Raw genomic sequence first — 288,358 nt, 5'->3', positions numbered from 1 at the left:
CATTAGCACATTCTACAGATGACTCACAACACAGTCCCATAAACAGCCTTTCCAAAAATTGCAAAATCCTCCCTGATAGGGTGCTTGAAGACTGGTTCTCATTTCTGTGTATACAATGGTCAGTTTGGTGCTTGGGTGCTTGGGTGCATTGAGATGCTGGTGCACAGCACTAGACATTATGTCTGTCTTTAAGTACAGTGGGGATTGTCAGAGAGAGATTAGAAAAATTCTATGTAGGTTCAAAGGGCAACACTAGTAATAACTGATGAGGCACAGTGAGACTTTGGCATCAAGTATTTTGTTTATTTTGTTTATTTTTTGTTATGTTCAGTTAGCCACTGTGTAGTACATCATTAGTTTTTGATGTAGTGTTCAAAGACTCATTAGTTGCGTATAACACCCAGTGCTCATCACAACACGTGCCCTCCTCAATACCTATCACTCGGGTACCCTCCCCTCTGAAACCCTCAGTTTGTTTCCCCGAGTCCATAGTCTCTCATGGTTCGTCTCCCTCTCTGATTTCTGCCCCTTCAGTTTTCCCTTCCTTCCCCTGTGGTCCTCTGTGCTATTCCTTATGGTCCACATATGAGTGAAACCATATGATAATTGTCTTTCTCTGCTGGCATCGAATATTTTGAAGGTGTTGCTATAAACTAAGTTCTGTCCTGTGCCAGAATAGGCTGACATGAAGAGTGAGTTACCTGCTATGAAGGTTCTACAAGAGAAGGTGAGTAACCGACAAAGCAGCTAGTACTTTTTTCTACAAGTGCAAGCTAGGTGGGCAAGTGTATTATCCCTGCATACCCTTGTAATGAAGGACTGTTATGACCCAAGGATGTTTTCTCTGGGGGAAAAAAGGGGTGAGAGGTCAAATAATTTGCTCAGGGAAACACTTAAAACTAGTGAGTAGTGGTTGGGATTTGAACCCAGGTAATTTGATTCCACAGCCTGCCCTCTTAATCACTACACTCTACTGTCTGAGTGACAGTGGTCGGTAAATCGTGGTAAAGGATTTGTAAATCAGAAGAGAATGGGCTCTCAGTCCTCATTCCATCTAAAGCTGTAAGATTAGCTCTTTTCTGTTAATGACAAGTCCTGCACACTAGAACAGCTTCCATCTTGTTAGTGCCTGGAAAGCACATGATGATCGAAAATATTCTATAAATTATAGAATTGCTGATAGACATTCTTGATCGATTGCAGACTTTAGATTTATATGTTCTGGTATATCTAAGTGAATACATTAATGATCAGTAAACCATTTAAAGTGCCATAAAAGGGAAGCATTTTTATATGATGACATTGAGGTATACTGTGAGCTAGAAGAGGAGATAAATTATATCTCATTAGTTTCTTCTATAAGACTATTTACAGAAGTATCAATTTCTTTTTTTTTTTTTTTAAGATTTTATTTATTTATTTGACAGAGAGAGAGATAGTGAGAGCAGGAACACAAGCAGGGGGAGCGGGAGAGGGAGAAGCAGGCTTCCTGCCGAGCAGGGAGCCCGACGTGGGACTCGATCCCAGGACCCTGGGATCATGACCTGAGCTGAAGGCAGACGCTTAACGACTGAGCCACCCAGGCGCCCCAGAAGTATCAATTTCTTACTGACCAACATTTCAGGAGTCCAAGACCTACCAGAAACTGTACAGACTGTTATTGTACGGTGCTTCAAAATACATGTCATGTTTTCAGTGAGGATACATTCTAGTTAGTGTTTCATATGTGTAAGTTCTGCTGAAGCGAAGACCGGGATCAAAGATTTCCTCTTCTTAACTAGGTTGAAATTTGCTCTAGATGTCTGAGCTGGGAAGGAAGTGTCTTCTTTTTGTTATACCACCATTCATAACATTCAAGGAAGGGGACTCATTGCCAACCTTATTATAAACTTGGATCCTGGAATTCTTTCTCATTAGGGTTTAAAGTCTTTCATTCTGCCTGAGGAAGGAGAAAATAAGCAAATGTTTTGCCTTTACTTCTTGAATGGTATGTAATCAATTTGGAACTTAGCATATTGTCCAAAGAAAATATTGTCAGTCTTATCAGAAGCATCAGACACAGTCACACCTTCCTTCTTGAAACATTTCCTTCAACCATCTTTTGGACTTTTCTCCCATTTTGCTTGATGTTTCTGATTTTCCTTTGCTGAATCCTCCTAATTATTTGATCAGTAAGTATTAGAGTATCCCTGGGTTCATCTTCCCGTATCTTCCTTTATTTGTCTATAATCTCTCCCTATAGATATTATCAAATCCATAGCTTTATATGCCTTCTATATGCTGATGACTTCTATATTTATATTCCTGGCCCTGATGATGTTTTTAACCTCCCTTTCCCTCCCTCCCACCTTCCCTCCCCCTGCACCCCGTGTGTGTGTGCGTGTGTGTGTGTACATACAAACATACATAGATACACACATACACTCAAGATTTCCAATTGTAGGTCAAATAGGCACATCCCACTTTGTTCAAAACAAAACTCCGAGTTCCCCCCCCATCACCTACCTACTCACCCCCCCCCCCCCAGTGTTTCCCATCTTAGTAAATGGCACCACTGTTAACCCACTTGCTCAGGTCTCCACCTTTGAAGTCATTATTGACTCTTGTTTTTATCACACTCCACATCTAGTATGTCAAGAAATTCAGTTGGCTGTATCTTCAAATATATCCAGAATCTGACTACTACTTGCCATCTCCACTATCCTTTCTGCTTCTAGTGTAACAGATTCCCCTTTAAAAATGTAAACGAGGGGCGCCTGGGTGGCTCAGATGGTTAAGCGTCTGCCTTCCGCTCAGGTCATGATCCCAGGGTCCTGGGATTGAGCCCCGCATCGGGCTCCCTGCTTGGCGGGGAGCCTGCTTCTCCCTCTCCTTCTACTGTTCCTCCTGCTTGTGCTCTCTCACTCTCTCTGTCAAATAAATAAATAAAATCTTTTTTAAAAAGCGTAAACCAGAAAGAAGACAAATGAATGGCCAACAGACTCATGAAAAGATGCTCAGCATCAGTAGTCATCAGGGAGATGCAAATCAAAACCACAATGAGATGTCATCTTATACCAGTCACAATGGCTAGAATCAAAAAGATAGAAATAACATGTGTTGCTGAGGATGTGGAGAAAAAGCCCTCCTGAACTGTTGCTGGGAATGCACTATTGCTGAGCACTGTGGAAAACGGTATGGAGGTTCCTCAAAAAATTAAAAATAGAATTACCATATGATCCTGTAGTTCCACTACTGGGTATTTACCCAAAGAAAAACACTAATTTGAAAAGGCATATGCAACCCTATGTTTATTGTAGCATTATTTACAATAGCCAAATTATGGAAGCAACCAAAGTGTCCATCAGTAGATGAATGGATAAAGATGTATATAAACAATGGAGTATTATACAGCCACAAAAAGAATGAAATCTTGTTATTTGCAACAACATGGATATACCTAGAAGGTATAATGCTAAGTGAAATAAATCAGAGAAAGACAAATACTATATAATTTCACCATGGAATTTAATAAACAAAACGAACAAGCAAAAAAAGGGGCCAAAACCAAAAAACCTCAGTATCTTAAATACAGAGAACAAACTGGCAATTGCCAGAGGGGAGATGGGTAGCGGATGGGTAAAACAGGTGAAGGGAATCCAGAGTACGCTTACTGTGATGAGCACTGAGTAATGCATAGAGTTGTTGAAACATTATATTGTACCCCTGGAGCTACTATAACACTGTATGTTAATTATAGTTCAATTAAAAAAAATGTAAACCAGAGATTGTAATTTGAACTCTGCCCTCTCCTCCCCCCACAATGGCTATCCATTACATTTTTAATAAAATCTGAATTTTTAAACCACGGGCCATAGAGTCATGCATGATCTGTTTCCCACTTGCTATCTCATCTGCTCTCACTCTTTCTCTTACGATTCTCTCATCATACTGGCTTCCTGTTCTTCCTTGGATGTGCAAAGATTTGTATTTTAGGGACTTGGTGTTGCCATTCTTTCTGCATGAATATGTTTCACTTATTCAGGTCTCAGTTCAAATGATACCCCTCTTCCCTCCACCCTGTCTCCCTCCTTGTAAAATAACATTTCTTGTCACTCCATACTCTTAGATATCATAGCATTTGACACTTTTATAGGTTATAGGTTTTGGTTTGGCTATTACTTTCACCAGAATAGATAAGTGTCTTATGTGCAAGCGCTTACTTTGTTTTCAAGCCTTAAATAGTGCCAGGTATTTAGTAGACACTCAATAAATATTTGTTGGATAAATGAATGGATGAATGAACAAATGTCTTTTAATTCTTTATACCTGATACCTTGTTAACCCTGTGATTTGACTGCCTCTCTGGCTGTGTTTCCCTGAACAAGACAAGCTGGTTTGGTTATATCAGGTTTTTTGCTTGTTTGCTTTTCTTCAACTTCAGTTCTGTATTGAGCAAGTTCAAAGCAAGCTTTTGGGAAAAAAAGTTTAAAGCATGAGAAATTGACTTTGTTCAACCAGTTGTAAAGATGCCTGGAGGTAAGCAAGTATCATAAGATAATAAACATCTCAGAACATTTGAAGATGAGCTGCCTTAGCTGAATATCCTGCACAGGGGACAGTATTTCATCATGCAACTTTGGGGTATTAGTCATGAAAAAGATCTTGCCACTCACTGATTAGTGTCCTCCAGCTTGAGTAGGGACCCTGGTACGAATTGGAGACAAAGAAGCAGAATACAACTTTACCCTGTTTGGAAATAAATGAAAATAATTAAAAAAAAAATTGAGAACAGGAACATTTCTTTCTCTGCTGCACTCAAACATCAGAGGCCTACCTCATGCTTGCAAAGTGCTATATATATATATATATTTTTTTTTTTTTTTGGAAATTATTCTGAAATGGCACATAAAACTGAAGAGTAGAAGCTTTCCAAAGAGCTCCCCTCTTTGGAGCCCTTTTTTGGCGGGGGGAAGGGAAGCTGAAACTCATTATCTGTTTTGATGCAAACTTACTTTGTCTAAATGTACGTTTAAAAAATTACTCCTCCAAGATGATGTCACATGAATTGATACTATTCTTTTTCTAAATCTAATTTTTTTAACAGATGAAAAAAGAGTGGTTCAGAGAAGTTACGTTTCTTTCCCAAGACCACACAGCCGATACTGATGGAACCAGAATTGGAAGTTAGATTTTTCTAACGGAAAAACTTAAGCTCAGTCTCTTCATTCACCTTTTCTGTTTCTCTGCTGTTACGGGTGTGCCTGTGGTTTTGGCACATACACACCCTTTTGTGCTGTTAGCTCTTGCGTGTGTCTGCCTCTGTCTCTCTGTTTGACTCTTGCTCTCTCTCTCTTTAATTTTAAGATTGGAGTTAAGTTAAAAAGCATAGGAAAGTTTTCAGATTTAATATAAAATGTGTAGATTCACGGTAAGATGTGCACAATTTCCTGCTATTGGAATGCAGTGGGTTTAAAGGCAGGGTATAGAGAGGAGGGGAAGGCAAGGGCACTTGCTGTGGTGGTTCTTCCTGGGACTTGTCCTGACAAGGAGGAGACAGTCACAAGACAGTGCGGGAATAAATGTGACCACGTTAGACAGCAAATCTGCAGGGACTTTGGGGATTGGAAAAGCATGTGGAAGCTAATAGACAAGGTCCTTCTTGAGCTTGACCAAGAAGATGGTGATGGACATTAATGCGGAGGGCAGTTGAGTTAGGTGATGGTGCACAACATGGGTCCACTGGATTGTCTTAGGATAAGGCAATGAAGCTAGGAGTCGACTCATTGTGGAATGTGCTTATTTGAAGGTAGTGAGAGTTACAAGACTAAATTGTGGATACAGAGTTAGAATTTTTCCTTGAAATGACATATCAAGGGATGTTGGAACTCCAGGGACAGAATGGGTCAGTGGAGGGGAAAGACCACATCACGTTGAGGATCATGGACTGAGCCTTGGGATAGGCCTTCTATTAAGAAGACAGGAAGAGGAAAGGGAGATCAGGTTCAGAAAGCTAGGCAGAAAACCAGGGATGTGTTAGAAGTCTTAAGGAAGCATTGGTTTCATGAAAGATAGAAAGGAAGGAGTATCAACAGTGTTCAGGATTAGAAGTGGTCATGGGAAAAGAAAGTGGGAACAAGGCCATTGAATCTGTCAGGACAGTAATTTCTCACTTGTTGAAAGTATAGCTGGAAAGTGTTAGTGTGGGAGCCAAATTAAGCTTCAGAAAATCCTGAAAGTCTTAGCATAGTCTTAGCTTAGGGGCAAGAGGGCCATGAGAGAAGAGGTAGGAAGAGCTACCAAGAAACCAGTATTCTGTCAAAAAAGTTATTTATTTGTGTTAACAAAACTATCTCCTAACTCCAGTTTATGTTATTGGATATATTAGAGGTACAAACCCTTCATATTTAGGGGCAGTGCTCTAGGACAACGGGTCTGCTATGTCAAGTACTCTTAGTGTATTAAACATCATCTAAGAGTTTAATCTCTGAATTTAATTTCCTCTAATCTTCTGAATTTAATTTCCTCTCTCCTAAACTGGGAAAATGCCTCTCCCGCCCCCAGGGTTTTTAGCTGACAATAATTTGGTGAAGATATTTTGTTTTTAACGTTCAGAAAGAAGTATCTTAATAGTTTTGATTTAGTGAAGTCATGTTAATATGAAAACAGACAGTAATCAGAAAGGAAATAAAACACTTCTAACTCTTAAATAGAGATACAAAATAGTTACCATGAAAATGTACAGTTTCAGATGGCCGTGTCTTTATTTCTTTTCCGTGTTCTAGCACGCTATAGGGGCAAGAGCAGTGCGGTTTGGGCTAATACTGGATAGGCATAGCCAGCACAGGACGGTTGCTGGAGAAAATGTGTCACCGTGGACAAAACCTGAAGCTTCTCTAAGCCTAAATTCCCACAGCTATAAAATGAGGATTGTAAGGTGGTGATAGGTTTAGAAAAAAAGAAGGTGGAATATATGTAGGTTTATTTTAACCTTGATTTGTGAACATGGGTATTTATTGAGTCCTTTTTATATTGTTCTTAAGCTGTGATGAAAATCCCTTATGAGACCTTGAGGTTGGAATGAACAAATACCTTAAGAGTAACGACTTCTGTTTCTTTATGGTACTTCTGTCACTCTCTTCTCTCTAGGGATCCCCATGTGCATTTTAGCACTTCTCTGCTATTGATTCTGTCAGTGGATTTATATAAATCTCAGGCTAGTCAACTTGCCTGAGACTTTTCAAGTTGAAGAATCCCATATGTATTGCATTGTTGAAAACAGAGCCATATGTTCCTGTAGTCCCTGCTCCTTGCCACTTAGCTTCTCTCTATTTGAAGTGCCAGATTATAGAACAGGGTGTGTAGATTCCATGCGTTAAGTTTCTTCTTTTCATATGAATTTTTTCAAGTTCCTTTACATTTCTGTTATCTCATGTATTCTTTACCCTTTTACTTTTCATGTTTTATGTGTGTGTCTTTGAGTCATCTTATGTAGCTTTTCTGCTGTATTCAATTTGGAAGAGGCAATTGTAAGATCTTTCTAAGATTAGAAGACATTTTGTGATGTCTTACTAAAATTGAGCCTAATGGGCTATTTTAGAAAGAGAAGCTTTTATAGTTTCCATGAAGAAAGGAAATACATTTTTAGGTGTTTTATTCAAAGGATAAGCGTTTAAATGCCTGTTTTTAAGCCAATTTGCAAACATTTTTAGACTTGGAAAATGTAAGTCCTAAAAGGTATAACTTGCCAAATAGCTGATACTTTTGAAATTTGGCCTAAGTTCTGGTAAAAAGAATGTGGTTGACGGCCACACTGCAATTTACAGTAATCCTTTTTGTGTAAGGAAGTGAATCTACTTGGCTTAATAAATTCCAGATGAGTTTCTGGCTCCTTGATTATTACCAAGTCATTTAAAATTCAGGTTTCATTATTCAGTTAACAGCAACCCTCTCTGTGCTTGTAATGGCCAATGTGATGTTAAAATCCTTTGCAAAACTGAAATACTTTGGGAGGAAATTGCTTTTTGGCATGAGTCATTTTGGGGCACAAGCTTATGATGTGACCAGTGACTCAGTATTTGGCATGATCTGGGCCTAAAAAGTGTCAAGCATCTCTGCTTCTAGCTAGGTAATCCAGGTCATAAGGAGATCAAGGTGAAGACACATAGGAAGTTCTCCTAGTGGCATAAAGGAGAACTCTCTTGGAAGCCCAGCTAAATATTTCTGCTGATTTTTCATTGGTCCACTATTATCTGCAAGGGAGTCTGGAAAATGTTTTTAGCTGGATACATCACTGCCTTTAACAATACAGGATTTCTGTTACTAAAGAAGAACGGGTTGCCGATGTTGGGTTGACAGTGAAGTCTCTGCTACATGTATTTGCTTCCCTACAGCATTTTGCTTTGTTATGATGGCAATCAAATGTCTTGCTTTCGGAAGAGACCGTATTGGGTTTTTTTTTTCTCCTCTTACTCCCTGCATTGTCTCTGTCTCTTCAAAGTTCCTTTTCTATTTTTCCCTTTTGGCTTTGGTCTCTTTTAAACTGGAATTTTCTTTTAAACCTCTGATAATCATTGTCTACCAATTTCTGTGTATCAAGCTGTGTTCCTCACCCCCCCTTCCTATCTGAAGAGCTGGTTGCCTCCAGATTCTAAGTCTTTCCTGAGGGAACTTGACTGCTTTGCTTTCTGTAGCATCTCTTCACATGTCCTGAGGTTGAAATGTCCCCCATTCTGCTCAGTTAGCTACCAGTCCTCCATCTACTTTCTATCTTCCAAAAGTTTGTTCAAAGTTTTCTTCTACTTTTTAGATGCCTTTCGTTCTTGTGAGTTAATACCTCAAATTTCTGTGCTGTGGGAGGCAATAAAGAAAAATGTGTAACCAGTTCATTGTGTTTAACCAGCCGGAAGTCCTGTATGTGTGTGTGTTTGTGTGTGTGTATTTGAAGTGCATCATGGAATAAGAGAGTAGAAAGACGTGAATGCAATAAAGATTACAAATTTCATACAAGTAAAATAGATGCCACCTTATTTAAATTTAAAAAATCCCACCATACTGTAAATTTGAATTGAGAGGGCTCATATAAATCTTAAGTCCACACACCACCATAGATGAGTTAAAATTCCTGCCCTATGTTGTAATATCTGTGCTATGGTGGGCTCTGTGTCTAGCAGTCAGTTCAGAGAGAGTCCTGGTCTCACCCTGCCTTGCACAGCCTGGCCGCTAGGCCCTCTCATTGACCTGGAGGACAGAGTATGGGGGGGGAAATAAATAGTGACTAGCATATAATAGCTATTCAGTAAATGAGAGTTCTTTCTTAAACCTCCAAAAAATTTGTCTTTCAAAGAAAAAAAGGAAGCTAACATATATTGAGTACCTATGTTCCAGTCCCTTCAAACAACTACATTCTACACAAAAGAAAACTGAAGATCAGATAACATTAATAACCTGCCCCAGAGAGAATAAGCTGTACACCGAGACCCCGGCTTTGGTCCTCGTGTCATTTCTTCCCCATCAGAATTGCTACCAGTGATGCTCCTTTTGAGTGTTTCCCTCAATGAGAAAGCGCTTCACTTGTTAGAATTAGTTGTCTTTGCTACAGGCTTCTTTTTCACTTTTTTCTTAGTTAATAAAACTTTAATGTTTTATTTTTTTCCAGTTTTGAGATATAATTGACATGTAACTTTATTAGCTGAAAGTGTGTAATATAATATGCACACATACCGTGAAATGGTGATCACGGCGTTAACATCCGTCACCACACATAGTTACACACCTTTTCTTTTTCTTGGGATGAGAACTTTTAAGATATTCTCTTCGCTGTCAAATAAACAATACATTTTGTCAACTAGAGTTACAATTAGCTCTAGGCATCACACTACACATCATGTTACAGGCTTCTTCAGAAGAGCTACCAACCACCCAGGACCGTGCCTGAAGCTTTGATGATGGCTCAGGAGAAATTTCTTGAAAGAAAAAATGTTGAGTGAATTCAGTGTTTTGCATGTACTGTAAGTTCTTGTGGAATGAGACCTGAGCCTTAGTGACTTAGATGTGTAGCTTCTGGAGGGAAGAAATGCTGAGCGAGACGAGGAAGCCATCAGGACAACTGGGAGCAGTCTATAATGGATCTGGTATTTTGTGGCTGCAGGGATCATAGTCCACATCTCTGATGACAGATCCCAATAAATAGTTTTCTGTTATTCTCGTGAATTTAGACCGGTAATTCTGGCGTCATTAGTCAACAGATAATTCACAACCTGACACTAGGAATGTGAGGTGTTTATATATTACTCGAATACAACCTTAGGTGAGATTGCACTAATCACTTAATGAATAGTGATCTTAATTCTGTTTAGTGATCATCTCACATCTTTTTTTGTAACTCCTTTTGTTTGCATTTAGGTTTCCCATGGCTCTTCCCAAAATCTTTTCATGTTTTCTGTCCCTTTGTAGTTTTGTTCTGTGATTGATATTTTTTTTGAGGCCTCTAAACTTGGTAGTGCTGATGCCTTAGTTTATGTGCTAATTTTTTAAGTTCATGGAATATATATTTTATATATATATATATCCCGTATATATAATGTATATATTCCATATATATAATATATATTTCATATAGAATATGTATTCTATGTATTCTATTTATATTTCCATATATAATATATATATACACACACACACACATATAGTTACAAGAAGGATTTTTTAATATTGACTCAATTTCCTGAAGTGCTCGTTTTTGCTCAGGTTGTCACCTGTGACCTCCAGTAGGTCTAATTCATGAAAAGTTGAGAAGATTTTGTTTGTTGTTTCTTTGGCTGCCGGGCACCTGCATGGTTATTTTTCCTTGTCTCCTTGTTGCCGCTCAGGTCCAGCTTCTGCGCTACCTTGTGTGGGGGTGGCTCAGTGGTTTCTGTCCATGTGGCAGGCAGTGGATCTGCAGGCAGGTTCTTGTTCCATCTTGAGACACCAACAGGACACTTCTCTGCTCCTAGGTTTCCTTATGCACTTAGATCCTTGTGTAGAGGATGCACATCCCTACTTGCTCTAATCCTGGCGACATGGAAGCTGATAGTCTTGTTCCCGTGGGGATCCAGGTCTGTTTGTGCATCACTTCTTCCTAGAAGCCGCTGTGGTCACAGGCTTACCTGGGCTCTTCCACTGTTGGTCCTCCAGTTCTCTTGTGCTGAAGGAAGACAGTCCTACAACAGCTCTCTTGTTTGCTCTCTGGGGGCCCAATACCTTGCTTGGAACTGAATCCAGGGGAGATATATGGCTTGGATTTGAAGTTGGGAGAGAAAGGAAGGTGGTATTTAATATACTTACTTCCTGGTATATATAAAAATGTTTTAGGCTTTCTCTAGACACACTGTTAATATTTATAATGTTTTTAATTATCCAGCAATTCAGAATGGTTATTCACCTTTGAAATATATTTAATTTTTTTTAATTTTGGCATTTTTTAATGCATGAAGATGTTTTTGTATTTCAAAACCTAGACTGTAACATTTTGTCTTAAATTATGACCTTGGAATAAATGTAGGCATATTTTGTATGTGAAGGGATTGTCCTAGTTATGGTTTCTGAAATGCCATGTTTAGCCTGTGGTTGGTAGACTATAGAACATTTATAGTTACAGCCAGTGGGGAGAAACCCTAGCCAACAAGTTTTATTTGAATGTGAAATATAGGTTCTTGGAAAGGTTATAGCAGTTGGGTTGGCTGTGAAAAAGCTTAGTTTAGGATGGGCTGTCTGGCAGTATGAGGACCTACCTGTCTGTGAAGAATAGATTTCAGGATCCTCCTTTCTGTCCCCTTCTTGAATCATCAGCCTACCTATGAGCCCGACATCGCTCTTTAATATTATATTATGTGAATTTATAATATATAATATTATAATTATACATAAGTAATAATCATTAATTTTATTGATAATCATTATTAATAATTAACAGTTCTTATAATTAATATAAATATACATTACATGTATTATTATATTATATGAATTTTGGACCAAAATGATAGTCTTAATCTTCTGGAGTATTGATTCTCAACTGGGGGTGATTTTGTCCCCCAGTGATGTTTAGGAATGTCTAGAGACATTTTTGGTTGTCACAGCTGTGGTAGGGGGTGCTACTGGCTTCTAGTGGGCAGAGAGCAGGGATTCTGTGAACCATCCTACAGTGCGCGGGTTGGCCCGTGTATCAAGTATTTATCTGGCCTCAAATGCCCGTAGTGCGTAAGTTGAACAATCCTGTTCTTGAGTCTAGACTTTTCCCCCACATATTTTTTGGCACAGTAGTAATTTTTAAAAATAGAATTATACTCAGTACTTGAAAAGTTATACTCGACTGTTGTTTTGCTTCTTTCTTTTCCTGTGGAGAGCTGTCTGTCTGGACATTATAGCTGCAATAGCATTATCAAAAAACTGAGCGGCACGTACAGGTGATTGTGAGCAGCATGATGTTCCGGATGCTGTTGTGGGAACGTAATGATGAGAGGATAGTCCACTTTCAAGGACTGATTAATGAAATGAGGCAATACAATGAATCTGAACGTTAAATACAGTTTAAAATAGTATACTATCTATAAATAGTCTCCAAGAGTCAAAGAATGTGTATCATGTTTGGAATCCTCCTTGATTCCTTAGCTACGCCCTCTTGAATAAACCCAAGTTATTATTCATCACCCAGCAGTTCTCCTGGGCAGGTTAATACACATTGTTAGGATAGGGAAACCCATGAATTGACGATATACATATTATACCAAAGAGAAAGATTTGATGTGACTGTTTTAAATCACTTCTCTATTCCCTTTACTTGAGAAAAACAAACCTGTTAAGACTTGTGTCCTGATCATTTCAACAGTCTTGGTAAGCAAGTATAATTTTATATAAGAGAAAAGTAAAAATGATACCCAATTCACAGAAGCTCCTCACTGGGGATGGAAATTATTACTAAGTTTTTTGTCATTCACAAGTAATCTTGACTACTAAGTATCATTTAAAAATAAGCTTTAGTGAGCTTCAGCTTTGTCTTAATTTTTTCATGATTATTTTTATTTTGCTCTTTTAGTACATTTTCCTGTCCTTCTATTTCAGACTTCAGGTCTAGAGAGTTGAATTAATGACACTTTGTAGTTTAGTTCAGGGTCTGTGATCATGGTACACTAGAATCCTTTTTACTCCCAATCCTTTTGCCACATAGGCAAACAATATGTTTGATCTGTAGACTTTGGTGTTCTTATAAAATAGGTACTGTTTTCTGTGTACCTGTGCATTACTGTCTTATAAATTTACATATTTTAGATCCCATTTTATGTATGTATTATTTATTTACCAAGCTTTGTTTTATGAAGATTGAACCACGTAGACAAATGGCGTTGTGATAAACATCCTCAAACTTGTCGATGTGTGCCATGGTATATACTTGGGAGTGAGATTGCTGTATCATAAGATATAAACACCTTCGTTTTCACTATTAACTACTTGCCGGATTGCCTTCCAGGAGGTTCCCACAGCTACACACTTGCTAGCACTGAACAAGCATTTCTCCTTGTAATTCCCTCCTGTCCTTACTGTTGAGGGTGAGTTGTGTCCCTCCAAAAAAGATATGTTGAAGTTTTAACCCTTAATACTCCAGAATGTGACCTTGTTTAGAAATTTGGCTTTTTTTTTTTAAGATTTTATTTATTTATTTATTTGTCAGAGAGCACGCACAAGCAGGAGGAGTGGCAGGCCTAGGGAGAAGTGGGCTCCCTGCTGAACAGGGAGCTGGATGCGGGAGGATTCAATCTCAGGACCCTGGGATCATGACCTGAGCCAAAGGCGGATGCTTAACCAACAAAGCCATCCAGGCATCCCTAGAAATTGAGTCTTTACAGTGGTAATCAAGTTAAAATGTGGTCATTTTAATCCAATATGATTGCTGTCCTTAGAAAGATGATAAGTTTGAACACGTAAGAGACACGCACAGAGGGAAGATAACCATGTGAAGATGGAAGATTGGAATGATGTGCCTACAAGCTAAGGACGCCAAAGATTTATAGCAAACCACCAGAAACTAGGAAGAGGCAAGAAAGAATGCTTCCCTTACAGGTTTCAGAAGGAGCATGGCCCTGCCAACACCTTGATTTCTGACTTTAACACTTTGGAAGTGTGAAACAATAAATTTCTATTTTCTAAGCTGCTCAGTTTGTGGGAGTTTGTTATAGCAGCCCTAGCAGACTAATAACACTCCTCATCACTGATATTATCCAATTTTGTAATTTTTGCCAATCTCACTGGTGTAATGTATTTTAGACGTGTGTGTGTGTGTGTGTGTGTGTGTTGGTGAAACCAGCAGTCAAGTTAGTGATCCAGTAAAGAAACACCTGAGGCATAAATCTGAAAGTCCTTGACTGTAGTCTTTAAAGAAAATGAGATCTCTCAGATATCGTGATCTAGATCCCTATTGAGTAGAAGAGAGGGAGAATACTAACCCACACAGAGAATCGTATTCTCTTCAAGGAGTGACATAGTAACCCTCAAAAACTGTCTCAGGTTGTTTTAATATGCATTTCTAGAATTAAAAATAAGATTGAGCATCTCTTCATATACCTGTTTGGGTTTCAATATCTTCTCTACGGCCTTCACCTACTACAAAGTAAAGAATTTTCTTTTCTTTTCTTGAAAAGAAAGTCTTTACTTTGATGTCACATTCATCTATTCTTATTTTATATTTAAGTATTTTGTGGTTCCTTTTTTTTAAAAGATTTTATTTATTTATTTGAGAGAGAGAGAATGAGAGAGAGCATGAGAGGGAGGAGGGTCAGAGGGAGAAGCAGACTCCCTGCCAAGCAGGGAGCCCGATGCGGGACTCGATCCTGGGACTCCAGGATCATGACCTGAGCCGAAGGCAGTCGCTTAACCAACTGAGCCACCCAGGCGCCCGCAGTATTTTGTGGTTCCTTAAACCATAAAGATATTCTTCTATATATTCTTTTGATACCTTTATAACTTTACGTTCACATTTGGGTAATCAATCCATTTGGATTTTATGTTTGATGTCGTAGTATGGTATGAGGTAGTAGTCAGCCTTTACCAGCACTGCTGTTTTTCTTCCAGTTTTCCCAGTACCACATATGGAATCATCTAGTCCTGTTTTTGCTGCTTCCTTGAACATGTGTCAAGGTCCATATATACACAAGTTGTCTATTGTGTCAGTCTGTTGCTGTATCAATATCACTGTGGGTTTTTTTTTTAGTTGACTTTGAGCTATGTCAGATATTAGGTGGTGTGAATCTCTTTCTGCAGTATTTCAAAGTTGATTTAGCTTATTTGTCAACTTGCATTTTTTTCACACAAACTTTGGAATTAGTTTAGAGAGTCCTTCAAGTAATCCAGGTAGGATTTGCTTGAAGTTGCCTGAGTTTCTAGATCAGTGTGGGGGAGAATTGGCATCTTAACAGTTTTATCCCATCTGTGAACAGGGTTATTTCTTTATTTTTCAAGTTTTTAACATATTCCTTTAATATGTTTTAAAAACTATGGATGCAGTTCTTACATATCAGGTTAAATCTAGGAACTTTATAGTTTTTTGCTGCTCTGCGTGGTATTTGATTCAATGATGTCTTCTAATTTAATGTTGACCTTAAATTAGTGTTGACAGATGTGACAGAAGTTTGTCTTCAACTTGGGAACTCAATTCTTTCATTACTTTTTAGGGTTGATTGATTTTTTCCCTGCAGATAATCAGATCATCTCCAAATAATGATAACTTTATCTCTTTCCCTCCAGTGTTACAGATATATATATATATATATATATATAAAACATATATACAGTTATATATATAAATATATATATATATTTACATTTGTCAGGATCCACAGCATGATGTGGTATCTTTGACTTGTTCCTATCTTAATAGGAATTCAGAAAAGATTCCTCTTTTTTTTTTTTTTTAAAGATTTTTTATTTATTTATTTGACAGAGAGAGAGACAGCGAGAGAGGGAACACAAGCAGGGGGAGTGGGAGAGGGAGAAGCAGGCCTCCCGCCGAGCAGGGAGCCCGATGCGGGGCTCGATCCCAGGACCCTGGGATCATGACCTGAGCCGAAGGCAGACGCTTAACGACTGAGCCACCCAGGCGCCCCTCTCTTTTTTTTTTTTTTAAAGATTTTATTTATTTATTTGACAGAGAGACAGTGAGAGAGGGAACACAAGCAGTGGGAGTGAGAGAGGAAGAAGCAGGCTTCCCGCCGAGCAGGGAGCCCAATGTGGGGCTCGATCCCAGGACCCTGGGATCATGACCTGAGCTGAAAGCAGCTGCTTAACGACTGAGCCACCCAGGCGCCCCAAGATTCCTCTTTTCTACTATCGTATATGCTCTAGTTTGGGGTATATAGCATCAGAAATCAATTGAGCACTTTCTTCTACTTCTGACTTTGAGAGTATTTATCATAATCAGATGTGGAATTTCATCGCATACATTTTTGGCATCTTTTGAAGTTACGTGGTTTTTTTCCCTCTAATTCATTTATGTGGTGAAATATACCGATAAACATTCTAATATTAAGCTACCCTTGCTTTTTGGAATAAATACTTTGTGATGATGATTTAAAAAAAATATTCTGTTAGCTTTTTTACTTTATATTTTTCTAAGATTTTTCTCATTTATGTTCCTAAGGAATCAGCCCTGAATTTTTCTTTTTTGGGATTAAGATTTGGAATCAAGATTTTATTAGCCTCATAAAAATGAATTGTGTGGCTGCTTCTCTTATTCTGTCATGTGTGAAAATCATTTAGTATGGGCTTATTTCAGGGAAGGACTGATTAAAAATCCATTTCTTCTTGCATTTACTTTGGTATTTCATATGATTTCAGAAATCTACCCATTCCTTTTAGATTCTCAAATTGTAGTTGATAGTTTATAATATTCTTGTAAAAAAAAAAAACTTTGTGTATTCACTGAAAAAAATGTTTATTGAGTGTTATTGAGCACTTGCTGTATTCTAGACAGTATAGTTGGTGGGAGAACAGCAACAAACAAGTAGATAAAAGTCCCTAGCTTCAGGGACTTACACTTACAAATGAGATGACATTATTAGATCTTTGTTTATTGTCCCATTTTAGACTGTCTTTTACTCATTGTAGTCCTTTCTTAAAAATCTCACCACATTATCCAGGGGCATGTGGATGTTATTGATCATTTCAAGACAGAGTTGTAGTTTTGTCTACTTCTTTTTTTGGTATGCATACAGGCACTTCATTGTTTTTGCCCTTCTCTTTAATATCAGTCTTACCTTTTGTTTCTTGGTTTTTACTCTACTCTTATTTTCTAACTACTTAAATAGTTAGCTGATGGGTACAGCACTTAAGTTACTGCCCTGGGAGACTTACTGCATCTTGCCCCTTCTCTCCTCTCAGTGTCTTATCTTTTACTATGTTTAGTGTTTTCAGATCCTTGCTCACCAGGGGGGTCGGAGCACCCTGGCCTCAGGAACTGTAGAGGAGGTCACATGCTGTGCCATGAGGAGAAGGAGCCTTCCTTCCTAAATATCGCTCCATTAGTTTGTCATGGTTTCTGCCTTTAGAAACCCATTTGGTGGAGGTTTTGTGATTTTATTTCTGAGTCCTCCTCCTGAGTAGTAGAAGAGATGCTTTATCCCTGTCAGGAGTTTCAGGTGGGGTGTAGGGTTGGCTGAGAACAGGTACTTTGCTAGTGGAATTTAGAATGTCAGAAGTGTGGAGTCCCCAGGAGGAGAGTTAGTTAATGCAAGACCACGGCCATTTTTATAGGCTTTTATTTTCACATTTTGTCTTCTCCCTGTGTGCTCTAAATCCCTTATTCTAAGAAGTTTTGATTATTCTTTCCAGTAGCAATGCTTCTATGTATTATTCTGCTTTATTTTTACCTCTAGTGTATATATCCATCTCTTTTAAAGTAGTAATTTTTGCTTAGCTGTTTCCCATCCTCATGTGGAAACACTTAAAGGGCTGAGACTCTGGCTTTTTCATCTTTGTGTTTCTCATAGTACTGTGTATACATAGTAGGTGCCAAAAAAACCCCAAAAAGGTTGAGGTTTATTAAACTAAATATTGTCAAATGCTAATTTTAGAAAAGGTGGCTTCTTGACATTGGACAGCCAAGAATAAAATTTGTATATATATGAAAGTGCTTTGTAAACTACCAAATGTGACCATGAGCAAGGTACTGAACCTCTCTGTATTTTAGTTTTCTTATTGTAAAGTGCTTGTAAAACCTTTTTTATTGTGTTCAGAGGATGAGACACATAAAAAGCTGTTACGATTGGAGCAATAGAGGAATGCAAAAGATGTGGACACCAGAAGCAAGGAAAAGGGTGAGGTTCCAGAAAAGGTAACGCAGACACCATGGGAGTGCCCGAAGAGTGCCTAGCAACCAGACCCACCTTCCAACCACTGCCACCTTCTCCTCTGTTGGCCAATCCAGGAGGCACGGACACTTCCCTCTGCTGGGACTGTCACGTTCCGAATGCATCTGCACTTGAAGGCCATGATTCCTGTCTCTTTTCTTTTCCTTTTCTTTTCCTTTTCCTTTACCTTTTTCTTTTCTTTTCTTTTTGTTTCCTTTTCCTTTTTCCTTTCTTTTTTTCAAGATTTTATTTATTTATTTGAGAGAGAGAGAGAGAGACAAGGCGCATGGCAAGCCTGCGAGCACATGGGCTAGGGGAGGAGCAGAGAGGGAGGAGGGGGCAAGAATCTCAAGCGGACTCCCTGCTGAGCTCAGAGCCAGATGAGGGGCTGGATCTCAGGACCCTGAGGTCATGACCTGAGATGAAACCAAGAGTGGGACATTTAACTTGCTGAGCCCCCAGGTGCCCCAATTCCCGTCTCTTTCCGTGCTTTGTTTTTATTTTATATTTTAACAACTTTGTTGAGGTATAATTTACATCCTGTAAAATACTGTGCTTTATTGAAGATTCTTAAGTATCCCCCCTGACAACACTGTTGTAATAACATAGGGTTACTTTAATAGGTGAACAGTCTTATTTTTTTTTAAGTGGGTTGCTTTTCTGCCACTGGAAATTGTGAATTATAAATATATATATATATATATTTTTAAAGATTTTATTTATTTATTTGACAGAGAGAGACACAGCGAGAGAGGGAACACAGCAGGGGGAGTGGGAGAGGGTGAAGCAGGCTTCCCGCGGAGCAGGGAGCCCGATGCGGGGCTCGATCCCAGGATCTGGGATCATGACCTGAGCCGAAGGCAGACGCTTAATGACTGAGCCACTCAGGTGCCCCATAAATATTTTTATATGGAATTTATAACTTCAAATTCTTATTCTCCTGCCATTTTAAATTTTCTTCTTTTGGTTTTAAAGTTCTTTTCTACTTGCCATTTTAATGTTAAGTAAAAAGTGACAGTTTTTTTTTTGTTTTTTTGTTTTTGTTTTTGTTTTTTTAGTTTTTAAAATTACATTTGTTTCGGGTGTCCAACGTAGTGATTTGACAAGTCTGTATGTGATGCTGGGCCCACCATCTGTCACCATATGATGCTGTTACAATACCATTGGCTATATTCCTTATGCTGTACCTTTCATTCCCATGACTGATTCATTTCATAACTGGAAGCCAAGATCTCCCACTTCCCTTCACCCATTTCTCCCATCCCCACCCATGCCGTCCCCTCTGCTAACCACCAGTTTGTAAAAGTGACACAGTTTGAGTGGCTACTCATGTCTGACCTTGACTCACACTTAACCATGTGTTAAACTAAATTTCTTAATGTTCCAAAAGTTCTTTTGTGTGGTACTCATGGAATTTTTAGAAACTGATCATTTAACAAGCACTATATAATTTTCAGCTGTTTCCTTGCTTTCTTATTTACCTTTACATTCTTGAAGTAGTAGACCATTTTCACAATTACCTTGTGAAGGCCAGCGAGGAGATGATTAATGCTTGGAAGAGGACTGAGCAGAGACATTGATTTAAGCATCCCAAGTTCACATCTCTTACATTGCTGTTCATACTTTTAGGCTTATACTGTCCTGTGTGTTCTCATCTGGTCCTTCCAAAACCCCTCTCCCCTATGAGTGGCAGATAAAGTTCCCATTTTACAGATGAGGAAACTGAAGCCCACTTAAGGGACTTCTGTATAGCTTCCAAATGGTGGAGCTGAGGGCTCCAGTTTTTTTTTATTATTATTATGTTATGTTAATCACCATACATTACATAATTGGTTTTTGATGTAGTGTTCCATGATTCATTGTTTGCGTATAACACCCAGTGTTCCATGCAGTAGGTGCCCTCCTTAATACCCATCACCAGGCTAGCCCATCCCCCACCCCCCTTCCCTCTAGAACCCTCAGCTCCGATTTTAATCTAATGTCATTTATAGATTGAGTATATTTTCCTCTGTTGTTCTTCTAGTTCTTAATTAAGAGAAGAAGTAAAGTTTTTTAATTGTCAAATTTAACTCAGTACGTATTTACTGATTTTCTGGTATGTGCCTAGGAGAAAGAAATTATCTTTGTGAGGAAACCAGCTGGTTTTTGGGAATAAAAGCAAGTCTTGATCCTGTTGGTAAAGGAGGGGAACCTCTTATTAATTCCCTTTAATTACCCCCAACCATTTTTTTTTTTTCCTTCTGAAAGTTTTCTGATTTTGATTAATGCTGAGAGTTTAAAGGAGTGTTGGTAGCATCCTCTAGCTAAACAGTGCCTTTAAAGTGACAAGTGTGCCAAGTTTACCATTTGCTGTCGATGCTGATAGTAACTGAGATAAATGACCTACATTATGGAGGGGACAAGAATACTGATTATTACTAAGGAGCTTTTGAGATATCCTTCATGACTGTGTGTATGGTTTACCTGATTCTAGGAAATGTAATAATTTTGTTCTCATTGCTAAATATAAGACTTAGCTATTGTAGATTTTCTCTGAGATATCTGTATTTTTTAAAATTTATTTTTATTATTTTTTTGGAGCTATCTATATTTTAAATTCAGATTTGTAAAATGTTTAGTCAGAGTTCAGGTATGATTTTGATTGCTTTTTATATTACATGCTTTTTAAAAAAATTTTATTTATTTATTTGACACAGAGAGAGAGGCAGCTAGAGAAGGAACACAAGCAGGGGGAGTGGGAGAGGGAGAAGCAAGCTTCCCGCGGAGCAGGGAGCCCAATGCGGGGCTTGATCCCAGGACCCTGGGATCCTGACCTGAGTGGAAGGCAGAAGCATAACAACTGAGCCACCCAGGTGCCCCTATATTACATGCTTCTTTAATATAACTTAAAGTACAGTTTGGGATTTAAATTTTGGAGGTTTAATATGTTTTAAATATCAGCCAAATGTTAATTGTAAGATTAAATGGATTTAGATTTACCTTTAATTGTCTTTAAGCTAATCATTTACAAAATGTTACACTGAGGGAAACGAGATAAAGACACTGCATACTGTTAAAAGGTAAAAACAGCAACGGGATTAACTGCAGCAATAACAAAAATTCTTCCTGAGGTGTAATGAAAAAAAAGTGATAAAATTTATTGTATTACAAATTTAATTACTGCTTTTTTTCTTTAAGAAACAAAACCGGGCGCCTGGGTGGCTCAGTCGTTAAGCGTCTGCCTTCGGCTCAGGTCATGATCCCGGGGTCCTGGGATCGAGCCCCACATCGGGCTCCCTGCTCGGCGGGAAGCCTGCTTCTCCCTCTCCCACCCGCTCTGTTTGTGTTCCCTCTCTCGCTGTGTCTCTCTCTCTGTCAAATAAATAAATAAATAACATCTTAAAAAAAAAGAAACAAAACAGGACTAGGCAGCTGAGTGGCTCATTCAGTTAAGTGTCTGCCCTCAGCTCAGGTGTCCCAGGATCCAGTCTTGCATTGGGCTCCCCACTCATTGGAGAGTGTGCTTCTCCCTCTGACCCTCCCCTCTCTCATGCTTTCTCTCTCTCTCTCTCACTTTCTCTCTCTAAAATAAATAAATAAAATCTTAAAAAACAAAACAAAACAGGACTTTTAAATATTTATGTAAAAACCTCTTATGTTTCAAAAATCTTGTGAAGCATCAGTACTAATGATAAATGGTGGTATATTTTAGTTTGGGGGCCATTTCTGCTCTTTATGTCAAATTTTTAAGATCTAAAACATGTCTGTATCACTTGTTATAAAATTAGAAAAATTTGCATGACTTTTTTAATATAAACTAAATCAAGTTACACAATGACTGAAGTTTTTTTATGTAAACTAAGTCAAGGAACATAATGACTAAGGAGAAATGAGTATCTTTGTCCCTGTGTATTCACATCTAGAAGTTAATATATGCCAAGTGAATTTTTTTTTACTAACTTGGCATGATACATTTAGAATCCAATAACAAAGTTGATTTTAATTTAGATAACTTCTGGTCCTTGAAAGGGTCTTTCTAAATATCTTCATAAGGCAACAATAGATATATGTGTTTCTGCTCCTAAGTTCTTGGGAAACATTTGTTTCGTAGTTGAAGTTGATAGCTGAAAAAATTTTCCAACTAGAAAAAAAGCTTACATGTCTCATTTATGTTTAGTGACTATGAAAATTTAAAAGTGTTTGACTTTTAATTCTTATTGAATTCAGCAAGCTGTATAAAATAAGTACTCCAGGTTAGACACAGTGCTAGAGTAAAATAAGTTTATTGACTGAAAATATATGTTTTTTAGGATTGACTATTTCCTAGACTTTTTTCAGCTAGTTTCTTTCCAGAAATTCCCTTGATACTCTTCCCTGTACCAAGATTCTTTTTCTAGTGCTGTTTTCTGTGATATTTGCTCTCTCCAGTGGTGCCTCACGTTATTTTGTTGATTTTTATATTTGGTACATGGAATTTGGGGATGGGGAAAGATGAATGTAAGAAGTCTGTCAATGAATTCTTAAATGTTGTTTTTTTTTTTAAAGATTTTATTTATTTATTTGACAGAGAGAGGGACATCAAGAGAGGGAACACCAGCAGGGGGAGGGGCAGAGGGAGCCCGATGTGGGGCTTGATCCCAGAACCCTGGGACCACGACCTGAGCCGAAGGCAGACGCTTAACGACTGAGCCACCCAGGCGCCCCTTAAATGTTGTTTAATCTAAAAGGTTGCTTGATTTTAATTTTACTATTCAGATTGGCTAAGAGAACATAAGAATGTGACCTCTTATCAAGTTGGGCTTCTTGCTTGCTATAGAATTACAAAGAAATGTTTTCTAGTCCTTAAGATCCACCTTAATATAGTTAAACATTTAGAGTGGATTATATACTTATGGATCTCATAATCCCCATCTTTTATACGTTATGTGTTCATAGAACAAAATTAGTATAAGATAATTTTTTTTTAAAAGATTTTATTTATTTATTTGACAGAGACACAGCGAGAGAGGGAACAGAAGCAGGGGGGTGGGAGAGGGAGAAGCAGGCTTCCCGCCGAGCGGGGAGCCCAATGCGGGGCTCGATCCCAGGACCCCGGGATCATGACCTGAGCCGAAGGCAGACACTCAACGACCGAGCCACCCAGGCGCCCCTGTATAAGATAATTTTCTGCAGCCAACTTGGCAAGCCCTATTTTTTTTAAAGATATATTTATTTATTTTAGAGAGAGCACAAGAGAAACACGTGTGCATGTGAGTGGGGAGAGGGGCACAGGGAGAGGGAGAGAGAGAATCCTCAAGCAGATTCCCCACTGAGCATGGAGCCCATTGCCGGGGCTTGATTCCAAGACCCTGAGATCATGACCTGAGCTGAAATCAAGAGCTGGCCGCTTAACAGACTGAGCCACCCAGGTGCCCCAAGCCTTATTTATATGATCATACCTGAGGTGTCTTAAAGCTGGTATTACCCCCATTTAAATTAGCATAATAATATGAAGGTCAGATATGTGTGTAGAATGAAAATTTTTAAATAATTGTTTGTTTTTGAGGAAATAGAAAGGCTATTATAAATTATAATAAATGCTTCATAGTTTTAAATTTGTTTTCGTGCTTTTATTCTTGGGTAGAATATATTAGATTTTTTAGTAATTTCTTTAGAAATTTAAAGCTTTTTGAAAATTCTCAATTTTTTTTAAAGATTTTATTTATTTTGAGAGAAAGAGTGGGAGGGAGGGACAGAAGCAGAGGGAGAGAGAGAATATCAAGCAGACTCCATGCTTAGCAGGGAGCCCCACATGGGGCTTGATCTCACAACCCTGAGATCATAACTTGAGCCGAAATCAAGAGTTGGATGCTTAACTGACTAAGCCACCCAGGTGTCCCTCAAATGTTTTAGTGTAAATTTTAGAACTAGTTAAAGTTCAGAAACAAATCTGTTCTGATAGTTTCTTTTCCTGTTTTTTTTTTTTTTTTTTGTAAAGATTTTATTTATTTATTTGAGAGAGAGAGAATGAGAGAGAGCACATGAGAGGGGGGAGGGTCAGAGGGAGAAGCAGACTCCCTGCCGAGCAGGGAGCCTGATACGGGACTCGATCCCGGGACTCCAGGATCATGACCTGAGCCGAAGGCAGTCGCTTAACCGACTGAGCCACCCAGGCGCCCTCTTTTCCTGTTTTAAAGGCTATGATTTCTTTTCCATAGTTTAGTAATTTTTCCTTATATATTTTAGATATTCGTGGGGCGCCTGCATGGCTCAGTTGGTTAAGCATCTGCCTTCGGCTCAGGTCATGACCCCAGGGTCCTGGGATTGACCCCTGCATTGGGCTTCTTGCTCAGTGGGGAGTCTGCTTCTCCCTCTCCCTCTGTCTCCCTCTGCCCCCCTACCCCCCGCCCTGCTTGTGCTCTCTCTCTTTCAAATAAATACATAAAATCTTTAAAAAAGTTTATATTTTGGATATTTGCAAGTAGTCATTTAGCTATTTGTAAACTTTATATGATGAGATTTACTTTTGGATTGTTATTTTATAAATTAATTTTATTTATTTTTATTACTTTATTAAATAAAGTCTTATTCTGAATGTATTAAATAACTTAATAGAGTTCTGATTCAGAAGCATTTTTTATCTACCTGGCCTATATTTTATATGTTCTATAACTATTCAATGTTGGTGCCTAGAAACCAGAAATCCATATGGTAGGGATTTCTACAAGTGTTGATCGTTACTCAACTAAATGTATAATTTTGATTTAAGATTCAATTTTCCAGGTAATGAAAAGTGTTAGAGGATATTTAGATTAAAAAATCATAAAGTACTAGGACTTTTTTCCCAATGTTTGTTGTAAGAATATTCTAATGTGTTTCTGTCTTAATTTGGAGTCAAAATTTAAAACATTTTTTTAAGTTGGTAATTTTTTTGTTATTGTTATAGAGCATGCTTTAAATTTACAATGAAATACATTTTTTTAAAGAAAAATTTTTAATTTATTCATTTGAAAGAGAGAGAGAGAGAGAGAAAGCAGGAGCAGTGGGGAGGGGCAGAGGAAGAGGGAGAAGCAGACTCCCTGCTGAGCAGGGACCCCGATTTGGGGCTCGATCCCATACATTTTTTTTTGCCACCCAGGTGCCCCATCGATCCCATACATTTTAAAACTTGATAACAGGGGCACCTGGGTGGCTCAGTCGTTAAGTGTCTGCCTTCGGCTCAGGTCATGATCCCAGCGTCCTGGGATCAAGCCCCGCATCGGGCTCCCTGCTCCGTGGGAAGCCTGCTTCTCCCTCTCCCACTCCCCCTGCTTGTGTTCCCTCTCTCACTGTGTCTCTCTCTGTCAAATAAATAAATCTTTAAAAAAATAAAAAAATAAAACTTGATAACAGACTGGTTTATATTTGGAAGTTGGATATTACTATGGATAATTTTTAATTTTTATTTTTCAAAATGAGATTTCCCCAATATCTTAATTTTTTTTTTTTTTTTTGGTTAGAATTTAGAAACTTCAAAAAGTAGAAACCTTCCTAAAGTGTTCTCATTTCTGCTCTTAATTCTAGAATGAGGTGGTGTGCTCAGGGAATTGCCCAAATTTGGAATAGCTAAACCTTACAGGGGCAACTGGGCACCAGAGGGAATCATGTAAAGCAGATGGGGGCTCTGAGACCCCTTTTTTGGGAGGGATCTACAAGTTCAAAACTATTTTTAAAACAATACTAAGATTTTATTTGCCTTTTCTTGCTCAATCTTTCAAGTGTATGCAGAGAATTTTCCAGAGGCTACATGATCTGTGATGACATCATTGCTCTCATGTTTAATGGGATATGCACTTATGGGTTCTTGTATTTGAAAAATTTCTCACTTTAAATTGAATTTTTTAAAGTTTTTTTTTAAGATTTTATTTTTTAAGCAATCTCTATACCCAACGTGCAGCTCAAACTCACAACCCCAAGCTCTAGAGTCGCACGCTTCACTGAGCCAGCCAGGCATCCCTCACTTTAAATTTCTAAAACAACAAATACTGATAGGTCAGCCTACATAAACAAGAGCTTTCGGGGCCTTCAATAATTAAGAGTATAAAGGGGTCCTGAGGCCCAAAACTCTGAGAATGCTGTTCTAAAGAGTTTGGATTTTATCTCGAGTGCGGTAGGGAGTCATTGAATGACTTTTGCAAGAGGATGACATAATCAGTATTCCTAGCATGGCTTGTGATGTGACACATGAAGTTTCGGGGGCCAGAGAGACTAGTTAAACAGCTATTTCTGTAATTCAGGAGAGATGTGAGGGCTCAAGCTAATTTTTGTTGAGATAGATGTGGTCGTGCCAATAGACCAAAAGGAGGTAGAATTCGTCATCCTGGGAGGGATTGAATGGGAGGAAGATGTCCAGCTCAGTCCCAGGTTTCTGATGTGGGATGCTGTGTGCTATTATGAGCTGAGTGGACATGTTATTTTCTTTCAGCATTTTAAAGGTAATGTGTGTGTGTCTGCCCACCCCTCCCACCCTGCAAAGATGAATGAATGAATGAATAAATGTTTCACTGTTTTGTGGCTTTTATTGCCCCGATGAGAAGTAACTTGTAATTCAAATCAGTGCACTACTCCATGCAATGTGGCATTTTTCTCTGCTTTCAAGATTTTCTGGTTCCAGTTAGTTTTTAGCAGTTTGACTCCGATGTGCCCATGCGTCACGTTCTTTGTACATACCCTGCTTAGTAGGATTTGCTTATCTTCTTGACTCTCTCCTGGTTTGCAACTTTCCTGGAAGCTTCCCTGGTATAATCTGAATTTGGCCCCTGTACTCAGAGTGCAGAGAGAGACCAAAGAATGAGGCAGGCCACTCCCCAGCTGAGCAGGTGGCAGTTTTAATAAGCAAAGAGAGCTTACATATGAGTCTTGTATCGGGCAGCGATGAGATGTGTAGATCCTTGTATCCACCTGCCAAATCTTGAAAGTGTATAAAGAGGCCTTACCTGCGTTCAGTTACATATACTGTTCAGTCATAGCACAGTCTCAGGACTGTGTCCTCGGAGTACTCTCTGGAGCAGGAAAGGCAAGCAAAGGCCACATTCCAAGGACGCGGAGGGGGTGAGGAGCCTCCCAGTGCCCAAGCCCAGCTTATGGGCCCTTAGAGGTCACGTCTTTTTGATGGCATTCCTCAACAGTCACCAAACACCTTTCCCAAATTTTGAGAAATTTTGGCCAGTATCTGGCCAAATGTTTTTTCTGTTCCATTCTCACTCTCCTTTTTTCTGGGACATCTGTTGCAATTGTTATCCAATTATGTTAGACATTTTAATGTTGTTCCACAGATGCCTAGAATTCACTTTGCAATCTTCCATCTTTCTGTTCTTTAGATCGAATAATTTAGATCCATCTTTAATGTGTCCTCAATATCTTCAGCGAGTTCACTGACTTTTCTTTGTCGTCTCCATTCTGCTGTTAATCCCACCCAGTAAAATTTTTATTTCCGGTACTTTATTTTTCAGTCCCTGAATTTTCATTTGGCTCATTTATTGTCATTGTTATTCAGTTTCATAGCTTATATTTCTCTGCTGAGATTTTCTTTCAGTGCTATGAGCATTTTTGCTTTCTATACCCGAGTGTTGGAATGAGAGCTCCTTCAAAATGCTTGCTAATTAGAGCATCTGGAACATCTTGGAGTCTCCCTTGATTGTCTTTTCCCTTGTGAATAAGCCCCTGTTTCATGGTTCTTTTATGTCAAGTAATTTGGATCGTATCCTGGACATTATAAGTAAGTTGTGGCAACTCTTAGTTCTGTTACATTTTGCCAAAAATGTTTGTTTGTTTGGGTTTTGTTGTTGTTGTTGTTAAACCAGGCACTTAATTTGGCTGCAAATCCTGTTTTCTCTGCAGTGACGGCAGCTTAGCTCTCACTTCAGTTGGTCTTGCCTTAGCTGCGGCCCTGGGAGCCTGCCTGCACATCTGTGGTTCAGAGCCATGTAGAGATCTGGGAGGAGTTTGATTATTTCCTCTCCAGTCCTCTCTTGCCTGGCATTCTGCTTTCATTTTCCAGTTACTGTGGTTGCCCTGGACACTGTTCTCTAGTTCTGAAGCCCAATGAGTCTGTGGGTTTTGTACCAGAATTTTCGGCATGTGCCTGGTATAGACCGGGGCCTTTTGTCAGGCTATCAACCCTAACAACTGAAAACTCATCTGGTGCAGTTCCTTCTTCCACATATCGACTCCCCTCCAGTGATTGCCTGCTTTCAACTGCTCTCTAGTGCCTTCAAATACTGTTTTTTTTTAAAAAATATATGTTAATCCTGAGTTTATAGTTCTTGGGTTTTTTTTTTTTTTTTTTTTTTAAGATTTTACTTATTTATTTGAGAGAGCAAGAGATAGAGCACAGGGGGAGAATGAGAGGGAGAAGCAGACTCCCCGCTGAGCAGGGAGCCCAACATGGGGCTCGATCCCAGGACCCTGAAATCATGACCTGAGCCGAAGGCAGACGCTTAATGGACTGAGCCACTCAGGTGCCCCCTGAACTCATAGTTCTTATTTGTGGGAGAGTTGGTCCGATAGGAGCTACTTGGCCATCCCTGAAGTGGAATCATATTGTGTTGACATTATTAACTGATAGAGAGAGAGATTATAGAAAGACAACGTAATTCACTGAATTTAATTTTGGCCATGTTGAGCATGATGTTAGCCAATGTGGAGTTCTCCCCCAAGTGGTGGTTATGGAATTGGGACTCCTAGAGGTGAAGTTTGGGCTGCAGATACAGATTTAGAACATGTAAGCCTGCCAATGCCGACTGAGGTCATGAGAATGGATGAGCAAGGAAGGAGTGTTTTGAATGAGAGGATTGACCTGAAGTCATAATCCTGAATTCATAATCCTGAATTCATAGCCATGTTTAAGAGGAAGGCATAGGAAGAGAGCCCAGGAAGGAGATAAAAATGTAAGTGGAGTAATTTGTAAAGAAAAATTGTTACAGAAACTAAGCAAGTGGTCAGCAGTTCTTAACCTGGGATCTGCTGACCCAGCTGGCTTAGGATTCAGTTTCAGGAGGTTTCTGGACTCTCTCTACAGTGTACGTGTGTATGAATTTTCTGGAGAGCAGGTTTATAGCATTCGTCAGCTTTCCAAACAGGTCTGTGACCACAAAGAGTTAAATGTTGAAATGAACAGTATCAAAGTTCAGAAAAATGAATGAGAGCCACGAATGGCTTCATTTGAGCAATTTCAGAGTGAAGGTGAAAAACCAATTGGAGTTCACTGCAAAGTAAATTGGAGACGTAGAAGTAGTGATAGGGAGTGTAGAATTCGCTTTCAGGAAGTCTGGATGATAAGGTGAGGAGAGATTGCTCGATAGAGGGGAATAAGATTAAGAAAAGCATAGCATTGCCCTGCCTGGCCTCATCTATCACAGGCCATCCTAGCCCTTTCGTGCTTATGCACTGAGTCTTCTAGTTTGTGAAAACTGCTCTGTTGTGAAAGGCCAGGGGCTGCTCGCGTGGGCCGGCATGCATGCATTCAAAGCTTCGGATCCCAAAGAGGTTATGAGATCCGTGACAGTGAGGACTTCCTGTATTTTGGGTGTTCTTTCCCTATAGCACTTTTTATTATACGCTGCTGATAGTAAAGGCTTACTGTGGCTCACTGGCAGAGGTCTCGGGGTATGGGATAGGGCCACGCGCTGGGGGAAACAGGCGTCTGTGCCAAGGGTGGAGAAGACGTCTCTGGTGCACGGTTACTCTTACAGCTGCGCCCGGGTATCCTCGGGTCCCTGGAGGGACTGCAGGCTGCTCTACACTGTGTCGGCTTGACTTCCTAAGGTTGACCCTTTAGAGGCCCTTAGAACAGGGAAAGGCCTTAGACCTTTGACCAGGAGAAGTAGGGAAGAATGGAATATACACACCCCCCACCCCTTTTTGGGCTTCATTTCTTAATAGGAGAGAAGTGTGATTAGATGGGGAGACACTTGGCTGAACTAATGTGGGAATCAGAAAGGTAGCCTGAGGTAGGGAAATTGAGATTTTGTAGCTTTCTGAGCTCATCCTGATGTCTTTAAGTTAAAAGACAGTTTGTAGGGGCGCCTGGGTGGCTCAGTTGTTAAGCGTCTGCCTTTGGCTTGGGTCATGATCCTGGGGTCCTGGGACCGAGCCCTGCATGGGGCTCCTTGCTCAGCGGGAAGCCTGCTTCTCCCTCTCCCACTCCCCCTGCTTGTGTTCCCTCTCTTGCTGTCTCTCTCTCTCTGTCAAATAGATAAATAAAATCTTTTAAAAAAGTTTGTAAAAGGGCTACTGTTGTTCATTTCTTTTGCTTCTTTCATTTTCTGCCACCATGCTGCTTCCCACTGTCACATCCTCACCCAATTCATGACGAATTCTTGTTCCTTCTAGCCCTAATGAAGCCCTCAGGTGTCATTGTGCTTCTATCAAATAAGGATGAACATACTTCATCAAAGAGTAAATGGAAGTGAATCCCCCACCAACCTTCAATTATAGTAGAAAATTGTTAAAAAAAATAAATCTGCTGGGGCGCTTGGGTGTCTCAGTCAGCTCAGTGTCTGCCTTCGGCTCAGGTCATGATCTCAGGGTCCTGGGATCGAGCCCCACATTGGGCTCCTTGCTCAGCGGGGAGTCTGCTTCTCCCTCTCACTCTCCTTCTCTCCTCCCTCTCTCTCTCTCAGATAAATAAATAAGATCTTTAAAAAAAAATAAATCTGCAGTTGGCTCCATTTGTGGTAAAGACATTTTGGACCTCATGCTTTTAGGGTGCTTTGCTAAGGAGTAAAATATATCAAATCAGCTTTGGAGTTGCAGTTCCACAGCCAGCCTTCTTCTGTCCTCACCTCTGTGAAGGCCCTGTGTCACCTTCAGTTGCCACTGTTTGGTGGGGAAAATGCAGTTCAACTATGGGTAGTGAGTGAAAAATAATTCAGATGGCTTCTGAGAAAGAGTGCTTTAGGGAGCCTCCATTTTTCATATATTAATTTTTAAGAGTATGAATGGAAACGTAATATATACACTATACTATTCCTTGGTTTTGGTACTTAATAGTATAGCTTGACTACATTTATGTATTGACACGTGAAAGGTTAAAAAATTCTTTACAGTTGCAAAATCTAATATGTGTAATCACTGTATTTCATTCAGTGGATAAACTAGAACTTATTTAGCCTGTCCTCTTTTGATAGATACTTAACATTTTTTTTGGATATTTGTAATAATAAGCAATGCTTCAGTGAATAAGATTGGGCATAGGTCATTTTACATTATTGTAGGATTGTTCCCAGCTGTTGAATTTTGGGGTTTCCTTTCTGAGGGTCTGCCAGTTTATGATACCACCAACCACAAAAGAGAGGGTCTGTACCCCTATTGTTATTCTTTGTTAGAAAGATGAAGATGGTATCTTATAGTTTTGATTTTGTATTTATCTGTGTTTAAGAGCAATTTGTATCTTTTCTATTAACTCCTGATAGCCCCTTCCTCCTTTTTGTTGGAGCTCTTTCCTTATGAAGAAATTTGGCTCTTTGTCTAGTGTGTGAGCTGCAAATATTTGTGTGTGGGCGGGGGGGAGGTGGTGGTTGTGTTTTGATTGTGTTTGGTTTTCTATGAACAAAACTTATTTACATGTAACTGAATTTATTAGTCAGTTCTTTTATGGTTTCTGGTTTTGTATGGTTTTATGGTTTTGTATCTTAGAGACCTTTCTCATTCCTGGAGTATAAAAATTCTCCCTTGTGGGTTCATCTTGTATGCTTTAAAGTCACTGATTTACCTGGAATTAACTTCCATGAAAGGCAGGAGCTATCCGTCTAACTTTATTTTTCCCTCTAATGGCTACCCAGGTGATTTCATTTTTTTTTTTGAAACCTCTACCTAAGGCTGACATTACCAGTTATGAACCTGATATCCATTCTTCCCTCTTCACTGTCTGAACCCTGGTGTTTGTGAAAATGTCAGTAAAGCCTGATGAAAAGATTTGCTCGTGTTGGATATCTTTGTGCTGAGGGTGGCCACGCACCATGGAGGACGAAGTGGCTGAGCTTCTAGGAGAGCTATTGCCTTGCAGGCAAAGAGGGACAGATTGATGCTCACCCTTTGGTCTTACCCTTTCCCTCTTTGCCTGTTTGAATGAAAGTAAAAAGTGCGGATGCCCAGCATTTGTGGGCCATGAAGGAAATCACTACGAATTACACTTTGAGAAACAACCCTATGGATGCTGTGAACATCACAGACAAATTTAACGGAAGTAAAAACATTTGTGGAGAAAGTTCCCATCCCTGGCAGTAGAGGTCAGAGTGCTTCTGTGCATACGTATGTTGGTGAGCTCAAAGCAGAGGGCGGAGAACCGTGGAAGAAAGGAACTACACGGAAGGAAGGACTGAATTCTTAGTTTTCATTCCTTATATGTTGGCTTCTCCAAATTCAACCTGAGAATTGGGGCATACAAAAAACTACTCTGAAATATGATGGCATCTCAGACCAAGTATGTTGGTTTTCTCACTAGGTTTTAGCCTAGGTTTTGAAAGGCAGAGGAAACCCATTCAAAGGAAATAATATGCTTGGTTTCAGCATAAGGGTAATATCTTTATTTATTTAGTTTTGGTTTTGGGGTTTGTTTTTTTTTGGCCAATATCTTGACTTGAGTAGTGGACTAAGTAGTATGCAGTCTTTAAAGAATAGAGATTTTATTGTGAAGAAAATATAAGTAATAATTCATTGACCTATACTGGATTAAATCTGCCGGCTTCAGTAAAGTTCATAGTGAGTAGATGGTTTCTGAGTTGATTTCAACTCCTTTTCCTTGTTATTTATAATTTTATCTTCATGTTAAATTGTAATGGAAGTATGTTCAAACATATTTGCACCCTGTATTTCCTCTCAGTATAAAATATTTTGTAAGCCAAATTGGAGTTAGGTGAATGATTGTAAAATAAATACTTTCATGAAACAACTTGTTTAGGAAGTTGGGCTTTATTTTTTTTTTCAGATTGAATCTTTTCTAACTGCCCCCGTCTCTCCCCCCCCGCCCCCCGGCCCCACCATCCTACTGTTAGCATTTTCTTTTCATTCCAGAGATAAGTTAAACACTCTCTTTTGGAGGATATTCTCTCTTCTATGCTTTTGGAGCCTGAACCAGCTAGATGAATCCGAAGACATCTTTGTGGTTAGAGGCACGCTCTGAGGTGTGGGTGAGCTCTCTGAGAGAGAGCTCTGTATCTAAATGTTACCCTGCCATTCATTGCTGGAATGCTATTCTTTAAACAGACAAAGAATGAGTTATTAACTTAGTTGAAGAAGGTGGTTCAGTAAGACAGGATGCTTGTAACACACAAAATTGAACAGCATTTTATAAACTGGCTTCCCTATTCGTAAATGTCTCCCTGTAAAAACACGAACACATGCACACACATAGACACGCACACAGATGGGTATCATTTACAGTTTCTTAGAAGAAGCAAAGTCATAATTAAAATACATGGGGAAATTTACAAACTTTTCCCTAAAGCTGCACACGTTTCTGAAAGACTGCATATACAAAATCAGGCTACTAATAGATATGCACTGATAGATGTAGTCACATTCCTGTTAAAAGTGTCCTTGGCATCCCGCCTGGGGCATGGTAAATGATCAGTAAATGGTGGAATGGATGAATCAAATTATGCTGTCAAGTATAGCATTTTTAAGTATGTGACTTTCTCTAGACTATTTGATTTCATGAAACAGTGACTGTTGCTACTCATTAATCTTTATGATTGTAAATGTGATTATAGGTACAAAAAAGGATTTTTCAGATCTTGCCCTTTTGTATCTAAATTATACACAAAGAAACCAAGCATTCAAGCTGGCTTCTTTGCATTCATATGAATACCTTCTAAGTGTTTTTGACTACAGAGGGAAATGAAGCTGGAGGAAATGTAGCAGGTAATGTAACACCCAGGTGGGGGAGCAAGAATTTGTTAGGTGTTGATTCTCTCTTGAGTTCTGTGAATGTTCCTCTCTTTGTATCAATCCACACCTGAAGATTAGGTTTGTCCTGCTCTGGATAAAACATTCCTTATTTAATGCATTCCACAGAGCTACCAACTGAATGTGAAACTCAAACCTTGTTTCACTAGCTAACAAAAATGAGAAGGCAATGCATTATTAAAGCTTTTAGCCACTTAAAGGGGTGCTAGGTAAATAAGCTGAGGATACCCGGCCTGTCCATTGTTTTTCAAAGAAAACAACTATTCAGGGGTAGTACTTTCCTGTAATAAGGTGGCAGTTCTTTGATGGTTACATAGGAGTCTTTCTTAAAAGGCTTTTTATTTACTACATGTTTAAAATTCTAACTTGGACTTATAACTTTAAGTCTGTAATTGAAGCTTTTAATATAAAACTGGTGAAGTTTTGTTTCTGGATCAAATTCTGGTAGTATAGCTTTTATTTTTGTGCCGGAGATAAGAATAACTTACCTTTCTTTCTTAGAAAAAACCTTTTAAGACCTTTTTTATGGTATAGAATGAGCCCAAGTATATTTTTTTTCCTGGATTTGTTTTTCAAGATTTTGTTTAATTCAGAAGAGACATAGCTAAGAATATATACACCAAACAGTAATGACGACTCACAGTCGGAGTGATAGCATGGCCCCGGGTGGGAGATACAGACCATGGAAAGTCCTCTCTACAAAAATCTACTCTAATACCTTTGACTAATTAGAGATTCATTCACTTAATGATTTTTAAAAATTGCAATTAGTCATTGTCATTCAATTCTTACCAGTGTGAGATCATATTTTGAATGTACGGGGGATATGTTTTATATTGATGTTTATAAGCTATGTTATGTTTAGATATTCATTCAAAATTATTTGAGTACCTACTGTGAGTCAATGACTTTTCTAGATGTCTGAGATATATGAGTGAAGAAACTAGACAAACATATAGAACAATGTGTTAAGTTTATTCCACTGTTCAGCCAAGTTTACTCAGTTTGCTGAAAATCTTTTGGTGGAAATTAGCTAGATGTCCCAATGAAAGGCTGTGCCTTTATTCCTGCAATCTTATTTTTTGAGGATGTTGGCTAATGTGGTTCCACAGAGCAGAGCTCTGCATGAAGACTTTGCGACATGACGTGTGCAGATGGAATTTACAGAGTATATGGTTTTTCAGTGATCCTCAGAATCTTCTACCACACAATCCCCCCGCACTCCTCTCCCCACTTTATTAGACCAGCTCTACTCCTATCCATTTATGCTGTGGAATTCAGCATAGTATTTCTCTAAAAATAAATGTTCCACTTCAGGTTATGAATGGAGTAAATGAAATGTTAGAAAATGGAGAATTATTTTCTCCATTTGCAGTTTGCCTTAAACAGACAAGTTGATGGTTTAGGTGTTCTTGATTAACCTTTGTGGTCATATTCCATGTTTGCCTGTGAATTTCATTTCTTTCTTGTCTTTCCAGCTTGGTAAAACTGTTCAAGGACACTAAACATGTGATTATCTGAAATCCATAGCTCTCTGAGAATTGGAAGTTTGGAAAAGACCTTATACAGCATCTGGTATTTGCTCATGTTTATTGTGCCCACTCCCTGCAGCAAGAAAGTTCTTCTTTCCTCTATTTATAGCTGTTTTGCCTTTGTAACATACGAGTCATATGCAGAACAGCTGGAGTTGCTGAGCTTTGGAGAGGAACAAAAGCTTGTTCAGATCAAGAAATGATGGGAGGGTTATTTGTATCAACTGTTGCGGTGATAATGCTAGGTAACTTAACCTCACACTGTAGTCTTTGGACAACCTGCATCAAAGTAATCTAGAATGTTTGTTAATGCTGCAGATTTCTGGCTTCCACCCACCAACTCAAGAATGGAGGCATAGGTGGGAATCCAGAGTATTAGCCAACAGCGACGTGGTGATTCCTAATTCTCAGAACAAGTTAAGAATCCATTGTATACCGTCTAGGATAATGGCAACATTTCTGATAGCTGTTTCACATTTTTGTCTCTCTCTCTCTCTCTCTCTCTTTTTACTGAGGCATAATTGACAATGAAATTCATCCTTTTTAGGTACTGAGGTACTAAATTCTGATAAATGCATATAGTTGTGACTGCCCCCTCAGTCAAGATTCAGCATCTCATCACCTCCCCCAAAATTTCCTTGTGTCCCTTCCCTCCTCATCCCCTGTCCCTGGCAACTGCTGATCTGTTTTCTGTCTTTGTTGGTCATTGTGGTTTTGTTATTTCGACAATGTCCTATAAATGGAATTATCCTATTTGTAGTCTTTTTTTTTTAAGATTTTATTTATTTATTTGAGAGAGAGAATGAGAGAGAGAGCATGAGAGGGGGGAGGGTCAGAGGGAGAAGCAGACTCCCTGCCGAGCAGGGAGCCCGATGCGGGACTTGATCCTGGGACTCCAGGATCATGACCTGAGCCGAAGGCAGTCGCTTAACCAACTGAGCCACCCAGGTACCTGCCCTATTTGTAGTCTTTTGAGTCCAGCTTTTTTCTACTTAGCATGACACATTCAAGACTCATCAATATTGTTTGTATCAGTACTTGATTCCTTTTTATAGCTGAAAATGAATATAGTAGTCCTGGAATACTACAGTTTATTGATTTCCATTTGAAGGACATTTGGGTTTCTGTTTTTGTCAATTATTAAGTCACTATGAACATTCATGACAGGCTTTTTATTTCACTTGAGTAAATGCTGAGAAGTGGGATTGATGGGTCTTATCATAAGTATATATTTAATTTCTCAGACATTAACGAACCGTTTTCCACCTTGGCTGCACCATTTTGCATTCCCACCAGCAGTGTGGGAGAGTTCCAGTTCTTTCATGTCCTTGTCAACCCTTGTTATTGAGAGTTTTTAAAATTTTAGCCATTCTACGCAATATAGTAGTAGTATGTTTGTAGGTATGCATCATACCTTACACTAGTTTTAATCTGCATTTTCCTAATGACTGATGGTTTTACTTGAGCACCTAGCATCCTCTGCTGGACACTGGGCAGTAGCTCCCTGCTCCCCCAGGAATTTATGGATGTCAGGACAAATGACACACAGCTACCAATGGATGTAAAATCACATTTATCACTCATATAGTAAATAGCAAGAGGATTTACTAAGGAGAAGAGCTTAAGTTTTGTTGGGCGTGAAACATGCTAAAGAAAGGATTGGTGGTTAGGGATTTTTACCATGTTTAAGGGGTGGAGCCTGGATGAGCGTTTTTTTCAGCCAGGCTTGTATTTTCTCAGCGAGGTTCAAAATTTCCATTGGTGCTAATGGACAGCTGGTGCATGTGGGTGTTCTTATCACATTTTCCAGATGTGGGCTGAAGAGAAAGAGGAGGGCTGGGGGCTTGAAAACTGCAGAAATCAAACATCAGAACTTGAGTCTTTCTCTTTACTACCTGATGATGTTGAGCACCTTTTTGTGTGCTTGTAACCCATACATCTTCTCTGATGAAGTGTTGAGATTATTTGCGTATCTTTTAAATTAGACTGTTTTCTAGAGTTGTATATTCTAGAAGTAAGCCCTTTATCTGTTATGTTTTGCGAAAAATTTTAGTGGTTTGATTTTTTAAAAAACTCTCTTAATGGTGTCTTTCAAAAAGTAGAAGTTGCGTCCCAGTACTAACTGTCGTTTACTGCAGTCATATAATTTTATTTTTCTTAACAGATTCCTTCTCAGCTATTCTTTTCCAGCACTTTTAAACCCATGGGCAATATCTTTTTTTTTTTTTAAGGTTTTATTTATTTATTTGAGAGAGAGAATGAGATAGAGAGAGCGCATGAGAGGGGGGGAGGGTCAGAGGGAGAAGCAGGCTCCTCACTGAGCCGGGAGCCCGATGCGGGACTCGATCCAGGGACTCCGGGATCATGACCTGAGCCGAAGGCAGTGGCTTAACCAACTGAGCCACCCAGACGCTCCCATGGGCAATATCTTAAATATATCCAGTGGCAGTATGGAGTAGTGGAAAAGAATATTTTTCATGTATCCAAACTTTATCCCTTTGAAATTTGTAGTCATTTTTTTCTCCTTTCAAATTTTTCCCATGGAGGTTATGCCTGGGGGGCTCAGTCGGTTAAGTGTCTGCCTTTGGCTCAGGTGGGCTCCCTGCTCAGTGGGGAGTCTGCTTCTCCCTCTGCTTCTCCCGAGGCTTGTGCTCATTCACTCTCTCCCTTTATCTCTCTCAAATACATAAAATCTTCAAAAAATAAAATTTTTACCATCGAAGGCAGAAAGTCTTGTAGGAAGGGCATGAGATTAGCTAATCTTTTTATGAAAATGTGGTTCAATGAGAGAGAAAAATAGAGGATTAGAAATTCTCTAACATAGCCTGAAGTGGACAGCAGGTGAGTCAAACCTGAAGCTTGTGCTTGTTACCATATACTGTCTTTTCTTCACTAACCTATCTCTTTCAGTGAAGAGTCTTCAATTTCTCATCTTACATAGAGTGATTTACAGTTTACAAAGAGCTTTGGATGTCAGCTCTTAGGTAGTCTTAGAGGCCCCTTCAAGGTTTGATCTTCTGTGACACTGGGATTTATTAGATTAACTCTAGTAAATTCCACCTATCTTCAGCTATTTGTAAATTATTGTGTAACAGCAGTAATGGACATTTTAAGCATGTTTTCCATAACTTTTTAGTCCTTTATCCTACAGGTAATTTCCCCAGAATTTGTTAGATAAGGAGAAAATGTTTTGCCTCTGAGTATCCTTTGGTGTAGATTTTCCATGGAATTTGCCTTTATTTTCATTTTGTGTAGACTTAGTAAACACCCTGTAAAAGGCAGATATGATCTTGGAGTAACCTGGGTTTGCAGTGCCTGTGAACCCTGCTGGCCCCTGGGAATGAGGCCACCACACCACATATTTGAGTGTCTTTACCCCTTCTGGCTAGAGCTGACTCATGTTTGTGCAAAGTGGGAGGAAACTGAAGCCTCATCCCACACTATTGTCTTCCGAAAGAATGCCGAAGAGAAACCAATTAAAAGATGAAAGCCTGGCAATGCATTTTAATCTTCTCATCTGCCTGTCCTGGGTAGCCTCCAGGGCCCTGTCAAGGAGAGGAAGCAGAAGAGCCTGTGGAATATTTACTTGGATTTGACTTATGGAAACTAACTCAGTCCTCAGCTGTTCATGGTTTGTACCAAAATGACTCATGAAGAACATGTTGAAATGAAAGCTGTGTTTTCAGGCTTACCTTTGAATGTGTAGCTCTGTGAGGCCTGGGGTGGCGGCCGACAGACCCAGACATTGAAGAATGAGAAAAGGTGGAAGAAGCTCTTTAACAGCCTGGAGAAGAGGTATATGTAGGCCATGTCAAATGGTAAAAAATAATACAGTTTACTAATGAGTTTGTCTTTTATTCAAGGGAAAACAGTTCATGGATTGGGGAGATACAGTGCCTAACAAGCAGTGGGGAGCACTGTTCCTGAGGGATTTGGGGCAAAAGTGAGTTTTATAACATTAGAAGCAGCAACATGGAAGGGAGGGCATGATTGACTTGGAGGGCAAGGATTTCCTGGTCAGGCCGGCAGGTCTTTGTTTTCTAGGGTAAAGTGAACTAGCTAAAGCTGAGTCAGAGGATTGTGACTGGTGTATGTTAGGTTTCCTTGACCAGTGTTTCCTGAAAGTGCAGGCTTTCTTAGGCTTAGATTTGTGACAGGGCAGGGCCACTGGGGTGGCCTCCATTTTTGTGGGTCCTCAAATAGCAGTTAACTTCATCAGCCCCCCCTCTTTTTTTAAAATTTTTATTGTTTTTAGAGCAAGCAAGTGAGGGGCCTGGGGTGGGGGAGGGGCAGGAGGCGAGGCAGAGGGGGAGAGAGACTCTCAAGCAGGCTCCACGCTCAGCACAGACCCTGAGATCATGACCTGAGCCCAAATCAACAGTCAGACGTTTAACCAACTGAGCCACCCAGGTGCCCCTATCAGCCATAATTATGTATATGATATAAGGGGTGAAAAATAGAGTGAAAAATGGCTACTCAGTTCTGTCAATTCACTGGGAAATGAGGTTTCATCAAAACAGGATTTCTGGGGCGCCTGGGTGGCTCAGTTGGTTAAGCGGTTGCCTTCGGCTCAGGTCATGATCCTGGAGTCCCGGGATCGAGTCCCACATCGGGCTCCCTGCTCAGCAGGGAGTCTGCTTCTCCCTCTGACCCTCCTCCCTCTCATGCTCTCTGTCTCTCATTCTCTCTCTCTCAAATAAATAAATAAAATCTTTAAAAACAAAAAAACAAAAAAACAGGATTTCTGTCTCATGTCCCAACTGCTCCTGACTCCCACACCAAGGGATAAAATAAGTTGAAATCAGCTTTGTGTGAGGGGGTTTCAGATATGACAGACTAATAGTGTGTGTACAGAAGGGTCTAGGCAAAGTCTGTGGAAACAGTATCGAAACACAAATCCTTAGAACAGGAAGAACATTTAGGAGAAGGTGTGCACGTGCAATCTGTTATCCTATGGGGGAATGAGGGACACACTACAGGTTCTGCGAGCATGAAAGGTATTATCCCCATTCTGGATTTATTATTAGTGATTCTTTATAGGATGTGTTTCTATAAAGTGACTGTGGGTTTTATGGGAGGGCTAAAACTTGACTGTGTTAGGATCTGTTTTGTCAGAAACATTTGGTCACATTGTTATTATCAGTCTTAAGTGACTGGAACAAAGGAAGGGTAAATTCTGAAGGAAAAGGACTTGGGAGGGGCGCCTGGGTGGCTCAGATGGTTGGGCGTCTGCCTTCGACTCAGGTCGTGATCCTCGGGGTCCTGGGATCCTGCCCCGCATCGGGCTCTCTGCTCGGTGGGAGACCTGCTTCTCCCTCTCCCTCTGCTGTTCCCCTGCTTGTGCTCTCTCGCTCTCTCTGTCAAATAAATAAAATCTTAAAAAAAAAAAAAAAAAAAAGGACTTGGGAAAATTCTAGAACAGTTTGAGTAATTTGGGAGAAAGCCCTAGTGGGGGGACAGTGCTTCTCGGCCACCAGAGGGCAGTATTCATTTAACAAATATTTGTTGAACTCCGTGTTTCAGAGAACCACTGAAAATTGTGGGAAAGAGCATTGCCTCCTGAGTGAAGACAGCTTTGTACTGGTTTTATACTCATTCTCCCTTTTCTTTACCTGCCTAACTCCAACAAAATGTCATTTTTTTCTCTCAGACTTTTTCTTTTCTCCCCAAGCAGAGTTATTCCCCAGCTTTCAGTACATACCTCTCTGTGGCACTTACTATATTTTCTTTTCTCCTTTTTTATTGTAATATATTCGAAGGAATGTAAAACTTAATTGCTTTTACCATGTGACTGTGAAATATTAACTCCACTGCCTCCCAATAAAGATTTAATAGTGACTTTTGTAACAATAGAATAATTATGGCATTTGTAAAAACAGTATCAGTTGAGACCCTCTTGGCAGTTCATCACAAAACAAATAGCAATCTTAAAAACAAAATTCCAGGTTAGTACCGTTAGGCTGAATTAAAGTATTGGAAACTAATGGGCTGTGCTATACCAAATGGATGAAAACTGAAATGGATTTTTATACTGTAGGTCTATGTAAGTGTTAAAAATCCTAGTGTATGCTTAGATTTCTTGTGCAAATAGCAGAAAGCTCCATTTCATTCATTTCACTAGGATAAACTCCTTAGAGAAGGATGGAAAAGTTTCCATAATTAGCTCCCAAATTTTATGCTTATTTTTTTTTTCTACATCTGTCAATTTCCTGACACACTTAACCCAAGCAGGAAAATCTTTTCAGTAAATCAAGCACCTGGAGTTCACAGATGGATTGAAGAATACCACTACCCCATATTGTTTTGGTTTCCTATCTATTCTTTGCTTCAAATCCCCATAGACATTTATTCTCTTCTCAAACAGCCTGTGAATTTTCAGCATCCCTTTTAGCTTGTCAGAGCTAGTGACAGCTCTGAGTTTCTACACCAAGCTCTCTGGTAACTAGCTGGTTGCTGAGTTCCTCAGTCTTTTCCATGTTCTACTTGTCCACAGCCTGGTCATGCTCTTGAGGGCCTGGCTTATCAATTTTTTTTTTCTTTGTCTTCAAACCTATCACTGACTCCAAAATATTGAATATGTTTCTTCCACTGGCTTCAAGGTTGTTCCCTATGAGATTCCCCTTCAGTCTTCAACTTGGCTTTTCTGTGCCCCACCCCCCACGCCCGATCTTGAGGTTGGGGTTTTACATTTGGAATGTTTTTTTAGGCAGTTCTTGAAATCGATTCTACATATTTAAGGAAATTCCAGAAGGGCATGCTTTGTATGCATTTACATTTCCCTCTGTTTCAGTTTTTGGTCTGTCTGTAAAGAAATCTGAGATTTGTTCTTCTAATTAATCAATCTTTCTCTTCCTGTGAGTTCAGGCTTCATCTTCAGAGTTCAGCGCAACATCACTTCACTTAGGCCAAGAGGAAGCAGCCCATTCCACATCTTCTCTTAAAGTTAAGTCTTCAAGAGGATAGCTTTAGAAAGGTACACTTTCCCTGCCTGGCTGTATACCCAGAAGTCTGTGACTCCAGGGCTGAGCTCCCCTTCGGTCCCACTGTGGGAAGAATTTCCTCCAGGAACAGGACAAAATGCTCAGGTCCCAGATAGGATTTCTAGCCTGTTGACATTTCCTTGAGCTGTAGGTGTTTCTCAGAATACAACGATTGTAAACATGTCCATTTTCCCAGTGGGGGGCATCCTTACCCTTACCACTTTGGTTGGGTTGGGACAGAGAAACCCTTTCCGACCAAAGACCTGGGAAGTTGCTGAGTTGCCCTTTCTGAGGAAAGTGTGGGCCTGCCTGGGGTCTTCCCTGGCTCACTCTGCCTGCACAGGGCCTCTTGGCAGGCCCTCTGGAACTGTCACCCATAGCCCAAGCCCATGTTTTATTGTTTATTTTGGCCTGTATTTGAAAGATCCTGGGGGGCATGCTGTGTTTTATGTACATTTGTATATTTCCCAGCATTTGGCACTAATGTGTTTGAATGAATAAATGAAAAACCTTGATAATTTGTCAATAACAATAGTCAGCAAACTTTTTCTGCAAGGGGCCAGATAGTAAATATTTTAGGCTTGATGGGCCAAATGTCTCTGGTAGGACTACTCCATTCTCTCTGCCCATTATAATGACAAATCTCATTGCAATCAATTGGAATCTGTGTTTCAGTAAAACTTTATAAAAACAGAATGGCAGGTCTGGGTTTGGCTCCGAGGCTCTAGTTTGTCTATCCCTTGTTTAATGTGTATTTTTCCATAAAATTAGGTTTATAAGTTATTTTGTCTCCTATATTGCTTTAACACAGCACTAAGAAAATGCACGTAAATTACATTGATTTTGTTGAATGGATGGCTAAACAATTGTTTCTAATGACTGAATAATAATTACTTTTTCTGGTAATACTTCATAGGAGTTTTCATAGAATATATAAGTGATCATTTATATGTTGTATTTGTAAGTATTTATATTACAGTTAAAAATGGAGGTTTAATTTTAGTAAATGAAAAATTTTGGTAAGTCCATTTGAAGTATACTCTTTAAGCAAAACTGGAAGGTTTTTCTTTTTCTTTTAAAGATTTTATTTATTAGAGAGAGCACGACCTGAGCCAGGTGGAGGGGCAGAGGGAGAGGGAGAAGCAGACTCCTCACTGAGCAGGGAACCTGATGCTGGAATCGATCCCAGGACCCTGGGTTCATGACCTGAGCTGAAGGCAGACGTTTAACCGATTGAGCCACCCAGGTGCCCCAAAACTGGAAGATTTTTCTAAGCCAAACTGTGACTAAGAAGAATGTTTTCAGAAAGCTTTAAAAAATTAGTTTTGCTTCAGGTAATGTGAATATAGCCAAAATATCTCACTGTTTCTAGATTAATGACCTAATGTTTGAAGTATTATTCATCCCATCAATCTCCTGGGTGTGTGTTGGGTAGAGGATATTTGTTCAGTTTAGTTTCAAAATGTAGAATGGTTTATCATAAGAAAAAATGCATGATTCGTTCGGTCTTGGCCTGACTTCCTGTTAAATGTAATGGAAATGTTTAATATCATGTAGAGGTCATCTTTGCCCCCAGCTGACCTCTGTGTCCTTCCTTTCAGCCTTTGTAACTACCCAAGATGGAGGAGTTTTGGTCATAATGCTCAAAACGTGGCCTCCTGGCCTGGTGCCCGTATTTCCTCTCAGATCTTTCCACTCTGCCCTCTGGAACTCTTCTGTGGTTTCAGCTTCTACCCCTTCCTAAGCCTTCCCTTTGCGTCTTTGCCATATGAGAAACCTAGTCCTCTTTTTCTCCTGTAGCCTTTCCCAGTGGAGTTTGCTCATTCCCACCCCCTGCATACCTCTGGGCGGGAGGCAGTGGCCACTTCCAGACAAACTGGAAAGTTTACATAGAAATATCTACACCTTATACCATGGGGCTTACCTATCCAGCACCCTCCTCCTCAGTCCTATGCTGACCTCTCTGTTGTTCCTCTTTATTCAATGCGGGCTTGCGCACCTGCCTCACTGTTTTCCTTCCACCCTAACCCTGCCATCATCTGGGGGATTACAGTGTAGAGTCGGAGGGCCCGTCAAGTCCTCTCACCTTCGAAACCATGACTTCCACTGCTACTCCAGCCTCTTTCTTTGACATCCTAATCCTGGATGTCGTTATTTCGTGGGAGGGCTTCACTTTTGCACTGTTAAATCCCAGCATCTCACACTGCAGCCTGCTCAGCATCTTACCTTGCAGCTTCAGCCAAACCTGCTTAGTCAGAACCTCTTCACTTTCTTCCTTCTTACCAGCCTCCTGTCTTTCCTTCCCTTGCCTGCTTAGCATAGTTGCGTAATCTAATAGACACTGCCTTCAAACTGGCTCTCTGATCCTCTCACATCTACCTGGGAAGACCCAGCTGTCGACAGTCTGTTCGGGTATGCTTTGTCCGCACTAGCTGTGGACCTCCTGGACCCTTGTTCTGTGGTCATTAGCCAACAGACACCAGCCAGTTTCGGGGCTATTAGTCCACTCAGTGTCTCTTATTTAAGAGGTTATTTACCCATGACCTGCAGGAGTTCTATGATCCCCTAATTCTTTCCTAGTTGCTTTAGGATCCTGCATGCTTGCAGATAACTACTCATGTTCCCTCTGGTTACCCAACTTCAGCTCTTTCAACCCGGAGCTTCACTTCATACCAGGTATCAGATGCCTTTTCAAGTGATGTCTTCCTGGAGAATAACCTCTCTCCAGGAGATCTAACTCCTTTTTGTCAGGCTTTTATAGAAGGCAGATAGCACTGGTGACCTTCAGTCTTAGTTTGACTTTAGACTTTGATTAGATGACGAAACGGCATCGAAGTAGGCAATGCGAAGTAGTTCCCGAGCATTTCTCCTAGTCAAGCTAGCTTTAATAAGGCACTGTGCACACTCTTGTGAAATCTGGTCTGCTCCTTCTAAGGGTTATAGAAGCTGTAACTTTGCTTGATGTCTCACGTTGAGACACTGGGGAGTGGTGTGTATGGTTCTCCCTCATTCATGACCAGAGCTTTCATTTTGGGTCAAGTGTGTGGGTAGCTGAATTACCTAGCCCTTTGTGGTCATACAGTTAATCCAGTGGCCTGGAGTATCAGCTTAGGTTCAAAAAAGTAATGTTAGGGGCACCTGGGTGGCTCAGTTGGTTAAGCCACTGCCTTCGGCTCAGGTCATGATCCTGGAGTCCCGGGATCGAGTCCCGCGTCGGGCTCCCTGCTCGGCGGGGAGTCTGCTTCTCCCTCTGACCTTCCTCCCTCTCATGCTCTCTGTCTCTCATTGTCTCTCTCGCAAATAAATAAATAAAATCTTAAAAAAAAAAAATTAAAAAAAAAGTAATGTTTTCATGACGTACACAGTGATTCTTCGTATCAACAAAAGCACTTATTAAACAACCACATTTTGAAAAATGTACCAATACAGCTGAGTAAATAATGAAGGCAATTTTAAGTCTTTTTGTGTAGTACTGACGTTTATTCTATTATTAGCCTGTTTGTGGAATATAGAATTTTATTGTGTGGTCATTAAGGAATTCATCAAAATTTCATATTCCCTGTGTGGGTCCCCATTGTCCGTGGCTGCCATCTGGCTCTGCTTCCGACGGGGGTGATAATTCTTTCATGTGGCACTGCCAGTCGCCCTCCCTACCTTTCCTGAATCTGTTTTCCTTTTCTTCTAGCTTGTCCATCTTCTGACTCCGTTCTCTGTTCCAGGAGGAAGAGTCACTGCCCTCCTCTGTTAGGGGAGGAAAATGTTCACTGACGCTGGGTTTTGGCTTCTCTCTTTCCCCTCAAGACACTGGTTAGGTTTCTCAGGTACTGCCAGAAGCACTGAGAGTGTTTTTCCACATCACAGGTACCTTTTGTCTGATCTGGGACTCTTGTTTCTGAATTGTGGCCTGAGAGGCAGCGAGGATGGTTTGCTTGCCCAGCTTCTCCTACTTTCCATGGCTGCCTTCTGTGGATGGTAGGCGGTAACCTGGTCTTGCCCTGTCTCATCACACGTATGTTTGTTTGTTTTCAGAAAGTCAAAGTGTTTTTCCTGAGCTGTGTTCTTCCTTTTCTGTAATGCCTCAAGCAGCAGTTTCTCTTTTCTTTCAGCCTTTTGCCTTTAGAAGTTAATGATTTCTTATTACTTGCAAGTACTTGTGCATGTTACTGAGCAGGGAGGGAGGGAGAAGATGTGTAGAACCTTGATGGAGGTTCCTGACTTCAATAAAGTTTCTGTCTAGTGCAGAAGAGAAGATGACTAAATTATGGTGACATAAGGCAGAATGGCCCAGCTCCTGAATTAGTGGCTCAAAATCAGTGTCACAAAGATGTGAGGGAGAAGGAATCTTTGTGGAGCAGTAGTATTTGGGGAAGACATTTGAGTTGTTAAGATGGATGAAGGTACTGGAGGACATTGACTTCTTGTGTTTAGGCAGAATCTGGGGTTTATGTGTGAGGATCCAAGGAAGAAGGGCTTGAGGGCAGGTAGGAAGACCTTCCTCAACAGACCAAACGGACCTTTGGAAGATTTTGAGCAGTGGTTTTTTGTGACAAAAGCTTTTTTGATCTTTAAGGAGCAATGGGCAGGCATCGAAGTAGAGTAGATATGGAGGAGATTAAGGCAGAGTAGGAGGTACTGAAGCTTTACCTCTGTCAGAAGAGAAGGCTAGACCTTGGTGCACAGAAGTATGTGGACTTGGAGTGACAAGGAAGGTGCATTCTGATGTTTTGCGTCCGGTCATCTGGGAGGATGTTGGTATTGTGATTTCAGTAGCAAAGTGAGGTATGGCAGTTCAGTCTTTGGTGAGAGGGTGAGGTCGATTTTACACCTGGCTTTGTGGTGATATAAGGGTGCTCAAGAGGAAATGCTCAACTGGGAGCCATGAAGGGACATCCCAGGGAAGGACCAGAGTTGTCAATGTAGGATAACCTGCTTGGAGTTTATACTGGAATGAGCAAGGTTTAGAAGGTGGAGGAAGAACTCTGAGCAGGTGAGCTGAAGAAGAATTTGAAGGAGGGAGTGGTTGGCAGGTCAAGCTTCACAGTTTCGAGGAGGGTGAAGTAATCATGAGAAAGCTTCCAGATTAACCCATGCTTGCCTTCCTCCCACACATCCTGTCACACCCAACTGCTCTCTGCTGTGGATCCTTCTGGGTTTTGCCTGAACATCTAGGCAGCGAGCTTCAGTTTGTTATGACTGGCTGTCAGCCCATATTGTCTCCCTCTGGAGTGTAGTTCTAGGCTTGGAGAGCAGACTCTATCTATAAACTAAATCCAGAAGCCTCACAGGACCCAGATTCATGAGCTCCCTGGTGGTCTATCAGATGAGAGAGAAGCCATCCCGATCATTGAGAGGAATCTTAGAAATCTCACCCAGTCAAGATGAATTACATATGTTTGGCCTAGAACATTTTCTCTATCAGGGGTTTGCTTTTTCCTAAAGCACAGATCATTCCATTCTGGAACTTTTATTATGGTAGAAAGTTATTCCAGTTAGTAGGTCCCAAATCTACACAGATTGTATACTTCAGTGTGCAGATTTTTCCACTAAAAGTCTCAAAATCTATTTTTGTGTTCCAAAATCAGTTTTATAGAAACACATCCAGAAGCTCTTGTATAATTAACAAAGGAGACAGACTAGTGGTATTAACATAAACAATTAGCTTGATTGAGGTATAATTGACACAAAAAATTGTAAGATATTTCTTTTTCTTTTTCATCAAATGTAGCTTGGTTTTGTGTTTTTAAACTATTTTGTTGTATTTTCTATGTACTTGAATCCAGCCCTTAAAAATAGAGGACAGTATTTCCAGGGCCAGTTTATACATTTGCAGTACCAGAACACGTCAGCAGGGGGTAGCAGAGAATAGTAACGAATTTCCTGCTTACTTTCCTTAGACTTCCAATAAAGAGCCAAAGCATTTGGAACTGGGAGGAGTTGTGGTGAGTTAGTCCAAGTTCTTTTTCTTATAAGGAAAGTTCTTTTTCTTATAAGGTTCATAAGAACCCTAGATACCTAACACTAAAACCGTGTTTATCAGAGATCATTCTTAGCAAGACTCAGTAAGGGTGCTTCTGAAAAAGGTGGACTTTCAGTTGTCAGTCCAGGCTGATTGAATCAGGACCTCTTAGAGAAAGGCCTGGATTGTTCTACAAGCACCACAGTTATATAAGTCCATTTGCTGTGGTCCTCCTTCTTATGCCATAAGTGTATTTTCTGCTTTGAAACCATATAAGTAAAGTAAATTATCAAAAAAGACCATAAATGCATGTAAGAAAACTTAGGGTTGTGGAATTGTTTAGATATAATGCAAAGATGACACATTAAAAAATGGAAAGATAGATACAAAAATATGAAAGGAAATATCATAATTTGATATTCAAACGTTTCTGTGTGTAGGATAGAGAGGCTGGAAATTCCACTTTGGAAATTTAGTCCTATTCCTGTGAAATTATATATAACTTTTTAAGGGAAGAGGGCATGTAGAATACAGAAATTACTTTATTGGCTTAGCGCCTATTGAACGTCTTTTGTGTTTGGGGTACGGATACCATCTAAGGCTTTTTGGAAGTATCTTTTTTTAAAAAAAATCTTTATTAAATTTCAATAAAACACAAATTTCTAGGTGTACAATTTGAGGTTTTTAAAGAACGTATTTATTGAGATAGAATTCACACTTTTAAAGTATACAATTCATTGGCTTTTGGTGCATTCACAGAGTTCTGCAATCATCACCGCTGTTTCATTTCAGAACATTTTCAGCATTCCAAAAGAAACCTTATACCCATTAGCAGTCACTCCCCATTCTTCTCTTCCCCTAACCCTTGGCAACCACTAATCTACTTTCTGTCTGTATGGATTTGCCTATTCTGGATGTTTCACATAAATGGAATCACACAATATGTGATTTTTATGCGTGTCTGGCTCTCTTCCCTTAGCTATATATTTTCAAGGTTCATCCATGTTGTATCACGTATTAGTACTTCATTCCGTTTTATGGCTGAATGAGACTCCATTGTATGGTTATACCATATTCTATTTATTCATTAATCAGTTGATGGACATTTGGGTTGTTTTCATGCTTTGGCTAATATGAGTCATGCTGCTGTGAACATTCACATACAAGTTTTTGTGTGGGCATGTTTTTATTTCTCTTGGGTATGTGATTAGGAATATACTGTAGCTATCTCTTTGCTTCCTAGAAATTCATTGTTGAATGGAAGGAAGGTTGATGAATGGGTACCAGAAGGACTGCATTGTTAGCTTGCAATAGGAATCCATTAAGAATTATTTAGGGAACTCTTCTGTTAGTGGTCACCTCAGCTGCATTCCTTAATACCAAACATACACTGGAGACAAAGCATATCATTGGTGCCGGGGGTGTAACTATCAAACTGAAGTTCATATAAAATAAGTAGGGACTCTCACCTGTAATATAAACACACTGTTTCCCCAAATGAATGTTTCCCACAGTGATGACTCTCTTGGTAATTCATAGGGAGATAAGCAGATAATTGTTGAGACTTGCTAATGTGTGTGAGACATTTCTGCAAAAAAGAAGGATGTCTCTTGACTCTTGAGAACCCATGATTATATTAAGCATTTGAACTAAAAATATCCTGATAATGGATGTTCACATCTATGTGTGCCTCGTGTGCTAGTTATTTAAAAACTCCTTGATCTAGAAAAAACTAATAATTTATGCACTAGACTAGTCTTTTGGTAGATTTTTCCCCCCTTGGAATATTTTTTCCTATTGTTGGCAACAGCCTAAATTGGAGTATGAACCTGTATTTATAGACAAAATGTACTTTATACTTTACCCTTTAGAAGTAGTTTCTATGATTGTTAACAGAACACAAAGTCGATCTGTAAAATCTGAACACATTTGTGTGTGTGATGTTTTCAGTGAACTTAACTAGCTGCTAATAGGTTGTCTTGGATTTCGTATCTGGATGAAACCTGCCACATAAATTGTCAGCCCTGGAGCGAATCTTCCTCCTTCCTTGGTTTTATTTAATTCTTTCCAGTTGTTGTTCATGTTTGGCTTATAAATGATTATGTTTTAGCCAAAATAATTTGGGACTGTACACTAAATGTTGGTAATTGTATAGGGAAGTGATGACTTTTGGAGCAGAAATTATGCTTAAACTCATTCTTTTTTTTTTTTGCACCCCTAAATCTGAGTGTAGCTGACATTTGGCCTAATGATGATTGAGTGAGAATTTTGAGTGTTTATAAAGACAGTTGGCTTTTCATTATCTGGGGATTCAGCTGGGAGCTTCACATTTTGCTCCTTTCCCTTCCCGGCTTTATGAGGACCTGGGAGTCTTTCCCAACAGAAGGCGAAGTGGGATGTGTAACTTACATCAGCCACCGAGACTGGGGATTTAAGGGGCAGTGGGGCAGGAAAAAATGTTTAGATTTTTGACCATTATGAGACTTTTGGATTCCATTTAGAATTCAGTGATCTGTGCAATTCTAATTGCCACTATTTTGGAAGACGGAGAGCTGGCTTTGGATTTGCTATCAAGTGATATTAGCATTGGCAAAAACAGTCCTAGTATTCTCCAGGATATTATGTAGTACGATGCCAAATCTTCAGAGAGGCCAGTGACTTGAGAATTATGTTGCTTAGAGCAATGCTATTTGCTGAATATACAATATAAGTTAACCAAGAACATGCTGTAATTCAGAGGGTTAACCACATTTTAAAGAGATGGCCAGCCTTAAAATACCATTTTGACTACACATTTCAAAACAGGGTTAGACTTTTAAAGAGGAATTTCCAAGAATTGCCTCATCTAATTTTTAAATTCCTAGTGCTAAGCACCATGTCAGGTACGTCCATAACAATTGTCATTACATGAGTTTTGAATGAATTAATAACTGTGTACCTTCTTAGTATCTTCGATAAAATTAAGAAAGTTAATTTAAATGAGGAAGTTAAATTCCAAGATATTGTTTAGCCTGGAAAAAATTTCAGGTAGCAAATCCATAGTGGTAGCAAGCTCTCAACTTTGAACATTTCGTCCAAGAATATTCCCTTTGGAGAGGGTATATCACTAGAGTGATATGCTTCCATGGACTCTTGTGTTTGTTCTTAAACTATTGACAAAACTACAATGGGTTCATTCTTGCGCAGTAAAATCACTACTTTAATAAAGTGATTTCAGGAACCGAGGCAGGTTCTTCCTCTAAAACACCTCCCCCCGTCACCTCCTGCCCTATACACCTGAAATGAAACCATCAGTTTGTTTTGTTTTGTTTTGGTCTTGTTCTCCTTTGCTTAAAATATTCATAGTGTAAATATCCATTGGAAGAATAATACATAAATTTAACATAAGGGACTAGTATGTGTAAGCTGTATTTCAACCACTGAGAAGTTGGGCGAGACAGTTCTGTCCTTGAGAGTATGGAGTGTAGCCTGGCATGGCCAGGACTTCGTTCCTAATCACACTGTAGAGTTCACTCTGCGCCATGATAGACCCTCTTACTTGATACTCACTCCCTGTAAGTAGGGAGCTACTTACTGATCCAGATCTCAACTCAAGCAACCATACTGTAACTCAGTTTCCTTATGTAAGAATGTGGTAAGAGATCCTACCACATATGGTCGCTGTGGGATAAAGGGAGATTGTGCACAAAGGAAGCAGAGTAAGTGTTGGCTGTCATAATCTGGGTACCTGATTCATAGCAGAGAAGACTGAGGCCTGGGGAAAATCACATACTTACTCTTAGTTACACAAGGAAGGAGTGGGAACCTCCCATCCCAGCTTTTCTGTCTCCGTATTCCTTTTTATTTGGGATGCAGTACCAGGGTGGTTTAAAAAAACAAACAAACAAAAAACAGCCCATCCTTTTGGGAAGAACCGGCTTCTCTAACATTGTGACTAACCTTTTCAATAATTTTACTCAAGGAAAGGAGCTAGCAGGTAGACATTTGTTCTGTTTAAATTACGTTTAGTTTTTACCTAATGTTTTTGACTGTGTGCCTTAATCCTTGTCTTTATAAGTTTTGGGCATGTGTGATCAATAAGATCTCTCGAAATTGCTGTATCATAAATAATAATAGAGATAACTCATGGAATATAAAATTTGGACCTGTATTGTGGAGTTCCGGGGATCATATAGTGGTTACTTCAAAAATGAAAAAAAAATTTGGGGGGAGGGGGGAGAAAGAGTGGAGGAGGGGCAGAGGGAGAGGGAGAGAGAATCCCAAGTAGGCTCCACACCCAGCATGGAATCTGATGTGGGCCTCTATCCAACCACACTGAAATCACGGCCGGAGCCCAAATCAAGAGTAGGATGCTTACCTGACTAACCCATTCAGGTGCCCCAAAATGAATTTTAATGGAAGAAAGGAGAGAGAGGTGTTTTTAATTCTTTGACTGCTTTAGAGATTGACTGAAAAGCATGACAGCTCCTTGATGTGTGTGGCCTGGGGCTTCCAGCTATGGAAAAAACGCCCTGTATGGGCCCTCTCATTCAAAGGTGAACACTCAGTTGTCTCCTGGAATGGAAAAATTAAGGCAGAACCATCTTTGGTGAATTGTTTCATGATATGGTCCTGTGTTCCACAGTGGCTTCTGGTGGTAAATGTTCCTTGGGTTTTGTCCTGTTGGGTTTTCTTGCATTACTTAGGTTGGAATGATTGACATGATGATGATCATATGTATGTATCCTAAGCAGGACCTAGCAGTTGATCAGTTAGAATGTAACTGAATTTGGAATCCATCGTGAGACCAGTTGAAGCTCATAGCTTAGTTTTTGTTGCAAGCATCGCTAGATTCTCTCTTTTAAAACAAGCTCAAATGGGCACTGTGTTTTTATACTGTGATTCCCACAAAAATATGATCGAGAGTGCATTTTGGATTCTAAACATCTTTTACATGGCTGCTTAAAAGGAATTGAAAAATTTAAACAAGATGAGTGTCTGCTGACTTGCGCTAGTGGGGTGTTTTGCTGATAACAAGTCTGGTATGAAGTGGTCTTTGAGAAGGTCCCAGAATGTTTGAGATTTAAGTCATGTGGATTATGTGGTCAGAATTGGAAGGGAGAGATGCAGCCATAGAGAAACATGTTGCTTATAGTGGTGGGAAATCTCATCCAGCCAGAGGATTAAAATAAAACCATGAACAATGCAGTAAAGGGTATGAAGGTAACTCCCATTGGTTTATTAAAATAATACATTTCATAGCAAAAGAGATGGCTTTTTTGGAATTTGTGAACTTGCATTTATTGCCAGAATACTTAGCTGATAATTTTCTTCCTCACAATCTGCCCTTTGAAAACTTCCTATCCTGAGCTCCTCTGGAGGCTACAGGTGGAAAGACGGGTTTTGGCAGCAGGGTTTATGGGGAGTATGCTTTTGGCCTGCTGCTCTACCCTTAAAATGCTTGGAGAGAGTAATGGACTCCAGGAGAAGCTTCTCACCCAAGAGCCTCACGGTGGGTCCTGTCTCTGACCGCTGACAGCTTCTTTCCAATAACAGAGCCTGTCAGCACCCAGGACACAGGGCTGGCCTGCCTCTAGTGTGTAGTTGATTTTTGTTTGTTTTTTAGAGGAGTCAAGTATTTTTTACATATCATCTGTGACCTGTGGAGTAGATAGGGCAAATATCTGGTGTCTTGTTCTAGTTAGGGGACTGAGCAGTGGCTTGTCACAAGTGTGTCGAGAGATGGGTCTAGGATTCAACCCCAGGTCTTTTTGTCTGATGTCCCTCTCAGGTTAGTTCAGGTAATGGTTTTCTTTACCTGCATTAGGAAAAATATGGAAAGGGGCATGAAAGAGGGAAAAACCAAGGTTTTATAGAAGGCAAGTTGTGGCTGTTTGACTGCATTGTGATTATGACTCTTGTTTGTGTTGACTTCTGATAACTTAAGAGGGAAACACAGAGTCTTTCTGTATTTGGTTCCTATGAATCACACCTCATTACGTAAAATGTATCACACCTCAAATAACTTGCTAATGAGTAAGGTTCAAAATTACTGAACGCAATAGTAATTGTTAGATTAGAACTCCTAGGCAGTTTGTTCTTTCAAGGTTCTGGAATTTCTTTCAGCATACTGAATTCTTACAATAAGGATGAGTTTATATTTTAAAGTATGATTTAATTTTTTTTGAACAAACTGCCTTCACTATATTTGAGGTCCTTTACAGATCTCTATAATTTGTACACTTTCCAGGATACAGAAAGTAGTCTCGTGGATTTTTATAATGTAGTAAATCAGTTTCTTCCTTTAATTAAGGGATATGTCTGGCAAAACAGATTTTTGTTTGATAAGATGAAACTTTTTATCTTCATTCTACAAATGGATAGTAACAGCTAATTATCCTAGCTAACATTTGTCAGTGCTCCTGAGTCAGGCAAGTGTTGAGTGCCTCATTACTTTATCTCATTTAATTCTCAGTAACCCTGTGAGGTGGGTACTTTGTATCGCCATGCACAGATCAGAACACTAGGAAGTTAAGAGGCTTCTCCAGAGTTACAGGTAGGAAATAGCAGGGGCTCTGGAGCCTGACCTGGCCCCACCTGGCAATGGTAGATGCCTGTTGTAGGTTTCTTAATGAACATGGCCCAGGTAGCACTATATACCGAAAATCCCTGCTATTAATTTATGCTTTCTAGGGGGCACCTGGGTGGCTCAGTCGGTTGAGCGTCCCTTGGTTTTGGTTCAGGTCATGATCTCAGGTTGTGAGATGGAGCCCTGAGATGGGCCCTGTGCTCAGTGTGGAGTCTGCCTGAGATTCTCTCTCTCTCCCTCTTGCTCTCCTTCTCTCTCAAACAAGTAAAATATTTAAAAATAAATTTATGCTTTCTTTTTTTGATTTAAAACTCTAGGAAAAACTTTTTTGTTTTAGTTCCTTAGGATGGGTCTTAGATGAGTTTATATAAATTTACACGGATATATAATTTGCTGATTAAAAATTTTTACTTCACAATAATCAGATGTTTTTATTACTGAGGTTGAGTTAGCTAGCATACACAGTATGAGCATTTTGTACATGAAAATGTCCAAGGAAACTCTTAACCCACTTAATTTTTCATTTTATTAATGTATAGAGTGCCATATTCGCTCTTTCTCTCACGTGCTCACACACACACACACACACACACACACACTCATTATGTATTAAGACACAGATTTCTTTTATCCGGGAACATTATAAAAAAGATAATTGGAACATTTTTAATTTACCAAATTACTTTTTATATCCAGAACAGTGGAGGATTATTTTAGAAGACATATTGCATGGTCTAATATACTAATTTAGATTTTAAAAAATCTACATACAGATTGAAGACAACTTTTTTAGTTTAGAAACATTTAGTGTGTGATGAAGTTGGGATACTCTGAGTACTTGTAAAACGCTGTAGGTTTTTGGTGTCGGTTGCATGTGGATGGTTCTGTAACTTTCTAGAAAGTTAAACTTTCTGAGCCTTAATTTTCTCACTAGCAAAAGGGGAAATTAAGGATTATTAAATTTAAGGATTATGTAGATTGCATAGATAATGAGAAAAATTACATAGCATAAAAATTTCCTTTATTCTTTAAATGTGGGAGATACAGGAAATTAACTCAAATCTGATGGTTTCTGGCCTTTTTGATTTTTTTAAAATGTTAATTAGCTTGTATATCTATTGCACAAGAAATACCTGTGGTCGTTACAGAATAAAAATAAGCAAAAATAGGGCGCCTGGGTGGCTCAGTTGGTTAAGCGACTGCCTTCGGCTCAGGTCATGATCCTAGAGTCCCTGGATCGAGTCCCACATCGGGCTCCCTGCTCAGCAGGGAGTCTGCTTCTCCCTCTGACCCTAACCCCTCTCATGTGCTCTCTTTCTCATTCTCTCTCTCTCAAATAAATAAATAAAATCTTAAAAAATAAATAAATAAAAATAAAAATAAAAATAAGCAAAAATATATTTAAATAAGGTATAATTCCACCACTTAGAAACAATTACTGTTAATATATTCCATCTTTATTTATATAACACCTACTATAGAGTTGTAGTAATTGGTATATTTCATGTAGTCCATAAATTACTTTATAATTAATACGTTAAGTGGTTTTTTTAAAAGATTTTATTTATTTATTAGAGAGGAGGGAACACAAGCAGGGATAGGGACAGAGGGGGAGTGGCAGAGGGAGAGGGAGAAGCAGGATCCCCATTGAGCAGGGAGCCTGACTTGGGGCTCGATCCCAGGATCCCGGGATCATGACCTGAGCCGAAGGGAGACATTTAACCGACTGAGCCACCCAGGCGCCCCTACATTAAGTATTCTTTAGAAGTAAACTACTTTCATAATGTGAGTTTAAATTTCATGTAGTTTTCTGTTTTATGGTTTTATCATAATTTAACCAATTTCTTTTTTTTTTAGAGTCATAAAATTTATTTTTTTATGTAAAAATAGAAATAATTTTATTTCAATTTAAAATAGCAATTTTATCTTGCTAAATGTGATGATCAGACAAATCCCTTAACTCTTCAAAGAAAGGTTTCTTGGAGGTTAGCATGCTTAGTTAAGTACATACTTTTTTTTTAAATTTTTATTATGTTATGTTAGTCACCATAAATACATCATTAGTTTTTGATGTGTTCCATAATCCATTGTTTTCGTATAACACCCAGTGCTCCATGCAGTACGTGCCCTTCTTAATACCCATCACTGGGCTAACCAATCTCCTCTCCCTCCTCCCCTCTAAAACCCTGTTTGTTTCTTAGAGTCCATAGTGTCTCATGGTTCATCTCTCCCTCCAATTCCCCCCCCCTCATTTTTCCCTTCCTTCTCCTAGTGTCCTCCATGCTATTCCTTATGTTCCACAAATAAGTGAAACCATATGATAATTGACTTTCTCTGCTTGACTTATTTCACTTAGCATAATCTCCTCCAGTCCCATCCATGTTGATGTAAAAGTTGGGTATTCATCCTTTCTGATGGCTGAGTAATATTCCATTGTATATATGGACCACATCTTCTTTATCCATTCGTCTGTTGAAGGGCATCTCAGCTCTTTCCACAGTTTGGCTATGGCGGACATTGCTGCTATGAACATTGGGGTGCATATGGCCCTTCTTTTCACTATATCTGTGTCTTTGGGGTAAATACCCAGGAGTGCAATTGCTGGGTCATGGGGTAGCTCCATTTTTAAATTTTTGAGGCACCTCCACACTGTTTTCCAAAGTGGCTGTACCAACTTGCATTCCCACCAACAGTGTAAGAGGGTTCTCCTTTCTCCACAACCTCTCCAACATTTGTTGTTTCTTTCCCTGTCCATTTTTGCCATTCTAACTGGTGTAAGGTGGTATCTCAATGTGGTTTTGATTTGAATTTCCCTGATGGCTAATGATGATGAACACTTTTTCATGTGTCTGTTAGCCATTTGTATGTCTTCTTCAGGGAAGTGTCTTTTCATATCTTCTGCCCACTTTTTGACTTGATTATTTGTTTTTTAGGTGTTGAGTTTGAGAAGCTCTTTATAGATCTTGGATACCAGCCCTTTATCTGTAGTGTCATTTGCAAATATCTTCTCCCATTCTTTGGGTGGCCTCTTTGTTTTGTTGACTGTTTCCTTTGCTGTGCAGAAGCTTTTTATCTTGATGCAGTCCCAAAAGTTCATTTTTGCTTTTGTTTCACTAGCTTTTGGAGATGTATCTTGAAAGAAGTTGCTGTGGGTGATGTCAAAGAGGGTATTGCCTATGTTCTCCTCTAGGATTTTGATAGATTCCTGTCTCACATTGAGGTCTTTCATCCCCTTTGAGTTTATCTTTGTGAATGGTTAATTTAACCAATTTCTTAATGGACATTCATGATGTTTATAATTGTTCCTATTCCACATAATGCTGTGAGACAATTCTTGTGTCATGTCTCTGCGTTCTTGTCCTGTTGTCTTAGTATAAATTCCTGGGTCTGCACTTGTGTGCTTCAGAGTATGCAAACTTAAGACTTCAAATACATATCACAAATTGCATTCTAGAAAGGTTGTATTATTTTATAACACCTTCAGTAATGTACAGAGTTTGCCAGATTCCCAGGCCCCTAAATATGGACTGTTATTTAAAAATCTTTGTTTAGCTTTTATATTCAGTCTTCTTTAGAAATACAGTTTAAATGGAGTCTCATTTTATATCATTATTTAGATTTATTTAGATTTTGTATCATTTTAATTTTATCATTTAGATTAATATATATGTATTATATACAAGAGTGTATATATACATATACACATACACAGGAGTAGGTTAATATTTTGACATATGGATAGGGGTGGTCCAAAATCCAGGTACTATGATTTTTGCCTTTCTGTAGTCTTTTTCGGGGAATAAACCATTCTGGATACTTGGGCTTTCTGAATATCTGTATATTTCATTATTTCTACTTCATATTCGGAATGTAACCCGGCTTTATCTATGGTGCAGAGGTGTTCCTCGGAGGGTTAATTTTCAGAGCATGTTGTCAGAGTGCTAACTCGAAGGTCAGTCCCTGTGATGAGGTTAAGCTTTAAACTGTTAGCTACCCTTAAGTATTTGATTGCATAGCATCTTGGCCATTGCAAGCTAGTAAGTAGGTGATACTTCCCTTGTTTCAGATGTGTAGACAGGTTCAGAGAGGTTATTTAACTTGCTTAAGGTCAGACAGCTCTTAGGTAATGAAAGTGGAGTATGAATATACTTTTGTCTGACATGAGCCCTTTCTCTTTCCATTTTGCCATTGGCTGTCCTGCCCTCTTGATCGGCCCCATTCAGGGCCATTGACTGTCACTCTTCACTGCCCTCCATGTGTCAATAGGTACAACTCTTCTTTCTTCTAACTCACCTCTTCTACTCTAGGTTAATGTGGGAACTTAATCACCAGATTGTGTCAGGAGTGGATAATTCAGTATTGGGGGCTCTGAGGGGGCTGTCCTGACTAGAGAGAATGGACTTTGACATCTGTTTTGGGTGTTCCTGGGACTTTTTCATGCCTTTTTGGCTTTGGATAGGAGTTCCCAGATAAATGAGATCTTATTGTGTTTTCACTAGTTGGGATCAATGCTCATCTTTTTTTTTAAAGATTTTATTTATTTATTCATGAGAGACACAGAGAGAGAGGCAGAGGGAGAAGCAGGCTCCCAAGGAGCAGAGAGCCCGATGTGGGACTCGATCCCAGGACCCTGGGATCATGACCTGAGCCGAAGGCAGACGCTCAACCATCTGAGCCACCCAGGCGCCCATCTTTTTTTTTTTTTTTTTATCATTTATTTATTTTTGAGAGAGAGAGAGAGTGAGTGGGGGCATGTGGGCAGAGGGAGAGAGAGAATCCTCAAGCAGACTCCCCACTTAGCTCGGAGCTTGATGTAGGGCTCGATCCCAGGACTCTAAGATCATGACCTGAGCCAAAATCAAGATGCTTAACTGACTGAGCCACCCAAGCGCCCCTCAGTGCTCATCTTGAGTTTATTTTGGATCTCTTTGGGGCAGAATTCAAGAGAGTTTGTGCTGCACAAACTATGAGCACCTGGCTAGCTGGAGTAATCCATGAGGCACTCAAGGTTTTCCCCAAAGGAATGTACCACTCTGTTTGGATATGTTTTATTGCATTTTTATTTTATTTTATTTTATTTTATTTTATTATTTTATTTTATTTATTTATTTGACAGAGAGACAGTGAGAGAGGAATGCAAACAGGGGGGAGTAGGAGCGGGAGAAGCAGACTTCCCGCTGAGCAGGGAGCCCAATGTTGGGCTCGATTCCAGGATCCCAGGACCATGACGTGAGCCAAAGGCAGATACTTAACAACTAAGCCACCCAGGAGCCCCTGTTTTATTGCATTTTTAAACTTTGTGTTTTACTTATGTGGCTGTGAGGTCCTTGAGGGAAGAGCTTCTGCATTTTTTTTCTTTAGATCTCCACCATCCAGATAAGTGCCTGTAACAGAGATACTCAGCCAATGTTCCATTCATGGGGCAATGTAGCCTTTTTGTAGATTAATGCTGTGTATGGGAAGGGATCCCCTACTTCTTGTGTTTGAGTGTGTTACCTCCTGGCCCAGGCTCCCATCCATAATTACAGAACCAGCTTATGAGAAACTAACTTCTATTCTACAAAATAACTGCTTGTCAGTTAACAGACAATATGCCTAGCCGTGGTGATGTTGGGCACCATGGAAAAGATGCGGAATGCATACAGGGATTGTAGGTGGGCTGAAGACCTAGCCGTGGTGAGTAAGGACAGCAGGAGATTCGTAGCTACTTAGGGTTTAAGATCAGGGACTTCCCAAATCAGATTTCCAATATGGTATTTCTCCCTGAAGTGGCAGGTGGAGCAAGGACTCCTGCCTGCAGGTGGTGGATACATCTGTAGGTCCACTGGGGTCACTGCTATTGCCATGCACACTGCCCACACCTTAACTGGGGACCCAGTGTCAGGACTTGTTCTTGGAACAGCTTATTCCTACTCCGGCCTCTCTAAGACCCCCTTTCCTCTCAGCTACTCCACCCTCAAGAGACAGGATCTGTACATATTTTTCCAGGGGCTTCACTAAGGAACATTGGTTGTGGTAACTGTAGGTGGTCTGTTCTTATGTCATAGCCTTAAGTGGGGAATTGTCTGTTTAAAGTACGTACCGTCTTCCGTGCCTGTCTTTTGTCTCTCTGTGTCAGGATTTCATAGCCCTCTCTCTAGGATGTTTCAGTAAATATGGCTCATTACACAAATCAGGGCCAGTCCATGAATCCATTTAAGGAGAGCATGCCCTCTGCAATTCAGCTTTGTCATGAAACTTGAGAAATTGAAGGATGGAATTGAAATTAATGATGTGCATAGAGTTGATATTTCAAGTTTATATCTTAATCTGTTTTTATTTACTCTTAGTAGGCTAGATTGCCCATAGAATTTTTATAGAAAAGATGTTGGAAATGTAGCTTCTAACTTTTGTTGATTACCCATAAAATGGTTCCATTACAGAAAACTCTCATCGTGGGTTGTTTTTTTTTTTTTTTCCTGTTTATATTTGTTAATACTAAAATGGCTCATCTCTCTCTTTGTAACATAGAACCACATGTAATTTCCTATTGGGGACAACTTTTGATGATATATGCACATCCTTCAAGATAACATTAGATGCATATTAATTAATCTAATGCTAAATTTGACTGTATTAACCCTGATTAAGAGAAAATTAATACCCAAATCTTGTTTTTTTCAGGCAGTAACAGAGAAGAATTTTGAAACAAAGGATTTTCGAGCTTCTCTGGAGAATGGTGTTCTGTTGTGTGAGTAAGTATTTAAAGCAGTTAAAAAATAATTCAAAAGCGAAGATGTGTATGTGTGTTGTGAGTTGTCTTCACTCTTCCCTCCATGGCCACCATAATCACAGATCTGTTTTCTTGGTAACAAGTGAGATTTGATCTCTGCAAATTGACACCCCCCACAGTACCAGACAGTAGGAAGGGGTTATCAGTCTCTGCATCTAAAGATAGCATTGGTGAAATATATATTATTTTAAATTAGTAAACAAGAAAGATTCTGTTATTGCTTGATGGGCCAGTAGGGGTGGGTGGTTGAGGAGGAAGCCTTATTACATTGCACCAGCTCTCCCTCTGAATATTCTTTTTTTTTTTTTAAAGTTATTTATTTATTTATTTATTTTATTTGACAGAAAGAGACACAGCGTGAGAGGGAACACAAGCGGGGGGGTGGGAGAGGGAGAAGCAGGCTTCCCACTGAGCAGGGAGCCCAATGTGGGGCTCGATCCCAGGACCCTGGGATCATGACCTGAGCAGAAGGCAGACACTTAACGACTGAGCCACCCAAGTGCCCTTCCCTCTGAATGTTCTAACATATGGAATTGCCTGGTTTAGAAGTTAATATAAAACTTTTTTCTTCATCTGTAAATAGTGATGCTTGTAGAACAAATTTAAGCACTAGCAAATTTTTCTTTTAAGCTTTAAGTGGAGTCCTCACATTGCCACCATCAATTTGAGTCAATGACCCATGGGCCATTCATTCAATTAATATATTATTGAAAATCACATCCCAGGATTTTGTTATCATAAGTAAACTAGGCTGGTGGCATGACTGATGGTATGGAGCCTACATTGTGTGTTTAGTCCCACTGTTTTGTCCCCCAGTGGATGCATAGTGCAGTTAGCCAGGTATGTGACCTTTGGGGGTGAAGGGGAGGCATGCCTGTGGGATGTAAAGATGAAGTCCCTGGTGAGGGTGCAGTTGCAGAAGTGAGCAAATAAATTATAAGAATGCCCTTGAGTATGCACCCACATTTTTGAAAGGGCTTAAGTACTCCAATCTAGACACTTATCACATAGGTATTTATGGAATCTGTCCACAAAGTAAACATTGGGAGTATATGTGCTTCTATTTAGATGATTTTGATTATCCTTTTATTTTTATTTTATTTTTTTATTTTATTCTTATGTTAATCCCCATACAGTACATCATTAGTTTTAGATGAGGTGTTCCATGATTCATTGTTTGTGCACAACACCCAGTGCTCTATGCAGAATGTGCCCTCCTCAATACCCACCACCAGGCTAACCCATCCTCCCACCCCCCTCCCCTCTAGAACCCTCAGTTTGTTTTTCAGAGTCTATCGTCTCTCATGGTTCGTCTACCCCTCCGATTTCCCCTGCTTCATTCTTCCCCTCCCGCTACCTTCTTCTTCTTTTAAAGGAAGGTTGCTTCAGCAAAGATCAGGAGTCAAAGGGCTTAGGTTTGATTCCTTGCCCTATTACTTTTGGACATTTGAGCAATTAGCATCTGAGCCTTATTTTCTCATCCGTGAAGTGGAGATCAGCATATCTGATCTGCCTATCTCACAGAGTTGCAAAATTCCATAATATGTATATTAAGGTTTATATAAACTATCTTTGCATAAATAAAAGTTGTTGCTAGGAAGATGGCCATGTAGATAATAACATCTATCTCATTAGCTCTGTTGGTAGATGTTCAAATTTTTTGTCTTAGAGCAATATTATTAAATTGAACCATATGCAGTTGTTGATATTCAACCCTCTGTGACCTTCAGAAATGTCAATTTCATGTGGTTCTGCCTAATACATAGCAGAGCAGGCATCTGAAGAAGGGCCACAAGTAAAGTTTAAGGGGTGTTTCTTGTCCTCTTCTGATGTATATTTGGAAGTGCCATTGCCAAATATGTTTAAACTAATTCTAGTAGACCACATGGTCAATCTAATTGGTCAGTGTTAGGAAATTACTTTATATTAATTTGAAAACTATAGAATTTAAATGTGTCCTAATGTGTTCAGAAGATGGGGGGAATGATGGTTAGAAAGATGCATGTGATCTGAAAGCTACCTTAGCTATGAGTGTGGACTATTTAGAGGTTTGCAATGAAATAACTTTCTCCACAAGTCAGGATAAGCCTTAGCTACGAAGTGTGCCTATGAAGTATTGAGTTGTTTGTAGACATGTGAGAGCATATAGCCCAAACAGGTGATCTTTTCAAAGAAGTCACTTTGTGGGTATATACTGCCAGTGATGAACTATCACTTAAATTATTTTTAGGGTTCCCCTTTTTGGGGCATTGCCTCCATAACAAGATCATTAAACATACTTGTGTGACAGTTTTTTGTTTGTTTGTTTGTTTTTGTTTTTATTAAAATGCAATTTATGCACCAGCCTGGTCTCTGAATGATTTGAGGTGATTTGTAAAAACCATACCCAACCTGAGAGGAGGAGCATATTGTTACCAGTGAGGATATTCAGAGTTGATGAAAAACTGTTTTGACCACAAGCTGTACTGTTAAATACATAAGTTCACAGCAAACATTTGGATGCATGTTTTATATTGGTTTAAAAAAAGTCACTTTAATTCACAACTTCCAAAAGCTCATTCTTAGATTGTTTCCTAGCTGGAATAATACCAATCGGGGGTTTTGTGCGTTAACCAGATTAAGTCTAGTCAATATGTTTGGTACCCAGTATTCTTTAAATGAATGTTTTCCAAAAGTAGCGTAAGTAAGTATTAAGCTATGGTAATCAGCAGTTGTAGTCTACTGAGGGGCATCAAAGCCCTGTGTGATGTTTGTATTAAAAAAAAAAAAAATCATTCTCTTAATTGAAAATCGCATTATGTACGGCCACTGGTTAATGAAGCATACTAATCTAAAAGGTGTAATGTTGGGGTGGGGGAAAGCCTAGGTAACACTGTTCTGTATAAATCTGTAGTGAAGAGAGCCTAGCTGGTTGGCCTGTGAAATGATTAAGAGGCTTCACTGCTGGGTAAACCTGGACCTGAGTTCTAATGCCTACCCGGAAAGCACAATCTGCCATTCAGAGTCTGGTATTAAAAGTCCTGACTCTTAAATTCATGGTAAATATAGTAAGCCGTCTGTCTTTGAGAATATTTTACCCAAAAGAGATCTCAAGTTTTAGCTGAAATATGATTAGGATATTTTAAAACTCTGAATTCATTTTCTTACAAGAAAAGGCTGACTTCTGCTTGGTTCACGGCCAGGAAAATGGATTCTTGTGAAATACGGGGTCTGCTTGTTGCCTATTAACAGTCTCTAGGCATTCTGGTTCATTAACATCATTAAAGAGCTTTCTTATTATTTTATCTAATTTCAGCAGTCTTTTATCCGTTAGTCATAGTTTATCCTTTTTGAGCTGGCATTCTGAAATATCAAAGTCAAGAGTTAGAGGAAGTGAGCTTATTATAGCTTCCACCCAACTGGCAGTTTTCTGACATTTCAGATAGTCTAAATTGGGTATAAAACTCTGCACTGAGGTTTTAGACAAGATACATACCTGCATAATGAGGATAATGTGCCTTTATTGTCTTTTAATCTGATTGACTATTGAAGTTAGTATCTTCTGTTAATCATTTTAGTATCATTTAGTTTGATTGACTGAGATCTCATTGAGTTGAGGGCTAAAGAATACTCTGCTGGTTGAAGTCTGTTACAGTTAAATCTTTTACTGTATATCTTAGACAGGTAATCTTTCTTGGCTTTCCTAAACAGTGAGATGGGAACAAAATCTAATTTGGGTTTTTTTTTTCAATTAGTAAAAGGATTGACAAAGTAAGATGACTTCAGTTCCTTGTTAATTATTGACAGTATTTGTTAATCAGTCCCCTATCTGCAATGTTTATTAGTGTTCACCAGGACCTTACTATATATTTTTAAAAATATGAGATTTGCCACTACCTAAATATCCAAACCTCTCTCACTCTGTGGTTCTAGCAGAATTATTTCTCTTCTCTAAACGTATTTAGTTGAGGCATATCTAGCTAGTGATAGGAGTTAGTAATTTCACACTCATCTTATGATAGCAATCTTAGAAATGCTAAAATGAAAACATTCTTTATTTACCTTATGAAGTAAGAAGATATATTTGAAGATAAATTTATTGGGTGTGTCTCTGGTTAGTCAGTCTATACTTACCATCCCTGGAGTATTGCCAATCCTTGCTTATCCCATGTCAGCCAGCCATGCCGCAGAAGTTTACATGTGAGCCGTATCTCAGAAGTGTGTCTTTTTGAACTTGGCTCAAATTATTGAGAAAACTCTTCTCACACTGTTGCGAGGCCTTCTTTTCATTGGCTCACAGCTTGGAAAAAGTGAATCAAGATGTTCACCTATTTGGTTTGAAAAATCCTATTTTAATTTATTATGCCATGTGACCACTACACTGTCTACATAAACAAAACATGATGTTTAGTTAAAGATGCATTCAGTAGAAGGAGAAAAATTATTTTTAAAAATTCCTGTTAATTTTCTATGGGATTCTTGGGTGATTGTTTTAAAGCATGACAAAGAACTTTGTCACTTCTCATTCATGCAAGAGAGCTCTGTCTTTTGTAATAGTTGGAGAGTTTCACACATTGAATGGCAGTGATACCAGTGGGCCCTTGGGCTTCTTTGCCATGTTCCATGTGAAGCCCAGAGGGCCTTCTTTAATGAAGACATTTTTTTTTTTAGAGTTCTTTCTGGTTTAGAATTTCCTGAGGAGACAAACTGAGGGCTGCTGGAGTGGTGGGGGGTGGGAGGGATGGGGTGGCTGGGTGATAGACATTGGGGAGGGTATGTGCTATGGTGAGTGCTGTAAATTGTGTAAGACTGTTGAATCACAGACCTGTAGCTCTGAAACAAATAATACATTATATGTTAAAAAAAGAAGAAGATAGTAGGAAGGGAAAAATGAAGGGGGGGAATCGGAGGGGGAGACGAACCATGAGAGACTATGGACTCTGAGAAACAAACTGAGGGTTCTAGAGGGGAGAGGGGTAGGGGGATGGGTTAGCCTGGTGATGGGTATTAAAGAGGGCATGTATTGAATGGAGCACTGGGTGTTATACGCAACCAATGAATCATGGAACACTTCATCAAAAACTAATGATGTAATGTATGGTGATTAACATAACATAAAAAAAAAAGAATTTCCTGAGGAGGACACTTGTTTCCATACATCTCTCCAGCATGCCAACACTATCCATTGATCCTCATCCGTATTATGGCCATTTGCAATATAAGTAATAAAAATGATTTTTCTGGGGCGCCTGGGTGGCTCAGTTGGTTGAACGTCTGACTCTAGGTCTTGGCTCAGGTCATGATCTCAGGGTCCTGAAATAGAGCCCTGCAACAGACTCCGCGCTCAGCAGACTCTGCCTGGGATTCTCCCCCTTCCCGCTGCCCTTCCCCTTGCTTGTATGCACATGCTCGCATTCTCTTTCCCTCTCTCAAATAAATAAATAAATAAATAAAATCTTAAAAAAAAGATTTTTCTTCACTTAAAGTATTATAAGCTTTGAAGTTTCCATATTATTTGATAACCCTCTAGTAGTCAAAGGAAGATGCAAGTGTTCAGGTTCATAAAGACAATTTTACAATTTTAAACTGCTTTCTCTTTATGTTAGCATTTTGTGGTTGCCAGTCTATATGTTCTGTTTTTAAGATGCGTAGTCAATTTTTTTCTGTAATTTGATATCTACATATAACAAAACATCATTTAAAAAATAGTTTATTTGAAACCTAGCTTAGCAAACATCAATTTAGAAGTTCACTTCTGTGACAGTAGTTACATTGTACAGACTCATTGCAAATTTTGCAGGTATTTTGTATTGTGGCTTCAGTCCTGTTTCATAAACCTGTGTGTACCATCTATAAGGCTTTCCTGCCCTAAATATAAATTACTAAGAGGAGAACAGACAGCATTTCAGTGATAGGACCTCTGAGACAGAAATGAGAATGATGGTCTACCAAAAATACAAGGAAGTAATGTGTATGCTAGATGTATGAGATACGAGAATTTTATTAATGTTGATCAGCAAGAAGTTATTATTGAAGTCAGTTTTCATGTAATAAAGGGGTTCAGGTAGGCACATGGAAAACAATGTGTTGGCTGTGAAATAATGCAAGTATGGTAATTCTGGTCAGTGTATTGAGAAGTAAGCTAAATAAATGAATATTGTAAAAAGAACAAATATATAATGGTATCACATCAGTTAAAAGTAGAGCAATTGCCTTATATGAGAGACTTAATCTCTAGAATTTTTTATGTATTAACAATCACCAGTCAGAAAATTAGATCAGATCCAAGGGGTTAAAAGTAATAGTGACAAGGTTTAAAACACTGTTTTCTTTAGAGAAATGTGTGAGACTGTTATCTTGGATGTCGAAAATGTTATGGTAAGCTGTAAGATTTAAGAGATGAAATGATAAGCTATATTTCTACATAGGGTAATAGATGTCAATTAATTTATAATTTTAATCCAATACTCATGTTAAATCTAGTCAGGCTTGTCTTTATAAGTATTATTTTAACATTCACATGGAAGAATAAGCAGGTTAGAATAGGAAAAATTATAAAAATAAAAATTTCTGTGAAATGAGCTTGTCTGTCCCAACATTAGAACATGTGACAAACATGACAAAGCACAGTAATTAAAAATTGTGGATTGCTTTATAAATGTGCATATTAATATAGGAACAAGGTCCAAAATACATTCTTACATGTAGGAATTTGTGATAAAGGAGATATGAAAGCATGCAGAAGAGATAAATCAGTTCATTGTACTGGGATAAATAATTGGCTAGGAATGAATTTTTAAGCCCACCAATAAATAGCCTAGGTTAAGATAATAGAAAGCTAAAAAATAAAATTGAAGAGTTAAAATCTTTGGAGGCAGTTTAAAATTCTAAGCTTTGAAGGAGAAGGAAAAAAAATAGATTTAAATCTATATATAAATAGATATTCTGACAACATTCTGAGAAAAATACATTAAGCAAAATGACTTAAACATTATCTAGATTTCAAATAAACTGGTGAGATAGATACACACTTGAAAACCTCAGTAGACAAATGAGCAAAGGATGTGACCAAATACTTCACAAATAAAGAACTACTACTGGAAATAAGCAGTAAAATCTTCACCTTCATTAGTAAGAAAGAATTATGTGAAAACCAGATACTCTTTTAATTGAAGGTGGTAAATAATTTGAAATGTTACCAAATGATGGCATATTATGGCAAAATGGTATATACTCAAAATGACCAATTGAATATAAGCTGGTACAGCTCTGAAAAACAATGTGACAATACCTATCATGTACTTGTATGCTAGTTTTTAATTAATATAAATATATATTAACTTACCATAAAAAATTACAGGACTTTTCCCAATAATCTTCCCTTTCGGGAATAAAAAAAATAAGATTACAAAATGGGGGAAATATGTATAAAGCTTCTTCCTAGTGGAAAATATCAAAAACAACTTAAATATCTATAGTGTGATAGATAAAATCGGTGAGATCTTGTACATCCCTGAAGAGTGGTGTAGAAAGGCAAGGCCTCTCTGTGGAAGATCATGCAGTGAGTGCGGTGTGCAGGTGAAGAGGGACCGCACTGCGGGTCTAGCCTGCGCGGTTGAGGTGGGCACCTGAATGCTACCTGCTGGCCCAAAAGTAAATTGATTTCGCATTGCCAAGTTCCTTTCCAGACAAGTATCAAGAGCTTGACACTGTTGATTTTATTTCTAGAAATAGAATATAGGAAACTGTAAGGGATGAAGGTATGCGTACAGACCTGCATCGGAAGCATTTTCACAGTGGCAAAAATTGGAGTGAACCCAAGTCCACATGAGAGAATAACGTATCACTCTCATCTGCATCAAGGGGTGGAGAGGAATTTAGAGATGTCACTTAGTAGTAAACAGCAGAACCAGGGCTGGAACTCATAGTCCCCCTGCTAGATGCATTTCGCTATTGATGTGGTATTCAGAAATGTCTTGAGGAGTCCGTTTTCAGACCTCTCAAGCTTTGCTCAACTCACTTCAGGATGCTTCAGGCCTAACAGGGAGGCTAAATAAGAGAGTCCTATCATAATAAAACTATAATCGTCAGGTGTATTGATACTGACTTGTTGCTCTTGCACACTTTCCCATCTTAGCACTTATTGTAAACTATTTGTGTTCCAACTCAGCACTGTTCAAAATTACCGCAGGAATTTTAGAAATTAAACATATTAATTTTACTACCAGTCTTTGAAAGTATTAAGGTGACCATAAATTTTTATATTGAATGCTTTTAAACTTTAATTTTTTTTTTTGTTTTTTTTTTTAGAGAAGGGGGGAAGGGCTGAGGGAGAGAGAGAATCTTAAGCAGGCTCCACACCCAGTATGGAGCCAGATGCGGCTCAATCTTACAATCCTGAGATCACGACCTGAGCCAAAATCAAGAGTTGGATGCTTAACTGAGCCACCCACATGCCCCAAACTTTAAAATTTTAGATTATATATGCTTCTTATTTTACCCAAGGAAATGTGATCACTAACTACTCAGAGTGGTTTTTATTTTAGAGAGATTATAGCTTATGCATTTAAATGGAGGTAATTAATGAAAAGTCTTAGGAAAGAATTTGCTTAAGGTAACTTGTCTAAATTAATATATCTGATAGAGAGTTTATTCTCTTGGTCAACATTTGACAAGAGAAACAACATCAAGGTTTGACTTGTCTGGCAACAGAAAACCTAACAGAGGGGAGGTGTCCTTTTTGGGGAAAGCTAAAAACCATTTCTCACATTTGAGTGAAATGAAAAGGTAACATTTTTCTAATTTTATTTCTATAAAGAAGATAGAGGTTTTGAATCACAGAAAAATTTCTGTATTAAAAGTTAGATAGCGGGTTTTTGCAAATATTTTTAAAGCACCTACGCAATACCAGGTACACCGCTAAGTGTTAAGGAGATATTTGGAAGGAGAGAATTTCCTTGTACTTAGCAGTTTCACTGTCTAATTAGTGCAGTGCTCTGTCTTTAGTAAGCATTCAAATATTTGTGGGCAGAGTTGCATCTAGAAGAAAACTAGGCAAATGAAGATGTGCTAAATAACAGATAAAAAAATCATTGTTCTTTAATTTGTAAGGAAATATATAATGTCTTCATTACATCTTTTAAAATGTAGTTACCAAGGGGCGCCTGGGTGGCTCAGTCATTAAGCATCTGCCTTTGGCTCAGGTCATGATCCCAGGGTCCTGGGATCGAGCCCCGCATCGGGCTCCCTGCTTGGTGGGCAGCCTGCTTCTCCTTCTCCCACTCCCCCTGCTTGTGTTCCCTCTCTCGCAGTCTCTCTGTCAAATAAATAAATAAAATCTTTAAAAAAAATTTTTAAATGTAGTTACTAATAAGAAAATTTGGGGCGCCTCGGTGGCTCAGTTGGTTAAGCGACTGCCTTCGGCTCAGGTCATGATCCTGGAGTCCCGGGATCGAGTCCCGCATCGGGCTCCCTGCTCGGCAGGGAGTCTGCTTCTCCCTCTCCCACTCCCCGTTTGTGTTCCCTCTCTTGCTCTGTCTTTCTCTGTCAAATAAATAAATAAAATCTTTAAAAAAAAAAAAAGAAAAGAAAATTTGACTAATGGGATATATATTTAGAAAATGTAGTCAGCAGAAAGATAATAGAAATATGCATGTGTGACTGACTGACCAAATAATTCATAGGTTAGAAAGTTCACTCTCAATGTACTGATATGCTCTTTGAGGTCAATGTCTCTAGGACATTTGGAAAAAATCTTCGGAAATAGGAAATTGAAAGGTGTCCCTGCTGAAGAGCTTTCTGATAAAGGGGAGATGAGGCTTGGCATTTGGAGCTAGTTTCTGGAGACTAAGAGAGCACCAAATTCTAGTTCTCATTGAAACCATTTATAACTGATCTAGATGTTACACTGAACTTTATGTACAGTTTTCTTGGAGTGTCACCTCTGAGTTATATTTAAAGTCAGGACACATACACTGGTGACAAGGTTTCAGAACAGAGGCAGCCTTCGAGCATCTGTTATGTAACTCAGCTCCCGTTGGAGGAAGTGGGCAGGGTGTTTTGGAGAGAAGAAGAAAAGGAAGCAGGCAACAATGTAGGGATGAGCTGAAGGAGAGGGGTTGCAGGCTTTTGCCAGTGTGGTCTACCACCGGAGATAGCAAATGACTAGGTGTTTTCTCTTCTGGTTTTAATCTTACCAAAAGAGCAAACCTCTGATGTGCTAGCAAAGCACATACTAGGTTTGTGCCATGGCCTGAGGGAAGGCTTGGGGGAGTTGAGGTATAATTATATTTAGGATTAGAGGAATGGTGGGCTTGCAGGCAGATAAAATGGTCCCTTGACTGCCTCTACTTCCTTGTGTACAGAGGCAACTGGAAGGTTATCATGTTATATGATTCTTAAATAGAGCCAGTGACCTCAAGTGAGTGTTGCCTTTACGAATTCCACATGTGTAATTGAAGAACCCTTATTATGCAAAGAAGTTTTATTTATAAAAGATAGTAGTATCTCCCTTGTGTGGCACTTGTATTTTATTTGGTATAAGACTATGCCCCTACTTTTTTAAGATATCCTTAAATTTCACAGAAGTTTCAATTTTATGGAATCTAATTTGAAATTATGAAATGTAGGGTATTTTCCTCCCTAGAAGAAATACCCTAAAAGTTTTTCCTTTAATTGTATGTGAAAATCATTATTTGTGATTCCTAATTTGATTGGATGTTCACTAGTTGCCAAAACCATATGTGCATTTTCTCCATGCTCTAGTGCTTAGAACTGGTACCATTTTAACATTTGACAAAGTAAAACAGCGTTTTCCTCTAGTGCACAACTTTTACAGGGTAGTTTGTGTGTTAGGCACAGTGGTTATTTCTGTGTTTGTACACATACTAGGAGGCTCCGGAGGAGAAAAGGAAGCCAGTCCACAGTGTGTATGTTGCTTCTATGTAACTAACAGCTGTGGAAACTTCTGATGAGGGAGGAAGCAACTCATTTTTGGGAGACATCATTTATCTGTGCTGGTTCCTTTACTTCCTTCAATCCCTTCCTTTTGCTGCCTCGATTGAGTGTAGGCTGTATTATTATCCATTCCAGAAAGTGTTTTTAAAAAATGCTCTTGGTATTGCTAACACTGTAATATAAAAAGGGTAAGTGAAGTTAAACAGGTAAATTGAATGATCTGGCCAAAGTCATCAGTGACTCAAATGGGCGGGGGAGGAATTTATAACACTCTTCCTCCAATAAAGACAACCGATGCCAGACTTTCCTGACATTTGATAATTTGGCCCAACTCTTTTTAGTCTCTAATTTTTATGTCACTGAAAGATTACATTTTTTTTTTAAAGATTTTATTTATTTATTTGAGTCATTTGAGCAGGGCGCCTGGCTGGGATCCTGACTTGAGCCAAAGGCAAACACTTAACCTGCTTAACCGACTGAGCCACCCAGGCATCCCGAAAGATTACATTTTAAGATCCAAGTTACCGTAGGAAAGTCACTGCCAAGCTAGTGGTCAACAACTCTATGAATTTCTTGATTTATACTGTGCCAGAATAATGTTGCTATTAAGTAGTTCCAGTTATTAGTGCTTCTATACATTGCATACCTGGTAAATAGGGAACAACTAGAAGAATTAATTTGGAACTGTCATTTCTTAGAAGCCTGCTCAAATTTTTTTCTAGCTTCTCGGCGAGCCATTAAAGAAAAATAATTCAGCTATGAAGGGAGAAAGCCTTCCTTCCTACCTGGCTTTCAGTGCACAAACAAGAAATTAGGAATCAGAGGGTAACAGTCCTAGGAAATGCTTAATTGAGGGGGCAATTTTATTTATATTAAGATGTCTGAAGATCTTTGTGTGAAGAAACTATGAAAACAGAAAAAACATCTTTTGTTCACCAGACTAAATCTTCGTAAGCCATCATTGTGTACTTTTGAATCCTGCTGAACAACATTCTGAAGGTTATTAAATTGAGACTTTTGTCTTCTTTATTTTTAGCACATTCAAGTGTATATATAAATCTCTGGAATGTTGAAGGAGTGACATTCCACAAGTGTCAGATTTTTTTTTTTTTTCTGTTGCCCATTGTGAAGAGGAGACCAGTAAATTAAGAATGTTTGATTCTTTCTCCTATATTTGCTTTCTTTTTGGAGCTCTGTTTACAGAATAAAGAATTGCTTTTTGTAGCTAGATTATTGAATAGGAAAATCATGTTTTAAATTACTGTTTTCTGACAGTGACTAATGATTAATTAACCAAGCTAGCATTAGTAGAAAAGCATTACTATAGTATTAAATGTCTCCAAGGCTTAGACTGTATCATTGAACAGCAACAAAAAACATAGAGTTCACAATAACTAGATTTAGAACCAAGAATTTTACTCTAAGTTACAGCCTTCAAAGGTGGCTTCTTTCCTCGTGTTCTGGGATGTAGAGACTTATGGATATCTTTGCAGATTCTGTCATAGCAACTTTAATGTGTTCAGTATTAGATTCTGAAGTAACTGTTAGTCCATTTTGGGGAGTTCTGGTACATTTAATTTTTATCCAGGCATTCTGTTATGGTAACAAAGCAATCACTCACATATTTTAATGAGTTACCAGTAAGAACTAGCTGGCCATTAGGATGCGTTCCACTGTACCCTTTAAATCTGGCAAAATACAGTTGTATTTTGTACCCATGGATAGATCTAGGGAATATTATGCTAAGTGAAATAAGTCAGACAGAGAAAGACAAATACTGTATGATTTCATTTACATGTAGAATCTAAAACACAAAACAAACAGAAATAGACTCATAAATACAGAGAACAAACTGAGAGTTGCCAGAGGGGCGGGGGTAGGGAGAATGGGTGAAGTGGGATTAAGAGGTATACACTCTGATAATAAAATAAATAAGTCATGGAGACATAAAGGGAATATAGGGAATATAGACATATATATTATATAGTTATAGGGAATATAGTCAATAATATAATTACTTTGTATGATGACAGATGGTAACTAGACTTATAATAGTGATCATTTCATAATGTATATAAATGTCTAACCACTATGTTGTACACCTAAAACTAATATATTATGTGTCAACTATACTTCAGTAAACAAATCTGGAAAAATAATGTGGTTTGAAATTACCTTTTAAAATAAAAAACAGTTTGAGGAAAAAAATTAATAAAAATGATTAATAGAAAAAATTATTCTTAGGTCCAAGAGAACTAGATTATTGTAACGAGAGAGATTCTTAAACTGGCTCTTGGAACAGAATCAAATACTACCTTTAACAAATGTGGAACTATTTTTAGGGACATGGCTTTGAGTATAGCAGTGTGTCTATATGGTCTGAGAGGACCCTAACCATTGTTTGCAGTGAGGTTCTTCTTTGTTTCTTGATTTGTTTTCTTGGTTGTTTGCCTTTTATCGGGCTCTTGGCTCTGAATCACATATGGGGGATGGACTAATGATATACAAGATTTTTGAAAATGTTAAAAAGAATACGAAACTGATACTGGCATTCTTGTAATTGCATATGTTATTTCTTTATTTACTTTCAGTTTGGTTAATAAACTTAAACCTGGCGTCATTAAGAAGATCAATAGATTATCCACACCAATAGCAGGTTTGGTAAGTAAAAAATTATCTTCAAAACTGGATTTGTTTTCAAAATGTAAAACGATGAGCATAGACTGGTACTCTTATCTGGAATTATCATAGAAATTAGGTTTGGGGTTTCTTGCTCAAGGAAAGTGTTTTTAGTGATGTCCTCCTATATCTTCAGTTTTTTTCTGTTTCCCTTCTGCTGGGAGACTTTTATTTTTTGTTGTTGTTTGTTTTGCTTTTTGTGCCCTCAAACTTCATATATCCCCTTTCTTAGCTTATTTCTTCCACAAATTGCATTTGTTTATGAGCACCTTCTTTCTGAAGCTCAGCCCTGCACACTTTGTTTGCCAGTTGACCACAGTTTAGGGAAACTCTAGATGTTCCCCAGTTGTTACGTTTCTGTTGCTTCATGCTATGCATAACCCTCACTTAGCCTGCAGATCTTGGGGTGTATTTGCCACAAGTTTGCTTTATATCATAGATTTCCTACCAGAGTTCTGTGTGATATTGGGTAGGTCCCTATCTGCTGTTGCCTTAGTAATATTGCCTATCAGATGACTATGGGATAAGTCTCTAGATTCTTTCTAGCTTTAAATTTGGATTCTGTGTATGAAAAATACCCCACCCTGTCATTATATAGATACTCTAGTGGATCAATAATTGAAAGACCAATAAAAAGGTGGGGCTGTATCTTTGAAAAAAAAGTAATTTAAGTACAAATGATGGGTTATTTTCAAAATGTTAGCAACCCCTAAGAATCAAGGCTGATGACAGGAGTCAGTTTAAAAGAATTAATTTTGTAAAACACTGAAGTTTAACACAGCGACTACCTGGAATTATATATATATTAACATTAATTATATATAATATTAATTCCTTCTTTCTTACCAAGTTATTTCTATTCCATTTCTATCATGACATGATTTCTGTCATGACATGATATTTTTATTGGTCTCAAATTTGGTTAGGCATAAAAAACTATCATGTATGCATATATTGTTATATGAAGATATATATATGACTGTATAGCAATATACATATATGTATGAATTACTTCTAGTAATATAGCAAGTCAGAAGATATTACTTCAAAAATAAAATTGAAGAAATTTGGTTTTTGATTCTTCCTAGGAAGAAACATTCAGTTTAATAAAAATAAAGCCTTACATGAAAATCATTTTTATGAAATAACTTCTGTGAAAATTAAAAGTTTGAATCATATTGAAAGGTTTTTCAAGTGGCTTGAGTTATTCTTACTTTAATGTTTAGATTTTGAATTGTCATTTCTTGGATCAATTACACACATTGTAAATGAAATTAGCCTTTGATTTCAAACACCCTTCATATTTGGAATACTTGAATTGTGGTGGCTTGTTGTTATTGGCCACTGGAGGTTTTATTCAATCTTCTGATTCTATGATTAGATGAAAGCCAAATGTATTTTATATTTAAATCCAAACATCTCTCCAACTATTTCTATTTCAAGCATGGAAATTCTATCTGGTTTGGATTTTATCTCTAGACACTAAAATGAAATGTATTTCCGGAACATTAACTGGGATGATTTCCCAAATACAGGACGCTGAGCATTTTCAATGGGATGTAGGAGCATAAGAATAACTGCAGTTGCAGAATTGGGCTATAATTGGTTTGAAGTTGTCATCGTGCCTCATTTGACTCCTTCTTCTCACACTTGTGTGTCAGGATGGTTATGTCAAAATTTCTTGAAGCTTCAATTTGAAGTGTGCATTAGAGCTCCAGCATCTACCTGGTAAGGTTGTCATATGTGGATAGAAAGGGATTATATAGGTAGTCTGACATACAGATGCTAAATGAATGTTGTTTTGTTGCATATTAATTTTTTAAACAAATAATTGAGTGCCTACTAGGTTGAGAACTTTTCTAGTTTATGGGGATATATTGGAGGAATAAAAACAGGTAAGGACATTATCCTCAAAAAGCTTACATTTTAGTGGTAGAGCAGGATCTAGCAAATAAATTAGCAAATGAGCAAGAAATCACCAGATATAAATGTGCTGCAGAGAATTATAATAGACTGACATTTGTTGAACACGTATGAGCACTCATAGTTGGACTATGAAGATTGACCTCAAAAATTCCTCAAGGAATATGTCAGAAGCCTTTGTTTTTGATGTGTATAGAAGAAAGATAAAAAACCCAAGCTGGACTCTTTATACTAGTAATTTCTGTGTTCACAGCAACTAACATAATGACTGATACATTTGGAGGTAAAAGATTTATTTTTTAAAGATTTTATTTATTTACTTGAGAGAGAGCCTAGAGGGAGAGGGAGAAACAGACTCCCCACCGAGCAGAAAGCCTGACGCTGGGCTCCATCCCAGGACCCTGAGATCATGACCCTAGCCTAAGGCAGACACTACCAACTGAGCCATCCAGATGCCTCCAAAGATTTTTTTTAATGAATAAGTGGAAAAGCTTTCAATTGTGAAAAATAGTAAGCTCTCGAATTAGATCTTTGAAGGGATAGTATTATAGGTTGAATTGTGCCTTCCCCCAAACATAGTATTTTGAAGTCCTAAACCCCAGTACCTCAGAATGTGACCTTATTTGTGAATAGGATTATTGCAGATGATGTACTTAGTAAAGCTGAGGTCATAATGGAGTAGGGTGGGCCCCTAATCTAGTATGACGTCCTTATAAGAAGATGACTATGTGAAGGGGCGCCTGGGTGGCTCAGTTGGTTAAGCGACTGCCTTCGGCTCAGGTCATGATCCTGGAGTCCTGGGATCGAGTCCCACATCGGGCTCTCTGCTCAGCAGGGAGTCTGCTTCTCCCCCTGACCCTCCCCACTCTCATGCTCTCTCTATCTCATTCTCTCTCTCAAATAAATAAATAAAATCTTTAAAAAAAAAAAAAAAAAAAGAAGATGACTATGTGAAGACAGGTACACCCAGGAAGAATGCCATGTGACAGCGGAGGACTGGGGTGAGGCATGATAGGCAAGGAGAACCAAAGATTGCCAACAAGCCACCAGAAGCTAGAAGGGGCAAGGAATAGTTTCCTTACAGGTTTCATGGAATCATGGCTTTGTGGACACCTTGATTTTGGACTTTGAGCCTCCAGAACTGAGGGACAATAAATCTTTGTTTTAAGCTACCCAGTTTGTGGGACTTTGTCATCGCAGTGCTAGGAAACTAATACAAATAGGCAAGTGGTTTTTGTTTTTTTTTTTAATTTAATACTTGTTTAAAAAAAAACTTTATTTTAAAATAAATAGAGATTCACAGGAAGTTGGGGGAAAAAAACAGTACAGAGAGGTCCTCTGTGTCCTTCACCCAGTTTCCCCCATGGTAACATTTTGCATAACTGTGATATGATATTAAAACCAGGAAAGTGACATTGGTACATCCAAAGATCTTAATCTGATTCACCAGTTTTATATGTGGTTAATGCTTTTTTAGTAACAAAGAGCAGAGATGCTTTCAAGCTAAGTGAGATGAAGTGTTTTCTTTTAAGGAATTTTCAGAGGACTCTGTCATTAATTTGGTGTTCAGCCATAAATATGACAATCACATTCCACATGATTACTTTTTCTGCCTCATTGCAAACAGGAAATGGTGTCTCTCAGTTGAGGTTCCCAAGAGAAGAATCTGAATAGATCAAATTACCTTGTCTTTCCAGGCTACAGATATCATAGGTCACTAGCCAGCTGGTGGATGCGTTCCTTGAGAAGAGTGTCGTCTTGGCAAAATGGGCTATGGTTAGGAGTGTTGGTAGCCTTTGGCTCACTGAGTTCAAGTGTGTGGGTTAAAGAGTGTTCTGTGAATGAGGTTTCTCTGGGGTAGATAACATTAAGTTAAATATAGTAAGAATTATACAATTTCTATGCTCCAAGCCCTGTTTTCCATCACTCCCTTCTTTTTCTCTTTCCTTCTGCTATAACTTTCATCCATTTCATGCCATGTTGTTGTATTTAGCTTTGAAGCCAAGGCACTGGATTTACTGTTTATAGATGGCCCTATGTGAAACACCTGGAATATCCTCTGAGCAATGACAATATGAAGAAAGGTGTTTAGCTGATTTAGAAATATACTGAATGCTTTGCTTGAAACAATCACATTATTTTATGAGTGTTTTGTCTTTGGGAAGGCATTAACCATGTTCTCATAGATCTAGAGATACAGTTTTTCTCACTTGACTAAGTTTTAATTTTTAAAGAAATACATTTTTCTCTATCTTTTCTATTTTTTATATTCTTCACAAAGCCATGCTAAAAAAAATCTCACCCAAGAGTTGGAGTTTTCCAAAAAATTCACCAGTGTTAAGTGTGGGTATGTTCAATTCATTGAAACTCAAAACTAAAGGTGTATTTGGGAATTAAAAAATTCAACCTCAAAACAAAACCCTGAGAAACAAGCAAGATATTCTGATGGTGAAAAGAGCCCTTGAACCAGAATAAGGTTTACCATCTGATGTCTTAATGTGCATGAAATACAATATGTGTAGAGAACATCAAGGAAGTTATTAACCCTAAGACTTACAGTTGTCTTGGACCCCTAATGATTTAATTGTATTTACTAAAGCAAGGTTGCTCAACCTTGGCACCACTGACTATTGACATTTTGGGCTCAATAATTCCTTGTTGGGGGGGTCTTTCTTGTGCATTGTAAAATGTTTAGTAGCTTCCCTGGACTCTACTCACTAGATGCCAGTAACACCATGTTCCCCACCCCAAAGTTATGACAGCTAAAAATGTCTTCTGACATTGCCAATGACCCTGATGGGGTAAAATCATCCCCGACGAAGAGCCACGGAGCTAAAGAGTTAAGAAAGTAAACAATACCCCTTTACATGGGCTAGTTTGCTTACTGAGTATAGATTTGAGTGATCTACTTATGCCTGCCATTTCAATTGCAGTTTCTCTTAGAAAAGCAATGGTATTCTAGAAAATTTGGTTTGAATCATTTGTTTGTTTGAAAGTTTGTGTCTTTTAGTGGGCTTAATAGAAAAATCTTCTTGGGGTGCCTGGGTGGCTCAGTCAGTTAAGCATCTGACTCTTGATTTCTGCTCAGGTCGTAATCTCAGGGTCGTGAGATGGAGCCCAGCATCAGCTCTGTGCTGGGTGTGGAGCCTGCTTAAGATTCTCTCTCCCTCTCCCTCTGCCCCCCACCCTGCCCCTCTCTCTCAGTCTCTTCAGTATATCCACACTTGCTTCAAAAATATGAGCTGAATTTGAGCATCTTTCCTCTAAAGGGTTACTCTTTCAGATTATTTTTGAGATTGGAATGCGTAAGGTGTGATTGTAGAGACTGAGAAGGTTGTCTCCTCATGAATGCTATAGAATGCAGGAAGTGGGCAAAGATGCCAGTTAGCTTAAGCTGTTGGACGTGTCCATTTCTCTTGTGTTCATAATTGTTACTTCAAGAAATAACACCAGTCTGTGGGTCCATTCTTACTGCCATTTTTCAAAAGGTTGTTAGTGGTTAATGTTCTTGTGCCTGTGTAAAATTATTCCTGATTAATCTTTACTCACTGTACACTTGGGCATCAGCAAAGTAGTGTGACCTAGTCTGTGCCAAGGTCACTATTGAAACATCTAGTTGTTCCCTTCTAGCAGTAATAGAAAGTGCACCTGAGGAATCTGCTATAAAATTTAAATATTCTCATCCAGGTTTTATCATAGTTTTAAAAACCCACTCTCAGGCAGTGACTATATGTAGCCTACTCTTTTTCCCCAGAGCGAAGGGAACAAGGGGGTTGGGAGAGGGGAGGTTTGTGGGACACTGAGCTTGTGAGCTCTTTTACAAATAAAACCAAAATGTGAGACCTCAAGACAAGAGTGTTTTCAGGGAAAAAGCCCACTTCTTTTTCCTCTCCTTTCTTATCCAAGTTGAAATAATATAGGAAGAATGAATATAATTATTATTTTCATTCAAGGGGGCACTTCTCTGGTTAGAAGGCAGGAATAAATTTTGTATGGTTGAAAAGAAAATACTCAGGGAACATTAGAATGTGACTTGGATGAACAACCAACACATGCTTTGCTTAAAAGAGTAGTGACTAAGGATAGCTCTTTACTGGGTCAAACTCAGTATGTGTTTCAGAGGGGATCTCTCTCTAGTTGGTAATAAGATACATTTGTGAATGTATTTCGATGTTGATGTATATAAAACCTGGTAAAAAGTGACACCATGGAAAGATATGGGAAGATGGTATCATGGAGTGCATGTAAAATAACCATTTAATGCTAAGATCAATAATGTCTATTTTCTGTTCTTGAATTTTATTGCTGATTTTGTAGATTTGTTTGAGCTCTCCACCTAGCACATTTGGGAGAGGCTTCCACCAAGTAAAATCTTTTTGATTCACTCATTGTTGCTTTTTGATTGCGTAGCCATGTAAGAGCAGCATTCATGCTGAGCTGATTCTGGCTGCCATGATCCCCATCTCCAAATGGATGGCGGACAACATTGACGAGGTCCCCTCCCATAACGCTATTTCTGCCTTAACTCTTAGTCTTCATGTTCTCATTTTCCTCACAGTTGATAACAAATGAAGGCTAGATATTTTATAAATGACCATGTTTTTAATTGTTGTTCATTTCTCCCCTATCACTGTACTGGAACAACTTCATAGATGTGGAATCAGACCTTAGTGTTTTATTGAGTTAAATGATTTTTTTCTTTTTCTTACATTTCTTGATAGAGACAGGGGAGGTTAAATGATATCAATAAACTTGATTAAAATTGCTCAATTATGGTTTCAGGATAAAAACTGCACTAAAGAAATCCTTTTATCTCAAAGGGAGGGTAGACCACTATTACAGGTTGTATAATTATGCCTCAAACAATAAAATTTAAACTATTTTTATTTTCCTAGTTTGTCAATCTGATTATTTTCTTTAAAAACAGAACACCAATAACAAAAATGTGGAATGCCTTTTCTTAATGAAGTTACAGGAAGAGTACTCTAGTGTTGCCATTATTTAATGTATTCTTATATTTATGGAAGAGATTATAGCATAAAAACTAGCCATTTATTAAAAATAAGGCCACTTTATGCATTGAAAATGATATTTTCTGTGGTTGTACTTTAATTTTTTTCCAAAGTACATTGGAATTTCTGTGGATCACCATCAGTATTTTGAAGTATTTTGGGGTTATCCAATAATTAAGTCGAGAAAACAGACTAAATGGGGATTATGCATTGGCTGTTTTCAAGGTAACAAATAGTAGATATTAAATATCCAAATGCCTTAATACCTCCATATAAATGGCAGATAAATAAGTCCATGATAACTGAGTTAGTTATAAAGAAATTTTAGGTGATTTCCTCAAGAGTCTCCTTGTCTCCTTACTTCTCTCTGACTCCCAGTAAAGGTAGGTATCACTAAGAATGGAAACCTAAAAACTTAGTGTCAATATTTAAAGTTGTTTCCAGTACCCTCATACTGATGCAGCACTGTAAATCAGGAAACTCCTGTTTTATTTTGAGACACCATTTCTTAGTCATGGCATTGGCACATGTTTAGGAGCACTTCCCTAGAGTTCCAAAACTTGTTTTTAAATACAAGATGAACATATGCCAACTTTCAGCCTTGAGGGCAACCTTTTAAAAAAACATTAATGAATTAGAATTCCTAACGCAACAACATGATTAACTTGTAGAGTCAAAGAAAAATTGATTCAGAGTAGGATTATATCTTACATGATAGTTTTATTAAGATACTAAAATGCTTAGAACATCTCTCTTTAGGAAACTTTTGTTATGTAGAAATTGGAAACAGATCAAATGAGGTTAAATAAGAAGTAGAACCCAGATGTCAGACTGGTATGAGCACATTGGTCATTTGATGGGTCTTAGGCCCTCCCTAAAAGTATTTATTGGACACCTGTGTGTCAGGTACTATTCTAGGAACTTGGAACACAGCCACAAATAAGGCAGAGAAAGTTCCTCCCTAATGGAGCATAATCAATAGGTCAATAATAACCTGTAAGGTACTAACAGTTGTCATGAAGAATGTATAATACCTTGTCAGTTGCCAATAATTACACTGAAAAAATAAAGTGAATGGGTAGAGAGTGATTGAGTGAGTGTATGAGAAGTATTTCAGAAAAGGTGCTCAAGATACCGTATGACCCAGCAATTGCACTACTGCGCCCAGTGATGGGTATTAAGGAGGGCACGTATTGCATGGAGCACTGAGTGTTATATGCAAACAATGAGTCATGGAACACTACATCAAAAACTAATGATGTATTGTATGGTGACTAACATAACATAAAAAAAAAAAAAGTGCTCAGAGATATCTTATTTCTGGAGTTGACATTTGACCAGGGACCTGAATGAAGTGAGGGAGGGGGAAAATATGGGGATCATGGGACTTTTTGAGATAGAAGGAAGACAGGGAGGATCAAGGCAGGATCAAGCTGGTTCAGGAAGACTGTGGGTCTGTCACTAAGTGAGGCAGATAGGGATGGGCCAGCAAGGTTGTATAAGGCTTCATAGGCTTTGGTGAGTAGATCATATTTTACTCCTAGCATGATGAGAAGCCACTGGGGGCTTTTGAGAGTGGTTTAATTTGTTATTAGAGATCATTGGATGCCTGTGGTAAAGGATGAACATATCTTTTACTATACTAAAAATCATTGAATTGCACCCTTTAATTAAAATTTATGATTTGTATGTGAATTCTACCCCAATAAAATGTGAAAATAAAAAATCACAAGTTGGTGTGTGAACAATAGACTGAAGGAAATCAAGAAGAGAAGCAAGAAGGCCAGTTAAAGAACAGTTTTGGTAGTTGAATGACTAATTTTGTGTCAGCTTGACTGGCCATGGAGTGTCCAGATAATCAGTTAGACATTATTACATTATTCTGCATCTGTCTGTGAGGGTGCCTTTGGATGAGATGAACACTGGAATTTGGAGATTGTGGAAAGCAGATTGTTCTCCCTAATGTGGGTGGGCCTCATATAATAGGTCAAAGGGCTGACCACAACAAAAATGTCAGTCCTCCTGTGAGTCAGAGGAAGCTACTCCTGCCCAACTGCCAGAACTAAAACATTGGCTTTTCTTGGGTCTGGAGCTTGCCAGCTTTGAAACTGGAACTTACTTTCAAATGGAACATTTCATTGACTCTGCTGGTTCTCAGGATTCTGGACACGCACTGGAAGTAGACCATCAGCTCTCCTGGGTGTCCAGCTTGTAGATGGGCAGATCACGGGACTTCTCAGCCTCCATAATCACATGAGCCAGTTCCTTAAAATAAGTCTCTTTCTATAGATATATGTATCTTGTTCTGTTGTCTAGAGACCTCTGACTAATACAGTGGTTCAGGCAAGAGGTGATGGTGACAATATTGGGAATGGAGGAAGTGGTCAGAGTTTGTTTTGATGGAAGACCGTGTAGCGCCTGTAGGTATAGGTTGTAATACCTGTATGTAATGCCCGTCAATCTGTAATAGATTGACAGAGAAGCCAGGGTCTTTGCATCAGTAGTTTATTGAGATAGTAAATAAGAAACCAGAGGGTTGGTGGAGGGAAGGGAAGAATCAAGGGAGAAGCTAGAAATTGAGGCAGTTTACATACGATTGCAGATTTGTAAATGTCAAAGTGATCAGTATCAATCTTAGATATTGTTCCCTGACAACATCCTGAAAAACATGATTAAAGTGATGGTTTGTGATTGTTTATAAGAAAGAACATAACACTAGAAGCCAGTCTTGTCCACCACAGACAAATGCTCTAAAGCAACATATTACTGGGCTGGTCCCATGGAAAGTCCAAGAGACCAGTTAGAGGTCATAAAATTGCTCATGATGGATTTTGTTTGACTTCACTGTTTTTGCTTATTTCTAAAATTTGAGCCAAAATTTGCATACCCTTAGATTTCGTGTAAAATCCTAATCTCTGGCTTCTCCATGAATGTGGCAATAGCAGGTCTGCATTCGCCCAAAGCAACCATTGTATGGGGCGTCCTATGGACAGGATAGGAGTCTCTGCATTGCTTGTTCTTTGGTCATTTCCCTAACATGATGCCCATTTTATTCATTTATGGTTTATTCAGTCATTTTACCAGCCTTTCTCTTTTAGACATGTCTTCATTCCTGCAAAGTGTCTGTTGTGGCCTTGTTAGAGTCAATATGGGAAAAAGTAGACCAGGTAATATCTATAGGTGAAATCTTAAATAGTTGGATAAAAATGCTCCATTTTAAGGAGCTAAATGGAAATTCATGTAACCATGGAGAGAAATTTCTGCAGTTTGCCTTAGGGCTTTGTACTTGCACTATTTTCATTTATTTAAAAAAAATTTTTAAAGATTTTATTTATTTATTTGACAGAGAAGAGAAAGAGAGCACAGGCAGAGGGAGCGGCAGGCAGAGGGAGAAGCAGGCTCCCCGCTGAGCAGGGAGCCCGACGTGGGGCTTGATCCCAGGACCCTGGGATCATGACCGGGGCTGAAGGCCGACGCTTAACCAGCTGAGCCACCCAGGCGCCCTTGTGCTATTTTCATTAAAAAAAAAAAAAAGCTGGAATGAGAACATAGGAAATGTATTTAGTCCTCTTTGTGGATGTTAGAACAATAAGGCATAGTTAATGTACTGAATATAAAAATCTGCAGTTTAAAGTGATCTAGAGTGATAAGAGTCCAGCCATTTTATATTATCTGCAAACTTAATTATGCATTTTATGCCTTTATCCATGAAACCTCCCTTGATAGAATCGCATGATTTTTATTTCAGATTCTTCATATCCACCTTAGTTTTAGTCCAAATTTCACTAGCCCCCTGGTTCATTAAAACTCACAGGACGGGCGCCTGGGTGGCTCAGTTGGTTAAGCGACTGCCTTCGGCTCAGGTCATGATTCTGGAGTCCCGGGATCGAGTCCCATATCGGGCTCCTTGCTCGGCGGGGGGTCTGCTTCTCCCTCTGACCCTCCCCCCTCTCATGTGCTCTCTCTCTCTGTCTCATTCTCTCTCTCAAATAAATAAATAAAATCTTTAAAAAAAAAAAACAAAAAAACCCTCACAGGTCATCTTCCCCGTGAACTGTGATGTCACTGTGAACTGGCTCTTGCTCTTGTACATCTCAGCCAGCCAACGGTATGTTAGAGATGCCACAGCGCCGAGTGCCTGTGGCCCTGTACAAAGAGAAGTAGGTCCACTTACTGACCACTTGCTATATCCTAGAAACTGCCAATCACATATCTGTTTCCTCAGTAAATCTTCAAAATCACTGTTACTCTCATTTGGCAAGAGGACCATTGTTAGTGACCCATCACGTGATGACCTGGACAGTTAACCACACCTGGAGTCCTGTTTTGAGTTACAGATGCTTGATTTTTTTTTTTAAGATTTATTTATTTATTTATTTGAGAGAGAGAATGAGCGAGAGAAAGCACGAGAGGGGGGAGGGTCAGAGGGAGAAGCAGACTCCCTGCCGAGCAGGGAGCCCGATGCGGGACTCGATCCCGGGACTCCAGGATCATGACCTGAGCCGAAGGCAGTCGCTTAACCAACTGAGCCACCCAGGCGCCCCAGATGCTTGATTTTAAGAAGGCAGGACCTAACAAACAGGGACCTGTCTGTAGGGAGGTGTGATTGTTGTCATAGGCGGAATGGCTCCCAGTAACGTTCATGCTCTAATCCACGAACCAGCCGATGCGTTGTGAGGGGAGGGAACACTGGGTTCCAGGGAGAACACTGGGTTCCAGGGAGAACTGAGGTGTAAATCAGTTGACTTTGAGATGAGGAGTGGATCTGGGATTATCCAGGGGGGCCCAGTATAATCCTGAGAGTCCTCATAATTGGAAGAGAGAGTGCGAATTAGTTGGATGGCAGTGTGATAGTCAGACTGATGCTGCTGGTTTTGAGGGTGGAGGAAGGGGCCTCTAGCAGATGGAAAAGAAGAAAGAAATGGATTTTCTCCTAGAGCCTCCAGAAGAAACGCAGCCCTGCCAACACCTTGATTTTAAGCCAGGGAGACTGATTTTGGACTTCTGACCTCCAGAACTGTAAGATAATAAACTTGTCTTGTTTTCAGCCACTGACTAGTGGTGATTTGTTTCACTTGTGGTGAAAACGAATCTAGGAGTTAAGAGCACAGACTCAGGGATTGAACTGCTTGGTTTGAATCCTAGCTCCACCAATTACTGGACGACCTCGGGTTAGTCACATACCTCTTAGGCCTCAGTTCCTTCGTGTGTAAAATGGGAACCAAAAGACTTCATAAGCTTTTTTAGTGTGAATTGGAGATAATTTGTGTAAAGGGCCTCAGCATGCTGCCTGGCATTCGGTAAGGACTCAGTGAATGTGAACTTGAGAAAATCAGCTATTCAGTGGAGGGCCAGCTGGGACGACAGGAGAACTGAAAAATGTCACAGAGGGACAAGGGGTGTTGAGAAAACCAGGGATATTTGAAGAGAAGATGTGAGGTTGGGGCAACGTGTGGACTGTATGAGGCAGGAGAGCTAAGTAGCTAAGGGGCTCTTGTGGGAAAAAGACGAGATTTAGTTCGTATTAAGTAGGCAGATTTAGGATCAGTGTTTTACAATTACAGCGAGGGAGTCTTTGGACTTTTTTGACATAGAAATGACTAAAAGTGAGTCAGCCTCATAAAGCAAGGAGTCCCCGGGGCTGGAAACGCTAAAACAAAGGCTGATGACCCAGACACGTCACCTGTAAAAGTGACTCTCGGCAAGGGGGTAGGGGCAGTTGCACTGAACGAGTGTGGATTCCCAGCGAGCCCTAAAGTTTTACTGTGCCGTTTTCCTTCATTAAATGTGCTTTACTGCTTCACATGATGTGTTTTGGCATCATTATGACATGCTTCTTTAAGCAGTTACGTATTTGTTTTACTTTGGAACAGAGGACACAGATAATTTGACGACAGAACGGTTTTTTTTCTTTTTTTCCCATTTTGTCCACCCACTTTTGGCAACCCCCAGTCTGGTCTTAAGCCTCTATTTCAGCATTCTGTGTCCCTTTCCCCTCCTTCCCTCTCTTCCTTCCTTCTTCCTTCTTCCTCCCTCCCTTCTTTCCTTCCTTCCTTCCAACAGAGTAGGTACGTGTTAGAACTCCTTCATTTCTGATGTATAAAGTTTAATTCGAACACCATGGAAGACTACCTTAATCCATGCTGCAGTTTGACAAAGCCTGTTACTGCTTCTGTGTGGTTAATTGTGACCCAAGTTGATTAAGCATTTCAGTAACCAGCCCTTCAGCAGAGCACGGCCCTCATGCCTTTGACCTTCGGCTGCCCCCGCTTGCCAGGACTCTGTTCTGCCTCTCCGTATGGTTTTTGCTTCTCCTCTGCCAAGCAGTGTTGGAGAGAAGTATGCCAGCCGTTTGGTGATTTATCATGTATAATCCCCTGGGCCCTCAGTGTCACTTGGCAATTCCTCTTAAGCATTACTAGTTGGTTCTTACTCCTCTCATCACATGTGACAAAACTTGACTGTCCTCAAATCCTTTGCTATCAGCCCATGACTGAGGCTCTTTGCAGAGAAGCACAGGAAAATGTTCTGTGTACTTTTCTCACAAATAACTACTGAAGTTGGATCTGTGTGTTTACCTACATATTGTAATTATCCCTTGCAGGTCTTAGTAACACAGCTTACATTTATTCACTAAGCCGTAAATAAGAAGATGAAGTCTCTAATAATAAAGCCAGTGCCACTGATCAAAATTGCAACCACACCGCTTTCTTAATGGAAACTGTATAACTAAAATGCACATTTGGATATATCGTGGTCACTCCAGCGCTTGGGAGTTGCTTTAAAATAATTTTGAATGATCACAATTAGTATATCACAAGAATGGAATTTGAGTACTTTTGGGGATGGCCTAATGGTGAGCTCCGTAATCCCCAGGTGATTGCTGCTCATCCTAAGGAGAAACCCTGCTGTAAATCCTAGTTGGAAATATTTTCCTTATTTTGTTATTGGCCAGAAAACTATGTCTGCAAAGATCCAAATCACCTGGAGGATTTTCTTAGCATGTGGATTCTGGCTGAGTGGGTCTAGGGTGGAGCTAGAGTCTGCATTTCTAACAGGCTCCCAAGTGATGCTGATGGCATGTGGACCCCATGTCGAGTACCAGGAGGCTGGGACAGCTTTTGCCCAGTTGTGTACATGAGCCTCACCTATGAGGTGATTGTATGCTCCCTCGAGAGATTCTGATGTGGCTGACTGGGGCCTGTTATTCTCACACAGAGACTTAGTTCAGTTTCTCTGCCTCAAACAGTGGTTACAACCTCTTGATTGTTGGCATATACTTCTAACTTTTTGTCACTGTTAACTCTAGGGACAGGAGACAGGGGCTTTGGTGTTATATTATAAATAGAAAAGGAATTGAGGTCACCAAGTCTCTTGGCCTTCAGATAAATTGATCTGCACCACCATGTGCCCAGGTTCAGAGGAATTGGATGATGTGCTCTCTTTTTTTAATCAAAAAAATCTTGCCTGAAATAGGCATAGAAAGGCCAGAGTGAGCACACAAGGAACATTTGGTTCACGATGGGGCCCACGTCCAGGTGATGTCATTCTGGCAGCTTTGGTTTAAGGTGGTGACTGTATGGCCCTTTTGCCTATACTCTTTTTCAGAATTGGTTACAATTTTGATCTTATTCAGGGCTTCTGTAATAAATCTCTTTGTCTTTATTTAAAGAACCCATTTTTATTGATGACAGCTCTTGACCCTCTACACTCAGGAAATTTTTGCAAAAGTAGGTCTAACTCGTCTGATACTGTGAATAGACATTCCCCATTTGCTGTGACATTTAAGGTTTCTTGATACAAAGTATCCCCTCTGTAAGTTAGAAGTCTTGCAATTTTATCATTTAAGATATATTTAAGAGAAATATATAAAAGAAACATTTTTTAACTTCCTCCAAGTAAAAATGAAAATGACTTTGTTCAGCAAAAGATCCTAGGGAGGTATAGCATAGACTTTAATGAGGATTTAGACTTTTGTGTAACAAAAATGGTTGAATGTGAAAGAGAAAAATGTGTACCATAATGCCATTTATGTAAATGAGATACATAAGTGAATCTGCACTTTAAAGGACATTTAGATTTTTAAGCACATTATAGAAGGCACCTTTAAAAAATAATTTATGGAGGTGAAATTCACATAACAAAAGTAGCCATTTTAAGGTGAACAATTCAGTGTTTGGCAGCCACCAAACATTTCCATCCCTCCCAAGTAAAATATCTTCCTATTCCATCCTCCCCCTCCGCAAACTCCTATCAGCCACAAGTCTGCATCCCGTCTCTAAGGATTGATCTATTCTGGATATTCCACATAAATGGAGTAGGTAACATTTATGTGTTTCGCTTTTCCTTAGCATCATGTTTTGGGGGTTCATCCATGCTGTAGAATGTATCAGTACTTTATTTTTATGGGTGAATAATATGCCATTGTATGAATATATCCCAATATGTTTATCTGTTTCTGTTCATGTACATGTTTTAGTTGTTTCTACCTTTTGACTATTGTGAATAGTGCTGCTATCAATGTGCACGTACATGTACTTGTCTGGGGAACTCTTGAATTCTTTAGGGTACATTCTTAACACCTTTTAGTGAACAGCAATGGGAGTGAATGGGGGCATGCGATGAGGAGAAAAATATAACAAAATGAGAGAGCCCTTATATTGACCGATATTTAGGAGCTTGCTAAAATATATTAAATCGGGCGCCTGGGTGGCTCAGTCATTAAGCATCTGCCTTCGGCTCAGGTCATGGTCCCAGGGTCCTGGGATCGAGCCCCACATCGGGCTCCCTGCTCAGCGGGGAGCCTGCTTCTCCCTCTCCCACTCCCCCTGCTTGTGTTCCTGCTCTCACTCTCTCGCTGTCAAATAAATAAAAATAAATAAAAATAAATAAAAAATAAATCTAAAATATATTAAATCAACTCTGGGCCCTCGACACTTTCCTCAGCTACTTCCATCCCTGATAGGAGAGCAAAGCGATCTGCTAAAATGACACGAGACTATGGTACTGGGTAAGTGCTTGGGGAAAGAAAGTGGGATTAAAGGCTCTGGAAGGGTTCATGTCGTGAAAGACCCATGTTACCTCTGGGTCTAGTGTTAGAATAGTCATGTTGGCCTCGCATTCTCCTTCTCATGACTCTCTTCAGGATGTGTAAAGGAGACAGAGGGGCGTTAAGACTGCATAGAAATGAATAATTGTGTTCATGTTACAACTGGGAAGTGTTGGAAGGAAGTAGAAAGATGATCCTACCTTTGGAGCCAGAGAATGAGCGTGCGAACTGCTCTCCCTACCACATGTCCTTTCAGAGTCAGAGCATCCTAACCCTGGAGGGGCCAGAGATGGCAGCTTTGGAAGGAGTGATGGGAGTCTCCAGTAGGATGGAAGACAGGATGACAGGAGAAGGGAGCTCTTGCACTTGGTGTAGGCTTTGCACTGGTGTTAAGTGGCTGATCTTCAGTGTCACTTATTTAGTCCCTAGCGCCCTGGAATTTATACTCGCTAAAGGTTCTCCATTGGATTGTCAAATTCTTTGAACACTTTTCATCCTTGTTGAAGATTTTTGTAGCATCTGACTCTCCTGTCTTGAAACTCCTTTCCCTTGTTTTCCGTAACACTCAGCAGTTCTGCTTTTCCTCTGAGTTCTGGTTGCTAGATATATTTTTCTTTTCTTTGTTTTAAAACTGTCCTTTAAATATTGGTGTCTTATTGTGACTCCTTCTTTTGCTATGCTTTTTTTTCTAAGAGGGTTCATCCACATCCTTCATTTCAGCTACTACCAATGTGTGCTTGATTTCCCCAAACCATATTTTAAGATCAAATATTTCTCATGGGCTCCAAACCCAATTTACCATTAGATGAACATCTTGATGTGGATGTCTGAAACTCAACATCTCTAGAACAGTTTACCTTCTTCAAATTGATGACTATTCTTTGTTCTTTGTATAAGTATGGTAGCCAACTTTTACAGTGGTCCCAATGATTCTCACCTGACACTCCCTTGTACCTGTACATCACACCTAATTAGGTGTTCTGGCTGAGACTTCCAGATGGCGTGTGGAAGTGCTGCCTAACTTCCTCTTGCTGGTGAGAATAAAATGTGGGACAGCAAAGGATAACATGATAAGCTAGAGGGGCACAGGAATTGCTGGTTTTCAAAATTGCCAGCCTCTTTAGTCAGCAAATGACACTAAAATTGAGAAATAGCTTTCAGACAAAAATCAGCCTTGGTGCACTGGCAGGAAAACAAGGTCTGAAGGTGAAGCTGAGGCTGAGGCTGTAAAATCCTTTAAGATCTTGGAAAGATCCAAAGTAGTACCTTGGAAGTCTATCCTGTCAGGCAGTAGGTCTTCTAAGAGCATAAAGGTGATATCCCTCTGTCCTCCCAGCAGACCAAGACGGAGAAGGGCTTCTCTTAAAGCCACAGGTGGGTGTGGCTTTTGTCTAATGAGTTTAAGTCCAGTAGGACTCATAAAAGTATTGAGGGGTTTGTATTTGCAGAAGCACTGTAAAAGAAGACTGAAAAGGACAGAGGATTACGAAATTAAAAGACCTTTAGTTCCCTGAACTTTGACAGTGAGGAAGCCGACTGAAAGAGCTACATACCTGTGAACACAAGCTACTTTTCAAGGAAGTAAAAGGTGATAGTAAGGTGGAATCAGGAGTCCAGAGGGTAAAGCAAAAATCCATGAGGTGTTTGCTGGCCTTGAATCCTAATGAAGGACCTACCAATCTATGCCTTGCAGGGTTTCTGTGGATCAGTGACTCCTGTGTACCTTAATTTCTCCACACTTTGAACTAGAATATGTCTAGAGGTTACCCTACACCACTCTATGTTGGATGTGGGGGGGAGGGGGAAGGTAACTTGTCACTTTAGTTCACTGACATTCACATTGAGAGGAACTGTATTCGAGGGCTATCCTTAAGGATCTACAGGTGAGGAGCCTCATGTAAACCTGGATCTGGTTTAGATGAGATTCCAGACTTTGAGCTCACCTTGTAAAGGGGGTAGCATTTCCAGGGCTTTGGGAAAGGGTTAGTGTATTTTGCATGTGGGAGGGACATGAATCCTTGGGGCTAGAGAGTAGTGAACTGTGGTACCTGGTCCTCAGTGATCCCACCTCCTGCTCCTTATGTCCTTGTGTAGTCCTCCCTACATTGAATAGGGCTGGATGCTGAGGAAATAGTGATACAGGACTTGAAGAGATAGGCCAGGAGATACTGCAGGTGCCATCTTACTTGTTTTGGGATCATTCATTCTGTCCGGCAGCCTAATGGAGATGTCTGTTTGGTAAAGAACTGAGGCTTCCTGCCAATAACCAGCCCCAACTTGCCAGCTCTGAGTGTATCATCTTGGAGGTGGCTTCTTCAGGCCCCAGGAAGGTCTTAGATGATTACACTCTGGTCTAACATCTACAACCTAGTCAGAGACCTCCACGCCAGACCCATCCAACTTGGGTTACTCCTGAATTCCTGACCTTCAAAAACTGTGGTATCATAAATGTCTATTGTTTTAAGCTGCTAAGTTTTGGGATAACTAGCTCTGTAGTGGTAGATAATCAATAGAGGTACCCCAGTGGACTAATATAAACCTGGGAATATTGGTAAATTTTTGTGGATTCCTTATCTTTCCTCAGTTGTGAGCAAATAGTGTTCCTGACTCACTAATCTCTCTCTAATTTACCCTCGCCCCCTCCACCTGTTATGATTAACTTTGTAATTGATTCAAGGCTAAGGGGTGGAGAGGGTTTGGGGGAGAATATGAAAATCTTAAGCCATCCTGCCTTGTCTGTTTAAATAGTCTGCTTTTATTCATGTCCTAGATAAATGACTCTGAAAGGAGCTATTGCTGATCTCCTTTTGTTTTGTTTTTGTGAAGCCACTTTTGGTCCTCAGTGTGTAGAAGAGCAGAAGCTTGGTGCAGGCTTTTGACATGAAGTATTGAGGGTTGGGTTAGAGAGGGCGGGCTTCCCTCCTCTTGCAGAGAGCTGTGTGCCCTAGGGAATGGGGTACAGATCCAGAAACTACTCATTTCACAGATGAGGAAAATGGGGCCGGAAAGGCTGATGAATGTTTCCAAAGCCACACAGTTGGTTAGTGGCCGAGCTAACTTGGAGTCCTGGCTAACAGTCCAATGAGAAGATGTTTCATGTTCTTTGTTTTTACTTTATCTTTGCTGGTTTAAAGTGCAAATGATTCCATTAATGAAAACTTTTAAATGCTTCCCTTTTAATATGTTGAGCGGGGTGTGGCTTCTTTATGTTCCAACAGATACTAAAAGTTTATTTTATAATTTTGTATCTCCCCTTAGGCAACTCTCTGCCTAGGTCTTTTGAAATCACAAAAAATAAATTACCGGGCGCCTGGGTGGCTCAGTTGGTTAAGCGACTGCCTTCGGCTCATGTCATGATCCTGGAGTCCCGGGATCGAGTCCCGCATCGGGCTCCCTGCTCAGCGGGGAGTCTGCTTCTCCCTCTGACCCTCCTTCCTCTCATGCTCTCTGTCTCTCATTGTCTCTCTCTCAAATAAATAAATAAAATCTTTAAAAATAAATAAATAAATAAATAAATAAATTACCAATGGGCTCAAGTCCAGTAAGCAGGATTTACGTTGCAATTCTGATCTTAATACAACTTGTTCCTGCTGCATATGCTGCTGTGGGGCCTTGTTTGTAAAGTTTGTCTTGAGCATCACTGAACTCTTTAAAAGAAACTGCTTTTTAATGTAATGGCTTTATTTAAAACTAGAATTTAATCATAACCTATTTTTATTGTGTCTAATGAACTATAATCACTCTAGATTTGAAGTGGTTTCTTTCTAAATTAGGTGAATGGGTTTTGAGGCATATGGGGCTTTATTTACTTTTATCAGTAGGTACATATTTGTCAACCGGATGAATGCTATTATGTTTTTAAAAAACACATGAAGAATTATTTTCGCTGTCCATTCAATAGGTTTACTTTCAGTTTAACTTTGTCATAACGTTTTATAACATTTTAAACATTCAGAACCAAATTAAATTTGTGGGAAGACTTTTTTTTCTTTTCTCCTCCTTCCCTCCCCACCCCCTTTCTTTTTGTGGGACTATTTCTAATGGTTTGTTTTTCCTCTTTAGAGATGTGCTTTTCTTCCTGTGAGATTTGGGGTACTAGGACACCAAGCCATTTGTTCTTGTCTGCTTCTCTGAAGGCCAGTTTTAGAACTGTTAATTTGAATAATTGAGTAATGAGATAGTATAGGAAATTATGTGAGCTTAACAAAATGATCACTTTTGCTCTTTCTGGAATTTTGCCAACATGTTATTCCCCCCTTTTTCCACTAAGTCAGATTGAACACTTCCATTGAGTTGTTCAACTTTTGACTTATAAATTCTTTTAATCTTCAGACTCTTATTTAAAATGATCATGGATTGCACAATAGCCAAATTATGGGAAGAGCCCCAGTGCCCATCAACTGATGAATGGATAAAGAAGATACGGCATATATACACAATGGAATATTACTCAGCCATCAAAAAGAATGAAATCTTGCCATTTGCAATGACAGGGATGGAACTAGAGTGTATTATGCTAAGCCAAATAAGTCCGAGAAAGACAAATACCGTATTATTTCACTCGTATGTGGAATTTAAGAAACAAAACAGATGAACGTATGGAAGAGAAAGAAAAATAAGATAAAAACAGAGAGGGAGGCAAACCATAAGAGACTCTCAACTACAGAGAACAAACGGAGGGTTGCTGGAGGAGAGGTGTGTGTGGGGGGGCTGGGCTAAATGGGTGATGGGCATTGAGGAGGGCACTTGTTGGGATGAGCACTGGTGTTGTATGTAAGTGATAAATCACTAAATTCTACTCCTGAAACCAATACTACACTATATGTTAATGAACTTGAATTTAAATAAAATCTTGGGAGAAAAAAAAACCAATCATGGATTTCAGCTTTCAGTTGTGTAGTTCACACTGCCTTCTACTTACAGTACACTAAAATAATCTCTCATCTCTACAAATACTTAGTTTTGAATGTCCCTTAGGCCCTAGTAGTCAGTATTGCTTTTCTTTTGCCATACATTTGCTTACCCTTTCCCTAAACCCCCTCACTCTCCAAGAATCCATGCTGTTGAATTTAGCTTCTTCATCCTGGCTTCTCTATCATTCCTTCCCACTTTGCTGGGCCACCCTGTCTTTTCTCATGGGGATGAGCTTCTCCATATGGGACAGGAGTAATTGTCTTTCTCCAAGGGGCACGCTATCTTCTGGTTCCTCACAAGCTGTTAGGGAGGTGAGTTTTCAGGAGGCCCTCTCTCGCTACAGATGAGGTGGGGCCAGTGTTTACAAGTGCTTGAACGTGTGTTGGCGTGCTAGCAGCCCATTCTCTTCCCCGAGAGTCCTAATAAGGAGACGGTAGAGTCCCCGTGAGATCTTCACAAGCTCAACCTCCTAAAAGAGAAGAGGGAAGCTCAAGCTGATTCTGCTCACCAAATGTGCGTCTGTAGTAGCCAGTGTTTGGGCAGCAGTTGACAGGAATGAAAAGCATTGGTTTGTGAAAGGAGGATTTTGGTTTTTGAAATTAGCTAGGAGGACAACCTAGATTTTCATTTTGTTGGAGGCAGTTCCTGAAGCAGGTGCAGGGCGTGAATAATGTACCACACCTAAACTATGTGATTTGGCCAATGAACATTAGGCTTCTCCTGGGTCCTATAGTATGGTTTCCCTGTCTGTCAAGAGCCGGCTCAGCAACCGAACCCAGATTCCAGGTGTGGTATTCCACAGTCGTTCTGCAATTTGTAATCATAGAAACAGAATGTGCCTCCTCTTATTTCTTCCCTGCCAACAGTTTCTGGGTGGGTGAATGTCAGTAGCTGGAGTTATTTTTAAAGAGGAGAGGTGAGGCTTGTCATGCAAAGCTGAGAAGAGGGCGTTTGTTTGCAGAGCAGAGCTGACATCAAAGTGTAGATTACTGCTCAGTGGCTAGGCACTTGTCCTGTAACAGGTAATGTTTAACGTGCCGGTCACAAAGATCACAGAACAGCGTATGCCCGGGCATAAGCTAGCGCTACCGTTTATGCTCTGCAAGACAGAAAGGCTATACATGCCCGTGTAATTAAAAAAAAAAAAAATGTATGCATCGGTCTTGCTGCCTCCTTTTTTGCTGGCTGTAATTGGACTTTGAAGCCTAGAAGTTCTATCATAAAAATTTGTACCCTTTGTTTGAGAGAGAGCTCGGCTAAGCAGTCACTTTCCACTTCTTTTCACAGGATAATATAAACGTTTTTTTGAAAGCTTGTGAACAGATTGGATTGAAAGAAGCCCAGCTTTTCCATCCTGGCGATCTACAGGATTTATCAAACCGAGTCACCGTCAGGTAAGTTTCACTGGTTTGTTATCTATTTTTTTCAGCTCAGGGCTTGTGGCTGAAGTGCAAAGAATTTCTGAGATGTTATGATTACTGAAAAATCGTTCCTCTGTCTTCCTCTGTTCTCATTCCAAAACTGATTATTTAAAAAATAGCTTAGGGACTATGAATGTGAAGCTGTCTGTGATTGAGACCATCACATGTTGTTATTTTAACTCTCTATACAAACTAAAATGGTAGTTTATAGTTTAATGCTTGTCCAACATGGTAGTGTTTGGTTGCTAATAGTGAGGGTGCATGTTATAGAGTGACTTTAGAGGTTATATTATAGTTTACAGAGTAAAAAGGATGATTTTAATGTGATCTTTATATTTGGAATTAAGACTAACAAAAATGAGACTGGGACAGTGGCTAAAGAGACTTTCTTTTGTAATTTGGAAGGCAGCGATGCCTGGCACCAACATGGAATGCTAATGACCTTGTCAATTGTGGATGATTTCTAGAAATGAACTGTTTTTCACTATTTTAATAGTATGGATGAGAAAGTGAAAGTGGGGGTGAAAATGTGTGCAGGTGTCTCTGTTGTGTTTTAGATGGAAAATGGTGTCATGTAGGAGTGTATGGTTTCAGGAAATCTGGTTTTAAGCTCCTATGGGATTGTTTTCCCCCCTATAAATCTAATTTGCTTTCAGTGAATCAGAATAAACTCGTGTTACCAGATAATCGTGATAGGAAAATGATTTAATTTTGTAGAAATGATGACCTCTTTATCATGGCCCTTAAAGCTAGTTAATATTTTTTAAAAGGAGAGAATATAAATGCCTTATTCTAGCTGTAGCAATAATAGAAATGGAAAGATTAGTTTCTACCATTTTAGACAAAGATTTAGTTTATATGGTTGATATCCTATTGTAGTAGCTTTGAAGCTTTTTAAGAATTGATGGTAAAATCTTAAAAATGGCCAATAATTTTTCTTAAAGAAAAATAACCGTGTGTATAAGTATCACAGTACGCATGGTCTTTTAGTAGTAAAAGCTAAAAGTCCAGATAGAATTAATTCATCTTTTCAAAGCCTAACAGTACATATTTTTAAACGAACAAGCCATTTTGGACTTATATGCTTCCAGTTCTGTTGAATTAGCATTTCTAAACTACACAGCCTTGGTAAGTGTATAGCAGGGATGGGTCTTTCTGCATTTCTGATTAATTGGAAGATAGCTTGTTCCTAAGTTTCATCACCAAAATGGCATGTTTACTTCTGCGGTGTTGTGAGGTCATGCTTGATATCCATGAAAAATAACTGCATGGATGACTTTGTTTTATTTTTCCTGATCAGCCTTCTCTTGAGACTTATCTGATGGGCAGAAAAAGTTTTCACTTAGAAAGTACTTTATTCTTAATGAACAGGGACAACTTAAGGAAAACACCTCCCCCCCCCCCCCCCCACAATCATACTGTTTTGAAACTCTGTAGCAGATGTTTGAGCAGGCTACCGATTAGGCAAAACATGTTTGTTGGCTTCTATTCCAAGAATGCTCCTAGCAAAACTTGCCTGGAATCTGCTTCATGAGATGTTGGGTCGAAAGCGTTTAGGAAAAAGATCAGTACCTGGGCTCAGTCTCGAGGGAAATTAAATCACTGACAAACTGAAACTGGGAGGTCACGTAGTTAGAGCTGGAGTAGGAAGTAAGCAGAACAACTTGTTTCAGTGGAAACCGCAAGTTCATAAAGGTGTGCCTAGGTAGTGGCCGGCAAGCCTGAGAGCCTGGACTCTGCTTAGGAACATTTCCCCTGATAATTCCATCTTGTCGGACCAAAGAGCCCAGGGCTTGACCTTGGGTCTGCCGCAACGGAAGCCCGGGAGCCTCCCGGTTATGAGACTTGAGCGAGTTGACAAATGGCTTATTTAAAAATGTTGGCTATGGCTCTTCTGCCCTGAGATTGCAATTTTATAAAAGGAAGCAAGTTTATGGGAAAGCAAATTATTGGTTACTAAATATCCGTGTATTTCTTAGTTTTTAGTTTTCTTATATAATGCGGAGACTTCGGTAGGTCAGATCTCCTCCTATCATTATTGTAGATTAAAGGAGTTGGTGTTGGTTAGACTAGTGGTTTTCAAATGGGAGCAGTTTTGTTCCCCCAGTGGACGTTTGGCAAGGTTGAGAGATAGTTTTGTCAATATAGTTGAGCTGGGAGTGCTACTGGCATCTTGTGGGTCAGGAATGCTGCTAAATACCCTTTAATGGACAACATAGTCCCCATAACAAAGAATTTTCCAGCCCCAAATGTCGGTAGTGTTGAGGTTGAGAAACCCTGACTTAGCCTTAAAATTCCTTATTTCCACTCTGCCAGCAAGCTAATCATGTGGAAATGAAGGCTACTGGCTGACTTTACATTCTGCTAAAATGTAACTTTTTACTTATATTACTATAATCATTTATGTATTTCCGTGTTAGCATGTTTGCCCATTTAAAAAGGAAAGCTCATTATCACTTGAATGTGCAGTACTGTGTCAAGTAACCTTGACATTATTTTGCTCATCTGTATACATTAAAACTAGCAAAAATGGGGCGAAGTACTCGATTATTTTAAATGCTCTATTGGAGCTCACGTGCTAAGACTGCATGAGCAGTTCGTAGACGAGTGTGATCTAACATGCGTATTTGTATGACACACTGAAAGCAAATAGGAGAGGACAGTCGATAAACCTCCATGCTGGCAAACATGAGGTATTTCTTGTTAGAGGGCAGCAGTGATTTAAAAAAAAACAACAAAAAAACAAAACCCAACCCCTCTCCCCGCCCCCAAAAAAACATGGATGGCCCACGGAGCCGGGAGAGTTGTGTGGGGTAGCAATGAGGGGCGGAGCAGAGGCAACCAATTTAGAGAGATATTGCTAGTCAATAATTTCAAAAATCCAGACCCTAACTACAAAAACTTATTTTCCAGCAACTACAGATTTGCAATAAAAACTTTTCCACTGGTCAAACAGAACCAGGGTACTCTTTATATTTCTATAATTATACATATTAATACGTGATCTAAAATTTTTTTTTTTTAAGATTTTATTTATTTATTTGACCGCAACACAGGCAGACGCTTAATGACTGAGCCACCCAGGCGCCCCGTGATCTAAATTTTCTAACAATTACTTCTTGTAGGAAGTAGTTGGAACTTTTCCAAGTGTGTTTGAATTATTCATTTATTTTGGGACTGCATATACTCAATTATCAGTTAATACTTTTAATTTTGACATTCCTGACTTGAATGAGTAGGATCCATCTTGACACTTTCTTTTCCCCAACAGGGAAAAGCAAGTTTGTGAGTTTGCCTTCATGAATTACGGTAGATTGAGGTTGAAGTTACCCTAGGTGAGATGTTTACTGAGGCCATGAAATTTAGCTTCTGTACCAATGAATAACGGCATCATTATTATTAACCATTTCCTAAATGTCCATACTGAACTCAGAAACACTATCCACAGAGAAGAGGTGGTGTGACTCGTATGGAGCTGTCTTTGCACACTTTCTATAGAAGGCCTGGAGCAGAGTAAGCACCGTGACCCCAGCATCATGCCACAGCGCACTGGAGAGCTCCGATAGCAAATGTCATGCTCTTTGGGGTGGCATCTGGTCACTCAGTGGCACCGAGCAATTGCTTGTTGTAGAAAGCAGCTCAACAGAGTAGTCTGGAGGTTGTCCTGTATTAGAGGAACCAAAGTTGGCAGAAAGGCAGAGTTGAATATTAAAGGTTTTAACTTTATATTTTTAGCAACTTGGCTCTGAAACAAAGTTCCGTATTTAAACCATTGCCCTAACGAATTACATATTGAAATTTTTAAGCTGAGAATTTGAACAGATTGTAAACATGTTTCTTCTTTCTACCCCCTTATCATTCCAATCCAGTTTATAGCACTTCCTTAGATGCATTCTGTTCATAATACAATTACAGGATGGCCATGCTTTTGAGCACGCTATTGCAATTATGCAAAGAAAAATTATTTTCTAGTACAGACTCACTCTTCCATTTAGGCTATTAATATTTTAGGTATAAATGGTAATTTTAAATGTTTCAGTTTTTAAAAGATGTCTATCAAAGGGAGGGTACAGAAATTGATTTTTTTTTTTTACACATACTATTTGACAAAGGAACAGTAGTTGGAAACAATTAGTGTTACCATATTTCCCTCATGAAAATAAAGGAGGCTCAAAACGATATTTTAAGGATTTAACTGTTCTCTAGAGCTTCAAAAGGATGCTTGATTTAGTGGCAATACCGTAAAGTCATTTCTCAGAAATATGGTTCCCAGATGGCACTCGAACAGCCTGCCAAATTGAGCTTAGGATATGAATGTGTATGTGAGTATTTATTTAAGATTTTAATTCATGTAAGTAAAAATATACCTACTCTGAAGTAATTTTCATAATTTTCTGACTTAAACCTGCTTTTACTTTTTTTTTCATGCCCTTCAAATGAGTTTAACATCTTAATCTGGTTTTTTTTTTTTTAATAATGACATCCAAACTTGGATCAGTAACTTGAGCATGGTGACTTCCACCTGTCAATTCATGTTACCCTTTTAAAAATGTTCTCTTCCTACCCAGCAATTAGAAGGGAATGAAACAGGAAGTTTGCACTGCATGCATCTCTATCCCATTCAGCGATTCTCTGGTGTCAGGTAGTGACTGAAAGGGGGCATTAATTCTTTTGGGTTGCCAAGACTCTGCTTAAGGCCAGAAGCAAAAATGTTTGGACATGTTTTCAAATGGTCTTTAATTGCAGGGTTAGATTATCGAAGAGTCTGCTTAGTTGCAGAGAAAGGTTGTGGAGTAAGAGGGTGTGTCCCATACTGGGACAAAGCTATAAAATAACTGAAGATTTATGTAGTATCAGTTTCTGTTTTGAGTTCTTAACTAACTTCTCGGATAGTTAAATAAGTTTCTGAATGCCAACTCTCCATCCTCAGGTCTTCACTCCTTTAAATCCCCAGAGCCGTGGGGCCTGATTGTGTCTTGGCTTGCTGGGTGAGGCTTGATGATGTGGGTTTTTCTGGCCCAGGGTCTTTATATTCGAAAGTAAACTGATGTATGTTTGTTGCTGCAGAGTCTCACTGGGCAGCTCATCTGCTTAGCAGTTGACATGAGTTTGTTCATGAGAGAATAATAGAATTTGCTTCCCTTGACCAGCTAGCATTTGTTTTATAACAAGGTCCTTCAAGGGTTAAATCAAAGAGGCAGATTGTTGTTGAAGGGATTTTCCTGTCTTCCAGATTATGACCTGTAGGGCTGCATATGTTGAATTAATCAGACTTTTAACGTTGCATACGCTGTAATATCGGTAGCCCTGTCAGTCACTTTTGAAACTGAGAGCTTCACCAGTAACTAGAGGTGTTAAGCATTGCTTTGCTCTGAGTTCCTTGATGTATTCTGGTATGATTTACCTGATCATTTGTGTGAGGGTATATGTGTGAGGTGTGTGTGCTTCCATGTATTTTGGGAGCTATAGAGGACAAAATAGCACTTAGTTCAGTAAGGGGAAATTTTGGTGTCAGAAGTAATTTGCTTGTTTGTCACATAACGAGCACTGATTGGGCATTTTCTCTGTAGCACCTAAATATGAGGTTCCCAGGAACCACTCTTACCAGTCAAAATACCGTGGAGCCTACCCTTAGTGGGGCTCCCATTATATTTAAGGAAATGTCCCCGTAAGTTCACAGAGTACATTGTTTTGAGATAAATGCACAGACTTCTCTGAGTATACAGAGATGAACAATCCTTTCAACTTTTTAATCAGGAAAACACTTTAATGGGAGGTGACATTGATTTCCCATCTTGGCTTTGAAAGCACTTTTGTTTTCATCTACATCTAAATGTTCCCTGGACTTGAAACTATTTGAGGACAGGGACAATTACATTATCCCCTTATTTCCTTACTTCCTGACACCTTAAGTGTTAAGTGTTTATTTGAAGATTGTATTTTATTTGTTTGTTTATTTAAGTTTTTAATTTTTTTTATGATGTTCAGTTAACCAGCATATGGTACATCATAAATTTTTGTTGTAGGGTTCAGTGATTCATTAGTTGCGTATAACACCCAGCGCTCATCCCAACACATGCCCTCCTTAATACCCCTAATTATTTTGATTGCCTGGACATTTTAAAGCCAGGTTTTTTTGTTTTTGTTTTTGTTTTAAGATTTTATTTATTTATTTGACAGAGAGACAGAGAGAGGGTACATAAGCAGGGGGAGTGGAAGAGGGAGAAGCAGGCTTCCCGCTGAGCAATGAGCCCGATGCGGGGCTTGATCCCAGGACCCTGGGATCATGACCTGAGCCGAAGGCAGATGCTTAACGACTGAGCCGCCCAGGTGCCCCTAAAGCCAGGTTTTGAAGATGGAAACTTCTTTTTTTCCTTTGTCAAATTTTCCCCTCTTTCAAAATTGCATGGCAGATCTGGCAAAGCAGCCATTGATCTCTTGGTTTTAATTGCCTTTTACCTATCATTCCAGAATAATATGTAGCATATTACAACATAATCTAAAATTGAGACAATGTAAGAGAGGAATGTGCATTTACCTCAGTGTGTAGTACACTAAAATGGGAACTTTGGACCTTGTGCTTTCAAAATAGTTGGTGGAAGTCTTAATTTCTCTGCTAATGTACAAATGATAATCACTAATATTTAATGGACATTTGAAGGATGTTCTGAGCTTGCTTATAGGAAGGGTTTTAGAAAAATTTTAATATTTTCATATCATGATCACAAGTCACTTCATTTTGTGAAATAAATTTCAATATATGCTTAGGACTTTCGGGTGGAAAAATATGTTGGTTATATAGGTAGTTGGAATAGTTCATAGAAGTTCAAGGGCAAGAAATAAAATTTTTTAAAAGGAGGGACCAATATTGGAGGTAACTTCTTAGAAGGAGTCCTAAAAGTACTTCAAGAAATGTTGCCAACAAGTTTATAGTAAGCCTCATTCCTTCCAAAGTCAAGCTACCTGCCTTGGTACCTCTTACCTTTGCCTAGAACACCAAAGCCAGTAAGAAAAAAGTCACAAATTACCTTTGACTTTGATATGATAACTTTGAGTATGGCATGATAACCATTTGAAGAATATGAGCGAGCACACAGAAACTTGAAAATTTCTTAACATTTCATTTGAACTATTTCTACTACACTTTAGCCTGCGTTTCTATCACTTTCCCCCAGGATGGAACAAAAAGTTCAGTCAATGTGCATCAGTTGTCATGAACAGATAAGCATCTAGGATGAGAGCAGGGCTTTAGGTGTCCCTTGACATGGGTTTAATCCCATCCCATTCAGTCACTGGGTAGCTGAATGACCTTAGGTTACTTTTCCTCCCTGTGATAACTGCTTCTCCATGAACAAGACAGATATCACTGCTGCTCTCTTGGAGCTTAGCAAGTAGCCCCATTTGGGGGATACCCCTACCTCACAAAGATGTTGTAATGATTACAAAGTCAGATATGTAAAGTGTTACGTGTTTGGCATACAGTAGTGCTCAATAAATGGTGTTGAATTATAATTGTGATCATTTTCGTAATTTGGCTCTCCCTTCTTGACCCTATGAAGATACATGTCCCCTGCAGAAGAACATGGAGGAAAAAAATCTGGCTCCTGGCTCCTTAAATTGTGACAATTAGCTATAGGCTTTATTTTTTAATAAGAATTTAAGCCTTTTTAGACTTAATCCCTTCTTTTGATTGGGAGCAGATATTAAAACAGGTATGTTTTTCTGACATTTATGTGTAGTCAACTTTTTACAATTTATTTTGTTAGACTAGCAAAGCTGGAAACCAGAGAACAGATGGCTAAGTTATTTGCTCTTGCTCCTGTATATGTGGGACCAAAAACAATCTTTTTTTTTTTTCTTAGAGAGAGAGAGCATGAGTGAGTTGGCATGGGACATGATGGGGGAGGGAGAGAGAGAATCTTAAACAGGCTCCATGCCCCTCGTGGGGTGCAGTCTCTGATGACCCCGAGATTATGACCTGAGCTGAAATCAAGAGTCAGACACTTAACCGACTCAGTCACCCAGGCACCTTGGGACCCAAAACAATTCTATTACCTTTTATGAGAACTCAACTTTTTGTATATTTTCTGAATTGTAAATGTTAGTTTGATTTGCATCTTTTTAAAAAGTTTTGTTTCCATATTTTATATAAAATCAGAATCAGTCTATACACAAATCTAAATCTAAAACTTTATCATTTTCCTCTTATCATCCCATTTTTTCCCCTTCATTTCCATGAAAAGTCTGTCCTTTAGGCCATGAGGAGAGGAAGTTATCCTTTGGATAGGCAAGATCACACACTGTTCTCTGAAAGGCTTTTGTAGGGCTTATGAATTTTTTTTGAAAGGTGTTCATAAACTTTAGGGAACTCCAATGCACACTCCAGCCATGTTTTCCACCAGACAGAAAACTTAACTGCTTCTTTTGGGCATTGCCCATTTGTTTTGTCCGTCAAAAGGCTACTATACTAACAGCATAAAATCTTGATTATATTATCGAAAATATTTGTGGTTTTTACCCTAGACACTAAAAATAATCATAAATAGCAATAGGCACTATTTGGGAGGTCAAAAATCTTGCTGCTTACTTCCAGATGTATGCAATGGGAGAAAAGTCAAGAAACTAGGAAGCACACTTTTATGTTAATACTCTTTGACATAACATAACTTGATTTGTTTTTAATTTTTACAAAGAGCCTTCCTATCAAAAATGTTAAATCAATTGGGTGTTAAGTAACCTATTGCCCATGTATTGGTTATTTTTAAGAGTTTAGGTTAATGGAGTAGAAATATTTTAGGGATAATTGCTCAGGTATAATTTGTCATGTTGAGCAGCCTTGCCCGGTGAGAGTGGCTGCTGGTGAACTTAGACATACCTTTTTTGAGTATCCCTACTGGAGTGACCATCCCAACTGAACTGTGACACAGGGTGATGTGTTCTAACTTTTTCTTAAGAGCTTTGTACCATTGCTTCAGATACCACTGAACAATATGTGCAGTAAACCTAAGAAAACACGTTTCAAAAAGGGTTACTGAAAAGCTTGATTATCAATTGATCAAGGATTTTCTCTGTGTTTTGAGCAATTTGGGGGAGAAATCTTTAAATAAATATCAAGTATCACTTATTACATTTTGCTCTTTCATTACATTACAATAATATTGGCTGGTAGATTTTTTTGAAAATGCTTTTGTTCTGTACTTTTTTAGTTGACCAAGACACGGAAATAATCTTCAAAAGAATCAATGTATCTGGGTAAACAATTTGGCTGACATGTTACTAGATTACTTTTGGCTTAATATCGAGAAGGAAAAATGTCTACTAGATAATTATCTCATGCTCTATTTTGTACATAATAGTGTGTAATTCACCTATAGAATGTGCAGGAGTGCATACACACTAAATAAGAATATATGTGAAAATTTGTGTAAGGCTTAAAAGAGTGAAGCATCATATCCTGAGGGTCTCCAGATCTTTATTTTGGTGATGAATTCGTTATACAAAGGGGGTTGGTCCCTGTCTTAGAGGAGAAAAATCAGTAGTATGACAACTACATATGGGTGTCCAGAGGATGCTGATTCCAGACTATTAAGAAATTGAGCTGTGTATCTTTTTTCATACTTCCCATTCTCCATTTAATTCTACTTGCTGGAAAAAGGCAGGAAAAAAAGTCCTTTATTAAAAGACTGTGACTTCCACGGAGGTAAGCCTTGGGCTGTTGGAACTGACCTGATGGGCTGATGAGGGTGGGTGGGTGAGTCCTATCCTGGGGGTATTGAGTCCTTTCACCTGTAGACCTTCTATCTTGTGGCTTGTCAACCACATCCATCAGATACTTAATATTCACCATGTACAGATCCTGAATGCTGGGTGGGTACAGGTAAAAGAAGTCCTCCTCCTTTTCTACCTCAATCTTAACACCCAAAGTGAAGAAGATGAAATGCATTGTGAAGTCTTAGTGTTTGCTTTTGTGTCTCAAGGAGCACTGGCATGATTTATAGTTGGCGACTTTAAGGGAACGCTGGGTTTGGAGGGATGAAGTAGGTAAGGAAATCACAGTGCTAGAGTGTCCAGAGTATCTCAAATAATTAGGCTTAGACAAACCGGATAAGAGTGCTCAGGCACTGCTATTACATTAATTATCTTGAACCCAGTAACAGCCCAGCCACGTATTACCATTTTGCTTCTGTTTTGCTTCCCGTGGGTGAAGTGAAATGAGTCAGAAGAGTAACTTGTTTCGCTGTATGACCTTGGACAAATAACAGAGCTAGAATTTAAATTCAGGGGGTGTCTTAGCCTACTTAGCTTGGACTCCTTCCTCTATATTGTCAAAATAGACTTAAACAACCTTAAAAAAAAACTTGCTGCTATTATTTCTAGTGCTATATGACTGAAATTGTCTTGAGTTGTTTTTTAACCAGACCAGTTAGATCCGAAGTGGATTTGTGTATGTGATTGGTATTCCCTCATTTGATACATGGCAAGTATCTTTGTATTATGATTTAAAATTTTTTTCCTAGTTTGTGAGCCATGTAACTTCAAATGGATCTAATACTACAATATACCATCAAATTTCAGATCACTAATAAGCTCTCCTAATAAACCACCCGTGTGCCTTAGAATAGGAGAAATATGCTACGTGTATGGTCTTCACACTGGTTAGTTGAAAAACAATAGAGACTTTGGATTTTACTGATATGTGCACATAAGTTTTTAAGTTTTATGATTTTCACACAGACATTTATGAACGTTCAGTTGTATTTGCCATGATAATGGAACGTTCCTGTTAAAGCCGTGGATTGTAAAACCTTACTAATCTCAGTTGCTCAGGTTCACGCTACACACTTTGACCTTTGTAGCACTGGCATGGAAAGTATCTTTTAAAATAGAACTGGTAAATAATTTATTTAGCATAATTTCTTACCAATTTTTGATGCTCTGTTTTACTTGTTAAAACCAAACTAAATTCTGACTCCCTCCTCCAAACATTCTTAGCTGCTTACTAAAAATATATAAGATGGAAAAGATTATATATAAGATGGGATCTTTTTATTATGGTTTAGGTCATTGTATATTAAATCTCATAACAAAATCCATAATTATAAATAATTTGAAGTCTTGTTTGAAAGTCCAAATTATAAGAAAAAAAGATGAATTATAGTCCTGTTACCTAGAATAATGGATTAAAGAAAGCTTACTTCAGTACATTGCCCAAAGTCCTGCCATCAGTGTAGCCATTGGAGGGTTAGAAACAGGTGGTGAGCACAGAGCATCAAGTGTAACAATAAATAGCACAGTCTAATTCCAGTAAGATGAAACCCCTCTCTCATTGCAGAGAAGAGTAGGGGATCAGATAGTGACTCAGAAAAGCAAAGTCCAAGAAATGACTCAAGCACAGAAGCACTTTAAAAATTCCTTTACCAAGACTTAAGATAAATGGAGCAATCACTTCTTTTCCTACCAAGTCATTAGAAATTATTTCTTGCTAGTTCTTAAACATAAAGCATCAGGAGTAATTGCCTTTCATTAGTAGGAAGAAATGTTTATTAAGCTCCTCTTTTGTGAATGGGATGTTTTAGACTACCAGACACGGATGAAAGTCATAGGAGCCCAAGATACGGACATAGGAGAAGAATATAAGGAAAATTTTCCTTTTAAATAACTGGTGGAATGGGTCTGATGCAATAATAGAAAACACTTGATTTTTAAGACTAGTAATATGTGAAGAGGAAAAGTCCTGTTTATGAGAGAGAAGGTGGAGGAGAGTAGAAAGAAAATAACATCTGAATGTTTTAGTTAATGCCTTGTGTAATCTAATAACCACTTTGTAAGATAGGGCGGTTGCCTGATTTTACAGATATGGAAACTGAGAAGTTCAGTTGCTTGCTCAAGGTCACATGCTTAGTTCAGGTGGGAACCCTCATTAGGACTCCTAACCCAGTGTTCTTTCCATTATAACGTTCTGCCTCTAAAGTATGCCCTAATGAAAGATATAAAGATTGAATAAAGGACTTTTTTTTTTTAATGTGTTCATATGTATTTGTCAGATATGACCTCCATGAAGTTGGTTGGGTATAGATCCTGTGGGTAAGAAATTACCCAGACTTTTTTGGAGGTAGAGTGGTGTAAATAAGTGCTTCTCAAACTTTGGTGTGTATAAAACACCTTAGGATCTGGTTCAAATGCAGTTTCTGACTCATTAGGTCCAGGCAAGGCTGGGATTCTATATCACTAGCAAGCTCTCAGGTCATGACAGTGAGGACCACACTTTGAGTGACAAGGATTTCGGCATCAAATGCTGGTGGTCACACACTGGAGTGAAGGTTTCACAGAGTGCTGGGGGAGATGTAAGGCTTGAGTGTGGATTGAAAAGATGAGCGGGATTTGAGTGAGAGGGGGGAGGGACGCAGGGAGATTGGGACATTGGTACAGAGTTCTAATCAAACATTTTCCGGAGCCTTTGGGATGTAAAACAATGAGTAAAGTTAAACAAGATCTCTACTTCTGAGTCCCTCATTTTTTGGGAAGCGGAGAGTGGGAAGCACAAGGAATGCATTTCCAGGCCAGCAGCTTGGAGGCAGGATGAAGGATGAGTTGGGCCCAGTTTGAGTGGTATCTTGAGTATCCTGGCTAGAGAGTTTAAGTGTTATCTCCTAGGTAATGGGATTATTTCCAAAAGCTTTTGAGCGTAAGGTCCCAATTTTTTTTTTTTTTTTAAGATTTTATTTATTTATTTGACAGAGAGAAAGCACAAGCAGGGGGAGCCTAGGCAGAGGGTGAGGGAGAAGCAGGCTCCCAGCTGAGCAGGGAGCCCGATGCAGGGCTTGATCCCAGGACCCTGGGATCATGACCTGAGCCGAAGGCAGACGCTTACCTGACTGAGCCACCCACGCGACCCAGAAGGTTCCAATGTTAAAAGCAGAGATTGAGAAGGATGGGGTAATGAAATAGTGCATGAAGTAGATTGAGCACTAGGCTGGAGGCTTGGAGAGGGGTTAGGAAATTGTTGGATGGTTTGATAAGGATGGGTGTTTGGATAAGGATGACAACTGCTGAAAGCCGTGAAAATGTAAATTTGAAATGCCAAAGATGTTTCAAGTAAGACAAGATGGGGGTTGATTAGTATGAAGGAGCTAGAAGAATCCGCTCTTGAGCTTGTGCAACCACTAGGAGAAACAGGAACGGAAGATGCAAGTGAAGTTTCAACACATTGCATTGGACAGGACAGTAGAGCATCCACACGGAAATGGAGTTGTCAGGGTAATGTTCAGAAATTATGGCTGGCTATGTCGATTTGAGAGTCCTCTGTGAAGAGCAAACAGGCATTTGTAGGGGAATAGCCCAGCTCTGAGGAAGTGAGGGTGGAGAGGAAGTGTAGCTGGCTAAGGACTCCTCTTCCTTTTCTTCTCTGCCCACCCCCCCAATCATTTATGCAAGTGCCTCTGTTTCTGACTCCCCTATTCCATTGACCTATTATATTACCTCACTTTCTATCTGTGCTGCGTATGCTCTGGGTAACTGTAGCTTTAACCATTCTTTCCTTCGTTTAAACTCAAATAAAAATTCCCTTGTTTTGTTAAAGTTCAACTTTGTTTTCTGTAGCACCTTCTGGAAATGTGAGGCCTGATTCCTTATCCTGGGAATTACTTTGCTTCGGAAAAACTGGCAGTGGGTGTGTCATGCCTTCCAGAGAAGCATCATGGGCTTGTCCTCTTGACCCAGTTGGATATTCAGATCGGCTTAGAGAATCTAACATCACTGTCTGTCCTGGCCTTGGGGTCCTTACTTTGTGAATATCACTGTTTGTGGGGCCAGTGTCAGCCGTACCCAACCCTACTCATTTACTCTGTGGATTCTCCTACACAATGAGAGAAAATTGTTGTTTGCTTGCTTTTCTTTCCTGTCCTTCTCTTTTAAATCCAAACTCTGTATTTCCCACACACGACCATTCAAAAAAGAATATGTACAACTCCTGGCAGAACCCTTTCAGGCACATTGCATTTAAATTCATACGACCAAATGTATTTATCTTCCCGTTCCCCCTCCTTAGAAACCCTCCTCCCAAACAACAGCACTAAAAACAAGCCTACGAAGTTGACAAAATGGTATCTGATTTAGCCTGAAATTTTATAATCAAAAACTACTTTCAGGGGTGCCTGGGTGGCTCAGTTGTTAAGCGTCTGCCTTCGGCTCAGGTCATGATCCCTGGTCCCGGGATCGAGTCCCACATCGGGCTCCCTGCTCAGCGGGAAGCCTGCTTCTCCCTCTCCCACTCCCCCTGCTTGTGTTCCCTCTCTCACTGTCTCTCTGTCAAATAAATAAATAAAATCTTTAAAAAAAAACAAAAAACAAAACAAAAAAAAACCTACTTCCACTTCTATCTATCAAGTTTGAAAAACAAAAAAATACAAAAATATTTTAAGGCATGTGTGCCACCAGGGTATTTGATTCAGTGTATAATAAATGTATGTATGGATGAATGGATGAGTTCAACAAACATTTATTGAGCCCCCACTATGTGCCTAGCACTGTTCGAGGTATTGGGGATTCAGTTTCATGGTGAAAAGGACAAGGCCTTGCCATCCTTAGGCATATATTCTCATAGAGGGGGCAGATAATGAATAAGATAATGTGAGATGGTGATAAGACTATGAGAAAAACAAAGGAGAGGGCATGTCTGGAAGGTTCTTTTGGATACACTATTTTAAGCATATGTTGAGATAATATTTTACATGCAATAGATTTAAAAGCACTAATAAAACTGGAATTAATGTTTTATTTGAACAGTATCATAAATAATTTTTGGTATAATTATCTCTTAAGAAAAGTTCACTGAATTGAAGCTTTAGTGTGCTTTAAGAATCAGAAAGCAGTACGCTTGAAACTACTGTAATACCTTGTGTCAACTGACCTCGAATAAAAAAATTTTTTTTAAAGATTTTATTTATTTATTTATTTGATAGAGAGAGACACAGCGAGAGAGGGAACACAAGCAGGGGGAGTGGGAGAGGGAGAAGCAGGCTTCCCGCCGAGCAGGGAGCCCGATGCGAGGCTCGATCCCAGGACCCCTGGGATCATAACCTGAGTTAATGACTGAGCCACCCAGGCGCCCCTAAAAATTTTTTTTTAAAAGCAGAAAGGCACACTAATTTCTAAAAGTTGGGGTCCATTTGTGTGTATACATGAGTCCTTTCCTTGTCAGCGCCTGCACTCCCAACTTGGTGAGCTGCTGGCTATCTCTGATCAGATGATTAGATGCTTATGGTATGGATTATGCTTATGGATTTGGTATTATCCATTGCTCTCCTCACATCTTGTGTGTAAACTTGAACTGTGCATTCACTTACGGACCCACCGTGGCTGCTAGTCTACCATGTCACTACCAGGCACACCCACAGACTTTCAAGGCATTCTGCCTTCTGATCACTTTTTGGTTATCCACCTTCATTTTTTTCCCTTTCACACAAGCTTTGTCAGTTAGGCCAGCTTCCTCTCTTTTGCTTCCCCTAGACAGTCACTCTTGGAGTCCAGGCTCTATCTTGCTTCATCCATGAAGCCCTCCCTCACTAGGAGAAGAAGCCAGATATTTACCAGTCCCAGTTCAGCCAATATGGCCTATGTGGGCATTGGCCAGTTCCCCTACCTCTTTGTCCTTTGATTTCTTTACCTGTTAAACGGGGGAAAACACTAATACTTGCTGCATAGGGACCATTGTGAGGATTAAATGAGTTATTACGGGTAAAGAATTTAGATGCCTGACATATAGTAAATACTTTATGTTAGGTATCTAATTATTAATTACTGTTGGTACTTTTTTATGGTAAAATCTTGGACTGCTCTTTGTTCTCTGGACTCTCATGGTTTGTACAATCTACATGACAACATTTTTCTTTCATTTTTTTACTTGTATGGTAAATACTACTGTAGTATATCTAGATCTAGGTGGAATTAAAAAACACTTGGTGAATGATAGAGTAGGTAGGAGTGTGAACACTGGGGGCACAAAGAATATTTAGAGATGGATCTTACCCACTTGCATGAAATGTGAGAGGAGGGGATAGACCCAAGGTGCTAAGAGAAAGTACCACTGAATTGCTGCTCTGTTTTGACTCTTAGATAAGTCTTAATTTATGGATTTTCTCATGGCAGTATTCTTTATTGTGGTATGAATACTTAGCATGAGATCTACCCTCTTGCCTAATTTTTCAGTGCACAATACAGTGTTAACTATAGGCACAATGTTGTTACACCAGATCTCCAGAACTTATTTATCTTACATAACCGAAATTGTATAGCAATACACTGTACAGCAATACACGATTTCCCCCTCCCCCATTCTGTGGCAACTACCATTACACTATCTGTTTCGATGAGTTTGACTTTTTTAGATACCTCATATAGATGGACTCATGCAGTGTTTGTCCTTTTGTGACGGGCTTATTTCACTTAGTATAGTGTCCTCCAGTTTCATCCATGTTGTTGAACATGGCAGGATTTCCACTTCTGGGTATATATCCCAAAGAACTGAAATCAGGATCTTAAAGAGCTAACTATACTCCCAAGTTCATTGCAGCATTATTCACAAGAGCCAAAATATGGAAACAACCCCCAATGTCTATTGATGGATGAGTGGATAAAGAAAATGTGGTGTAATACCTACAATGGAATATTATTCAGTCTCATAGTATTATTAATTTTGTATGCTCACCTCAGTTTAAATCCTCAGTCTTTGATTCCCTATAGTTTCTTAATAAAGATGCAGGTCAGAAATGCTTTGTGGTTAATAGTGTGGCTGAGTCTTAAGAAAGGATTGAAAGGATACATTTCTTAAATGAACTAAGCAATTTGATTTTATCCTTGGAAGAATAAGTGAGAAAGGAAAGTTAAGGCATCTGTCTGTACGAGGAGAAAGGGGAGGGAGAAACCCTTCTAGGAGACAGACCTTGGCATGTGTGGCCACATGGAGAGGTATAGTAGAGGACTAGAGTGGTTTGGCTTGGAGAGAATGGTATGACCCAGGAGATATTCCTACAGACTCTATGCAACATACTATAATGCGAGAGGAAGGAACTCTAAATACTCTTGCCCTTATATACAAAAAGTTTTTTTAAATTGATATTTAGAGTAAACTAAGAACTCTAAGCCAACTAAATCTAAATCTTAAGGGATGGAAGGCTATAGATGTAGGAATAACTCACGATCACTCGATATCCCTTGGATATTCGGATTGCCATGACAACAGTTGTAAACACGGGTTTCATTTTAACTGATAATATTCAACAGTGTTCTTAGAAAGAAGAAGATGAAAGCAAAAATGTTCGTTTCTGCATCCTAAATGTAAAGTACCTAAAACCGTCGAATAGCCCATTAATAATTTACTCTTGTTTTAATCTAGTGTATTATTAGGAATAAGTATTTTTTACTATTTCTTTAAAGACTTACTTGTAAGTAGATACTTTGTCCTCCTAATTCTAGTGACAGTTGTATTAAAATATAGAAATAGGAAGAGCATTATTTTACCAAGTAGTTAGTAGTAAATCATCTTGTCTAAGGGTCTAAAGTCTTGTTTGTAAATAAATTCATTCATGAAATGAGAATTATGGAATCAGGAGGGACCTATCTTAGGTATACTTTTGAACCTTTAAATATTCAGCCCCCACTCCCAAATATATTGGTCATGATTCTCTTTCTCCTCCTCCACTCCTAAGTAAATAATTTGACAGTCTGGTGTGTGATCTTTTTCTTATGATCTATTGAAACTTTAAGAAATTTGGGGGTACATCATTTGAAAGCTTATTTTTATGTCAAAAGATTGCTTTTCTGGAATGACTTTGATAACTTACTAATTATCAGTTACTTTGTGATTTCAAAGGCATTTTTAATTTCATAAGATATAAAAATTGCCGTAGATTTTCAAGGAGATAAATATTCAAAGGTGTCAGCCTTCAGATCTGGAGCATGTTATCCCACAATTACAATCAAAGTAATATATGAGGCCATCTACTTATATTGGTTTGGAATGCTTAGTCATGTCATACAGTTGACAAGTGTTCATTGTCTGATTTGGACTTACCAGAAGGGCCCTCTAGCCAGACCAGTAAGTCTCTATGTTGTCTTTCATATCAATTTTAAATTTGTAGTGAGAATTGTTAATTTCAGAAGTGCTTTTAATGAGTATTCCTTTGTAAGAGGCAAAACTCGGACTTTCCGAGCTGGAAGGTACTAAAGAGAATCTCATTTGATGTCCCTCTTCCACAGAGGATAAAGTAGCTCAGAAGAAGTCAGGTGGCTTTTGCAAGGGGCCACCCAGTGAGGTAAGACAGGTGTTCTGACTTCAGTCCCACCTCCTGGTTTGGGTGTAGTTATCTCCACTGGACCTCAATCCCTGCTTAACCAGAGCAAGGACTTGAACAAGGGTAGTATTTCATTTTACATGGTGTTAACCTTATTTGTTTCAATGACTGGCTGTTCATATTGGCACTTAATCTACATTTTAATTTATTACTCTATTTTAGATTTAGTGAACTGAATAAAATAAGACCTAGAACGAAGTTTCTTTTCTTTTTTTTTTAAGATTTTATTTATTTATTTGACAGAGAGAGACACAGTGAGAGAGGGAACACAAGCAGAGGGAGTGGGAGGGGGAGAAGCAGGCTTCCCGTGGAGCAGGGAGCTCCATGCAGGGCTCGATCCCAGGACCCTGGGATCATGACCCGAGCCAAAGGCAGACGCTTGACTGAGCCACCCAGGTGCGCCTAGAACGAAGTTTCAAAAGAAACTACCTGCTTGAATCAGCGACCAGAATATGTTCACATTGTTTCACATTTTACCGTGTAAAGAAGGGAGTTTACCAACGGCAATTTAATTTTTGGATGCAGCTACCATATATTTTCCTTTATCCGTATTTTGCACCCCTTTTCAACGAATTCTGTTTTCGTGTTTTAAATCTGATGCCTTTATAACACTATTTACTCATGACTATTTTTATAGAAACTACTTTGATATTGTAACTTTTTGTGTAGGATTTTCTAATAAGGTGGCCTCAGATTCATGCTCATTTAATCTTTTACCACATTCAGATGAATTATTCCAGCATTATTTAATTCAGACTTCCTTACCTGGGGTAAACAAATTCGAGATTAGGCAACAGGAAAATATGTCTAGACTGCATGTATGTTTTTTTTTTTAACCAATTACTCTTTGCAGGTGTAAAATAGGTATGCATGCTATGAGGAAACTATAAGATGAATGCAACAAAAGTAACTCGCTAGAATCTCCTGAGCAGTATTCCTTTAAAGCCAGAAGGTGTTGACTTTCCAGAAAATCACTTCTATGCTTCTTGCTTCCTGAAACATTCTGTTCTGTGGACCCGAAGCGTGTTTTTATGCTTAAGTGTTCTCTTCTGGATCCCTGGGAGTGTTGGTGCTTAAGGAGTGTTAAGTAATAAACTCAATGACTTTCCCTGTCCTTTAGATCCCTGGACCAAGACCTCCTGAGAGCCAGCTCAGTGTGCTGTGACAGCAACAAGTCAAGTGCATTTTTACGGTGCCCTCTTAAGCATGCCTAAGCACAGTGAAGCATGTGAGGTTTATTCAGTGCACACTTGAAACTCATTGGCAGGAGTCCCAGGCTTTTCGCTTAATTTTGAGTTTCTCTGTGCTTTTTGTTCTAAATTCTAGTTGGGTGAGTCTAGAGGAATTATGTTGCATTTTAACTTCCTTTTTCAGAGAAGTCACTAAACTAGTTGAAGCTGTGGTTTCAGTTAAAGATGTTGTTTTCAGTTTTGTATATTTATAGGGCAGTGGCTCTCAATCATTAGCACGCATCAGGATCACTTGGAGGGCTCAGTAAGCCACCTTACTGGACCCAACCCCAGTGGCTGATTCCATAGGTATGGAGTAGGACTTGAGATTTTTTTTTATTTCCAACAAGTTCTAAGGTACTGTGGATGCTGCTGGTCTGGAGACCATGGTTTGAGAACTTCTATCGTAGGGAATAAACCAATGAGAACTACTCCAAAGAGAAGGTATGTGAAATTGTTATCTTAAGAATATTTTTATTTGGGGCGCCTGGGTGGCTCAGTTGGTTAAGCGACTGCCTTCGGCTCAGGTCATGATCCTGGAGTCCCTGGATCGAGTCCCGCATCGGGCTCCCTGCTCGGCGGGGAGCCTGCTTCTCCCTCTCCCACTCCCCCCTGCTTGTGTTCCCTCTCTCGCTGTGTCTCTCTCTGTCAAATAAATAAATAAAATCTTAAAAAAAAAAAAAGAGATAAATGTCTCATTAAAAAAAAAAAAGAATATTTTTATTTGTTTATATACTTAACAAAACCCCTATTATATGAATAATGTTTATAACAAGAAAAAGATTAGTCCTCAGAGTTCCTTTGGAGGTGGTGATACAAGTTCTTAAGTATATTAACATCAGTAATGTACGCAAGTGGATGAATAATGGTATGGCTTCATATTCATGGAGCTATTTTCCGTATACCCAGTAGTTCATACCTATAGGAGCTATTGGGTCTCCAGAGTGGTGGTGTTTTCGGGTAATGGCATTGTCCTGTGGGACTTTACTGGAAATCGACATTTAAGAATTAACTATGTGACAGATTCTGGCCATTTTAGGCTGAAGGAATGGCATATTTGGCTCTTCAGCAAGAATTAACAGGTCCTGACTTTCTTGACGGAAGTCAGAGTATAGGATGGGATACAACAGGAAATGGCTGAAAGATGGAAATGGGGCATGTAACTAAAATTAAGTTCAAGATTAAAGCCAGGGAGCCCTTTATTTTAATGGGGATGAGAGGGAGTAAATGACATAGTCAAATGTCCCCTTAAAAATGATTCTGGGATGGGGCACCTGGGTGGCTCAGTTGGTTAAGCGACTGCCTTTGGCTCAGGTCATGATCCTGGAGTCCCGGGATCGAGGCCCGCATCGGGCTCCCTGCTCGGCAGGGAGTGTGCTTCTCCCTCTGACCCTCCTCCCTCTCATGCTCTCTGTCTCTCATTCTCTCTCTCACAAATAAATAAAATCTTAAAAAAAAAAAAATTAAAAAAAAATGATTCTGGGTACTTGGATAGGTTTTTAGAGAGAAGCTGAAGTGTCTGTTTTAAATACTGAACCAGAGCTAAATTGCATTCTATCTCTGAATTCACGGCATTCACAGTCTAGTGGAAGAGACCGCAGGGGAGACGTCCATGGTACATAATAGTATAATGGGTTGTTCTAAAAGCAGTCTGCATTGGGTATACATGGGATCACATGGGAGAGGCCTCTAGGAGAATATAGGAAGTCTTCAGAGGCAATTGAAATGTGAGCTTAATCTGAGAGAATAAGTAGCTCAAAAGAAAGGGAGAATAGTCAGGAGACTTCTAGAAAGAGAAAACCTATTGTCTCCCATGTAGAGATGGGAGAGAATTCTAAGGATGTTTCATGGAAAGAATGTTGGGTTTGTGCTGGAGCAGGTCAAGAAATGAGGTGACTAAAAGTGGCCAGAGCATGAGTGCAAGTGCCACATTTGGATTTTACTCAAGGGAAAAAAAAACATAAAAAATAAGGATGTTAAGGGAGGACATATAGAGAGCATTCCATTTTAGGAAGGTTCTTCAGTCACCTCCATAAAGGAGGAGGGGGAGGTGTGGGGAAAGACTGAGGACAGGAAATAGGTCTGAGAAGCAAGAGATGAATACAAGAGATGTTTAGGAGCTAGAATTGATAGGATTTGCTTGGTAGGGAAGTGAGTTTAAAGGAGAGGAAGTTGTTTGAGTTAATTAGGGCTTAGCTTTCTGGCTCTGAAACTTAGCCCTTGGCCGGGTCGGAAAACATGGAAGAATGAACAGGATTGCAGATTAGATGATACATGCATTGGAGAAGAACTTATTAAATTTTACATTCTGAGCTGGGATAAAGTTAGTGGGAATGTAAAGGGCACATCTGAGAAAAGTTGTCTGAGAAAACTAGTCTGGGAAGTACTAGTTGAATTTGGTTTGGACTAAATATGGTGAAGGTGGGGAGGGGGAGAAAGAAAGAGCTCATTAGGTTCTTTAGTCTCAGAAATTTCAAAAAGGTATTTGCAGATAAAATGGGAAAATTGAAGTTGATTGCAATAAATGCCAAGTAGTCTGAAGGATATTGGATTGAATGTATATTGATCTTGAAAGTTAATTGAAAGGCAGAGTTATATTAATCTGAATTTGAAAGCCAGTTATGTGATTCCTTTGAAGCATGTCCATTCTTTCTCAGTGGTTTATATAGGATGATTGGTGATACTTTGATAATATTCTGAAATTTCAAGTGTTATGTGGAAGGCTAAATAGGAAATGGAAAATCTGTCACAGGTGGTATATGTAAATGGAAAAGTTTTAAATAATGCACGATGTTGGCTTTCTAATAAAAGACAGATAGCTTTATACAAATTGCAAGAAAGATAAACCATAAAATATTAAATTAAAAATCATTTTTTAGGAGGCGGCTGGGTGGCACAGTGGGTTAAGTGTCCGACTCTTGGTTTAAGCTCAGGTCAGGATCTCAGGGTCCTGGGATCGAGCCCTACATTGGGCTCCATGCTCAGTGTGGAGTCTGCCTCTCTCTCTCTCCCCCTCCTGCTCATGCTGTTTCTCTCTGTAAAATAAATAAATAAAACCTTCTAAAAAAAACCCAATTTTTTTGGACAGTCAGTTCTTCAGACTTCATTTATTTCTACTCAGGAGGTAGATTGGTTTTGGTTTTATTTGTTTTGGGAGGTTTGAAAGATATATTAATGAAGAAGAGAAATTCCCCATTATCTTATTCCTTTTTCTAATGTCACCTCTAATACTTATATATTTGTAATTTTGCTGTGGGACAGATGTCTTTGTGGATTTTCATATGAAGGTAGTGACAGTTCAGCTGTGAATGGAGTTTCGTTGACACAAGTTATGTGCAGACAACACTGTCGGCCGTGGTTGCTGTGGATGAAGGTTAAAATGGACAATAGGAGTGGGTGCCTTTTTTTTTTTTTAGCCAAATGATACTCCTATTGCTTTGAGTTGGCTTCTAGGTGAGATAGCTTTGGGCTTGAATTATAGCTATATAGGAAAACTTCTAGAAAGTCACTTAATCTCAGTAAGCTTTGGTCCCTTATCTGGAAAATGGGGATAGCACTGACTATAGAGCTATGTTGAAGGGAAATCTAAGCTGCCTATGAAATGCATAGAGCAATGCTGATGTAGGACATGTGTTAGTGTCCTGTGACCGCTGTTTAGTGACTTAAAGCAACACAAATACATTCTTTCATGGTTCTGGAGGTCACATGTCTAAAATGAGTCTTCAGAGACTAAAATCAAGGTGTCAGCAGTTCAAGTTCCTTCTTGAGGCTGTAGAGGGAGAATCCATTCTTTGCCTCTTTGACTTTTAGAGGCAGAAGGCATTCCTTGGCTGCTGGCTGCATCATTCCAATCTCTGCCTCTGTGGTCCCGTCCCCTTCTCCTCTAGTAGTCAAGCCTTCCTCTTCCTTTCTCATCAGGACACTTGTGATTACCTTTAGGGCCCAACTCGATAATCCAGGATATCTCCTCGTCTCAAAGTCCTTAACTTAGTCACCTGCAAAATCCTTTTTGCCATGTAAGGTAATATTTGCAGATTTCAGGGATTAGGATGTGAACATTTGGGAGAAGGGGATGTTTGTTATTCAGTCTATGATAGTACTCAAATTATCAATATTGTGAACAGAAAATAAAGAATTAGAGATGGAATATTTGTGTTTAAATTAGGAAAATCTATAATAGTACATTATGAAATATCAGTATACAATATATTTTATATACAGATGTATTTTATTATTTTTTTTTTAAGTTTTTATTTATTTGACAGAGAGAGAGAGAGACAGCTAGAGAGGGATCACAAGCAGGGGGAGTGGGAGAGGGAGAAGCAGGCTCCTGGCAGGCAGGGAGCCCGATGTGAGGCTCGATCCCAGGACCCTGGGATCATGACCTGAGCCGAAAGCAGACGCTTAACGACTGAGCCACCCAGGTGCCCCTACAGATGTATTTTAAAGAATGTACCTAGCCATTCTGGATTGCATGAAAAATGGGACCTCATATATTATTAGATATTGGCTTAAATAAGGTTTAATTGGAGGACCATCTAAGTTGGTCAGACTTTATAGGACACATTTTAATGTGACCTTGATAGCGAAAATGAAGATCTGATGCATTCTTTTTTTTTTTTTTTTTTTTAAGATTTTATTTATTTATTTGACAGAGAGACATAGCAAGAGAGGGAACACAAGCGGGGGGAGTGGAGAGGGAGAAGCAGGCTTCCTGCCAAGCAGGGAGTCCCAAGGTGGGGCTCAATTCCAGGACCCTGGGATCATGACCTGAGCCAAAGGCAGACCCTTAACAACTGAGCCACCCAGGTGCCCCCTGATGCATTATTTCTTACCACTTTAAATGTGAAGGATAAGCAAGCTTGAATGCATTTTTCCAGGGTAATGAGAACTCCGACTCCTAGCTTATACTAAGTTGTAATTCTTTGAGTATTTGGTATATATTTGCTGAGTGTCTGTTACTATGCAGGCACTGAGTAAGGTCTTGCCCTTGGATCTAATAGTAAGTTTTTCATGAACTTCCCAGATGTTTAGTCATTGCTTGGCTGTTTCCTTTGCTCACACATTTGATATCTTTTTCTAGATTGCAGCCATTAAATGATGTTTTCCACTAATTTTCAGCCCATGGGAACCTTGAGTGTGCTTTATTTGAGAGGAGTTAGTTAAATTCTTAGATCCTCTAAAACAGTGGTTCTCACTCAACCATGGGCGATTTTGCCCCCCAGGGGCATTTGGCAATATCTGGAGACATTTTTGATTGTCATGGCAAGTGTGAGTGGAGTGCTGCTGGTATCCAGTGGATAAGGCCAGGAATACTGTTTGATACCCTACAATGCACAGTATAATTCCCCCACAATGAGGAACTATCCAGTTCAAAATGTTAATGCTGCCAAGGTTGAGAAACCCTCCCTACTCTAAATTTATATTGCCTCCATGAACCTTTGGATTAAATAAAATTGTGGAAAAATTAAGGTGTTTTTTTTTTCTATCTTGGAATTGCTCCAGTAAACATTAGATAAAGAGAGGCTTATCTAAAACAGGCAAAATTTAGGACTAAAATGATAAAATTGGTCCAGGGATTTTTTTGAATGGGGAAACAGTACTAATTTTTCCCATAGTGGAAATTAAAATTTTGAAACAAGTATTAGTTAGAGGCAAGGGAGAATAATTTACTTCTAAGCAATATGGGGACTTTTGAATGTGTAGGATGAATAAATAGTTTAGTATGTATTATATTGACAACATGGAATTGTACTATATGCACACATAGCACATTTAGTGTAAATTACAGCTGAGAAATTAGCAGTATGATAGCTTACTAATAATGTATATGCTCTTATGCTTTACTACCAGGAATGTTCATGTGTATCAGAAAGGAAATAAATTTTTACATGCTAGGCACTTTAAATATATCTCAATTGGGGCGCCTCAGGTCATGATCTCAGGGTGGTGAGATTGAGTCCACTGAGTCGGGATCCATGCTCATTGGGGAGTCTGCTTCCTTCTCTCTCTCTGTCCCTCTCTCCCTCTGTCCCTCCCCCCACTTGCTCTCTTTCTCTCTAAAATAAGTATATATATATATATATATGTGTGTGTGTGTGTGTGTGTATAAATTTTCACAAATTTAAAGGTATTATATATATATATCACAAATATATAAAGATATAGCCTTTTTCTTTAATATAAGACAATGTGCCTTCAGGAAACCAAAAGATTTTCCCATTTCATCTTATTTGTGCTTAATTTATAATCTTATTTATTTATAGTTGATGAGTACTTGTTTTACAGAAACTATACTCATAAAGGCTTAGCAGAGGTGAAGTACAGGAAATCTATCCTTTGCGGTTCTCTCACTCTGAGAATTATTGTGATATATTTCATTTACTTAGAAGTCTTCTATCAAGTGCTCTGGCAGTTTTCCATGTGTGGAATCCCATAATGGGTTATGTGTTCAAGATAGTTCAACACATAGCTAAACTTTTGCCGAAAAGATGGTAACGGGCAGCTTCTGACATTGTCTCTGGGAGACAGATTTACACAGGATATAGTTTTTGCCATAGATAGGTTTTGAGCCAACACTTTGAGAGAATATTGAGAGACCTATTTCAGGATAATATAGAGAATTATTTTTTCATAAGAAAGAAGTAAATTATTTTAAAAATATGATGGTGGAAAGTGTGAATGCACTAATACTAAAACATGGTCTTAGTCTATGGATTTTAGTTTATGGAAAGTATGGATCACATCAAGTCTAAATAGTTTTATGACTGGGAAATTTTAAGCTTTTGGAGTCCCAATTTCCTACTTAGTAATCATTAGATGCTTCTGGGGATTAAAGGAGATAATGTATAATAATCAATACAATGATTAATATAAAGTGCTTAATAAAGGCAATTATTTTAATATACATTATATAATTAAGCATAAAGTGAGCTTAAAGCAGAACACAATTGCAAAATACTTCATAATACCAGTGTCTCTTAAGATTTAATAACAGTTGTGCCAAAAAATACGAAAAAATTTTTCAAACTTTAAGTAAAATGGATTGTTGCAGACATCTCAGAACTTTAATTTGCTTTTGTGTATACTTGAGAAGAAAATACACAACACTTCACAAAAAATTTTCCACCTTAAATCCTGTTAAAATCTGGCCATCTTCTCGTGTATAATGGTACACAGTTTGAGAGACACTGACTTTGAAAGTACCTTACCTAGCACATTCCAGTATCATGATACTAGAAGATTTATGCTTATAGTTGATTTTCGTATTGACGTTGAGCATGGGTTTGAGCATCTGGAAGGACACCTGAGATACGTAGTTCAGTATTCTCCTAAATTGTATCTTTAGGACGTCAGTGGTTTTGACAAGATTTTTGTTGAAAATTCATTCTTTTCCCGGCAATTCCTCAGCTCTTCTCTCAACAGCATTTTTTGACCCTTTTGTCCCCTCTCCCTTCTTCCCTTACCCCTGGCATGTACTCTCCCCATCACACAGGATGGGCCTCTGTCTGTTTTGCTGGTTTCTCCTCTACTTCTTAACCCTTATGTGTTGGGTTTTCCAGAACTCAGCCCCTAGACCTCTTCTCATCTACCCTTATTTTCTAGGTGATATTATTTTAGCATTATGACCTTACGTTTCATCTCTGTGCTGACAGTTCCCCAAATTATATCTCCAACCTAGATTCCTAGCTTGAACACCTTACTTCTGTGCCTAATTACCAATTACTTCCCATTTCTACTTTGTCTGGTCACGATGGGTACTCAGTCCCACATTGAGAATTGCCTGTTTTTAGGTTGCAGTCTAACAGGGAATATACATGGGTGAGGCTCCAGTGTGAAATCAGTTGTATGTGATAGCAAACATTCCATAAGGTAGAAGAGAATTACAAAGAATCTGCGGTTGTGAGAGTTAGAGAGAAAGCCCACCTTTCAGCTTCAGTGTCCTTTTTGAACCCATGTCAGTGTCTTCGGATGCATGCGGTTTTCTTCCTTTCTTAGTAGCATGTGGGAGGGTGTGAAATTTAATAAATTATTTTTAACAAGAAGTACTTACTTGATTGTCATGTTTGGAAAAAGCATTTTACATTGCTAGGGCAGAGACTGTTGAATTTCCAAGAGTTTTTTCTCACATAGGTAAGTTCAGAAATCACAAGTTTATCTCTTTGTGCTCACTAATTACCTCCAGGTTTCATGCTGTTTTCCCAAGAGTCATTTTTACAGTGTCTACATTCAGGTAGAACTGCATTTTGCAACTATGGGAGATGAAAACTATGAGTCACATGTGTCTACCATTGCTGGAAGATTGTCCACTGGAATGCAGTTTCATTTTTAGGGATGAAGGTGGGAGGAAAGGAAGAATTTCATTTTTTTTTAAATGCAGCTTACTTGGAGAGAAGAACAGAATAAGTGCAGTATTCTAAGAATTCATCTTGAACTTGTTACTCACAGGTGCTTTCCGCCTGCTTGACGCAGTCATTAGAGAAGAGTGGTGGTATTTGCTCTATATTAAATAATGCAGTGCATGAGCTTCCATTAGTAGAAAAATTGCTTCTTTGACTCCTGCATTTGGAATAAAAACAAGCCATTTCCTCAAACAGTAGTGTTAGAATTTGTTATGTTTCTGAAAATTTCACTTAGTACTCCTTAGGGTTGCTCAGAGTTCCCTCTTTCCTCCCGTGTAGAGGCGACCATCTTGTTGCGTATATAAAAATGATGCCGCCGCTGTCCTGAGAAGGACATCTGCTGTGAATTGTGTCCACTGTCTCCCACTGCCACAAATGTGCTTCCCCCCCAACATCTCTGACAGATTGAAAGCAGATGCTGTCCGCACACTTCTACTTGTGACCCCTTATGAAACCATGACTCAGGGCCTCATTTCTTGAAATATTTTTAAAGTTGTGAACAGGTGGCCAGACTTCATAAGCAACAACTGGAGGGCAGAGATTACTGAGTGGCTTGGAGAGCAACGAATTATCTTGTGAGTCCAGTTTCTATAACATCAGCCCAGTTTCCGAAGAGGCAACATCCAGATCAGCTGGTGCCAGGCAGGACAGGGCCAGACTAACTCTAGAAGGGTTGGGTCCCTAGCAGGAATCCCCGTCTTACTCATTCTGGGAAGTTGCCTCAGGAAGTGGATGCCTGGGGACAAAATCACCCAGTGAGTTGCAGTTGTTCTGAGGAACAAAGGTGGAAGCTTATTCTGGGCCAAGAAAGGAGGACTATAGGGCTGTAGGATTAGGGGCCAAAAGAAGGATGAGTATGTGTGGCAGGGAAGAGATGGGTGGGGTAGGAAGCTATACTTGAGCCCCATATAGAATTCCAGATTTCTTATTAGCCAGCGAAACTTGAGGGAGTGGCAGGTGAGACCACACTTCTCATCTTTCCTATTAGGATGCGGGGAAGTCTCTCCCCACCCCCACCCCCCCCGCCCCGTACCTGAGGCAAAAATAATGCCACTCTATAAGACATTCCAGCATGAATTTTTAATCATGTTTCCTTGATGATTCAATGAGACAACTGTATTTTATCTTTACCAATTGGTGAAGGCTTGGAGAGGATGGGGGCCGGGATTTGGGGAGGAAAGATGATTTTGGAGCATGGAATGTTCAGTTCTTTGGGGACTATGATATTGTGGCAGAGCATGAGGAGATTGGACCTTTCACTGTTGCAAATGAGGGAGTTGGTACCTTGAAAAAAAGGTGTATCGAGATATGGGAGAGGAACATAGAGAATAGGTGTTTAATAGGATAGGTGTTTAAAACTATGAAATTTTACCTGATTTGGTGAAAAATCCTCTCCGTCTCTTGGTCCTATGTCTGCTGGACTGGCTCTGTGAGGGGCTTTAAGTAACTTCTACATAAACGCATTGAGTTCAGGCCTGTGGCTGACTCCAGAGATATGGCATGCTCCAGTGCTCTGCAGTCTACCAGAAGAGATGATGGGAAAGCCTGTGGTGGGCGGGCCCATGCATGTGGGCCGGGGTTAACTTTTCGGATAAACAGAAGGTATTTGGAAATACTTTTGATGAAGTCCTAGAACACAGCTGGCTGCCCCAAGCTATAATAAAATTACAATCTCATCCTTTGTTCCCAAACTATGCTATCAGATATTGGGGAGATAGATTTTGGCCATGTAGGCACTTTTTTTCCCCCCCTGTGATTTTGAGCATTTGGACAATTTGAGGGTTGGCCAAGGCAGTTTCTGTTAGAAAGAGGACGGATGAGGAGGGCTGGCTTGATGCCAATATAGCTGTTTGGCCAGTGATAATAATACCACAGCAGTTTGCCTTGCTCTTTGACCTTATTCTAGAAATATTTTCTTGTTCAAAGCTTTCCATGGCAAGAGGGCAAAGAAAACAACATGAGAGTGTCTTGGATTGTGCTTCACAGAAATGTCTCTTCCAGGGAAAGACGTTATGTGTGGTGAAACTGGACCGTCCTCTGGCCATTTCTCTTCCCCCACACTGTTTGGTTGAGATGGATAATTGGAGGATAGTTTTGAAGTATCTCCTTGACAGATCTGCTTCAGTTAAGCGCTTCTTAAATTTCTCATGTAAGCCCAGCAAGACTGGTACGTTGTTCCTAGGTGAGACTACAAGACTTCAATACATGACCGGGTTCTCAGGGCTGGTCAAAGTGGAGCCAGAACTTGCCCCCAGAGGTGGGACCCCAGAGCCTGCCCCCTTAGCGAAGCTGGCTCTTCATGGAAGAACCGGGCATGGGGATCTCTGGAAGAGAGCTAGAACATCCATGTGGATTTTACTTCCCTTTGCTTAAAGGTGGTCCTCTTGATTGATGATACACACTAGTATTTTAAAATAGCTTCAGATAAAGAAAGGAGGAATCAGACCTAGAGCTTCCTGGTTAGAAATATACCAGAAGCTATTAGGATAAGGTAGTTACAGATGGATGTGTTCGCTGATGGGCTCACTTGAGAGTTTGTGCCTCTTTTCTTCCTGACCTCTGGCAGAAGGTTCCGAGGTCTGTGATGGGAATATGTTTTCTGGCCCTTTGTCAGGTTGTGAAGAAATTACCAAAACTATTTCATTAACAGTGGAAGATTATATCTATGTTATACTTATGATTTTTTTGAATATTAAATGCAATGTTCAAAAATTAATGTATGAGAAGCCTGGCAACATATACAATGGAGTAATTTTTTGAAACTATTAATGTTTCATCTCTATTCCTTTTTATGGTGAATTTGGGTTTCAAGGAAGGTTTAGATTCTTTGGCTTTTGTCTTTCCAAGCTCTGCTGGGAAGCTTTTCATTGCAGAGACTAACACTTCATCTTTGTACTTAGCACTCTGAAGTTGGTCTTTTTGTTTTTGAACCTCTGCCTTTTTTTGACTTATTGATGTACAATTGTAAAGAATTCCCTTTTGTTGCAATTTTAAAGATAGTATTTTAAGAAAGAAGCCCCATTATGGGTATCAATACAATTTGAGTCAATTGGATATGTTTTAAGCAAGCTAGTGCAATTTAACTGTTGTTTGAGATTGTGAATATTTATTAGGAATCTCCTGAGCTTTTATCATTTTAGGCTTTCTCTTGCTAACTTACATTTCTGTAAGCTAAATAAATATATTCAGTCAATATTTAAGTGCATCTGTATACCACGCACTGTGCTAGGCATTGTTAATAAAATATTATGTGGTTGCCAGGTGGTAGACCTGTTTTAAGACACCGGGCATATGGCAATAAACAAAACCACAAAAATCCTTTTGGATTCTGGTGGAGGAGACTCATGATGAATACATGAAGTAGACGGTTAGAAGTACAAAAATAAAGCAGAGATGAGAGATAGGGAGTGTCAGACAGGCTGCTTGCAATTTTAAATATTTGGGTCCAGCATGGCTTCACAAGGAAGCATTTGTGTGCAGCGTGGTGAATAAGTGGGCCCTACCCTCACATCGCTTCTAGTCTAGCGATGACTGCTTCTTGATGAGTACTTACCATGAGGCTAGGGATTCTGCTAAGTGCCTGTGGACATTTTCTCCTAATCTACTAACCTGGGGAGCATTGTCCCCAGTTTCATCAGAAGGAAACGGAAGTTTTTGAGAGTCAAACTGCTCGGATGAACATAGTTAGCAGGATCCAGATCTGACCTGAAGCACATGCTCTTAAACATGGCCTTCTAGCTTGTTCACTCTTGAAATGTTTATGGAGGAGTTAGCCAACGTTGTAGATTGGGCTGCCTGATTTTTGGTTCTGTTGTGTTGGGCAGTAACTTGGTTGGCTCATGGAAAGTCGGTGTTAGCATGAGCTTCCCCTCAAGCCTGTTCTATTTAAAAGGCTTTGGGTTGGGCCCAGTGGCCACAGAAGGCAAAGAAGCCACACGGTTACTGACTTCATCCAGTGAGATGTATTTGTTATGTGTCAGAGAGTGGCCTCTATTGACTCTAGCAAATCATTTACTACTTGAATTCCTGGCACTGCATTTCAGTGATAGGATACTAATTTGGCTGGCCTGTGTATCACTGGGTTCAAGAACACATCATAAATGCTCATACTTAGAAGGGAACGTAAAGTGCGTGAAAGGTTACAGTGCCAGAGTTACTGCTTATTGTGTTTATTACAGAATAGACCGTACCTTGTATTTATAGCGATTGCTTTATCGTAATAAAAAGTAAATGGCAAAGGAGTGTGTTGGAATGTGGATGTGGAAAGGAGGTCAGGGGTTCAAGAGCACTCTTGTTCTTTTGCCCTCAGTGTGCTTACGATAACATTCCACTCAAATCATCGCACTTTCAGTGGAATGGCAATTTTCAGCAGTCTGTCCTTTGCATTGAGTATTAATGGTTCTTTTGTGCTTTGGCTAATTTAATTTCTGTGGTGTGTGTGTTGATCATTCTTCTAAAAAGAAGCTATTTTACAACCCTGTGTGTTATTTTTTATGGTCAGTTTTTAGTAATCACCCTCCATTAACTACTTCCAGAATTAAATGTTGATTTTTATAAGGTGATTTTCTTTTACTTAGGAGATAAGCTATGATTTGAGCACTTAGGCTGTACAGTTTATTCTTTTAATTTACTTTTTTGAAGTATAATATACGTATATAAAAGGAGATACATTATGTGTACAATTCAAAGACTTCAGAGACAGAACACACTTGGATAGCCAGCTTCCAGATCAAAATAAAGAGAAATATCAGTGTCCCCTCCTTTTTCTAATCCTTCCACCATCCTTCCCCACAAGGGTAACCATTCTTTTAGCATCATATCTTTGTTTTTGTACTTCCTATGAATGAAAATGACAATCTGTACTGCTTGTGTTTGACTGCTTTTTGTTCTTGTTGCTAGACTGAGTCATATGGTTACATGCAGTTGTGGATTGCTCATTCTTGTGGCCATATAATATTTCATTGTCGGTATTCCGTAATTTATCCATTCTGTTGTTAAAGACATATGTGCAGCCGCCAGATTATTCTATTATGAAAGGTGCTTCCATAATCCTTCTCATATATGACTTTTGGTGAATATACATAAGCATTTCTATTGGGTATATACCTGGGTTTGGAATTCCTGGGTTCTAGAATACACATATACTCAGCTTTTATAGTTATTACCAAATGGATTAAAAGTTAAAGTCGTTGCACCAATTTACATTTCCACAGTAGTGTGAGAACTTGTGGATTTATTTTTGTCCTCTTTTGGGGTAGGTAGGAGGTACATGTTGTTCTAAGGTCCATTTCCCTTCATGCTTGTTTTATAGAAAGGAATGGCCGTAGCTGTCCCACTGATTCTTTGAAAGTTAAGTTAAATGTTTGTGTGCTCATTCTCTCCCCTTTTTCCTTTCTGTATACAGGTCTTATATGTTAGATATGTATTTTATGTCTCTCCTATGTACACATGACATATATATACATTTTATCTGGAAAATATACGACTTACAGAATTTTAAGCTAGAAAGCCACCTTAGAGGTCACCTGGTTCTGGTTTCTCCAGTCTCTGAATTAGCAACGATCTTGCTTCAGTGTGTCTGATGACAGGAAGCACATGAGTTTAGGGTGACCCCTTGTTAAATAACTGATGGTGCTTCTTCAACACGGTGGTGACATCTGCCTCCTTTTAACTTCTCCCACAAATATCATGCCCTTTCACAGGTAAGGGGGGAAAACTCATGATTCTTGTGACAGAGTGAAATCTCTTCAGGCAGAGATTCATGGCCATTTTTAAAACTGTAGTTCTCAATATCTGCAGGACCTTGATCTCTGAGCGTTTTGCTCAGAGGAACTTGGGTGAAAAACCCGTGGATGATGGAAAAGAAAACTCCATGCAAAACTTCCCCCTGCTCTTTAAGGTTTTTGTTTTTTCTTGATTTTTGTGTCATGAAGCACACTGACCTGCCCCACTTTTGAGTGGGTTTAAACACTTTAAAATGAAAATACAAAAAATGCAAATAGTGAATTTAAAAAAATCAGACTAATAAAAAAATGAGAAAAAGAGACTTGCTTTTTATAGAAAATGGACCATTCTATTTCATGAAATCATTGAATATGGAAAAATTCTGATGGATAATATGCAGTCTGAGGTTTTTGAATGTCCAGGTGGTATTAATATTCATAGAACGTTAGAATAGAAATGAGATTTTTCTACTTAATAATTTAAGGCTCATAGATATTACTTAATAGGCATTTTTTTTTTCTTTACAGGCAAGAAGAGACTGATAGGAGAGTGAAAAATGTAAGCTATATTTAAGGGAACATTATTAATGGGTTTTTACTTACATGTTCTGTAATAAGGCAGTGGGATCTAAAAATACCTGATATACTGTGAATCCTTTTTCTAATGGAATTATTGTCAGTAGCCAACCATTCAGGGGCTCAAAGTATGTTTAAATAAGGTTAAACTATATTTTCTCTGATGTCAGGGTATAAGAGGGGAGGTGAAATCTGCGGGGGGGGGGGGGGGCTTCTTATACGTAAGGTGGGAAAGGCAAGTGAACATGCTTCAAGTCCTTTAGAAGAGTACATCAAACCACCAGATCAGACTTTAAAGAAAAACACTGTTTAAGAACGCTGGGTAATTGCTCAATGCAGACTTACATGCCTAACATTCTGCACGTTAGAAGAATTTCTAAAAGTGGGACAGCTTTATTTGAAAGAAAAATACAAGAGAACCCTATTAAGGAAGCTGAGAATTACTGATTTTAAGGGTTCAGTCTGTACGTTTGTTGGAAAAATTGATTGCTTTAAAAGTTTAATTTGCTTTCTTCATAAATGTTTTCCTTTACATGTACCAGCAGAGTATCCAAATCCCTGTTGGGATCTGAGCTTTTGGTGTGAGAATGTGCTCAGAGACAGAAATCTAAGAATAATTAACATTTTTAATGACCCATCTCCTTCACATAATGTAAAAGAAACTCCACTTTTCAACTTAGATAGATATGTTCTCTTCTGTCTAGAGTGCTCACCTGCATTCGGACTTGCAGTTAGTTACTAAATAGACTGATGTTGTTTTTGTGGATTTTTTTCAAGGTTTTGATAACACTGTACTGGTTGGGAAGAAAAGCACAAAGTAACCCATACTATAATGGACCCTATCTTAATTTGAAAGCCTTTGAGAATCTTTTAGGACAAGCTCTGACTAAGGTAAGGAAACCACATCTGGATGAGATGATTACTGTTCCTAACACTACCACTTTCTCCTCCTTTTCCCCACCTCCCTGTATTCCTTTCCTTCCACTTCTCCTCTTCCTTCTTCCCCTCTTCCAACAAATATGGCAGTTCCTATTACCTTTGCTTCACTCTAGATTGTGCTGGGTAGAAAGGGTTGTTATTTATTTGCTGGCTTTATATGCCCCCAACCAAGGAGTGAGTGAGTCTAGGTATTTATTTCTTAATTTTAAGTAATTCAATGACCTACTCATTTGCTTCCTTTCTAAGGCACTTGATATAACTTAACTCTTTCTATAGTAGAAACTCAACCTGTAGTAGAGAGTGCTTTGGACTATTACTGTTTGTGGAAGTTACTCAGTTTCTCTGTCTTAATATCCTGTCATGGGTCGTTATCTCTTTAATGCCCATACTCCAATTTCCCCATGATTCTGCCATATTGCTTCTTCTTCCTAGAGTGCAGTAAATGCTGTTACATGAAACGTGCTAAGGGGTTTAAATTAGAATCTTTTGTTTCAGACACATTTCTAGTCCTTTATATCTTGGAGTCTATGTTGCAGCTTTTGAATGCTTAATGATTGTTTGAGGAGAGTCCAGTGCCAGGGCTGACCATAGTTGTATCAGATTTTCATTTATAAGATCCAAATGGGAAAATTAACTTTTTTTAGGGGGATATTTACCCAGGGGAATTTGCAGTGCTCAGAAGAAAATAGGTAGCTAAAATAATATGCTATCATCTAATTAATTGTAGTTGCTCCATGGATTTTTATGATGATTAAATGACACTGAGAAGGTATTTAACATTAGTCTCTGGCATATTGTAAGGATGTAATAAATGTTAGTTACCATGATTGGAAGATAGAAATTTTAGGTTAGGATGAAAATGAGCACCTTGCCTCACATCTGCTCTGATCTTCAAATACTTTTGCCTGAGCCCAGCCACATACATCATAGAAAGATGAGATTATAGAGCTTAGAAGGTTAAGGTATTCCTTCTTGATTTTTATTGTTTTTGAATTGTAGAGAGTTGATGGTACTTCACTCAAATTTCTTGAAAGACTTAATTCAGGTTATAGAGTTATCCCGCACAAGCGTTGTTCTAGATGTTGGGAGAACACTCACAAAAGGCCCATCCTCCTAGAGCACCACTGTCTGATGGAGACCGATGAACAGATTGGTCACTGCAGTGGGAGAGGATAAGGCTGTGACAGATGAATGGGCAGGTGGCTTGGGACATGAGCAGAACCTCGCCTTACAGTTATGTCAGCTAAGAAAACTTCTAGTTAAAAATAAGATGGGACTTTGGCTCCTGTATTAGTGCTCTCTTACAGCTTTTGGTTCTTTTTATGGCAGTCTGACTCAAGTTGAATAATCCTAGTACAGTGTTTGTGCTGGGGAATGCTTTATTCAAAGCTGTTTCCTGTCCTCAGCGTCAAAAGCAGAGTAGGTAAAACATTTTGATAGATAAAACTACAGCTGTTTCCATTCCATTATTATGGAACGGGGATGGCTGTAAGAAGGGTGTAAATGTGTATGATCACTGTTTTGCATCTGTTCTATTAACAGTCACTGTGTTCAAGTGTTTCACACTGATATAGATAATACTTAATGGCCAATCCAAAGTGTCGACTAAAAAACACACTTGGTAAGCTGTTGTACCTGAGTCATCATATGAACTGGAGGTGACTCATTTTAGGTGACCAGTCAGAGGGCTCCTCATAAAAACCAGGTACCAGGGCCAGACTCGGGTTCTTTTATCACTGGAGTGGCCCAACATCAATAACTTGAACATTTTATGAGGTCAAAAATCATCTCACTCTGTGTCAAGGACTCTGAGCTTCAACAAGTACGTATCTAAGAAAACTGATGGATCTAAAGGTTTACTTAAAATTTCTAAAATCTTTCTCTATTTTGAGAAGTATTTTGGCAGTATCAGCACTAGGCCCAGCTTCCCCATCTCCTTGGAAACGAGGTACAAGGTGTAGATGCTTACGTTTTCACAGCAGGATGTCAACTCTAACATCGGGGTGTCTGGCATCTGATGTATATGAAATCTCACATAAATTCACTAGATCTTATGGGTGCTTCATATATTGGTCAGAGGGTTGAACCAAGAATCGACAGATCCAGTCTCAGCCAAAAGCATGCCCAGGACAGTTGTTAATTTGCTTTTTGCACATTCTTTTTTCAACTTTATCCATATGTTGAAAATGTTCATAATTGAAAATTGAAAGAATCATACAACAAATACCCAGATATGTGCCACCTGACTCAATTATTAAAATCTTCCCATACTGGCTTTACATGTCTATCCATTCATCTGTTTTTACTTAATCATTTCAAGGTAAATTACAGATCTCTCACCTCTAAAAGCTCAGCATGCATCTCTTAGGAGTAAAAATATTCTTCGATATAGCTACAATGTCTATTATACTGAAGGAAATTAATAAATGTTCCCTACCCCCAAATAACAAGTCTGTGTTCAAAATTTCCCACCTGTCTCCCAGCTTTCTTTAATGGCTTATTTCATCTGAATTCTGATTTAATCGAGATTCACATATTACATCTGGGTGTTAGGAGTTCCTACATTCTTCAAACTGTCTCTGTAGTTTGCTCATCTGCAGCTAGAATTTCTGATTTGTACACTAATGACAAAATCACCTTCACTGTAGGAAAAAGTCACTAGGTATTCTTTGATTACTATATATTGGGACTATGCTAAGGACTTTATAATTTTATTGATACTCATTGTAAAAAGTCCAGTTTTATTTTGCTATTAACATTTTCATAGAGAAATGTTATTCAAAATAATGCTTATATATATATACATATATATGTATATCTATCTATCTATCTATCTATCTATATTTTTTAAGATTTTACTTTTAAATAATCTCTGCACCCAACATGGGGCTCGAACTCACAACCCTAAAATCAAGAGTCACATACTCTGCTGACTGAGGCAGCCAGGCACCCCCAAAATTATGCTATTAAATTAAGTTCTATATAATTTACAAACCTATGGCTAATCACGTTTGTCATCTGTTTATGTATCTCTTACATGAGCCAAACAAATACTTATTTAGATTCAGGGAAATTAAATTTTGAATGCCCACGAGCAAGTCTGCTTTTCTTGGCAGATCTAGGTTTTTCATAATCAATGAAAATGAGTGAATTCTGTGGTGTATACCTGCTGCCCTTGCCCTTCTTTCTGTTTTTAAAAGTTTTTTGTTAAGAATCCATAACACTTACAGTGACTTTATTATAAACCCTCCAAATATTTCCTGGAGGTAGGCTGACTATAATCTTATTAACTTATCTCCTTTTGGATATCGAAATTAAGGTTGGCTTTTTGCTTTGACTCCTTTCATGTTTATTGCCAGATAACTGTAAGTAATCATTGATTTTAGCACTTGAATGTATTATTAGCTTTTCTTCTATTAAAATGTTCCCCCATTATTTTTAAATAAACTGTATACTCTTTTATTAAATAATATTGAATACCTCGTTTTTTAAAAAATACCTCCTTATTGTTACATAGGTGCAAAGTATTGTGGGAAAACATTTACAGATTTATACTCTGATTTTTGCCAGATTCTCTTTTTACGTTACACAGAGAAATCTCATTGCCTCGCCTATCACATATAGCACAACTTGAGCTCTGTGTTAAACAAGTAATGACTGATTATATTTTTGGAAGTTTATGGTAACTTCTTAAAAACTTTTCCTTTAGGCTCTTGAAGACTCCAGCTGTCTGAAAAGGAGTGGCAGGGACAGTGGTTACGGTGATCTCTGGTGTACTGAACGTGGAGAATTTCCTACTTCTTCGGGCAACCACAAGCGAGAAGATTCCTTCGAAAGCTTGGACTCTTTGGGGTCTAGGTCATTGACAAGCTGCTGCTGCGATAATATTTTGAGAGGCGGACGTGAGGGTGAGTTGCATTTTTGACTGTCAGTTTATTTTTTATTTATTTGTATGTTAAGAGAAAGTTGGGAATGGTGGGAGAAAAATGGAGCAAAAACTATTGGGGCAAAAATTTTACAAAGATGTGGATTTTTCATAGAGACTAGAATATTGGGGGTTTCTTTTCCCTTTCTCTTTTTCTTTTCCTTTTTCTTTCTCATTCCTTCCTCACTGTATCACCACTAGAATGGTAATAGTTTCACTTTTTTTTTTATCCTTCCATGTTTAGAGGAGAGCAGGGAGACCATTAACTGTGACCTGTTCAATCAGTGATAATCTATCCTAATTCTCTTCTCTCCAGATTCAAATTTAATAATCTGTGCTCTGAGGCCTATTCACTGATATATCTACACATAAAAAAGAAAGATTCTATAAAAGTCTGTTCTAGTTCCTGAATAATCTTCTTCCCAAAAGATAAAAAATTTCTCTTAAGGAAAAGCAAGAAAAATATTTCTATAATTCTCTCCCCAAAAATGATTGATACCTATCATGATAGAATATTAGGCTAAACTTTGATAATTCAAATAGCCATACCAGCATGGTGTTAGAAAACCTCTTTTGCTTCTATTAGTCCAGAGCAAATCCAGGACAGAGTGAGGAAAGAACAGGTAAATGAAAGTTACCCTGTTATGAGAGGACCCTTCTTTCAAAATCCTAATATTATGGTCAAATCGGTTATTTAAATGCATGTCTTCTTCCAATGGCTATTGGGTGATGTCAGAAATTTCTGACTATATACTTCTAACAATTCCAATTTGGATAGACTGAAACCACCAGTAAATTTCTGTGCTTCTACCATCAACATGAAAACATTGAGAGTTCTGGTCATGAATTTGTGCTAGATTGTTAGGGATTTTACTTTGCTGGTTATATGGATAATTACTTTTAAATTTTTACTAGTTTTTCTTAAGGTTCTTATTATAAAACGTTTAAAACCTCAGCAAAATTGAAAGAAATTTACAGTGAAGACCCATGTTTCCACCACCTAGTTCTACCATGACGTTGTACTGTGCTTGCTTTTTGACATATTTACCCCTTTCTCTATACATTAATTTTACATCTTGTTTTTCCGAGCTATCTCAGAGTACGTTACACTTGTCCTAAATACTCAGCATACGGTGATCAACAGTCTGGATTGTTGTCCTGATGCAAATTTACATAAAAGCAATGTACAATGGATTTGGTTTTGAGAAAGAAAGTTAATCAACAAATTAAGTATAACCAACCCCCAAATTCTTAGGTTTTTGAGTAGTAGTGACATTTGAAATAAAAAAGAAAAGTGAATAGCTATCTAAGAGTTAACCTTTTATATTTACTGCTGCATTTGTTGGTTGTCTGCTCTCGAGTGTGACATTTTCATAGCCCAGATGACCAGTACAGATTCAAGGAAATAAATCTGAGTTTATAATTCATCTGAGTGATTAAAGCTGTAAAAGCAGAGGCTGAAATTCCCAATGCACTATATTGGTTTGTCCTGACTGGATAACCTAAAACATGCAATGTTTAAATTTATATCCAGCCAACAGAGAATAACAGGGACAAAGACTGAAGGCTTGTGGAAATAGGCAGACTTCCGGCGCTTCCCGTATGGTGGCCCGTGGTGTGAAATGAAAGTCCTCTCCTTAGATACTTGCTGGAGTGGATGCCTGGTACATGTGACAGAAAGCAGAAGGCCACTGTCACATATCTGCTTCCCGATAGTGGGGAAGGAGCTGCAGAGCTTGTTTGAAGAGGGCGGAAGTGAAGACTTAGTCCTTACGACTGAGGAAGAGAAGAAAAGCCCACGGGCTGTCCAGATGATCAAACTTTTGTAATCAGTGTGATGAAATTCTGCTACCTACTGGGTTGTAATTCCAAACTGATCACCACCGTTAGGATAATATTTTTAGGTTAACAGCATTGCAAAGTCAAGTTCCTTGGTTTTATATAAAACCCCTGACCCTATCAAGAGTATCTGCCTACTCTGTAGAGAACTCCACTGGACTCAAAAATAAAAATAATTTAAGTTTAAAAAATTCCAAAGTAGAACAATCTCCCTGTGTGTTTAAAATTTCACAGGTACACATTTTGGCAAGAATCTTTAAGACCTTTCTTATTTGCAAAAAAAAAAAGTCATATTTAAGAGGTGGTAAAAATGAAGCACCAGATTATTGACTATTAACCCTCCTGGTCATAGCGGCCACTTCCTCCCTTTCTGCCTTTTCTCCCTTATCCTGTTCCAGTCTCCTGGTCTCACAGGGGTGTGTTCAAATGCTTCCTGTAGGCTGTTCTCAGTGTTACTGACTGTGGACTTCTGGCGAGCAGGAGGGAGGAGACCAGACCGCCTCCAGTGCAGGTTAACCCTGCAGGTGTTCTGGGTGCCGAAGGCTGCTGCTCAGGTCCTCAGGTACAGAGCACGGCCATGCTCCCAGAGAGTGCAGGTGGGAAGCTAGCAACACTTGCAAACTTTCTTTACAGATACACAGAGGTAGGAAGAAAAGAAGGTCAGAGAAGGGAGACAGCTCAGCTTGGATCTGTAGTAGTATTTTGTAGTCTCTTTTCTTCCTGTGTCTTTAAAAAGAGCAGACTTATTATTTTATGAAAACAGATCAGTATTTGTTTTTTTTTTTTAAATGTTTTATTTATTTATTCATGAGAGTCAGAGAGAGAGAGAGAGGCAGAGGCAGAGGGAGAAGCAGGCTCCCCACCTAGCAGGGAGCCCGATGCGGGACTCGATCCAGGATCCTGGGATCATGACCTGAGCTGAAGGCAGACACTTAACCATCTGAGCCACCCAGGTGCCCCAACAGATCAGTATTTGTATCTATCTGACCTTGAGGTGTATCAAAGTGCATTCTTTTGAATTTGTATTTGAATGATTTGGGATCAAACACAAGGTTCCCAGTATTTCCACGGCCACCCTCAGAAAAAGCCTTGAGTTGTGTGTGTTCATTTAGGAATGAGAATTGATATTCTTTTGGACCAAATGATTTCTGAAGTCCCAACCTCCTCTCTGATGTGTGACTCTTGCTTGTAGGGCTCTCCCAAGGATCTGGCCAACCCGTTTGTGATATTGTACTTTCTGCTACTCTTTCCATGTTCTCCCTTATCTCTTGCCTCACAGAAATTTGAGACAACGGCGTGCTTTATTTTAAATTACAGACTTTCCCTTGAGTGACTCTTTGATTGCTCACTCTTTTTGGTGTCTTTGACTCGATCGCTGCATTTTACTCATATGTGTTCCATCAGTGCATTTTATGTAAAGTCACAGGGGCAAGAAAGATTGGGAAGAAAAGGAATTCAGTGGTTAATGTGGACTTTATTTGCTTAGAATGTACAACAGTAAAAGAATGTAGCGCATGCGCCTCCAGTATGCAAAGCAAGTTCCTCCTAATGGATCTTATCACAACTTCATGACAAATTTCTAAAAATATTCCCCAGAGTTAGCAGAAGAGCCCTGGGTTTCCAAGGGAAAGACAAAGCAGGCATGCTGTGTGGGTTCAGTTAGACAAATGATCTGGAGAGTAAAGCAAATTCTCTTGCTTTTTTTATAGGTTGTGAAAGTGACACAGATTCTGAATTTACATCCAAAATGCAGGATTATAATAAAGATGATATGTCCTATCGAAGGATTTCGGCCATTGAACCAAAATCTGCTTTACCGTTCAATCGTTTTTTGCCCAATAAAAGTAGACAGCCATCCTATGTGCCGGCGCCATTGCGGAAGAAAAAGCCTGACAAAAATGAGGATAACAGAAGAAGTTGGGCCAGCCCGGTCTATCCAGAAGCAGATGGAACATTTCCAAGGTACTGGGATGCGAGCTGATGATGAGTTTTAAAATTCAGTATGCTTTGTGAATTTGCTGGGATTTTAAATATGGGAAAAGGAATGGTTCTTAAAATGTATTTCATAGATAATAAATTTCACTAATGAAAATATGTATTTTTTTTTTACCTATATCTTTAGTCATGCATATCCTGACGATATTTCTTCCATTTTAGAGGTCAGCCTAGGATATGCCGGTTCTTTTTTTAGATGCATGCCTTTTGCCTATTGACATCTTTCAGCTTATTGGATGACTTCTGTTGTTCATTGTGGAGCTGTTATTTTCTTCCATTTTTTTTTCCCCCTGTCTTGAGTGATCTCAGTGGACACACAGAGAATCCTATAATTTCACATCAAATTAGCAGAGCAGAGTGGGATTTGTCAAATTCAGCTTGCTGTCAGAAGGAGGTGTATGGTTCTGAAAGTGGTTCGGACTCCGAGGATGAACGAAGGTTGCCTGATATAGTTTTGGATGACTTAGCCAACCGTAGATTCCAAGTGAAAAAGAGGCCCGAGTGTTTCATCTCGAAAACCACCTCTCGTAGCTCTTGCTCACAAAGGTTTCCTCCTGCTGACCCATTAGCCACTGGGCTGTATGAATTGACGAGGTCAGAAAAATTCTCCTAGATCAGAATGTCTGTGATGTTGATTTTAATACTTAACACCCCAGATTGTTTGCAGTTTGTCTCTTTTTAACACATCCTATAATTACCTTTGGCCCTTGTGTATCAAGCTATTCTCTAATTAAAATGAGATGCTGTTATAATGCCTTAACTTTGTTCTAGGAACTATAATGATGAGAGTGGCAACTAATTTGTCTCATCCAGTGGTATAAACTCTGTGAGCCAGAGAGCATGCCTTTTTGTTCTGTGTCACAAATTGTCATTCAGTATCTTAACCGGTTGGATGTTTTGAACAGTAACGAGAGGAGGACTTGGGGCACAAATGTGGAGAACTGGCCAAGAGTACAAGAAACTTCAAACTCCTCTTGTTACTTGGAAGAGGAAGAAGAAAAGACAAGTATGCCCAACACTGTAAAGGATGATCTATACGTGCGAAAGCTAAGTCCAATCATGCCAAACCCAGGGAATGCTTTTGATCAGTTTCTTCCCAAATGTTGGATCCCAGAAGACGTGAACTGGAAAAGAATAAAAAGGGAAACTTACAAACCATGGTATAAAGAATTTCAGGGATTCAGGTTTGTCTCTGTGCATGTTTCTGTTGTCCCAGTGTTCATTCGGCACTCTGGCTAGGTGCATTCCATGTGTGCTTCTTATGAGAGAGAAAGAGAAATTTTCTCTTCAATACCTATAGAACCTCTATAACTGCAAAAAATAATGCTGCTTAAATTTAAACCTTAGGATCTGGATCTTAGGAAGCATTCTGCATGACAGAATTTTCACTGGTTGTAGTTTTCTCCAACTTTCTCCTTCCCTCCCTCCTTTCTCTGCATTGCTCTACAGTAGGAGGACTTCAGATTCAGAGGATGAGGATTTGAGCTCTGACAGAAGCTCCTCCATTTTTAGTAGAATCCAAAAAGCAAAGCATAGGCTAGACAGCAACTGCCAAAGACGTTCACTCCTGCTGGAATTGGCTCCCAAAGGGGCCAGGAACTCCCGGGACACGCAAGCAGCCAGGAGAAGCCGCGGTGCCGCGGATGAGCCCAGGTGTACCTGTGTGCATGAGCCTGCCTGCTTTGAGTCTGGCCGGGGACACTCGGGCCAGCGGCTGCTGCTCTGTTAATCTCTGACCATGATGCGCTGGATCTTGAAACCTCGTTCATAATATTTAGCGCAAAAGCTTCTACTGTATAATGTATTGCTTTCTGTGGGAGCAGATAAGCTTGGAAGTTTATAAAATTAAAAATTTTCAGTGCAGTGATGTACAAGATAGTACACAGTTACATGGGGGCAGAGTCAGGTCTTTGGGAAAACTATTTCTAAAAAGCTTTTGCAAAAGTTGACCTTAATTTAGGGTTGTGTTCTGTGTGGAGATGTGGAGAAAGGAAATAACTTTTATTTATTTATTTTTTAAGATTTTATTTGTTTATTTGACAGAAAGAGACACAGTGAGAGAGGGAACACAAGCAGGGGGAGTGGGAGAGGGAGAAGCAGGCTCCCCGCCGAGCAGGGAGCCCGATGCGGGGCTCGATCCCAGGACCCTGGGAGACCTGAGCCGAAGGCAGGCGCTTAACGACTGAGCCACTCAGATGCCCAGGAAATAACTTTTAGATAAACACCAGGGCATGCAAGTCCGGTGGGAAAAGGCAAAGAAAAGATTCATCAGGGTCTTTTTGAAAGCTTCACAGCATTTTATTTTATTTTTTTAAATTCTGCTGACTACCTGATTGCATAAAGTGCTTGATGACCAACTCTCCAATCTCTGCAAGATCATTGCTGCTTCTCTGGGATGGGGACTACATCACCATGGCTAACAGAATAAGGAAAGGGTGAAAGCAAGTGTGTGTACGACAGGGAGGGAGGTGTGCTCTGTCTACGTTCTAGCCTCATCAGTTGGCCTGGATGGTGCCCACCTTTCTTGAGAAGTACATTCTGCCTTTGCTTCTTTAAATGGTATCCAAGAAGGTCACGGGTGATGACATTAAAGGCTAGGCTTTCTTCCAAGCAAGAATCTCTCCCATGGTTCCCTAAAATAATTCACCCATGGTAACGGGCTAGTTGATCTGCTGCCCAATTACCTTTTCTACCTAAACTTAATAAGATTCTCCCTTCCTTTTTCTTTTCTGTGCTTCAGTCAGTTTTTATTACTTCAGGCACTCCAAACATACTCTGATGACATCTTGTCTTCTGAAACAAATATCAGAATTGATCCCACTGCCGGCCCAAGGCTCATAACACGCAGAAAGAATGTCTCTTCTGCACCAGGGTGTAAAAGAGATGACCTTGAGATGTCAACCCTAGATCCTGACTTAGAAAATGATGATTTCTTTGTCAGAAAGACTGGGGCTTTCCATGCAAATCCATATGTTCTCCGGGCTTTCGAAGACTTTAGAAGGTTTTCTGAGCAAGATGATCCTGTAGAGCGAGATATAATTCTGCAGTGTAGAGAAGGTGAACTTGTACTTCCAGATCTAGAAAAAGATGATATGATTGTTCGCCGAATTCCAGCGCCGAAGAAAGAGGTGCCTCTCTCAGGGGCCCCGGATAGATACCAACCAGTCCCTTTCCCTGAACCCTGGACTCTTCCTCCAGAAATTCAAGCAAAATTTCTCTGTGTACTTGAAAGGACACGCCCACCCAAAGAAAAAAGAAAAAGCTGTAGAGTATTAGTGCCTTCCTACAGGCAGAAGAAAGATGACATGTTGACTCGCAAGATCCAGTCTTGGCAGCTGGGGACGACTGTGCCTCCTGTCAGTTTCACCCCTGGTCCCTGCAGTGAGGCGGACCTCCGGAAGTGGGAGGCCATCCGGGAGGCCAGCAGACTTAGGCACAAGAAACGGCTGATGGTCGAGAGGTCAGAGTGTGTTTCTGCAAGGATTTTGCTTGTCATGGATGGTCTTATATAACTTTTCTTGTGTGAGAAAGTGGCATTGTATCGCCCAGCTCTGCATGTCATGAGCCATTTTGAAGCATCCTGTAAAAATGTATATTGTTGTGAGAAGCCTGTTGTGATTTCTTGGAAAAAAGTGCAATTCCATATTTGCACGTCTCTAAACTATTTGAGGCCTGTTTAAAAAGGTGTAGACACAAACCTTGCCTTTGGCCTCAAGGAAGACTATGGTACTATCTGCAACATGACGTTTCATGAAAATGTTTTCCAGTTACGTTTATAGACTATATATTCTCATGTCCAGGCTTTTCTGAACCAGTCTGGTTGTAGTTTGGTTTTCTGCGTTTCCCATATTTTGGAGTATAGGATTTATGTGTAAACATTTCCCTTAAAATATGGCATTGCAAATTTCATTTAACTTAATTATGATTTTTGTTTTTGACCTAGGTTTCCTAGACTATCAATATGTGACTTTTTAAATTTGTAGTTTAAAATTCAGTGCAAACTTTATTAAAATGCATGAATGTTATTTGCTGTCAGCTAAATTTTACTTGTATGAAATTATGGCCATTTTGATAATAATGTGTCTGCATTTATGTGTTATGCAACTTGCCATTTTGATGTTCAGCTTGTTAAACTTTGGGATGGACAAATACAAGGCTGATTGAAATCAGTAGATCCAAATCTAACTTTTATTCCCGGCAACAGGAAGCTTTTCGTTATGGATTTGTTGGTTCAAGGTAAATTAGGAAACTCTTTATCTCACTTAATTTGATTCCTTGAGATATGAGATCAATTAGAAATTGAGACATTATCAAGAATGTGATAAAACCTTTTGAGATTTGTCCATCTCTAGTTAGAATCTTAAAGATATTGAACATTTAGAAAGTAACACAACTGAAAAGTGACTTTTAATTTTTGGTTTTCTGATTTCTTAGACTCTTTCAAAAGATTTATGGTGAGAATGGGTAAGTTTTTTAGTTCACAGTGGAGAAAAATCTCTGCATATTGTTTGTCCTTCGTGTAATATGTCACTGCACTTCTATCCTGGCATGTCACTAAATGGGGATGCTGTGTGCTGTGCATGTAATTTTTAAAAATGGGAAATTTTTTCTTAATTTTGCAACCTAATGGTAATATTTCTGTTTCCGAGTGTGCAGTGCATGAAGTGCTATATGACTGCAGTAGATTTTGTTTTTACTAGAAGTTTAAAATTCAGGTCTTTTTTTCCCCCCTTTTCTTTTTTCTTTTTTTTAACTTAAGGAGTTGATTAAAAGTAACACAATTACTTGCCTAAGATTAGGTATATTTAATTTAGCATTTGATTGCTACATAGACTAACATTTTCACTTCTGGATGTTGAAGCCCAAATAAAGTTATTTTAGAAAATTTTAGAAAATCTATGATGGAAAAGGAATACTAACATTCACTTCGAAGTTGGAATTCATACAGTTGGTATTATCTATTTACTCCTAGTTTATGGGGAGCTTGCTTTATTTATTTATTTATTTATTTATTTATTTATTTATTTATTTATTTTAAAGATTTTATTTATTTATTTGACAGAGAGAGAGAAAGAGACAGCGAGAGCAGGAACACAAGCAGGGGGAGTGGGAGAAGGAGAAGCAGGCTTCCCGCTGAGCAGGGAGCCCGATGCGGGGCTCAATCCCAGGACCCTGAGATCATGACCTGAACCAAAGGCAGACGCTCCACCGACTGAGCCACCCAGGCGTCCCTATGGGGAGCTTTTATTAGTTGGGATGAGGGATGACATTAGTCTTCCCTTAGTAGAATTTGGAAACATTTTCATGATTCCTGATTAGGGTAAAAAGTTATAGTATGGCTATGTCACAAAGCCAAAATCAGCTTCCCCAAACTGCAAAAATTAAAATCTTTTAAAATTTTCTGGAAATGTTTCCCATTTCTAGAGTAATGGAGAGTTAAAAGCAAATGCTACCATACTTTTACTTTTTACTGCACACTGTAGAATCATTCATTCTTAGTGCAGAATAACCAGGTGGCTACATCTTAGTATTTACCATCAGACTTTCTATGACTTTGTGAATCTAACTTCTAATAGTTTTTGAACAAGAAGAAAATTTAAGTATGTCAAATATTTTAATCTGCCTAAGCCTTAGTAACTACGGATCTTCCCCCACTGGGATTTATGTCATCTCTAAGAATTTTTAGTTGTGATAGCATTGGATAATTTTTAAAGTGTAGAAACCTTGGAACTTACTAAAATTATTATTTGAAGCAATATAACCATTCTAGGTGTCAAAATGGTAACTGAGTCAAGGGCAACTAATTGCAAGTACTTCTCAGCCACTGATTTAAAAAATCAGACTACCAGCATGCTTTCAGTGTGCTGTGCAAAGACACATTATTCCCTATCCAGCTCCTCGAGGGCTTAAAGCTTTCCTCATTTGTGAGGGTGATTGAGGCACTTGTCAGCATGACGCTTAAGCATCTGCTCATCTCAGTTCATCACGGGAAAGCTAATTTAATGGATGAAAAATCTCTGCTGCTTTGAGCATTTTGAATGAAAACTTTCAGAATTTTCATCGCTAATAAGGCTTGATAATAGAAGCAGTCTGTTTTTCTTAAAGAGGATACAGGTACATGGAGTACAGGTACTGGATGAGAATGTGAACACATACAGCTATTTCAGTGACTCCCTGTGTTTCTCTGTAGGGATGCCCTGTATGACTGGGCTAAGAAGAGAGAAGAGAAACCCAAATGCCAAGTTCAGAAAGCGAGGGATTTTTCTGGCTCTAGCTAGCAGCAGCAAGTACCTTCTGTAGACTATTTCCAGACTGTTGCTTGCGTGGTATGCTGTTTGTTTTAAAGTTTGTCCCCCTTGCAGTGTAGTGCCTAGGTAACACAAATAAAGCAAGGTTATCTGTAAAATGAGACTGATGAATAATGCATGACTTGTCAGATAAAGGAAAGTAAAGCAAATATGTCTTCAGAAAACTAAAGTGTGTTTCATACCACTTGTCATCAAAACCTTTTATATGGGATTTTTTTTCTGTGTTCTGTCAGTTACCAATGGTTTTCTTAAACTGCTTTGCTGCAATGAAAACAAAAAATTGGATTGAGTATAGGCATTTCATCTAGAACTTATTTCCTGTTTCTAGACATGTTCATATGACAGGAAACAAGTGATGTTTCTTAATGATATTTCTTGGACATAATGTCCATTTTTAAACTTAGAATACTTACCTGGAAAATCTTTATTGCTAACATCCTGTGATTGAAAAATGACTGCCTATAACATGAATGCTTTCCTTTTGGTTAAGGACCAGGTGAAAGAGAAATGCACATTACCTCTTTTAAAGACTTAGCTTGTTCATTTTGGGCTTGCTTTTTGTTGGCATTTAACATCTGTCACTCTGTTTATTTTTAATATGCTTTCTATGTGGCATTTTGTCACGCGTGCTTTTGTGTTGCATGGATTTGTCTGTATGGTTCTATGACATTTGAAAATATGGTTATGATGCTTCTCGGCAGAAGCTGTGAATGGCAAAGTTGTTGTAAGGGTATGTAGATATAATTTGTAATAGGACTAAGCCATTTAGTCTACTGCCAGGATAAACAGGAAATGAAAACTGATTGAAGGTGAAATTTTAATCAAAGACAACTAAGAGATGTACATTTCGTGTATGGGTTATGGCCAAAAGATTCTGTAGAACTGTAAGGACACCTAAGACAACAAAGAGGAAGGGCAAATAAAGTGGATGTGAGTGTCTGGGGATTTTGTCCCTAGGGAACATTCAGCAATGTCCGTAGGCATTTCTGATTATTACACTGGATGGGTTGGGGATGGGGGTTTTCTACTAGCCATCTGGTGCTTTTATATCCTGGGATGCTGCTAAATTGTCCTGCGAGACACAAGACAGCCTCCTACAATAAATAAATAATTTTATAGCCCCAAAATATCAATAGTGCTGCTATAGGGAAAACCCAATTTAGACTGTAAACCTATAAATGAAAAGTTTCTTATTTTACATTATCATCCTAGTTTGTAGTCACTCTAAAGCCTATTATCCAGGTTTTAGTACTGATTGTGCTTCAGAGAATTCCTACAGCACCTAACAGAAATATACTCAAAAGTGCATAAATGAGTATATCCCTATCTTCCTTTGAAAGTTCGGGACTCCGGGAACCCCAGAATTAGTATCATGGAATTTCTACCTGCTGTTTAAGGCAATCAGTGATTCTGTATTTAGGGCATTTTCTACATGTTGGTCCTTTCTGATCCCTTACTTCTTAGATATTACTTCTTAGACTCTCTCTAGTCTGTGAGGTAGACAGGTAGGTATTTAGATGCATTATAGATACATGAAGAAAGAGACACAGATAGTGCAGCATTCCCAAGGACATACAGCTAGTGAGTGGTAGAACCGGACGAGCGCATCTTTTAATGAGCTAATCCAGGTAGACCAGTTGGCAGTGTGGCTGGCACATAGTAAGCCCTCAGGAGTTTAATGTTATGCCGGTAATTCTGATAAGGAAGGAAAGAATTCTTCATAATCTGGCTGAAAGACTTCTGTACTCAGAAAGTTCTAGATTTTATCAGTGTGGCCTAGGGTGACCTCGCTAATCTGAAGCTGTTTTGGGAGTTCCTTTTCAAGAAATTCCATGCAGTCATGTTTTCCTTCATAAGAATAGTTGGTGTAAAGCACCAATAGTTATTAAAATACAATCGGTATAACCTTCCGCCTTTTCTTATGACAACACTTTCCTTGCTTAGAAGATGAGGACCTGAGGCACAGAGAAGCTAAGTGATGTTAGGTTGGGGTGCAAATCAGTGGCATGGCCACCCCAGTGCTCAGTTCAGCTTGCATGGAATGTGCTCAGGCTTTCTCTAGGTAACTGTGCACCCTCAGGAACATAGGGAACTCCCATTCCTGCCTGAAACAGGGATTAGTCTGTTCTGGACAGTGTTGGGCTCCCTTGGTTCACAGGTAGGAGGTTCACTCCTGCTGGGTGCCAGGCTCTGTGCTCTTTTTTAGGGAGTCTGTTAAAGTCTGAGCACAAAAAAAGTCTTATTCTTTGAAGTTATAGCTTAATTTATATCTTCAAATTCACATAAATCAGGTTCATATATAGTCATACCTAGTTAGGTATATATGTTTAACGATCCAGTGTATAATTTGATATATATTCCATGTGTAATTCCTTAATACTCTTTAATAAATCTTACAGAGCTTGCCTTATAAAACTTTGGGGAGGGATCCTGATTTATTATACACCCAGAAAAAGAGACATTTCAAATTTATTTTGCTTGATTAAGTATGATAAAACATACCTCATTCTTGCCACAGGTGTTAAATGCATGTATCCTGTATGCTTTGTTATGTGTTAATGTGTTTTTCTCCAAACAACATGTGGACTTGTGAGGGAGATAAACTAAGCATGCACACACACACACACACACACACAGGAGAAAGGTATAACTAAAGCAGTAGAGGGGTGGAGAGAAAGGCCAGACCACTTTTGGTGTGGAAGAGGTAGGAATTATTATCAAAGTGGTAGAATATTCTCTAGATCAACACATTTATTAGCACCTACCATGGGCTGGGCACTCTTCTAGGCATAGGTGATATAGGAGCAGACAGAAAAAAATCCCTGCTTTGTAATCTTGCAGGATGAGGCAGGTGAGGTGTACATAAACATTTCAAATGGCAATAGATGCTATGGGGAGAAATGCTATGGGGAGAAAGGTGAGGGATAATGTGGCCAAGGGAGAGGTGCATTTACTCTTTTGTGTAGGGTGGTCGGGGTGGGAAACACTGAGGTAATGTTCAAGCAGATGACTGGAAGTGAGAGATAAGCCATATGGTTGGTTGAAGAGGCAGTAGAAGAGCAGGAGGTTGGGCACAAGCAAGGGAACCAGTTGGCTGGAGCAGTGTGAGTGAAGGGGGCACCATGATGGGAGATGAATGGAGAGAGGTGAGCAGGATCCAGGGAATGTCCTAGGTCTTGGAAGAACCTGCTTTTAATTCATGTGAAATGGAAAGAAACTGATGGGTGCAGTGTACAGGGATGTTACTATCTGAGTGTAGTTTTGAGAAGATCCTTCTGGCTGTGGTATTGAGCATGCACTGTTGGGTAAGAAGGGGTAGAAGCAGGAAGACTGATTATTGTAATAATCCAGGTGGGAGATATGATGGCTTGGATCAGGGTGGTAATGGTGGAGGTGGTGAGAAGTGGTTGTGTCCTAGTTATAATTAGACAGTAGACTGGCAGGATTTACTGATGGGACCAGTTATGATGTATAAGAAAAAAAGAGGCATCTGGGATGACTCCCAAGATTTTTGGCCTGTAATCTGAAGGATGGAGTTGAATTTCACTGATGAGTACATTGTGGGTGAGTAATCATGTTTTGGTCTATGACAAGTCAAGTTTGAGTAGTCTGTTAGACTTTGAAGTGGAGAATGAATAGAAAGTTACACACACCCATCCAGTGTTTAGTGTATCAGGGATCCTGAGGAATGAGTGGCATTTAAAAAGGCATATATACTGACGAAGGGCTTTCTTACTGGAACAGTTGAAGACAGACTAACTGGATCTGGAGGCTGGGTGATAATTTAAGCTACTTTAAAAGTCTAGGTAAGAGTTGGCTGTGTTCTGATCTAGGGTGTTGGCAAAAGAAGTGGAAAGAAAAAGACACTGAATAAGAGGACTTGATAACTAATTGAAAGTAGGGAGAAGGGAGAGGCAAAGGTGAAAAATGGTTCTTAGGTTTCAAATGTGGATGATTGGAAGCAGGTTACACCATTAACAGCCACAAGCAGAAAAGCAGGTTTGGGGACAGATTGAGTTTGGCTACATCAACAATAACTATGTGTTTAGTGAGTTATAGTTTACAGAATCCTTCCTAGATATTATTTCAATTGGTCCTTTTACAATTGAGGTGCTTAGGGGATATCCATGCAGATATTTATTCAACAAGTAATTGGAATTGAGTCAAGGGAGGGCCTGACCCCGGGGCTGTGTGGATTGGGAGTCATTTGCATAGAGACTAATTGAATTCCTGAACTAGCTAAGGGCAAGCATGTTATAAAAGAAATGTGGTGATAGCAAACTCTCGGGGAGGTCGAAGATTAAAGGCCCAAAAAGGAGATGTAGAGTTACTTAAATAACTTACTTAAATAAAATTAGAGTCCATTAAAATGAAATAAAATCCAAAGTGCATTATGAAACTTCTATAGGAAAGCACATTTTGGGTACCCCACCTTCAAAAGCTCTTTTTCATTCCTACGCTCTCCAGTATTCATACTGGACTACCCCATTCTCACTACCCTGTTCTCCAGTGCAATTGACCATCCCTTCTATGTGCCTCATGTCTAACACCTCACTCTGCTCATTGGTTCTACTTTAGATTGAGCTCTCTGAGAGCTAATCCTCAGTACATAGTCATAACAGGGTCACACATTGGGAGACATGCAATCTGCCTTAATATAAAACAGAGGACTGTAAAGGTCATTCCATTATAACTGGCTGCTAGAAACTACCTATGGTGCTTTGAGAATAAGTCTAGTGCAGTGGTGGGGTGGATTTTAGAGAATCTTTGAGAAGAAGTAACAAGTTTATTTATGGTAATGAACTTGAGGAGAAAATATCAGGTAATCATTAAATTATTTAATAAGTGCCCAAAAAAGCCAGCCAAACCTTAAAAGATTATCTTTGGGGGAGATAGAAAAATATAGACGATTCTAGTAAATATTTCTTTCTAAAGTAATCCTTTTATGCATGGACCACTCCAAATATGAACATTGGATTATTTTTTCAGACTCATGCAGGGTTCCCTTAACCATTTTGTGAAAGAATTCACACTTGAGTTGAGTGCTAGGCTCTTGTTTCTGCGTTTTGGAAAAACACCATTTATCTCTGTAGTGTTATTTCTGTGATAATATCACTGAAACGTCTAGGTAGTACAGCAGAAATTTAGATGGAATTTCCAAACAAACAACCTTCCAGTTTAACCCTAAATCCGGTCATGTGACCCTTTGTTACCATGGGTATTTTGGTTGTAGGAGTAAGTCCATGAGTGATGTCAGCACGGAGGATATTCAGAACTTGCGTCAGCTGCGTTACGAGGAGATGCAGAAAATAAAATCACAACTAAAAGAACAAGACCAGAAATGGCAAGATGTGAGTACTTTTTATATTGGGAGAAGGGAAGACTGGGAGAGTATTCTTATTTGACTCTTCCTTGTTTCTCTTAAAAGATCAGGATACTTGAGATGATTTTCCTTGCTACAGAATTCAGTCCTCAGAAAATGCGATCAGCTTCCTTTGAAAAGACTCGTACACCTTTTTGGCCTATCACTGTTGCCTATTTTAAAGGCCTCTGTGAAAAATATAATAGGGTATTTATTTTCTAATATTCTCTGAGTTCTCAAAAATGTGAATCTGCTTCCTTACAGCATGGTTAATTTGTTCCCTTGCTTTGGTCAGTTGAATTTGGGGTATGACTGTTATTGAAGCTTGTGAAGGGAAAAGACTTAGCTCAAAGTTTAGAGGAGCAGGGGGTCCTGAACAGTCTTGGCATTAGCAGGAAGAGATGAAGGGGGTTCTCAGAGTTAATAGAGATTTGGGGAGAAATAAGAAATATAACTAGGCGTAATATTTTGGCTGGAAAAGTCATTGTCTGATACGAATCAAAATGAGATGTTTTCATAGAGCTGACTTATATTCAGATGTTTATATGGACACAGACTTACTATTTAGCTTTGTCCCTGCAGGAAAAAAAGCTTGACCTTTTTTGAAAGGGGTAATTGTTACAAACCAAAAGAGTGTCTAGGAATACAATAGATAAATTATACAGAGCGAAACCAAAGGATTTTGAGGATAACTTTATGGGAAGAGTAGAGTGTTAGAATGAACAAAAGGGCCAGGGATAGTAAATCTTCATTTTCAAAGAGATTAAAGCTTATGAGATAAAGAAGAACCTTCTGCCTTGGCTGCATTTCTCAATTCCAGGGTCTCTTTTGGTTGGGAACTCGATTTAATGATCAAGAAACAGTAATTCAATGTCACTTTGCCCAGATACATGGGGACAGTTTGGGTGTGAAAAGAAGTATTGAGGGGTTATCTGTTAATGCAGATGAGAATTCACGCTGATTACCCTGTAGGACTAAATGCGCACTGCTTTTATTCTTTTTGGAAGTGGTTCGTACTGGCTTCAGGCTGTTTTTAAACAGGAATGGCCCTGTCAACTCTTAAGGGTATAAACCAAACTAGTTTAGTCTGAGATCTTGGATGTGCTTCTCTTTGGACTGGAATGCCACTGGCAGTTCTTAGCGTGGCATTTCTCTATTTTGGAGACCTAGAAAAGTCTGTGCCATCCAGAATGTCTTAAACCCTTGAGTGTCGCAACCAGCTTAGGCTGCTAGGGCTAATTTAGGTCACCAGCTTCTGTTCCTGGGGATGTGGGAAACAGGTCCACTTTTCCTACGGCATCTTCCTTATTGCCCTGTTGTTGGGTAGAGTTTACCTGCTTTAAAATCATATCCTCAAGCCTGACCTCCCCAGGAAAGCCTTTTCAAACTCTGCCCTCCCCTGCCTGAGGTGGAATTGATCACTCTCTCTGTTTCGGACCCCCGCCATCCTGTGCTGTCCAGTCACACTCATTGTTGAACTTTTATTTACAAGTCCCTTTCCTTTCCAGCCCAAGGGTTCCTTGAGGGAACCCACATCTTGCCCATCTGCACGTTTGTGGTCCTCTGCCTCAAAGCAGGGATCCAGCTCGGCGTATGTTAAATTAAAGACAGAGTGGGCACTTACGCCTCACCATTCCAATCCTGTCTCTGTTCCAGTTGTACTAGTGAAATACGATATTTCACACAACAGCCAGATTATTGGAGTAAGATGAAAATGAATTTGAAACAGTTCCTGATCTTTCTGACCTGGCACCCAATTACAGGCATTTAGCAGGCTTTGTGAAATGGGCAGGGAGGCAGGAAAACAGTAATGGGGTCTATCTTATTAGGTCAGGTTTTTTAGACAGACACATGAGATAAAGGTTGGTACAGAAACACCAGCTATAAAAAGCAAAATTAGGCCACCCTGGCATCAAGTTGGAGTGAATAGTTTCAGCGATGTAATGGGATACCCTGGCACGCTCTCATTGCTAGAGAGGGTGTGTAGAAATTCAGGTATGCCTGTGCTGATGTGATTTTCTTCTGTCAGGATCTTGCAAAATGGAAAGATCGTCGAAAAAGCTACACTTCAGATCTGCAGAAGAAAAAGGAAGAGAGGGAAGAAATTGAAAAGCAGGCACTTGAGAAATCTGAGAGAAGCTCTAAGACATTTAAGGAAATGCTACAGGACAGGTAATAAAGCTGAGTGCATCTCACGGTTGGAGTTTCCAGTGTTAGAAATCCATATTTTATGTAAGGGTTGGATACTAATATTAAACCGTAAGCAAATAGATGTGAAACAGTCAGGATTTTACTCTGCAATGAGAAAGTAAAGTATTGCTGTAATAAAGAGTGACTTGGATTAACAAGAGAAATGGGTGCTTAATATAGGTGGGCATTCTTTCTTGATTTTTACATTGTATATTCAAGTGCAGTATTGGGTGGTGTTGGCCATCTTTGGTGCAGAAAACAAACTACCTTTTCTACTTTTAAAATGAATTTAGGAATAGAATGGCCAAATAAAACCAGCTCCCACTCATCTAAATTGTGTAAAATATCAAGTTCCTTTTCATGTTTTAGTGGTGCGATTAAAATTCTATTTTAAAGGAAGACAATATAAGCATAAATGTAAGGGGTTTATTTTTGGCATTGCAACAGAACAGGATAAAGGTCCAATTTAAAAGTTCCTGTAGAGCAGTTACTGTGAGAAACCTTGGAATATTTATAGGTCAGGGGGAAGGCAAATATGCTTTAAGGATAATGTCAAAAAGGAAATGTGCTGTCAGGTGAAGTTAAACAAAGCTCCTTTGTGCCATAGAAGCAAATGGTAAACACAGTTTCATTCACTTAAGAGGGATTCCCTACTAAATGGTAGTGATGAGGATGTGTGATGAACTTTTCTATAAATATGAATGGTGTCTTTAATCTGTAGTAATTGTCCATGCAAGTTCTATCAAGCTATATGAAATCATATACTAACTTGACCTTAACTGAAGTCTGAGTCTTTTGTGGTATTTTGTTTTTACTAAATTATTTTAAATTGCATACAGGAAAAAATACTCACAACCCTGTAAAGGAATCCACATCTTTGAAAGATTCAAATTGGTTGTCAGACAATCAGTTATATTTTAAGTGTGCTAATTTTGGAAGATTGATAAACTTGTAGGTAAAACTTCGTGAATATTCCCTTAGTAAAATATCCTCATTTTCTTTCTTCTTTTTTTTTTAATGTTTTATTTATTTGATAGAGACACAGCGAGAGAGGGAACACAGGCAGGGGAGTGGGAGAGGGAGAAACAGGCTTACCGCCAAGCAGGACCCTGGGATCATGACCTGAGCTGAAGGCAGACACTTAACGGCTGAGCCACCCAGGCGCCCCATCCTCATTTTCTTATTAACATCTCTTTACAATTAAAAAAATCCCTCTGAAATATTTGAGAGCCTCTTTAAAAAAAAGAATCAAGTTCCGACAATCTTTTAGTGTGGCACTAAAAAAAAATTACATGTATTTCTCCTCCTATTCTGTTAATATCGTGTTGGTTATTGTGTGAAGTCAGTAGCCTTTTTATTCTTAGTCCATTTTATGTTACTGCCCAAGTAACCTCTGTCTGTCCACCTCAGTGTGTCACCTGCGTAACTTGGTGGTTATGGTGTGCTTCTTCCTGCTAAGGGAATCCCGAAATCAAATGTCCACAGTTGCCTCGAGGAGGAGGTTGCATTCCTTTGATGATGTATTGAATGAAGAGATGCTTTCCCCTACACCGACCATGTTGGAAGCAAGTTACCAGAGCGAGAGAGTGGAAGAGAAGGAAACAGCATATTCTACAGAAATTCCTAAACAAGATTCTACAACTTTTGCAAAAAGAGAGGCCGCTGTGGCCGCTAACATTCAGCTTCCTTCTAAAAGCCCCATGGAAGAACAACTCCCAGACTCTTTGTCTTCTCGGCGTTCACTGACTACACAAACAGAGTTGACTCGAATTTCAGCCTCTCTCCCCAGAAGTTACCAGAAAACTGATACAGCCAGGTTAACATCTGTGGTCACACCGAGACCTTTTGGCTCTCAGGCAAGGGGAATCTCATCACTCCCAAGATCCTACACGGTAAAAAATGTGTTCCCAGTTCATTTAGTCTGTTCTCAAGAGCAAAATGTTGGGGAACTTGGGTAGAAGTTTGAGTTACCTCTACTTGATGTAGAAAATATGCATAACTTATGTATAGGGCCATTTTGTTTCAGCTGATTTAGTTTCAATACACATTTAATGCTTAAAATGTAACAACTCTGTGGAACTGATTAAACTTTAAATTCAATCAAAGTAGGCCTGATACCTTTTAAAGAATGAATAAGCTGCTTTCTAAGGCAGAACATTTTTTAGTGTTGTATTTTCTCAAATGTAGCTTTTGTAAAGTATTAGGCTGAACCATATGAAGATGCTAGTAGTTCTTTTTGACCTACAAAATAGCAATTTTGGGTGGTTTAACCCAAATATTTTCAGATGCCTTATGTACAGCTTTCTATTTTTCTCTGATTACCTGCTCTATTAGAACTTGATATGCTTGAATGTGGTTATTAAAATGTATCTCATGGTTCTATTTATACTGGGGTTTTTAAGAATATAGAAAATGGAATCATTTGCCCTGAGAATAAAGCAGTATTGCCTAGCTGAAAGTGGGTGTTTTAATTTTAACTACGTAAGAGGACGCAGTATAGTGTTAAGATCAATGTTCAGATTTCTTTTACCTCTGCCAGTATAGTATCCTAAAATCTAAGAAAAAACTTGAAAAGATTTTCAAGGTAAGGAAAACCTGCCTAAACTAGTCAGGAAAGTCCTAATCATTATAGTAATAAAATAGAGATATATTTGGCAGCATAAAAAAATCAAATGTATATGACTCATTAGTAACAGTCAAAAGACCACTTACAGACTCAGAAAAATATTAGTAAAATGAGTTTTAGATATAGAGTTAATATAACTAGGATTTAACATGTTCCTACAAATTGGTAAGAAGACAGGCAAGCAGTAGAATAACGGATATAGAAATGAGTAGCCAGTTTCAGGAAGAGAGAGTTCAAATGTTTGATAACATAAAACACATCAAAGCATGTTCAACCTCATGAGAGCAAGAATGAGGTGTACAGCTTTTTACACATCAGATTGACAAAGATTTAAAACATTGAAAATGTCTAGGGTTGGCAAGGATGCAGAGAAATAGCCATTCTTCTATATTCTATTAGGAGTACACTGCTACAATTTTTTTGAGAAGATAAATAGATATAAAGTTTGTATATTACATTTATTTTTTATAATTTCATATTATAAAATATCCTTTGGTCCAGTGAGTCTTCTTTGGGGAATCTATAAAAATAGATTATATTTATATAAAAATATAAAAATAAATATTCCAATTATAAAAATAAGTGGGTACTTGTTGCAATGTTTTTGGAAGTTACAGAAAACTTGAAACAACACTGAATGCATATGAAATGCATAAATGGTAGCTACCCGTACAATGGAGCGTTCAGCAATTAAAAAGACTAGTCTAGAGATCTGTCCATTGACCTATCAGGGTGATGTAAATGAGCAAAGCAAGTTTCAACAGTGTGTCTATAATATCAACACTTTGTAAAAAACAAATCCCCCTCCCACTACAAATGTGCCTGTCTGTTAGCATGAAAGAATGTACTCCGAGCTTTTAGGCATAGTTGCTGTGGGAGGTATGTTACTTCTATAGTTTTAAAGTATTTAATGTATATGTTTTTTAAACAGAAATCTAATGACACCAACCTTAAAATGGCGTTTCCTTTTTAGATGGATGATGCTTGGAAGTTTAACGGAGATGTAGAAGATGCTAAGAGAACACGGAATAGTTTGGTGAGCACCTCTGTGCAGAAACCTGACACAAGCCTGCTTGTTTCCAGCAAGTCCAGTGAGAGAGAGCGAGCAGTGGTGGGAGAAGGTGTGAGGGGGCTGCAGTCTCCTACACCCTCCTTCTCATCACTTTCCCAGGACCAGGCTGCCACTTCTCAAGCCACACTGTCTTCAACATCTGGCGCCGATTTAACATCTGCGTTTGGAGAAGGGGGAAGCTCACCGCAGATGGAGGTCTCGGGATTGCAGGTGAATTTGGGAAGGCTGCCTGTCACGCACTGCTCAGAAACATGAGTATTGAAATCTGGAAACCATGCTTCTAACCTCTAGGCATTATTATCTGGGCTGATAATGTGGAAAACGATATTGCAGTTTATTTTTAGCACATCTGGAAGAAGTAGGCCTCTTCCACCTTTGCGTTTATAGATCCAGATAACCCTTGTGATGTGTGTGTATTGAGGCTTTTTGGACCTATCTTTTTAGGGTTTGGCTGTTATTTTCTCTCTACTCTTCAGTTCAACAACAGTTGCCTTATACTTCTAGTGGTTAGCAGTCCTTGGTTCAGATGTAGGGGTCACTTGGGAGGTTACAGATTTAGGTCTAACAGGTAATTGAGTAATAAAAGCCCCTTCTCAGGGAAATTAACTGACCACGAGGGGAAACTGGTACACATGCTATGTGCTGGCCTCTAGGGACATGGCATTTCTTTCCCTATAATATTAACCTTCTTGTGACTTTTTTTTTTTTAAGATCTATTTATTTATTTGAGAGAGAGAGATTGAGCATGTGAGCATGCAAGTGGGGGAGGGCCAGAGGGAGAGGGGAGAGAATCTTTCAAGCAGACTTCCCACTGAGCAGGGAGCCCTATGCAGGGATGGATCCCACCACCCATGAGATCATGACCTGAGCCGAAACCAAAAGTTAAACACTTAACCGACTGAGCCACCCAGATAAGCACCCAGTGCTTTGAACTTCACTGAACAGACCACAGAGTGCCAGGAGAGGCTCTGGAGCAGAGAAATTACCAAGTGTAGCCTGGCATCATGCAAGTCGATCTAACACCAGCCTTGCAGAGAATGCAGAGATACAGGTGACGATTTACAAAGCGTTGGCACTGATGGGGAAAGGGCCTGAGCATTAGGCTAGCGGAAGCAGAGACAGAAAAGAAGACCGCCATGGGAGATTCTGGAGGAAGAAATGAAAGGATATTACTGGCGTAGGTGTGAGGTAAGAAGGAGAAGGAAGACCCGAAGAACACTTACAAAGCTACCAAAACATCTAGATGTTCACCAACACACTATTTTTTATTTTTCTCTTCTCTGAATACCTAGAATTATAGAGTTTGGACAAACGCTTGGAAGAGCATTACAAACACCCTTGACTTATTCGTCCCGGGCTATCTTGTAATGTTCACAGCACTGTTCCCGAGGCAGAAAGCTCCTTCTCGGTGACAAGAGCAGGTGATGCTACCTGAGCAGTAGCCCTGTCCACAGTGTAGGAGTGGACACACCGAGCAACTCCGAGATGGGCAAGTCACCGTGTGATCTATACATATGCGGGGGAGTTCCAACCACTCGACTTGGCAAAGCCTTATTTTGCTTGGTAGGATACCATTTCAAAGGGGCATGAATCCATTAACGATGACACCTGAAACCATGCCATGTTAATTCAGGTTCTCCTGAACTGCAATAACCTGAAACACACCCAACACCACACTTAGCCTCCTTTTCTTAATCCCTGGATGCGACTAGTCAGCTGCCACCCTGAGGGCGTTCTACCACCAAGTGCACAATACTTTAATAAGGCTGTTTTGTCGGGTTTGCTATTTGAAAACGTGAAAGCAAACACGTGCGTACGTCCATAAAACAAAAGCCACCTTGCTTCTGTTTTTATTATTCACCCACTGGTACCTTATGTTCTCCAAGTATACCATAGGCTACTGTTCTCATCCACTGAAACTTAGGATGTTAATTATAGATTTCCAATTCTTTAAAAATGAAGTTAAAAAAATGATAGCTAAGGATTTTAGCAAGCTGAAGAGATTATTTTTAGATATATGTTTGTCAAGATGCATGGGAACAACAAAGAAATATGCCTCCATGTTAACAAAGATAATCTCTAAAAGACAGGTCAACATATCACCATTTAAAGATATCTGTGGTCTGGCGCCTGGGTGGCTCAGTTGGTTAAGCGACTGCCTTCGGCTCAGGTCATGATCCTGGAGTCCCTGGATCGAGTCCCGCATCAGGCTCCCTGCTCTGCAGGGAGTCTGCTTCTCCCTCTGACCCTCCCCCCTCTCATGTGCTCTCTCTCTCTCATTCTCTCTGTCTCAAATAAATAAATAAAAAAAATCTTAAAAAAAAAATTAAAAAAAATAAAAATATCTGTGGTCTGTTCAGTGAAGTTCAAAGCACTCAGGGGAGCACTCCGTCCCCTCAACACTGGTCCCGAGCCCCCTTTGTAGTGCTGTAACAGCTGCTTACTGAGCGCTTGCCATGTGCCGACGGGCTTCTTGGGCGATTTCTGAGTCCTCAGGGACTGTGTATCCCTGTTTTGCTGTTGTGGAAATTGAAGCACGAGCAGTCACGTGACTTGTCCATGGCCGTTACAGGGTCCTGAGTGGTGGAGTCAGGATTCGTAACCAGGCACTCTGAACTAAAGGTCGCCTGCACCACAAAAGAATTGAAATTTGGTGACCGAGCCACACAACACTGCTTGCTTTTTCTTAAACACAGCATACACTTTCTTCAACATGTCATACATACTTGTTCTTATTGTTCCCAGATTCGAAAATGCTAATTTCACCCATGTTTGTCTTGTGAAGTCGTCCTGTTCTCTCAAAGCCTAGGAGGGTCACTTCCTTCATGAATCAAGACCTCTTCTTGCCCTAGTTGGAACTGAACTTTTCACCTTTGGTGAAAGTCTCATTTGCTGGATTCTTCCTCGTTCCAAATGTTCATCGTTTCTCCTTCACTGGTATTCTTTGTACCCTCTACAGCCTTTACACATAGTTGTCACTTGTGTCTTTACTGACTTGAATTGCATTCAAGGCCTTGATCACCAAACTGAAGTATGGACTTGATCCAGCAGGTAATTTAGGTCCTCATAGGCTCTTTTAATGTAGGAGTGTTAAGATTAAGGCGTATTTGATGACTCTAAGCACTTTGCTGTTACATAGAATTATTTTAAGGAAACAAAGTCTGGGGGTGCAGAAACTGGTTAGGAGCCTCTTACAGAATTGTGGTCATGAGGTGGTCCATGCCATTAAGAAGAAAAAGAACTTAATATAACCTCATTTAAAATCTGCCCACAGAAATTTCTTTCCCATCTCCATTGCCCAGGTGGGGTTTCATTCCTTCCCATTCCCTTTTCTGCCCTACTTCTCTTATGACACTGTTTCTTTTCCTCCCCCTTTTTCTGATCCAGCCTGCCAGGGCAATTGTGAGGGTGACCCCAAGGCAAGGGGAGAGTGTGAGCCCAGAGCTCTTCATCCTCCTCCATCTGCCTCACAGATGTGGCTTTGATTATTTTCCCCCGATTGGTCTCATTGACAGGGTTTTGTTTCCTTTTCTGTCTTGTCAGAGCCCTCTTCTCTCAAACTCCATCCAAATCCCCATTTCAGAACCTCTGCCCCAGATTTTTTAAAGTGCTACCCAGAAGCCAGATGATACAGATGGAAGGAAGGAAGATTTTTACATGTTTACTTCTCAGTCACCAAGCCTGCAATGGGGCCCCTTTTGAATAGCACCCAGGGATAATGCTATCCCAGCTTCCTCCCACACTCTTCTGTAGACCCTACTCCCCGGGAGGGCAGGAAGCAAGCATGCCCCCATCACTGTTAGCACAGTACCTGGATCTGAAAGTACTCGTTGAATGCTGCGTTCTCTTGGCTTTAGAGCTAGGTATGTGAGCGTTAAATAGGACTTTCTTTAGCTGACCTGGAAATTGCTTAACCAGCATATATATCCTATATAACATTGTTTCCATGCATAAGAGAAAGTAATTATGGGGCATGTACCTTGGCACCTTTGAAGTGTTTCACTTAATCCTCCCAATAACCTTTCAAAGTAGGTGGTATTATCCCCACATTTAGCAATGAAATACTTGGCAATTTGGAAGTTACATAAATTGCCCTGGGCTGGTTAAGTGTTTAGGCCACGACTGTAATTTCTCTGACCCTAATTTTTTGGAAATATGACAAACTCCCAATTTGAGAACTGCCTTATGTGTAGTTAAGTCTCCAAATGTTGACTTAACTTTGCTGTATCTCTAGAATTTTAGAGCCAACAGGGACTGAAATATCTTCTGTTGCATAAAGATAAAATCATTCTTAAGATTGTTTTTGAGGAAAGCTATATAGTTTTTTAAACTTACCAGAACTGGATCAGAAATGTGGGTTTTCTGAAATGTAGTTTGAAATTTACCCAATAGGCAGTAAGGAGCTACCAGCAATTTTAAAACAGGGTGCAGTAATGATAATTGGCATGTTCTGTGACTAACAGTCTGGGAGCTGTGTAGAAGATGGAGGGAAAGAAGGACGGAGGCAGGATCGCCAATTGGGAGGTGGCCGCAATAGTTTGGACTATGGTCTCCCCTCTAAATTAACATGGTAACCTGAAGAGTAACAAAGGGTGGGATAATTCAGGATAGACTTATGGATGGAGGACTTGAGAGCACTTTATTAAATGCATGGATGCAGCGGGGGCGGGGTGGGAAAGGCAGGAGGAAGAGGCCCCGGTGTTGCTAACTTGGGCATCTGGTCAGATAGTGATGTAACTGACCAATACTTGAGAAGCAAGAGGTGGAAAAGAGTAGGTTTGGGAGGAAGATCCTGAATTTAATTTTGGATATATTGGGCTGGGTCAATAACTGAAGACACAGCAGGGAAGGTTATTCAGGAAAGCTCATAGTCAAAAAGACGGGAGACTGGCTCAGGGATGACAAAAAAGTGAGAATAGGAGAGCAAGCAGGGGACCACATTCATGAAACTGTGAGGTGGTGGGACAGACGGAGGAAAAGACGGGAGAAAGTGGGATAATGGGTGACACAGAAGACAGTTTCTGAAAGCAAGAAGAGTTGGTGTAGTGCCTGGTGGGAGGAGGACTGATGATGGATTTGGTAGGAAAGAGATAAACTTGAAATGGGTTAAGGGATGGCACTGGAAATACCACCTGCCTCTTGGAATGGAGAAGTGGATGAAGTAGGTAGAGATGTGCCTTTCCTGAAGGAGAGTGGCTCCAGGGCCAGAGCAGCACCATGATTGGGGGGTCACTCACTTAAGTTCTCCCCCCACTCGCACCCTGAAAAAACGATGCAAAAGAATCATGTGTGCAAAAATCAAAGTTGATCTATTTCCTCTGTTACTTATGACTGTAGAGCCCAAATCTGTGTTTTGTGTTTTGTTTAATTTTATCAACTTCAGTAGGCTTCCCTTAACACATTTATCTAATTGAAAAAGTTTGGGGAAAATAGCTTTTTGACCTGTTAGTACGTAAGACTGGCCCTGTTTTTCATCAGTTCTCATCTTTGGTGATAGGAAAGTCTAAATTCATAGATGTCCTAAAATTAAATCTTGCCATTGCCTCTCTAGATAAATCATCATGTTTTTGTCTAAAAAGCTCACCTTTCAGTTGTACTTCTGTATAAATCAGATCTAATTTGAGGGAAATTATTTTTAAATGGTGATATGTTGATAACCATACTTTATCTTTTCTGGCATAGACAACTGGAACCACTTTATCAGTCATCAGGGATCTAGATTTCCCTTAAGAATTTATATTTCTGGTTCTATCCAGTTCAAGCAGCACTTCCCCCATCATCGTCTTCTGAGGCATGGATCCTTTGTGGACTACTCACATGGCATGTATCTTGCAGAGATAAATAAGGAAGTAGAAATCCTAACTGAAATCACTGTTGAACAGTTTGTGCTTGACTATAATTATAGATATGTTCCCCTGCAAGGAGTCTATGGGCTGATCTAATTCAAGGACCTAGGATTCCAGAGAGATGCCTGAGGGACTGCCATCATGGGCAGGTCACGCCATTGAAATTATAGCTTGTAATTGAAATTATAGCTATTCATTCTAATCCCTTCTATGTATTGGTTTGGGAGGGAGCTGGTCTACATAAGATTTTCATTTGAAAATAGGGTTTTGCAAAACAAAAAGCTTGCAAATCCATGTCATTATGAGAGAGGAGACCCTGCCAGACTCTGAAACATGCCTGAGGTCACCTGGTTATTGATAGAAATGGACCTGTAATCACTCCTGTGGTTCTTTTCTCCTTTGCCTGTCTACAGTCCTAAGGACCCCCACACCTACAGTCTGCCAGGCTTAGCCACAGTGAGGCTGTCCGCTGTTAACTGTTTCAGAGAGGTGGTTATCTGCTCTTTTATTTAATATGGTCAAGTGGAGGTTTATTTCCAAGGCAAGAATATCCTTTTGTGAGACAATTCTTCTGGTCTAATAAAGCTGTGAGACTCTTTCATCTATAGCTTAAGCTCATTCTCTTTTATCCTATATTTGGTAGAAAAGGATAATGTTTACTTGCTGTCTCCCACAAAGTATTCTTTATGTAGTTTGAGACTATTTATTAAAACTCCATCCTGTCTTTTATTCTTCAAGATAAAAAACATCAATTAGCATCTTGCATATCTAACCTATCATTTGTCCTCTCCCATTATATAGCAGTAGATTCTGTGCTTTACTTGGCCTTAAGTAAAATTTTTTTTTTTTTTGGAGGGTAAGTGTAGTGAAGATGACCACTTATTTTCATTGAGTCATATCTAATTTAAGTGTATGGTAGTTTCGGTTAAAGAGAAGAACTAACCACTAATTTTTTCTATTCATAGCAGAGTTTTATTCTGGAGATTGGTGTTCATCAGGCTGATTATTAACATGTTTTCACTAACTGCATGAGGGTTCCTGTATTTAAACTGCTTTACAAGCTTTCTGATGAAAACTTTTCTGTATTATTAGCTACAGATTTTTCTTAAAATAATTCCATACTCAACTCTGGGAAGAGTCAGTAATTATTTTTCGAGAGCAAGGACCATGCCTAATCCATCTTTATTTCCCAAGTACTAAGCCCCGTGTCTTATACAGGATAGATGTACAATAAGTGTATGTTGACCAGATGAATAAGTGAATATTCTTATAGTATTTCTGTGTCCACAGAATGTAGTAAGTTCTTGGTTCGGTGCCTTCCTTGCCTTCTTTCTAATTCTTACATAATATCAGTTTTTTTGTAGAATAGAGTCACTTGGGTTTTAAACTTGTTCGAGAGGTCAAAAAACTTCGGCATAAAGCTTTATGAATTGCCCAGTTAGCCCTAGGCTCGGTTTTAACTGCCACATTGAACTGGAGAATTTGTAGGTCTTTTTTTCCTGGAAAATAAAGTGACTTTAGGGAGAACTTCTCCTTTTTAAACAGTAAGTCTAAGTTATTAATTATTTTAAATCAAAGACTGAAACTAGGCTGGGAATTTCAAGTTGAAATTCATGTCTGCTCTTTACCCAAAACAAAACATATAAATTATGAAAGGCAATTGAAATTTTCACAGACGTCGTGTATTTTACAACTTAAAACATTTGTTTTGGAAAATGGCTGCAAGTCTGTGAAACTGAGCATTTGTTGCTGTGTAGGATAGTGACAGAGTTGGAAATAGAGGTCTGTTGTCTGGGAGGCTGTTGTTCTGGGGTTTGTTGTGGCTGATGTGACTTCGAAGAAGTTGTGACTTGTTGCTTCGGTGTCTCAGTAGGGGTCCTCTTGGCATCTGACCCTGGTTCCTCAGAGATGACGTAGCTCTGCATTTTGCAGCTTGTCTGGCAGCTCTGCCCTCACCCCTCGATCTTCATGTAGCAATGGGACAAACAGTCGCCTTGCCAAAACTTCAGGTGCCCATTAGGGGGTGGTCCCCGTCCTAGTTGAGCTCTACACGTACCTGAGTCATGTGTCGATGAACCCCTCGAAATTATGCAGCTAAATATGTTAAATGTCGGAGATACCTTTTTAATAAGTATGGTGGCATTTTAAAAAGCATTTAAATATTTTTTTTGCATTTCCAAAAATGCTATTGTATTGAAATATATGATATGTAACATTGTATAAATTTAAGGTGTACAATATGTTAATTTGACACATTTATATATTGTAATATGATTGCCAATGTAGTGATAATTAGCACCTCAATCACCTTATATAATTATCCTTTCTTTTTAGTGGTTTGAATAATTAAGTTATAGTCTCTTAGCAAGTTGGATTATAATACTGTGTTGTGCATGTTCACTGTACTGTGCATTAGATCTCTAGGGCTTATTTACTAATAGCAAGTTTGTACCACTAAACAACATACACAACATGCCTTCTCACTCCTTTCCTGGGTAATAGCAAATGGTCTATAAATTAAACCCAATTGTGTAGTGGGCAAATGCCCAAGCCTTATTAATGCCCAGCTGATTATTAACGAATGTGAAGAAAAACATCTGTTGACGTGAAGGTTTCTCTTGTTTTAGCAGAAAAATAATAAACTCATTGATATGTATATAAACGAAGGTTTTACCAAACCCAAGTTAAAAAGATTGATGCTTCTGGTTTATCATGAAATAATTCAAGTGTACCTTGCATGTGGCCTCCCTTCTTTCATGGATAGACTTTCCTCCATGTGGGTGCCAGGGACACCTGATCCCACCGTTTCGTGTTTGTTTTCAGGATCAGTTCAGTGATATGAGAATCAGCATAAACCAGACGCCTGGGAGCGGTCTTGACTTTGGGTTTACAGTAAAATGGGCTTTTTCTGGGATCTTCGTTGCATCAGTCGAAGCAGGTAAATCATAGATTTGGCTCTACTCAACTTTCTTCCCTTTGTTATCCTATGCTGTTCAAAAAACCCTCCAGAAATTAGTTTATGTGATATAGGAGGAGAAAACACATGTGAAAAATATAGGAGTAAAGTGAGGAGATGCATCCTTTTCCCTGAGACTAATACCGTTTCTTCTCCTTGCCTAATTAATTTTAGTTTTGTAGAATCTTAATCTTGTGACCTTTACAGAATTCATGTGTCAAAATTTTTGGTTTAATATTTGGAAATGATTCCGTGCAACACTTAACTGAAAATTTTGAAAGAACTGTCCATGATTGGCCGTGGTTGTGGTGGATATATATATGCTCTATAATAAATTGGTGTTTTCTGAGCATCCTAATATATCTGTAGCCCATGGAGTCCTCAGGATGCTTCAGGACTTATACAAAAGGAGTGCCCCTCCCCCACCCAGGGTTCTACCAAGTCAGTCCCAAGAACCCTGAGCAAAATATTACCACAGAGGCTATAATTAACCTATTGTAGTTAAGAGGAGTTCCTCATTTACATATTTTAGCTATATAAAATTGCATGCTAACTCTAGTTATTTTTTTTGAAAATTCAAAAAGACTGTTTAATTAGATAACGGTAAGTGCTAATTGTAAACAGTTTTAAGTAGCCTTGCTTTTTTTTTTTTTATCCATTCCAGAGTACATTTGGATTTGGAAGCTCAATTAAAGTACAATGTATTTCACATCTTTAATTTAAAAATAATTTAAAATTTTCTTTGTTCTTAGGAAGGTAATAAAGAAATTTTATTGAACAGATGAGCTTATTCCTCCTTTACATGTTAATGAAGATACATACTATAGAATGAAAAATGCTTTTGGTGCTTTGTATGTTGTAGGTACTCAAATATTTGATAACTTAAAAAAAATTCCTGATTCTGCTCTACCTGAAAAATCCAAGAATGGTTAGTTGGGATTAAAAAGTCATTTTTTTTTTTCTCTAAGCAATGACTAGCAGGATGTGAATTTTTTTTGTTAGGAATTTTATGTTATTGGTTGTATTATTTATTTTGCTTTATATAGGTAGCCCAGCAGAATTTTCTCAGCTACAGGTAGATGATGAAATTATTGCTATTAACAACACCAAGTTTTCATATAAGGACACAAAAGAGTGGGAAGCAACCATGGCTAATGCTAAAGAAACTGGAAACCTAGTAATGGATATCAGGCGCTATGGAAAGTCTGGTGAGTTGGTTTTACCACTGTCTGCCTTTCTCAGTGGGGAACTGGTCTTTGGCAAATGGTTATAACAGCTTGCTTCAGTAACTTTTTTCTCATTTTTAAAAAATTTTTTGGCTTCGAGGTATTTTGTGGTTATGCTGAGACAAATCTTGAACATTCCCTCCTTGACTATTCTGTCTGAAAACTTTTCACTAGCAAATTTACTGAGTTCTACATTATTGATTGATTGATTGATATGCTATACTGACTGAATGCAGGTATTAACTGAAAGCTATTGTAATTGCATCTGCATTTGGGAGTCTCATAATAATTTTGAGTGTTAAGAATTACACTATGATTTTACTTTCTCGATAGCACCATAACTAACTGCTGGTGTAAGAGAGAACATGGTGGGTCATATTCCTGTTGTTCATGCTCAAGGAACTTGCAGTATGATTCTACTATTGTGTTTCTTAGTTGTTGAGGTTGGATGGGGAATGGCATTAAGCTTCCCCCTCCCTGCCAAATTATGATCTCAAAATACGATATTCAGTTCTGGTTTACAGAAAGTGTCAGCAAATTTGCTAGTCTTTTCCTTATTAATATGATCTAACCCTTGTGTTTTCAGAAGGTGATTTGTTGGTCAAAACACCTGCACTCTTTACTTCCTTCCCACACTACCTGATTTGTTTGTATGTTTTCTGTATGTACATTTTGTGTGTGTGCATTCAGTAACTTTGTTCTTTTCACTTCACCATTTACGTGTACTCATTTCTTGATCATCATGTGCCAATCAGACTGGGGCAAAGACCAAACTTCCCTACCATTTACACGGCATAAAACCCTCAATCTCACAAGTATGGCTACCAAAATTATAGGTTCACCCGAAACAAAGTGGATTGATACAACTTCTGGAATTTACAACTCAGAAATGTCTTCAAATCTGTCAATAACAACTGATTTCTCAGAAAGCCTCCAGCATTCTGTAAGTATTTTGAAAAGTGGGAGTATTTGTGTGGAGCAAAGTGTGTGTAGGAAGTGTGTGTGTGGGGGAAGAATTTGAACAATTTTGAGGCTACTTGAAAAACATTTAATTTATAGTAATGGGAGTAAAATGTATTTTTGACAATCCGAAGGCAGTACTCATTGATAGAGTAATAGTTATATAATGGGAAAAGCAAAAGATCCCTTAGTGGTGTTCTATAGGTATTTCCTACTGATCTTCATCATTATACCCATTTCTTAGATCTTTGGGGATGTGAAGTAGTAATGATGTAAAATTATGCACTGTAAGTTTTCTATGCTTTCTTTGGTCTTTAGGGGTAAATTGCACACAATTACTCTACTTATTTTAAAACCTCATGAAGCATTTTTAGTTCTTGTGTAGATGAATTTGATGGGTAGACTTAGATGTGTGGTTAAGAGATACTCAATTACATTGATTAAACATAATTACAATGTAGAAATTTTTCTAAGTATCAAAGCAGTAGTTAAATTTAAAATTTTAAATAAATGTTTACATTGACTCCCTAAATATAGTTGTTGTTATCCTAAGATATTCTTTTATCTAATAAGGAGATCCTGCTACATTGTGTAAGAAAAGCTTAAATGCTGAAGAATCCTCTATGCTTGTGTTGCTTACTCATAAGTATAAGCTAAGTGAACTTAATTATTTGGCACATCATGTTTCTTGGAAAATTAATGACTGATTGAACTTAAAGTCATCCATGCTTATAGAGAGGTGGTCATTAATCCTTTCACAAATATTAACAAAAATTTAAAAACTTTCCTAGCTATGTAAAAAACTATAAGAAATACATTAATATCCTGTAAAACTCATCTTGTTAAGTTATTCTCACTACTGGGAAATGCATTATTTAAACCCAGAGTCCAATTGGAAAGAATGTTGTTAACTGGCATTTTGTCCTTTCCAGAATATTGAATCCAAGGAAATGAATGGAATTCATGATGAAAGTACTACTTTTGAATCAAAAGGTAAACATCACCATTATAACTAGGTTTATAATATAGATGTCACAGCATTCAAGTTCTGCTATTATGAAAATTAATATCAGTGAGTCAAAGAAAAACTGATCCCACTGCAAGTTGAAACTAAGAGGTTAGCATGCAGATCCAGTTGCAGACAGGTGGAAGGGCGTTCAGTTCCAGGGTTTGAATAGTTCAGGAACTACAAACAAAGGTTGGCAGCGTGTCCAGGAGCTTTGAGTGACTGTGTGTCTAAGTCAAATAAGAAAGACTGGTTTTCCTGAGGCCATTAGCCTTCTTGCTCTGGTATGTTGGCAGAGGGAATCTTAGTTAAATCTGAAACGATGAATGAGGTTTCCTTTCTCCCTTTATTGTGAAAGGGACAAGTTTGTAGGCAGCTAATATTAATAGAGAAATGGCAATAATAGTCGTTAGCCAGAGGACCCATTTGTAATGAAAAAGCAGGTGTCGTATCTAGGGAGGTCTTGTATGGTGGAGTTATCACTCTCTTCCTTCTGTCTGTCCATAAATCATTGTTGCCACATGCTATATGCTACTCCTTAGGCATATAAAATAAATAAGAAAGATCTGGTCCACATAGGCTGGGAAAAAGACCCAAAGAAGACAGAACTCCTGCTACCATGAAACTAGACTCCCACCAGCTGGGTTTTCACAGCAGTTTGACGGCTTTGCATCTGCATTTGCCAGTTCATAATACATTAGGTCAAAGCCAAACCAAGTTTATAAATTCCCCTTGATTGATGATTTATTTTGGTACTTAATTTCTGATAGTTAGAAGTGACTGCAATGATGTAATGTATGGTGATTAACATAACATAATAAAAAAAAAAGTGACTGCATCTTAACTGATACTGCATTCTTTATCAAAGGAGTTTTTAAAACAAACCTGACTTATTTTTGATTCACGATGTTCAATCCAAGACATCTAGGTCCCATTCTGCCAGTGACTCAGGCAAAGCAAACTGCTAAGACACCAAACTCATCATTAGTGACTACAACTATATGCACGCCTGTTATTTGAGTGTTTTCTTTAGACAAGTAAGCACCAACTAGTATGAAGTAATAATTGCATTTACATATTATGAATAAACTTAAATATAAGAATCATTTGCCATAACCTTGCAACACATCTGTAGAAGTCAGAATGTTTCTTTTCTATTTTTTTTTTTTAAATCTGACTGAACTCCATTTGCTTAAAGTTAGTGGCTATAAGATGTTAAACCAAGTCCAAATACTTTAGATAGAAGAATATTTTAATTTGGACATTTGTTTTTATTTTATCTTTCTCTGGGTATTAATTTATCTTCTTCCTTCCCACTATTTCTCAGTTCACTTTTTACTTAGCACTGCAAAACTCTTAGTTACAAATACTTTTCCTTGGACTTCCAGCTTTTGGATTGATTAACTTAAGCAAAACATTTTAGTTTCCATTTCCCTAAAGCTGTGTGATCTAGCATGGAAGTATTTTGGCTTCTATGAAACTATGATGCTATCTGCTAGAATTTATTAATAAAATAATTAGTTCCATTACTAATTTGGATGTAGTATAGACTACTAAAATATGTGTCATTGTACATTGAAATAATCCATATCTTCTATGGCAATCAGTTTTGTCATTTTACAACTAATGCTGCGGAGTAGAAAGGTGTATCAAAGACCATTTAGTTTCCAGTGGTGAGAGATTAAAATGAATGACATGGTATTGACATTTTTTTTTTTATTTTTCAACTAGCATCTGAACCTATTTCTTTGAAAAACTTAAAAAGGCGATCACAATTTTTTGAACAAGGTAAACTACCAAGATAACAATTCATGCACTTTCATGGAATTGTTCCCATTCTCCACTCTGTCCTCGTAGTCTTTGGTGCTGGGCATTAAGACTTTTCAATTTGGCTGTCATTGTGACCAAGCAACATAACCCATTTCCATTCTTTTCCTAGGGTCATCAGGCTTTTCTTACAGTTCATGGGTCTACCTCTGTGGTAATGGGTCTTTGCGTGTCTTTTGTATACCTCTGAATTTTTTTTTCTAATTAAAAAAAAAAGATTGAGATGCTGTTAAACACACACTTCTTTCCACTGGGTGGTGACAGTAAGAAATGAGGAACTTCACTTACGCCTTACTGCTTCCTACCAATTGCATAATATTAGATTACACCAACGCCCAATTGTTGAACTTTTGAAAACTCTAACTTTTGGTTATGGAAAATGCTTACTAAAGAGCAGAGTTGTTTATTGCTACTGGAATGATGGCTTTGGTGTGTTAATAGGACCGCCCTATTAACTCTGAAATAAATTAAATGTAAATTTCGGTTGCACTTCTGAACACGTGCATTTTGAACCTCCCTGTGTTGGTGTAGTTGGGTCCCTCTGCCTTCTGTGCTCTGCATGTGGCATTTCTTCTCCCTCCCACGTCTAATGCCCTGTCTCATGAATGCAGTCGGAGCTGTGCTTGTCCTATCAAGAACTTAAAAGTAATATCCAACATTTGAGATGCGATGGCACAGAGAGGAGTGTGCTGTTGGTGTCTAAATGTTATTGTTTCTTACTTTTAAGGTGATTAAAAACCTTTACACACTTGCCTTATATTTACTGGACTCATAGATTTTTTTATTTTTAAATCTACTAGTCTTTCTTTGGTGAATTAAGGTTTCTTTTTGACCGTAAATCAGAGTAGCTCACCAGCTATGCATGTACGAGGTCTGTTTGTGTCCGTATCCTTAGTGTTTTTTACATTTTTGTTAAATTCCTGTTTTTCTATGGTAATTTAATTGAAACAGTATGATACTCCTAGCTCAAACAGGCTACGTAAGACAATTCCCTTCTTTCTCTGGTCTAATTTTCACTCAGTTTTCTTCAACAGGCTCTTTTAGGGAAGGATATTTTCCTAAGTCTCAAAGCAGTTTTCTATTAAAAAAAAAATGTTTAAGTGAATAATTTATTTGACAGCTGAGGTTTCAGGAAAATTAAAAAAATATTGTACAATAGTGCCTTTCATGAAATTTACTTACTTGTTTATTATTCTTGTACAACATACAGACACATATTCATGTAGCACCCCCTGAGAATAAAAAGAAGAATATTAGGCTCATAAGTTTACACATGAAGTTTGAATATTTGTGCTTTCCTTTCAGAGGAATGGGAAAGATTTCTTGAACATGTCTTTGTGGTGTCTTATTTAAGTAAAGTAGCTCATTAGCAAGGAGATCTGGAAAATCTGATACAGAAGCTGTCACATTGTCATTAAATAGTGGCAAGTAAAATTTGGATTTGGTAGATGTTATAACATTTGAAATTCTTTTTTCCCCTCTTGGGCTCAGCTGTGACATACTACCTGGTGTATTCATAAAAGAACCCTAAAACCTCTTCAGAAAACACCAGCCGTCCAGCTCTAGTACCGAGGACTAGGGGGCTACTCTCGGCATCCCTAGTTTCTCTCTCTCTTTGTTTTAAATGACTTTGACTTTGGAAGATGAGTAACAGATGGAATTGAAGAGAAAAACTGAGATACTGCTGTGGTTTAAAAAGAAACCAAAAAAACATTGAGCTCACTTAGTATACTGGCATAGAAACAGCTAATATGACTCTCTGAAAAAATTATTTCATAGAAATGAAAAGACTTATATGTTTTTTTTTCTTCCTTTCCCACATGGTGCAACACAGGAAGCTCAGATTCTGTGGTTCCTGATGTAAGTAGCATTCATTTGTTTTTGGAATAAACAAGGTGACCTTGGTGGGACTGAATTAGCACATACTAGCGTTGCTGATTTTCGGTTGCATAAGAATTTGTCACGGGGTGGGTAGTCTTTCCAAGTTGAAAAGACCCATTTTGAACCAGAAAGCCAAACCTCCTCTAGTACCGCTTAGGCCAAGGATGGTATGAATAATTCATGTAAGCGAAAGTGCTTCAGTAGATGACTGAACAAAGTAATATGTTCTTCCTTTGTTTGCACATCTTCTCTTATTACTGGTTTAGCTTCCAGTTCCGACTCTCAGTGCCCCAAGCCGCTGGGCGTGGGATCAAGAGGAGGAGCGGAAGCGGCAGGAAAGGTGGCAGAAGGAGCAGGACCGCCTGCTGCAGGTAGAGCAGAGTGATGTGGGCCCACGGGAGCGAGGCAGGCTGGCTTTCCCTGGTCAGGGTCAGCCAGCATCGGGAAGCAAATTAAAAAAAAAAAAAAAAATCAAAAGCTAATAACCTCATAATTAAATCTTTTGCTAGGCAGCACATTCTGCACTCATTACATTCTATTTTGAAGCTTTCTGAGTCCTCCTTTTTTTTTTTTTTAAAGATTTTATTTATTTATTCATGAGAGAGAGAAACAGAGGGAGAAGCAGGCTCCCAAGGAGCAGGAAGCCCGATGCGGGACTCGATCCCAGGACCCTGGGATCATGACCTGAGCCGAAGGCAGACGCTTAACCATCTGAGCCACCCAGGCGCCCTGAGTCCTCCTTTTAAAATCATTATTTACCCTGTGTATTTTTTAGAAGGCAGCACTATAGTTTTGTGGTTTGATGTATTCATACACAGGTGTATGAATTTTGTAAGGACTTCCACCCCCTAAGCTGTGTTGCAGAGAAAAGAGCTCCATTGCAGAGAAATTTGGTCCCCCTTGCAGTTAGCTAGGGGCTTTAATCAATTACAGCTGTGGTAAAGGGTGGCTATGGATTCAATTTTGAGTATCTACCCTTTCCTGAGACTGCAGTTTAATTCGATATAAGCTAGTTCATACTTTGGGGATGAAAGTCCGATTGGTGAAAACAGTATCACCATCTTTAAAGACTGAGGTGAAGGGTAGAGCTAGCAAAAATGCTGGTGAAAAAGATCCTGTGTAACATCATTAATCTGTTAATTAACTAATTAACTAATATGCTATCTTTCCTTATAGGAAAAATATCAACGTGAGCAGGAGAGACTCAGGGAAGAGTGGCAAAGGGCTAAGCAAGAAGCCGAGAGAGAGAATTACAAGTACTTGAATGAGGTAGTAGTGTTGGAAGGTGCTGTGTTCTTCTCTGTCTCAGTGAAATTAGCCGAGACGGAAGATCCTCTATTTTACGTGGCTTTTGCCACATATCCACTTATATAAGCTCTTTGAAAAACACAATGAGCTCTGATTTGTCAGAATTTTGCTCTGATGTTTCAACCTTTCTCTTAGTTTCTCTACTGTATCATTACTGCTTCTATTAATGGACCCTAACTGCATCTTTCTCTTTGTACTTATATTTCACCCACGTGTGGCTTTGTTAGCGATAAAACTTTTAACATCATTTCGAGTGGAAATCGGGCCAACTACAGTCAGTCTCTCAAACTGAATATAAATAAATGAAATTATAGTGATACACAGATTCGGATGGGTTTCTCTTTCCCCCCTGGTCACATAGGAACTGATGGTCCTGAGCTCAAACAGCATTTCTCTGCCCACCCGGGAGCCTGCCGTGGCCACCTCGGAAGCCTCCTGGGGTGAGGAGTCCAAGTCGTCAGACTGGGAAGGGACCCGAGCAGGAGAGGAGGAGAGGAGACAGCCAAAGGAAGGTGCAGAGGAGGACCAAAGAAAGAAGCTGCAGGAGCAACTCACGCTTGAGAAAGAGAGGAAACTGAAGGAGCAACAACATGAGGAAGAGCCAGAGTGGAAGCAGCGTCAGGAGGAGGCCCAGGAGCAGAAGCACCAGGCAGAGAGAGAGAGGGAAACTTCAGTCAAAATATACCAGTATAAAAGGTTTGTCCTACAGCCGAAGGGCACTGTGATGTTTTTATATTGGCTTGGCTTAGCTTGGTCCATTCCGCACTTCAGAGGCTCCTAGTTGGTCCCTACCATCCATTTTCTACACAAGCAGCCCAAGGGAGACACCCTTTACATTGCACACCCTGTTCCTGTTGCCTTACAACTGTTCAGATGGCTTTCCTGTCACATTAGAATACTACCCAGGTGCTCGCTGTGACCTAGAAGGCTCACATGACCTGGATTTTGACCCTCTGGTCTACTTGGCTTCCTACCACTCTTCCCCTCGCTCTGTCTGTTCCAGCCACACTGGCCTCCTTTTTCTTCCTTGAAAATGTCCAATGCATTCTGCCCCTGAACATCTGCATTTTTTAGTCCCTGTGCTTGCAGAGAGCTTCCCTCACCTCTTTCCTTGTCTTCCTCATTTTCTTTAATAAGTCTCTGCTCAGATGTCACCTTCTCAGACTTTCCAGAATACCTTACATGTGCCTTTTCCCCACACCTTCTCCTCATATGCCTTACCCTGTTTTATGTTCTGTATTGGTTGTCCACTGAAATGTAAGAATTACATTTAATACTCTTTTTGTTTTGTTTGCTTCAGTAACCCAGCCCTAGAGCAGTGGCAGGCACTCCGTATACGGTTGTGGGATGAATGAATTGCTAATCCCTGTTGGTATTAATAGGTCTTCTTTTTGCAGTGATTGATCGAAATGCTTCTGTATGTTTAGTTTTCAACCCAGAGACCATCTCGTAAAGAGGCTAGAATAACCTTGTTTTGATATCAATTTCTCAAACTCAGGAAGAGTGTTAAAGTCTACTATGTTGACCATAAACTCTTCTTTATATCTTTTAGGCCTGTTGATTCCTATGACATACCAAAGAGAGAGCAAAAATCTTCAGGGCTGCTTCCTAGTGACAGGTATATGGGACATTTTGTTGTAATTTAGTTGGAATAATTGACTTGAGATGAATATTTGAGGGCTTGCCTAGATGTATTTTAGAACTACTTTAGCTCTTGATCTTTTGTGGGATATAAAGAGATCTTGCTGGTTGATCTTTGTATGGACTAGCTTTTGCTGTGTAACCAGCTACCCCTAAACTTAGTGATTTAACATGATTTTGTAGGTAAGTATTTTGGGCTGATCCTAACTGGCAGTTCTTTTAGTTGATTGGGCTCCTCCTACATGTCCTACTAGTTTACTAGGCAGCTCTGCTTTGGGGAGTTGGCTGTCAGCTGGGACAGTGAGAACAACTAGAGCATGTTCTTTCAAGATCCAGGAAGCCAGTGCAGTCTTATGTACATGGTGGCTGAGCAGAGAAGACAGAATTAAAGAGAGGAAGCATGCAAAGTACCTTGCTGTCTATGTTCTGAACTGGCCCACCAATGCTTCTGTCACATTCTATTACCTAAAGTAAAATCACAGGCCAGCCCAAGTTCACAGAACAGAGAAAAACTTTACCTCTTTATGGGAGGAGCCGCAGTGCAAGGGGAATGGACACAGGGTAGAATTGTGTTCATTTTGTGCAACTGCCTTCATTTTTATTTTAAGGAGGTTATAAGCAACAGCATCAGCTTGCCCCAGGTGAAGTTACATGTGGACATCTGATACGAGAATTGTGGCCTTCTCTGAGTTTGATGAGAACTACTGGTCAATTCCAGGCAATGTTATCTACATCTTAAAATTTCCTGAGACATAAATTTAATGTTTAAAAGTAATTTTTAAAATACTTGGCAGTTTTGAAATTACCAAGGACTTCTGAATAGACTCTGTCTATAAATATCCAGTGTATGACCATTAATTTGTGTTTTCAGAGCTGACATTTCTTCCTTAGGAATTTACCTTAGAGATATGGAAAGATTCATCTCCACAGGCAACCAGGCTGACTGAGTAGGACTCCGAGTAGATAGGGAAAATTAATATATAGGTAGTAATGCGCTGACACTAAGCTAGAAAAAGTTTTAGTGATGGATGCTCTTATTTTTTTTTTTAAAGATTTTATTTATTTATTTGAGACAGAATGAGAGAGAGAGAGCTCATGAGAGGGGGGAGGGTCAGAGGGAGAAGCAGGCTCCCCGCCGAGCAGGGAGCCCGATGTGGGACTCGATCCCGGGACTCCAGGATCATGACCTGAGCCGAAGGCAGTCACTTAACCGACTGAGCCACCCAGGCGCCCCGTGGATGCTCTTATTTATAATGATTTCTGGGGAACTGTGGATCATTAAATGTGTATCTCTCTTTTTTTAAAGATATGCATTTATTTATATATTTATAATCTTTACGTAGCTTATAACCTGGAGGCAATAATTATATTGCAGGAGAAAACGTAACAAATCCTGGAAAATACAGAACACTGCCAGGCCTTTGAGGTACAGCATGCCTTAGAGGCGTTAAAGGGTGTGGCAGAACATGTTGCAATAAAATTATTTTCTACGTTAATACAAATGAAACCACTCATGAAAGTTGTCAGCAGTTGCGATACATTATGTATTGTACTTTATTGTATGTTGTATACGTGTGCATATACATTGTATGCATGTACATATGTAATGTATACATATGATAATGTATATTATTCATTATTACCACTATTATTTGAAGTTACGGTGCTTAGTAAAGTGAGAACGAGACCAGCGTGGGTCGATACAAAAACTTAAACGTTGCCATTACAAAATGAGTTATCTTCAGAGGTTGCCTCTGCCAGGATGCTTGAATACCTCTTTGCACAGCTAAGGTAGCATTTGGTGAGCAGCTGTTTTGGAGGAAGTACCCCCAAAATTGATTTCTTGACCCTTGGGCAGCATGAAGGAAAGGACAGTATGATGTCAGGTGATCTGATGACAGATGCTGGTACCCCCTGTACGGTTGAGATCTGGAAGGGAATCAAAGTATACAAATTGGTAAAAAATCATAGGCTTAGTCATCCTACAAACTGGAGAGAATCTTTGCATATTCTTCACATGCTCTTCTCTCATTTAGAGACGTCACTGTTTTCTGCTACCTTGTACAACATGAAAAATTCCTTATTAAGAAGATAAATGTAGCTTTCCACAGATACAGGAATTAAATCAACTGCTTTAAAAAGCAAGCTTTTTGGCGTTTTTACATCATAAATGTAAAAAAGGTGTTCTTAATGAGATGTCTATAATATGTTGTATTTTGTGTTATAGGAATAAATCCAGATCCACAACTGAACTGAATGATTACCCTACAAATAAAAATGGTAAATGTGAATTTTTTTCCCAAATTCTTCAGCACAGTTGCTTCTTTATGCTATCACATGCTATGATAGTATTTTTAAAGTCAACGTATTTCAGATTCATTAAGATAACATAATTAAAATACCAAGTATTTTTAGATTTGTGTATAAAAACACAACTAACTTATGTTTATTTTGGCTTTACTTTATAATGGAGGGAGTACTGGGAGATTAAAATGGTTTTAAATAGCTAATGAAACATGTGGAAATTTTTCAGTATTATTGATAGTTTTGTATAGATTTTATCTTGCAGCCAAGGAAATGGGACAGAAAAGTTTTCTGCAGAATACCAGGGGACTTAAAAGTTGTTTATAAACTTGAAATTGTACATTTAAGTGTCAAGATGTCCAAAAGTCCAAAATGATAATGATTTTGCTAACCTGGCAAAAATGATTTGGAACCCGATATTGTTAGTATAAAGTGTATTTTTAGGAAGCATGTAACTGAAATTATACAACTAAGGAAAAAAAAACCACTAAGCAAAAAGCATGATTTTAAGCAGCGTTTGCTTACCAGGTTTTGGGCAAAGCAGGGTGCTTGCTGGTCAGTTATATGAGGATTGGGGTGAATTTGGTGGACAAGCCCACTGAGTGGGTAGCCACGTGGAGGAATGCAAGCCTGCCCTTGCCATGTGGGAGAATGCAAGGCCAGTGTTTCTGTGGTTAAAGAGAAGTTAAAAACAATGTGGATTTTCATGTTATCTTTTAAGCGCTGACAAGGATAAATAAAATTTAAAGCCCTCTGTGAGCCAAACCACACATCTACAGGCCTTAAATGGTCAGGTGGAAGCTAGTGTGTAACCTCTGGTTACAGCTTGTAAAATTTAGTTTCTATTAGGTCCTATGATCACTCCTTCTCCTTAACACTTAGGAGCTTCCATTATCTGGTCCTACTTTAAATTTCCAGCTCTTTTGCTCTTTTTGCTATTAGGGACCCTTATCTAAAACCAGAATTTTCTCTTTCGCAGTTGCCAATTGATCAGATGCTCTCTGGTCTTACTTGTTTGGATTTCTGGGTTTCTTTTGCCCTTGAATTTGTCCCTAGCCACCATTAAAATCAATCAGTACTTTAAGTACTTCGATCTTCAGTATGTGTTTTCTTCCCTCTACTAACCCTAAGCTCTTGACGAGCAGGCAGTGAACTTATGAAATATTTTATTGAAAAACTTGGTTATGCCAATAAGGCACTTTTAAAATAGGAAATATTTAATTTAAAATCTGACCAAATTGATAGGCTGTGGGCACCCACAAAGGGAAATATAGGTGGGCATGAGAAAACTTTGGCCTTGTTCACTGCTTGCTGGAAGATGAACTAAGGCAGAGATGCACTGTGAATTTAGAAAAATTAATAATAGTGGTAAATCTGGAGAGTGAAAGGGAATCCTGAGATGGAATTTCCTAATCTAAATTAAAGGGGGAAGAAACTTCAAAGTTACAGACGTTTTACCCAAATCAGAAATTAATCAGCAAATCCAAAATGAGACAAAGCCTTCAGGATAAAACCTAACTGAATTGTCATGCATATATTCAACATCCAAATTATAGTTTTGTCAGTTTCTCAGAGGACAAACAAGTCTGTTAACAGTCCTTGGTTAACATTTGGGTTACTTGGATATTTTTCAGTCTCACAAAAGCTATTTTAGTGGTTGAAGGTGCTCTCATTCCTACAATTTGTCATGGCTTATTGTAGAACTTATACCAGGAAGACTTGAGTGGAGTCAGCTGGAGAAACAGCATATAAGTCTTGCTCTCCCCAGGGGGAGTGTAAGTTTTTGAAGGCATTGTCACAGCAAGTTTTCAGTGAGCGCATGTGTTTGATTGATTTAATTTCAGAAGGAAGGGACAAGTGGAAGAGAAATTATTTGTAGGCGAGCACTTTGTAACTTAATAGTGCTGAAATCAATGCTGGTTGTTTCCTTTTTTGGGCAGCCTCCTTAAGTCTTCCTAAGTGCGCTCTGTGGCATGCCTCTGGGTGTGGAACTGGAATTTCCAGGAATCGCAGATTTGACTTTTAGGTTCCCATGCAGCGGTCTCATTGAGAATTGATGTTACATATGTGTACAATGTCACATCTTTTGCTACATTGTATTTGGAGGTTTATCCACAATCACCCCCCCCACCTTTAATAACGTGCTAATCCTACAGCTTCTGATGTGTTTTTAATTTAGGAGGCAATAAATATTTAGACCAAATTGGGAGCACCAGCTCGTCACGGAGGAGCTCCAAGAAGGAACAAGTCCCATCGGAAGCAGAGTTAGAGAGACAACAAATTCTTCAAGAAATGAGGAAGAGAACAGCTCTTCTCAATGACAACAGCTGGATCCGGCAGCACAGTTCCAGTGTACATAAGGAGCCAATCTGTCTGCCTGGGATTATGAGAAGGTGCGGCACTTTTCAGGAGTGATTTCCTCTTCTGTACTCTGAAGCAGATGTTTAATTTCTAGACATTAAGTTTTGAGGTGGTGTACGATACAGCAATGTCTCTTTCTTTTATAGTAGTATCGTATTCTGCCTTATCACAATTCATATCAAAATTGACTGGGCAGCTCTTTGGATGATGTTGGTTGGGGCACTTGGACAGTTACAGTTCTTTTGAGTAGAGGTTGGCAATTTTTTTTTTGTATGAAGGACCAGATAGTAAATAATTGTGGCTTTGTAGGCCACGTCAGTCTCTGTCACATATTCTTTGTTTTTTTTTATGACCATTTGAAAATTAAAATTACCCTTCGCTCACGATCTGTACATATCCTGACAGTGAGCTATAATTTGCTGTACCCCTGATGTTGATGCTGTCCTGGGAGGTCCTCAGGAGCTATTGGTGGGGAGCTGCTGGTCAGGAGCTTCTGCTCCCTCGCAGCCCCTCCACATAGCTGCTTGGGCTGCCTCATGACATGGCACCTGGATTCAAAGAGAAAAGCTTGCGGAAGATAAGCCCTAATGTGCAAGTGTTTACAGACCTCCATTTGTATATGTTTGCTTATGTCCCATTGGCCTAACATGTCATATGGCCAAGCAGAGAATCAGTGGGAGGGGACCACACAATGGCATGGATACCAGGAGGATAATTCACTGGAGCCCTCTAAAGTGCTGTCTTTGTGTGAACTGACTTGAAGATAGCTCTGAGATAATATGTTACCTGGAATAAAGTGAGTTATGAAGAGTATGCATTGTAGAGTAATCCCATTTAAGAGTGTTAAACTCATGAACCCATTGCATATGTATATATAGACATGGCTCTACTCGTAAATTTGTCTCTGTATGAAAATCTGTATGTAACAGAAAAAGTCTAGAAGCTAACAGTGGTTACCTCTGGGAATTAGGACAGGTAAATTTTGGTAAGTGAGGGTGGAGGGAAAATTTATTCTTCCCTCAAATACCCTTCTATATTGCTTGGGTCTTTCTCATCACAATGATGTAGTAGTTCTATAACTTTAAAAGAAAAAAATAGGGGCGCCTGGGTGGCTCAGTCGTTAAGCGTCTGCCTTCGGCCCAGGTCATCATCCCAGGGTCCTGGGATCGAGCCCCACATCGGGCTCCCTACTCTGCAGGAGGCCTGCTTCTCCCTCTCCCACTCCCCCTGCTTGTGTTCCCTCTCTCGCTGTGTCTCTCTCTGTCAAATAAATAAATAAAATCTTTAAAAAAATACATATTTCAAACTTGGGATAAGAGTTCAAGTTTTAAATGTAATAACAAATTTGACCTGTTAGAAAGAAACCACTTAGGGATGCCTGGGTGGCTCAGTTGGTTAAGCGTCTGCCTTCGGTTCAGGTCATGATCGAGCCCCACATCTGGCTCCCTGCTCAGCGGGGAGTCTACTTCTCCCTCTCCCTCTGCCTGCCGTTCTGCCTACTTGTGCTCTCTCTCTCTCTTTCTGTCAAATAAATAAATAAAATCTTCTAAAAAAAAATAAACCATTTATAATTTGGAGTCAATCTTTGTAGATCAGAATTAATATAATCACTTGAATTCATTCAGGAGAGATTTTCTGAAAGTTGTATTTAAATCAGTTTGTGAGCTAAATTCGATTTTATTTGTTTAAATAATTTTTGAGCATCTTATTTATTTATCTATATATCTATCTATTTGAGAGAGAAAGACACAGAGAGCCAGGGGAGGGGCAGAGGAACAGGGAGAGAGAATCCCAAGCAAACTCTGCACTGAGTGTGGAGCTCGATGCTGGGCTTGATCCCAGGACCCTGAGATTACACCCAGAGTCGTCCACTTAACTGACTGAGCCACCCAGGTGCCCCAACTCTATTTTAAATGCATATTCAGTTTAAGGGAAGTGGTTGGTGAATGCTTCTATAAGATGGACATTAGACAGTTGATTAAATTCAGGGCTTGGGGGGAGGGTGAGGACTGTAGAGTAGGAATTATCTGGATTACTCTGGAATCAAGGAGACACTGGTTTGAAAGCCAGTTCCACCACTAACTAGCTCTTTTTCATATGGGCAAGTTAACTTCTAGAGATATAAAAAGAAGTGTTGTGAAGATTAAATAAGTTAAAAATTTTGTGACCGTGTTTAGTCTAATACCTGACATATGTAAGTGCCTAAATGGTATTTTTCTTTTGGTTGGGCTTCAAAAATTAAGATTGGTATGTCTAATCCATTGAAGATTTAAAGGAGGAATGTATGTCTTGGTAGTAGTTTATTAAAAAAAATTTTTTTTTAGTATTTTCTTTTCCACTTCGGTGTTTTTTCTTTAAGCACCAAGTAAATAAAAATGAAAATAAGTGAAGATTAATTGAATATGAAACATTGTGATGTTGATGAAAAGAAACTTTATTTATTAAAGGTAATTTTATATGTAACTGGACTTGTTAGATTAATACGTACTTATAAAATACATAAAATGGGTATTTTAGGGACTATAATGATGTATTGATTCTAGTTGAATGTATTATATAGTCTTTTTAAAAATTTTATTATGTTATGTTAATCACCATACATTACATCATTAGTTTTTGATGTAGTGTTCCATGATTCGTTGTTTGCGTATAACACCCAGTGCTCCATGCAGGACGTGCCCTCTTTAATACCCATCACCAGGCTAAGCCATCCTCCCACTCCCTCCGCTCTAGAACCCTCAGTTTGTTTCTCAGAGTCCATAGTCTCTCATGGTTCGTCTCCCGAAATCGGAGAGGGAATGTATTACATAGTCTTAATGAACTCTTTCCATGTTTCAGAGGTGAATCTCTAGATAACCTGGATTCCCCAAGATCCAGTTCTTGGAAACCATCCCCTTGGCTCAATCAGCCTTCAGGAATCCATGCTTCTTCCTCTGTTCAAGACTTCAGTCGCCCCCCGCCTCAGCTGGTGTCCACATCAAACCGGGCCTACATGCGGAATCCATCCTCCAGCATCCCCCCTCCTTCCACTGGTTCCGTGAAGACCACCGCTGCACCTTCTCCCACACCACGCAGCCATTCTCCTTCAGCATCACAGCCGGGCTCCCAGCTCCGCAACAGGTGAGAACCTTTGTCTCGGGGAATTTTTCATTAAAATTTCCCCAAAGTCTTGTCCAAATTTTCTAGTGAAAACCAAAAACAAGCCTTTTGGAATCTGTCAAATTCAGTGTTCCTTTACCAAATCAATTAAAGGCTTCTTAATGGCTTTCCATGCTACCCTAAGAGCATTTATGGATGTCTTGTGAAGCCATTGGAGACCTTTAAAACATGTACCTCATTGCCACTGTCTTGTTTGCTTTTGCCTGTGGTCAGTGCAGACATACTCATATAATTCTCAGCACGGAAGCATAAAAATACACAGTAGCTTATGAATTCATTTGCAGTTTATGACTGAGAGCAGTATTGTAAAATGTTTGACTTTTATTGAGACTATAGTACAAACTCTTTTTATAGGAACTGAGTTGAAAAGGAAAGCATTATAACCAAGCTCCATTGTCTGTGGAACTTTTAACAAGCTGAATAGAAAAATAGATACTGCTTTTTTTGTTTGTTTTTGGTTTTCAAAACCATTGCTGGCTTCTTATCTAGTTTGCCAACATTTTGTTCAGACTACATCAACTGAATTCTGTAGGTTCTATGCTGCAGGTACTGGGTAAGAGTTATAACTATAGGTCTTGACTCCCATTTGTCTTTTGATGTGGAGTAAAGCACAGATATCAACACGCGTTGGGTTTTGAGGTTTGCATAGCTTCTCTACAGACAATCAGTGCTTCATGAAGCCCTACACAGCAATGTTTCTGCTGTCATCTGAAGGGAGTTCTACTGGCATATAGTATTTTCCGTTGCAAGCGAGGTACTGAAAAGTAAAAACATGGTGATAAGTATTGGAATTTTTTTTAGCTGTCAAGGGATTTTGTTAAGAAAACATATCCATCTAAAATAATGTTACTTGTACCAGGATCTCTAAAATGTGTGTCATAGGGTTTGACTTCAGAAGGGGTGCAAATGTGTGGTAAATGCTGGGCAGAGATGAAGGCTCTCGAGTGGGAGGAGGCAGCATTTACTCACTGAGAGCTCCACCCTAGGAGAGCAGGTAGGAGACAGGCGGTTGGCTCTTCTGCCCTGGAGAGGTCTCTGTCTCGGAGGTGGTCCTCTCGTGTGAGGCCCTTGGCAGTTCTGTACTTTCAGAGTCACTAACCTGGGCCAGTACTGTGGGATGCAGTGGTACTAAGTGACCTTTACCTTCCCACCTGGGACAGGAGAGACTTGCATCCAAAGGAAAGCAGCCACCGTCCTTACCTGTGTCCATGGTAGCTGTCAGCCACTTGTCATCTCCTCCTCCCAGAGGCAGTCCTGGAAGCCAGGGGCACGGTCAGGAGAGCACTGGTCCTTCTGTGTAACTAGAAGAGCAGGTGAATGAGGAGGAGAATGGGAAGATAAGATTAAGATGGTAGAAGAGGCGCGTAGAGCCTTCTGGGTGGAGCTGGGGCTGCTCTCCTAGGGTCCGGCCGGGTGTGACAGGAGGAGGGCTGGGCTTTGGCCGGTGACCTGGCTGGATTAGAGGAGGGGAAGACTCATGCTGAATACAGATGTGATCTCAGGAGAATAATGTCCGGAGTTAGAGAATGGATGAATTACACTGAAATTGTTAATTTACGTGAAGAGTGTCAAGGGTTTCAGAACCGCCACGCGGAGCTCCTTCAAGGTACAACACCGCGTACTTTGGTTGGTTGGTGACAGTTTTCCTCCCACAGATCTGTACTTTCCTAAGAATTATTAATGTTAATGCCAGAGTGTGATTTTAAGTAACTTTGATCCGCGCCGATGAAAGCCTCCATTCCCTTCTCGTTCCGCGTCTAGGTCAGTCAGTGGGAAGCGAGTGTGCTCCTACTGTAGTAACATTCTGGGCAAAGGAGCCGCCATGATCATCGAGTCCCTGGGTCTTTGTTATCATTTGCATTGTTTTAAGGTGAGACCGAGATGAACAGCCTGCAGGCCCGCAAAGCTTTGCTTGGAGAGCGCATGGCTTCTTGGCGGGCTGGGTGTGAATGTCCCACTAACCAACTCGGTGCTACATTTTGTCAGTCTGTGCTGCACTTTGAATCGCAAATGGCCTGTTCTTAAATCTTGAACCTAGTCTCAAAAATTAAATCCAGAAACACTATGCACTCCTGGTCTTTAGTCTGTTAAGATTCTATGAGTAATTTACAGCTTATATGTCCTTTCTTTAACATGATGTCACAGGCATACTTGAAATATAATTTAGCAGTGTTATTAACAGCATGGGGACATGCAAATCGGAGTCTCTGAGAGCCTAGCTTTGATAGGGAGGGCATGTAAAGAAGAGCATTGTCAAATATTTTTACGATTGCAAAGCCTGCTTACACCTGATGGGTTTTTGCACATAAGAACGAAACCTGTAATTTACTCCATTTTGCATTCTCTGTCTTTAGAGACACATCTGTGTGATTCTAGAACTTGCACTGTGCCAGAAAGAGACTCTGGTTCTTATTCCTGGAGTCCTGCAGAACACAGCTTGCTTAAGCCTGTGTATCGCTGGCTTGAGTAGTTCCTGGGCAGAACAGAACCAGTCAAAATAATCAGTGTTTGGGCATGTCGAACCAATGTATGCAGTCTCACAGTGCAAGTGCCATGTGCAAACACTCGCCAGGCTGGGGCAGCAGGCCACCAGGCGTTGCCCGCCTCAGAGGAAAGTGCCAGAACCCCACTCCCCATTCACTTCTCTGGTTCTTCCATGTAATGCCTTATCCTCTCACATTACCCTGTAAGAAATGAAGACTCCGTTCTTTCCAGCCAATCAGCAGATCATTTTTACTCTTTTGGTATATTTAGAACGATCATTTTGGCTCTTAAAATTAGACTTATGCATTCTTTAATGTCTCATCTGGCAGGCTTGATTTTAATCTACTAATTATCTTTGGGGCTTTTTTTTGTCTTTGCTGAAACAATTCTAAGAGCTTAAAAGTTGCATTCTGCTCAATTTCCACCCCCACCCCCCCGCCACCCCGGGAGTGCCCTGAGGGTTCTCCAACTGACTGACTGTGGTGGTTCTTTCTTGTCCCTCAGTGTGTGGCCTGTGAGTGTCATCTCGGAGGCTCCAGCTCAGGAGCCGAAGTCAGAATCAGAAACCACCAACTCTACTGCAACGACTGCTATCTCAGATTCAAATGTAAGAGAGCAAATCAGGGAGAAAATTTCTTGTCTTTTAAGGAGACCACGGGTTCCCATGCATTTCCCTGAATCTGCAGCCATGTCCCCCTCAAGCCCCCTGCCTTAGAATTCCAGGCTTTAGGAAGCTTCGTGTGTCCCGCCCTTCAAAGCAGGTATGGTGAGCGGGTCAGCGCTCCAGACTCCAGCCACTCTCGGGAGGGTTGAGGGGCCAAGGAGTTGGAGAGGGACACCTGCCTGAGTCAGGACGGCATCCATTAGAAGACACTTCTAATGACTTGAGGCTATCAACAAACCCAAACAGACAGTTTAAAATGATCCTTCTGGGTAGACTGTACTCTGTTTCTTGGCTAAGAATCAGTCCCTCATTATCAGCTGATTTCTGTTACTTCACAGTGGGCTTTGTTTCTGTGACTTAGAACATGACCAACTTTAAAAACAGTGGTTTGAAAAAGGTAGTAAAGAATGGCTTATGCTTTGTTACTATATAAGCATATATTAGTATGATTAATATTTTTAAAAGGAGAACATGAATTCTGATTTGATGGTGTTTCGGTGTCCTTTTTGAGAAAACTGAGTTTTTCAAAAACTTCACATGCTAATTTGTGTAAGCATGTTTTTGTTTGTGTGTTATAAAACCGAGGATAGCTCCGACAGATCGCATGTCGTTTATAGCCACATAAAGACAACCATTACTGCTGTTGATATTTGGAACCTTGATGCTGGTAACATGTGTTTCTTCCTTATTGTGAAAGGATGTTACAAGTGGTATTAGCAAAACCTTTTGCTTTTGAGCTCTGAGGTATTTACATGGCCCTTTATGTGAAGAGTGCTTTGAAAATGGTTTCAGTCCAGTCAACTCTCTTTTATCTGTCAGCGGGTTGTGAACCTTCGCTCCCTGGCGTCCGGTCCTTTTCTGGATACGACCACTGGGGTTGGAGAGTGGCAAGGCTGGGCACGTAATGGCGGGAGTGTGTGTATGTGTGTGCGTTTTTCTCTCTTGAATCAAATTCCCAAGCCAAATAGAATTGATTTTTGGAATCTTCAGGGGAAAATTGCCCATGCCTTTTCTCTCCTCCAGTACAAATAATAGAGAGTTGAGTGTAACTTATTTCTATATCAGCAGTTTATGTTTACTTCATTTTTGCAAAGAAAGGATTCTAGAACCGAGGCTGTGATCTGCCTAGCTTTATCTTAAGTGAGTGACAGGTCACTCTTCTACCTCACGGGGCCATTCTCTGAGTGATTACTGCTATGTATCCCGGGCGGCAATATCTAAGTATTTCTCTATCCTAAGTACTTTTCTTTTTTTCTCCTTGCCTGATCAGCTGGACGGCCAACCGCCATGTGATGTAAGCCTCCATACGAAAGCACTGTTGCAGATAGAAGAAGAGGTGGTTGCTCCTGATGTAGATCTATAAATACGTGTTGTATGTCATTTTTGCTCTTTTTTTGAAAAGGATAACACTTCTTTTTTTTTTTTTTAATTTTTTGCCTCTCTAGATTACATCAGAGCATTATGGTCTTGGTAGAACCTATATTTTTGTTGTTGTTTATTTATAAGAAGGTGATTCTGTGTGTGGGGGGGGAAGTGCAGTATTTACTTTTTGAATTCAACATCTTAAAAGCACAAGGGAAAAATAAGAACTTCAAAATATTTTTGATGCTGATATTGATCTAGTTTGACTTTCTAGTGGTGTTTTGAAGAGGGTTATTTTATTGTTTTTTTTTTAAAAAGGTTCTGAAACATTATTTGAAATAGTTAATATAAATATATAATTGTGTTTGCTCTGTTTATTGTAATGTATACTAAATTAATGCAGAACCGTATAGAAAATTTCACTAAAATCTACCCACAAATTTGCTTTCTATGTCCTTCTTTTCATCTATGTAATATTGTGCTTTTTAAAAAAATTTTTTTAGCATATGTGGCATTTTATTTGCTTGATGAGGGGATCTCTATTTTCTTCACCAGAATGATCACTAAGCAATGCCCAATAGAAAGCTGCTGCTTTTCATTAATACAGAATCATCATGGTTTGTATACCAAAAGTTTTCTCCAGGAACTAATAAGCCTTTCTGTTCCACTGTGTTTGTAAATAAACTTGCTGATGCATTAAGGACTGGTTCTCTTTTTTCTTCTGTGTGTGTGTATGTGTTTGTCTACCTCCCAGACCTTTTAATCCCATTTCAGTATTAAACTTGTGTTGATATTTTTTATTTAGCATCTTTACTGAGATAAAAAGTGACATATAAATGAATTCATATATTTAAACTGTACAATATGACAAGTTGGATATGTGTGATTACCTATGAAATTATCACCATAATCTTGATATTGTTTTTACTGAAAAGTTTCACTAGGAACTTTATTTTTGACGGAAGGTTGTTTCTGAATGCTGTACACTTCTGTGGTAAGAGGTGAAATGAGTGGTGAATTGTTGGATCATTTGGATAAAATCTTTATTCTGCTCCCCAGTGATAAAGGAAAATAGCAGTGAGTTTAGAAAATCTATAGAGAAAAAAAAACCCAAATGTACCTTGTTTTAAAAATCTGGAATGGTGAAGCAAGAATACAAAACTTTAGCATGCTTTGAGCAAAAATATCAACTTGCATGAATCCTTTATAACAGTGAAAGTAGAATGAATAATTCTAGGGTATGAGAACTGTATTTGGAATCAGTTAGAAATAAGAAGCTCTAATACAGGAGAAAATTAAAAATTTAGTTTGCTTTTGTTTTTTAGTACTTATTACTTTAATAATCTGAAATAAAGAATGTGCTTATTGGGGCACCTGGCTGGCTCAGGAGATAGGAGCATACGACTCCTGATCTTAGGGTTATAGTTTCAAGCCCCATGCTGGGTGTAGAGATTATTTAAAAATAAAATCTTAAAAAAAAAAAAAAGAATGTGCTCATTGAAGAAAATTAATCAAATGCCCCAAAGCATACATATAACTCTCAATTCCCAAACTCCAAAGACAAGAGCTCTATTTGAACTCATTCTCTATTTACCCTGTATTCTTAGCATTGGATTGTGCATTTTTCTGTGTTCTTAAAATCGTTTCTATTTATTTATTAATAGTTGCATAGTGCTCCATTGTTTAGTGCTTTTAATGTTTAGTTGATAATTCTGGGTGTATTTCAACTGTTTCTAATGAACATTTTAATATGTATAATATGATTAGCTATATCCATATAAACATATTTCTCATTTAAATCCTGTGATGGACTCATATCTTATTTCTTTATATTTTCATAGATATGAGATTACTGCCTCAGAATATAAGCTTAGATAAAAATATGCCTTTTTAAAGCTGTCATGGTACATATTGCCAAAGTGGCTTCCAGCCAAAGCTGCCACCAGCTTAGATCCCACAAACAATACGTGGGCTTGTCCATTTCCGTGCATGCTCACCAAAATGAATTTCTGTTGCCTTGTCGTCTGCTTGACGTGCAGTAGCCCTCAATATGTAGTAGCTGTAAAAATTAATAAATAAACCACTGCTTCAATTTCTGTCTTGTTAATTCCGCTTGTTCAGGCCTCTAGTGCAAGCTTTAGTTCATACGTGGTGATTTTAGTTTTCTGATCCAACATCTTTTCTTTTAGTCTTTTTCATCTAAGCCTCTTATCTTTTCATCTCTTCTGTTGATTTTTCTTCTCAGTATGTTCTTAGGACTTTTTTCTAGTGTTTCTCACATTATCTTGCTCAGTGATGACAATTTTGTTAGTACAAATTGTTAGGACAGTTTTCAGAGGTTTTCTTCTAAGACACTGGTTCTATAGGACCTCTGTATACACCCGTGAGTATGTGTTGCTTCATCTAGGAACAAGGAAAGAGGCAGTCATTCAATATTTTTTATTCATACTTTATGTCCCTGGCAGTTTTTGGCACTGTAGATAGAACAACACATAAATTTGAAGTCTTGCTTTTATGTGCTTAGATTTCTAGTTGGGAGAGAGAAAGATAAAGAAAGGCATGAAAATGTAACCTATGATAAGGGTCATGAAGAAGAAGTGATGCAGAGTGTTAAGGAGGATACTCAAGTGCTGGCAACGAGAGTTTGGCCGTGCTTTTTATAATTATAAAGGGTTGTCAGAGGCTGCCTCCTTGACCTTTGAGCTAAAGCCTGAAGGCATGAGGGAGCAAACCTTACAGGGGAGGGGAAAGCATGGCAGACATAGACAACCACATGTGCAGAAGTCTTAGGGTAGAATATTTGGTGTGTTCAAGAAGCCACCATGGGGTTGGAACAGAATGAGAAAGAGGATGGGAGATATGGGGAGGGAGGGCACAGGTCAGCAGACTCTTCCAGAACTTTGGCTCTTACTTTGAATGAGAGAGGGAGCTATTAGAGGGTTGAGCAGAGGAGGGAAATGAATTACCATTTTATAAGGACTACAGACCACTGTGTGAACAACAGACTACAGAAGGGCAAAGTTAAAGCTGGGAGACGAGTCTGGACTCTACTGAAATTGTCCAGGCAGAAGATGTTTTCTTCAGCAGGGTAGGGGCAGGGGAGGTAACGAGGAGTGGGCAGATGAGATAGTGTGTGTTTGTGTCTTGAAGGTGAAGCTGACGATCTGATGACGGGTTGGATGAATTGTGAGAGAAAGGGAAGAGTCAAAGTCTAAAGTGTTGTCTTGAGGAGCTGAAAATTAGAATCTTCATTTTCTGAAATGGATGAGGTTGTGGGTAGAACACATTTGGGGTGGTGGGGCGGGGAGATCAGAAGTTTGGTTTTCAAACATGGTAAGGTGGAACAGTCTATAGATGATTAATGACAGTGTGGAGTAGGCAACTGGCTATGCAAGTCTGGAGTTCAGGGGGTCTGGCCAGAGAGATGAATGTAGAGTCATCAGGATATAGATAAAACCTAAGCTGAGAATTGGGAAGACCTTCCCTGGGTTCTGAATAACTAGAGAAGTTGTCCAAGGATGGAATCCTGAGAAGCCTGGAACGTCTGCAGTGCTAAATGCAGAAAAGAAAGTAGCATGAAAGTTTATTCTATTCAAGAATATACTTGTGGCTTTTTACCTAATTTTCATTTATATCACAGGGTGAGAACTGCCAAAAAAAAAAAAAAAAAGAAATGATCTGGATTCCGAGGACTACAAATGGAATAGTCAGCCCTGCCTATTAGAATTGAGGGACAGGTCTAATAGGATATGGCAGGGCTAGGATTCTACTTTAACATCCATCCCTGCAATCTGGAAGAGGGATTAAACGCATGTTAATATAGGTCCCAGGTCATATCAGTAAAAATAGCCTTAAAAAACCCTAATTTGTCCTTAATATCCGTGAGTATGAGACAGGAGAAAAGCCAGCTTCAGGATTCTTGTCATAAAGCACGTAGGTGCTGGGAGTATATTTGATGAATACAGAGCAATCCTTACTCTCCTATGGAGAAGAGGAGCACATACCCACAAGACTTTTGTACCCAGTGTGAGAGGCCACGAGGCCTTTACACTAAGGGAGTAGAAATGACTTCCCTGCAGAGTTGATATTTGAACAGCATCTTTCAGAGCAGACACAATCTTAGCAGATCATGTAGAAGGAACAAAATACCATTTGAGTGGAGGCCAAACTCCCAGAGTTTGTTTCCTTACTTTGCATTCCCATCAAAGCCATACACCATTTGGCCTGTCTTACAGAGGAATGGGAAGATCCCTTGATGGTCTGTGCGTGGTAGTGTATCCATTATGCTCTGAGGGTCTGGCCTAGGGTGGGGAGACCGCAAGAAGGAATAAGGTGAGAGATCATGACCCCGAAATGGGACAAGACCTAAACGGTATTGAAAGAATAGCTCTGGGACCTCAACCTTGGGCAGGTTAGGTGGATACTGTTGCTAGAGATGAGCTCTGTTTTAGACATACTGTAAAGTTGACATGTGAACTGAAGTCTCTAAAGGTAGCTGGGTTTAAATAGAAAAAAAGGTGTCCATTGTTTGTTCATTTGCCTGATCAAATTAAAGTTTATTTATTCACCTGAGAGGATGTCCAGAAGGTCGATTCATTCAGCAGTTTAATAATGTCATCAAAGACCCATATCATTGATCTGAGGCTGTTTGGCCATTCATGAGGGTGGCCTCATCCCAAGGGTAGTTACTACCATGGTTACAAGATGGTTGATAGGCCTCATGCTTCCTCGTTCATCTGCACTGGAAGAGAGACTGACTCTTCACTGCTCTTAAGTGTGTAGGGGAAATTTTCCAGAAGCCTTTAGAAAAACCTCTCTCCTCATTGGCTGGACTTAGGTTATTTGCCTATATTTGAAACAAGGGTAATCCTATCCTCTGGTAATCCTATCCTCTGGTAATCATGACCCCCTTAAGTAGAGTCCAACTTCCAAATAATGCAGTTGCTGATTGGAGTATGATTAAATGTTGGGGAGTCGTCCACAACATGTACTATTGTTAGCCTTTGTGAATTCCCTAGAAAATGGAGTATTTGCTTTGTGCAAGACCCTGTCTTGCATTCATAATTAAAACCTGTCAGTGAGTTTCTTAAAGAACAATACAGAAGACACAGGGGGAGGAATGAGAGTATTTCCTTTTATCATATCCAAAAAGGACCATTTGAGGGAGTAGTTGATAGAAAATTTAATCTGTTCAAGCAAATATAAAAGATTAGTTCATGGTGGCGATGAGGTGAAAAATTGGGAAACTGGATAATTTGTGAATACTTTGTTTATATAAAAGTGTGCAAAATACTCTCATACTTTTTCAGGTTTCTTAGATAAAAATTCATGAAAGGAAACCATGGGTTAAATACTCATCTTTTTATGATTAAATTTTAAGCTTCTTAAGATTATTGATTTTATATGCTATAATCCCATGATATCGTTTAACACATTCAGTTGACCCCCTAACTCTCTTGAAGATTCTATTTGACAACTCTGTGTGAAGCTTTTTAGTGCTTTCACTATTCAAGATCCTCAAAGCTCTTCCTGGTAAGTATCGGTAAGTACTGGCAAGACAGTGAGTATTTTCAACACCCAATTTTGTAACACAATCTTGTGGAAGATTATTAAAGCATCTTGCTATTAAAATTAGATTAGAGAAAAAATAGGATTTATTTAACATTCCATAGGAGAGGCCTGGCACAAATCAAGAAAACAATGCAGCAGTGTTTTCTAGGTTAATTCAGGCTTTTAGCTTACATATTTTTGCATGCTACTTGCTGTTCCTTTTTTTTTTTTTTTTCCAAGCTAAAATGCCTTATTAGATCCGTAATGACTTCAGTGTCACAGACCTGCTTGTGAGGCATTGATCTGCCTGTTGCCACTTCAGGCTAAATAGAGAGTTCCTCTTCTATTTGTCAGAAGCTCATTCACCCTTCTGACCTGTTCCATGGCAGCAGGAAAACATCCGTCAAAGATGGCCAGAGGAAGTCTGTGTGTGCTCTTACATCCATTTCTTGCCTCCAAACCAGATGAGCTCCCTACAATCCCTTAGTCATAAAATGCCAAGTTGGTGGCAGTTTCAGGTTCAGAGGTAAAATGAGGTTTTAGACGGACATGATGCCTTCATTCTGAATATGTGTCAGTTCTAGTCTGGGGAATCTAGCTCCTAGATGCAGAGGAGGCCAGATGGGAGCAGAGAGGAGAGAAGACAGGAAAGAGCTTCTCCCACTACCTGAGTTCACCTTAACAAGCGTTAATATTGAGTACTCACTACGTGCCAGTTTTATTAGGGACATGAGAGCAAATGCGGTATTTTCATACCGCGAGGTTCAGCTATGAAAATTAACATTTTTGTCATTGAAATTAGTATCTACTCACAGCCCCAGAGTCATGGCCCTGTGGTGGACCTGTGGCTCACTTTGTTCCCCCTGGTTTCTATGCCAAGGTCCCTGCAGCCCTCTTGTCCTCTCTGGGCTTTCTAGTTGGTTAGCCCTACATGGTGGCATCATCTGGGGTGTCCCCTTCCCCATCTGATCAATGGCTTGGATGTCTATGCAGTACAACCTATCCAGGATTCTGCTTTAGCATCCATCCCTTCTCTTCAAATAGGTCACTCCCATGGTCAACATGTCTGCTCTATTAGCAAAAGGTCATCTCTCCCCCACCCCCCATACTCAATCACAGGTTCCAGAGATGAGGATGGGGGCATTACTCAGCATTCCACAGCCACTTTGCTATTTACCAACTACACATAGGAATTAATATCTTTCCCTTGTGCCACTTTAAAGGGAGTGTATTAGGATGATTCTGACAAAAAATATTTTTCTCAAATTGTATTTATACATGTGTGCTCATCACTAAAAGATTAATAAAATGGCATTTGTAGTCTCAGTCGACTTAATTTTCAGTGGGCTGACGGTGGTTCCAATGACTTGGACATTGCCTGCTTTTCTCGTTCACGAAGCATTTCTTGTGGGAGTGGTCTCCAAAATGAGGTGCAAGCAAGATGATCCACTGTGTTGTAGGAAGAATATATTATACTCATTTACGTTGTATGTTTCAAAAGAAAAACTTTAAGCTTCTGTAATAGTTCAGAGAAGGGTTGACACACCCATGCCTGTCTTTATGTCTGTTAATCATGTGTGGCACAAAAACCACGAAGTATCCGAGGGCTGGCTGGGAATTCCACACCGTGCAGGGGTTGACGACGGTGCCCTCAGTTGGCATGTTCTGATGTATTACCGTTTACTTATGGCATCACCTTGCAAGACTGGAAAAAAAACTAAGCATGAAGAGATTAGGATGGGGGTATTACTCAGCATTCCACAGCCTGAAGCATGAAGAGCATGAAGAAGAACCTCTATGAATTTGTCAGTGATGTTTAAAGTCAAGATTCAATCTGTCCTTCACATACTACATAAGCATACCACAAGGATAAATGTTCACAGGTGTCTTTTGCAGATAGTAGAAGGACAAATCCTCTGGTTCTTCCTGCAGAGGTTAAAACAGCTGGGATACTGGCAAGAACATAGAAACTGACACACTCACGTGTTCCTTTGGCAACAAGTATTAAGGGAAGAGGCATAGGAAACATTGCTGAAGTCAAGAAGAAACAGACATGAAATAATTCATTGTAGGAGGTTTGGTATTAGCACAGGTATCTATCTGCACCGTATCTCAGGGTGTGGTATTTGTTAAATTCTGTTTCAGTGACGGAATACAAGAAGAACTTTTTTTTTTTTTTTTTAAGATTTTATTTATTTGAGACAGAATGAGAGAGAGAGAGCACATGAGAGGGGGGAGGGTCAGAGGGAGAAGCAGGCTCCTCGCTGAGCAGGGAGCCCAATGCGGGACTCGATCCTGGGACTCCAGGATCATGACCCGAGCCGAAGGCAGTCGCCCAACCAACTGAGCCACCCAGGTGCCCCAAGAAGAACTATTTCTTTATGAGCCCTCAAAAGGGAAGTATCCCAGAAGACCTAATCAACAGTAAATTATTTCTGTATTACAAATTACTTATGGTAAAACTGTGCATGTTTACACATTGATGAAACCGTATTTTGGAATAAAACGGAGGTTACAGGACAGTGTTACAGAGTTTTCTATATTATCACTATGATTAAGCTATTTTTACATCATTTTCCCCAAGTTTTAGCTTTAAATTGTAGCCAGAAATTCACAAATGTTAATTTTATAAAGATCTTTTTTCATCGATTTGATACACATCCATATTGTGAAAGGAGTCCCCCAGTTGAGTCAATTACCCTGTCCATCACCCCACATACAGTGGTGCCCCCTTATCCTGGTTTTTGCTTTCTGAGGTTTCAGTTAACAACCCCCGCCCTGCGCCAGGATCCAGAAGCAGATGATCCTCCTTTCGACTTCTGACGTATGGTCAGAAAAAAATAGTGGCCTAAGGCTACCTCACGATGCCTACGTCATTCACCACTTCATCTCATTACCTAGGCATTTTATCATCTCCCATCAAATACAAGAAAAAGGGTAAGATATTTTGAGAGACCACATTCAGATAACTTTTATTACAGTATATTATTATAATTCTATGTTATTAGTCACTGTGAATCTCTTACTGTGCCTAATTTATAAATTAAGTATTATGGTAGGTATGTGTACATAGGAAAAAAAAATAGTATATGTCAGATTTGATATTATCCATGGTTTCAGGCATCTACTGGAGGTCTTGGAATGTATTCCCCGAGGATAAGGAGGAGACCGCTATATTTCTTCTGTTTTTAGGTGAAAACACTTAAGTTCTCTTCTCAGCAGATTTCAGTATACAATACAGTGTTATCAACTATGGTTACCATTTTATACATTAGATCTTCAGATCTTAGTCATCTTGTAACTGAGAGTTACTACTCTTTTATCAAGCTCACCCTATTTCCCCCACTGCCCAGACCCTGGCAACCTATTTTCTTTCTTTTTTTTTTTTTTTTAAATATTTTATTTATTTATTTATTTGACAGAGAAAGAGAGAGAGAAAAAGCACAAGCAGGGGAATGGGAGAGGGAGAAGCAGGCTCCCCACTGAGCAGGGAGCCTGATGAGGGGCACGCTCCTCATGACCTGAGCCAAAGGCAGATGCTCAGCCGACTGAGCCACCCAGGCGCCCCCTGGTAACCACTCTTCTACTCTTTAAAAACAAGATCTTTACCAGACTAGAATAACACTTTGTGATCAAATAGAGAATGACCATGAAAATCTTGGGAGTTTTTGTTTGTTTGTTTGTTTGTTTGCTATACTTGATGGCAATAATGTTCGATGTTTTTGTTTTCTTTACTCCATTTGGCAGTAGTTGAAGATGTTACCCATTTTTTTCCTTTGCAAGAAAAATGTTCCAAATTGTTGACTTTTTCCTTTTCCTTGGTTGTCTGTGGTTTTCCTAGTAGATATTTAAAGTACAAAAACATAAACTTAATAATCTTCTTGTACAATAAAGGTGCTAATTTAAAAATGAATAAAAAATAACTCTTTTTGAAAAAGCATAGGCCAAAGAATATTTTGAAAATTAATGTTTAAAAAGTTCCCATTGTCATAGGGTTTTGTTGCAAAAAAAAAAAAACCCATAAATATTTCATGCATAACAGTTCTCATTGGAAACTAATTAAAATATTTCAAATGATGCATTTTAGAGTTTGAAGTAATTTGTTTAGGTATACCCAAACAAGATTCAATGAGTAACTATAATGGGATGAAAATTTACCAGCTCGTTTTTAAAAGCTTTTATTTTAATTTCGGTTTACCACCTCATTTTTAACAAAACTTCTGCCCAAATGGTAGATAGCATTGAACAATGAGCAACTGAAACCCAGAGAAGCAAATTGAATTAAGGTGTCTCAGACTAGAACTGGAATTTCCTGTGTGGATTTTCCCATCTTACATCCTTTTGATGTATTTTTATTACCCTAGGTGAAGAAGATTTACATCTGCTGGAGAATTGAACCATTAGCAGTGGGACTCACTCTATTGTTTGGTTATAACACAGCTGGGGGTAGAAACTTGGAACTTCCAGAGACCTGCATCTCCATGGGAAAAGCCGTAGGTGAGGAGATACAGCACGAGGTCTCACCCTGAATTTTGCCTCTTCCATAAAGAGCTGTATTGTTTTGTTCCACAACTCCTTGAGCGTTAGATCCAAGTTTTCTAATTATTTTGTATCGCCTTCATGGCAATTAGCATGTATGAGGTCAGGATGGTTTAATGGTTAAGACAACAGTGAGTGTTGAAAATCACAGGATCTGTGGCGGGGCGTCTACTAGATGTATGACCTTGACCGACTGACTTTCCTCTCCGGGCCGCACTCTTCTCATGTATGAAACACAAGGAATAGGCAGGTTACTAATCACCTATATCTCATGAGCTTCCTGGGACCAAGAACCAAGTCAACTCCTGTAAAGCTCTTAGAAATGTGGTTGGCAAACAATACCAGTTAACTCTTGGCTGAATGGTGATGACTGAGTTTTGGAAGAAGGAATAAAGAAGCTATTTTCTAAAACCTTTACTTCAGCTTTTGAGGTGAAAGCGGATTGACACAATCTTAGAAAATGGACAAAGAGCATAGGGTGCATCCGTGTTCCTAATTCTGGACTCTGTGAGGATTTTTACTGCACAGAATTCCTTTTCTGTATTTATAACACTAGGTGGCAGTGTTGGCACAAGATGGGAAAATCCGGAGTGGATTTTGTTTTTTGGTTTCTTCTCTTTCCCCTTCCAGATAACTTTCTAGTCAGCTTTTGAATCTCTGATCAGTCCAATATTAGTAGTCTGAGCACAGCCCAGAGCTGAATCCTACAGGAGACTGGCTAAAAGATTAACAGGAAATTTAAATGATCATTGTCTCCTGTGGGCTTGTTGAGTCCTGGAGAAGGTAAGGCCTTATTTCTCTATCAGGCTTTGGCCCTTTTTTTCTGCGCGGGAATGGATTAGGGATGGCTTCCACGCGCTAAGCAGTGGCCTGGAGAGACCGTGCCTCTCCCCAGAAACACCCCAGCTTTGAGAGGCTGTCATGTTTCAGGAATCTCCATGCTTCCTCCGCTAATGAGCAAACTACCCTTTGCAGTGGGGATTTGGCTGCACTGTTTCTTGCTGACTCTCTTTGTGGGGCAGGCAGATATTTGCCAGGACACTCGGGTCTTGATTTTTAAAACTGCCAGTTTTTTAAAATGCAATTTCAACTCATTTTAGATTGTTTTATCTGGGGGTCCTCCAAGAAAGGTAAGAGTAGATTGCTAGAATTATCACCTGTTAAAATGAAAAATACAACTGACCCAAGTGGGCAAAGGCATAGGGCCCACAGGAGTATGGGGGGTGCTCCTGTTCCTTCTTTGAACTGCATGTTCACAGTGTTAATTGAACCCAAAGAGTTTTCATTAGATCAGCTCCTCAATGGATGTGGGCATCTCTCTTTCCCTCCCCCCCCCCACATTTTTATTCATTCAAACCACAAATATATTTTGAGTGCCCACTATGAGCCAGTCGCTGATCTCAACAATGCAGATAAAGCAGTGAACAAAACAGGCTATGTCACCCCTCTTACATAAGAGCTTATATTATGGTGGGAGACACACAAATATGGCAGGTGGTAAGTGCGGAAGCAAAGTGGTATAAAGGGGGTAGTAATGGGAAATGAAGGTGATTGTATTTTAGATAGAGTGACCAAGGAAGGATTCTTGAGAATGGTGATGTCTGAGCAGACACCTGAAATTGTTGAAGTCTGAATGTTGCTGTCACCCTTCCCCATTTATATGTTAAATTCTAATGCCTATTGTGATGGTACTTGGAGGTGGGATTTTGGGGAGGTGATTAGGTCATGGGAGTGGATTAATGTCCTTATAATAGAGATGTTAGATCCCTTGTCTTTTCCACCATGGGAGGGCACAGCGAAAAGACAGCTATCTAATAACTAGGAAGGGGGACCTTACCAGGCGATGAATCAGTGCCTTTCTCTTGGACTTCCCAGCCTCCAGAACTATGAGCAACAGATTTCTGTATATAAGCTACTGACCTATGGTATTCCCTTATAGCAGCCTGAGAGGACTAAGACATGAATGAAGTGAGGTAGTGCATGTGCAACTTTCTGGGGTAAGACTATTCCAGGGGGAGGTACATACACATGGTCTGAGGAAATTGGGGGGTGAGGTGTGGAGGCAGGAGGGGCAGATACAAATTGATGGGGCTGGAAGCTTATGAAGATTAGTCACCTCCTTAAAAGAGAATACAAAAACAAATACAAGGGTGAATATTTATATAAAACTCTGTTACGTACAAAACACTTTTACTTTTGAAAATTTTGATATTTGGTACTGAAATATAATTTTTTTTCTTCCTAAGTATTTGTTCTCAAATAAACTTTTACAGATGACAAAACGGAGTCTCTGAAGAATAGTTTAAGACCACAGAGCAAGTGAAAGACCACCAGAATTCCAACCAGTTTATCTGGCCGCAAACCCAGGGTACCATCCCCAGCCCACCACGACCCCAGGTGAGAGGGCTTTTATCCCCTCCATCTCACCTTGACCGGTTTCCTGGTAGAAAATATTCTTTGTGACTCTTAAATCAGGATTTTCTTATATGGTTTGACTTGGCTCTTTCTGCCTGTGGGAGCCCAGCCCTATCTAGTCAGAAGCATCTAGAGACTTCCTTTTGTTTTGCCACAACCATTTCTTCCTGGTGCCATGGACAGTTAGCCAGGTGGTGGAGGGCCTAGCAATTTAAACCCCCTTCATTCCCAAAGGAAAATGGTTTTATTGCTTAAGAGAGGTGAAGTAAAGGCAGATCGGTACTTGGTACGTCCTGCTTAAACCCCCCTCAGCTCTCTCCAGCTGGCTAGAACAAAACACGAAGAGGAGTGATGAAGCTTGGACTCTAATTCTGCCTTTTAAAACACCATGACCTTGGGGAAGTCATTTTACCTCGGCAGGCCTCTGGTTTCTCATCAACAAAATGCGGCATTTCGCCTCATGCCTGAAGTGGGCTTGTATTACCACTAGGGGGCAGGCAAACACAACCCCCGAGGGGCTTTGTAGCTGCCACACGCGTAAACGGTGCAAAGTTTTAATACAAATAATACAATTATAAAGAAATTAAACATGTTTTAGTAAAATATGACCTTTCTGAGAGGGTCTTGGAGGACTCTCAGTTCTGAGCTACACTCAGTGTTGTTTGGGTTGAGTTGCCTACATTGTAGGTCACAACAGGGTTTAGCGTTTATTGAGTGCTTACTGTATGCAAGACATATGTCGTGCACGTTGCCTTTAATCTGCACAACAAACTGCCCTTTTCCCAGAAGGACCCTGAGGCTCGACGAGGGTAGGGAACTCGCCCAAGGCCACTCAGTCCCATTGCCCCAAGCCAGGCCCTGCTTTTAGTCCCCTAGTTCTCTCTTACCGGCCACCGAGTGCGTGCACACGGCCCACTCCAGCACCGCCGTCACCCAGCGGCACGATGACGCCGTGGAAACACTGCTCTCTCTGTAGGAGGGACTCGGATTTCAGAAAACCGCAGAAATTGCTAGTATGGAAAAGATGGAGTCGTGACAGTATTTCCGGAACGTTACTGGATTCACCGGCCGTGTTTCCGTTCATCCCACGCAGCTCCAGGGCCCACACCCTGCATTGCCACGCACCCTGCTCCTGCTCGGAGGCCCTCCTTCTCCGGCTCCTCTGCTGTTACGTGTCCACACGGTGCACCCAGGAGAGGGGGCTGTAAGCCGCAAGGGCCCCTGGGATCCATCACAAATGCTTCTTTCTGGCCCCGAGCCATCGTGCCGCCAGCCTCCCCTCCCCCACCTCACCTTAGCTAGGGTTTTGCATGGACCTGCTAATTGGCATGATTTCCAGCCATGTACATCAGTGTATGCTTCCTAACGCTACCCAGCACTGAAAACATCCTTCTCCCTTCCCCCTCACCTGTTACTTCTCATTTTTCACGTTAGGTTCAAATGTCTCCTCTACAGTGCTTTCCTTAAATATCACTACTCAACCCAGAACGAGACTTTGCTTCGATTTTATTTTCTATTTTATTAATTCTGATACTATGCGTATTATTTCTCAGATCTCCTGTTTCATGTGTTTATAATATGTTCCTAACTGGACTGCAAGTTCCTTGAAATCACCGGTATTTGATTTCTTCAATATTTAATTGAGTATTAATAATAGTAAATTCTCACTGACCTGGATTCCATGCCTGGTCCCTATTTATGAGGCAGGGGTCAGATCCGAAGCATCATTTCAGTAGCTCAGTGGACCATCGGTATGCCCCCTGGGTGGCATTCATGAGAACCTATAACGTTCCCAATTCCGTGCTTTGTGCTTTAATGCGTGCTCTGCTATCATCCTCTCAGGAACCCCGTGAGGTAGATGCCATTATCATTTCCACATGTGTAATGACATGTAGTGGTCAGTAGTCTTGTCCAGAGGTGTAGCGCTGCCTGGAGCAGGATTTGAATTGGGCACGTCTGACTCCAGAGCTCTATCTACCTTATGTCCAGACATTGGTGCTGCTTGGTCTTGAGGCTTCGGAGCTGCGCTGTGGGAGAGAGGACAGGAGTAACGACGGCAAGAATAGGGAAAGTAGAGTGGGGGAACTGGTGGAAGTCTGCTCATTCCACACGTTGCGTCTTCCTATGCCCCGAACATCGTGAATAATTCTACTGGCGTCATGAAGTGTTTGAGACGAGAGTTCTCAGATGTCTCTAAAATAAATAATGGGGAAAGAGACTTTTAATTAAAAACTTTAAAATCCTAATAAAAAGCAAATGTCTACTATGAAAAGACCAACTAATAAACTATTTAGCAGGTATTTCTCAGGAAACAAAACTTTTTTTTTTTTTAAGAGGGAGAGAGGAGTGGGAGAGGGGCAGAGAGAGAGGGAGAGAGAAAGCATCTTTTTTTTTTTTTTTTTTTTAAAGATTTTATTTATTTGAGAGAGAGAGAGAACATGAGAGGGGGAGAAGCAGAGGGAGAGGGGAAAGCAGACTCCCTGTTGAGCACAGAGTCCGATGTGAGGCTTGATGCCAGGACTCCAGGATCATGACCTGAGCTGAAGGCAGACACTTAACCAAATGAACCACCCATGTGCCCCAAGAGCATCTTAAGCAGGCTTCATCTCCAGCACACAGACTGATGCAGGGTTCCATTTCACGACCCTGAGATCATGAACTGAGCTGAAATCAAGAGTCTGATGCTCAACTGACTGACCCACCCAGGTGCCCCAGGAAATAAAACTTTCTAAAGAGTGGGCATGGGAAGGATTAAAAGGAAATAATAAAATGTAGAAAGGGTGAAATTTTGCTTCAAGATATTCAGTACTCAAAAAGAAACTGAGTTCCTTGTATCCAATTGTATTTTATAGCATAGACTCGAGGATATTGTTTAGGATAGTGTATCCCAACTGTTTAGTTGCTGAAAATTTCATTTTTTCCCAATAAACTCTGTATAATAGCATTTGTGCTTTTATAACAATTGGGGTGATGCATATTTACAAGGCCACAATTAATAGTATTTCAAATTATTGTTATTATATATAATAATGAATATATATATTAAATTATTGGTATTTTATAAACCAGAACAGCACATATAAGCTATATATGATTAAAAATAGTAGCTGCTTTATGTGCAAGAAAATTTGTGCAATCTACAGACAATGTTTGAGGATGTATGCTTTGAAAATATGGATTCTTTCGCCCTCTTTATATTAACTATTTCATAGAGTGAAAAGAAGAATAGTGGATGATTTTTGAACTTTTTCCTGAGACACACTGTCAGAAGTCTCTTGGCTGAAATGTATTCTCTCCTACTTGTGTCTGTGTTGACCATCACTTACATCTGGTGAAGCCCATCTTGTTGATTGCAATCCTTAGCAATTCTGGTATGTGACTCACCAGTATAATATGGGACTAGAACAAGAGAACTAGGGGAGAGTGTTCAGGGTCTAGTATTGGATTGGGACCTGGGGTTAATCATTTTGTCTCCCTTTTTATGTGCAACATAAAGACTCTACCGCTCCTGTTATTAACCCAGCTCACAGGGGACCAGGAGGAATAAAGTTAATAAGAAGGAACAATCTGAAAGCTTTGGCTGAAAGGTATTATTTAAACCACTGGAGAAAACTGTCCAATTATGGATAAGGATGTAGAACTGATGTAAACTTGTGGGTTTTTTCCATTTATGTAAATTAATGGTAAGAGGTCTAGAACATACAATTTTCTTACTTATATTTTATTCTTTTGCTAGTAGATAGAAATAAAGGCACCCAGCTGCAAAAGAAAGTTGGAAATAGTAGGACTGAAAGAACTATTCTTGTTGTTTTCCTCGTCCTGTAGCTAGCCTGGTCTGTAATTCAGGCTACACGTTCTGGCGGACCCTTGGACATGGGCACCCACCCGCCTCCCGTACCATGCATACCCAGTACTCAGTGCAGTGTAGAAGATTCTTTGGAAGTTGTTTAGATGAATACATAATAATTTTTCATACATTCAAAATACTGTTTATTCCTTGAACTCACAAGAGAGAAACTCTAATCATGGCAATATTAAGTACTATAATGAACCACAGAGTAGCAGATAGGCCCTGGAGTAAACTGTTTCTGTACTATTATTGATTTACTTATTTGGTTTCCTTGTAAAACGTCCGTGACCTGAATCATTGCTGCAGCATACAAATACAAGTTTCCAATCCAAGCCAAACATTAAGATTCTTTCTTTAAAACCATCTGAGTGTTTTCCGAAAAGCACAAGGAAGGCTGGTTAGTGTCTTGGGCCCTGGAATTCAGAGTTCTGCAGTTTGATCAGGTTTGTGAGGATGAACTCTCCCCATAACTTCTATCAAGACACCACCAATATGATTTAATTTCCAGAAACTTCTATTTAGAGCTCAATATCTGTTTGGCATTCTGTTGTAAACTATCATGACATGAGACATGACATTAAGATGATTTTTGTCCTTAAATAACTGATACTTGTAGTATTTTTATAATTTCTTACAGTTCACAGAAGACATATAAACATATCAGATACAAACTTAAATGCCTCAGAGGCCACGTAGACAGTGTCAGTGTGCGGAGCTGTTATAAGACCTTAGGGAGTGGTGGAGACCATGGTCAACTGGGACGTGCAAATTCAAATTCACATTAAAAAATTCAAGTTCAAATTCACATTTAAAAAAATCTTGCTCTGTTGTTCAAATGAAATATATATGTGGGCTAGATTTACCCTGTTGACCTCTTTTCAGATACACACACTCTCATTTGAGCTTCTAACAACTATTTGAAGTTGACTTTATTGTTTGCAAATGAAGAGACAGAAGCTCTGTGAGGTAAAAAAGTCTTGACAAGGTAACTTAGCTAGTAACTGGGAGGGCAAGGATAAGAACTTGAAGTTCTGTGAACCCATGCCCAGTTGTTTTTTTAAAAAACTTTTGGGGCAGGGGCGCCTGGGTGGCTCAGTCGTTAAGCTTCTGCCTTCGGCTCAGGTCATGATCCCGGGGTCCTGGGATCGAGCCCCGCATCGGGCTCCCCGCTCGGCGGGAAGCTTGCTTCTCCCTCTCTCACTCCCCCTACTTGTGTTCCCTCTCTAGCTGTCTCTCTCTCTCTCTGTGTCAAATAAATAAAATAAAATCTTAAAAAAAAAAAAACTTTGGGGGCAGGAAGAGGCAGAAATTGCCAATAGTTTTGGCACCTACTCTTCTTATATCTAAGTCATCATCCAAGAGCTCCTCCTCTGATTCTGACTGATACCATCTCCATATTTTCACACAACATTAAAGAACGTGGTATGTGTGCATAATACCCTACAGTTAACATGCTTCTGATATGTCAGAGGTCTCTGAGTTGCTTGCAATACATCGATTTGCCTCTGAAGGCAAGAAGTTTCTGAGGAAAATCGCTTGATGCAAATGGGGAGCTGCCGCCTTCTGAGCAGGCTGGTCTGTCTGGAGTGGACCCAACACAGAGCTTCAGACCTCTCTAGGGCTGTCTGGGGAGAATGCTTCAGAGGATGGGTACAAATGAGAGACTTGAGGTACTACCTTCAGGCCAAATTCAAGTGCCAAAATATGGGCTTTAGAGTCAGAAAGAGTTGGATACAAAGTACCTTGTCCTGAGTGACCTTAAGCAATCCAATTAAATCCTCAATGTCAACTTTGTTGTTTGAAAATGGAGAACAAATTCTTGTGGGGACTAAATAAATATATTTAAACCAGGTGTTAAGAGCCACAGTTACAGAACAGTAGGTACTTGGTAAATGCTGGTTCTCCTCTCTCCCTTTTTCTTTCCTCTCTGTGCCCAGCAGAGGAGGCTTCTGGCCATGCTGATAGAAGCTGGGAGAGGATGTGTTCTGAGCACTGGAAGACCACAATCCTCATCGTCACAATGAGTACAGGGTTGACAGGGACAATATCTGCCTTGGGATGCACCAAATATTTCATCACTCTTAAGGGACAGTGGACAGGAAATAAGTTATCCCAAACAAAGTGCAATTTCTGGAAACTGAAGGGGTCACATGCAGATTAGCATAATTTTTATTACATGTTCTATTTTTGTCCTGTGAGATACTTATTTGGACTTCATTGTGCCCATTGTGAGGCTTTTGTTCTGAAGCTGTGAGTTTAATTATTTAGTTATTTATCAGTGCATCTGGGCATAAGTGCCACAGTTTTATTTCAGTGACAAATTTATGGTCAGTGAATTTTAGTAATTAATGAATAAATTATTTCTCCTTCATAAATGCCTTTGCAATTTGTGATTTCCATAACAATTCATAATACTTAAGAAAGGTTCTTTATTAGTTGAAAAATCCAGTGCTAATGGAATCAGGAAGGGGAGATTTTAAATTGCTTTAATTAACTGTGTTAATTAATATCCAACATGTGTAAGATATTGGATTGGCTTTGGTTGGCTTGTTTAGAATTCAGTTGCCTAAAATCTGCCTAATATATGAATGTACTTTGTTGAAAGAAATTCTAATTCTTTTGTGAAGTAAATGACAGGAATAAAAGGATTTCCTCTTTTATAATCTCTGATTCCTGGCATATCCCTGAAATTTGCTAAAAGAAAAACAAAATCAGCGCACGCAAACAAATGCGCATATTGACTTTCCCAAAAAGAAAACCTTAAAGCCACTTTGTGGTGTGATTTCAAGGAATTAGGGCAGCTTATGAGAGTTTGTATGTTTCAAATCTTTTTCAAGAAAATCAACACAAAAAATTTTAAATAAACCATATTTTCCACAAATCACTGCACTAAGTGGACTGAGGCAAAAAAAAAAAAAAAAAGAAAGAAGAATCCCTACTTCCATGGAGCTCACAGGTGAGTAAAGATGGAAGACACACAATGATTTAAATGGGGAGCTGGAAAGAGTTTGGAGAGGGAGGAAATGCTGAGTATGGGGCATGTGCAGAAAAAAGGCACGTAGCCCAACAGAATGTTTCCTTGAGGATGGTGAGGCCGTATCTTTAGATCCTCCCAGGGTTAGCATATGGTTTCTCAGTGGAAAACACCAAGAACCATTGTTGATTTCTTTTTTTTTCCTCACACCCATAGCCATTTCATCAACAATTCCTATCAGCTCTTCTTTCAAAATATGTATTGAATCTGGACACTTACCACTCCCACAAATATCCCATAGTCTAAGCTCCTGCCCAGACTTCCTGTTTCCACCTTGACACTCTCCAGTCAGTTCTTCACCCAGGAGCCAGAGTATTTCCTACTCTGATCTAGTCACACCAGGCTTCTTGTTTCTCCAACATGCTGACTTATTCCTGACCCACGGCCTTTGCACTTGCTATCTCCTCTGTTGGAATAATTTCTCTCCAGATACTCCGAGGCCTCATTTACTTGCTCATTCAGGTGTCTGCTCAAATGTTACCTCTTCAGAGAGACCTATCTGACTACCCTATTTAAAATAACCTCCTCCTATGCTCCACTGACCTGACTTCCAACTTTTTAAAAAAAATCAGAGTACCTGTATCAATCAGGGTTCAAGCAGAAAAATACATATGATATCTGCATCTGTTCCTGGACCATAGTCAGGAGGTGAAGGTAGATGTAGAGTGGACAGATCAAGGACTGGTTGGGACCCAACAAGGACAGATTGAAACCTATTTCTATTTTTTGGTCTTGAACCTTGAAGACAAGGGTATCCTGCAGAAACCAAAGCCTTTGACCAGAGAACTACACACACTTGGTCAGGAGTCAACCCGGCCCAGGTATCAAAGAAGCAGGAGGAGGGTCGGGAAAGGTGGTCGCAGCTACTGCTTCAAGCCAGGGTAACTCCGCAGATCATCAACAACCTGTTTGAGCTACACAGGGAAGGGATGCTGTTCCCCTTCAGTTCTCCACGCCTCCCAAGAATCCTCCTCTGGTCTAACAGGAAAGACATGAGAAGTGGAACTCTGGGAAATGTAGTTCAGCACAGCCAAATAGACACATGACAAACCCATCATGGTATCTACAGTACCTAACACTGTGCTGTATATTTATTTGTTCTGGGAAAGCAGCTGTTTTTCCCTTGTTCTCAATAGAGCAGTACTTGGCACATAGTTGGTACTCAATAAATATTTATCAAATGTGCATAGCAAGTATCTAAAGGTGAATTTACAGGTGAATACAGAGTCAACATACTCCCAGGAGTAAGGGTCAAATAAAGAGGTCAGGAGAGCAGGCTAAGTGAACTGGTAACTGATTTATTGAGTGAGCTGGACCATATTTGGAGACCATGAGCAGGAAGCAACTCTGTCTTTCTCCCACTGCCCCTTCAAACACGCTCTAGACTCAGACTCCTTGGACAAAATTTTAGGCAGCACCCATAGCATTTATGATATTCTTTATTCATAAGAGCAGTTTTATTTTAGTGGGGCTAATATTAAGCCATTAAACTTTAAATCAGGCCATAGCATTCCCCCCCCCCCCCCCCGGGTTGGTTCTGCTTCAGGCTTGGAAACCTATAGTAAAGGAAGAGGACATTGTCAACTTCTCCCTTGCAGACTTCATCCTCCATCTGCTACCTCTTACTAATGGCTGGCTATTGTTGTGGCTCAGTGTTGGGCCACACAGACAAGGGGGTTAGGGAGTAAGGGAATTAAGTCTTCTGGGCTGGTGTAAGTGTAAACTGCCATTGATGTCCTGTCACAGTGTGAATGTCCTCTATTTCTAGTTCTTTCCATCATGGGAGCTTTTGAGGTTCTCTAGCTGTTTCCCCTGCCTGGAACCCCCAAACTACGGCTTCTTTCTCCTCCTCACTCTGCCCCACTGACTTGTGTGGCCCTGTGGCATGAGAGAGAAATAAACCCTTGTGTTAAGTCACTGAGAATGCGGGCTTTTGGTGATATAAGCCAGTGTCACGTATCTTGTCACAAAAGCCTGCACAATGGCTCATGCTAAATTCTGCTCGGTGTCATTGTTGCTGCTGGTGGTGCCCACTGTCCTCTTATTTTCAATACCAGAACTCTGATCCAAGTAGCTAATGATAATCAGAACTTGGACACCAGAGCCAAGAGCTGAAGCACAAGGTCCCTGAGTCTTGGTCAAAACACAGCTCTTATTCAGTGTGTGTGTATGTGTCTGCTTGGGTCCTTGAAGAAACAGCAGGCCTCTGATGGGGGAGGGAGAACTGTAAATTCCAAGAGGCTGGTATTGACTGGAAAAAAGAGGAGAGAACTGAGCTGGTAAATCACATCACATAAGCTTCCCTATCTTGTATAGACTGTGCAGAAGGGTGAAGAGTTGATGAGATAGAAGATAGAGACCTTTGTGGTTTTGAGAAAGAACCGCCTCAAGAGATGTGGTATAGAACTGAGTGGATCCTGGGGCACCTGGGTAGCTCTGTTGATTAAGCATCTAACTCTTGACGTCAGTTCAGGCCTTGATCTGAGGGTTGTGAGTACAAGTTCTGCGTTGGGCTCCATGCTGGATGTGGAGCCTGTGTGGAAAACAAAAACAAAAAAAAAGGTGGATCCTGAGAGGCGAGCATAGAGGATATGGGAGTTAAATTGTGAGGTGAAAGATTTTTTTTAAAAAAGCAGTAGATACAGAGAAAGAGATAGATCAAGAGATACTTTGAAGGAAATAAAAAAGGAAAAGCCGGTGTTGACCATAAACATTAAGGGTGGGAGGAAGATGAGTCAAAGTAATTTAAAAATTTCAAGGCTCCAAGATTTGGGAAAATGCATAGTAGTGTCACTGGCTATGACAGGAAATATTTGGGGAGAGGGATAATTTTTGATGGAAATGTGATGAATTTGTTTTGGACAGGTTGAGTTGCAGTGACTTTGAGACATCCAGAAATGCCCAGTAAACAGTTGATGAAGTAGTCCTTAACCAGGCTGAATTTCCTTTTATGTCCAAGTACAGAATAATTAGGCTTCTGATGATTGGAGTCTTTAAAAAAATTTTTTGGGGGCCAAAACTGGAGTCAAAATAATACTTTTCAAGCACTGGATGTATATCTTAGGATGATGGAGATATTTAATACCTCCACCATTTTGCTATCTCTTATTCTATTTCCCTTGCCACCACAATAATTAAGGAGTCTACACTTTGTTCACATTGCTAATATATTTATAAAGCATGGCCCCACTGATCTTTCATGCCCTTGCTAGTTGCAATTTATTTTCTGACTTGACCTTTCTGACTTGGCCTCTGCATGTGTCAAATTGTCTTATACACGTCCTTGATCTTTTGCCCTGCTAACATTTTGCATGTGATTACATTTCGGAGTTTGGAATCTTCAATCACGCAGTAAACAGAGATGCTGCATTAATTTTAAATTCAGGAGATTGAAAAAGAGGTCAACTTGGAGCTCGACACAAACTGAATTTCTGTAGGAGGCAGCGTGCTGTAAAAGCCTGTATTTCAGCCAGATGATTGGTGAGTGACCCTTGTCGCTGATATGCAGGGAGAGACAGAAACGATTTGGAGGTGACAGCTGAGTTAGCGCATCACTACTGGTCAGTTTCCCATTCCCCTTGGAGACCTAAGTCTAGAAGATACCAAGGACTGTTATGACCAGGAAAACATGGGGGTTTAGGTCTCCACTGGGTCCCCAGGTTGTGCCAGGAGAACATCTGCCCTGACGAGAGTCAGTTAGTGCCTTTTTATTTTCCTACACATGGCAGAAGTATTTGGAAACAGCTCCCTTCTCTCTCTGAAGTTGTCATACAGCCAACCTCACTGGCCAGTTCTTTCTTCCCTCAGTGCCTCTCGCATGCACAGTGCAGACCCAACCGTACTACCTGCCACTGGGTGTGGTGATTGTCAGTCAGGTGGGGGACATGTCTCTCTGACAGATGTATTTGACATGCTTATTCAAATATGCCCTCTGCTTGTGGAGTGACCTCTTGCGTTGCCAAGGCTGGCTTCTTTGCTTCTGCTCAGGAGACAGAAGTGTGTTCTTCCATCACGTCCCCATTTCTAATCTTGTCAAAGCAGACATAGAGATGAGGTTTCCCCTTTTCTCACTTCTCAGGCCAGCTCTGCAAACTTATAATGTTATTGCCCTGGATTGTATAGATTTAAAAATAAAGAGAGAAAATGATGATGAGTACTAATGAGCATAGGGCAAAATAATATATGTCTGAAGTGTGAGCTGAGCTGAGCTGTGCACAGATAAATGTGCAATAAGGTTTTTCAGATTATCTCTGTGGACAGGGGGTGCATCAGAATAAGCAGGGGGACTGTCTTTCAAAAATACCCACCTAGGTTATATTTTCACCAGCTCCATGACAATCAATAACAGATGATACAGCTAGAGATTCACTGTGAATTTGACCAGCGTAGAGGAGGAAAAAATGTTGAGCACCAAGTCCTGTGTGATAAGGTGAGAAAATCATTGTTCCGACTGAAGTCTTTACTGATAGCAGAAGCTGAATATGAAAACCTGAACAAACATATTCCTAGAATTCAACAGTTCCAAGTTAAGTAGACTTAGAATTAGATTAGGCTTCTTTATGCCTGAGGTTTAATAAGATTAGAAAATCATGTTGCAATTATGCATGTTTTGATGAAAAAGGATAGTAATACTTAGCACATGATTCAAATCATGGAGCAGAGCCCTGAAGCCTAGAGAAGTGATGATAGCCCATGGTCCATGTGGTGTAATGCAAAAACCCAGGCTTGGTAGACATAAGAGTCTGAGTTTGATTTCTTGATTTGCCATTTGACCTTGAGCAAGTTTCTGAACTTTGTTTAGCCTTGATTCCCTCCTTTGCAAAACCAGATGTTAATACCTGTCATTCAAGTTTATAGTAGCCAGTAAATAAACTAAAATCTGCAAAACAGTGTCAGGCATATAGTAAACACTGAACGAATGGGGGTGCTAGTATTATTATATATGCTTAGAAAATAAAGAGTTAGGAATAGAATCTGTACCTACATTCTAGGATACAGCTTTCTTTCTTCCTTTCTTTTCTTTTTCTTTCTTTCTTTCTTTTTTTTTTCTTCTCCTCATATAGTTCCTAAATCAAGTTCCCATTAATAAAGACTAGCATTTGTAGAGAGTTTGCACACATTTCACGTCTGCTGTTCGTGACAAAAAGGAGGGGGCTAGTGTTTTAATCCAGCTGAAATGGTAGGGGACATTGACTTTGAGAGGTTAAAGGACTTTGCTCAATAATGCTAATAAGAAATAGAGTTGGGACTGAATCCAAACTCAAAGTTCTCCTGCTCCAACCCACTCCAGCTTTATTTCTTTACAATCAAGATTTTATGGGTCACCATTTCCTCCATTCCCTAATTAAAGGGGCAGTATTAGAGCTCCCCAAACATAACTCTCTTTCGTATTCCACATATATACATACATTTCTGATATGGTAATATAAATAATACATTGAATCAATTGAACTTTATAGGATACAAGTGGAAAACCAATTTATTATTTCTCATTATTGTCCTTTAAACATTGTGGATATTATTCCCATAACTGGAATGAAATCTTAACCAGCATCTGATGTCTCCAGGCAATGTTAGATAATAAAATGTCAACCGACTTTCCAGCCATGATGATAGCTGGTACTTGACTAACTCTTATAACAACAGAAACAAAGATAAAACTAGGCAAATGAATATGGAGCAACTGTTTTCAGATGATAGACAACAGGCAGTACTAGACTGTAATCTGTGTGTGAAGGAAAACACATGAGCCCATGATTACCCCAGATTTCTGACTGGAGGCACTTTTAGACCATGGCAAGGAATTTGAAATCCAAGCAAAACACCACAATCTCACTGTGGTGAGATGGCGGAGTTTGGGGTTGTTATGGCTGAAACTTTCAGGGATGGATACCTGAAAGGAGGCAGCTGGGCAGAAAAAGAGCTTCATAAACTGCATAGGGGTTCCCTTGAATCTTCAGCCAAATACTAAGCTGCATGTGTAGAGAGACTCTGCAAGGCCTGGCAGCAAACAGCTACTTAGGGAACTATCAGCTGACCTGCAGTTTTGGTGATCACAGAGTTCAGGGTGGCATTAAACTTCAGATCAATCAAAATAGAGAGATCTCGTTGAAACTTCAGGCATTTAATTAGAATTCCAGAAAGGCCACAACTCAGATACTGGGCTGCTCTGGCTTATGAAAAGAAGTAGGAAAATGTGCTCTATAATCATTAGATAAAATAATCAGTGGCAACAGACCCATAGATGACAGAGATATTGGAATCAGCAGAGAAGAACTTAAACAGCTATTATAAATATATTCAATGATTTAAAGGAAATGTCATAATTAGTGAACAGATGGGTAATCTCAGCAGAGAAATTGGAATTATAAAACAAGAACTAAACGGAAACACTGGAACTGAAAAAAAAAATATGAAATGGAAAATTCCCTGGATGAGTTTAACAGAAGATTGAACACTGTAGAAGAAAAGATCAGTGAACTATCCAAATTGAATCATGGGAAAAGAGCCTAAAAAAAATGGCCTCAGAGATTTGTGGGGCAGCATCAATCCATATAACTTATGTGTAACTGAAGTTCCTAAAATAAGGAAGAGTGAGACTGAAGCAGAAAAACAAGGAAAAAATCATTGCCCAAAATTTCAGATTTGATCCCAAAATTTGAAAACAAGACTAAAACTATTTTTCAACATTATATTGGAGGTATATAGTATAATAAGGTATAACAAGTAAATTTAGCAAGGTTTCAGGATTTAAGATCACGGTACAAAAATGTTTGCATTTCCATATACAATATAGCAAGAAATAATTGGGAAATGAAATTAAACATCAATTCCATTGTCAACAGCATCAAAAATTATAAAATACATAGGAATAAGTTTAACAAAAGATGTATAAATTCTCTACATGAATGACCATAAATCAATACTGAGAATAAAGACCTTAATACATGGAGAAATACACCATTTATGGATTACAAGATTTAATAGTATTAAGAAATCAACTCTTCCCAAATTGTTACATGGATTCAATACAATGCTAATTAAAATCCAAGCAGGTTTTTTTTTTTAAATAGAAACTGACAAGCTGCTTTATATGGAAATGTGGACATAGAATAGCCAAAACAATTAAAAAAATAAAGAACTTACACTACTCAGTTTCAAGACTTATTTTAAATTATAATAAGATATTACTATAGATATAAGGATAGATCAACAAAAAAGAAAAAAGAGTCTATGAATAGACCCCCATATATATGATGTTATGGTTTTAAAGATGACTACAAATTCTTAGATACACCTCTGATCAGGATGTGGGGTTCTCTTGAATCTGGATAGTCCTATGAGTGCTTTGATCAAAAGAATATGATGGAAGTGACACTACCTAATTTCTGAGAGTAGGTCATGAAAGGCGATGTGCCTTCTGCAGGTTTCCTTTCTTTTGGGGGAGGCCAGTCATTGAGTAAGATTGACTAACCTATGATTGCCATACTGGAGAGGTCATGTGTAGATATTTTAGTTGGCACTCTCAGCTGAGCTCCCAGTAGACAGCCAACACGCCAGTCATGTGGGTGTACCCCATCTAATGTCCAGCCTAACTGAGCCTTCAGATTGCTGCAGTCCCACGCAACATCTGAGCGTATCCACATGAGAAACTCCAAGTTAAGAGCTGCCCAGCAGAGCTTTTCTCAAATTCCCGACCCACAAAATTGTGGCCAAAATAAAAGACATGTTATGTGGCACCTGGGTGGCTCAGTCGGTTAAGCATCTGCCTTCGGCTCAGGTCATGACCCCAGGGCCCTGGGATCGAGCCCCGCATTGGGCTTTCTGCTCAGCGAGGAGGCTGCTTCTCCCTCTCCCTCTGCCTGCCACTCTGCCTACTGGTGCTCTCTCTCTCTCGCTGTCAAATAAGTAAAATTTTTAAAACAAACAAATAAATAAAAGACATGTTCTTTTTTTTAAAAAATATTTTATTTATTTATTTGACAGCAAGAGAGAGAGAGCACAAGCAGGGGAAGTGGCAGGCAGAGGGAGAAGCAGACTTCCTGCTGAGCAGGGAGCCCGATGTTGCGCTCGATCCCAGGACCCTGGGATCATGACCTGAGCCAAAGGCAGCCGCTTAACTGACTGAGCCACCCAGGTGCCCCAAGACATGTTCTAAACCGTTCATTTCATTTTTTTTTTTAAATTTTATTTATTTATTTGACAGAGAGAGACACAGCGAGAGAGGGAACACAAGCAGGGGGAGTGGGAGAGGGAGAAGCAGGCTTCCCGCGGAGCAGGGAGCCCGATGCGGGGCTCGATCCCAAGACCCTGGGACCCTAACCTGAGCCGAAGGCAGACACTTAACGACTGAGCCACCCAGGTGCCCCTAAACCTTTCATTTCTGTGGCAGTTTGTTATGCAAGAGTAACTGGGTAATTTAAGGAGCAAATGAGACTTTTCAAGAAATGGTGCAGGAACAAATGGATATCTGTATGAAAAAAAAAGGAACTTCAATCTATACTTCACATTATACATAAAACATTAGTTTGAACTGGAGGACAGAATCAAATGCAAAGGGTCGAATGGGTGGCTCAGTCGGTTAAGCATCTGATTCTTGGTTTCGGCTCAGGTCATGATCTCAGGGTTGTGAGATGAAGCCTGGTGTCGGGCTCCATGTTCAGCAGGAAGTCTGCTTGAGATTTTCTCTCTCCCTTTCCTTCTCCCTCTGCCCCTCCCCCTCCCCCCCAAAATAAATAAAGAAATCTTAAAAAAAAGAATCAAATGTAAAGACAAAATGTACAGAGCTTCTAGATAAACACATTGAACTAAATTTATTCAGTTAGCCAACATATAATACATCATTAATTTTTGATGTAGTGTTCAACGATTCATTAGTTGTGTATATTATATGTTAGCTAATTGAACATAATAAAAAATTATAAATAAATTTATTCAGTGGCATATACTCAGTAATAAGAAAGAAAAATAACCTAGTGATACATGCACCATCATGGATGTACCTCAAAAACATTATTTGGAAGAAAGTAAGCCAGACACAAGAGTACATACTATATGAACCTACTTACATAAAGTTCTAGGACGGGTAAAAAGAATCTATAATGGCATTGAACAGTAGTTGCCTCTGCACAGGGAATGAAATCCTGGCACTGGTGCTCTCTATCAATGTCCAGTCCCTCAGGCTGATTATTTTCTTTTGGGTGCTTTTGTGGATTCCACAGAAATACTCATGCTGGGCTCTCTAATTGTAATTCTCATAATTTGAGTCTCAGCCTCTGTCTATCCAGCAGCTCATCCTATACTAATTCTCTCTTACACTTGGGGAATCTCCTGAGCAAAGTTCACTTTAAGGCAGCTCTAGATCAGCTTTCTTCCCAATGTGGCCCACATGTTGCCACTAAAAACACTCACAAATCCTTGTCCCACCGTGAATCGTAGTTTGTTCCCAGTGTAGGGTTTTACTCTGTAGCTATGAGCTTCAGCTTCTTGCCTTGGACTTCCTCTAGCATGGTTCCATCTGTCTTTGGACCCCACATATGCCAGGCAATCAAGGTCAAATGCTCTTAGCTGTTCACTAGATGTTTCTGTTACTTGCCCTCCCCCACACCGCCCTCCAGGAGGGGAAGAGAAAAAAAATTCTAGCCCTCCAGAACTTGCTGCAGTAATATTGCTCTGCAGTCCCTCTAACTTCCATCTTTTTATACCTTAAGAGAGTTGATAAGGAATCATGGCAGCACTGAATTCTTACCATTCACTTTGCAAGTTCTGCAGAGGCGATCTTGCCCTGCATTTTGTAATGTAGGGGTACTTAGTACCTATTGTTTGCTTTCTTCAGCTTTAGAGTAAGGCAGAAAGAATCCAATTTTAACATCTTGTTACGTGAAGGGGTCATTTCAATGCCCTAGAAGCTGACCTTTAGCTGACATTCTTGGTGTTCCAAAGCAGAGCACTTTTACTAAATTATTGGCTGCAGAAAATCTGTCGGAAGATTCAGTTTGTCCACAATTAACATTAATGTCAAGTGTGACAGCTAATTCTATGATGCTTTCAGCAGTGAAAATTCTCTTGTCTCACCAGTCTTTCTGCTGCCCACAAATAAAAAAGCTGTCCGCGGATATAACTAGTTCTTCTCCATTAAAAAATTCTGTGTTCTCACTTTAGAATTTTATTTTTAAATAAAAAATCAATGTATTCAATACTATCACGGGATAAATCATAGTCTCACTGCTATTGAAAGAAAGTTTTAGTTTATTTTTGTGTTTTTTCATTGTATGGCGGTATAAATGACACCCCCAAATGCACACATTTAACGTGTACACCGTGAGGATTTGGACATATGCTTGTACCTGTGATGCCGTCACCACAACCAACGTACTAAGCATATCCTTCACTTCCAGAATGTTCTTGTATTCGTGTGTGTGTGTGTGTGTGTGATGGTAAGAACACTTAACATGAAATCTATTCTCATATTTTATAGTGCACAATACCATATGGTTAACTATAGGTACTATGTTTTAGAGCAGATATCTGGAACTTATTCATTTTTCATTACTGACACTTTGTACACATGGATAAATAATTCCCCACGCCCCCAACCCCTGGCAACTACTATTCTATTCTCTGCTTCTATGAGTTAAAACTTATGTCATTTGCTATTGGAATCTGCAGCAACTGTTGCAATGACAAATATCTGGGACTGAAGTCACATGACTTCCATGTTAACAAGTCATGCCAAACAAGATGATTTAGTCATGGACTTCCCGAAAAAAATAGTAACTAGAGTGAAAAGCCAACCAGAACCCAAGAGTGTGTACTGACTTCTTTGTGAAGAGCAGATTTTCTACTGGAAAGTTAAATTTTCTTCCCCTCCTCCTCCCCCTCCCCCTCCTCCTCCTCCTTCTTCCTTTCTTTGTATTGCTCTCTATATGTCATTTTTAGTTACAAAATTGGTTCTCTCTTAAGAAGAGCTAGTGATTTCCATTCTGAAGATGGCGACATAAAATTGGCATTTCTCTCTTCCCCTTTCGGCTTATCCAAAAGCAACAAGAAAAGAATGAGAAATGAAAACATAATACCTGTCTCCAATGAAAGTGAGAGATAGCATAAATTTGGAACAACAAAGTAGATGAAGTATTATAACAATGGTGGTGATCAAACCACCCCAGGTCAGGTAAAATTAAAACGATGTCCATGTGAGTAGATTCTAGAAACCGGTGTGCTTTTCTAAGGTAGAGTCTCATGTAGAGGTGCAGAACTAAAGCCCTTGCCAGGAAATTGGGAGAAAGGTTCACTGGCTGGCATGGAAGTTTTCCCTCTGCTTGGTATTGTTCTGAGAAATGAGGAACAACGTGACCGAAGGAGGAATTACATAGGTAAACAATTTGCAAGAAGCAGTCTGTCCTTATGTAAAGACAAGGTCTTTACATGATAAACCTCCCCACAACTGACGAACTCCACAGCTGGGGAAAATGTAACTTCTCAGAGAGCTCACAGATACTACCATGTCCTGGCTCTTTCCCCACATGACCCTCATACATATAATTGGTTCATGAAAAACTTACCTCATGATAGGAAAAAAAAAAAAAAAGAAATCAGCATAAATACATATAGTTATTACTAGAAAGAAGAAGAAAAGGAAAACAGAGACAAATTGCTGATAAGGAATGCTCAGTACAAATACATTGCAGACGAACATTGTACCCAGATATATCTCTAGTGATTAAAAAAATTAAAGAGGTAAGGTGCCCAGGTGGCTCAGTTGGTTAAGTATCTGCCTTCAGCTCAGGTCATGATCCCAGGTCCTGGGATTGAGCCCCACATCGGGCTCCCTGCTCAGTGGAAAGTCTGCTTCTCCCTCTATGTGCTCACGTGCATGCACACATGTTGTCTCTCTCAAATAAGTAAATAAATCTTAAAAAAAATTAAAGAGGCAATTGCTCTAATACAGAAAAGAAACAAAGCAGAAATATAAGGCGTCAAGGGGAGCTGGTTAGAGAGTACCAAGAGATGAACTGTGAGTCGGCGGAGTTCAGGAAAAAGTCAAAGCAAAATAGAAATAAAAAAGAAATGAAAACTGCTATAGAACTAAAGGCAAATCAATTAGCAGCATAACAGAAACCCGACACTGATGAAAACACAGTAAGGGGCGTGATAAAAATGAGCGCACTGAAATAGAAGCAAAAAGTTAAAAAGATTAGAGAAAAAATAATAAACAGATGAAGGTGATATGCATATTAGTGTCCAAAAGAGGAAAAATGGAGTTAATGATTCAGAAAAATATTTAGACAATCTTACAGATAAAAGAAGAATCTACAGTTTGAAAGGGCATGCTATTTCCTAGAAAAATTTTACCCAGAATCATACATGTAAGCTTCAAGTAAAAGAGAAATTCCAGTCAAAAACAGGAGTCTATGCTCAGACTTCGTCACAGAAAATAGCGGCAGGCAGCACTTAAGAATTTCATACCCAGCCAAAATATTAGCCCTGTATTAACATAATAGACATTTTTCGAGTTAGAATGCAGGGACTTTGACCCCTTATTCAAAGAACTACTATAGGATAGGGGTGCCTGGGTGGTGCAGTCGGTTAAACATCTGACTCTTGGTTTAGGCTTAAGTCCTGCTCTCCAGGTCCTGAGATCGAGCCCTGCATCTGGCTCTGCACTCAGTGCAGAGTCTGCTTGGGATTCTCTCTCCCACTGCCCCTCCCCCTGATGTGTTCTCTCTCTCAAATAAACAATCTTAAAAAAAAACTACTAAAAGATAAACCACAGCTAATCAGGAGATGAATGGTAAGTATAGGAAAATGGTGGTGGTACTGAATCTACTTCACTGAACAAAAACAAATATGGCTGCAAACAACATAAATGCTATAAGCCGTGACAAATATTGGCAAGAGGTAAAGAGAGAAAAATTTATTATCCATTTTGTTGTTTTTCTCATCTTTTACAGTGAAACATTAAAAGATATTGTGTAAAGCTGATGAAACAATGAGGGACATGCAAAGGGTCACGTAGCAGCGGGAGAGGTGTCTGCTTATGAGGAGGAGTGTTTCATCACCCATCTGTATTATGGGTGTTGTATCACTGTATTAATGACCTTTCTTGGAGTTGGTTTTATTTTGTTTTAAAATTTTCTTTTTTTTTGTTTTTTTTTCCTTTTTTTTATTAACATAATGTATTATTTGTATTATTTTTCTAAGGAACAATGTGCATTCTTACTGCTAGCATCTGGCATGGGCTCTCCCCACAGTCTTGTCCTTGGGTATCCTCTGGGTAAAAGCACAAGTATATTTACCGTTACAAAGCGAACACTAAAATGATAATACCATCAGCTAAATGGGGCAGCAGGGTAGAAGGAGGCGAAAGGGAAGGAAAAATGTATGGGCTAATTTCGTCTTCGGTCAAAGCATGAAGTTAATTGGTACTGTAAAAACACACTGCGGTGACTTTGAGTAGGCGAGGATTTCTTAAATAAGGATGCCTGTGACACAAGCCATAAAGGAATGCTTTTTAACCTATAATAATTCTAAAAAACTTCTATTGCTTAAAAGAAATGGAGGATTAAATGTTTTATGTAAAGTCATAGATAGAAATGTAATCACCAGAAAAAAATTCTTCCACATTTTCAGAAAAAAATCAAATACAAAACTAAGGTAAAAAACCAAAGAAGACCATACAGGGAAAGGAAAAAAGGAAAATAAGAAAGATATACTTTTCTTCTGAAGGAAATGAGATGTTTCCTTCTCCTCCAGATGCCGTGGTCTCTTTACTTCCTGACTCGCTTTTCTTACTTTGTTCTCTTTCCCCTCCACCTCCTGCATGCAGAAACCATGAGAAATAAAATCACTTTTCTTTCTTGGAAAGGCTTGGGGTGAGGGTGTGTGTGCTGGAACTCAAACAGAAACACAGGCTTTTATAATCCTAACTCTCGTCATCAGTTGTTGCCATCACTTTGCCTCCCTTTAATTATGCCCGAGACTTGATAAGGCTTAGCACCAACGCCGAGCTCTGCGCGTCATTGAACTGAGAGTCAGCATGCGGTGAGGTAAGAGGATAGGTTGTGGAGAATGATACTTCTGAATTTAAAATGTGGCTTTGCCATTCACTCTCTGCGCAGCCTCCTTACTTCTCCAGGCTCAGCTTCCTCATTTAGAATATTGGAATAAGATACACCTTGCAGAGTTGCCCTATAGGTAATGAAAGGTAACATTTATTGAACTTACTGTGCGCCCGGCTTTTTAAAGCATTTTTTTTTTAAAGATTTTATTTGACAGAGAGAGAGAGAGAGACAGCGAGAGAGGGAACACAAACAGGGGGAGTGGGAGAGGGAGAAGTAGACTTCCCGCAGAGTAGGGAGCCCAATGAGGGGCTCAATCCCAGGACCCTGGGATCATGACCTGAGCTGCATGTTACTTTGTGTTGATTCATTGAATTCTCACACAGATTTTATGAGGCAGGTACTGCTATCATTCCCATTTTACAGATAAATAAACTGAGGCACGGAAACAGGAAGCTACTCATTCAAATCCATACAACTAGCTAATGGAATAACTGGGATTATGAGCCATGGCAAACTGATTCTAAAGCCTACTTTCTTAACCTCTTTGTTCTACCATCTGTTGAATTCGAAGGATGAGAGGCAAAATGTGTCATGTGTCCTATAGTGATAAGTCGGTGTCAAAGAATAAAACTGATCCCAAGAAGAGCTGGCCTCATTGATCTTTCAGGTCAAGGCATGGAGAGGTCAGGTGAACTGTTGATTTTCAAACTGCCATGAGAAGGAGCTGAAAGTTCAGGAAAAAATGAAGAGACAGAAGGGTAGTGGACATTCCAGATAAGTAGGAGTTCACCTTTGGAGGCCGGAACAACGAGAAGAAGGTTTGGAGCAGAGGTCTCTGGCAACCCACACTATCACTCCTAAAGAAGTGAAGTTGTCAGTCTTGAAAAAGAGGCTTCCAGGGAGGAGCCTGGAATATCCTGGGGAATGGCTTTGGAGCTGTTTTGTGGGGGTACCGGGCAGACTGAAAGGCTTCTGTTACTTTCAGTTTTGAAACACAGGGGATGCTCAGTCAGGTTATCTATAATGAGTGGAGTTGACCGTCATTGCTCTCAACACGGAAGTTTCAGTACTTGATCAGTGAGCTGAATAGATAAGCTTCTTTTTCACTTCAGTGAAAAGAGTCACGGTATACACACAAACTCCCCCACATATACACACATTCACATGCTCACATACACACACACACACACACGTGCGTGCATGCACACCCACACACACCCCCATGGCCTTTTCAGATTGCGAGTCCCAAAGTCCTCCAATCTGTTTAATTGCCTTCCGTCTGAGGTGAAAACGCCATTGATCTGCCCGTGTGGAAGCCTCCTTCTCTGTGTGAATTCCGCCTTTCAAAGAGAGATTGCCAAGTTCTGCAGGGACCACGGGAGCAGACTTGAAATGGAAAGCAAATGTTCAGAAGAAAGGAAATTGCTAAATGCATTGCACCTTGAATGCAAAGGCCTATTTTTGGGTTTGGAAATAGAGGCCTCTAGTCCCCTCCCTGAGCCTCAGCCGGGAGCCCAGGTTGCTGGCAGCACAGCCCGTCTGACTGTGGGCAGTGAGCAAAGACCTCGGCCTCCCTGTGCCTCCACTTCTTCAAAGCTTCCCAGAAGGAAAGGAACCTTATCCAGTACTTCACAGGTTGAGCCTTCCAGCTCACCTCATTCTCTGCGGCCATCCGTCATCTCTTGACTTTATGCCTCTTGATTTCCAAAGTCCAAGTAACTCACTGTGGTGCTCAGGCACTCCTGCGTCCCCCACAGGATAACAGCAGCTGCTATGCTCTTTGCCAAAAATATTTATCTCCAGTCATGCTGCCGAGCTGATCTGGCGAAACAGATGCATTCATAATGCTTGCTTTATGCTGGAGAGGCTCTTTGCTCTTTGGCTCCCACAGAGACCAACCTGGTGGGGGTGCAAGGCCAGACCAGCTGAAGGGAAAGCCTCAGGGTTCACTCCCCACCTGGCCTCCGAAACGTGCAGGCACACAGTGTGCAGAGCCCCACCTGTGCACTAAGGGGGTGCGGGCACATGACCTCCCCCACTGGCCCTGTCTTCCGTTTTTCCTAGGACAGTGTGTGGAAGATGCATTGTTAAAAACTGTCCTGCGCATCCGAGGCCCATAGGGAGGTGCAGCCTTTTGCTGTAATTACTCTGTACACCATTGTGCTGTTTAGCAGGGACGAATGGCTATTTGGATGAAATTAGATTCCAAATTTAAAGCCACGCAGGCATGAATTATGTACTAACCGGGTCATGGGATTGCAGATAGACCCTGCCACCTCTGTACCTCAGGCCATCCAAGGAAGATGCTATTGATCTTCTGGAGTTCTTGCTAGAGTCTGAGTTCAAACAAGCTCTAAAAGATAATGTCATGGTGACACTGGAAACCTTGGTAAGAAGAGGACAGTGGGTACCTGCAGGGCTTGGACCCTTCCACATATTTCTATCTAGTTGGCAGCATTTCTTTTTCAAGTGACAGTGAATGTATTGTAAGTGTGGCTGAAGGAGACGTGTCCTGTTTTTTAAATAGTTGTAATTAAAACAATGTAGGGATAAAAAAGGAAATGAATTAAATCAAGCAAATAAAATATCAATCATATGGGATTGGATGTGTTCGGAATGCTATGGACTCCATGCTTCCCCTTATCTGAGGTATCTAAAATAGGTTCGGGCACCTGGGTGACTCAGTTGGTTGGGCGACTATCTTTGGCTCGGGTCACGATCCCAGGGTCCTGGGATCGAGTCCCGCCTTGGGATCCCTGCTTGGCGGGGAGTCTGCTTCTCCCTCTGCCCCATCCCCCTCACCTGTGCTTGTTCTCTCTCTCAAATAAATAAAAAAATTAAAATAGTCAGGTTCGTAGCATCAGAGTGAAATGGTGATTGCCAGAGTGGGAGGGAGGGAGAAATGAGGAAATGCTAATCAAAGGGGTATGGGTTCAGTCTAGCAAGATGAGTACATTCTAGAGATCTGCTGTACATCATTGTGCCTGTAGTCAACCATACTGTGTTGTACATTGAAAAACTTGTCAAGGGGATGCATTTCATGTACTTTTACCAAAATAAAATAAAATGTTCTATAATAAAATCAAATATAAAATACAAATCAATCCAGGAAAAGTGCCAAAGGTACAGTAGCAGAGAGGACATGAGATCAAAGATGATGTTTTCTAGAAGCGTTGGCCCCACAGCTGTTTGGTGAGTGAGGTCTGCGTGTCAGGGCTGCATGAACACGTTCTGCTTGTCATCAGTGTGACCACAAGGAAGGTAAGGGGGATGCTGTCCTTTTTGGCATTGTATCCTCCTTACCTAGAGACACTCTGAGTATTTGTTGAAAGAACATGTCAGTGGAATTGCCCTCTGCTGCAAATACGTAGCAGTGGATTATCTTCTCTCAAAGACGCACATGACCCCATGGATTTCTGAGTCCGCACGGGCCTGGTGCTCTCTTTGTGTCAGGGAGAAGCAATGGCAGTAGCCCCCGATCTTCTGGCTCTCCATACAGGAATGCAGAAGTTGAACTGACTCTTAACCTGGAGACTGACCACGGTTCTCCATCTACTCAAGAGGAGGGGAGAGCCCCAAGAAGATTCCAGCTCCCCTAATAAGAAGAGGCCTGAGCTGGCTTTGGTATGCACTATTCAATAACAGAGATGTGCCAATATTTATATCCAAGTCCCTGCAGGAGTTCACTCTATTCACATGTAGAAATCAATTTGTAAACTCTTTGAATCAAGGTCTCTACAAAGATGCTGACTTGGTAAGAAAGACCTGGGATTAAGAAACAGAGTTTCCAGCATGGAGAGTGCAGGACAAGAGCCATACGAGACATAGATGAGAATCTAGCCTACAGCAGATTAAAATATTTTTTTTAATATTATCTTTCAGAGTGAGGAGAAATTTTAACTAATGCCAAAACCTATTTCATACCTTGTGAAATCATGTTTTATAATTATGAATAGTAAAATACACATATCAAAGATGTGGACTCAGTTATTCTCAGTCAATTTCTAGAAAGCTAACATTAAGAAACCCTCCAGTTTTGTTATAAACAGACACCTGGGTCTCTTGGCAGCCTGCGAGGTTCTGAGTGGGCCAAGTGAGGCAAGCTCGTGTCCTTACAGAATTTTATCTTGAAGTAGCTTCTCTCAGGCGTGGTATGGTGCCCATTAGTTTATGGATGAGGGAAGCAAAAGCAGTGCTCTTATGCTCACATGTTATTTATCTGCAATTCTTTCAGACTGATAGCAGAGTAGCAGTTCTTCAGAGAGGTTGGTGAAGACCTTAATTCGGGTTTCTGGGAAGAGGTGGAGGGAGTTAGCTTGGGGTAGGTAGGTCTTCGCTGTCTCTCAGGGACTATGGTTTTGGAAGAAGCCTCCCATGGCCTCTTTTACTCTGTAATTTTGTCTGAGAGGAGTCATTTGATACAACAAAACAACACTTGGTATTTATTGAGTATCCGCTATATTTTGGGCTGGGGGGCTGCGTTCAGTATTTTATTTGTACCGTTATTATTTTTTTTAAGATTTTATTTATTTATTTATTTTATTTATTTGGCAGAGAGACAGCAGGAAAGCACAAGCAGTGGGAGCAGCAGAGGGAGAGGGAGAAAGAGGCCCTCTGTTGAGCAGGGAGCCTGATGCAGAGCTCGATCCCAGGACCCCGGGATCATGACCTGAGCCGAAGGCAGTCGCTCAGCCAGGAACCCCTGTACCATTACATTTTAAATGGTGGGTATAACCCTCTGAAATCACCCAGGAACCCCTGTACCATTACATTTTAAATGGTGGGTATAACCCTCTGAAATCAATAGTACCATGTCCATTAAGTGGATGGGAAAATTGAGGAGTAAAGAGATTTAGAAACTTGGTTGTAGCTAGCCAGAGAGAGGTCCTCTTGTGAAGGTATCGCTGGGAGGGGTACAAGGACCCCAGCCGAGGGGATAGAGGAAACCAGAGAGAAGCTTTGCAGGCTGCAGCAGCTCTGAACCTGCCGTGAATGTGTGCCACAGGCTGGGCCTTCCAGGCACCACTGTGTGTGTGTGTGTGTGTGTGTGTGTGTAATGCCTGATTATGGTTTGGGCCAACTGAGGATACATTACTCAGGCTAAGTGCAATGCCACACAAGTGGAAACAAAGGATCATCTCCTACCTCGATACCTATCAGATAAAAGTGATGCATGCTGCTCCCCACAGGAATGCTAGAATAACAACTGATAATAATACCTGACACTTGCTTCACCAAGTCCTACTCTTCCAGAATGATTTCCTGAAACCAACCTCATAACGATCTTCTTTTAAGGCCCATCTCCTTAAAATTAGACTCCTTGGAGGTCAGGATCAGGGGTTGGAGTGGCTACCAGCTTCACTTGCTCTTTAGCCACGCTGCCTAGGTTTATGCCATAGTGGTTATTTCCCCACGTTTTCTGAAATTTCACTGATTGGGAAGTGGAAGGCAGGAGAACAATGAGGACTGTGCGAGGCAGAAATAAATCTTCTTTTAGAAACATTATGTTATAGTGGTTCAATTTCTTTTCAGCTTCACTAAAGCAGATCAATGTACACCCAAGATAGTCTAGGTTTAAAAAAAAGAAAAGAAAAAAAGAACGTGTAACAAGATAAAGGTTTATTTGGCAGGATTTCTCTCAGGGGAGGGAGAATTTTGGTGTGCGTGGTGAACTTCGGTAAGTTGCTGCGGAGGGAGAGTAAGACCCAAAGGGCTCGCCCAGGAAGGAAAGGAGAGTGCCCTAATCACAAGACATCACAAGAAAGGAAATGTGTGGACAGAACAGGTAGATGTAGGTGGGAGATGGAGGGTGGGAGATGATCCAGAGCTGAAAGCTCCCGTAGCAGCCACAGCTGGAGGAGGTTTGGGGGGAAGAAAAATGTGCTCCGTGAATTTTTAAGTTGGTTTTTGTCTGTGCTTTGGCAGGTCCTCTTCTCAGCTTCTGCTCTTCCACTCCTAACAGAATAATCTTCAGTCCAATAGACATTTCTCACTCTTTTTAGGGGGATAGAAGTGGATTCTTTTGAGCAAATTTGAAGAAGTTTTTCTGTGTTTGGGGCAAACAGAAGTAGCAGGTGGGACTACAGTGGGTAGCTGACGTCTGCATTACACAGTGATAAGTGATAATAACATATTAAATAGCAATCTTTTATTTTTATAATTGAGAATATTGCATTTATATTTAGAGTATTTCATTTAATTTTGCTTTGTTATGATTCTATATTTTCCTCTTTTATTTTTATTTATTTATTTTTTAAAGATTTTATTTATTTGACAGAGAGAGAGAGAGCACAAGCAGGGGAAGTGGGAGAGGGAGAAGCAGGCTTCCCGCTGAGCAGGGAGCCCGATGCAGGGCTCAATCCCAGGACCCTGGGACCCTAACCTGAGCCGAAGGCAGATGCTTAATGACTGAGCCACCCAGGCGCCCCTATATTTTCCTTTTATAAAAAGATTTTAGAGAGAGAGAGCGCGAGCACAAACAGGAGGGGCAGAGGGAGAAGGAGAGAGTCTCCAGCAGACTCCCCGCTGAGCATGGAGCTGACACGGGGCTGCAACTCATGACCCTGAGATCATGACCTGAGACGAAACCAAGAGTCGGATGCTTAACCGACTGTGCCACCCAGGTGCTCCTCTATCTTTTCCTTTTTGTGTGATATTTCATATGACTCCCTCCAGGAAAGCTAAGGTGGTCAATTACCTGTTGGCAGATAATGCTACTTATGGGTAATCTGCTGCTTTTTCAAATGAATTATATGTTTTTGTGACTTCTTCAAAGCACAATCCATGGCTTGGCAAGCTGTCCGTTTACAGTACTTTCCCTTTATCCATGGTTTTGCTTTCTGCTATTTCAGTTACTGATGGTCAACCGTGGTCCGGAAGCAGACGGTGCTCCTTCTGATGAACTGTTAGAAGGTAAGTAGTAGCTTAATGCTCCAGTGCCTGTGCCCCTCATGTCATCTCAACACGGAGGCATTTTACCACCTACATCATCACAGGAAGGGTGAATACAGCACAATAAGGTATTTTTTTTTTAAAGATTTTTTTAAATTTATTTATTTGAGAGAGAGAGAATGAGAGAGAGCACATGAAAGGGAGGAGGGTCAGAGGGAGGAGCAGACTCCCTGCTGAGCAGGGAGCCCGATGCGGGACTCGATCCTGGGACTCCAGGATCATGACCTGAGCCAAAGGCAGTCGCTTAACCAACTGAGCCACCCAGGTGCCCGCACAATAAGGTATTTTGAGAGAGAGACAACATTCACATAACTTTTACTACAGTATATTGTTATAACTATTCTGTTTTATTATCATTGTTGTTAATCTCTTACTGTGCCTAATTTAGAAATTAAACTTTATCATAGGTATATATGCTTAGGGAAAAAAAAAAACAACATAGTATAGGTGGGGCTAAGTACTCTCTGTGGTTTCAGGCATATATTTGGGGCTTGGACAAGGGAGGTCTACTGTCCTCTACTGTAGTGCAGAGATACCATACACTCTCCTGGAGAACTAGTTCTGAGTTGCAAAAATAAGAACATAAGATTACAAGAGAGAATGCATTGTTCATGGTAAGTGAAAATAAACGCAGAGGCAGATAGGAATGGAGAGCTGTTCGCCCTGCCTGGAGGAAGGCACTAGAGACTTTTGAAGATAATATCCTTAACATTTATATGGCTCTTCATAGTTTTAAAGTGCTTCCCGGTAATTAAGAGTCATTAATCAGATATTAGCTGCAGGTCATTCAATGAATTAGCTGTTGATTTAGACTGAGAGCTGTGCATAATTTTGCAGACTGGGAACAAACATGATTCCTTTCGCATTTCACAAAAATTTTGACTTTCTTATGCTCATTGAGAGTTTTAATGTGTGTGGGTTTGCATTATGGATACCAATATGTACTTATTAGTGTATGAATTCACATTTATATAGAATACTAATTTATAACTTATTAGTGGTCCCCCTCTCTCTGTGGTTTCACTTCCTGCAGTTTCAGTTACTTGCAATGCAGAAGCAGATAATCCTCCTTCTGATGAATTGTCAGGTCAGTCGTAGCCTAACGCTACACCACAATGCCTACGTCATTCACCTCATGTCATCTGGTCATGCAGACATTTTATCATCTCACATCAAAACAAGAAGAAGGGGGAGTACGGTACAATGAGATATTTTGAGAGCAAAAGAGAGACTATATTCATATAACTTTTATTACAGTATATAGTTATAATTGTTCTATTTTATTATTATCGTTGTTAGTCCTTTACTGAGACTAATTTATAAATTATAAATTAATCATTATCATAGGTATGTATATAGGAAAAAACAGTATATATATAGGTACTATATACCTGTCTGTGGTACTATCTATGGTTTCAGACATCCAGTGAGGGTCTTGGGATGTATCTTCCATCAGGAAGGGGGGACAACTACCTTTACAACACCTATGGAGATAAGACTATGCAGGGAAACTCTTAAGTTTGAGAAATGTCACAGTGAAAGTCGTCACTGAATGCCCTTCCCTAACACAGGGGGGCATGCTGGCATGGAGAAGCCAGGAAAAGCGTACAATAGAATCTCCTTTCTTCTATAGTTTGAATGTTGCTGCTTGGATACAACAAAAGATTGGAAGGGGATCTGGAATAAATACCATTTTCACTGCAAGTGGATGCCTTATCTAGCTGGCTATTTCTACGAATCATAACTCAGTTTATCTTCAGTCTAAGCTGAAATAAATTATACATGTGAGACTGAGATTTATTTGGCATATTTATGTCTACATATCAAGACACACTTGTTTCCCACTAGGATTTCTGCATACCTGTTCTTCAACCAATTATCACAAGTAATTGAGGTCTGAGGGAAGCCATAGATTTTTGGGAGTTGAGCTTTTTGGAAATTAATGGGGACTCCTTAGGCTTTGATGCTTGAATCTATTAATATGACTATGATTCTCCTTCGTTCTCCTACGAAGGCTGTGAAACTGTGGTTATTTCTCCCAGCAGCACCTCCACATTTCCCTTCTTCCTATAACCCTACACAGTCTCTGTAGCCAGTTGGCCTGGATTTGAATCCTGATTCTCTGACTTAGCAGCTGTGTCACCTTGGGCAAGTTACTTGGCTTCTCTGGCACTTGCTTTACTTATCTGCAAAATAAGGAATGATTTCTCTCCTGCCTTCAGGTGTTAGGAGGGTTAAATGAGTAAATATTTATAAAGTGCTTAGTACAGCGTCTGGCATGTTTGTACTACTACATAATTACCTGTTAAACCTATTAAAGGTTTCACATTTCAAAAACACCTTGCTGAGTTGACTATAGAAGATATTCTATTCATGTTTGCTAAGTCTTTTTAAAATTCACATTTTAAAATACTTTGCCAAAAAATGAGTTCAGATTTCTTCAGTTAGCAAAAAAGAAATTATACTTTGCTACGGGTGAACTTTAAGGAACAAAAATCGGCTAACTTTGCACTATAAAAAACTGCTTTCCTTGAAAATACCGGGGGCCTGAGGGCTGGGCTGAGGACATTTGGGGGTGGTTATTGACCATTGTGGATGAGATGGCAGGGAAGAGAAGGGCTGGATGAGCTTTAGCTTCTGGGGAGCTATGGCTCACTGAGGTTGCTCATTGGTGAGTCCAAGGCAGGACGCTCGCTTGGCAGGTCTCAGCAAATCTTACTTGGAGTTCTTCAGTTTTACTCATGCCGTATTTCACTGCTATATGGGTTAAGGAAAAATCACAAAGCAAGGCAACAGCTAGAAAAAGAGGAGTGATTTGTTTCAGGAATGTTTAAAAATTCCCCCAATTCTCAAATGGAACAATTTCCATTAAGTCAAAATATTTTAATGTTATAGAACAAACTTTTAGAAGGCCGAGTTTTCTCTACAACAAAATAAATACAAAATTAGCAGGCTATTAAAATTCCTAAAAGATTATATTATATTTAGAACATTTTTCCTTGGAAGCAAAAATTTCAGGATCCTCGTAGGATCATACAAATGAGGTCAGGAAACTGAAATGTGTGTGACTGATGCTCTAGCCCAGAGTCCACTGTAGAAATAGTTGCCTTCTTTATCTGATATTTCAAAAACTAATACAGATCTGATATTTCTTCCTAAGACTGGCTCTGTATTCTTTTTTTTGCCCACAATGTTGATTCGGGTTAAGAGGATGATTAACTTAGAGTAGGCTAAATTATAGTTCAGTAACAAATGACCCCACCTCTGACTGGTCACAGACCTCTCTGTTTTGTGTTAGTGTGGCATCCTGGAGCCAAGTATCCTTCTCTCCCTCAAGGCTAAAGGCTCTTGCCCCTTTTACTCTTCCTCACCCTGCTTCCCCTCTAGCTATAGATGCTTATTGCTTGTTACTCAGTGCAAGGCTCATAGTGAGGACTGGAAGCACCTCCCCCTTCCTCAGGGACAGACGACTTGCCTCGACTTCTCCCTGAGAAACAGATTTTACCTGAGCCCTGAGGGTGGGATGTTTCCTGTCCCTCCCATGCCACTTCAAGCTTTTGTTCTTTTTTTTTTTTTTTAAAGATTTCATTTATTTACTTGACAGAGAGAGACACAGTGAGAGAAGGAGCACAAGCAGGGGGAGTGGGAGAAGGAGAAGCAGGCCCCTTTCCCCCTTCCCCCACCCCCAGCAGGGAGTCTGACGCTGGGCTCCATCCCAGGCCCCGGGGACCACAACCTGAGCGGAAGGCAGATGGTTAACGACTGAGCCACCCAGGTGCCCCTCAAGCTTTTGTTCTAAACTGGTTCCTCGTAGTCCACATTTGGCCTTTGAGAATTCATTAAAATTTTAGCTGGTTTTTTTCCCCCCTACCTGCTTTTATGGTGGCTAGCTCCTCCTCCCAGGCTCTGGCAACTGTGACAGCCATGTGTCCTTTCCTCCTCTCAAGAGCTTGGTCCCATTTGTACTTTGCTTTGCACCTTGTAACCTCTCCTCTCTGATGGCCTCAAGAAAAGTTATGATTTTGTAGACTATCTGACTTTCCTGGTTGTTAGGGTGGGAATGATGTTCTCTTACAACTTTATGCATCTTAAGCGGAAGCTGAACTGATATTGAAGACTTCATCAGATGTAATTGTCTATGCTTCTATATCCCAGACAGGAGATGTAGAAAGGCAAAAGTTCCAGAAATTTGGAGGAACAAGCTATATTTGACCCAGCCAAAGGAGCATACCCTTGTTCATCTTATTAATGAGGCAAAAACCTGGAGACTCAGTATGTCCTGTTCAAAAATTTCCACTTAGCTAACCATTTCATGTGGAATTTAATCATAATCTTTCTTATAGTCAAGACCACTTCAAATTGGCCCCCAAAGGCTTTTCTCAACATCTCCCAGCATGCTCAGTGGCACCCATCCTTCAGGTGCAGGAGTTGACAGACCTCAGAGTGGGGTCAGACTTCCTTCCTTAGAATCCAGAGTGGGCCACTTATTAGCTCTGTGCCCTGCGGCTAGCTGCTTAACCTCTCCATGGCTCAGCTTCTTCGTTTGTAAAAGGGAAAAAGTAGTAATACTTACTTACCTCATAGGTTTGTTATGAGGTACCCAACATGGTCTAGACTATTCCCATTTCTCTGAGAACCTCCTCTGTAAAAGTAGAATATATAAAACATTCATGTTCAGCTCAGGTTCAAATTGGTATCACATTTCCCCTTGCTGTTCTTAAGATTAGCCTTTGTGAGCAGGTAAGAAAAATGAGCTACTTCATATGGGGAAGTTGGAGGTCCTTCCCATCGCCTTAGGACAATAGGTGAAGCTGCCTGGTTTGATGAGTTCTACAGTGTATATCATCATTCCCAAGCCTTTTCTCCCATTATCCTGTTTAGCTTAAAATCTTGTTCCTCCAAAAAGGGTGTTACAATTAAATAATAATTGACTTGAAGTTCTAGCTATCTATGGAGTTTTAAAAAACATGAGTTCTCTGGAATGTAGCCCTGGCCACTCTTCTTGCACTAGGAACCACTTAAGGAAGTAGCCAAGGAAGGAGAGGTCAATGTGTTGTTGAGACCATCGGGAGTGTATACATGACTGAACCTTGTTAGGGCCCTTATATAAACTTCTAAGATTCTGGCAGGTGGATGTGGAGATCTACTCATCTTGCAGTCACCATAGACAAGCCTCATAGGTTCCCTTGCTTGTTAAAACCGCCACCTACCATTCTGGGGTGACTGGCCTCTGTGTTTGGGGACTGGTTTCAGATTTAACTCAGAGAGCTCCCCAGGTTTTGAACCAGGAGAGGGAGAGTGTTCCCTCTCTCAAACTTAATTTCTGAGTTCTTTCAGGACACCATCCACATGTGTATGTATTTAGTGCCCACAGAAAGTTAAGCCCCTGGAGGTATTCTGGGTGGTAGACCTTGCTTTAATGAGTTCAGGCCCTTTAGATATACTTAGCTGAGTTTACTGAGTGAGGAAGATGGATTACAAAAGGTTCCTGACACTGCTTCATTTACTGAGATGAAGTGAGTAATTTGCCAAAAGAAAAAACAAAAGGAAAATAAACTTCAAGATTATGTTGTAGCATATGCAAGAGCCATAAAAATTACCTCTAATGTCTGGAATTGCAGCCAGGTACAGGATCGGGGCAGAAAATTTTCTGAGATGGAGAATGTTCATTGTGCTCATTTTTAAATCCCTTATCCAGCCTATCCCTATGCTGGGTGCATAGTAGATCTGTTGGTTGACATAGCGTGTACTGAACAAACATGTATTGTTTGATTGATGCTTATAGGAGCTGACTTATTTTGTCACAATAAAAAAATAATCCACCATAGGCTTTGAAAATGAAGATCACAGTCTAAGCAGGTGGCTGTCATTTAAGGAGAATCCACAGTGTGCCCGTCTGTGTGTGCTAGAGATTTTATGTAGGATGCCTCACTTATTCTCAGAAGAACCTGCAAAGGTAGATATTACTATTATTACCTCCATTTTTAGTATGAGGTATCAGTGATAGAGCCAGGATTTGGAACTGGTGTTCTGATGAGGTCTAGGAGACAGGGAACTGAAAGAGAGGTAGAGGGTTCTTACCCTCCTTTTTGTTATATCACCCCTGCTCGCCTCTTCATCCTGAGATGGGATGAGGGCTCCCATACCCGGATGGCAGGGTATGGAAGACTCATTTACACATCATTTGGATTTCTTTTTATAGACTGGTGTATGTAAAATCAAGGAATTGATAAACACCTCCAGCTTGCTGAGCCATAATTAATTCCTACGCCATATTCTCCGTTTTTAATGATTAAAAAAATCATACTTTCACTACTTCCTCTGTCTAACCAGCATTCATTAGAACTATTGTTAGCCTAACAAATCCCCTGGTACTCATCTTAAGTCATCTTCTCATTTAATTTCATCCCCTTTGTTACTCTTAATCCTTTCTGAATAATGTCTCATTCTACTGCTTTCTGGACTGATTTGAACTCTTTCCCTGTGGATTTTGCTTGTCCAACATACTTATTTCACTCTTGTTAAATTTCCTTATTAATCAGCTCTTCCACTTCCTAAATTGTTTTGTGTTTCATTCTAAATGATTTCTGACATTTAAATTATTTATGGTTAGGAACTTTGCAGAACCAAATGCAATATCTTCCAGAATTGTACAGAATGTGCCTGGGGGAAAAGCCTAAGTGTACATCCATCATTTCTATCTTCTTCTTTAGGGACTGTTGTGAATGAATTGTGTCCCATGAAAAGCTATGTTGAAGTCCTAATCCTTGGTACCTATAAAAGTGACCTTATTTGGCAATATGGCATTTCCAGATGTAATTAAGTTAAGATGATGTCATAGTGGAGTAGGACGGGCTCTTACCCTTAATCCAATGTAATTGGTATTCTTATATGAAGAGAAGAGACACAGAGAAAAACACGTGGGGGAATGCCTCATGATGACAGAGGCAGAGATTGGAACGATACATCTACAAGCCAAGGGGTAGCAAGGATTGCTGGCCATTCCAGATGTTAAGAGGAAGGCATGAAATATATTCTCCCCTCTAGAGCCTTCAGAAAGAGCACGGCCCTACTAACTCCTTGATTTCAGAATTTCTAGTCTCCAGAACTGTGAGACAACAAATTTCTGTTATTTTAAGCTACACAGTTTGTAGTAATTTATTATGGCAGCCTAAGAAACTAATATAGGGGACTAGACCATTTCCTGATTTATCCTCCTCCTCACCTTAGTTGTCATGGCATTAATATACTGGGCACTCAGTAGACAACATATACTACATCATATATTCCTGGCACTGGGCTGATTGTAAGCATGTCATATCTGATTGAATCCTCATAGCCCCTTGATTTATTTTTCCTGATATGCAGATTAAGAGACTGAGTACTGGTGTGGTTGAATCCATTCTAGTTAGAGGTGGACCTTGAAATGAATCCAAATGGATTGACTCCAAAACCAGTACTTGGGACCACTATGTTTTTCTGCCATCCACTGAAGCAGTATGATATTTTCTTTTACTGATTTAACATTTTGAGGATTATATTCTGTGTATAGTATTCTAGCTTCATTTTTTAAAACAGGATGAAGTCATTGTTATCCCCTCCCCCATATTCCATTCCATTTCCAATGCTTCTAGCATCCTCTGTCCCCATTATTACTACTCACTTCCCTTCTTTAGATACATTTTAGTCACTAGTAAATTATAGAATCAGATCAGGAGAAAATTATTTTGTTTATGTCTCTGAAGAAGAGTATAGGTCAAAACAACTTCTCTGAAGCTTGCAATTCAAGATGTGTAGCTAGCTATTAGGACACAAATATGCCGTGTCTGCCTTTCCTTCAAGTTATAATTTGGTTAAAAAACTATTCTTGGTGGGGCACCTGGGTGGCTCAGTCATTAAGCGTCTGCCTTCGGCTCAGGTCATAATCCCAGGGTCCTGGGATCGAGCCCCACATCTGGCTCCCTGCTAGGCGGGAAGCCTGCTTCTCCCTCTCCCTCTCCCCCTGCTTGTGTTCCCTCTCTCACTGTGTCTCTCTCTGTCAAACAAATAAATAAAATTAAAAAAAAAAAAACTATTCTTGGCTGAAACAAGGAGCAATAATCAAAGATTCCTTGGCTTCATGCTCTGAGGCAATGTTTTGAAAAGCTTCTAAAGTAACCCAAAACCTTTTGGCATGGTTGAGAGAAAAGTCTGGAAAGGAGAAGCTCCTGTAACTATTCTTCCTTTCATTGGTTACTTGATTTACATTTTAAACCTTTATTTTTAGGTTATATGTTAATAAAAAATATCTTAAAAGTTTTATTTTATTATCTCTAAAGCACTTTCATATATATTATTTCATTTGATTCACACAACACTCTTGAGATACAGTCAGGACAGATACTGTAATTCTTATTTTAGGAATGAGAAAATACACTTGTAGAGGTGACATTTTTTTTTTTTTAAAGATTTTATTTATTTATTTGAAAGAGAGAGAGCACATGAGAGGGGGGAGGGGACTCGATCGCGGGACTCCAGGATCATGACCTGAGCTGAAGGCAGTCGCTTAACCAACTGAGCCACCCAGGCGCCCCTAGAGGTGACATGTTTTGCTTAGGGTCATACAGGCAGTGAATGGAAGTGGGATTAGACCCAGAGTATTGTGGTTTCTAACATCCAGTTAAATTTTCATAAATCAATGCAACTTAGTAATAAAAACTAACATTTATATTGTATATTTAATCTCATAATCCTCACAACCACATTATAAAGTAGGTTTCTAAAATTGCTATTTCACAAACCCATGGCCAGAAACTTAAAAAAGAAGCTTAGGAGGGTTGAGTAAATTGCCCAGGTCCCGTGGGTTGTAATGTACAGAGGATTTGAACCTACCACGGAACACATCCTCTTTGCCGTTTTAACCGTACATCTTCCCCAAAGCAAGCATTTGTTAATGGGAAGGTAAAACCAAGGACTGGTTTAGGGGTGATGATGCAGGAAGGCCGATCTCATCTGGAATCAAAACCACGATTTTAGTCAAACAGGCGACCGGAGGAGTAGTGTAATTTGAACGAAAAGGCGTAGAGTAATCCTCCCTCGTCGACAGTTCCGCTTTCCGCAGTTTCGCTACCTGCATCAACGCGGGTCGGGAGCGGATGATCCTTCTGACGAATCATCAGAAGGTCAACGGTAGCCTAACCCTACGTCGCAGTGCCTGCGTCATTCTCTTCTCATCTGCTTGCGCAGGCTTGTCTCGCATCATCACGAGAGGGGTGAGTACGATGCAACAAGGTATTTAGAGAGCGCGAGAGAGACGACCTTCAGGTAACTTCTGTGAAGCACATTGTTGTGACTGCTTCTCAGCCTTTTGGCTAAGGTCAGGTGTAGTATTACAGGATATTGTTATGATTGTTCTGTTTTATTATTAGTTATTATGATTCATCTCTAACTGTACCTAACTTATAAATTAAACCTTATCTTAGGTATGTACGTATGTATAGGAAAAAAGCATATTATACATATACAGGGTTCAGTACTATCCGCGATTCCAAGCATCTGTGGTGGTGGTGGGGGTGGGTCGGGGAACGTATCTTCTGTGGATAGGGAGGGACTGCTGTGTATTTCTTTCTTTTTTTTTTTAAGATTTTATTTATTTATTTGACAGAGAGAGACACAGCGAGAGAGGGAACAGAAGCAGGGAGAGTGGGAGAGGGAGAAGCAGGCTTCCCGCGGAGCAGGGAGCCCGACGCGGGACTCGATCCCGGGACTCCAGGATCATGACCTGAGCTGAAGGCAGTCGCTTAGCCAACTGAGCCACCCAGGTGCCCTGCTGTGTATTTCTTTTACATTGAAGCTTCGGTTGGGTCCAAATTCTCTTGGTTCCTAACTCACATCACTTAAATAATCTCTATTCTGACAGAGCATTTAAATAATTTACTAGACTTTTGAAATGCGTACCCATAGGCCTTCTTCCCTGTTAGTGTTTGTTCAGGTATCCTGATGAGACATGAAGAGCTGAAATCCTTGAGTGATGATGCTGTCTGTGCTGTTGACAGATTTCAGGACCTGACAGACAGTCTAATTGGTTTAACAGTGAGCAGACTCTTGACAAGTTAAAACCACCTTCAAATCACAATGACATGTAATGGGGGAGTTTGAAAAAAAACAACAACAACAAACCTCTATTTTTTTTTTTCCTCTGCACTTTATTGTTACATGTACTGACCACATTTTTTTTACAGTTAAATCTTAGACACAAAGATCTTTTTTCTTTTCAGAAAGCAAGCTGGCTTAGGAACTTTGAATGTTTTCTATTGAGCAAATGTCTCTGGACTCATTTAAAAAAATAAATAGAAATCTCTTATTTAAGAGATGCTTGACAGAAAATCTTTGCACACTCACCATTGATTTATTGACTTCACTGTATAATACTTAGATTGGAGGATATTGGAAGATTTTCTTTAAATCATTCATTGAATACCTTTAAAGTGAATTTGATCTTCAGAGATATTCAGAGCCCTTATTTCCAATGAGGAAAACAGCCAATTCACTTGGAATTGTTTGTATCCAAATATCAGTGTATGTGAATTATGTTTACTTTCACATGTGCCATCTAATGAAATATTCAGAGTAGCTTTTCATTTTTCAACTAATCTTAAATAATTTATTCATCTATAGAGTCAGGCAAGCATTAAATCACTTCCCAGGATATTGAAAAAAATCTATTTTCTTTTCAATTTCAGCATATATTAAAACCCAAAATGAATTTGACACTGGAATAAGTGATTAATCTAATTTGTACTACAGGTAATTAAAAAGCCTAACATTGAGGAGATATATATAGATAGATAGATAGATAGATAGATAGATAGATATACATTTTTTTTTAAATTTTTTTCTTTAAAATTTTTTTTTTTTTAAGATTTTATTCATTTATTTGAGAGAGAATGAGCTAGAGAGAGCATGAGAGGGGGGAGGGTCAGAGGGAGAAGCAGACTCCCTGCCGAGCAGGGAGCCCGACGCGGGACTCGATCCCGGGACTCCAGGATCATGACCTGAGCCGAAGGCAGTCGCTCAACCAACTGAGCCACCCAGGCGCCCAAATTTTTTTCTTTAAAATTTAAATGACTTACTTTTAGGATGTTTGGTGATTTTATTGGTTGTCTTACTACCCTGATCTCCACATGTGCTGGATTGATCAAACACATCCAATACATTGTTTCAAACAGTCCACTTCAATACAATGGGGTGCACTGTTATAGCACCTCTTAATACCAAAGAATTTATCAGCCATCACTCCATAGTGAAGGGTTTTCTTACTTATTTTTTATTATATTCAATTAGCCAACATATAGTACATCATTAGTTTTTGATGTAGTGTTCAACGATTCGTTAGTTGTGTGTAACACCCAGTGCTCATCACAACACGTGCCCTCCTCAATACCCATCACCGATTACCCCATCCACCCCACCCCCCTCCCTAGTGAAGGGTTTTCTATGTCTGTGCTTTGATTCAGTCTATTTGTAAAGGGCCAATTTAATAATATAAAACTATATTGACCTTTGTAATTGTTCTTCCTGTTAACCCAGCTCCAGGAACCTTTGAATTGAGTCCCTTGGAGAAATTTTGCAGGATATTTGCCATTGGTATTGTCATATGGTCTGAGATAAGGGTTACCCTCAGAAAGTTGGAAACACAGGTTGGGAGTCAGACAGCTGGGCTTGAGAATGTTACTTCATCTCTCTGAGTCTGTTTCCCAATCTGGATCTATAAAACGAGAGTGACAATTTCCTTTGCAAGGTTGTTGTGAGGATTAAGTCAAGTGAGAGTTCTTTTGTAGAGCATTTAACACAGTCCAACCCATAAAAGTATTCATAAAATGGTGGCTCTTATTATTCCCTGAAAGATTGTTGAAGGTCAACTTCCTCTTTTTTCTGATGAAGCAGCTGAAGCATATGGAAGTTACATGACTTTTCTGATCTTTTCCAGATAGTAAATGACAGAGCCTGGACTAGAAGTCAGGTTTGCTAACATCAGTATGGCATTCTTTCCAACAGACAGGTATTCCAAAATGTGTATTCTTGAATACAATCTTCACAATTTTTCCATATTGACATAAAACCCTGCTATTATTTGCTTAATATTTTTCTATATGTTTACTTAAGTAACTTTTTCACTTAAGTAAATTTGTTTAGAAATTATATGTCATTATTTTAAATATAAATTCAGTATCACTTTCAATGTCATAAACAAAAGATAATTATGAAATAAAATCAATAACACAAAACAAACTTATTATATTTTAGCTGGATAGTATGAGAAGCAAGTTCAATGGGAGAACACTTCATGACATTAAGGAATTGGCGCCCTAATAGTAAAAAATGAAAAAGCAGAGAGAAGTTATGGTACCTTGCTGTAAAAGATTAGCCATTTGCACATGGTTTCAGAATGGATCAGAATGGGTGATGACAATGGGACAAAGACTGGTCATGGAGTGAGTAAGTAACCTGAGTAGAATGTCATTTCTGTTTTGGAAAGGTCTGAAACCATCCCAGACTTCCTAAAAGGATCTTACTTGTTTAAGAACCTACCTAGTTTATTCTGATTCCTCAGCCATCCATCCCACTTTCCTGTAGTCTCTGACTTTCCACGTTGGTTTTACATCAGCTGTTGCTGTTACTCTTATGCTAATGCCTGGAACATGAGTTTTACAGCAACGAGGCAATCCATTTTCAGTGACAGGTTGTAATGAACTGAGAGGGTTACACTGTCAAATGAACTGTGGTGGGAGTGATAGCAGTGCAACTTATACATCAGTCAGATTGCCAAATGTCCTTCTGCATGCTGGTTGGGGATATAATAATGTGACCACATGCAGAACAGATGGGGTGAGACATGTTGGCAAGAAACCTTCTCACCAGAGGTTAAACCTCTAGAGTTTTCAACAGCAATGTGTGAGTAATTTCTCTCTGTCTCAAGTCAACATTTTAGGAAGGTAATTACTGAAGTGCACACACGAGAATAGCACTACAGTTCTAGAAATGAGGAGGAAGTCAAGGAAGTCATACATATGACTAAGAAACTCGCAAGGAAGCCCCTCTCCTTCAATTAAAAAACCTTTCTGTTCTAATCTTGTCACTTTGATTCTCTTCCTCTCTTTCCTTTGTTTATCTCTTTATATTTTTCTCTCTGACAGATTATCATTCAATTTTTCAAGTTAAGTCAGTCCCCTTCTAATTTCAACTTACTATTTTTTGAGAAGGTCTACAAAGGAGAAATGTCCAATTTGGGAAAATAAAGGCTTGAGGAGATTGTAATCAAAGCTCCTGAAATATATGAAGAGGATAAAGATAAAACGGTCATCCCCAAATTCTAACATAAGATTTTTCTGTGAAGCTTAGAAATGGTAGATACCAGATGCAGAAAAAAACCCCAGGTAACTGACATTTAAGGGATCTATCCTGAAAGTTTTCAAGAGAGTCTCTCAAATTATAAATATCAATGAAGTATAAAATATCTCACATAAAGTTGAAGAAAATATACTGAACTGTATGTGTATTTCCTCTGGACTCTTAATGAGTCCTTATATTATAAACTGATGCCAAATTATGACAGTGGCTGATTGGTTGGCTGATGATATGAGGATGAGCAGTTTGATAAATAAGCAGTTTATGGGGGTGGGGGCAGCAAGAAAATATTTCTGTGATGCATTTGGTAGTAAATGCATGGGTGAAGCCACTCAAATAATATTTAATTTTATCTGTTATTTGATGGTAATTTTCCCACTGGCTGGAACAACTAGCCGAAACATTGTCATGAATTACTTTCTTTTCATTTCTTTATAAGATATATTATGGATGTATTCACTTTATAGCTAGAAGTAGACATTCTTTAATTTATCCCAGATTTCTATGTTAAGCTATATTGAATATATGAACCATCACTTTCTTAACCTTAAAATTCTGTTAACAGTGCTATCATTTGCTTTTTTTTTTTTTTTGAGGACTACTTTTTCTCAAGGAAATAAGTGTGTGTGTTTGTGTGTGTGTGTTTTAAGGTTTTATTTATTTATTAGAGAGAGAGAGAGAGAGAGAGAATGAGCATGGGGGAGAGGAGCAGAGGGAGAAGCAGACTCCCCGCTGAGCAGGGAGCCTGACATGGGGCTCAATCCCAGGACCCTGGGATCATGACCTGAGCTGAAGGCAGGTGCTTAACTGACGGAGCCATTTAGGAGCCCCTTATGTATGTGTTCTAAATAACATTCAGAATACTACTCTGTTGCTTCTAGTAAATTGTCCAAACCACACACGTTTGTGTCTTCTGGGTCTGGAAAATATTGTGGCCCAATGAATTTGAATTTCTCCACATATCTTTTATTTGCAGATGACATAATAGCATACTTGAAAAATTCCAGAGAATCAAAGTAAAGCTAACTTACACAATAAAAAATTCAGCATAGTAGTAAGATATAAAATTAATATGCAAAAAATCAATAGCAGATATGTACACAAGTAACTAGTTACAAGTTATAATGGAATAAAAACCCTTTTACATTAGAGACAGAAAGTAATACATATAAGAATAAATTTAATAATCATTCTGTTTTGAGAGTCAAATGAGAAAAACTTGTGAAATAGCATTATGTACTGTCAGTATAGTATTAGTATACCTGGCATTATGTTGGTTATTATTAGTAGATGGTGAGTAACTTGAAGACAAGAGTCCTATCTAACTCAACTCTATCTTCTGCAGTGATAACCAACATACTGGTCATACATTAGTATTCACTGTGTGTTTGTTGCATCCAATGGGAGGCATGCAATTGATGGCCACTGGGAATTCCCAAAGAGGAGGTACAAATGTTCCTTCCTGGTTTTATGTGGTGACTAAGCATTCCTGGAGTGGAGCTCTGTTTATTTTGCGCATGATCCTTGCATTAAAGTTCCATCATAGTCTCTGGTAAAAACAATAGTGGTAGCTGGACTGAAAACCCCATTATCTGTGGAGCTTTGCGTGCTGATGGTGATGCTGTATTGGAGTCTGCCAAGTTTGTCCATTGGGGCTCCTGAAAGGACATTATATGTACATTCAAAAAGCAAATATACTTAAGGTACAAATTATTTATATGAAAAATTTAAAATGACCTTCCACTCTGTAAACACATAGGATGATTAATATTCAGTATCTTTCTGGCAGTTCTAGTCAACATAAAATGGGGGGAAAGAGCGATAAACTATACATATTTTAGAAAAGAGGAGATAACTTTTTTTTATTACATATGACATGAAAATTAACTATTTTTTATGAGTTAATAAAATAGCTATTTTATTACAGATGACATGAAAAACCATTAGAAATAAAAAGATTTTAGTAAATATAAGATCAACATATAAAAACCAACAGCATTCTCTTATACCAGAAATAACTTGTTAGAAAACATAATAAAAAATTTCTAACCCATGATAGAAAATGCTTGGGAATAATAAATAAATAAAAATAAATAATAAAACCCAGTAGGCTTTGAATTTGATGTCGTCTGCCACCTTTACTTTTAGACCATATAAATGTACCTTGCTGCAGAAGCTTGCTCAGTGGTACCAAGCCTCAGTAGATCTCAAAATCCCACTTCAGAGTGCATCCTTGGAGAGGCAGCAAGTTTGGTGGTGAGAACATGGTCCAAAGGGAGGCTGCCTAGATTTGAAACCCAGCTTCCAGATATAATAGGTTAATCACCAGCAAACACTGCTCTTAATTGTCTCATCCGTTAAATGGGGCTAATAATTATATTTATGTAATAAGACTGTGAATATTCAGTGATTTAATACATATAAAGCAGTGTCTGGCACATTGTAGTTGACACACAAGTATGAGCTCCCATTAGGATTATCACTGTGTATCCTGCTTGACATCATCCACTGTGTGGTCCTACTTAATTCCCCCATGAGGCACTCCCTTAACAGTTATAATGAAGTTAATTTCATCTCCAAAATGTTGTTAACAGGGAAATGATAGACATGTGCACAGCAAAGATGGGTCAGACTCTCAGGTTCAAAGGATTTAGGCATGTTCTCCGGAATGTGCATTCTATCTTCCTACCTCACAAACCTCTATAAAACCTCCCTGATGGTTTTATAAAACTGTAAGATCTGTCTAATGGAGAGGCATGCCATATTCCAGATGAGATTCAATATCATGCGTGTGACAATTCTTCCCAATCCAATTTATACACTTAATTCCAGTGTAATAAACTCTCCGCACTTTTTTCCTAACTTAGCAAGCTAATTTTAAATTTGATTGGAAGACTAAATGTACCAGAAAAGCAAAAAACAAATTAAAAATAAAAGAAGAGGGGCGCCTGGGTGGCTCAGTCATTAAGCATCTGCCTTCGGCTCAGGTCATGATCCCGGGGTCCCGGGATCAAGCCCCGCATCGGGCTCCCTGCTCCTCAGAAAGCCTGCTTCTCCCTCTCCCACTCCCCCTGCTTGTGTTCCCTCTCTTGCTGTGTCTCTCTCTATCAAATAAATAAATAAAATCTTTAAAAAAAAGAAGAAAGGGCGCCTGGGTGGCTCAGTTGGTTGAGCGACTGCCTTCGGCTCAGGTCATGATCCTGGAGTCCCGGGATCGAGTCCCACATCAGGCTCCCTGCTGAGCAGGGAGTCTGCTTCTCCCTCTGACCCTCTTCCCTCTCGTGCTCTCTCTCAAATAGATAAATAAAATCTAAAAAACAAAACAAAAAAAACAAAAAAAAGAAGAAAAATGATGGTGTTTGCTTTATTATAAATCTAATGAAACAATAGAACTCTAGTGATGGAAGCAGTCTAGTGCTGATATCTAGTACACTGTGCATATGGTAGCCATTAGCTACATATGGCTATTTATATCTAAATTTATTAAAACTAAATAAGATGAAAAGTTTAGTTTTTAGCCACACCGCATTTTCAGTGTTCAAGAGCTACATGTGGCTATTACATTAGATAGCACAGATATAGAATATTCCCATTAGCACAGAGAGTTCTACTGAACAGTGTAATTCTAAAAACAGATATATGATAATCCAGATAGGATAAAGATGGCAATTCAAATAAATGGGTAAAAGTGGACTTTTTCAGGAAAATGTTTAAATTTTTCTCTGGTTGGAAAGGTCTATTAAAAAATAATAAAATACTCTGAGCCATAAAGAAAAATAAAACAAATAAGACTACATCAAAAAGGAAACTTTTCTGTAAGAAAAATATAAAGAAAATAAAGGATAGAGGAGAATTTTGAAACCTAACTGACAAAAAGGGCTATTTAAAGAACTCTTGAAGATTAATTTTAAAAAAAGGTAAATTGGGGCACTTGGGTGGCATAGTCGGTTGGGTGTTCTACTCTTGGTTTCAGCTGGGGTCATGATCTCGGGGTCTTGAGACCGAGCCCTGTGTGGGGCTCATGCACAGTGCAGAGCCTGCTTGGGACTTTCTCTTCTTCCCTGTCTGCCCCTACTTTCCGCATGCTCATGCTCACGTGCTCTCTCTTTCTCTAAAATAAATAGATAAATCTTAGAAAAAAAATGTAAAGTTTCAGTAGGAAAATGAATAGAGTATTAAAGATCAATTCAAAAAAGAAAGAATGCAATGAGCATTCGACTTATGAGTAGATGGTCAATTTCTCTAGTTAAAAAAATGCAATTAAAACAGCATTGAGATATGCCTTTTTACCTGTCATACTGTCGAAGTTTAAGAAAGAATAGACACAAGACTTCTTTCATACTGTTAAAAGGAATAGAGATGGCTACCATATGTTTGGCAAGAAATTTGGCAAGAATATAAAAATTTAAAACATACTTACTTCTTGACCAAACAATACCACTTCACATAAAGATATACTTATATGTAAAAGATTAATTGCAGGGCTATTTATAATTCGCTCCAAATAGAAACAGTATAAATGTCTATCTATAAGAGATTTGTTAAATTAATTATGACATATATGCACATACATAGGGTGCATCTATATGCACATACTTAAATATGTGCATGCATAACAAAAATACTACATACATAGCCATTAGTAGAATGGGGTAGCTCTGTATGGTCCATTGTGAAGAAATACACTCAATGTACACTGAAGTAAAAAGAAAGAATATGACTTCTAAATAAATATTATACATTTTATAAATTTATAATTAAAAAATTGACTTACAAAATTATTTATAAATAAAACAAAGACTATGATGTAGAGTATTACCCAAATTTTGTTAAAAAGTTTGTTTTTGCTCTCAAATATGCATATTTTTCATATGCTTCAAAATAAGCCTAGAAGGCTTAAAACTATATCATGCTTTTAAAAATAAAAATATTCATGTGGTAATATAAGAGAGTAGAGTTATAGATGTAATGAAAAATTTGGGTAGCCCGAGAAAGAGGGCTTAAAAGTTTTCAGAAAATAATTTATGCTGGTCAGGTTGAGGTAAGTATTATACAGTAGGTGGGCAAAATACTATGGAAGTCTCCGTGGAGGTGCCACTAATTCTAACTTGGGGGAGGTAGAACAGGGCAAGGGGTCCCAGAGAATTTTTGAGTTGGTTCTGAAAGTAATAGGATTTTATTGTTCCTCCTTTTTCACATCAAAGAACCAAGGCACTAGAGGATTTTCTGAAGCACTTAACCCAATGCCTAGCACACTGAATGCTCAAGAAAAAAGGTGGGGCATTCTAGGTGTGTGGAACAAAATCTGCAAGACAAGGTGTGAGCATTATGGTTGCTTAGGGGAAATGTAATTGGGTGCCTGGTGCTGAGGATTTTTGTGAATGGCTGGCAGCCAGGGAGGATGGAGAGGAGAGAGGCCGGTAGGAGTGTTTTGAAAGATAGCTTGGGTCAGAATATATAGGACATACTGCTTGCTAATGAGTTTAGGCTGTATCTTACCACTGAGCAATGGAGAGCTAGTCAAGGGTTTGGAAGAGTGATGAAGTAAGATCAGACATGTGTTCTAAAAGACAAGTTTGGTGGTAGGATGAAGGACGACTTAGAGAAGGAAGAGGCTGGCAACTCTTCAGGGTGTCGTGTGTTCACACCAGGCATGATGTGATCCAGAACAAATGTATTGACAGTGGAAGGTGAAGGAGAGAGCAGACAGCAGAGAACCTACGAGGTAGTATCAGCAGAAGCTATAAATGTATTGCATCCACCTCACAGCATGTTTTGGCTACTTCCTGGACATTTCACACCATCCTTCCCTGACATGGGTTTGTCTGTTGCCCTTCTGCCAGGTTTCTCTTTCAGGAGCTGCCTGCTGGCTCTTGAGGCTAATGTGGCTTTCTGAAATACCATAAGGCTTGGAAGCACTATTGAATTAAACATTAATTAATCAGTGAGAGGCACCTCTCATAAAACAGATCCTTTTTAGCCAGAGAAAGCTAAATATCTAAATGTAGAGTTTAAATATGACTGTAGTTCACTGTAATTGTGAAGAGTATGAAACAATTTACCTGATGGTTTAGGGCAGGTTTAAAGTGGGTTTAACAGAAACTCGTTGCTGTCCAACTTAGACATTTGATCAGCACTGCCCTTCCCTTTTTAAATAAAGAAAACAGAAGAGTACAAATAAGGGCACTGAGTGACTCACCAGCTCCTTCTAGGCAGCCCTGCTCCAGGAATCATTCGGAGACAGATTTCCTCCAAATTCCCTGTGCTGTCTTGTGGACCTTTCTGCTAAGGAATCCAGCCAGGACTGAATGGACATGGGAAGAGAAATTGAAGAATGCCTGGGTTTGGGATCATTTTCCTCTCTGGGAATCACCAGATCTTTATCCCTTTACTAGGAAAGCACTGTGCTGATAGTTTCCACTGTAGTGATTGCTTCCCATAGTTAACGGTGTTCACAGAGAGGCCTTCTTGCGTACAATGCCAGGCTTGGTGCTGTATGAGGGAAGCCAAGAGACTTGAGACTCAGTCTGGGCCTTAAGGAGCTTGCAGTTCAAATGACAAAACCAGACTAACAAATGGGGAACAGTTAACTCAGTGCGAAACTGTCGGAAGAGTGGCGTCCATGTGGTTTGCACGGTACTACAGACATGTTATCATCAGAGATAAGATAGTCCTCAGTCTACATTTGGTTCTTGGGCTACCTGAAAACCCCTCTTGTCTCACAGTGGTTTGCTCAGCCAGTATGTCACTGACCCTGGGTTGCAAAGGTTGAATAAGAGAATTCCTTGTGTGACTCAAGTTGCATTAATCTTAAGGCATTCAGAAGATGGAGAGATTGATTCAGCCCAGAAGCCTTTGATGCACAGGTGACCCTAAAGGATGGATGTGTCAGAATAGGTGGATCTGAGCAACTTTACGTCTTCTCTTTTAGGTTCAGGAACTCAAATGCTGACGTGATGCTATTCAGGTCCTTAAAACAAAACAAATTCTGAAGGGAGCAGGACACACTGACAGTATTTCTCAACACACATGTACTGAGAAACTGCTCAGTAACAGCTGCGGAGCCACACAGAGGGGAAACAAGATGAGAAAGACATGCCTCCCACCCTGGAAAAGCTTCTTGGATGAAGGTGGAGAAAGATCAGGCTTAACATTTTTATATTTCCTGCATCTATCAGAAGATAACAACATACTGTACATCTGGCCAAAGGTAGATTGTTTTCTCCAACCAGGTGAAATGGGAGTGAAACATATGGAATTTCAATTAACCAGTCATTCAAGCCATGCTCTTGTTACCCCTCTGAGTCTCCTTGAAAGGTCTTGAATCTGGGCCAATGGCGTTGGGGCTGTTTACTTTGCTGACTTCAGTGACACTGGGCTTCATGCCCTAAATTCTAAGAAAGTGCGTTTGTCTTCTTTTTAAAACCTAGTCTTCCCCATATCCACCAAAGAACTAGAATGTTACTTTACTGAAGTAATCATTAAGTCTGAAGAGTAATGGTTGGAATATTTATTGATGTTTGAATGACTCACATTTTTTAAATGTGCTCCAATGGGAAAAATACTTAAATTCCTCTGCATGCTTAACCTTTACATGTTTAGAGATTCAGAATTACTATCATATTTCTACAGTTATGGTGATGAAAGAAACCATTGTTATACTGATTTGTTTAATTTCTGTTCATAATTCAACAGTATTACAATCCTGAAGTCATATTCATCATCTTTCCTGCATGCTCTTCCCCTAGGCTATTTGTCCTCCTACTTTCTACCCTATCTCTGCTCAAGGCATGCAGTACCCTTCTTGTAATCAGCAAGAATCTGAACACTGGGAGCCTCTTTGGCTTCTCCCCTTCTTTTACCTCTATATCTAGTTACTGGTCAAATTATGTCTTGTCATGTTGCTTTTCCCAGGTCTGTTCTCTTCTTTTACCTCAGTAATGAAATCTAGTTTTTAATTGCCTTTAATGGCTGTGCAAAATAAAAACTACATCTCCCGGTATTTCCTTACCACTGGATGTGTTTCTGTGTCTTTGACCTGACAAATGAGATACAAGCAGCAATGCTGTACAGCAACTTCTAGGAAGCTTCTTAAAAGACAGTATATGTGCTCTTTGTCATATTATTTTTTTGTCTGTGCTTGCTCACTGGCCGGAGCTCAAGCAGCCATTTTGAAACATGAGGCAGCACGTGATGTGATGAGCACTGGGTGTTATACACAACTGATGACTTATTGCACACTACGTCTGAAACTAATGATGTACTATATGTTGGCTAATTGAATTTAAGTTAAAAAAAAAAAAAGAAACACGAGGCAACAATGCTGAGGATAATGGAGCAGATAGCAGAGCGGTGGCCTGCCAGTGTGGAGCTCCCCTCTCAGCTCTGGACTACGTAACTGAATTTCTTTCATGTGAGAGAAAGATAAATTTCCATCTTTTAAAAAGGCCACTGTTTTGGGTTCTCTCTTACATGAGTCAAATCTAATCCTGATTAATACACGTATGCTGCTGTCTCTTTCTTGCCATTCTCACTATTGTTATCAGTCTCACAGGAGACTAAGAAACACAGTGTAAGCCAGACAGTGGAAGGCTTAGCAGCCCAGGCTCTGGAATAATTCTTGTTTTATTCTTTGCTCTCTATCTAGCTGTGTATCTCTCTGCCACAGTTTCTTCATTGTTAAATGGGGACCACAGAAGTCTACTGACAGGAATGAATGAGATAACGCCTATGAACAACTCATCTACATAGAGTTCAGTCGCAAGTGCTCCATAAAGGATAGCTTCCCTTGATATTATAACACTGTATAATTTGATCTAAGAGAGAGATCTTAGAACAAATGCCACCAGATATGATACACTGATACAATGATTTACTAAATAGTAACCTGCCAGTCACACTCTTCTCAGCTAAGTCATTTTTATGATTATACCAATATTTATGTTTACATTTAAACTCAAGGTGCCCAAATTTATAGGCCGTATTAAGTCACAGGCTTGCAGCAACTATGCTGCATTTGTAGATGTGGCATATTTCTTGAAATATTTTTCTGGCATCATCTTTTATACCGTCTTCTTTGGCATTGGAGTCTCTTGTGCCCAGGTTTTCTGGTTTCTTCTGTAATATTTACCAAACCTGGAAGATTATTCTGCTTTTTGCCCTAGGTTTTCTTTATGCAAACAGAAGGCTGTGAAACAGAATGTTTTCCAGCCAATCTCAGAAACCACCTTATTTCTGGATTAAAATTCAAACATTCAGTTAAACACTTCTGCCAAATCTCATACTCCATCTTTTTTTCTCTTCAAGGATCCTTTAAAAATAAAGTTAAGAACATTGATTAAATATATTTATCCCAATAGTGTTCATGACCTGGCTGAAATCTGCAACATTTTCGCATTCTTCTTAACAGCCTAATGTGTTTTATTTTAAATTCAGCTTTCAGGGCACCTGTGTGGCTCAGTTGGTTAAGCATCCCACTCTTGATTTCAGCTCAGGTCATGATCTCAAGGTCCTGGGATCCAGCCCCACATTGGGCTCTGTGCTCAGTGGGGAATCTGCTTGGGATTCTCTCTCTCCTTCTCCCTGTGTGCCTTCCCCTGCACTCTCTCTCTCGTTCTAAAATAAATAAATAAATAAATCTTAAAAAAATAAAATCAGTTTTCGCTCAGCAATACAGTTGTTGATGCCTAGTCTGTAACCGTAGCCCAACAACTGTAGCAGATTTCCCCACTTGCTCTTCTCGCTGCCTTTCCCGGGTTGCTTCCTAAATCCTCCTACATATCACTGCACAGAACTTGATCAAGTCACTCTCTTGCTCAACAGCTTTGGTTCACATAGCTGTTTTCTCCTTAGCTGTCTCTCTATTGTATTTCCTATTCTTCCAGACAAATGCCACCAGCTCCCTGAAACCTGATATGTTCAGCAAAATGTGTTAACTTCCATTCTTACGCCTTCCCTTATGACAAGGGAAAAATTACTCCAAAGCATATATTTTATAGAATTATTATGTTTCACCTCAAATTATCCAACTTTCTTATTCATGACTGACAAAACTGAATACGAGTGAGCTAGACTCCCCTTGGCTTCTGCCATGTTGAGTGTTTCTTTTCCAAAAGGTCATAAGGAAGGTGGTAGGGCAAGAGGCTAGAAATCCAGGACCCAAAAATGTGAGCAGAGGCAGAATTTGTGAACAGCAAAATTGGAGAAGTCAGAGAAAGAAATTAAAATTGGAGTTGACCCAAAGTTTAAATCGTGTTGGATTAATGACCAAGCGAGTCAGAAACAAACAAAGCTGAAGGAAATTGATAATGGGTCTTGGGAAATCACTTTGATTTCTAGCCAAAGTTCATGGCTGGCAGGACCAGTGGAAGGTAGATGATGGAATTGCTGGATGGGAGATGTGGAAGTACAAATCCAACAGGACCAATTAGCTCTGTATCTTTAAATGGCCTTAAAAAAGTATTTTTACATTTTTTAAAGAGCAAGTTGGGTGGTGTGACATTATTAGAAGGAGAGGCAGATGGTGTCACTAATTTGGACTGTCTCCCAAATTATGCCTCTTGGCTCTGTTCCTTGGATTGTGGATCACATTCTGTATTGTGTTGGGTAGCCAACAGCCTCTTCAGGCAGCAGCAAGGTAGAAGTAGGCTCAGTGATGAGCTAGAAGTGGAAACCCTTAGTTGCTATGGAATGGTGGAAGTTTGCAGAATTAGCATCATGAAGGTGGGATTTGAGCTAAGTCAATTATTAGTACTTCTGCAGACTGCAAGTTCTGGATGTCCCTGCAGAGTTAATGCTGTGTATTAAATTGGGGGATTTTCATGGGCCAACTGTGGGTTTCTACTGAAGGCAAGGCTGAAGGCCCTGTGGTGGTTTTTGTGAGTGGACACCTTACCTCCTGGAAGCTGTGTTTTCCCTTGTAAGTGTTACAATCTCCTAGTGCTCCCATATTGTAGTGGTACTGTGTGTGTGTGTGTGTGTGTGTATCTAACTCTTTTAATGGAGAATTCAAAGCAATTTGGACTCTCCCTCCATAGTTCTTCCTTATCTCTCACTGAGACTCTTCTGATAGTCTCCTAATTGATATGCTTCTATAGCTCCAGCCTTATGTCCCTGCAACGCTTCATTTAGACCGCTGGGAAATCTTTGTGAAACACACAAAGCTAGTGGGTTTTCATGGCCTAGAGTAATTTGGCCACATGTCTAAAGGTGACATTCACCCACATGCCCTATAAAATGCAGTCTTTTATTGTGCAGACATAGCACTCCACATCCTGGCTTTTCAGTATATTTCCTGCCTTACACCACTGTAATCCTTTGCTTTATTCATGTCCCTCTGCATGCAGTTTACTCACACTCCAGACTGTTTCTTGGGCATGTGCCTTGTTCACAGTACTGCCTCTGTTTGAAAAGTCCTCCTGAGTCTATCCTATTGAAAAATTTATCCTTCTAGGCTCAATCCAAATGCAATATTTTTTTTTTATTATTTTTTTAAGATTTTATTTATTTATTTGACAGAGAGCACAAGTAGGCAGAAAGGCAGGCAGAGGGAGAGAGAGAAGCGTGGTGCTCGATCCCACGACTCTGGGATCATGACCTGAGCCGAAGGCAGACACTTAACCGACTGAGCCACCCAGGTGCCCCCAAATGCAATATTTTTAATGATGACTTTCCAAGCTCCTTTAAATAAGTGACTTAGCCACTCTCTTTTATCTGCTTTAATATTCCATGCATATGATATTTATTTTTATCATGACACTTATTTTTAATGTTTTATTATATCTTCATCATGTTTATTAGGGGATAAAAACGCATTATGATTATTGTTTTACACAGAAAATATTCATTTAGATTTACCAAATATTTACCTGTTTTAAAATTTACTTTTCCTTTCTTCTGACATGTCCAGGCTTCCATTTGGGATCATTTTCCTCCTGCTTGAAAAACTTCCTTTACTATATTATATAGTATGAACCACTGTTAATAAATTCTCTTAGTTTCTGTTTGTCTGGAAAAAATCTAAATTTCATCTTTTCATCTTCATTTGTTGTTGTTGTTTTTTTTTTTTTCTGTGTATGGAAATCCATCCATGTTGGAAGTTTTTGTTTTAAGCATGTTATGGCTCCTGTTGTTTTTGTTTAGAAGTCAGCCTCAGAAGTGAATTGCTGCTCCTTTTATGGTAATAAGTCAATTTTTTTTTTTTCCTGTGGCTGCTTTTAAGGTTTCATTTTTGTCTTTGGATTACACCAGTGTTTGCATCTAGGTAGTCTTCTCTTTGTATTGATATAATTTGTGGTTTGTAGGGTTCCTTGAAACTGTGGCTTGATTTTTTGTTGTTGGTTCTTTCCAATTTTTCCTCTCCCCCTTTTTAATGGGACTTCAGTGTGTATATGTTAGATTTTTGCACTGTAACTTTTATGCCCCTTGCATAATTTTTCTATTCTTTTTTCTCTATGTTTCAAACTATATATTTTTATGACCTATTTTCTGCTTTGCTTATTTTCCTTTCAACTGTGTCTAATCTGCTATGAAACTTATTAACCATTATTATTTTTTTAAATGCTAGCATTTCTATTTGGCTTTTGTTTATTATTTCCAGTTTACTACAAAAATCCTGTCTTGTCTTTTATCTTCATGACTATGGTAACAACATTGAAAGTCTTTTTCTGATAGCTCCATTATTTGGATATTCTGTGTGTCTGTTCTTTATTGTCTGTTTGTGTTTCTCTTGGTTTGCAGTTATATTGCTTTGTGTACTTATGGGTTAAGCTATTTTTGATTGATTACTAGATGATGTATCTAAAACATGGAACTAATTTTGAAGTCTAGGATTATATTATCATCTGCCAGAAATAATACATACTTATGTCTGAAAGGAGGATTTAGCAACCTGATTCTCAGCCCCTCTTTTGGAACTGGCATATAGCCCTGGTGGAGATAGGGTCTCAAATGCCAGGCTCAGCAGCCTGGGTTTATTTCTTCTGCCAGATAGTCTTTGCTCACTTAGTACTCTGATGCCTTCAACCATATTTTTCTTGTTTGTCATTTCTAGTTATACTCAGTAAGAGGGTTGATCCATCATTACCAGAAGTGGAAGTATAAATGATTAATTTTAATACACTGGGAAAATTACATAAAATCTTCCAAAGTAGAGAACACAAAGTTCTCTTGTTCTTGGTGAAGGGGGACCATAAGGAAACATTTGTGGATTATTTCTAGCTTCACTCTTTCTTTTTTTTTTTTTAATTTATTTGAGACAGAGAGAACGAGAGAGAGAGAGCATGAGAGGGGGGAGGGTCAGAGGGAGAAGCAGACTCCCTGCCGAGTAGGGAGCCCGACGCGGGACTCGATCCAGGGACTCCAGGATCATGACCTGAGCCAAAGGCAGTCGCTTAACCAACTGAGCCACCCAGGAGCCCCAACTCTTTCTCTTTTTTAAATTTTATTTTATTATGTTATGTTAGTCACCATACATTACATCATTAGTTTTTGATGTAGTGTTCCATGATTCATTGTTTGCGTATAACACCCAGTGCTCCATTCAATATGTGCCCTCTTTAATACCCATCACCAGGCTAACCCATTACCCCACCCCCCTCCCCTCTAGACCTAGCTTCACTCTTAACTCAGTTATTTATCAACAGTTTACAGAGTTATACTAGTAATTTTGATTTTCCATTTGGCAAGATGTGTACATGAATATGGGTTGCTATATATTTTCTATCTTCTTAAGTACTCTTCTTGCTATATATGTTTTTCCTGAGAAAACTATATTTCTAATCCCAATCATAATACAGAAAGTTTTCAATTATTTAGTAATGACATTTCTTTTTTTTTTATTTTTATTTTTTTTAAAGATTTTATTTATTTATTTGAGAGAGAGAATGAGATAGACTGAGCATGAGAGGGGGGAGGGTCAGAGGGAGAAGCAGACTCCCCGCTGAGCAGGGAGCCTGATGCGGGACTCGATCCCAGGACTCCAGGATCATGACTCGAGCCGAAGGCAGTCGCTTAACCAACTGAGCCACCCAGGCGCCCAGTAATGACATTTCTGTCACAAAGACTTGTGAATTGAAATGTTCTCCCTAGGCACTCTTAGTAACTTGATGTGAAGGAGGGTGTTTTGGCTGAGACTCCTAGAAGCACATGAAGTTTGTTATCACATTCCCCCAGAGCACCTCTCTTTCCTCTGGGAAGACAAGTCCTTTAACTGTCAAGGATTTCTCAGAGGAAAGGCTCTAGCCATTCCTTGATTTATTAGGGCCTTGAATTTAATTAGATTTTAGAAATATATAGACATAGTTGAAAGACTGGGATGGCTCACCAAAAGCCACATTGAAAGGAGGCCAACACAGTTAGTTCTTGAGATCTTGAGAGAAAAATCATATAAATGTGTAAGGAATCATAATAGAGTGGGCCACAATGAACGTGATTCCATATGCAGTGCAAGGCTGTGCTTGGCCTCCCTCCAGTGCAGCCCTACCAGATGGCTGTACCCCCTGGTAGTATGACAAAAAGGATCCTGGTAGACAGGTATCCATACCTCTCCACTGTGGGATTCTTCCTTTTCAAGGCTGAACGTCTGCCGAAGGTGTTTCTTTATGCCTGAGAACCAGGTGAAAACTGAATGAAGACTTGGCAGAAGATGGTGGAAATTCCCAGGCATTAGTATTGGAGAGTGAAGATAATTTATTCCTCAAGGGACATTAGTGGTTCAAGGAAGAGCATAGACTTTGACACAGAGAGGCACTGCTGATTAGGGTTGTGGTTAGGAAATGGAGCAAATACACAGGGATAATTGTAGTCGAAAGAGAGGAAGCACAGAGCCACAGTACAGGGACTGTATTCTGTCCATATATAAATATATTTTTTAGGGACTGTATTCTGTGTAAGATGCTTCCCTTCTCCCTATTGTGGACTGTTATGGAGTGAATGTTTGTGTCCTCCGCAAATTTATATGTTGAACCCTACCCTCAGTGTGATGTTGTTAGGAGGTGGGGCCTGTGGACGTAATTAAGATTATATGAGTTTGTGAAGGTTAGAGCCTTCGCGAATGAGATTAGTGCTCTTATAAGAGTCACGAGAGAGCTCTCTCCCTCTCTCTGCTCTCTGCTGTGTGAGGACTTAATGAAAAATCAGCAGCTTGCAACCCAAAAGAGGGCCTCACCAGAACCCAACCATGCTGGTGCCTGATCTCAGACTTCCGGCCTCCAAAACTAAGAAATAAATGTCTGTTGTTTATAAGCCACCCAGGCTGTGGTACTCTGTAATAGCAGTCAGAACTAAGACTGGGACTCTTAGTGTGACTTTAAAAAAAGAGGGGGGTGGGGATGCAGGTTCTGTTACTTAGAAGGTGAGAATCCTTAATCTCACTTTAAAGACTAAGGGCCTTTGACCATTTTTTTTTTTTTTAAGATTTTATTTATTTATTTGAGAGAGAGAGAGAAACAGAGAGAGAGAGAGAGAGAGAGAGAGAGACATGAGTGGGGATGGGGGCAAAGGGAGAGGGAGAAGCAGACTCTCCACTGAGTAGGGAGCCTGATGGTGGGGCTCAATACCAGGACCCCTGGATCATGACCTTAGCTGAAGGCAGATGCTTAACTGACTGAGCCACCCAGATGCCCCATAAGGGCCTTTAATTAAGACTTCTGAGTGGGCAGAGCATGAGGGACATTTTGTGTTACACAGATAAGTAGCCCTGAAGACATTCAGATCCAGGGAATGGTAATCCTTGGAAAAGTCAGGATTTCTTGAAAACCAAGTAAGTGGTGATTTGCAATATGTCTGAACACTGGCCAAAGAAGCTTGAGCCCTTTGTAATACAGGACAATATTAAAAATATATTTATCCTCTTGAAAAGCTCTTTAGCTTTAACTCCAGCAAATATACTGAATATAGGCACATAAACTGTGAATTTTGATCTGTCTACTAAAACTACCTTCTCTAATTTCCATGAACTATTGTTTGAGAGGGGATGGCATTTATATTTTTACAAAGATAAGTAAGATATTTCTTCCTACAAAGATGCCATTTTTTTCTGAGTAAAATATATATTGGTATAAATTATTTTATGAACTGAAAAATTTATACAATCCTTTTGGTAACAAATTACACAGGTGTTTATATATTCATTTTGTTCTTTCAGAGAGTGTGAAGTCACAGCAAATGACCAAACACCACTGGAATGGCTTATCTGCAGAGTCAAGGGACTGAGGTCCATTTGGGAAATATTCTTTCTAGGATGTGGTAAAAGAACCTGTCAGTTTTCTTGAGGCCTATACCTAACCTTCTCAAATCCTGCTTTTATTACCAGTGATAAAAAGTGCTCATATAGGACTCTACATGATTATAGTCAACCTGTAGGTAAAATAGGGGATTTCTCTTCTTTCGTCTCAGAAAGAAGGTATGTTAGTCCTAGATAACCCAGAATGGTAAAAACAAACAAACAAACAACCACCACAACAACAACATGCCTAAAACTTGTAGAGTCTCTGCCCTAAAGACAAAGAAGTCAGATAATGGTACAGTCATGGTAGATTTAGGAGGTAGAACTAAAGAGTTCACCAGGATAATGACAGCAGCTCCCTGGGGCCATGAAAGCCAGGGTGCCAGGAGCAGCAGGATGGGAAACTGGCAGGAGGAGGGCTCCAGAAGGGGATTGTGCTGGGTTACAGGGCTCTGGATTTAGGCACATCTGGGCCACAACCATGCTGCTGCTTCTTTCTACCTCTTTTGTCTTTGCACAGCAGTTTTTCATTGGCAAAGTTGGAATACTATTAAGACTTTCTTTGTGTTATATTAAATAATAGATGCAAAGTGCTTGATTTATTTTCCGGCACATATTTAGCATTCATATAGTAATAACAACAACAGCAGCAGTGATAAATAATTAATTATTCATGTAAAGACTTCCCTAAAATCTTTTTTAAGAGGAAGAGAGGAATGTCAATCATCCTTGTTTAAATATTTCAGGATAAGGATTAGGGAAAAGGAAGAAATTGTATGAAGGGAGCCATTTCAGAAGACGAGAACAATACTTCGATATTTACTAGATACTTTATAGTATGTCACAATATTGTGATGGGATCTTGAGTCAGAGATAGAATTTGTGGACTTTTACTTTTTGAAAATAATTAATGTCTGGGGAGGAATATTATAGTGATAAAGAACTGAAAGGCTGTTGCCAGAAAGCACCTAGGGATATGCAAAATTATTCTGCTGTTCCAAATATGAAATGGTGGGTGTAAGAAATGACCCCTGGCAAAGAGAGATGGCCTGAAAATGCATTATGAAAAAATAGGATTTCCCAAAGAAGTTAAGGAGTAACTTTCTTGAAGATTTTTTTTTTGATGCAACTATATTTGTAAATGCAGTAGTTTCTTATTTTGCACAAACTGAACAAAAAAATGTGTCTAACAACAAACATTTGCACTAGGGATGCTAGGCTTGGCCTCTTAATGCAGAGCAAGACATAGCATCTGCTCTGAAGGAGCGCATAAAACAAAAGTAATTTTATACCCAACAGTGCACTGCTGTGGAGCTATATTTGTCTGATAAAGCCATAAATGCAACCAGACTAGAAATGCCATTTTCATGCTTGGAAACATAATCTAACTTCATACTAATTTGAAAGTCTATATGTTATCTGTTCTCTGATTTGGAAGTTTGTCAAAAAGCAATGCAATTGTGATCTGACCATATATTAAAGGCATGAGAACATCCATCTGTAACAGTTTTTATTATTTTCATCATGGAACATGGAATAAAATCTCTAATAACAGAAGATACCATATAAATATGTGGTCATTTTGCTGTAAAAGACCATCTGCCTACTTCTGTACAACATGGTTGAAGAAGCATAAAATGAAGACCCAAATCCCTTTATATTCTTGAAGACCAGATGCCTTATGACATGACTGATGGTGGGGAGAGGTCCACCGCAGTGTCTATCCAGACATTAGGTAATAGGCAAAAGAACCATCTGTCAGGAATCTGAAGCACCATGGCATTTTAGAATTTCATCTTTACAATTTAGCACAATTTAGCTGAAAAGTTTAGATTAGTAATTCTATGAGCGACCTTAGAAAAATAATAGCACTGTAGAATAGGCAAAATGTAGCTGTTTGGTATATTATACTAGCTATGGCCAGTTCTTGAAAAAGTTATATTCTTGAGTTTTGAAATAAGCTCAGTGTTTCTTTTCTTTGGAAATCATGAATTTAGTGCTAAACATAATGCGACGGACCAGGAACTCAAGCATGAGCCATTTTAATCCCGTTCCAGATAGGGATTGCTCCGTAAACCTGGTCACTGGGAAACAGAAAAGTGTTCCAAAGCAGTTCCGCCCAAGGCAGAAGAATTTTATAAGGCTTGACAGGGCACTGGGTGTAAAATGAAAAGTAGTAACAATGATTCCTTTTCAGAAATGAGCCTCTCACTTTTGCTGAAGTATTTTAATATGCTGCCCGATTAGAGACAATATGAGAAATGAGCCTCTCTGATTTTCATTTTTGGCTAAAAGTCTTGGCTTGCTGTTGGGACAATCTGTTATTGCTGGCTATTGCTCTGGGGGTGAGTTAATGCCAGCCATTCAGATGCTCACTAAAATCTATATTCACGTGGAATGATGGTTTTCTTCTTCCAAGTGATCAGCTTGCCATTATTTTTTGCAGCACAAGCAAAAAAAGACTCCCTTTCTGCCCTTTGGCCTTGCTGGAGTTTTGGGCCTGCAGCTCACATTCTCAGTACTTGCTCAAGCTTGTTAGTCAGTTTACAGCCATCTGTCTTTATACCATTAACCCACTTGATTGGACACCATACTGTTGTTTTCTGTGTCTGTTCTGGTAAATTATATGCATCCTGAGTTGTTCTAATGACATGCTGTTCTAATGACAGCTCCCTCAGAGGGGACCTGGGTAGGGACTACCTCTGTGAGAATCTCAAGCTGTGGCAGATTTTGGCCCTGGAAGGGGTGGGGAGCAAATGGGAGGATCCAATAAGGGCAATCCTTGATTCTGCTATAGGAACAGTGAAACAATGGAAAAGTGCCATCTTTTACTGGCCAGTGGATATGGCTAGAATGTCGGGAAGCCTAAGAGAAAGTCAAATGGACCTGAAGCACTTTTCCAGGCTTGGTAGAAAACAGTGTGTGAAGGAGAAAGACCACATGTATGCAGCTGGTGATGGGGCATAAAGTTCCTCCTCTTCTTTCTTTAACTTGTCCCATTCCTGCCACATCACAGATTGTCTCCCTAAATTCTGCTCATGCTGCTGGGATAAGATAGAGATAAGTAGATAAAACCAGCCTGGGCTTTCCTGGAAGACCTCATACAACTTGAGAAGCAGAGCTTGTACCCGTCTTAAGAAGAGAAGGCAGGATTTCTGGGAGCAGAGCTAAAATAAATGTTTTTGTTGCCTCTCCAGAATTCTATGGCAGACTTTTAAGAAATGCTGAGAGGTGACAGTATCTCAAGATATTGCATGCGCTTTCAAGAAAGAAAGAAATGAAAGTGACAGTGGCTGTATGTGAAGCAAGGAAGTGATGTATCCTTTCTCCCATTTATTTATTTATTAAAAAATTCAAGTTATAAATATAGATTTATGGATATTTATTTTATTGTATGCATTTTAATCCAATTTTATCATTTATTTCATTGCTCAAATTTTTCTCTTTTGGCCAGGAGGCGCCCCTTCATGTTGCTTCTTGCATCTAGATTTATATTTTCCCTGCCCCACACTTGGAATCTACTACTTCTCTAAGGGGTCCTGGTTTCCTTTATTAGAGAATGTTGTTTAAAAACTAACATTTGGGAGCTAAATATATTAATTGTTATTAGGATATCATTGCTACTAGGCCCTTTCAGTGGACAAAACTAGGAAATATATGTATGTATATGTACTCATGCATATATGTGCATCTGTATTTATTTCTGTATCTATCTGTTAAAGTATTAAAATTCAGGGGTGCCTGGGTGACACAGTCAGTTAAGCATCCGACTCTTGGCTTTGGCTGGGGTCGTGATCTCGGGGTCATGGGATCAAGCCCCGTATCGGGCTCTGTGCTGAGCGCAGAGTCCGCTAAAGTTTCCATCTCCCTCTCCCCCTGCCCCTGTCCAACTTGCTCTCTCAAATAAATAAATAAATCTAAAAAAAATTAAAATTCAGTTTATACTGTTAACTCTCATTCCAATCTGCCACAATGGGGTCCTTCCCCCTTTTCTTATTTTTAACTGCCTCCCTTAATGGTAAGAAACTTGGCTTCCATTATTGACACTATATTTTCTTATTTGTTCAGTTCTGGTATACTTACAAGGTAGTTTCAGAATTGCTAACTCATGCCTCTGTGAGAAACACATTCACTGACTTGAACACTGTATTTGTGTATAGGTTTTTTTTGTCTTTAGGATCTAGGCTTATTTTGACAATACATTTTATTTCCTCTCAAATTTAGTTTTCAAGGTGACCTTCTCCAATATGAGCTATAGTGAGATAATTATCACTCAAATAGATTTTTGGTGGTACAGGTTATCACTGGAGCACAGCAATGTGCAAACTGTTTGTAGACAACAAACATACTTGTAATCTGAAAGAAAAAAATTCACCTAAAGTTTGCTTATTTCATAATTAGAAGTAGACACTTTGGTATAACTTCACCATTTTTCCTAGTATCAGCTCAAACATCAATATTTCTGTGAAGTCTCAGAGCCACATACTAAATTAAGAGGGGAAGACTTTACCATCACAGACATTTTAGATTTCAATATAGAATTAATAAATCAAAGTGACTCAAAAGTTTAGTGCAACTACCCTTTTGAATAGAACTTTGCTCCTTTAGAGAATTTCAAAATAGTCGATATTAATCCATATTATGTCTGTATATCTATATTTTTATATATTATGTGGTAACTTCTTATAAATTATTTGCACAATTTATAACCTCTGAGACTGATTTTTTCCAAGTTTGTACTTAGTGGTAATTTTTCAAATCCAAAGGATACACAAACAATTCTTTAAAATTCCATCACAAACTCCTGTTCCAGTGGGAGAAAGATGGGCAATAAACAAAACAAGTATAGTGTGTAGTATTGGAAAATGGCAAATTATATGGAGAAAAGAAAGCAGGAAAGGTAGGTAGGAAGTGTTAGCATTTCCCATCCTGTTTAATCAGGATGGCTAGGGAAGGTATTATTGAAAAAGTGACAATTATGCAAAGACTTTGAAGGATGGGAGGGGAGAATCTGGGGGTACAATCAGCATGCAGACCTCAAGGCATGAATGTATTTCAAGGACTAGCACAGAGGTCAGGATGGCTGAAGTGAAATGAATTACAGGGGCTTTTAAGAGCTGAGGATGGAAAGGTAGTGAGGCGGGTACAGGGGCAAACAGAAGCAGGCTGAGAGTGGAGTGTCTTGAAGTTAATGTTAGGGCTATAGTCTTTATTTTATTTGCAGAGGCAAGCAGTGGAGGCTATTGATCAGATGTGAGATGTGATCAAGATCCTGTTATTGCCAACTAACTATAACTCTTCCACAAACTCAATTCCATGCATCCTACTCTATGACTACCACCTCTTGTCTTTTCAGTTTATTTCCTCTAGAAACCCAACTTCAATGATTCTTTGATCCTGTGAGGACCTCCAATCCGTTGATCTCAGCTCCTTTCTCTCCTTTATTCCTTGATGTCTTCCCCTACTTCTTAGACTGGTGAAATCCTATGGTTGGTCAATCAGTATGATCATGCCATTGACTGCACCCAAAATTCCCTTGTCCTTCTTTCTTTTCTTTATAGTTGTTTGGCAAAATCATAACCCTGGTTAAATTTAGCTCCCCACATTTTATATTTGAACTGGTGCAGCTAAATGGGGCAGGAGGGAAATCACATCTTCAAAAACTAGTCTTACTTTGAATTCATGACCATGAACCTCAAATACACTCTGAATGTCTCTAGGCAGTGATCTCAGGCTTTACATTCCCATGAGTGGTCTTCATGCTCCCACCCTCCTAGATGATTTATCACCTTCTTGTCCTGCTTGAAACCTGCAACACATTCTCTTTATCTTTCTCTTCTTGCTTACTATCTTACTAAAATAATTAAGAAAACAGAGGATCGTAGGGGAAGGGATGGAAAATAAAACAAGATGAAATCAGAGAGGGAGACAAACCATAAGAGATTCTCAATCATAGGAAACAGACTGAGGGGTGCTGGAGGGGAGGGAGGAGGGTGGATGGAGTAACTGGGTGATGGACATTAAGGATGGCACGTGATATAATGAGTCCTAGATGTTATATAAGACTGATGAATCTCTGAATCTCTACCTCTGAAACTAATAATACACCATATGTTAATTAATTGAATTTAAATTAAAAAATAAAAGTAAATAAAAAATGTATAAAACAAAAAAATAAATGTATATGGAATTAAAAAAAAATCAAAAGCAACCTTCCACAGACTTCCATACCCATCTACCCACTATCAGTAGCTGCCTGATGGCTTGTGCTTTCTTGCCTGCAAACAGAAATAAACTTCAATGCTACTATCTAAATCTTACTCCTCTACCTTGTGCACTGGATCTCATTGTTCACTAAAGCATACCATTTCTTCCATCCCACAGAGTCAATTCATTTACTCTCTTCTGAAACACACTCATTAATATGTGGCTGCTCCCCTCATTAAAACAAGAACAACAACAATTAAAAAAAAACAACAAAACATCTTCCTTCAATCCCTCTTCCGTCACCAATCCATTCCTTTGCTTTGCTTTACAGCAAAATTCTACAGAAACATTGTCTCTGCTCACTGACTTTGTATTCTCTTTCCATTCTGTCTTACATTTATCTCCATTAGGATTTCATCTTGACCATCACCACTAAAATTGCTCTTGTCAAGGTCTTAAGGTCACCTTACCAAATCCCCTGCTCACTTCTCAGTCTTATGTTACTCGATCTATCATCATTATTTGTTAACAGTCAATTAATCATTGGTTTCCAGGACACCAAACTCATCTGGTTTTCTTTTTACCTTTTTGATGGCTCCGCCTCAGGCTTCTTTGCTGATTCTTTCACTGTTCCCTGCATTCTACTAATGGAGTCCCGAGAGGCTTAGTTCATGATTCTGTTTTATTGACACTCATTTTCTTGCACCTCACCTAGTCTCACGGTTCTAAATATTCTTCAGATGCCAACAACTGCTTAATTTATATCTCTAACATAGACCATTCTCTTACATCTTACTTCCATCCACTAGAATATTACTTTGACTGTATCTTGAAAATATATTCAGTATACTTAGAATCCGATCACTGACCATCAACTCTAGTTCAGTTACACTGATCTGTAGCCACCATTATTTCTCGCTGAATTATTACAGTGACCTCATAATTGGTCTTTCTGATTCAATCCCCCTGTGCATTTTGTCAGCACAGTGGACAGTGGACAAAATGAGAATAGACTCTATGAGGTACTAGTGTGAAAGCAGGGAAACTTGAAGAGAAGTTAGACAGCAGTAGAGGTGGTAAGAAGTGGTCAGATTCCAGATACATTTTGAAGGTTGATCCAATAGGATTTGCTGATGAGAGAGTCAGAAGAGTCAAGAATACCTTCAAGGTTTTTGCCTTGAGCAGTTGAGAACATGGAGTTTGGTGAAAGAATGGGGATTCTACATTACCAATAACTCTTATATGTTACAGTTTTTTTAAAGAAGCAACATGGCAACCTGTATCATAGGTCTTTAAATATTCATACTTTTTGAACCACTGGTCCTATTTTGATTTTTGTCAATAATAGGAAAAGGCTCTGTTTATAAAAATGGTTATTATAGCATTGTTTACAATGGTACAAGATAACATGGAAAATAGGTACAACATACCATTAAGTGAAACATGAAATGATATATTTACTAATAGGAACTGGAGGGTATTATGCTAAGCAAAATAAGTCCGTGACAGAAAGACAATTATTGTATGGTTTCACTCATATGTGGAATTTAAGAAACAAAACAAGATCATAGGGGAAGAGGGAAAAATAAAATAAGATGAAATCAGAGAGGGAGACAAACATATGAGACTCTTTAACTACAGGAAGCAAACCAAGGGTTGCTGGAGGGAAGGTGGGGAGAGGGGGTAATTGGGTGATGGGCATTAAGGAGGGCAGGTGATGTAATGAGCACTGGGTGTTACATGCAACTGATGAATTACTGAACTCTACATCTGAAACTAATGATTCACTATATGTTAACTAATTGAATTTAAATAAAATAAGTTAATAAAAAAGAATACTGTAAAATATTAATGGAAGTGGATAAGCCAAAATCAGTATTTGCGAAAATAAATCAGTTAATTATATTAGGCCCATGAGAAAATGAGCTATTCATTTTTAAGTTAAAATATTCTTAGTTTTTTGTTTGCCTATTTGTTTCTTATTTGAGTGTCATAACTAAGACCAAATTTTCCATTTTAGTCTTTATGACGTGTGTCTTTGCGTTCTGTGTATTCACTAGTTGTTCAAGCCAGTAATCTGGGATTTTGCTTTGTCACATTTTACCTCTAATCCATCAGCAAATCTTGTTGGTTCTACCTTCTAAAACAAACAATATTCAAATAATTTCTCATTACCTTCACTGTTGCTACTCTGGTTCTAGTCACTCTGATCTCTCATTTGAATTATCATACTACCTTTTTAATTCATCTCCCTCCTTCTGACTCTCAATAGTCTATTCCTTATACAATGGTACTTTAAAAATAATATCTGGGGTGCCTGGGTGGCTCAGTCAGTTAGGCGTCTGCCTTCAGCTCAGGTCATGATCCCAGGGTCCTGGGATTGAGCTCCGAGTTGGGCTCCCTGCTCAGTGGGGAGTCTGTTTCTCCCTTTGCCCCTCCCCCTGCTTTTGCTCTTTCTCTCTCAAATAAATAAATAAATAAATAAAATTTTTAAAAAAGAGTAATATCAAATCATGTCACTCGTCTGCTCAAAACCCTACAATACTTTTCCATTTTACTGAGGGTAAAAGCCAGAGTCATTACAATAGTTCATAAGACCCTACATGATGCAGAACTCCTACTCTCTCTTTTTCTCTCTGTCTCTTTTTTTCTTGGTCCCTGGCCTACTGACCTTCAGACTGTTATTTTTTTATTTTTTACTTATTATTATTTTTTTTTACCTTTTGACCCTCTTCATCCATTTTTCCCAACCTCACCAATCACGAATCTGTTTTTTATATCTATGAGGTTGGTTTTTTTATTTTTTTGTTTTTTAAGATTCCACATATAAGAGAGATTATATGGAATTTGTTTTTCTGTCTAACTTGTTTTTCACTTAGCATAATGCCCTTGAGGTCCATCCATGTTGTCACAAATGGCAAAATTTTATCCTTTTTTATGGCTATAATATTCATTCTATATATACACACCATAATTTAAGTATTCATCTGTTGATGGACACATAGGTAGTTTCCGTATCTTGGCTGTTGTAGGTGTTGCTGCAATGAACATGGAGGCACATATATCTTTTTGAGTCACTGTTTTCATTTTCTTTGGATAAATAACCAGAAGTGGAGTTGCTGGCTCATATGGTACTTCTGTTTTTAATTTTTTGAGGAAACTTCATAGTGTTTTCTAGAGTGGCTGCACCAATTTACATTCCCAACAATGGTGCAGAAGGTTTCCCTTTTCTCCACATCCTTGCCAATTCTTGTTATTTCTTGTCTTTTCAATAGTAGTCATTCTAACATGTATGAGGTGATGTCAAATTGTGTTTTTGATTTACATTTGCCTGATGATTAATGATATCGAACATCTTTTTATGTACTTGTTGGCTATTTGTATATCTTCTTTGGAAAAATATCTATTTAGATCTTCTGCCCATTTTTTTTTAAATTTTTATTCTTTTGCATGTGACTATCCATTTTCCCCAACACCATTTATTGATGACACTGTCCTTTCCCCATTGTATATTCTTGCTTTCTTTATCATAAATTAATTAACTATATACGCATGGATTTATTTCTGGGTTGTCTATTCTGTTCCATTGATCTGTGTGTCTACCATACTGTTTTTTATTAAGATTTCATATATTTATATGAGAGAGGGAGAGAGAGGGAGAGAGAACAAAAGAGCACAGGTAGGGGGAGGGACAGAGGGAGAGGGAGGAGCAGGCTCCCTGTTGAGCAGGGAGCCCGAGGTGGGGCTCATTCTCAGGACCCTCGGATTATGACCTGAGCCAAAGGCAGATGCTTAACTGATTGAGCCACCCCAGCGCCCCAATACCATACTGTTCTAATTACTATAGCCTGGTAATATAGTTTGAAGTCAGGGAGTGTGATGCCACCAGCATTTTTCTTCTTTCTCAATATTGCTTTGGCTATTTGGATTTTCTTGAGGTTCCACATAAATTTTAGGATTATTTGTTCTATTTCTTTGAAAAATGCCATTGTAATTTGGTAGGAATTGCATAGATTTCCAGGACTCCAATCCAGGAGTATGGACTTTTTTTTTTTTTTTTAAGATTTATTTATTTGAGAGAGAGAGAGAGAGTGCAAGTATGGGGGCTTGGGAGAGAGAGAGGGAGAGAGATTCTTAAGTGGATTTCATGCTTAGTGGGGAGCCCCATGCGGGACTTGATCACATGACCTTGAGACCATGACCTGAGCCGAAACCAATAGTCAGATGCTTAACCACCTGTACCACCCAGGCACCCCTGGACTATCTTTTTATGTATTTGTGTCTTCTTCAATTTCTTTCATTAATGTCTTGTAGTTTTCAGTATACAGGTCTTTCATATTCTTGGTTAAATTTTTTCCTAGGATTTTTACTCTTTTTGATGCAATAATAAATGGAGTTATTTTCTTTATTTCTCTAATAGTTCATTATTAATGTATAGAAACAGAGCAGATTTTTGTGTCCTGATTTTGTATCCTGAAACTTTACTAAATTCATTTATTAGTTCTAACAGTTTCTGATGTAGTCTTATTGTTTTCTATAAATAATATCATGTCATCTGCAAATAGCGACAGTTTTATATCTCCCTTTCCTATTCCTTTTTCTTGTCTAATTGCTCTGGCTCAGACTTCCAATACTATGTTGAATAAAAGTGGCAAGAGTGGACATCACTGTCTTTTTCCTTATTTTATTTTATTTATTTAAGATTTTATTTATTTGACAGAGAGAGACACAGCGAGAGAGGAAACACAAGCAGGGGGAGTGGGAGAGGGAGAAGCAGGCTTCCTGCAGAGCAGGGAGCCTGATGTGGGGCTCGATCCCAGGACCCTGGGATCATGACCTGAGCTGAAGGCAGATGCTTAACAACTGAGCCACGCAGGCGCCCCTCTTTTTCCTAATTTTAGAATAAAGACTGTTGGGGCACCTGGGTGGCTCAGCCGGTTGAGCGTCTGCTTTCAGCTCGGGTCGTGATCCCGGGGTCCTGGGATCGAGTCCTGCATCAGGCCCCTTGCTCAGCAGGGAGCCTGCTTCTCCCTCTCCCTCTGCCGCTCCACCTGCTTGTGCTCTTTCTGTCATATAAATAAATAAAATTAAAAAAAAAAAGAATAAAGACTATTAGCTGCAGGCTTGTCATAGATGGCTTTTATTATGTTGAAGTATGTTCCCTCCATATGTAATTTATTATGTTTTTATCATAAATGGAATTGAATTTTGTCAAATGCTTTTTCTGCATCTATTGACATCATCATATGATTTTTGTTCTTCATTTTTTGAACGTGTATCACATTGACTGATTTGTGGATATTGAACTATCCATGCATCCCTAGAGTAAATCCCACTTGATCATGCTGTGTGAACCTTTCAGTGTATTGCTGAATTCAGTTTGCTAATATTTTGTTGAGGATTTTTGCATGTATTATTCATCAGGAATATTGTCGTATCCTTGTTTGGTTTTGGTATCAGAGTAATGCTGGCTTCTGAAAATGAGTTTGGAAGAGTTTCTTCCTCTTCTGTTTTTTTGAAAGAGTTTAAGAAGGATTGTTATTAATTCTTTGAATATTTGGTAGAATTCATCAGTGAAGACATCTGGTCTTGGACTTTTGTTTGTTGGAAAGTTTTTTTTGTTTTTTTTTTTTTAAGATTTTATTTATTTATTTGACAGAGAGAGACACAGCGAGAGAGGGAACACAAGCAGGGGGAGTGGGAGAGGGAGAAGCAGGCTTCCCGTGGAGCAGGGAGCCCAATGCAGGGCTCGATCCCAGGACCCTGGGATCATGAACTGAGCTGAAGGCAGACGCTTAATGACTGAGCCAACCAGGTGCCCCTGTTGGAAAGGTTTTGATCACTAAGTCAATCTTACTAGAATGGTTCTGTTCAGGTTTTCTATTTCAACATGACTCAGTCTTGGTAGTTTGTATGTTTCTAGGAATTTATCCATTTCTTCTGGGTTGTTCAATTTGTTAGTATATATTTATATTTGTTTATAATCCTTTGCATTCCCCCCCCTTAGTGAGTCAGTTTCATTTATCTTTCCAAAGAACCAGTTCTTAGTTTCATTGATCTTTTTATTGTCTTTTTAGTCTCTGTTTTGTTTATTTCTGCTGTAGTCTTTGTTATTTCCTTTCTTCTCTAACTTCAGACATGTTCTTTTTCTACTTCCTTGAGGTATAGTTAGGTTTCTTGAGATTTTTCTTGTTTCTTGAGGTAGATATTAATTGCTACGAACTTCCCCATTAGAACTGCTTTTGCTGCATCCCACAATTTTAGATATGTTAAATTTTCATTCTCATTTGTCTCAAAGTATTTTTAAATTTATCTTGATTTCTTTGACCCATTGCTTGTCCAGTGGCATATTGTTTAATATCCACATATTTGTGAATTTTCCAGTTTTCTTTGTGTAATTAATTTCTAGTTTCATACCATTGAGTTTGGAAAAGATGCTTGATATGATTTCTTTTTAAAGATTTATTTACTTGAGAGAGATAGAGTGGGGGAAGAGGGGCAGAGGGGAAAGGAAAGAGAATCCTCAAGCAAACTCCCTGCAGAGTACGGAGCCCATCATGGGGCTCCATTCTAGGACCCTGAGATCATGACCTGAGCTGAAATCAAGAGTCAGATGCTTAACCGACTAGCCACCCAATTGATCTGATATCAATACTCTTAAATTTATTAAGACTGGTTTGTGGCCTATGATTTATCTGGAATTTTACATGTGCACTTGAGAAGAATGTGTATTCTGCATTCCATTTAGATGGACTGTTCTGTATATATTTATTAAGTCCATCTGGTCTAACATGTCATTGAAGGCTGATTTTTAAAATTGATTTTCTATCTGGATGACTACTTCATTGATGTAAGTGGGGTATTAAAATCCCCTAATATTATTATATTGCTGTCTATTTCTCCCTTTAGGTCTGTTAATATTTGCTTTATATATTTAGGTAGTCCTATGATGGGTGCATAAATATTTATAAATGCTATGTCCTCTTGTTGGATTGACCCCTTTATCATTATGTAACACCTTTTTTGGTCTTTTATTAGTCTTTGTATTAAAGTTTATTTTGTCTGATATAAGTATTGCTATTCTAGCTTTCTTTTTTGGTTTCCATTTGCCTAGAATATCTTTTTCCATTATTTCACTTTACATCTGTGTGTATGCATACATCTAAGGTGAGTCTCTTGTAGGCAGCATATAGGTGGGTCTTTTTTTTTTTTTTTTAAATCCATTCAGTCACTCTATGTCTCTTGATTGGAGAACTTAGTTCATTTACATTTAAAGTAATTATCAATAGGCATGTACTCATTGCCATTTTGTTACTGGCTATTTTTGTAGTTCCTCCCTGTTCCTTTCTTTTCTTGGTTTCTTCCTTTGTGTTTCGATCACTTTCTTTAGTGGTATACTTATACTCCTTTCTCTTATCTTTTGTGTATTTGCTGTAAATTTTTGCTTTGTGGTTACCATGAACTTTAGCTTTTGCTTGTCTTTCATCTCTCTTTCAATTCTGAATGACAACTTTGCCAGATAGAATATTCTTGGTTGGGAGTTCTTTTTCTTTAGCACTTTGAATATATATTTGTACCACTCCTTTCTGACCTGCAAAGTTTCTGCTGAAAAATTTGCTGACAGTTTTATGGGGGTTCACTTGTACATAACATGTTGTTTTCTTCTTTCTGCTTTTAACATTCTTTATCTTTAACTTTTGACATTTTAATTTTAATGTCTCTTGGACTCATCTTGTTTGCAGCTCTCTGGGCTTCCTTGTTCTGAATGTTGTTTCTTTCCTCAGGTTAGGGAAGTTTCAGTCATTATTTCAAGATTTTGGCCCCTTTCTCTCTTTCTCCTTCTGGGACCTGTGTAATGTGAATGTTAGCCTATTTGATGTCCCATAAGACCCTTATGCTATCTCATTTTTTTCTTTTCTTTTCTTCTTTTTTTCTATTTGCTGCTCTGATTGGGTGAATTCTACCCAATCAATTAAGACTTGTTTGTTGCCCAACATACAATTTATGTCTTTGAGTTGACTAATCTTTTCTTCTGCTTCAACTAGTCTGCTAACGAACCCCTCTAGTGTATTTTTCAGTTCAGTTGTTGTATTCTTCAGCTCTCTGACTTCTGTTTGGTACTTTATTATATTTTTCATCTCTTTGTTGAAGGTCTCACTGTGTTTATCCATTATTCTCCCCAGTTTGGTAAGCATCTTTATGAACATTACGCTGAACTCTTTATCAGCTAAATTACTTATCTCTGTTTCATTTTTTTTTTTTCTGAAGTTTTATCTCATTCTTTCATTTGGGACATATTCCTCTGTTTTTTCATTTTGCTTGACTCTCTGTGGTGGTTTCTATACAGCAGATGAGATAACCACCTCTCCAAGTTCTTGAAGGAGGTGAGCCTTGTTGGTCAACCCTGTCCCAGTTCTTTGTCCTCTCCCAAACCTTTGTGCTTGTCCAAGCAGCCTATCATATTTTTAATAGCTCCCAGTATTTAAAGATATGCCAAGACCTGTCAGTATCCTTAAGAGGAGGATCTCAGCACTCAGTCTGCTGGCCAGGGGATCTGGTGTTGTCTCTTGAGCTGCAGTCACAAAAATTGGAGCTGCAGATGAGTGTACAGAGTTTTTTTCTGGGAGATAATGGCAAGCTGGAGCAAGGTAGAGAAAGTGCCAAAATGATGTCCACAGCCTATGTTCCTTGAGAGGAGCCCTGTAATCTACTAGATGTGTGTCAAAACCGAAGCCAGCCTTCAGACTAAAGCTCCAGGACAAGCAAAGAGGCCTCCTTCACAGAAAGACTGGGGTTGCACCTCATTCTGCTATCTGCATAGTGCCCTGGGTTGGTGGGAGGGTAGCCTGTCAAAAACTGTCTCTCTAATTGCCATAGTCCTGTGGGGCCCAGGAGTATAAGGCCTCCTGGCCACTAGAGCCAGATGATCAAGGGACTTCCCGTGGACAGCAGCTGCCAAAACTGGGGCATCAGATGTAAAAACCAAGACACCAGCCATGATGTAAATCTCACACAGACACTGGTGCTCCGGGGTGTGGCAGAGGGAGGGGAAAAGTCTCTGGAAGGATTACAGTCAGTTCCTAGATGTGTGTTTAATTAGAAAATATGCTATAGCCATAATGATTAGCTAATAGGCCTCCTTTACAGAAAGAATGAACTCCCAAGTCTGTTGCTTCTTACTGTGCCCTGGGTGTGTTAGCTGTTTAAGAACTCCTTATCCATTGGTTACAGTCCCATGGGACCCATGAGCAAAAGCTCCATTGGCCACCAGTGTTGGGCTACATAGAGATGTTCCCTGGCAGCAATCACAAAAATTGGGGCACCAGACAGGAGTATGAGCTCCTTTCTGGGTGACACCAATTACTACAGTCCCATAGGACCAGGAATGCAAGCTTCCTTGGCCTCCAGAGCTAGATAGTCAAGAGATGTCCCTTGGGAAGCAGCCATAAAAATTGGGGACAAGATGCAAGCAAATGTTCCATTCTGGGAGATACTGGTGCTCTGGAAAATAGCAAAGGGACAGTGTGAAAATGGTGCCCACCAGTCTCCATCCCGGGAGAGTGTTCTAGCGGGCTCCTGGCTGTGTGTGTTAAATTAGATGCCTGACTGTCAGGCTGACACTTTAATATAAGCAGTGGGTGTCCTTCACTTTAAGTCTGGGCACCTTTGGCTGTCTCTGAGCTTGGCCTGGGGCAAGGGAATCTGAGTACTAGGCCTTGTAAGGCAGTCTCCCAGGTCTCTACAATTTTATAGGTCTTGTTGGTTTTCAAAGGTAGATGTTTTGGGGGCTCGTGTCTCAGGTGCAGGTCTTAAAAGTCTTAGTGCCTGATGTGCCCTTCGCTTCTTGGGGAGAAGCTCCAGGTGTAAAGTTTTCTCCCAGTTGTGGATCACTGCACTGGGGATAGGGTTTATAGTGAGCTTGCTTCCCAGGCCCTCAGTGTGGTTTTCTTCTCATTTGTTCAATGTGTAGTCACCACTCAGCAGGCCTTTAGTGGTTTTTTTTGAGAGGAAATTATTCCACATGTAGCTGTAAACTCAGTGTGCCTATGGGAGGAAGTGAGTTCAAGATCTTCCTGCATTGCCATCCTGATTTGGAACTCTTGTTTTGAAATATTTTTTATTTATAAAAGGTAAATATGTTAGAAATATAATTTAGTGTTATCTCTTTAATTTAGACATTAGCTGTATCTTTTTATACATTTTTTTCCTAAAAGGCATTTACTTTTGTCAAGTGATGAGAAGTTTAACAACTCATTATTTAAATTTACAAAGATTTTTAATAGCTATTTATAAATAAGTTCTCACAGACTTCTACCCTGAGAGTTCTGTTTCACCCCAACAACCTTGTACTAGAATGCAGAATCAAGGGATTTGATTTCAAGGTCCAGCTCTGCCAGTTTTTCACTGTGTGATTTTGATTGAGGTAGGTAACTCGAATCAGGTTTTATGTTTGCAAAATGGAGATATCAATCTCTTTTCCATGTACTTGATAGAGTAGTTGTGAAGATCAAAAGAGATAATGTATCTTAAAATACCTGAAAAACTATAAATCACTACAGAATGTGAGGGATATGATAATTTAGGTTGAGATCACTTCTACTTCATTCTGAAAATTTTATCCTTAGGTCTTAATTATCATCTTCTGCTTCCAAAAGTGATGCTTCCCTTTGAATGCAAGTCAATTATCTTTAAAAAACTAAGCAATAATGGAAACATAGCTTTTCAAAATAAGAGCAAAATCATAGGATGTTAATAAACCATGTGATTGTCTCACAAAGATTAGTAAAAAAAGTAGAAATAGGCATAATTTGTGGTATGATATTATACATTCTAACTGTGCTCTTAACCTGAAAAAAGATAAGTCTAGCAAAAGTTACACAAAATTTTAAACACTTGAAAAAAGGAAGTAGCAGACTACTCAGTCATCTTATCTATATTTTGAAAGGTCTTTTGGATCAGGTGAAATATGAAATTACTTTATTAAAAACAGGTTAATAAACAGTATATAGGAAGGTGTCCTATGCACAGAGTCTCAGAGTGCAGAACGTCATCTCATTAATCACCAGCACTTTCCTGAAGAGGAAGATTCACAAAGACAGTAATCCAGGTAGAACTGAAGAATAGAAAAATGCCAGCTTTACAATTTAAAAAGTTGAAATTATGGCTCTTTTAAGAGAAGCAGATTTATGCAGCACGTGTTCAACAATCACAAACAAAAGGCAAATGAAAGGGTTTACTGGTCTGCAAGAAATCTTTGCATTCTCTCCAAAGCTGCATATATGTTATGGGTGATAAAATTCATCAGGATAAAAATAGAATGCATTGTAAATTGAGAGAAGCCAATTATTATTTTTGAAAGGACAACAAAAATTTGCCCAAAGTTTATAGCTACTGCTGCAAAAGCTATACAATAAAAGCAATGTGATTATACAGTAGTTTAGCTAAAAGCAAATCATCTGATGCCAGAGTAAATGGACAGAAATAAACTGCAAAGTATATCTTTGCACATAAAAATGGGAATTAGTTTTGGCTTAGATCCAAGTGGAACTAAATATAAAAAAGGAGGAAAGGCATGGTTTAAGAAGTTTTCCTTCACTCCAGACTGCAGCTCTCTTCTTTCCTAATTATGTGCATCCATCTTTCTCTGCAGTAGCTTCTGAGTAGAAGCAGACTATGTCTGCCAAGAAGGTAGGTGACTTAACCATAATCTCAGTTCGGTCATCTATAAAATGAGAAAGCAGAAGATCTCTATTAAGTATTAATAGAGATTAAGTATTAATTAAGATTAAGATTAAGTATTCAAAAAAGAATACTTCTAGCCTTATTGTTATCCAACTTAAACACCAATTTTAGGAGGGTAGGCTTCAAGTATTTTTGCTACAGACTGCTAAGTTGATTGTTCTCTAGGACTATTTGACATTTTAGTTTCTTTATTTTCTCTTGTATTGGATTCTCTGCACCCTTGATCCCATGTCTTTTTTTCCTTGGCCCAGTCCCTCATTTTGTTGGAACAAAATCTCCAGTAGGTCCTAACGAAGAAAAAAAATGCATGGGAGGTGAAAATTGAGTTCCTGCATATCTGAAAATGACTTTATTGTGTCCTCACTCTCTATTGTGACTGGTTTCAGATTTCTGGGTTGAAATGCATTGGTCCTTCAGAATTTTAAAAGCATTTCTCTATGGTCCTTTAGGGCCTGTGGTGCTGTAGATAGGCCAAGTGCCATTCTGATCCTTATGTCTTTGTTTATGAGTCTTTTTCTCTCTGAAAGTTTTTAAGTTCTTCTCTTTATTTTCAGAGTACTGAAAAATGTGCTGTGGGGTGTTTTTAAACGTTTATTGATTTATTTTTATTGTGCCTGTTGAACTGGATGTTCATTCTCTTCTGTTCTTAGAAAATTTTCTTTTATTTTGTACTTTACAACTTTTCCCCCACTGTTGCCCTGATCTCTCTTTCTGCAATACCTATCAATTAGATGATTGATTCTCTAATTTTCCTATATTTTGTCTCTCATTTTCCTTATCTGTTTGTTTTACTTTCTGGGATGTTCTCCTCAGCTTTATTTCCTAATCGTGGCATTAAATTCTTTATTTCTGTTATCAAATTGTTCATACCCAAGAGTTCTATTTTGTTCCCTGAAAGTTCTCTCTTGGACTGTTCTGTACTTTCTGTCTTTCTGAAGAGCTTAATTTAATTTTATGTTTTACTGGAGTCTTTCTTGGACTTTTCCTTTTCTTTTGAGTTCCTTATAGCTATTAATTTGTCTTGGTCCTTCTTATTTATATTGGAGACTTCCTTAAAATGTCCAGTGAACCTTAGATGTCTACTCATAGTTAAGATAGAGTCCTTAAAAACCAGTTGGAAGCTATTTATATATTGGTAGGGTTTATTGAGGGCTGTTTTGTGGCTGCTTCAAACCCGAATATTCCCCCGAGGAACCTACAACAGTTAGTACATTTGTGGACCCTCCCTTAACCAGTGGCCAGTTTCCTCAGGAAAATTCTCCTTAACTTCTGACTGGCATGGGGTCAGAGTACATGGGAGCAAACTTGGCATCCCTCCTTCACATACTCCTGATGTGCCTGTGTCCTGACTCCCTAGTGTAGACCCATCGTCTCTGCCTAAGTAAGAGAGTAGCAGCTGGACTGTGTGGGGCTCTGGAGGTCCAAGTGCTTAGTAAACTCTACTGTCATCAGTCTCTCTTCCATCTCCACCTTCACAAGTATCATTGGTCTCCAATTCCTAAATCTATCTAATGTTCTATGGCACTAATTTTCTTGATTATTTATCAGCTTTCTTAAATTAGGTATTTTCCAAATATCTTTGATATCACTTTACTTCTGTCATTTATTTTGTTCTCTTTGTGTTTGTGTTTATTTTTCCTTTTTCTGTCATTTTAGTTGTCATTTTGCATTTTTGGGTAACAGAGTAAATCCGTATGTTTTTCCTTTCATGTTGAAGCATAAATTATAGTTAGCAAATTCTAGATAATAAAACAAACTAACCCTCCATTCTCTAGGTTTTAGTGATTAGCACAATAGAAGTTGATTTTCCTTTATGTAATTGACCAAGTGTGTGTTCCTGATTATTGTATATCTTTCCTCCATGTGATAATCCGGGGACCCAGGCACCTCCCATTTCATGGCTCATCTATCCCCTGGGAACTCTTTGTCTTTGAATCAAGCTGGCTGATACAAAAGAAAGCATTGAGAATACCTACCTACTTCTTCAAAACCTTGGCCTGCAAGTCATAGGCATTATTTTTCTCTAATTTTATTAAGAAATTGCCACATGGCTGCATAAAAGGGAGGGAACAGGAGCTGTTGGCTGCTGGGGAAACACAGTATTTTGCTTGCCAGCTAATCATCTCAGCTAGCCTTCTCTTCTGGCTACCAAATGTCCATTTGTACCCCCTTTTCCCCCATATATAGAACCAATTTACTCCCTTCTCAATGAGGATAGCCTAAATTTCCAATTTTATTTCTTTATCCATTTCAAAATCCAGTAAACCTGGACAATGTCAATCATTTATATCAGATGCAGATATGGCTCTTGAAGGTTTGACAACTTACAGAGTAAAAGACAAGTTCCTTTATTTACTGACACCTTTCTGTGCACACACATACACAATGTATAATGATGGAGTAGTGGCACCTGTCTAGAAAGAGAAGAATTGATAAACTCAATAATTATTGGTTTGTAGCCGTGATAGAATCCTGATGGCAGTATTCTGCCAATAGAGAAAATTCCTTATTTAGGAAGTTTATTTATTTATTTATTTTTTTAAGAGTGAGCGAGAGAGAGAGAGAGAGAGAGAGAGAGAGCGCACAAGCCATAGGGGGAGGGAGGGAGGGGCAGAGAGAAAGGGAGAAAGAGAATATTTAAAAAAAAATTTTTTTAAATTAACATGTAATGTATCATTTGTTTCAGGGGTACAGGTCTGTGATTCATCAGTCTTACACAATTCACAGCGCTCACCATAGTATTTTCTGTCCCCAATATCCATCACCCAGCCACCCATCCCTCCCACCCCCTCCACTCCAGCAACCTTCAGTTTGTTTCCTGAGATTAAGAGTCTCTTATGGTTTGTCTCCCTCTCTGGTTTCGTCTTGTTTCATTTTTCCCGCCCTTCCCCTATGATCCTTTGTCTTGTTTCTCAAATTCCTCATATCAGTGAGATCATATGATACTTGTCTTTCTCTGATTGACTTATTTTGCTTAGCATAATACCCTCTAGTTCCATCCACATCATTGCGAATGGAAAGATTTAATTTTTTTGATGGCTGCATAATATTCCATTGTGTGTGTGTGTGTGTGTGTGTGCATACCACATCTTCTTTATCCATTCATCTCTTGATGGACATCTAGGCTCTTTCCATAGTTTGGCTACTGTGGACATTGCTGCTATAAACATTGGGGTGCATGTGCCCCTTCAGATAACCACATTTGTATCTTTGAGGTAAATACCCAGTAGTGCAATTGCTGGGTGGTAGGGTAGTTCTATTTTCAACTTTTTGAAGAAACTCCATACTGTTTTCCAGAGTGGTTGCACCAGCTTGCATTCCCACCAACAGTGTAGGAGGGTTCCCCTTTCTCTGCATCCTCGCCAACATCTGTTGTTTCCTGACTTGTTAATTTTAGCCATTCTGACTGGTGTGAGGTGTTATCTCATTGAGATTTGGATTTGGATTTCCCTGATGCCGAGTGATGTTGAGCACTTTTTCATGTGGCTGTTGGCCATTTGGATGTCTTCTTTGCAGAAGTGTCTGTTCTTGTCTTCTGCCCATTACTTGATTGGATTATTTGTTCTTTGGGTGTTGAGTTTGATAAGTTCTTTATAGATATTGGATACTAGCCCTTTATCTGATATGTCATTTGCAAATATCTTCTCCCATTCTGTCGGTTATCTTTTGGTTTTGTTGACTGTTTCCTTTGTTGTGCAAAAGCTTTTTATCTTGATGAAGTCCCAGTAGTTCATTTTTGTCCTTGCTTCCTTTGCCTTCGGTGATGTTTCTAGGAAGACGTTGCTGTAGCTGAGGTCAAAGAGGTTGCTGCCTGGGTTCTCCTCAAGGATTTTGATGGATTCCTGTCTCACATTTAAGTCTTTCATCCATTTTGAGTCTATTTTTGTGTGTGGTGTAAGGAAATGGTCCAGTTTCATTCTTCTGCATGTGGCTGCCCAATTTTCCCAACACCATTTGTTGAAGAGACTGTCTTTTTTCCATTGAACATTCTTTCCTGCTTTGTCGAAGATTGGTTGACCATAGAGTTGAAGGTCCATTTCTGGGCTCTCTATTCTGTTCCATTGATCTATGTGTCTGTTTTTGTGCCAGTACCATACTGTCTTGATGGTTACAGCTTTGTAATAGAGCTTGAAGTCTGGAATTGTGATGCCACCAGCTTTGCTTTTCTTTTTCAACATTCCTCTGGCTATTCGGGGTCTTTTCTGGTTCCATACAAATTTTAGGATTATTTGTTCCATTTCTTTGAAAAAAGTGGATGGTATTTTGATAGCGATTGCATTAAATGTGTAGACTGCTCTAGGTAGCATAGACATTTTCACAGTGTTTGTTCTTCCAATCCATGAGCATGGAACATTTTTCTATGTCTTTGTGTCTTCCTCAATTTCTTTCATGAGTATTCTATAGTTTTCTGAGTACAGATCCTTTGCCTCTTTGGTTAGATTTATTCCTAGGTATCTTATGGTTTTGGGTGCAATTGTAAATGGGATCAACTCCTTAATTTCTCTTTCTTCTGTCTTGTTGTTGGTGTATAGAAATGCCACTGATTTTTGTACATTGATTTTATATCCTGCCACTTTACTGAATTCCTGTATGAGTTCTAGCAGTTTTGGGGTGGAGTCTTTTGGGTTTTCCACATAAATTATTATATCATCTGCAAAGAGTGAGAGTTTGACTTCTTCTTTGCTGATTCAGATGCCTTTTATTTCTTTTAGTTGTCTGATTACTGTGGCTAGGACTTCTAGTACTATGTTGAATAGCAGTGGTGATAGTGGACATCCCTGCCGTGTTCCTGACCTTAGGGGGAAAGCTCTCAGTTTTTCCCCATTGAGAAGGATATTCGCTGTGGGTTTTTCATAGATGGCTTTTATGATATTGAGGTATGTACCCTCTATCCCTATACTCTGAAGAGTTTTGATCAAGAAAGGATGCTGTACTTTGTCAAATGCTTTTTCTGCATCTATTGAGAGGATCATATGGTTCTTGTTCTTTCTTTTATTAATGTATTGTATCACATTGATTAATTTGTGGATGTTGAACCAACCTTGAAGCCCAGGGATAAATCCCACTTGGTTGTGGGGTATAATCCTTTTAATGTACTGTTGTATCCTATTGGCTAGTATTTTGGTGAGAAGTTTTACATCCATGTTCATGAGGGATATTGGTCTGTAATTCTCCTTTTTGATGGGGTCTTTGTCTGATTTTGGGATCAAGGTAATGCTGGCTTCCTAAAATGAGTTTGGAAGTTTTCCTTCCATTTCTATTTTTTGGAACAGTTTCAGAAGAATAGGTATTAATTCTTCTTTAAATGTTTGGTAGAATTCCCCTGGGAAGCCGTCTGACCCTGGGCTCTTGTTTGTTGGGAGATTTTTGATTACTGCTTCCATTTCCTTAGTGGTTGTAGGTCTGTTCAGGTTTTCTATTTCATCCTGGTTCAGTTTTGGTAGTTTATACATCTCTAGGAATGCAGCCATTTCTTCCAGATTATCTAAGTTGCTGGCATATAGTTGCACATAATCCGTTCTTATAATTGTTTGTATTTCTTTTGTGTTTCCTCTTTCATTCATGGTTTTATTTATTTGGGTCCTTTCTCTTTTCTTCTCTTTTCAGAACCAGCTACTGGTTTTGTTGGTCTGTTCTACTGTTCTTTTGTTTTCTATTTCATTGATTTCTGCTCTGATCTTTATTATTTCTCTTCTCCTGCCGGGTTTAGGCTTTATTTGCTGTTCTTTCTCCAGCTCCTTTAGATGTAGGGTTAGGTTGTGTATTTGAATCCTTTCTTGTTTCTTGAGAAAGGCTTGTATTGCTATATACTTTCCTCTTAGGACTGCCTTTGCTGCATCCCAAAGATTTTGAACAGTTGTGTTTCCATTTTCATTTGTGTCCATGAATTTTTTTTAATTCTTCTTTAATTTCCTGTTTGACCCATTCATTCTTCAGTAGGATGCTCTTTAGCCTCCATGCATTTGAGTTCTTTCCGACTTTCCTCTTGTGATTGAGTTCTAGTTTCAAAACATTGTGGTCTGAAAATATGCAGGGAATGATCCCAGTCTTTTTGTACTGGTTAAGACCTGATTTGTGACCCAGGATGTGATGTATTCTGGGGAATGATCCATGTGCAGTAGAGAAGAATGTGTGTTCAGTTGCTTTGGGATGGAATGTTCTGAATATATCTGTGAAGTCCATCTGGTCCAGTGTGTCATTTAAAGCCTTTATTTCCTTGTTGATCTTTTGTTTAGACCATCTGTCCATTTCAGTGAGGGGGGTGTTAAAGTCCCCTACTATTATTGTATTATTGTCAATGTGTTCTTTGATTTTGTTATTAATTGGCTTATATAATTGGCTGCTCCCGTGTTAGGGGCATAGATATTTACAATTGTTAGATCTTCTTGTTGGATAGACCTTTTAAGTATGATATAGTGTCCTTCCTCATCTCTTATTATAGTCTTTGGCTTAAAATCTAATTTTTCTGATATAAGGATTGCTACCCCAGCTTTCTTTTGATGTCCATTAGCATGGTGAATAGTTTTCCACCCCCTCACTTTCAATCTGGAGGTGTCTTTGGGTCTAAAACTAGTCTCTTGCAGACAGCATATCAATGGGCCTTGTTTTTTTTTTTTTTAATCCAATCTGATACCCTGTGTCTTTTGATTGGGGCATTTAGCCCATTTACATTCAGGGTATCTATTGAAAGATACGAATTTAGTGCCATTATATTGCCTGTAAGGTGACTGTTACTGTGTATTGTCTCTGTTCCTTTCTGGTCTATGGTACTTTTAGGTTCTTTCTTTGCTTAGAGGACCCCTTTCAATATTTCTTGTAGGGCTGGTTTGGTGTTTGCAAATTCTTTTAGTTTTTGTTTGTCTGAGAGAGAGAATCTTAAGCAGGCTCCTCACCCAGCGCAGAGCCTGATGTGGGGCTTGATCTTATGACCCTGAGATCATGACCTGAGCTTAAATCAAGATTCAGACACTTAATGGACTGAAACACCCAGGTACTCCATGGAACTTGATTCTGGAAGAAATTCTTTTGTTCATTGCTCTCTAAAGCCTCCAGCACCCCTTCTTGTCCATTATCTTTCATAGGCACACTTGAAGTGGGTGTTGTTAAGTATATCATACTTTGTATTTGCTTATGTTTTCCAGCAACTTTCTGTTTACTTAAGTTTACAGGGGGGAGCCCCTAGAATTGTTTAAAAGTCTTAACAGTAAAAAGGTTTTTGAGGATATGCTTGTTGTGTCTTTGGCCAAACATCTGATTTATTTGTTTTCAATCTGTTTCATTGTCAGGATTCAACCCCCAACAGTGCAGTTTTCTAGATACAGTTCTCCAATATGTATTATTTCTTTGGTCCTAGTCCTTATATATTTTTTCTCATTGTAATGGTGGTTATCTTGAAGCCATCTGAAACAGTAGTTTTGACATAGAAGGCAACATACCTAATCATTTTTTATAAGGCTAAACTCTTTTTAACCAGGACATTTTAACAGGTTTTAAGTTTTTAAAAATTTATTTAATGTTTTTATTGAAGTATAGTTGACACGCAATGTTACATTAGTTTCAGGTGTACAACATAGTGATATGACAGTTCTATACATTACTCACTGCTTATCACAAGTGTAGTCACTGTCTGTCACATTCAATGTTATTACAATATTTATTATTGACTATATTCCCGATACTGTACTTTTCATCTTTGTGAATTATTTATTTTATAAATAAGGTTAACAGTTTTTTTCCCCCCACAAAGTACTTTTAAATGTCATCTCCTGCTTATTTGAGGTCTAGAAGTGGTCAGACCTTATAAACTTTTTTTTCTTGCCTCGTAAACCAGCTAACTTTTGCCTGAGCTCATCTCTTTCTTGTAATATCTTGCTAAATCTAGTATTTGTCATCTAAAACAGTATCTTATTCTGGATTTTTCACCTCTTCTGCAATCAAATTCTGGATTAATTCTATCTGCTGTGATAAATAGACCCCTGAATTTAATGGCTTAACACAAGTAAAAGCTGTTTCTTCTTCATGTAATAATTCCTGGCTGGTGGGAGGCTTTCCTCTATGAGGAATTTCAGAAACCTTGGCTCCTTCCATTGGTTCTGCCACTCCCCAGAACCAGCCAGCAGAAAGGGAAGAGCACATGGAGAAGCTCATGTGCATCTTAAAATCTGTGTAGACAGTAACACACACATTCCACTCACTGTCTATTGGGAAAAACTGGAGACATGGGGCCAATCTAGATAGTTACATGTGTACCTGGGAAACATAGCTTATTGTTATGCATAGGCTTCCTCAAAACAATTCTGTAATGTGGAGGGGAAAGGAGAAATTTTGGTAGACAGCAGTCTCTCTCTACCACATTTGTAAGGAAGCAGAGATGAATTATCTGCCATACCAGTCTATTTTTCTACCACTTGATTTCAGCATTAGTCAAAAAATATTTATTTCAGAATTCTTTGTATCGTTAAAAGGCTTCTCCTTTAATGGCACAAGAAAGCTGTTTTTATTTCTCTTTTCTTTTTAATTCTTTGTGTTGTCTCTAACTCAATAAAAAGAACAGTTATTTGGGGTCCTATTGTATTAGTTGTAGGAGAAATTTGTTTTAATGCTGAAAAACTTAGTTGTATAAGATGCTTTGAAAAAGCTCATGACACTTTTTCTTCTCTTTGAGAATAGTTTCTGTAAGATATAACCGTGGTCCTTGGTCAAGGCTATTGATACAAACTGAGCTACCCATTCTCTTTTAAAAAATTGAAATATGGGGGCACCTGGGTGGTAGGCATTAAGTGTCTGCCTTCGGCTCAGGTCATGATCCCAGGGTCCTGGGATAGAGCCCCGCATTGGGCTCTCTACTCAGCCGGAGGCCTGCTTCTCCCTCTCCCACTCCCCTTGCTTGTGTTCCCTCTCTCCCTGTCTCTCTCTCTGTCAAATAAATAAATAAAATCTTCAAAAAAATTGAAATATGAAAACAGTGAGACCTAGTGATTATGATTGATTAGAGCTGAGTCACTTGAGTTGTAGTTTTCTAACAATAAATGTGTCCTTGAAATCCTTGCTGAGATTCCTAAAGCTGCCTTATTTTCTTCCTTTCCTGACCTTTTTTGTTCAATTCCTTCTGCAACATCTTGAGAAATACCAGCACTCTTCCAATATATTGTCTCATATTTAATCTAGTAAGAGTATCTGTTTCCTGTTGACTACAACCCAGAGACCCTTAATTAGTATCCCAGGGAAAACAGATTTATTGTGGGATCTTCAATATCTGTCCATTATCCATTGGCATTTTGAAGATTTTTTTTCTCATTAATTCTCATGTTAATGGCTTAGATTAACTATGTTATAGTATGGGCTATACATCTTTTCAGAAGCCCAAGAAGTGATTTCCTTGAACTAGATAAATGTCAGCTCCTCTGTTGAATGGTGTGAAGTTCACTCAAAGTCTGCCTGTGTTTTTCTTAACAACACCATGGTCATAGGAAAAGAGGTAACACTTTTTTGGGATGGTGGCATTATAGAGAGTAAATATCTTGCTCAAAGTCATATAATAGGTAACTGAATATTCAGAGATGGAATCTTAATCCTTATCTGCAAAATTTCAGAGCCAAAGTTCAAGACCTCTAGATACACAACATTTTATGTGCCGTACATTTAAATAGATCCTAGGAGATTGAAGATAAAATTTAAAAAACTCTGCGCTTTGTTCTTTAAATCCTACAGTCTATTAGGTGATATCAATATGATATGGTGGCTAAAGAGAAAGGTATACTGAAGATTATGGAATGTGGAAGAGAAACCTGCATCCACACATGGGTGTATATGCTATCTTATTAACTACTTTCTGGCTGTTTTGGAACTCCATTTTCCTTTTTTCTTTCTCTTGTTGCCTACTTCTGTGAATTGGTGGTTTTCTGTGGTGGTACCATTTGATTCCCTTTTCTTTATTTTTTGTGAATTTACTATAGGTTTTTGCTTTGTGGTTAACATGAGGCTTACATAAAACATCTTATAGATGTATCAGTCCATTTTACATTGAAAGCAACTAATCTTTGATCCCATATAAAAACTCTACCCTTTTGCTCCTCAGTTTTATGTTTTTAATGCCACAGTGTTTTTACATTGGTCATTCATTAAGAAATTATACTACTGATAGGTAGTTTTAATACTTTAACATTTATAATATAGTTAAGTGATTAACATATCATCATATTACAGAATTAGTGTTCTGAATCTGACTACCTATTTACTTCTACCAATGTGTTGTATGTTTTTGTATGTTTTGTATATTTTGTATGTTTTCATGTTACTAATTAGTGTCTTTTCATTTCAGTTTGAAGAACTCCTTTCAGTATTTCTTATAAGGCAGTTTTACTGCTGAAGTCCCTCAGCTTTTGTTTGTCCATTTTTTTTGAAGGATAACTGACAGATAGACTATTCTTGGATGGCAATTTTTTTCCTTCAACACTTTGAATACATCATCCCACTCTCTCCTGACCTTAAGGTTTCTGCTAAGAAATCTGTTGATAGTGTAAGGGAGCTTTCTTTGTTTGTTACAGTCTTTTAGGATTCTCTCTTTGTCTTTGATTTTCGACAGTTTAATTCTAATATGTCTTGGAGAAGATCATTTTGAATTGAAATGATGGGTGCTCTTTTAGCCTCATGAACATGGATGTCCAAGTTTCTTCCTGGTTTTGGGAGGTTCTCAACCATCATTTCTTCCAATAAGCTTTGTGCTTTCTTTTCCCTCTCTTCTCCTACTAGAACTCTGATGATTCTGATATTGCTTCCACAGATTATTTAGGTTTTCTTTGCTTTTTCACATTTTTTTGTTTGTTTTCCTGTGATTGGGTTATTTCAATGTTCCTATTCTCTAACTTGCTGATT

At 39.2% G+C, this 288,358-nt stretch overlaps 1 protein-coding gene across 10 annotated transcripts; it reads left to right on the top strand.

The window, feature by feature from the left end:
• The first annotated feature begins 61,961 nt into the window (after positions 1-61,961).
• On the top strand, positions 61,962-190,224 carry LMO7 (LIM domain 7). 10 transcript variants are annotated; one of them, XM_064585991.1, is made up of 32 exons: positions 61,962-62,032; positions 75,597-75,666; positions 97,870-97,976; positions 132,236-132,266; positions 133,061-133,174; positions 136,932-137,130; positions 140,696-140,948; positions 141,887-142,165; positions 142,431-142,634; positions 143,722-144,441; positions 145,416-145,445; positions 152,523-152,640; positions 154,681-154,823; positions 156,301-156,733; positions 158,441-158,503; positions 158,639-158,749; positions 167,209-167,323; positions 168,388-168,549; positions 169,323-169,510; positions 170,460-170,520; positions 172,265-172,321; positions 174,195-174,220; positions 174,508-174,612; positions 175,418-175,513; positions 175,911-176,245; positions 177,102-177,167; positions 179,418-179,470; positions 181,674-181,887; positions 184,694-184,975; positions 186,776-186,884; positions 188,003-188,105; positions 189,433-190,224. In XM_064585991.1, exons 7-32 carry the CDS (start codon positions 140,734-140,736, stop codon positions 189,453-189,455), a joined length of 4,311 nt encoding a protein of 1,436 aa, XP_064442061.1. In that variant the 5' UTR covers positions 61,962-62,032; positions 75,597-75,666; positions 97,870-97,976; positions 132,236-132,266; positions 133,061-133,174; positions 136,932-137,130; positions 140,696-140,733; the 3' UTR covers positions 189,456-190,224. The 10 variants fall into 10 exon arrangements, with proteins under 10 accessions (XP_064442061.1, XP_064442060.1, XP_064442059.1 ...); XM_064585990.1 differs by having other exon boundaries at positions 158,441-158,749; positions 169,404-169,510; positions 175,418-175,510; XM_064585989.1 differs by having other exon boundaries at positions 158,441-158,749; positions 169,404-169,510.
• The last annotated feature ends 98,134 nt before the right edge of the window (positions 190,225-288,358 follow it).

The sequence above is a fragment of the Mirounga angustirostris genome, unplaced genomic scaffold (genome assembly GCF_029215605.1).
Source record: "Mirounga angustirostris isolate CCGP_5_RB_7025 unplaced genomic scaffold, mMirAng1.0.hap1 SCAF_3, whole genome shotgun sequence".
NCBI classification, from domain to species: Eukaryota; Metazoa; Chordata; class Mammalia; order Carnivora; family Phocidae; genus Mirounga; species Mirounga angustirostris.
The sequence above is the reverse complement of the archived record's forward strand: the minus strand, read 5'-3'. Positions and strand labels throughout refer to the sequence as shown.

Bases quoted from the DNA above. Each gene is read 5' to 3' on its own strand.
- LMO7 (XM_064585994.1), top strand. From the start codon at position 141,178: ATGCATGCCTTTTGCCTATTGACATCTTTCAGCTTATTGGATGACTTC. The intron at 156,734-158,440 runs GTAAAAAATGTG...TTTCCTTTTTAG, and splicing joins CACTCCCAAGATCCTACACG to ATGGATGATGCTTGGAAGTT. The intron at 179,471-181,673 runs GTAAATGTGAAT...TTTTTAATTTAG, and splicing joins TTACCCTACAAATAAAAATG to GAGGCAATAAATATTTAGAC.